The sequence below is a fragment of the Rhinatrema bivittatum genome, chromosome 15 (assembly GCF_901001135.1).
Source record: "Rhinatrema bivittatum chromosome 15, aRhiBiv1.1, whole genome shotgun sequence".
NCBI classification, from domain to species: Eukaryota; Metazoa; Chordata; class Amphibia; order Gymnophiona; family Rhinatrematidae; genus Rhinatrema; species Rhinatrema bivittatum.
In genome coordinates this window covers 74,554,044-74,778,387 of record NC_042629.1, presented here as the reverse complement: position 1 = coordinate 74,778,387, position 224,344 = coordinate 74,554,044, and the positions used below count along the sequence as shown (strand labels likewise).

The 224,344-nt window shown below is 46.0% G+C and overlaps 6 protein-coding genes and 1 long non-coding RNA gene across 8 annotated transcripts; 3 read left to right on the top strand and 4 right to left on the bottom strand.

Annotated features, from left to right (window-relative positions):
* Positions 1-569: 569 nt before the first annotated feature.
* Positions 570-82,387, bottom strand: SSU72 (SSU72 homolog, RNA polymerase II CTD phosphatase). The gene is made up of 5 exons (XM_029579318.1): positions 82,131-82,387; positions 59,888-60,031; positions 3,318-3,457; positions 1,832-1,950; positions 570-1,173 (listed from the first exon to the last, which is right to left on the bottom strand). Exons 1-5 carry the CDS (start codon positions 82,208-82,210, stop codon positions 1,072-1,074), a joined length of 585 nt encoding a protein of 194 aa, XP_029435178.1. The 5' UTR covers positions 82,211-82,387; the 3' UTR covers positions 570-1,071.
* Positions 82,388-82,518: 131 nt separating this feature from the next.
* LOC115077115 lies at positions 82,519-88,637 on the top strand. Its single transcript, XR_003852954.1, has 2 exons — positions 82,519-82,779; positions 88,375-88,637. It is a non-coding gene; the product is annotated as an uncharacterized LOC115077115 (long non-coding RNA).
* Positions 88,638-109,466: 20,829 nt separating this feature from the next.
* FNDC10 (fibronectin type III domain containing 10) lies at positions 109,467-112,488 on the bottom strand. Of its 2 annotated transcripts, none has more exons than XM_029579316.1 (2): positions 110,998-112,488; positions 109,467-110,366 (listed from the first exon to the last, which is right to left on the bottom strand). In XM_029579316.1, the coding sequence occupies exon 1, from the start codon at positions 112,130-112,132 to the stop codon at positions 111,542-111,544; it is 591 nt and encodes a 196-aa protein (XP_029435176.1). In that variant the 5' UTR covers positions 112,133-112,488; the 3' UTR covers positions 109,467-110,366; positions 110,998-111,541. The 2 variants fall into 2 exon arrangements, with proteins under 2 accessions (XP_029435176.1, XP_029435177.1); XM_029579317.1 differs by having other exon boundaries at positions 111,266-112,488.
* A 2,965-nt stretch (positions 112,489-115,453) lies between these two features.
* Positions 115,454-158,389, bottom strand: LOC115077112 (Golgi integral membrane protein 4-like). Its single transcript, XM_029579314.1, has 14 exons — positions 158,140-158,389; positions 151,053-151,127; positions 150,330-150,379; positions 150,092-150,145; positions 148,303-148,453; positions 145,504-145,586; positions 144,488-144,604; positions 135,685-135,966; positions 135,046-135,185; positions 134,426-134,562; positions 124,700-124,767; positions 124,334-124,495; positions 122,280-122,348; positions 115,454-121,393 (listed from the first exon to the last, which is right to left on the bottom strand). The coding sequence occupies exons 1-14, from the start codon at positions 158,312-158,314 to the stop codon at positions 121,325-121,327; spliced, it is 1,632 nt and encodes a 543-aa protein (XP_029435174.1). The 5' UTR covers positions 158,315-158,389; the 3' UTR covers positions 115,454-121,324.
* Positions 158,390-165,556: 7,167 nt separating this feature from the next.
* Positions 165,557-166,534, top strand: LOC115076524 (olfactory receptor class A-like protein 4). Its single transcript, XM_029578065.1, has one exon. It carries the CDS (start codon positions 165,557-165,559, stop codon positions 166,532-166,534), a length of 978 nt encoding a protein of 325 aa, XP_029433925.1.
* A 7,272-nt stretch (positions 166,535-173,806) lies between these two features.
* LOC115076523 (olfactory receptor class A-like protein 4) lies at positions 173,807-174,733 on the top strand. The gene has a single exon (XM_029578064.1). The coding sequence runs from the start codon at positions 173,807-173,809 to the stop codon at positions 174,731-174,733; it is 927 nt and encodes a 308-aa protein (XP_029433924.1).
* Positions 174,734-211,476: 36,743 nt separating this feature from the next.
* On the bottom strand, positions 211,477-221,959 carry TAS1R2 (taste 1 receptor member 2). The gene is made up of 5 exons (XM_029579313.1): positions 221,528-221,959; positions 220,329-221,084; positions 218,123-218,329; positions 214,324-214,444; positions 211,477-213,858 (listed from the first exon to the last, which is right to left on the bottom strand). The coding sequence occupies exons 1-5, from the start codon at positions 221,783-221,785 to the stop codon at positions 212,927-212,929; spliced, it is 2,274 nt and encodes a 757-aa protein (XP_029435173.1). The 5' UTR covers positions 221,786-221,959; the 3' UTR covers positions 211,477-212,926.
* Between the last annotated feature and the right edge of the window lie 2,385 nt (positions 221,960-224,344).

The following is a 224,344-nucleotide window of genomic DNA, read 5'->3' as shown; positions in this document are numbered from 1 at the left end:
GTAGGACTTGCAGGCACAAAATAAAGGTTGGACTAGAGGTGGCTCCAGACTCAGCTTTTCAGTTCTTCCTCAATGAATAGATATGAGCTTTATTTGCTTATAATGGAGGCAGTGCATGCAAATAGAGCTTATGCATATTTGTGATGGCCCCTTGTCCTAAAGTACCTAATACTCTTATACCGGCCCTGATAGCTCAATGTAAAGCTTGCAATGGAAATGGAGCACATAACAAGCTTTGCACAGCCATTCCTGTGTGTGTAGGACAAAGGCACTGATGTAAAGAAATAGGTTGGCAGGCATGGCCCACTCATCCCCAAGAGCCATGAATAGATCTGCTTTCAGGATGCAGACAACGAAAGATGTGCAGGTAGGGCATTCACTGTATGCAAATGTGCCATGCATATTCAGTACAGACATCCTGAAAACCACATTGGTTTGGTGCCTCCTCAGACAGTCCAGCCATTAAAAACAGATCATACTAAACACTTAATGAAACATCAAGAAATAAGAATTAAAAAATAAAAAAAATAAAATAAAATGTAACCACAAAGGAAAGACATGCAAGGAAATAAAAACCCAGATTTTCTTTTTTTTATTGGACCTTTCCAAATACCTAATATACAGATAGAGTTCATTGTCATTCATATTCTGAGTCTTGCCAACCACATTCCAGTCTTTCAAAGTCAGTCACATTAAAACAAAAATTAGTCCAACATATCAAAATAAAAAAAATTCCAAAGCTGGAAAAACAAGTTTTTGGGGGGGTATTTCTTTTTTTAAACCTCTATAAAAATGTCTAATTCAACTCTCACTTGTGGAAGGAGCACTGGGAAAAAAACCAAAAAAAAAAAACACCTTGATTTTGTCTGAACACATGGCCTGAATATAATTCTTTCATTTCCATATTTACACTAAAGTTATATCGCCCCACTAGCAGGATATTGAGAGAGCAACAAAACATCGAATTGGGAAGAGTATTAACAAAGGAAAACAGCTGCTGCTGAGAAATAGAAGATGGCTCCTTGTTGGGCAGGTTCTGTTTAAGGCCTACGGACAGAGAGGAGAGGAGTTTCAATAAAAGCAGACTGTGTGAAGGAAAGTCCTGCCGCTCTTTTCCTCAAACTCTTGAAGTAATTCGTCTATGTCGTTTTCCATGTCATCTGTGTGCTGTATCTGTAGGAAGAGAAAAAGGGATTTCTTTTTTCTACTGAAAAGGATTAAAAGAAAGCACACTCCCACTAGTCAAATGGGCCTGTATGGACCAGGAGGACACAAGGAACAGTAGCAGGCCTGATGCCCTCGCCATCCTCATCCAAAGCGCTCCAATGTTAGAAAGGTTGGGCAGAGGTACAGGATGCACAATGGATGGAGCAGCCTCCTTGTGGAGAGGGTGGAGAGAAGGACAATACCAGAATTGGAGAAAATATGGGACAAGCACACAGAGGACCTCCATGGAAAAGGAAGGGACTAGCAGGAGATATCTGCCATCATGGTGTATTTCTATAATCTACAGTAAATAACTACTCTTGTTTCAATACACAAATATTTCCATGAGTACATTAGACATAATTCATAACCAGTAACTCACAGGAAGTAAAATGCACTTTTCTTTGTGTACGTGTCAGCAGTTCATGATTACCCATGAAAGGGGCCTTAAGAAATGCTTTTTTTCTTCAGCAGAATTGTTTTTGTCCAAGTATTTTGGAGCTAGTAATGGTTATAGTAGAGTCCAGAGACATAAGCTCCCTTCCCAAATCTAGTAAGCAGGCTCTTTGAGCTCAAGGTTACCCTTTGTGGAATGCAAGCTGTTGGAGATGTTTGTCCTACTTACACATTGACATAGTTCACAAATGAGGAAAGCTCCTAGTGTGGCCTCTTCATGATTATCCTGAATATCCACATTAATCACATGCACTGGTTGGCATGTCTCCTGTTCTCTGGAATTTAAATCTGAGTGGGAACAGAGAATGCACACATTAGATAACAAGGAAGAGATACAGGACGGATCTCACCACCACCACTACCTGGCCTGTACTCTCTCAAAGCATTCTAGGATTTGTAGCATAGAAAAATATGCAACGTACATTGTAATGAGTTAAAGGCAGGAAGAGAAGGGTGCCCCAGCACACATGGACTCATGCTTTTCCTTCTCAGACTCACTTCACTAGGTTTTCATTTCATTTCAGTTCACTACTCCCCAGAGCTTACTTTTCACAGCCCTACTGAACTTGGTGGAAACTGGATTTTTTTTAATTTTTATTTTAAACAGGTTCCAATACTTTATTAGGTCAACATAAAAATTCTACATGAGCTTTCCAGACCACACAAATCTAAACCAAGAGGTGACTTGCATTTTTGCTTTTGGAGATTAAACTATGCCACCTTTTTTTTTTTTTATACTGAGGCTGGCAGCAATGTGATCCACTCCTGAAATGCAGTGATTTGATTTTTTTTTTTTTTTTTAAGTGTTGAACCTTTCATTTGGTATGAAAAGGCACAAGCCTCAACAGTCCAATCATCAAAACATTGCTTTTCGCACAACTTAGTACCTTGGAAGCTTAAAACAATTTATATTCTGCTTCTGTTGCTGTCCCCCCTTCATTTTCTAGTGCCTCTGTTCTCAGCATCCACCTTTAAGCTTTCCTGGACTCAGTAACTGGTCAGGACCCAGACTTAATATAGATTGATGTGGATCAGCCCCAGCCAAAGATACAGAAGAGCTGTACAGAATCATCAACTATATTGAAAGCAATTTAATATATGATTTTACTGTTCATTATATTTCTGGAATCCCTTCCTAAGATGTTAGTTTCAGGCCTGCTTCATGGCTCCCATTTACTGTGCCCTCTGCACATTCACTATTGAGGGGCTGTTCCATTAATCCATCCCATACTATATCGGATTAAACCTTAACTCACCTCCAACCATCTTCCAATAACTACCCATATGCAGAAAACCAACACTTCCTATCTCTACCCTCACATAGTAAATCCTACTATTAGTTCAAATGGACAATTCCTAGCAATTACCACAATCTCCTGTTAATGTACCTCATCAAATCTTTGTAAATGTACCTGGTCAAAGTTAGATTCATATATTATGTTAATTTTTTCATATCACTTCTCTGCTCCAAGTTGTACTTCTCCCTGTTTTATTGTAACTGTAATTGTTTTTTTGGTTCAACACATGTTATTTATTTCATTCACTGTAACTTTTATCACTCCCCCTGTTTATTGTAAACCGGCATGATGTGACACTCTCACGAATGCCGGTATAGAAAAAAACTAAAATAAATATATGAGCAGAGCAACTCTTACCTTCTAGTACTTGATCATAGACTCTTTCTTCACAGGTTACAACAAGATCAAACACATCTTTGCAGCTCTGGAATCTCTCTGGCCGAGGCTTGATTCTTTTATTTCTGTCCAACATGTGTAAGATTCCGTTCTGAGTGTATCTGGAGTTTGCTGGAGTTAAGGAACTTTGCCACTAGGGTTTTCTTTAACACATGTCCAGATCTCAGCAATGTCTTTAGACTACTGATTTCTATAGTGATCACCAAATGAAAAAAAGGGAGCACCCTGCACAAACTGGGTGAAAATTATATTAATTTCCATCTAGTGCTGATGAAGCAATAACCAAACTCCCAATGCATTTCTAGACTGCCTTTCTAGAGTTACACTGCAGGTCAAGGCAAAGGATGTGGGTGCCTGTACATTACAGTGGTGGTAGGGCAGGGAGAGGGACGCTGTGATTGCAGAGCGATAAGGAGACCACTGCTTTAACAATCTATAACTTGTGTATAGGTACCTGCTCATTTATTTATATTCTTTCTAGTTCAATCAGGTACTATAGGGCTCACTAAGTTTTTATCTGAAGTGACTTGTCCAAGGTCATAAGGAGTGGCAGAGGGATTTTAACCCTGGTTTGTAACCAGTTGCTCTTACCCCTAGGCTAACTGCTCATTTTGTTTGTACTCAATGAAGGGAGCATAGGTCTCAAAAGCTAGTTAAGAAATTCAGATAATTAAAAAAAAGGATCCAATTTCTGGTTCAGATTTTTTTTTGCTCATTATGTATTAACATGGCAAACCCACTACTTCTAGTACTTAGGAAATAAAGGATTAAGTACATTCATGTCAAAGACCACACGGAGAACTTGTAATGTTAGCTGCAAGCTAGTTTAGTTTCCCAAGTTGTCCAGGATGCCAGACTGGGCAAACTATTTGGCTTGTGCTCTTCCATGGATGGGTGCAAGCATTTGAAGGGAATGGGGATCCAGAGAAATCACTCAATGATTGTACAATGGAGGAAATCCATCTCTCAGAACTCAGCTCTGCTTAGGAAAATTAAGGTAACTCATCCTATGACTGCAGCTACATTTCTGTGGATTCAGGAATATGTCAGGAAAGCTACAGCAAGTGCCACAAGATAGGGTTGCACTAGCTTTTGGGCAACAGTAATAATCTTCCCTTTTATGAGTCCCATGCAGCCCTTGATCTTGTGCCACTAATACGCACGGACATGATTATTTTTTTTAATGTTCTAGCATAATCTTTTCACAGAAATAACTATGCCACCTTATCACTCTATACTTTATGGGGGAGCTTAGCAGAATTAACTGTTTAGAATACATAATTTAGATTAGGCCTCTGGAATTGGTGAGTTTCATGAGGTAGCCAAATTTGAAAGAGCTGTATCGTGGGAGAGGTCCATGATAAACTAAACTATATCCATGTTTCACTGTGGTAAAACCCACACAGGTCATTACTGGCTATGGGAAGTCCACAACTGTGTTCTTCATGTGGGACACTGATGTCATGGTGCAATGGCTACACTTGGTGGTTGGACATAGGGTTCATATTAGCTGAGTTCTGGTTTGTGGCACCTGGCATAGGGCTATTATGCTAGAGGATTGTAAAATAGGGGAAAAAACCTAGCTTGTTGGCTTACAGCACCATAGACCAATTAATCTGGAAACTGCACAGCCAAACATCATTGAAGATAAGCAGAAAGTTCTGTGCTTTCCTGACCTATAGGATATGCTTCCTTCATATTTTATTAAAGGTAGAGCTGGTAGCTGGCATCTAACTTTGGTCTTCCACAGAAAACTATACTTTTAAGCAGCAGTGGCACAGCAAAGTAAGTTGTGCGCAGGACTTTGCTCCTCTCTGGAATATATCTATACATTCAGGTTTTAAACTGCTTTCAGCTGAGATGGAAGTGATCACTGCTCTACAGTGTAGACATTTGCATACCAGTACTGCTCACTTCTGTACAATTTGTTCTGATAAAGTTTAGGGGAAGCTTTGTGTGCTACACATGGACTGAAAATGCATCCATTGGTGACTAGCAGTACACAGAGTACAAAAGCACCATATGTATAAAGGCAGTCAAATTGCTCAGCTGATGTGCCATTCCCCAGTATAGCTTTTTTCTGTGTGCATGGAGCATTTGGGGAAGATTTTCATCACAGCATTTTAAAAAGAAATATAAACCACTACCAAAAGAAAAATTTATAGGTGCTTTATAAGTCAGTCCTGCAAGCAAGATTTTAAGTCTGGGCAAACAGAACCAGGATCAAAACATGTCCGACCTGCTGCACAAGATAAACAAGACATGCCTTCTTAAAGGCATTAACTTGTATGGTGTGCTTGAAAAATGTTTCATGAGCAGGCCATGCTAGAGAAGCCACAAAAGACGACCACCATTAAAAAAAAATGCACCTGGAGAGAAAAGCGTGACTGCATTTTTCATGTTTGTTTCCTCATTCTGGGATACCTCTACTGCTAATTCGGTTGAGAACAGTTCTTTCAAATCTAGATTTTTTTTAATAAAATGTTTCTCTCTTCAAAATTATTTTGCTTTAAAAAAAATGTTAGACCAAATCAATTATTGCTTTCCCCATTTGATCACTTAGTACTACTCCAATTTGCTGAAAAAATTAGCGCACCAGCTTCAAAATGGTTTTAAAATGTACTAAAATTTAAGCCTCAACCATCTGCAATGAGCAGCTAGACCTTCAAAATATTCAATAACCCATTCTAGCAGCAAATTCTCAACAGAATCACTCTTCAATAGCTTGTTCCCTAATTAAACCATGTGGCCTAGTGATGCTACTAAAGTCACTTAAAAAAAAACCCCAAACTTTCAGGTCCTCAAGCACCACAAGCAGTTCAGGGACCAGGAAAAAGACCCACTGCTTTCAAATCCTTATGAATGTCCACAAGTAAAGCAGGTCAAGCAGTACTGATTGATACATGGGCGTAACCTGCATGCACGGCCGATACCATCCTGGGAAGCTTGCTGGGCAGACTGGATGGTCCTTTTCTGCCATCATTTCTATATCCAGAAAACCACACCTGTTTGCAGTCCTTGATGGTTGGAGTGGGAGACCTCTAAACCAGGTCTACTTCAGCTAACACAAGGTGCAGTGGTGCTGTAGGGCTTTGCTATTATTCAGTGACTGGCAGCAAGCTACATTCAAATGCAATTTTAGTTTTGGTTGATTTTTAAAATTGGGTCTGTTTTGATAATGCATTTTTTAACATTTGTCTGCCACATGTGGTTTTCAAAGTATCACAGTCCTGGAGACTATCCATAGTAAAATTTTGAACAGTGATAATTTTGTATGCACTATAATTAAATCAGCTTTTTCCTTTCATTCTGTTACTTCTAGTTTGAGCTGTTCTTTAAGCAGTAAGTGATGATCATCTCCCAACAAATCCATTTCAGTTAATAGTTTTCAATCTTGTACTAGCCATGGCTTTGTTAATCTGCAATACAAAAACCCCAAACCATGTCTCCTTTGGTATGTTTATTCTCTGCAAAATAAACGTTCCAGATTTTGTAACATGGTAGCAAGGCAACATACCGTTTAATTCAATTGTACTTGCCAGTCAAATGATTTTCATCTTTTCTATTCCATTTTATAGAACGTGTTACAGGGTTCTAGGAATAGTGTAAGGGGTATTCATGATCACCTTACTTGTCATAGCTTCTACTTTGGAGTCAGCCATCGGGAATAGAGGCCGCATACTGACGAGTGAAGCAAAAAATGTCCAGCTGTCTCTTCTCATAAGTCAGTTGCATCATTACAGCGGTCCGGTAGAAAAGGGCCATGTCCCATGTTAGCATCTGTAAGCTTTTGGATCCTGAAAAAGGTTTCTTGAAGAAATTTCTGTATAACTTTAAATCTTTTCACAATTTAACTCCTCCTCCCCCAAACATAAGGCCGAGAGGTTACAAATTGAATTTATGGCACTCAGAGAAAGCATCAAACTCGGTTTCCCAAGTCTGGCTGGGAATGTAAATATAGCAGAGCTCCAGGAACAGGAAGAGCCCAATAATGCTATTTTGTCACCTAGTGGTAAACTTAGGAGTACCCTACGCTTGGTAGGAAGAAGGAACAAAACAAAAGTCATTGTAGGCTGCAAATGACTGTGAAAGAAGGGTGTGAATAAAGAAGCCACGGAGGGGAGGACAACCAGAAAAGTTATAGGAAGCACAATCCCCTTTATCCACAAGGCTTTAGTTCTAATCTGGGTTTTGAATGCAAGTCAAATTTAGTAGACGCAATTTTGAACAAGTTAAGTGCTGAACTTGCAGAGCATCAAGGGCTACATCTCTTTTCACAAGACTTACTGTAAAATTAAAGTGCAATCGTTACCATAGGAGAGCAGGAACCTGGTTACTGCAGACATTAAATTCTTGCACTGACGAGTGCTGACAGGAAGAATTACTGTCAAATTCAAAAGGGCTGCAATTACAGTTCTTTAAGATTAGGGACAAATTAGGGTTTAGGATGAATTTTCTTCAGCATAGAGCAGGTTGAGGGGGCTCTCAAACGCTGGTCCTCAAGGGCTGCAAGCCTGCCAGGTTTTCAGGATCTCCTAATGAATATGTATTATATTGATTTGCATAGAGGCATTGTGCATGTAAATCTCATGCATATTCATTAGAGATATCCTGAACTGCTACAAACAGGTCTGGTTTTCAGGATATCCACACTAAAGAATAGAGGCAACGCTTACAAATCTTTCATGCAAATTCATTATATAGTGCATTCGGAAAGTATTCAGACACTTTTCCTCATTTTATGTTATAGCCTTATTCTAAAATAGGTAATATGCATTTTCCCTCATACAAACAGCCCATAATGAAAGTGAACTCAGGTTTGTAAAAATTTGTGCAAGTTAAAAAAACAAACACCCCACACCTTAAAATATCATTTACATAAGTAATCTGAACCTTTGCTATGACACTCAAAGTTGAGCTCTGGTGCATCCAGTTTCCATTGATCATCCTTGAGATGTTTCTCCAACTTGGAGTCTACCTGTGGTAAATTCAATTGATTGGACATGATTTGGAAAGGCAGACACCTATCTATATAAGGTCCCACAGTTGACAATACTTGTCAGAACAAAATCAAAGCCATGAAGTCGAAGGAATTGTCTGTAGACCTCTGGGACAGGATTATATCAAAGCACAGAACAGGGGGAAGGGTAGGAAAAAAAAGTTACTGCAGCATTGAAGCCCGAAGAACACAGTGACCTCCATCATTCTTAAATGGAAGACCTTCAGAACCACCAGAAGTCTTCCTCGAGCTGGCCGCCTGCCCAAACTGAGCAATTCGGGGAGAAGGGCCTTGGTCAGTGAAGATAACTATGTCTGCAGTAATCAAACCTTTATGGTACAGTGGCCGGGCAGAAGCCACTCTTCAGTAAAAGTCACATGACAGCCTTTTTGGAGTTTGCCAAAAGGCACTTAAAGGACTCTCAGAGCATGAGAAAAAAACCCCCAAGATCTCTGGTCTGATTAAACAAATATTTGAACTATTTGACCTGAATGCCAAGCATCATGGCTGGAGGAAACCAGGCACCACTCATTACCTAACAAATACCATCCTTACAGTGAAGCATGGTGGTTGCATCATGTTCTGGAGATGTTTTTCAGCTGCCCAGGAAATGGGAGCTTTATCAGGATTGAGGGAAAGATGAACAGAGCAAAGTACAGAGAGATGCTTGAGGAAAATCTGATCCAGAGTACTCTGGACCTCAGACTAGGGCAACAATTCACCTTCCAAAAGGACAACAGCCCTAAGCACACCACCAAGACAACACTGGAGTGGCTTTGGGACAAGTCTGTGAATGCTCTTGAGTGGCCCAGCCCCTTGAACCCCATCTAACATCTCTGGAGCCTGAAAATAGCTGTGCATCCAACACTCCCCATCCAAACTGACAGAGCTTGAGAGGATCTAAAGAGAATGGGAGAAAATCCCCAATCCAGGTATGCCAAGACGACTTGAGGCTGTAATCGCTGCAAAAGGTACCTCACAAGTACTGAGTAAAGGGTCTGAATACTTAGGTAAATGTGATTTCAGTTTGCTTTTTAATTACACAAATTTCTATAAACCTGATTTCGGTTTGTTATGGGACATTGTGTGTAGATAGAGGAGTAAAAGATGCATATTGTCCATTTTAGAAGAAGGCTGTAACGTAACAATGTGGAAAAAGTCAGAATATTTTCTGAATGTGCTGTATATATCCCTGAAAACCAGACCTGTTTGTGGCACTCAAGGAGCAAAGTTGCCTAGCCCTAGACTAAACTATGGTGACAAAGCTAAACTGCAAGAGTTTAAATGAGAGTGGAACTGTTTAATCTGTAAAAAGGAGAGAGAGAGGCTGGTGGCATCTTATAGACAATCGGATTTTGTAGGCATGAGCTTTTGAGGACAAGCGTCCAGATGCATCTGATAAAGAGGACTCTGGTCTTTCAATGCTCATGCCTCAATAAAAGTGCTATCAGCCTCTATGTTTCTGCTACAGCAGACTAACAGCTGCCAATAGGCAAAATGTGAAAAATGTTTTTGTAAAACCCTCCAATTTTGTGTTTTGCCCCTCCCCTCCCAAAAAAACCACATACAAAACAAGGATCATCAGAAACTATAAAAATTTGGATGGACAGTCCAAATTTAGCAATCCAATGGGGTGGGGGACACGAAAACGACCGGTAAACGTGTGGACTGAACTCCCACATCACAACTAACGAGGCAGACCTTAGATTGGTATTCAACTCTAATAGCACGGGCCCTGACATGCACTTCCAAGGTCAGACTTGACAGGCCAGAACAGAGAGGCAAACCGCTACCAGTCAGAGAAGGTCTTACTGTGGCAAAAGCTCATCCTGCTGGTAACAAGAGAAACAGAGGGGGTGGATACCAAAGGGTGAAGTACAGCCTTTCCCTTATATCCATAAGACCTAGGGAAGAAAGCTGGAAGCATGACAAAGTCAGAAGACAGCCACTATCTTAGGCACAATTTGGGAGGGGTAGGAATCACCCCATTTTGATGGACTTTACTGTAAAGTGGGTAAGTCACTAAGATCCAGAGCTCACAGACTGCGGGGTGAAATAACCACCATAAATGATATTCCAGATCAGGTTCTAGAGGCTCAGTGGAGGATGTCATTAGCTGGCCCCTGAATCATATTGATATCGCATAACCTTGTGGGAGAATGCATGCATTTGACAAAAGCTGTAGAGAAAGTGGATTTCATTTTACAAAGTCATGATAAGCACCACCTGCATTGAAGTTAGCCATGAGTTGCTTCTGAGATAAGACAGATAAGTATTTGTACTGTTTTGTGTGGGACAAGAGACCTGGAGTGCCACAAACAAGTCTGGTTTGCAGAATACCCATGAGATTTGCATACATGCACTGCCTCCACTGTGTGCAAATATCATGCATATTCATAATGAAAATCAGGCCTGTTTGTGGCTCTTGAGGACCAGCTGGCCACCCCTGCCATATGACCTACTGCTAGTAGACTCCTTTCTTTGTGAATTGAAGGGTCCTTATTACATTTCTCTTGCCATCTAGGCTAAGAGGATCAGAGACTGGGACTAAGGTTAGGACAATAATCACTGGTTCACCATAATCCCATTTGATGACTATCCCAGCCCTAGAAGTTTCCTCCTGCTCCTTTGACTGTGAACTCTTCCCTTGCCTCTCCTGAGAGGTAGTGAGCACAGGATCACCCCCCTTCCCACCTGGGGTTCCCATTTTGCTCTAGCTGCCTGTTTTAATCTGCTATGGGGCAGAGTGTGGGCCCCACCTCTAGCCTGTGGTGCTCCAGTCAGAGATTTGGGGAGCTCCTTGACCTCTGCAACAGAGTACCTGGCCCTCATGCAGCATCTGGTTGATCCTGCCAATAGCATATATTGGTCTCAAAATATTAAATTATGCATGTGTTAAGTACATACAGATGGTATAGTGAAGCTACAAATGCTCATTAAAATGTTATGATTTTTTTGATCAGTTTGTTAAGTGGATAACTGGTAATTCTAGAGGTAATAGATGCTGTCAAGCATTGACTTCCCAGGATGCATGCATTTATCAGACAAAAACTAATCCTAGTTCATCCAGCCACTTTGGTAACTCTAGATAATCTTAGGCCAATTGTAACATCATTGTCACAGGGACAAACATTTGAATGCCTGCCCTATCAATATATTAATAAACTAGCAAAAACTGCTCAGGTTGTCTGGTCCATAACAGCTATAAATTTTAAAAATCGAACAAAAGTGAAACAAATATTGCTTTTTGTTAATTAACAGAAATCATATAGAAACTTAAGGAATCCCTCTATAAACTACATTGACCATGTATTAAACATCTCTCATTGCCCAACTCTAGACAGTACTAAATAGTGAACGTTATAGAAGATTAAAAAGCACTGGTTTCAGTACAGATTCCTGGAGCATTATTTATCATCCTCCACCAAGAGAACTATCCAGTACTCTGCTTCCTGTCTTTTAACCAATTCGTAATCCATAACAGTTGTATAGGACTCAGCTCACGCAATTATGGCTGCCTGACACCAGCAAAAGAATCTTGCAGGATGGCCACCGTGGTTCCCATCCTGTGGTGGCCAAAGGAGAGGGCCACTGTGGACATCATCCCACAGCATCCGAAGCAGACAGCGTGCCTGTACCAGTGCATGGCAGACTGGAGAGAGGGGCTTTGCAGACAGAGCATATTAGCAAAAAGTACCCTGTATTGCTCAGGTTGTCTGCCTCACAAATGATGTACATTTTCAAAACCAAAGGTGAAAAAGATAATCTTTTAATGTATTAAAGAATTAAAAGAAGAGCTGTGTATGTATGAGGGTGCCCAGATAGAGCATACTGTCTTTGCACAATACACCACTGGGTGGCCACAGACAGATGACACTAAGACACAAGCCTTTGAGAGATATAGATAAAATTACCTGGAAAGGAGTGACGAGTGAGGCGATAAAGTTCCCTGATACAAAATAATGCAAAATTGTGAGGAGTTGCAAGAGGAGCTTGTGAAACTGCAGGATTGGGCATTTAAATGGCAGATAAAAATCTGATGCAAACAAAGTACAACATGATGCACATAGGGAATAATTCAGAGTATCAGTGTAAGACGCTAAATCCACATTAGGTGTCACCATCCAGGTTAAGGATCTCGGAATCACTACGGACAATATTTTGACATCCTTGGCCCAGTGTGTTGCTGCAGTTAAAGCTCATAGGATGTTAGCTATTATTAGGAATTAGAAAAGTTAGAAGGCAGCGACCAAAATGATAAAGGGGCTGGAATGGCTCCCCTATGAGGAACAACTAAACAGATTAGGGTTCTTCAGGCTGGAGAAGAGGAGACAGGATAGAGCTCTACAAAATCTTGAGCGGTATGGAATGAACAAACAAGGCACAGTTATCTATCCTTTCAAAAAGTACTAGGACTAGGGGTTGCTCCCATGAAGTTAATAGGAAGCAAGTTTAAAACAAATCCTAGAAAATGTTTTCACTTAGTGCAATTGAACTGTGGAATCTGTTATCAGGATGCGGTAAAAGCAGTTAATGTTGCAGAGCTTAAAAGGGTTTAGACCAAGTTCCTGGATGAAAAAGTCCATAAACTATCAGACTTGTCTTATCCCAGGTTATAAGCATGGAGGATTGGTTCTAGTCTTTGGGATCCTACTGGGTACTCATGATCTGGATAGGCCATTATTGGAGATAGCATGCTGGGCTTGATGGACTTTTGGTCTGACCCACTGCAGCATTTCTAATGTAAGCCTCCATTTGCAATGACCAGGGATTTGTCCTGTAACTGCCCTCTACCCCCATCACCTCACTTAGCTCAGCCATTGGAGTGATAGTCCTCAGCTAGGGTCCATGTGCACCAGGGCTAGCTCCAGAACATGCAATCACAGACCATAAATCCAACAATTAGGTATTGCCATTGCATGACAGAGCCCCTTCCTCTGCAGCATACCCAGCCCACCTACAGAGCAGACCAGAGTCAGCCATCAAACTCGAGTCCCTCTGGTTGGTAGTGCAAACCTGTCTCAGCCAAAATGGTACTATGGAGGATCACAGTTCCTCTGTTTTGTCTGAATTTTAGCAAGGTTTTGGCTACTAGGCATACCAGAGAATAAGATACAGGACACTGTCCCTCAGTGAAAGAAGGCACCTCCTGCTTTCTGATCTCTTCCTGAAGTACAAGATTTTTACCTTCCTCTTTGGGACCATCAAATAGATCCACCCCAGACAGACCCCATTCAGAACATGACCACTGTCTTTCAGCACAAGCCAGTTTTGTAGGATAGTTTCTGAAGACCACCTTAGAGATTTTAGAACTGCCTTCATCTACTATATCTTGGAGATGTGGTGATCAGAATTGCACACAATATTCCAGGTGTAGTTTGTATATTTATTTATATTCTGTCTTTCAGACACTTCAAAGCAGATTACATTTGGGTACTGTACAGTTGTACCATGGATCAATAGAGGAGCATTATTTCCACTCACAGCATGGCCCAAGTCCATTGAGACTTGAAGACCCATTGGGCTAGTCTCATATGGAAAGATGCCATGGTAACATGAACGTTGCAGCCATGACACCTTGAGCTTAACACTGACCAGGCTGATGTATGCCGACAATTATCTATGTTACTGTAATGCCGACTTACAGGGCTCACATTAGAGAGACAGGTCTAGGTTAGAGTCATGTTTAGCAGAGCCATGTGGAGCTGTGTTGAAAAAGGAGTGCCAAATATGCCAACATTTCTGCTTGAGGTTCAGTGTTTACCCGCTTTGACTCAAGTTTATTCTTCTAAACCTTTGTGGTGACTTGAGTAGGGTGCGTGTCATTTGTCCTGGTTCTTGGGCCTGTCTTTGGTCTGTTGTCAAATTAGCTGAGGATTGCTTCAATTACATCTGGCCACCAGTCTGCTCATGACCTTCTCCTTGATCTTTTGAAACCAGAATAAAGTTGATCTACCAGACAGTAAGTGTGGCACAAAAAATGTGATCAGCATCCAATAATTGCAGCACTTAAGATGATTGATCCATGAGAGATCTGTAAGCATTTCAGCCACTTCTAATAGCTTGTTTGCTCTTCAGATGGGACAAATAAAATCAGTGCAAAATCAAAAGAAGTTTTCATAAGAAAGATGAATCAAGAAGAACTTTTTTTGGCAGGGCTGCTGAGATAGAAACCAAGTTTACTTACCTGCAAGCAGGGTTCTCCATAGCCAACAGGATGAATTAGCCATTACATGTGGGTGACATCATCTGATGGCACCAAAAGAGACCAGGTCTCAGAGAAAGTCTTTACTGAGCAGTGCATAAAGGCAGCATGTATGTATGCTGCCTCGTGAGCCCTTCAGTCTCCTCCAGAGCTTAAGCTCTGGAGGAAGCAGGGGGTATTAAGAAAGGCCAATTCTGCTACAGAGAATTCCATTTACAGGTAAGCAAATTTGCTTTCTCTATCAACAAGCAGGCATGAATTAGCCATTGCACATGAGAGTCCCCAAGCTGAGGGTTGCATTGCAGAGCAAATAAAGACAATCTAGACCCAACTGAGTGGAGTATGGATTGCTGGAGGAGCAGGCTGTGCAGAATTATTCGCCCAACGTTGTCATCTCCTTAGGACATGCTGTCCAAACAGAAAAGGGGCATGAAGGTGATATAAACCACCAAGTACCAGCTTTGTAAATATTTTCAAGAGAAGCAGTCCTGGGTTGATCCACTGAAGTCAGTATGGCTCTCACTTGAGCCTTGATAGAATAGAGTAATCTGGGAGCCAGCCAGCACAATAGTGCACTATTCAGTCCACTAGCCAAACAAGATCAAAGGACATGGACAGTTGAGAAGCTTCATGCTAAGGCTTGAGACCTCTTTAGATAGTCAGGATTCTTACAGTCCAAGAAACAAAAAGCCCATTCTCCTTTGTGCATGTGGTCTTGGAAAAACCATAGCCCACACAGTAGCTTGATTAAAGCGGAACGCAGCCACCACTTTTGGAAGGAACTTGGAGAGAGTTCATTCTACTATGAAAACACTGGTATGTGCTAAAGTGACGGCCACGAGAAACATTCCAGGTAAGAAACTTCAAGTCCAATGAGTGATTCAAAAGGAGGTTACAAGAGTTGAGCTTAAACTACATTGAAATCCCAAGTGGTTTACTGACCTTATGTCTGGAATGACAATAGTTTATTGGTCTTTTCCTGCAGTCATGTTTCTATGGATACCAAAGAGTAGAGAAATAAGAATCCCATCCACCTGCTGATATGCCACAATGGTATTGAGATGAACTTATTATGATTGAATAGGTTCTAAGGCCTGAGGATGAAAGGAAGAATAGATACTAAAGCAACTCCTTCAGGCCACAGGAGAAAGGATCCAGATGGTTAGCCCACAAAGTCGAGAACCTCTTCCACTTAAAAACTGGTTGACTAGTTGAAATGAGCACATCCTCCATTTCCTTTGGAAGGTGCACGGAGGAGACTACTGTGTTTTCAGCATCTACATCATGAGGACCATGACTGGAAGGTTGAGATGGCAGATATTATAGTCTTCCTGTGTAATAAGAGTGCGATATACCCAATGGAATCAGAGACAATAGATGGATTAAATAGGGAAGCCATACTTGCTGTGGCCAGGCTCGTGTAGTAAGAATTATCCTCTCCTTGTCCCCAAGGGCCTTCTGGATAGTCTTGGCAATTAAAGGAATCTCTGGGTACAGTAGACAGATGTTCCAATTTTTATTTTATTTATATTCCACTTTTCAGGCACTTCCAAAGCAGATTTAGGGAGCTCCAAGAAATGCTGGTGGATCCACTTAAGGATCTAGTCAATAGATCCTTGGAGACAGGAGTAGTGCTACAGAATTGGAGAAGGGCGTTGGTGGTCCCGCGTCACAAAAGTGTTGCAGGGAGGAGGCTGAAAACTACAGCATTAGTCTTACCTCAGTGGTTGGAAAATTAATGGAGAGCCTGCTAAAGGAAAGTTCAGTGAATGATCTGCAATCCAATGGGCAACAGGATGAGAGTCAACATGATTTTACCAAAGGAAGGTCCTGTCGAATCAGATTGATTTTTTCTCAAGTGGGTGACCAGAAAATTGGATCAAGGAAGAGCATTCGATGTAGTTTACTTGCATTCCAGCAAGACCTTTGCTATGATCCTGTATAAAAGGCTCAAATAAAGCGAGAAGCCTGGACGTGGTCCCAAAGTGTTGGAATGGATTGCAAATAGGCTGACTGACATGACAGCAAGCAGTGGTAAATGGAACCTAGTCTGAAGAAGAGTGATAAGTGAGTTCAAGGATTGATTCTGTTCAATATCTGTGAGCAATATTGCAGCAGGATTAGAAGGTAAAATTTATAACATTGATCGCTATAGGCAGAAAATAAAAACACGCTAAGTTGATTACGAAGTAATATAAAAAAACAAAAACAACACATATATAAAATAAACGGCTTTTTGCTAACAGAAAAATCTGCAACAGACTGGACACACCTGAAGGAGTAGAGAATGAGAAGTGACTTAGGAAAATTCAAGAAGTGGTTGAAGATTTGGCAGTTGGGATTCAAGGCCTGGAAGTGCAGTCATGCATTTGGGGTACAGCAATCCAAAGGAGCTGTATATATATATATATGTGTGTGTATGGGGGGGGGAGGGACTGGTGTGCACAGACTAAGAGAAACCTCGGAATGATAGTATCTAATAATCTGAAAGTAGCAAAGTAATGTGACAAGGCGGTGGGGATAAGGGTAGAGAGATGCTGGGCTGCATCGAAAGAAGCATAACCAGCAGGAAAAAAAATGGAGGTGATAATGCCACTGTACAAATCCTTTGCGAAGCCTCACCTGGAATACTGTGTTCAGTTCTTTAGACCATCTCAAAAAGGAGAAAGAATGGAAGTGGTCCAGAAAAAGGCAACCAAATTGGTGTGGTCAGTACCAAAAGCCACATGAGATAGGCTGAAGGATCTTAATATATATACACCCTGGAAAAAAATAAAAAAGAGAGAAAAGGGAGATATGATACAGACCTTCAAATACCTGAAAGGAATAAATACACAAAAATCAAATCTTTTCCAATCAAAAGGATGCTGCAAAACTTGATGTCAGGAAATAGTTCTGCACTGAAATAGTAGATGCATGGAATGCCCTCCTGGAAGAAGTGATAACAGTAGTAATGGAATTCAAAAGGGCATGGGACAAAAACAAACTATCCCTGCTGGTTAGAGAATGAAAAGAAATGAACATTTTTATTACACCTCAAGTTTACATTTCTGCTTGGCTGTAGCCTGCAGTTGCCACTACCCTAATAAAAAAACTTGCTGGGCAGACTAGATGGACTATTCAGGTCTTTATCTATGTTACTATGTATATTACACACCAGCATCTTTCAATAAATACAGACAACTTACTCATCTGAAAATAGAAGAAAACATGCTATATAAAAAACTATGTAGGTACTGTAGCAGAAAGGCATCGGGAGCTAATCTTGGATACATGGAGCAGAATGCTTTGACTTGCCTCTTGATGAGGTAAATTTGATCACTGTCCTTTCCCAATGATTAAAACAACTTGTCCACAACACACTGATACAATCACGAGAGTTCTTCTACTAACTGCTGAGGAGTCCGCCAAGATATTCTGGATTCCCAGTAGATTGGGTGCCTCTTCTGGCAGAGAGCATAAAAGCTTGTTTATAATAAAAATGGCTACTTGAGTTGTCTGGATTAGGATTCCCCCCCAGGCTAGAAAAAGCACTCTGAGCATAGCAAGTGGCTTACAGCCCAGGTGGTTGATTTGTTGATGACTCCAATGGGAACCCCAATTCTTGGGTCCACACTGCACTTGTATGCAACCCCGCCTCCATTCCCCACACCCCCCTTGGTGGAGGCAGCAGTCTCTTGATACCGTGGGACTTGTTACAAGATACCCCTTTAAAATTTCTGGAAACAGATACCTTTGGTCACTGGATGGCATTCAGCGCTTTTTGAGATTGCTTGCACTGAAACCAGATGCATTTTAAGGATTCTAATAGGCAGTATGAGTATTTCGGGAAGATTTTGGTCTTATTGTATAATAGCTGAAGCAATGCCAATTATTTCAATTTGATGATTTTTAAACACTCAAAATGCACTTTTACATTTGTTTCTGGAAGCAAAGAATTACTTTCATACCTATTACCTGCATGGATGTGAAAAATATCTGTAGAAAAAGTTAAAAAAATAAAAACTAATAATGCAATGTAAAAACAAGTAAAAAAAAACCTTTAGATTCATCCATCATTGAAGGGATGCTCTCATCCCAGAGGTCAAAGATCTGGTGGGATAATTGCCAACAGAAATGATGAGTTCTGGAACACCCACTGAAGACCCTGAATGTGCAAACAAGTCAGGAGGTACCACATGCACACCAGATCCCACTATGTGACCAAGGACAAGTAGGACTGATCTGGCTGATTCTCAGTCCTGTTGAAGGAAGGCCCTTAATCTCATTAGCGATACAGCCCTTTCAAAAGGGAGAAATGCTCTCTCCTGTAGAGTATCTAGGTTCTTATAACAATTATTTCAGACTAAACTAGATCTGACTTGGCAAAACTCACTAGGAATCTCCAGAGGCTGGAGGAGTCGTCATCCTATGGATCTTCAGGGACTCCAGAACTCACAATTGAGAAGGACCCAATCCATTTTCAATCAATCATCCAGGTATTGGAATACACAGACCCCTGCTTATGAAATTGTTTGCTCTCAGTTTTTGACAGCTTATCCAAGAACAGGGAGTAGCAGAGATCCTTCCCAAGAGGAGGTATGCTGCGGCAAGTCAGAGCATCAGATGGAATCCCCATGAAATCCTCTTCTGACCATGGGGAACACTAATCCTTGACTCCACTGATTAAGGTAGTGACTGAGGCAGACCCCTCCATTGGTCAAGAAAGCAAACATCTAAGAAATCTCAGATCAGAGCCCACTTCCTCACCAATTCATGAAGGACTTCTTTGGAGGAGAATCCACTTCATGGTAAGGGACTTATTCCCGCTGGAAGCTCTTGTTGTTAAGTACACACCAGCATAGAACTAGAGCCACCCAGCTTTGTGGAAAGATTTCTTCTACCTTGGACAGGAGAGTATTTATCATCTCTTTGGTCATTCGGGATTGAGGCAGCAAAGAAATTCACTATCTCCAATAACTTGGCTCCCAGTGGTTGGGGATCTCTCTGAGCCAGAGTTGGAGAAACTTCAGAAACCCAGACTGGCTCATCCTCTCAATGTTGCCATCAAAGCTGAAGTGGAAACAGGTGCCACAGCCACTCCTGCATTAGCAGCAGCTGGCTCCAAGGTGTACTGCAATGGTTGTGTCAACTATCAACCAGAAACTAGCTCCATAGATTGCACTGATAGCTCCTTCTACACTGACATCCACTACAAGACTTTTGGATGGATGTGCTCAGATATCACTGCTGTGTTAAATTTGACTGTGCCTTGGAAACCAGATATGGATGGCGCCCTGATCAGTCTCAAGTTTGGATAAAACAGATGGCTTGGTGTCATAGGGATCTTCCATATCAAGACCAAGGACAGCACCTGTGCCGACGTAGCTATGTCTTGCCTTGGCATTGAGGGGCCCATTGGCAGAACCCCGCACCAATCGGTTCCAAGAGGGATGATCCAGAGGGAGTCCCTTCTCCTGCTTAGGCACTTCCTCCAGCACTTCTGGCTTCTGCAACACACTCAACCCCTAACCACAGGACAGCACCATGGAGAGTGGAGGGAAATCTTCCCATATTTGCAGGATTGAGAGGGAAGCTACCTGCTTCAGCTTCTTGTGCCAGGAGCCCATTTAGCTTCTTGGCCTTGTGCATCTTACCCACTGGGGTCTTCTTTAGGTCCTCCATCTTCTAGGCACATTATTGCTAAACCCTGGGAGACATACAACCACAGCTATACCAGTTGGCACAGTAATAGTCCAGGCCCAAGAAAATCAGATGAACAGGCACCCACATATGTAAGCTTTAAATCTGCTTACTGTAGGTTTCTTGGCCTTAGGCTTCTCCATTGACACTTTTTCCCCCTAGAACTTAGTAGTTTGATTGAAGAAAGGCTAAGGGGCTTCACAAGGCAATATTTGCATGCTCAGTAAAGTCTTTACTTCGCTCTGAGAACTGGGTCCTTGTCTGCTATCTGATGACAATCCATACCTAGGCTAATTGTCATCTTGTCAAAGAACAGATTCACAATGTGGTTGAAGTTTAAAAAGTATCCCGTGCTTTCAATAACTGAGCAGCAACAATAAAAAAGGGAAATGTCAAAATCCTTAACTAGGCTTCAACTGGAAGAGGGGGATTATGTAGAAGTTTAGTGTATGCTTCAGAAAAGGCCTGGAGCAATAACTGGCTGTAAATGGTCCAGAGAACATCCTCCAGTGATGAAGATGTAAAACTAAGCAGCTGCAATCTAGCGCTGTGCAGAAACCTGTGCATGCATAGAATGCTCTGGAGAAATCCGCTGTGCCGACACAAAACAGACTCAATGTGAAATGTTTGGCTTTGTTGCAACTACTTGTTATTTGTGAATAATCTTCCAAGTGCAGACACACAACCAGCACTGGAGATGATTTCAAAGCCTTTTTTTTTTTTTTTTTATTAAAGGCACTGTCCCCTCAATCTTAATACATTCAAATGATTTAGTACAAAAGTCTTTCAGAAATATTTTACATTAGCCTCAAATCAAGATAGTTTAAATGGAGTGGAGGAGTAGCAAAGTGGTTAGAGCAGTGGGTTCAAGTCCTACTGTCGCTCCTTGTGACCTTGGATAAGTCACTTTACCCTCCACTGCCTCAGGTACAAACAGATTGTAACCCTCTGGGGACAGGGAAATATCTACAGTACCTGAATGTAATCTGCTTTGAAGCACTGAAAAAAAAGTGTGAAAAGAATATACAAATCTAAATAAGTAAAAATAAATAAAAATGCATATAAAAGTACAGAAAAATATCCTTATTTCTGTTCTTTCCCCTGAGAGATTTCAATGATTTTATAGAATAGCTCTTACCAGAACCCTCACTCAAACTTGATAAGAGTACTACTTATTTAGAAGCTCTGGGTTAATTGTATACAAACTGCATACAATAAGTGCAAAATTAACCCTGACCAAAATTAAAAGCAATAGTAGGTCTATTAGAAATCAAAGGTAGATGTAAATAGGACACTTGGATTAAGATAAAATTACTAGTGATCAGTTGGAGAAAACTGCTTTGTATCAGGAAGGGAAGAATTAGTGTTTGTCTTCTGCAACTAGAATAAGTACATTTTTGTATTGGTATCATATTAGATCTTTGTAGCAATTTCTAGTTGGTGTGCTTTACTTTTATGCTCTAGGCATTAAGATTCTTCAAAGGGAGCTATTCTAAGTGCTTCATATATTTATAAATACATATTGTAGTCTGAAATAAGATATGACACTTCATACTTCAAAGCAACAAGTGAGCAAACAGGCCTACAATGTAGATTTTACTTACCTGATAATCTCGTTTTCCTTAGTGTATGCAGATGGACTCAAAACAAGTGGATATAGTGTGCTCGTGCTAGCAGTTGGAGACAGATCTGACGTCAGCACGGGTACATATACCCCCACAGGAAGTGAAGCAAGTCAGTAATCTTCCTTGCAAAGCTGTCATAGCTATATGAGTGCTGACCGACCGATTAAACAAACAGGATCACCCTGACCGGTTGATAGTAGCTGGAGACCGCCAGGATTCTCAACCGGAAGGCGTCGACACCCGGCACGGTGGATGCCCTATGTAGTAAAACATGGCTTACCTTGAGCCTGTGAAGTCCCATGAATATTGGCAGCCGGGCGGGATGCTGAGTCCATCTGCATACACTAAGGAAAACGAGATTATCAGGTAAGTAATCTCTACATTTCCTAGCGTGTAGCAGATGGACTCAAAACAAGTGGGATGTACAAAAGCTACTCCTGGACTGGGCGGGAGGCTGCCCGAGGTCCGTGCAGGATTGCCCTCACAAATGCGGTGTCTTCCCTGGCCTGGACATCCAGACGGTAGAATCTGGAGAAGGTATGGAGGGAGGACCACGTCGCCGCCTTACAGATCTCAGCAGGCGACAGCATCCGTGTTTCTGCCCAAGAGGCCGCTTGCGCTCTGGTAGAGTGAGCCTTGACCTGTAGAGGCGGTGGTTTACCCGCGTCTACGTAGGCTGCCTTGATAACTTCTTTGACCCAGCGGGCGATAGTTGCCCTTGAGGCCGCTTCCCCTTGTTTCTTCCCGCTGTGTAGAAAGAACAGATGGTCTGTCTTTCGTATTGCTTCGGATACTTCCAGGTATCTGGCCAGTAGCCTGCCTATGTCGAGATGGCGTAGAATTCAACCGTCTTCAGACTTCTTCAAACCTTCTGTGGTAGGTAAAGAGATGGTTTGGTTGAGGTGGAAGTGCGAGACAACTTTGGGTAAGAAGGAAGGAACTGTGCGAAGATGGATGGCGTCTGGCGTGATTCGGAGAAACGGATCACGGCAAGACAGTGCTTGCAGCTCGGAGACACGGCGTGCGGAGCAAACAGCCAGCAGGAACACCATCTTCAAGGTTAACAAACGGAGGGACAGGCCTCGAAGTGGACGGAAGGCGTGTCCCGCTAGAAAGTCCAAAACTAGGTTGAGGTTCCACAGAGGAATGGGCCACTTCAGTGGCGGACGAATGTGTTTGACTCCTTTCATGAAACGTGAAACGTCCGGGTGTGTGGCGATACTATTGCCGTCACTCCGTGGACCGTAGCAGGAAAGTGCTGCCACTTGGACCTTGATGGAATTGAGGGACAGACCCTTCTGAAGACCATCTTGCAGGAAGTCCAAAATGATAGGAATTTTAGCGGCATGTGGATTGGTGCTATGAGCTTCGCACCAAGCTTCAAATACTCTCCAGATCCTTATATAAGTTAGCGATGTGGAGAACTTGCGTGCTCTGAGGAGTGTATCTATTACCGGCCCCGAGTATCCTCTTTTCTTCAGTCTAGCCCTCTCAATGGCCAGACCGTAAGAGAGAATTGAGCCGGATCCTCGTGGAGTATGGGACCTTGTCGCAGCAGGTCCCTGTGCGGCGGCAGGGGTAGTGGAGTCCCTGCCAGCAATCTTCTCATGTCTGCGTACCAGGGTCTTCTTGGCCAGTCCAGGGCCACTAGAAGAACCAGGCCTCTGTGCTGCTGAATCCTGTGTATAATGGCGCCCAGCAGGGGCCATGGTGGAAAAGCGTACAGCAGAATCCCCTGGGGCCATGGTTGAACCAGTGCATCGATCCCCTGAGACCGAGGATCCCGCCTGTGGCTGAAATATCTGGATACCTGAGCGTTGGACCTGTCCGCTAGTAGGTCCATGCCCGGGGTCCCCCACTGATTCACAATCATCTGGAACGCCGTGGGTGACAATTGCCAATCCCCGGGATATAGACTTTCTCTGCTGAGGAAGTCCACCGCGGTGTTGTCCTTCCCGGCGATGTGGACGGCGGAGATGTCCTGGAGATTTGCTTCTGCCCAAGTCATCAGAGGAGCTATTTCTAGTGATACCTGTTGGCTTCTGGTTCCGCCCTGTCGGTTGCTGTATGCCACCGTGGTGGCGTTGTCCGACATCACTCTGACTGCTCTGTGTCGCAGTCTGTGGGCAAGTCGCAGGCACGCTAGCCTGACTGCCCGTGCCTCTAGTCGGTTGATGTTCCATCCCGACTCTTCTCTGCTCCACCGCCCTTGGGCGGTGAGTCCTTCGCAATGTGCGCCCCAGACGCTCAGGCTGGCGTCTGTTGTGAGCAGGGTCCAGGTCGGAGAGGACATCCTGGACCCCCGGCTCCTGTGGCTTTGCTGCAGCCACCATTGCAGCTGATTCCGTACCCTGGCTGGTAAAGGTAGGTGTACGGTGTAAGTTTGTGATCGCGGGCTCCACCGGGATAGGAGGGCGCGTTGTAACGGCCTCATATGCGCCCGTGCCCATGGTATCACACCTCCAGAGTGGATGCCATCAGGCCGAGGACTTGTAGGTAATCCCAAGCTGTGGGCCGGACGGCGCACAGCAGGGCCTGCAGACGATTCTTGAGCTTTTCTCTTCTTTTGGAGTCAAGCTGACTGTCTGCCTGAGTGTCGAATAGGACTCCTAGGTATTCCCTCGACTGAGACGGCTGTAGGGAACTCTTGTTTAAGTTTACTACCCAGCCTAGGCTCTCTAGAAGAGCAATCACTTGGCTAGTTGCCCGATGGCTCTCTTCTGGCGATTTTGCCCTGATCAACCAATCGTCCAGGTAGGGATGGACGAGAATTCCCTCCTTCCTGAGGGCTGCCGCCACTACTACTATGACCTTGGTAAAGATCCGCGGCGCTGTGGCTAACCCGAAGGGTAACGCCCGAAACTGAAAGTGCTGGTCCAAGACTTTGAAACGCAGGTAGCGCTGATGATCCCGATGGATTGGGATATGCAGGTAGGCTTCTGACAGATCTAGGGATGTGAGAAACTCCCCTGGCTGTACTGAATTTGACAGATTGCAGGGTTTCCATGCGAAAGCTGGGTACCCGTAGGTAGCGATTGACTGACTTGAGGTCTAGGACGGGCCGGAACGTGCCCTCCTTCTTGGGCACTATGAAATAAATGGAATAATGCCCAGAATTTATCTCCCCTGCAGGCACTGGAATTATGGCCTTGAGGGAGAGAAGCCTCTGTAAGGTAACATCTAGCGCCGCCCTCTTGAGGGGTGAACAAGGAGATTCCACAAACTTGTCTGGCGGGAGCCGAAGGAAGTCCAGGTAGTACCCTTCTCGGATGATGGTGAGGACCCACTGGTCCGAGGTAATCTCGGCCCACCTGCGGTAAAAGAGGGTCAGCCTGCCCCCTATGGCTGCTACCCCCGGATGGGCCGGCTGATTGTCATTGTGGGGTACGGCCGGGGCCGGAACCCGAGCCGGCTCCCCTCTTATTGTGCTTAGGCCGAAAGGACTGGTTCCTGGCTTGCGATCGGTGTACCTGGTATCGAGTCCCGTAAGGGTTGAAGCGCTGAGAGGTTCTACCTCTGGGTGGTCTAGAAGACGGGCGCTGCCTCCTGCATGGCCTGTCTTCTGGTAGACGAGGCAATGGAGAGGCGCCCCATTTATTGGCCAGCTTCTCCAGGTCGCTGCCGAACAGGAGAAATCCCTCGAAGGGCATTCTCGTGAGACATGTCTTGGAAGAGGAGTCGGCCGACCAGTTACTTAGCCAGAGCTGCCTCCTGGCTGCCACTGAGGATGACACTCCCTTGGCTGCCGTACGGACGAGGTCAGAGGCTGCGTCAGTAAGAAATGAGAGCTGATTCCGTCCCCTCTCCCGGGGCGTTGTTCCAAGCCTGAGATAAGCAGGAACGCGTCACCACCGTGCAGCAAGTCGCAATTTGTAGGGACATGGCTGCCACTTCAAAGGCCTGCTTCAGGATGGCGTCCATACGCCGGTCATGTGTATCCTTGAGGGCCGTCCCTCCTTCAACCGGGATGGTGGTGCACTTCGCAATTGCGCTGACTATGGAGTCTACCTGCGGGCACACCAACATGTCCTTAGTTGCCGGGGCTAAGGGGTACATGCCAGCCAAGGCCCGATCTCCCTTGAATGGAGCCTCCGGTGCAGCCCATTCCAGATCGATTAGCTGCTGTGCCACTTGTAGGAGGGGAAAGTGGTGATAGGTTTGGCGCAGGCCCTCTAACAGGGGGTTCACTCTGGGTTCCCCTGGGGTGTCATGGCCCAGAAGGGCCAGTTCAGACAGGCATTGCGAGATCAGGTCTGGGAGATCCGCTCTGGGAAAGAAGCGCCGCATGGTCCGATAAGGTTCTACCCCCGAGGGAGTCTCTCCCTCCTCGAGGGGCTCATCTTCTTCTGCCGGGTAGTCTGAATCCCCATAATTGGGGCTATCAGGTGGCGAGTGGCCGCGCCTAGGCCGCGAGGGTCCAGGGGCCGGGTCATTCTGGACGTACGGACCCGGTCGGGGAGCCGACTGCATCGTGACAAAGGTATGAATCCCTTTGAATAATTCCACCCAGGAGATCGAAGCCATATCTGGCTGCATGGGAACCAGGCCCCCCTGGTTCACTGGCTGCTCCCCGCTGCTTGCTGGCTCCGGAGTGTTCCCTGAAGAACCGGCAAGAACGCTGGGCTGGGACCGGCCCTGGCCCGGGACTCCCAGGGCCTCTTCACATTGGGCGCATAGGGAGTCTGCATCCTCATTCTGTGTGGCCCTGAGGTTGCATGCAGAGCAGAGATTGATGCCTGATTCTGGAGGTGCCGGCACTGCCAAAGCCTGGTCACTCTTACACTCCATGCCGCCGGTGAACTCAACAGCCTGCGCTGTGCGCGAAAAGCAGGCGCTGAAAACCAGCGCTCAGCAATGTGCATCTAGCAATGTGCGCCTATAAACGGGCGCCTAAGAACTTGCGCCTAGCAATGTGCGCCTATGAACGGGCGCCTAGCAATGTGCGCCTATCACCATGCGGGACACTTCAGGTAGAAGATGATGGCGAGCAGGCAGTCGAAATGGCGGCCTACTTAACTGGCCACCCCAGAGGCACACTCTGCTTCTCCTCAGATCCTAACAAGTAAATATATACACCTTACCTCGTCTTCGGCGCTTCCCGGCTGCAACCTGGGCGGTCTCCGGCTGCGGGGGGGAGAGGACGAGTACCTTCACCGCCGCACTCGAGGAGGTGCACCCGCTGCCTCTAGACCACGCCCGAACTCGTCTCGCTCGGGTGCCAAGTCCACGCCGGGACCGAGGCTGCCTCTAGGCCGCGCCCGAGCCCTTTCTCGGGGGCAGGTCCCTGCCACGAGTTGGCCACCGGACCGAGGCACCTACCTCCGAGGGACCACGGAAATCACCTCGGGAAACTCAACTGGGGGAGTGACCGACTGGTATCCCCGCAGGAGTGCGGGACTCGTCGCTAGAAATTTAGTCGTTAGAATTTGGAAGAACACTCAGCGAGCGTGAAGGAGCTCCAAACTGCTTTGGAGATGGAAATTACTGAATTGCTTCACTTCCTGTGGGGGTATATGTACCCATGCTGACGTCAGATCAGTCTCCAACTGCTAGCACGTGCACACTATACCCACTTGTTTTGAGTCCATCTGCTACACGCTAGGAAAACAAGTATTTTGAATATGGATGTGAAAGTTAGATTCCACAAGTTAGCTAATTTTGTTTGCAGGACAAATGAGGAAAAAGAGAGAGACTTTGGTAGGTCTCATTTCTTTTAACAGGTACCAGAAGGTAACAGCCAAAGCTGTTACCATAGCTACTACTACTAGTGTCCAGGCAGATGTCCTAATCCACAGCGAAGAACTGGTTCATTGTGAACCAATTCACTGTTAAACATAGCCTGAGAAAGACACACTCAGGTGGTGGAATTTAGGTGGTGTAGCAAGATTGACAAGCATCTGGAAGAATGCTTATTGTGGCATAAAATATGTAAAATTCAGATAGGAAAGTGAAACTGGATCACAAGATGACAGCTAGACATAGCTACTAGACCCTACACTCTTAACTCAGGATTTCCCTTTAGCTGTAGAATCAGGATGCAGCCCTGGAAGTGGAGAAGAAGCCATCCCAGGAGGATGACAAATCAAAAGTTGAAAACCCCCAAAGCTGCAGGCTTGACAACCACTGCATCTAGGTGGATAGCAGTAGTAGTTGGTGACTTTCTTCTGAGGGGCACAGAGGTATCCATCTGCTGACTAGACGTGTCCTGGGAGATGTGCTGTCTGCTGGGTGGGAGGGGGGATGAGAGGGCTGTTAAAAATGAGAGGTGAGAAAGGGAATTAGGAAATGAGGGGTATTCAAGGGGTTGAAAGATACAGGGGGTAGTTTTTAGTTTGGGAATTTTTTTGCATTGGCAAATATTTGTATAATTTTCTCTGGGCACTGAGGATCGGGTGAGAAATCAAATTGAATTAAATGAAGTCCAAGATCTTATAGATATTGACAAATCCTCAAGCTTATTGACTACCAGCCGATGCTGTTCAATGTTGGCATCAATAATACTGCTAGGTACCACACAGGCACTCATTTAGCTAGGTCTGTCTGGCACAGAGAACCTAAGAGGCTATATGTTCATTTAATGACTATGCTGGTAGTGTAGCTATTTAGATTATTACAATGCCTCTCAATTAAACGAGGGTAGCGTGGGATGGAACTGAATCTTATATGCTCACCTACCCAAAATGATACCATACAAAAAAAAGAGGAAGACAAAAAAATCTGTCCTGGATAAGGAGCTAGCTTGCAGGCTGACACTATGGCAGGCAGCTGGGATCTATCCTTAATGTGGACAAATTAGATGGGTGGTGTTGGTCTTTTTCTATTAATGTTAGTAGAAAAACAGATCCAAAAGATTTAAGGTATAACTAGAGTACTAGAAAACAAATTAACACCAAGAAATCTGGAAGCTATCTAGGTTTAGAAAGTTTAAAAAAACAAGGCTAAAGGATCCCAGGATGTTTGAGGTGGTCTATGCAGCAAAAAGGAAAATGGATTCTTACCTGCTAATTTTTGTTCCTGTACCACGGCTCAGTCCAGACCGTGGGTTGTGCCTCCTTTCCAGCAGATGGAGACAGAGAAAAACTTGAAGGACACCCCTGTAAGTAGGATGCGCCACCTGCAGCCCCTTCAGTAGAAACAATATCAAAGCAGAATTAAAGTGGTAACAGGAATCCAAAAAATTTAAATGGTTAAACCAAATTTAGAAGACTCAATTATGTACAAAATGTGAAATCTTCCTCCTGCTATATAGTATGACAGGAAAAAACAAAAACTCGCGAATCTGACGCGCGGAATCAAAAAACTGGGCGGGCGTCTGGGCTGATCCGTGGTACTACAGGAACGAAAATTAACAGGTAAGAACTAATTTTCCTTTCCCTGCAAGTACCCGGATCAGTCCAGACTGCTGGGATGTACCCAAGCCGCCTTACATGGAGTGGGACCTAGAAAGCCCCACTCGAAGCCACCGCTGCCAAAACATTCCAGTGGGAGCACTGAGAGGAGATGATCACCTTGCTGGTGGCTGAAAGGAATCAGTAAGTTTTTGCTTGGGACATTGCCCCAATACTTTTAAAAAAGACAAAGTTAACTATTTGGTAATATTATTTAGTGTGTTTGTGTTTTTAATAGTCAGTAAGGTAGAGAATAAAAAAGTTAGACTATATTTTTAAAAGTCTGTAAGGCAGCTAATAAGTAGAGCTGTATTTTAAAAAAAAAAAAAAAAAAAAAAGTAGCCAGAAGCTAGAAATAAGCTAGGAGCAGTGTATACCCAAGTAAAAAGATTGAAAAGTTCAGTTCAGTTACTCACCTTGGAATGGTGTTAAGGTAGTGTGATTTGGTTTGAATAGGTACCAACATTTGTTAATCAAGAGAGCAGTGAGTCACTTTGGCTGACTAACTGAAGTTAGACTGTTTGGGAGCAGCCGGCTGTCATGGTACATGTGGGCACCAATGGCATAGGAAAATGTGGGAGGGAGGTTCTGGAAGCCAAATTTAGGCTCTTAGGTAGAAAGCTTAAATCCAGAACCTCCAGGGTAGCATTCTCTGAAATACTCCATGTTCCACACGCAGGTCACCAGAGGCAGGCAGAGCTCCAGAGTCTCAATGTGTGGATGAGACGATGGTGCAAGGAAGAGGGATTCAGTTTTGTTAGGAACTGGGGAACCTTTTGGGGAAGGGGGAGTCTCTTCCGAAGGGATGGGCTCCACCTTAACCAGGGTGGAACCAGACTGAGGCGCTAACCTTCAAAAAGGAGATAGAGCAGCTTTTAAACTAGAACAAAGGGGAAAGCCGACAGTCACTCAGCAGCGCATGGTTCAGAGGGAGGTATCTTCAAAGGATACTAATGATGCATTAGAATTAGGACATCCCGACAGTGAGGTTCCAATAATAAGAAAAATAGTCCAAGTGCCTGTAACTAAAAACTTACCTGAGCTAAAAATTTCTAACTTATCCCTATCAATTAAAAAGCAGAATGAAAATACAAACAAAAAACAAACTTTGAAATGTTTGTATGCTAATGCCAGAAGTCTAAGAAGAAAGATGGGAGAATTAGAATGTATAGCAGTAAATGATGACAGACTTAATTGGCATCTCAGAGACATGGTGGAAAGAGGATAACCAATGGGACAGTGCTATACCGGGGTACAAATTATATCGCAATGACAGAGAGGAGCAGTCGGGAGGAGGTGTGGCGCTTTATGTCCGGGATGGCATAGAGTCCAACAGGATAAACATCCTGCATGAGACTAAATACAAAATTGAATCTTTATGGGTAGAAATCCCTTGTGTGTCGGGGAAGACTATAATGATAGGAGTATACTACCGTCCACCTGGCCAAGATGGTGAGACTGATAGTGAAATGCTAAGAGAAATTAGGGAAGCTAACCAAATTGGTAGTGTGGTAATAATGGGAGACTTCAATTACCCCAATATTGACTGGGTAAATGTATCATTGGGACAGGCTAGAGAGATACAGTTCCTGGATGGAATAAATGCTTTATGGAGCAATTGGGTTCAGGAACCGACGAGAGAGGGAGCAATTTTAGATCTAATTCTCAGTGGAGCACAGGATTTGGTGAGAGAGGTAACTGTGGTGGGGCCGCTTAGCAATAGTGATATGATCAAATCAAGTAAGCAAATCCACTGCTCTCGTGCTAAAGTTTCAAAAGGGAAACTTTGATAAAATGAGAAAAAGTTAGAAAAAAAAACTGAAAGGAGCAGCTACAAAGTAAAAAGTGTGCAAGAGGCGTGGTCATAGTTAAAAAATACCATTCTAGAAGCACAGTCCAGATGTATTCCACACATTAAGAAAGGTGGAAAGGCGGCAAAACGATTACCGGCATGGTTAAAAGGGGAGGTGAAAGAAGCTATTTTAGCCAAAAGATCTTCATTCAAAAATTGGAAGAAGGATCCAACAGAAGAAAATAGGATAATGCATAAACGTTGGCAAGTTAAATGTAAGACATTGATAAGACATGCTAAGAGAATTTGAAAAGAAGTTGGCCTTAGAGGCAAAAACTCACAGTAAAAACTTTTTAAAATATATCCGAAGCAGAAAGCCTGTGAGGGAGTCAGTTGGACCGTTAGATGATCGAGGGGTTAAAGGGGCACTTAGAAAAGATAAGGCCATCGTGGAAAGTAAATGATTTATTTGCTTCGGTGTTTACTGAAGAGGATGTTGGGGAGGTATCCGTACTGGAGAAGGTTTTCATGGGTAATGATTCAGATGGACTGAACCAAATCATGGTGAACCTAGAAGATGTGGTAGGCCTGATTGACAAACTGAAGAGTAGTAAATCACCTGGACCAGATGGTATACACCCCAGGGTTCTGAGGAACTAAAAAATGAAATTTCAGATGTTAGTAAAAACATGTAACCTATCATTAAAATCATCCATTGTACCTGAAGACTGGAGGGTGGCTAATGTAACCCCAATATTTAAAAAGGTGTCCAGGGGCGATCCGGGAACTACAGACTAATGAGACTGACTTCAGTGCCGGGAAAAATAGTGGAAAGTGTTCTAAAGATCAAAATCACAGAACATAAAGAAAGACATGGTTTAATGGAACAAAGTCAGCATGGCTTTACTCAAGGCAAGTCCTGCCTCACAAATCTGCTTCACTTTTTTTGAAGGGGTTAATAAACATGTGGATAAAGGTGAACCGGTAGATGTGGTATATTTGGATTTTCAGAATAATACCCCCTTCCTCAAGGTAAACTTCCATCACTACCCTTTGTCACCCCCCACTCAGCCAATTTGTAACCCAGTCACTCCAGATCCCATACCAAGGACACCCAATTTACTTATAAGTTACTTATGCGGAACTATGTCAAAGGCCTTACTGAACTCCAAGTACATTACATCGAGCACTCTCCCCCTTGATTCAACTCAGGTCATCCACAAAATTAAATCAGATTCATCTGACAAGATCTATCATACTGCCTCAGATCTTGCAATCCATTGGATTCCACAAAATGACACCAGAAGATCCTGCAGCTCAGAGTATAAAACCTGTCTGGCTTGATGAGACAAGGTACAATTCAGAAATTCTAGGTCTCTTGGGAACACCCAACACACAAAGGCCACCCAGAAGGTTCAGACTGAAGTGTACAAGATCCAGGTACCCCAATGCTCTACCATTTCAGGAAGAAAGGGCAGTCCTTACTCCTTGTGAGCCTCTAAAATTATAGAAAGGAAAATTAGTTTCTTACCTGATAATTTTCGTTCCTGTAGTACCACGGATCAGTCCAGACCATGGGTTGAGCCTCCTGTCCAGCAGATGGAGACAGACCAAAACTGAAAGAGTATCCTATATCAGGACAGAGCCTACCCTGCATCCCTTCAGTATAAACATTATCAAAGCAGATATAACCCGTAAAAGATCAAGCAAGCAACAAAAAACTGATAAATTGAAGAATTGACCAATTGAAAGAATTCTGTATAAAATTGCTCTTGTGTGGGAAATCATTTTCATCTAGTAGATGCTTCCGGTGCCTTAAAGCAATAATAGGAGATTCAGGTATCCAAGAACCTGTAAGAAAAAGAAACTTCGAGCGGACGGAACAGATCGAGCACGGGAGGGCGTCTGGACTGATCCATGGTACTACAGGAATGAAAATTATCAATTAAGAAACATTTTCCTTTCCCTGTACGTACCCAGATCAGTCCAGGTCGTGGGATGTACCAAAGCTTCCCTAAAGAGGGTGGGACCGAGACAGTCCCGCTTGAAGAACCTGCCACTCGAAGGAGCCAAAAACTGGAGCCTGTATATCGAGGTGGTAATGACAAACAAAGGTATGCAGAGATTTCCAAGTAGCTGCCCTCCATATTTCCTGCTGAGAGACAGACTGACTCTCCATCCAAGAAGTGGCCTGAGAACACAAGGAGTGGGCCTTTAAGCTTTCCGGAACCGATCGACCCTTACAGATATATACCGATGCAATAGCCTCCTTTAACCAACGAGCAATTGTAGCCTTAGAAGCCTTGTTATCCTTATTTGGGCCACCCCATAGGACAAACAGATGATCTGAAACACGGAACTCATTTGTAACCTGAAGATAGTGCAGTAAAACCTGTTTTACATCCAGGCACTGGAGATCACCACCAGATGTTTTCGCTATGTCTTCAGAAGAAAAGACCAGGAGTTCCACCGACTGACTGACATGAAAGGAAAACACGACCTTTGGCAAAAAGGAGGGTACTGTCTTGAGGGAGACCCCTGAATCAGAAAAACGTAGGAAAGGTTCCCTGCAAGACAAAGCTTGGAGCTCCGACACCCTTCTGGCGGAACAAATGGACACCAGGAAAACAGTTTTGAGAGTCAAATCCTTAAGTGTAGCCCGCCGTAGAGGTTCGAAGGGTGCCTCGCAGAGAACCCGAAGAACCAAGTTAAGACTCCACGAGGGACAAGTAGCCCGAACCGGCAGATTCAAGTGCTTGGCCCCCTTGGGGAAACGAACAACATCCGGATGAGCCGCCACCGTGTAACCATCAATAAGAACATAAGAAGAACTGCCTAAGAGGGAGCAGAGGGCAGAAACCTGCACCCGCAAGGAGCTGAAAGACAAAACCCTTGGAGAGACCGTTCTGGAGGAAGGAAAGGACCTGGGATACCGGAGCCTTAGAGCCGACACTCCTAACGCAGCACACGCATTTTCAAAAGCTTTCCAGACCCGGACATAAGCGAGAGAGAAAGACTGCTTCTGGGCCCTCAACAGTGTGGATATAACTTCTTCCTTACATCCCTTCTTTCTCAATCTCCGCCATTCAAAAGCCAGGCTGCTAGACAAAAGTGATCCGCCTGATTGAAAAATACGGGACTCTGCCAGAGAAGGCCGTCCGTCGCAAGATTCACCAGATCCACGAACCACGGTCTGCGGGGCCACTCTGATGATGGGACCCTGATATGTTCTATTCTTCTGAGTACCTTTCCCACCAGCGGCAAAAGGGGGAAAACTTACAGAAGAACGTCGCGAGGCCAGGGAAGGACCAGCGCATCCACTCCTTCCGAGCAATGCTCCCTTCTGCAACTGAAGAACCTGGGAGCTTTCGCATTGTTTATTGTGGCCATCAGATCCAAGTAGGGAGGACCCCACCTGCAGACGATCAGATTCATCGCTCTGACAACTCCCACTCGCTGGGGTCTTGTTGCTGGTGACTGAGGAAATCAGCCTGAACATTCTCCTTCCCCGCAATGTGAGAAGCTGCTAAGCAATCCAGGTGTCGTTCCTTCCAGGCGAAGAGCTTGCTGGCTTCCAGAGCCACCAGGTGACTCCTGGTGCCTCCCTGCCAATTGATATAGGCTACCATGGTGGAGTTGTCCGAGAGAACCCGCACTGCCTTGCGACGGATCAGAGGAAGGAAAACCTTGAGCGCCAGACGGAGCGCTCGAGCCTCCAGCCGATTGATGTGCCAGTGGGATTGAGCTGGGGACCAGTATCCTTGCATAGACTGGGTTTGACACTGCTTCCGTCGTGACAATGATCCACTGCGGCGTCTGAAGGGACACTCCCTTCAGAAGGTGAACAAGCGAGAGTCACCATTGCATCTCGGCGATGGTAGACAGAGCGGGAGAGGTGCCCGAAACTGTTCAGACACCAGTTTCCAGCAGGATGGCAAAGCTTTCTGTAATGGACACACATGCGCAAAAGCCCAAGGAACCAGATTGATAGGCTGCGGGTAGTGTCTGGAAGGAACACTTTGCTGACTCGAGGGTCGAATCACGCCCCCAGGAATTCCAGGATTTGGGATGGCTGCAGCTTGCTCTTGGAAAAGTTGATTATCCACCCAAGGGAGGTCAGGCAAGAAAGGACCCTGTCGACCACCAGCTTGCAGAGAGACTCCGTCTTGGCCCGGATGAGCCAATCGTCCAGGTAAGGGTGGACCAGAACTCCTTCCCGGAGAGCGGCCGCCACCACCATGACCTTGGTAAAGGTGCACGGTGCCGTGGCCGAACGGAGTGCCCGGAACTGGAAATGTTGACCCAGGATCTCGAACCGGAGATACCTCTGATGGTCGAGGTGAATCTTAATGTGCAAGTAAGCCTCCATTAGGTCGAGCAATGCTAGGAATTCACCAGAGGAAACCGTCACTATCACAGCCCTTAGGGTCTCCATTCGAAAATGGGGAACCTTGAGGGCCCGGATGACTCGCTTGAGATCCAGGATTGGATGGAAGGAACCTTCCTTTTTGGGAATGATGAAGTAGAATGAATACTGGCCGGACACTTGTTCCTTCACTGGGACTGGAACTATGGCACCCAGTTCCAGTAGCCTGCTCAGAGTCTGGTAGACTGCTGGCCGCTTTAGACTTCTGCATGGAGAGATTATGTGAAGGTCCAGTAGGTCTCCAGCAAACTCTAATGCGTAGCCTCTCTCTATCACCTCTAGGACTCACTGATCCATCATAATCTTGGCCCATTCCTCGAGAAACAGGGACAGACGTCCACCTAAGTTTGGAACGGAGGAATGGGCCGGCCGTATTTCATTGGGAAGCGGACTTTGTGGCAGAGTGTTGTTGGCTACCATCCCGGAAGGGCAGATGTCCACGAAAGGAATGAGACCAGGATTGGGATCTGGAGGCATTGCCTCTTGGAAAGGAACCCCGTGCTCGGCTGTTATATCAATGTTGACCTCTGAAGCGAGAGCGGGAAGGAAAGAAGGACTTAAGACTGTTTCAGGCAGTCCTTCGGCAGCTTATGAATCTTGTTCTGACCTAGAGATTTAATAAGCTGTTCAAGGTCCTCACCAAAAAGCAACTGACCCTTGATAGGGAGAGTACCCAACTGCACTTTAGAAGAGGAGTCCGCAGCCCAATTCCTCAGCCAGAGGAGATGCCTGGCCGAGACCATGGCTCTGGCTTGCACCCACAGAAGATCGTAAAGGGCATCAGCCCCATACACAATCGCGTCTTCTAGCCTGTCCGCCTGCTCCGTCTCTGCAGACGGGAGGTCTTGGGTGCTGAGTAATTACTTAACCCACCCGAGGCTTGCCAGCTGCATGAGACTGCTGCAGGTTGTCGCCCGAACTCTTAAGGACAGGACTTCAAAGATGCGCTTGAGCTAAAGTTCAAGTTTGCGATCCTGAACATCCTTTAATGCCATGGCCCCCACCACCAGGATGGTGGTGTGCTTGGTAGCCACAGAGATGGCGGAATCCACCTTGGGTATCTTAAGCAATTCCAAGCAGTCCTCAGAGAGAGGATAGAGCTTGTCCATTGCCCTAACCACTCGGAGTCCCGCCTCTGGAGACTCCCATTCCCAAAGAAGCATCAGCTTGTGCATAGGATGAAATGGGAACGTATGTGAAGGAGCCCTAAGTCCCACCAGGACCGGGTCCACGTTAGCGGGCAGAGCGGCTGTAACAGTATCCTCAGGGGGCACCTCAATTCCCAGCTCCTTCAAAATGAAGGGAATGAGTGGTTCCAGTTCCTGCCTTTGAAATAGGCGAAGCACTCGTGGGTTGTCCCCCTTGAGGGGGGGGGGGCCTGGAAGCAGGGAATCAGTATCCTGATCTGGATCAGGAACCGGCTGGACCCCCAGCACCACCCTAACCCTAATGGAACCCTGCCCCTCTGGCACCGGAGGCTGTGGAGATGAAACCCGCTGGCTCTTCACTGGTGGGGGACCTGGGGGAGGGGGGGGTTTGTCGTCCTCCTGCAGGCTAGTGAGAGAGGATTTGTGCATGAGAAGCACAAACTCTGTGGAAAAACGAGGCTTAGATTTCAGGGGGGGGGGGGGCAGGTCGGTCAGAAAACCCCTCCAGAAAATGTGCAGGGCTCAAATCTGGGGGAGAAATCGAAGAATCAGGCTCACCTCCCTCCTGCAGCCCAGATTCAGCAGCAGGAACTGCTCCCAAAATGGCCACCGTTCCCGCGGTTTGTCAAGCAGGGAACTGCCTGGCCACGTGATGTGTAGCCCGACCCCGGGTCGCTGGTTTCACGGGTGCAGAGGAGGGACCCTTCCTACTCGGCAGGCACCCGGAGCAGAGCCGCCGCGGGAGAGCCGCAGAACGCGGCATCAGCTGAGAGAAACACACGCCGCAAAGAAAAATCAGCTGTGCTGAGCCCTGCCGGTAAGCAAATGCAGGGACTGAACCCTGCACGTTGCCAGAGCTCTCTGCTGTCCTTAAAGATTTCTTGCTTTACTTGGCTTAGCTTTTTATTTTTATTTTTTTTTATATTCTTAGCAAGCACAGGGGAATAAACTTCCCTGCCAAAAGCCCGAGGGATGACACTTCTCGGGTATAGACAGCCAGCAAGAGGGAGTGACTGGACCACCAGTATCGCCCCAAAAGGTCACCAGGAAATGGGGAGCCTAGGTTCACGAATCAAGGGGCAAGTCCCCCTAGGCCCCCAGCAGAGCGAGGAGACAGAGCTTTCTCCAAGAAAGCAAACAGAGAACTTTCAAACTTTTTTTTTTTTTTTTTTAAATCAATAAAAACTAATACTTGCTTGATCCTGATAAATAAAGAGAACAAAATTCCCACAGGGAGAAGAAATTAAGGAGAAGGGGAACCACAGGTTCAGCTGCCTGCATCTGCTGGGAGACAGACAAATACTGAAGGGATGCAGGGTAGTCTCTGTCCTGATATAGGATACCCTTTCAGTTTTGGTCTGTCTCCATCTGCTGGACAGGAGGATCAACCCACGGTCTGGACTGATCCGGGTACGTACAGGGAACTTGGGATTTCAGGGACCTCTCCTCATCTCTGAAGCAGACATGTGAATTGAACTGCCCGAAATAGCCATGACTATTCATAACAGTCTGCCAGACAAAATGGCTACCACAGATGTTGCAAGATTGGTGACAAAAGAGCGGATCTAGAATAACTACCAAGTTCAGACAGTGCTGGGCTGCTAAACCAGGGCATACCATCACTACAATACACAGGAAAAATTTTAAATATGTTACAAGCTGCAACAACGCCAGCCTCCCAAGATACTGACTAAAAACAGAGGAAGGACTTAAGACAGAATAAATTTGGGCAGGACATGGTCATGTTTTATTGTTGCTGGTTCAACATACTCCAGTACTCATCTAGAAATATCTAGTACTTGAAATATCAGGTTTAGGATATTGTTTAAATGCAGAGATATACAAGTAATACTGTGTTTATCTTCTCTTTCCTGGGGAATATACCTATCCAGTCTGGTTTCATGATTGCCACAATGAATACATATAAGATTTCCATACTGTGCATATTCATTAGGTTATCCTGAAAACTCAATTAGTTACTTGTGCCTCCAGGAGAGATTTCAGCATTGCTTTAGTGGATTTCTTTCCAATTAAAAACAGTGCAACCTGAACCAATAGCTTACAAGACCTACAACAATGTTTCTCCAGGAGGGAGGACCTTGTTGAACCAAGTTATTTAATGCAGTAAATCAGAGTGAATTATGGAGGGGCAGTTGAAGCTGCATATCTATAAGAACATAAGAAAGTGCCATACTGGGTCAGACCAAGGGTCCATCAAGCCCAGCATCCTGTTTCCAACAGTGGCCAATTCAGGCCATAAGAACCTGGCAAGTACCCAAAAACTAAAGTCTATTCCATGTTACCGTTGCTAATGGCAATGGCTATTCTCTAAGTGAACTTAATAGCAGGTAATGGACTTCTCCTCCAAGAACTTATCCAATCCTTTTTTAAACACAGCTATACTAACTGCACTAACCACATCCTCTGGCAACAAATTCCAGAGTTTAATTGTGCGTTGAGTAAAAAAGAACTTTCTCCGATTAGTTTTAAATGTGCCCCATGCTAACTTCATGGAGTGCCCCCTAGTCTTCCTATTATCCGAAAGAGTAAATAACCAATTCACATCTACCCGTTCTAGACCTCTCATGATTTTAAACATCTCTTATCATATCCCCCCTCAGCCGTCTCTTCTCCAAGCTGAAAAGTCCTAACCTCTTTAGTCTTTCCTCATAGGGGAGCTGTTCCATCGCCTTTATCATTTTAGTAGCCCTTCTTTGTACCTTCTCCATCACAATTATATCTTTTTTGAGATGCGGCGACCAGAATTGTACACAGTATTCAAGGTGTGGTCTTCACCAAGGAGCGATACAGAGGCATGACATTTTCCATTTTATTCACCATTCCCTTTCTAATAATTCCCAACATTCTGTTTGCTTTTTTGACTGCCGCAGCACACTGAACCGACGATTTCAATGTGTTATCCACTATGACACCTAGGGAAGTGAGCAGCAGTGTCATAAAAAACTCACCCACGGCTTGGGCTATGGGTTTGAGCCTCTTGTTGCCTTTCCCTCTTGTTGACCTCTAAAGGGAGCAGCTGAGGACAGGCCTATTGCCTCTGGAGAGTTCTTCCTTTGAAAAAAATATCCGTTACTATGAAAAGTATGGATGCCTGGACACTGCAGGCTGTTCTCCCAGCACTGAAGACAGCAATTGCAAAATGAACTGATGCTCTTTGATCAGCACCATCTATTGCAATCTTGTCCCCAAACAGGTTTTCTGTCATGCATGGGACATCATGAACATTCTCTTGGAGCCTGCTTACCTTGAGCCAGGCAAGTCTCCTAGCTTCAATAGACACACTGCTGAAGTTCTGACTACAGTATCAAACCCTTCATAAATGAAGCAGATAAGCTGTTGCCACATTTCTCTGCTTCTACCAAGGCATATTGGAATTCAGCTTGATTAGGATCCCTCAAGTTTGTCAGGTTTAAGCTTTTGTACACTTGTGCAGGTACTGCACCACGAAAAGTTGGAGAGCCACAGTCCTGGCACTGAACATTGACCCCTTAAAGACCTCCTTCCTGAAAGAATCCAGTGTTTTCTGGTCCTTCTCCCTATCAAATCCTGGACAGGCTTGAACTTATACTTCAAGTTAATCTTGTGAACCATGGGAAAGCAAAATATAGTGGTCTGCCACATCCTGTTGAAAGTCCCTTAAGCAGCTATCGAATGGGACAGAATGATCTATAGTAGCTTGAAAAGAACACAATTCTCTTCCTTCCTGAAGTTGAGTCAACCTTTTTGTGATCTTCTCCAGAAAGCAAGTGTAACCATGTTCTTCAGAAGATGAGAAATGCTTTGCTAAAGCCAGAGAAGTGTCAAAAGGCATCCCTGTGGTCATCTGACCATTATGATACAGTTCACCATGATGCGGATAAAGAGGAAGGCAGCTGAAGGATCTCTGGTATTCCAAAGGAGACAAAGGAATGGCAGAACTTTTGACTGAACCAATCCAACCCCTTTCCCCTCTGAATTCCCTAATAGGGGCAGGGGAGAGGAACTCGCTGTAATGTTGCTGGTGAAGCTTCTCCATGTGAACAAAGATCAATTTTTCACCATCTAAGACAGATGGGCTGCTATTTGCAGAAGGGCCCTCGCACTGGAGTAGGCTATGAAACATCCTAACTCAGACCTGCAGTACCTAGGGACACCAAAGAGGAGTTCAGTCAAACAGGCACTTGGACCTGACTCAATTGATACCAGCACACTACACTGGCTGTGCCAATGCTCTCCAATGGCAGGAATCTGGCCAAATAATCAGCACTGGCAAGGATTCTCTCCACACCAAGGCCATACTTACCATCATTGATAGCTGCTTTTCTCCTGGCCTCAAGGCACTCCCTACTGAGGAAACAGACTGTACCCTTAGCCAGCATACTCCATGCTAACAGCAAGACTAGAACATCTGAGAACAAGCTACCTGACACTATGAAGGCGTTCTATTCCATGGAAGATGCCATCCATGCCAAAGCTCTCCACAGAGAGCTAAGGTGCACTTCTCAGCATCTAGTCAGGGTCTGCTCCAGCAGAGAATTGCAGTGTTCTTGAGCACAGTGGGAGATGGCACCAGAGGGGATCCCTCATGCCTCTTAAGCACTTTTCTCAGTGCTTGTTTTAGGCTGCTGCACCAAGCTAGAATTTTTGTGCTTGATGGATCCATGAGATGGCACCACTGAGTGGCAGCAGAGGTGGGGGAAGGACAAGCTTTCCCAAAAGATGAGTCAGTCAACTAGCATGATTTTTGGTGTTTATGGCACTGGGAATCTGGGGACACAGGGTGGCAACACTGCCCACCCCGTTCCACCAAGGCTTTGAGCCTTACCTGAAGCTGCTTTCCACATTTCCTCCATTTTCCAGGCCCTGAACTGAATCACTTGAAGGGATATTCTCCCGCAGTTAGGAAAGTATGATACACAGGCCTAGGTAGTGGAAGCAGATGACATGAGTGTCCGTGATAGCCATACAATGCTCATATACATGCAGGCTTGGAACCTAACAGAAGAATTCTTGTATTTAGACTTGTATAAGAACCGCTATACCGGATCAGACCAAGGGTCCAACAAGGGTCCTGTTTTCAACAGTGGTCAATCCAGGTCACAAGTACCTGGCAGGATCCCAAATAGTAGATAAGATTCCATACTGTTTATTGCCCAAGGATAAGCAGTGGCTTTCCCCAGACTTACCTGGTTAGTAACAGTTCATGGACATTTCCTCCGAGAACTTGTCCAAACCTTTTCTTAAACCCAGCTATGCTGCTTTTACCACATCCTCTGGCAAATGAGTTCCAGAGCTTTACTGCAAATGGAGTGAACAAATATTGTCTCCAATTACTTAGTAACTTTATGGAGGATTCCTTGGTCTATATTTTGAAAGAGTAAACAGATTTGCATTTATTTAGATTTTTATATTCTGCTTTTCGGCACTTCACAGTTTACATCAAAGTGGATTATTTACTTCTTCTGTTCCACTCATGATTTTATAGACCTCTATCATTTCTCTAAGCTTTAGAGTCCTAACCTCTTTAGCTTTTCCTCATAGGGGAGCTGTTCCATCTCCCTTATTTTTGTCCCCCTTCCATACACTTTTTCTAATTCTGCTATATCTTTGAGATGTGACCAGAACTGCATGCAGTACTAGAGGTGTGCTCACACTATGAATTACGAGATATTACAGAATATAATTTTGTTTTAAAAAAAGTAAGCCTTTGAAGGGCTTCTAAACAAAAAAAAGCATTTTCCAAAAAACCCAAAAAAAATCCACCACCAAATATCTAGTGATGGGAATACCTTCATGCAGTAGCTTGAAGGAAGACAGAGTGGCTCACAAGGCAGTGGTCACATGCGGGAATTTTCCCATGCCTGCTTTCTGAGCTGTCGGCACCGTCAGAGGACATGAACCACTGGTTATGAGCGATTTAATCCTGCTTCATAGACTGAGAAATGAAGTTATCTAAGCATGTTATATAACCAATTGCTATTGCATCCTCAGCTGCTTACACTAGTAAATTGCATTTTAAATTTTGTACAGCTTAATCCTTTGATTTCATCCCATTCTGAATTACTTTAGAAAAGATTTAAGCATTTTGCAAGAAAAGGTCAAAACTAGTGTGACCCATACTGACACAGATAACAGTAAAAGCAATACAGCAAATGTTGCTTACCTGTAACAGGTGTTCTCACAGGACAGCAGGATGTTAGTCCTCACATATGGGTGACATTATCAGAATGGAGCCCAATCACAGAACACTTTTGTCAAAGTTTCTAGAACTTTGATGGCACCTACTGCCCAGCATGGCACCAAACCTGCAGCCAGCAGGGGTCCCCCTTCAGTTTTCTTTAAAAGCTACAGGCAGTGCCGAAAAATAAAAGAAAACGTAACGAACCCAACACCGCAGGGCGGCGGGTGGGTTTCGTGAGGACTACCATCCTGCTGTCCTGTGAGAACACCTGTTACAGGTAAGCATCATTTGCTTTCTCACAGGACAAGCAGGATGGTAGTCCTCACATATGGGTGAGTACCAAGCTGAAGATGTCCGAGAATACACCAAATGTACCCAAGATGTGCAATAGGCACAAAGATTGGGGAGGAATTTGGTAGAGGGCATCCTGAACCCTAACGGGCAGGCGGAAGGGTGTTGGTACGTCAAGTTGTAAAAAGGTTGCGCAAGACAGATTGGCCGAAGATGGAATCTTGTCTTCAGGCCTTGTCTAAACAATAATGGGCTGTAAAGGTATAGAAAGAACTCCAGGTAGCAGCCCAGCAAATGTCAGGAAGCGGCACAGAGCGTAGGTGTGCTACTGAAGTTGCCATGGCCCTCACAGAGTGTGCCTTAACACGGTCTTGAAGTGGAATGCCTGCTTGTTGATAACAAAAGGATATGCAGTCCACTAACCAGGAGGAGAGAGTCTGCTTACCCACAGGCTGCCCCAATTTGATGGAATGGAAAGAGACAAACAATCGAGTGCCTTTCCTGTGGGCAGCTGTACGGTCTAGATAGGCTAGAGCCCGTTTGCAGTCAAGGGTATGCAGAGCCTGTTCTCCCGGATTTGAGTGAGCTCAGGGAAAGAAGATAGGTAGTATAATGGATTGATTAATGTGAAACGCCGATACTACCTTAGGTAAGAACTTAGGGTGAGTGCGGAGTACTGCCCGGTCCTGCTGAAGCTTAGTGTAAGGCGGATAGGTAACTAGAGCCTGTAACTCACTAACTCTGCGAGCAGATGTGATTGCCAGAAGAAAAATATCACTTTCTATGTGAGATAGCGAAGATCACAGGATTGAAGAGGCTTGAATGGAGGTTTCATGAGCCTCCCCAAAACCAGATTGAGGTCCCAAGAAGGGGCCGGAGGGCATAGTGGAGGCTTGAGGTGAAGCAAGACTTTCAGAAAATGTGTTACAAGGGGTTGTACTGAAATAGGAACATTAGACACCTTTATGGAAGGCGGCCACCGCACTGACATGCATTCTGATGGAGGAAGATTTTAGACCTGATTCTGACAGGTACCAGAGATAGTCTAGAAACTTCGTGGTGGAACAGGTAAAGGGATCAAGGGATTGAGAAAAACACCATGACTTAAACCTATTCCATTTGTACAGGTAAGACTTTCTCATGGAAGGCTTCCGTGAAGCAATGAGGACATGGGAAACTGGCTCCGAAAGGTTAAGTGGCTGAAGAATTAACCTTTCAACATCCAGGCCGTCAGGGACAAAGCTTGAAGATTGGGGTGGCGAAGGCACCTGTCGTTCTGAGTGATCAGAAGCGGGTCTGTTCCCAAGGGAATGTGCCTGCGAATGGAGAGATCCTGAAGTATTGGAAACCACACTTGGCGAGGCCAGTGAGGTGCTATCAGGATCATGCTTCCCTTGTCCTGACGTAGCTTCACGAGAGTCTTCGAAAGAAGTGGAAGTGGAGGAAATGCATAAAGGAGACCGGTTGCCCATGAGAGGGAGAACACATCTCTTGGCTGTGAGTGTTGGCTGCGAGTGAGAGAGCAAAAGTTCTCTACCTTGCGGTTTTGAGGTGACGCAAAGAGGTCTATGCGAGGATGATCCCAACGCTGGAATATTGCGTCTGCTACTATGGGGTCGAGGGACCACTCGTGCGGATGGAAAGTGCGACTTAAGTTGTCCACCAACACATTGTCCACTTCCGGCAAATAGGTGGCCCTGAGGTACATCGAGTGGGAGAGGCCCTCTGCCCATATCTGTGCAACTTCCTGACACAGTAGGTAGGAGCCCGTCCCTCCCTGTAGGTTGATGTACCACATGGCCACCTGGTTGTCCGTCTGAATCAGGATGACCTGATTGGAAAGGCAATCCTGAAATACCCTGAGGGCATATCTGGTTGCTCGCAGCTCCAGGAAATTGATTTGATGTTTGGCTTCCTCTGGAGACCAAGTTCCTTGCGTTTGCAAATCGGCCACATGGGCTCCCCAGCCGAGGTTGGAAGCATCGGTGGTGAGAATGATTTGAGGGTCTGGAGCCTGGAAGGGCAGGCCTTGGAGGAGATTAATCTGATTTTTCCACCAGGTTAGAGACTGAGGGAGTCGGTGATGTGGACAGTGGTTGATAGAGGTTGGACGGACTAAGTCCATTGTGACCAGAGTCCACTGCATGACTCATGGCCAAGCAGGCCATTGGGGTAACCTGTACTGAGGACACCATGTGTCCCAGTAGGATGAGGAAGCGGCGTGCAGTCGTGCGGCACTGAGAGTATAGCCGGTGCGCGAGAGAGATGAGCACGAGAGCTCGCTGTCGAGGCAGAAATGCCTTTGCCTGCAAGGTGTCCAAGTCTGTCCCTATGAATGATAAAGTTTGAGATGGGATTAAGCATTATTTTGAGTAGTTGACGAGAAATCCTAGCAAAATCAGAGTGTGTAAAGTAAGACGTAGGGACGACAGAGCAGCTTGCTGAGTGGGAGCCCTGATCAACCAATCGTCTAGATAGGGGTAGATGTGAACACCTTGAGTCCTGAGGAAGGCTGCTACTACTACGAGGCACTTGGTGAAGACTCGTGGTGCAGACGCCAGGCCGAATGGGAGCACTTTGTATTGATAGTGCTTGGGGCCCACTAGAAATCTCAGGAACCTGCGATGAGATGGCGTTATTGCAATGTGCGTGTACGCATCTTGGAGATCGAGAGAGCAGAGCCAGTCTCCTCTTTACAGAAGAGGAATGAGGGAACCCAAGGTTACCGTCTTGAACTTTTCTCGTTGGAGGTACTTGTTGAGAGCACGTAGATCCAGAATTGGACGAACGCCTCCCGATTTTTTGGGGGATCAGAAAGTACCAGGAATAGAATCCTAGGTTTTAGTGAGAGTAGGGCACTGGTTCTGTTGCTCTGGACTGGAGGAGGGAGACCTCCTGCTCCAGGAGCAGTGAGTGATCTGATGTTCTCCACGCCAGTAGAGGTGGGGAGTCCAGTGGAATGGAGAGAAAGTTCAGCTGATAACCTTGAGAGATTATGGTAAGGACCCACTGGTCTGCAGTGATTGTGTGGCACCTGTTGAAATGGCACAATCGACCTCCCACTGGTATCTGAGGCAGTGGAAACTGGCTGCTGCTCTCTATGCAGGAGTCAAAAACCAGAAGCAGGACCCGGCTGAGCTGCTGCTGCTTGCGGCTTTTGTTTACAAGATTGACGAGACTGGGCCTTTTGGAAAGGTCTCGTGGAAAGAGTCCTAAGACTGTGGTAGATAGGACTTCTTTGGACGGAAGAATGACTTTTTAGGATCCTTCCTGAAAGGCTGTTTGGAGGAATACTCGGAGGGCATCAGAGAGAGCTGGCGAAGGGTCTCATGATGGTCCTTGAGTTCTGCCACCGTCCACTGAATCTGTTCCCCAAACAAACAGATTATCGCCTATGCAGGGCAGATCAGATTATCTGTCTTGTACTTCAGGGCGCAAGTCAGAAGACTTAAGCCAGGCCCATCTTTTGCCGAAATAGCAGTTGCAGATACCCTGGAAGAAGTGTCAAAGATATCATAGGATGATCTTATTTCATGCTCCCCTGCTTCAAAACCCTTGTGTACAAGGGTTAGAAGTTGATCTTGGAATTGCTGAGGTAGGGACTCTGCAAAGTCTTGTATCTGCTTGAATAAGACCCTGTTGTACTGGGACATATATAGCTGGTAGGAGGCGATGCGAAAGATAAGCATCGATCCCTGGAAGACACGCCGACCAATGGCATCCAAGCATTTCTGTTCCTTACCTGGGGGAAAGGAAGAGTGGGGTTTTGATCTTTTTGCCCTTTTTTGGGCAGATTCTACCACCACAGATTGGTGATCCAGCTGAGTTTTATGGAAACCTGGGGCTGACTGGACCAAATAAGTGGTATCAGCCTGTTGACTGGAGCAACAGAACCAGGGTGTTCCCAGTTCTTTTTGAGGAGATCTAAAAGGTGGTGATGGCAAGTTATCAGTGTCTTGAGAAGAATCATCGGTCCAGGTGTCATAGGGATCAGGACCTGCCCCTCTAGGAGCCCGAGAAGGACGGGACGATGGTATTCCCGAAGGGCCCGGTCTAGGCTCTGAAGGTATCGAGGGAAGTGCTGGAGGCAAAGAGGGCATCGATGGATGGAGCGGTGCCGCTGTGCCCATCAGCGCCATCGATGGTTGCGGCATCGGCAGGACTCCCGATGGAGGAATGCGGAACGGTGTTTCCCTTCCTGATAAGGTAAGCGGGGAGGGTACCGGAGCCATCGGTGACCCAGGATCAATCTGTGGAAAAGCGGCTATAAGCGCTTCCATCTTCGAGAGCAGCGATGCCAGAGCTGCCGGATCGGCTCAGTGGTCGGTTCCACAATCAGCACCAGTGTCGGAGGAACTTGGAGTCTGTGCATCGCCTTATTGATGGCCTCCTGAACCATCCGGTCCAGTTCTTCACGGAGACCTGAAGCAAGCAGCCCCGGCTCCGGAAGGGAAGAAGGCGGCAGAGGCAAAGCCGGAGGGACCACCGTTAAAGGCAGAGTCGCGGCTCCCGATACCCGTCCGGGTGAGGGTTGTCTTGGTGACCCGGTCGCAGAAAGAGTCGGTGCCTTTTCTGGATGGGGTTTTTTCGATGGTGGCTCGGTCGAAGATTTTCCTTCCTCGATGGTCCGAGATTTGCGGTGTCAATGCCGATGTTTCTCTACGATCCCCTCAGAACTGAGGGGGAGCAGAGGTAGAAGGCTGAGAAGTAGTCGACGCCGGACGGTGGCCGATATTGGCGCGGAGTGGACGGTTCCGGTTCAGATGACGTCGATGCAATAGACTGCATCGGAGTCTGAGAACGGAAGAGAAGTTCCATTTTCTCCATTCTGGCCTTGCGACCTTTTGGTGTCATTAAGGCACATTTGGTGCAAGTCAGGACATCATGCTCGCACCCGAGACACATTATGCGGGTCTGTAATGGACATGGTGTGAGTACAGTCCGGGCACCGACGGAACCCCGACGCCATGGCCATTGAAAAATTTAGCCATGGTACGGTCGATGGCCAGTAGGCCACGAGGGCCAAACTCAATGGGAATCAATCGAAGTCGGGTAAAAAACTTACCATGGTACCGCGGAGTCAAAATTTCAAAGGAGGGACCCCTGTGGGGTATGAAAGTTTTTAGTAATTCCGTGAGGAAAATTCCTGTCAGGAATCTCTGAAGAGCTCCTTAACCCGCGTGGCTACTGCTGCGCGGAAAAAAGACTGGGGGGGGGGGGGAACCCTGCTGGCTGCGGGTTTGGTGCCATGCTGGGCATGCCCAGTAGGTGCCAGTCAAAGTTCTAGAAACTTTGACAAAAAAGTGTTCCGTGATTGGGCTCCATCCTGTGATGTCACCCATATGTGAGGACTACCATCCTGCTTGTCCTGTGAGAATAATTAATATAAATACTATAGTGGAGATATTCTCAATGGCAAGTCTGCCAGGTTTTCAGGATATCCACAATATGCATGCAAGAAATGTATCTGCATGCAATGGAGGCAATACATTCAAATGCACATTCAGTGTAGATATCCTGAAAATTTGACTAGCATACAGAACTTGAGGACTGGAGTTATCTACCCCTAGTGTAGATCTTTCACAGTGAACTTGAAAGATGCAATAGTGGAGGAAGTGAAAAAATACCAAGAGGCTAATATAGCAAGGTCTTTCTCCCACTGCATACATACGGGAAAAAAAGTCGACAATCTGACGCTAGATATTTCATTAGCACATTTGAATTCCCCAAAAGAATCTAATGCAGAATTTCTCAACCCAGTTCTTGCAACAACCTAACCAGTCTGGTTTTCAGGATACCCATAATGCAAATGCATAAAACAGATTTGCATACAATGAGGTAGTGCATACAAATCTCCTGCATATTCATTGTAGATATCCTAAAAATCCAAATGGCACGGCATGTCCCAAGAACTGGGTTAAGAACCACATATCTAATACACTAAATACGCATCCTAGCCTACCAAATGCCACACTAGTACGAGTAACTATTGAGATGCTGCTGCAATCAGAATTATCTAGAAGCTGGGTGTATGTGGCAGACTGCAAGAACAATAAACAGAAGTCCTAGCAGCAACATGGGTGCTCTTGTAGCTGGGTCTGTGGCAGGCTATGCAGTTGAACTAGAAGGCCAGATATTCAAATGATGGTCATCTTAGTAGCTATTTAAATTGCTATAAAGTCTTGTGGTTAGACAGAGGGGAGGGGTGCATAGTGTGAACCAAATGGGGGATCTTGTATGCTCACCTGCCCAAGATGAAATATAAATTTCAAACTACACTGAATAAAGAGATGCATCAAGAGATGTACTTGATCAAGTTCTATACCTGACAGCTGGGATATAACCTTAGCAGAGCAGACAGGAATAAATAGGCAAACTGGACACATCTGTCCTTCTGCTGTCATCTATGTTACTATCAGGGGCCGATTCAGTAAAGTCCGCAGGAGAGCGGGCAAATGCCCGCTCGCCTGTGCACGTAATTCTGTATTTAAATGAGTCCCGGCGATAGAAACAGGCAAAAGGAGGCGCTAGGGACACTAGCGCGTCCCTAGCGCCTCCTTTTGGCCTGGAGCGACGGCTGTCAGCGGGTTTGACAGCTGACGCTCAATTTTGCCGGCGTCTGTTCTCGAGCGCGCCGAGCGCCACGGGCTCAGAAACCGGACGCCAGCAAAATTGAGCGTCCGGTTTTTGACCCAACAGCCGCAGGCCGACTTCAAATTCCCCCCCCCCTTCCCACTTTTTTTACCCTTCGGGACCTCCGACTTAATATCGCCATGATATTACGTCGGAGGGTGCACAGAAAAGCAGTTTTTACTGCTTTTCTGTGCACTTTCCTGGTGCCTGAAGAAATTAGCGCCTACCTTTGGGTAGGCGCTAATTTCTTAAAGCAAAATGTGCGGCTTGGCTGCACATTTTGTTTTCTGAATCGCGCGGGAATATCTAATAGGGCCCTCAACATGCATTTGCATGTTGAGGGCCCTATTAGGTTTGGCGGGTAGGACGCGCGTTTTCGGCCCCTTACTGAATAAGGGGTAAGGGATAATGCGCGTCCAATGGCAGGTTAACAGTGAACTCCGGAGCGCACTGTACTGTATCAGCCCGAAGTTAAATTCTATCACTGATTTGCAGCCCTCTACCACCTGAATCTCGTGCATTTAGGCTACCACAACCTGTAAAGAGTGATGCAAGTGTGATACCCAGAACATCTACCACTTTCCAACAAAGAAAAAGGAGTCCTACATTAAAGCAAAGATTCCTAGAGACTCCCTGCCTTGGCCAGCACAAAGAACTAATTTGGGGATCAATGAACTTCTCTTCCGTAGTGCAGAGCGCAAACTACTATACTAGCTATAGGATTTCACAGTGAAGCGCTGACAGCCTAAGCACCATAAGTCATGGAGCTTTACACAAAAATGAGAAAATCTTCAACCACTGGCTTCTCAAAAAAATAGAGGGACCTAATTCTATATGCAAATTTTTAAACACTAAATACAGAATAAAAATTAGCAGATATGAATTCTGATTATTGGTGTACACTGTCTATGCTACAGTCCACTTACTAAAAAACTGGAAAATACTTGGCATGGCTACTCAGGAGTGAAGTCATATTTACAAGCCCCCCTTTACTTCGTTATATATTTGTCATTACCTGCAGAATGTTTTTTACAATTCTTTACCCGCTCATCTACAATTCTCATAAAGAGACCGGAGACAGCAGCAACTGCGTGTAGCTGACAAAGTACACAATACCACCTTGTGACTGCTCTAGCTTTACTTCTAAAAGCTGAGGGTGCTACTTCAGCAGTACTCGCAGCTCCAGAATGCAGACTTGCTTCCCACATCTACAATATCCATTACTTGTGCTCTGCAGTGCTGAACCTTTTTTGTTTTTTAAATTATGGAGGATAAGAGCAAGCAGTATGGATTCTTCTTTACCCTACCTTTCTCCACGAGTTGAATGTTCGCATGCATTTTGACATTCTAAAACACGCTTTACCTTTGCTGTTCCTCAATGGCCTCTCGAGTCCACCATTGTGGGTCTGGTTGGGACCGCTGCCTCTAAAGCAGAGATTTCCTTTCCTGTGTTGGCCAGCAGAGAGTTCAGAGAAATGAACCAAGTCTCCCCTTGGCTAGGGAGCAGAGATTTAACTAGGTCCCCAAAAAAGGGTCACACACTAACACAAACCAACTCTGGCCCAACTCAACCAACCACTGCGCAGGAAATCAGAGGACAACTGCAGGGATGAGATCAGTCAAGACACACTGTTTTAATAGGCAAAGCTCATTTTTGAAATAGTTTAACCATTACAGAGGAACTAAAAGGTAATTGGCAAATGGTTTTTTTCCAAGATTTAAGATATTTTACAGCTATACCTTCTCTAAAATGTTCTGAGAATACTGCATTTTGCCTAATGAAAATATAGTTATAAGCCCTTGACACCCTAACCTCAAACTGCCTAGCTCCTATTATCAAAAGTGAATTGTGTTGTGTGTTCCAGACATGTATCAACTCTTATGATCTAGTGGGCAGATGATGGAAGAGTATTAAGAGGAAAAAAAAAGCCACAAACTGCAAAACCAACTGGGCAAAGAACCAATGCTCTGACCTAACCTGGACTTTCCCCATCACAAAGCTAGAGAAAATCTGTGCACACAGAAACTCTTTAAAGCTCCAACATTTAACTTAAATCAAATGGGCTATCCTGTTTTGTCAGAGGCAGAAAAGGGAAAAATGGGGTAAAGTAAGAACTAAAATATTTGGGGGGAGGGGAGGGAAGTACTCCCCCATATCCTGTGTGAGATGGTGTAGAGGGAGATGAAAGCAAGCATATACAGGATAGCCTGAGATAACCCGAACAACAAACCTGCAGGTTAGAATTTCTAACATCCACAGGGACTGCTCTCCAAAGCAGCTTTACACTGCAAGAAGCTACCTTGCCAAGGGCCTAGGAACAAACAGAGCGATTCAGTAAACGGGCACTCTCCCAACGTGCGCGATCCTATATGTGAGGGGTTGCACTCAAGGGTCAATTACGTACCCCTAATGCCTCCTTGGCCCAGGAGAGCTGTCAGCAGATTCAGGAAACAGAGGCTCCAAACCCGCTGACAGCCATCGGTTAGGAAAACGGATGCCAGTAAAATTGTGCATCCGTTCTAACCGGCAGGCACTTTTTCCTTATTTTTATTTTTGGTTCCTCAGACTTAATATCGCCTTTCTGTACACTTTTTTGGGCTGCTCATAAATCATCGCCTGCCCTTTGGATTGGCCATACATTTTACTTTCAGAACCCCAGGTGACTAACCAATAGCCTCATCAACATGCATTTGCATGTGACAAGCGCTATTAGTTTCCAGGGGGTTTGGCCACACATTTTTGACACGCTAAACCCCTTACAATATAAAGGGGTAATAGATGCGAACACACATGGCCAAACGCACAAACAGTGCACACGGCTGAGCCCACTTTACAGAACTGGCTTGATTGTGAAGGAAGGGTGGGAGGGCAGAATACACCCAAAGCATATGCAAATTAACACTACTTATGTAAACTAGATTCAAATCATACAAAAGCATGCCATTCATTGTGGATATCCTAAACCCTAATGATCTCTAGACTGGACACTGCTACACTACAAAGTGTAAAAAGGGATTTAACACAAAATTGTGCATGCTAGTCAGATGGGTTTCTGTGCAACACTGAAAAGACAAGTGCCCCTAAAACACTATTTAGCTAGAAAGAGATTGTGAAGTTTGCTTGAATGGAAAAAAAACTTTAAAACTCAAAAATCACTTGACCCAGAAATCCACTGAAGTGCTCCCCTGTTCTTTTTTAAAATGTGTTGGTGAGCCCAATGCAATAAAACTATTTTTGCTTGCATTTTCTTTAAGTGTTGTAAAAATTAACTCCCAATCCAATAAGCTAATAGTATGCTAATGCACCAAAAATTAATTAAAAAAAAACAAAACATGCTGACCCAAAAAATGCATGCAAAAAGAAGTTTAGTACAAATAAAACATTTTCTGCTCAGAAAACATTCACACAAATCGTGTCTGCTGTGCATAAATCCAAAGTATAGGACCCGACACTATGAACTCCCCAGACTAACATTCCACTTCTGAGCTGGAGTTTAAATTCGGAGTGCTAAGAAAATAAAGCTTCTCTCTGTTTTATGGGATAAAGCACAGTTGCTTACCTGTAACAGGTGTTCTCTGAGGACAGCAAGGTCCTCTCACATGGGTGACATCAGATGGAGCCAGATATGGAAAACTTATGTCAAAGTTTCTAGGCACACTGAGCATGCCCTATACCATGCGTCCATGCAGGGTCCCTTCTTCAGTCTCTTAACATAGAATTATGATAAAAAATAAATAGGAGAAACCCAACTCTGCAGGGTGAAAGGGTGGGTTTCATGAGGACCAACATCATGTTGTCCTCAGAGAATACCTGTTACAGGTAAGCAACTTTTTCTACGAGGTTAAGCAGGATGGTAATCACCACATATGGGTCAATCCCTAGCTACAGGCTACTCCCCAAACACCTAACCAGGACACCAGTGCTGTTGGTAACAGACACAGCCTGAACCCAAACAACAGACCCAAGGTTGGGAGTATTGGGGTTCTACACCCAAACAGGTTCCTGAAGAACAGACTGGCTGAACCCATCACGTTGACCATCCCTATCCAGACAGTAATGTGTTGAGAAAGTGCAGAGAGAATTCCACGTCACAACTTTGCAGATCTCTTCCATAGGACCTGCTCTCAAGTGGGCCACAGATGCTGCCATGGCTCTGACAGAATGAGCCTTGACATGTCTGGGCATAACAGAAGGAGGTGCAATCTGCTAGCCAATTGGATAGTGTTTGTTTGCCAATGGCAACGCCCAATCTATTCTTATCAAGAAAAACAAAAAATTGTATGGACTGTAAAGTGGTAAGTCACCAAGGCCTGGAGCTCGCTGACCCTTTGTGCTGAAGACACCAGCACCAAAAATGACATTCCAGGTCAGATACTTCAGGTCATAGGTGTGCAGCAGCTCCAGTGGAGCTTTCTACAGCTGAGCTACCACCACAGAGGCCCAAGACACATTGGGAGGCCTTAGCGAAGGCTTCAACTGAAGCAGGCCCCGCATGAAACGTACTATAGGCTGTACAGAGATGGGCGCACCATCTACACTGTGGTGGTATGTGCCAACTGCACTAAGTTTTTAAGCCAGCTTCCAATACATGTAGACGGTAATCAAGCAGTTTTTGTGTGGGGCAGGAGAACATACTGAGGGTCTTTCTGCTCACATCACACAGAAAACCTCTTCCGCTTCAGTCCTTAGGACTTTCTAGTGGAAGACTTTCTAGAAGCCACCAGGATCCAAGACACATCCTCTGAAAGATCAAGCGGCTGCAGGATTAACCTCTCAACATCCAAGCTATAAGCGACAGAGCCAGGAGGTTAGGATGCCAGAGCCTGTCCTGATCTTGCTCGATGAGATCAGTCTCTTGATGGACAACTCCTGCAGAAGTGGACACCAAACCTATCTTCGCCATTGAGGGGCTACAAGAATCATAGTTCCGCTGTCTGCGCGAAGCTTCAAAAGTCTTCGCCATTAAAGGAATCTGAGGATATGGCTACAGAAGTCCCTTGCCCCAATGGTGAGCAAGGGTGTCAGAGGCTGGTTTGCCATCTGACCTGTACAGGGAGCAGAATCAAGGCACGTTACTGTTGCAGGGAGATGCGAACAGATCTACATCCAGGCTCCCCCACAGACAGAATATCCGGTTTGCTACCCCCTGGTTCAGGGACCACTTGTGGGGTCTGAAGTCTCAACTCAGCCTGTCTGCTACCAAGTTCTGTCACGGCTAGGTACATGGCTTTGAGCACCATCCTGTGGGACAGGGCCCATTACCAGATCCGGACAGCTTCCTGGGAGGTACGATTCCATGCCTCCCTGCTTGACAAACCACATGGCTACTTGGTTGTCAGTCTGGATCAGGACAACTTTGTTGGACAGCCAATCTCCAAAAGCTCATAGCATGTACCTGATCGCCTTGAGTTCCAAGAAGCTGATTTGACAAGAACGTTCCTGAGCGGATCATAGACCCTGGGTGCCGAGCCCATCTACATGAGCTCTCCACCCCAGGGTAGATGCATCCGTGGTTAGCACAATTTGAGTAGGGAGACTCCGAAAGGGGATCCCCTGTTCCATACTGGAAAGTACCTGCCACCAGGACAGTGAGTCTCTGAGACGGGGTGACTGATGCAATCCTGGAGTCGAGTGGCTTGGCACAACTGTGATCTGCACATGTATAAGCGTGCTAAGGAAGTGACATGGACGGTTGAGGCCATATAGCCCAACAGCCTCAAAATGTGCTGGTCTGACATCTGCTGGCTCTGTTGAACCTCTGCCACAATGATTTCCAAAGTGACGGTCCTCTGACGAGGCAGAAAAGACTTGAGATGTGTTTATAGCAGGGCTCCTATGAAGTCCAATTGAGGTGACAGGCTGAGATGGAACTTTGGGTCGGCCAGGCATTTTACGAAGACCTATGGGCGGACATGAGCCCAAACGACAACACCTAGTGCTGTTTTCCCACCACAAAATCTGAAATATTTCCTGTGACTGGGGAAGATCTCGAAATGGGTTTGTGTGTGTCCTTTAGGTTGAGGGAGCATAGCCAGTCCCCTTTTTGCAAAGGGAGATCAAGGTGCCCAGGGAAACCATCTTGAACTTTTCTTTTTTTAGAAACTTGTTCAAGGCCCTCAGGTCTAGGATGGGATGAGGGCCTCCTGTTCTCTTTGGAATCAGGAAGTACCTGAATTGAATCCCCGCTCTTTGCCCTGGTAGTATGGGCTTGACCGCTTTTGGCAGTTGGGAGGAAAGTTCCGTTGACAGCAACTCCTGATGCGCTGCCAGCCCCCAAAATGAGCATGGAGAGCAATTTGGCTTTCCATGCCCAATAGATTCAATTGGTACCCCTGACGGCCAATAGACAGAACCCAATGGTCAGATTATACTGGGCCACTGGTTCGCAAAGAACTGCAGCCTACTGGCTTACACTCCCTGCAGCCCAGTCAAAACTCCATCCCCAGATTTGATTGAGGAGCCAGCTGGGGATTGGGAGCACTCTGCTTCCTGGGCCAGCTGTGGGAGCTCTGATGGTGTTGACTGGAGCGAGGTGGCAGAGGATAGTATCTCCTTTGGCAAAAGACTTCCTTGGCCCCAGTCTCGACGGCATACTGGAAGAGGATGGGTCTAAAGTACTAGTGGAGAGTTACTGGAGTGCTTCGTGACTGTCCCGGAGATGGGCCACAGTATCCCTCACCCTATCTCTGAAGAGATTCTCTTCTGTACATGGCACGTCATCAAGTTGTTCCTGTACCTCTGGTTGGAGATCAGAGGCCCGCAGCCATGCCATTCTGCGGGCGCTGATTCCTGCTGCAGAGGCTCTCTATGCTGTCTCAAACATCGTTGGATGCACGGACCTCATGTTTCCCACACCCCAGACCCTTCTGCACCAGTGACTTGAGCGTGTCTTGCTGCTGTTGAGGCAGCTGCTCAGCCATCTCTCCTGCACCTGCTTCCAGATGCCCTGAGTACTGGCTCATGTAGATCTGGTAGGCAATAAGCATGGCACCTTGGAACACCTTCCTCCTAAGAATGTCACCACTCTATGGTCCTTCCCCGGAGGCACCAGGGAATGGGTCCAAGAGTGCTTGGCCCTCTTTAGGGCCGATTCAACCAACTGGTCAGGCAATTGATGCTTATCGAATCCGGCAGCCTTCTGGACAAGGTAAACCCTGTCCGCCTTCTTGTTAATGAGAGGCATTGTAGATGGCGTGTTCAAATCCTCAGCAACTCCTTGAGATTTTGTGTACCGGGATCGCCATGATCTCCTTGGGAGGCTCAGACTAAAGGATCTCAAGCATTTTGTGTCCGACAATCTCCTCTGTCAAAAGCTGGAATGGGATGGCTTCTACCATCACCCTCACAAACCCTGCAAAGGTTAAGTCCTCAGGCGGAGACTTCCTTCGCTCAACTAGAGACGGGTCTGATGGGAGACCATCAGAGTCCTCGGAAAAGGACTTAGTCTGATCACTTCCCCCCCCCCCCCCCACCCCAAGAGGGTCATAGAGACCCTCATCCCTACTGTATGGAACTGGACTGGAGACACTACAGGCCTCAGTGCCTCCGCTGGCCCAGTGGAGCTTCCTCCTCGGAACTGGTGACAACTACCCTATCGGTAGGGGGAGGCCTCTGTGCCCTTCCAGGCACCAGTGCTATCCCAGGAACAGATGCCAACTGGGTTGGTTATACACTGATGAGCACATTGAGCTTCTCCAGAAGCGGTACAAGGATGGACGGCACTAGCCAAAGCCCTGCAGCACCAGCTCCAGTGCCAACTGGACTCTGTGCTACATCTCCTCCTCGAATGTTGCCGATACAGACTGGAAGGAAGAAAGGGTGGCTACATCTTCCTCAGACCTGCAAGGGGGTCAGCGACTGGCACCAGGACCGGTGGAGACCATCATGGATGGACCCCAGGCATTGATGGAGGATGGCATTATGTGCCACAGGCCACTTCAGGGGCACTGCAGCAAAATCTGGTGCATCGATGGGGACCAGTGCCGCTGCTTCTTAGGCTTCCCTCAAAGATGACAAATCGGTATCCTTGGCCTGGAGATTGACAATGTACTGTGTCTAGTGCACCTACCTACCGGCGACAGACTGTGCCGCTGATCTCAATGGTATGGTGTCCACTGGTGTGGCTCCGAAGTCCTTTGATGCCAATGGCTTGGACTTCCATGACTCAAAGAGCTGATCCATCTTGTAGAGTCAAAGCAGACATTCCTTCAGGGTCATCTGAGCACACAAGCAGCAACCCAGACATCATGCAATGCCCCCTGGCAGAGGATGCATACCTTCATGAGTATCAGTGATAGCCATGGTCCTTGGGCACTGGGGGCATCAGTGAAAACCGGATGTGGCCATGACAATGCAAAACAAAAGGGCTGAAAGTCAAACATTCGAGGCGGGCACCAAGGCACTGCTACCATGAGGGGTGGTGGGGAGAACAGAGAAAGGAAACTTACCGAAACACCAAAAACCCTGATCGGGGACACTATAGGAAGGCACAGAGAGGGATGTATCGAAGAGAAAAATAGTGAGGAAAAAAAAAGTTTTCTACAAGGCAAAAGGCCAAAGTTTTTGAGCTCAAACTGCGAGGCTCACAGCTCTATGGGAAAAAAAAAAAAAAAAGACTAAAGGAGAACCCCGTGTTTTCCGTATCTGGCTCTGATGATGTCACCCATGTGTGAGGACTATCATCCTGCTAGTCTTCAGAGAATGGCAATTAACAGGGGGTTTGCATAATGGAGCTCTCATGTGCGCACATTAGCACCAGGTTTTGTGCAAAACTTCTTATATCATCAGTCAAGTTTGCACACAAACTTATGTGCACACATTAGCTCCTTATTAAATCAGTCTGTGCTGGACCAGCAGCTTTTCAGTTAGTCAAATATTTTAGCAAAAGCAGTTACTTCTGGACTTTTAAAGATGAGGAACAAAAATTTAGAAAACTAGAAAAAAGGTCATAGGTATGATGTGGTGGCCTGAGGCAGGAGACCTGGGTCCAAGTGCCAAGTCAGGGATTCTGTTGCTCAGGAATGCTCGCAGCCCCTGAGGGGAGGGATTTCCAGTCACTATAAAAACAGCCACACCTAGGTTCCAGGAGCAGCCTTGGTGCATGGCCCTTACCCAAGGAAGTGTGATGACTGGGTTAGGGGGGTTTGGAGGAGGGATATAAACAGGGGAAAAGATTCCCATGATATTTTTGAATGAAGGCTTAGTTTCAGAACCCAGATCCCAACCTGATTACAAATGAGCAGGATGCAACTGCTGGAATCAAAAAAATGACATAGCCTATTAACAGCTTTTCTGGACAGTATAACTGAACTTTGATCTAGAGATTGGCAAATTTAATTTGCCAAAGTTGGCTTATTTTTAAATCTAAATTTAAGTCACCTTTTCCAAATTTGAAAGGCACATTTCAAAGTAAAATTAGAAATCACATTGAAGGGAAGGGTATGCCAGCTGCCCATTTAAAACCCTAAAGCAAATTTTTAAACCCACGTCCCAAGAACAGAGATGTCAAAGATCTATAATCCCTAAACAAGTATCCTACTTAGTTGCATTTAAAAAGCTTCCTAATTTCCAGACAATTTATAAATTAATTGTGCTATCACTCCTGCCTCCTCCTCTCTGCAAACGTGAGGGAAAAAAGACACAGAAGAGATGCTCTTTATCAGAAAGATGAGGTGTTGGATAATGACCTAGTGCTTTCGAGAATGAAATATTTCTAAATTTTATTTGTACTGCTAGGACTTCTCTCAGGTAGTTTAAAAGAAGTTTGGTTGGTAAAGCTGCAAAACAATCTGTTTTGTTGCTTCTTCCTTTTATGCCAATCCTATTTTATCTCCATCCTTAGCTGGTTCCTCGACTGAGCTAAAATGTGTGTTCTCCACTGGATAAAATGCACGAGTCAAAAAAAAAAGGGCTAGCCAGTTCAGTAAAGCACTTATGATCACATGCATTAGTGCTCAAAGGCTAATTACAAGGGGAGCTAGGATTAAAAGGAAAAAGAAACCTCCACCTTTGCTGACTGATGTGAAAACTGCTTAGTGCCCCTGTAAACCAAAAATTGCCAGTCAACCCAGTGTGTGTGGTGCATATGCAAAAGGAAGATTTACACCTTGAAAAGATGAACCGTATATCGCTTTAAGTAAAGTATGTTCCATGGGGGATACAGTTCTTTGTCTTTCCTAAGTAGATCATTGTACATCTGATCATATGTGGTTTTGAAATCATAAACATTCGGCTTGTCTGGTGCCGGTCCTGGCAGTTTCACGTGGGTCCCTGTTCCAAAGGATCGGACAATGAATCCTCGTTTACTGAAAGAAAAACACAAAACAAAAACAAACATTAATGTAGAAAATTTAAAATTGACTCAGTTCTTTTAAAACTAATTAAAAGATTATCTTCAATTAGTCCTGTTGCTATAGGACTCATGGTAAGTTTGATTTATATACACAGTATTTTCTTTCAATGGACAATCACTTTCTAAAAAAAAAATTAGATGTCATTAGATAAGAATTCAGGAAGAGAAACCAGTAACAGGTTTCACATTATGGAGATCAGTCTTTTCTTTTTGCTCTTAAAATCAACTGATAATGGTCTAGGATAGTGGTCTAACTAGAACAAAGATTATGCCATAGACAAATTAAACTTCAGACAGTTCCTGGTAATCAAATGTATAGTTTTATTTGAAAAGATCACAAAACAAAATGTTGCAGCTCAAATCTAGGACTACAGGAAAGGTGGTGTCAAACAATTGGTAACAATTAAGCATGATTCAATTGTATAAGATCTCAAGTTCAGATATAAAAGTTCAGTTGGAGAGTTAGTCTTCAGAAATTGATTACTCAACCCAAAATCCCCTAAACTGCCTTCTGCAGAATCGGGCCGATGCAGTAAAGTGCGCTCAGGCTGAGCGCACTGTTAGCCCCCGTTTGGCCGCACGTTTTCCACGCGCTATTACCCCTTACTGTATAAGGGGTAAAAATAGCACTATTACCCCCCTTATTGTATAAGGAGTAAAAATAGCACTATTACCTCTTATTGTATAAGGAGTAAAAATAGCACGTTGAAAACGCGCAGCCAAATGGAGACCAATAGTGCGCTCAGCCTGAGCCACGCGCTATTACCCCTTATACAGTAAGGGGTAATAGTGCGTGGAAAACGTAAGGCCAACCTCCCCCCCCCCCCCCCAAAAAAAAAAACAAAAAACTAATAGTGTCTGCAACATGCAAATGCTTGTCAATGGGCCTATTAGTCATTCCCGAGCAATTCAGAAAGTAAAATGTGCAGCCAAGCTGCACATTTTACTTTCAGAAATTAACGCCTGCCCAAAGGCAGAAGTTAATTTCGGCCGGCACAGGGAAAGTGTACAGAAAAGCAGTTTCTGCTTTTCTGTATATCCTCTGACTTAATATCATAGTGATATTAAGTCGGAGGCCTCAAAGTTTAAAAAAAATAATTTTAAATCTGCCCGCGGCCCACAGGTTGAAAAACGGACGCTCAATTTAGCCGGCATCTGTTTTCCGAACCCCTGGCTGTCAGCGGGTTTGAGAACAGACGCCTGTAAAATTGAGCGTCGGCTGTCAAACCCGCTGACAGCCACCGCTTCTGTCAAAAAGGAGGCGCTAGGGACGCGCTAGTGTCCCTAGCACCTCTTTTTACTGCGGGCCCTCATTTAAAATACTCTGATCACGCGCCCAGGAGAGTGGCCTGGGCACGTGTCGGGAGAGCGGGCACGCGCCTCAGTGCCAGCTCTCCTGCGGTTTTTACTGTATTGGCCCGTGTATAAGGGGTAAAAATAGCACGTCAAAAACGTGCGGCCAAACGGGGCTAACAGTTCGCTCAGCCTGAGCACTCTTTACTGCATCGGCCTGTTAGTCTCAAACTTCCTGAAATACAGCCAAGACCTAATTTCCTCTTCTACGGGTTGAACCAGTATGACTGCCCTTTTAGTCCGCTTGGATATTATATCCATATCTAAAAGTTAAATCAAAAAAATGTTATAGGTAAGACACTAAATATAATGGAGAAATTTACCTAATAATATTTTCTTCAGTGTAGACAGATGGACTCAGGACCAATGGGTTATCCTCCCCAGTCAGCAGACTGAGACTGAGCCAGGTTTCAAAGCTGACCTCACCTTAGATACACCCCTGCAGTGACCTCCGCCATTCAGTATTGTCTTCAAAAGCCATTGTGGACGTACTATTGAAAAACTTGATTCCAAATGGATAACCGTAACCGTACTCAAACGCTCAATCCTAGCAAGATTATAGATGCCCTGATCTAGGGATTGGGCGACGGCTTACCCGTAACCTCTTGGAATCTATATTTACTTCACAGATGATTCCTTGATACCATTCTTGCTTGGGCAGTATGCTGAGTCCATCTGTCTACACTAAGGAAAATGAAATTAATAGGTAAGTAATTTCTCCATTTCCTAGCGTGTAGCCAGATGGACTCAGGACCAATAGGATGTACAAATGCTACTCCCGATCGGGGCAGGAGGCTGCCCGCAGTCCGGTTAGCACCGCCCTAGCAAAGGCTGCATCCTCTCGGGCCTGAGCATCCAGGCAATAGAACCTAGAAAAGGCATGTAAGAAGGACTACGTCACTGCTCGGCAGATGTTGACGGGAGCAGCAGCTTAGCTTCTGCCCATAGATACTGCCTGAGCCTTAATAGAATGGACTTTAACCTGAAAGGGTAATGGATTTCCTGCCTTTACATAAGCTCCAGTGACCATCTCCTTGATCCAGCGAGCTATGGTAGCCCGCGAAGCTGGTTTGCCCTGTCTCCTTCCACCGTGAAGAACAAACAAATGGTCCGTCTTGTGCACCGGTTCTGAAAGTTCCAGATACCACATAAAAAACCTGACATTTAAATGGCGAAGGCGATATTCTTCTGTGTCCTTATGCCTATCTACATACGGCAATGAAATGGACTAATTCATATGAAACTCCAAGACTACCTTGGACGAGGATGGAACGGTACAAAGTTGTAACGCTCCTGGGGTCATCCGGAGGAATGGTTGCCTACATGTCAATGCCTGTAGTTCGGAGAGGCAATGAAGAGATTGCCACCAGGAACACCGTTTTCAGGGTTAACAGGCTTAAGGACAGAATGCTTAGCAGCCAAAAGGAGGGCCCTGCCAAAAACTCCAATACTAGATTAAGATTCCACAGGGGGACTGGCCACCGTAGGGGTGGCCGGAGGTGCTTTACCCCTTTTTAGAAAAACAGGCCATAAGAACATGCCACACTGGGTCAGACCAAGGGTCCATCAAGCCCAGCATCCTGTTTCCAACAGTGGCCATGCCTGGATGCACCAACAGGCAAGTTCCGTTCACCTCTGAAACAGGAGCTGGACCTTCAAGGTCCATCCTTTATTCGAGCTGTCATGTAAAAATTCCAGAACCATGTTCCTCACACCAGGTCTCAAATACTCTCCAGACCTGCACATACACTAAAGACGTCGAGAATGTCCACGCTCAGAGCAAAGTGGTAATTCCTACCACCAAATATCCCCGCTTCATGAGGCGAGCCCTCTTAAGGGCCAAAACCGTAAGACAAAATAGAGTCGGATCCTCGTGAAGGACTGGACCTTGCTGGAGCAGGTCCCTGTGCGGTGGGAGGCTTTGGGGGGGGGGGGGGGGGTGTCTCCGCATGTCTGCAAACCATGGGCACCTGGGCCAATTCGGAGCCACTAGGACTACCCCCATGGTGCTCGATCCTGCGAATGACCCTGCCCAGTGGCCACAGAGGGAAAGTGTATAGGAAGTCCCCTTCTGGCCAGGTCTGAAGAAGGGCGTCGATCCCCAGGGACAACTGATCTCTCCTGTGACCGAAGAATCAGGAAACCATCACATTGTGAGAACGAGCCAGCAGCTGAAAGGCTCTGGCTGACGATGCCCATTCTCCTAGATCCAGACTCTCTCCCTGCTTAGAAAGTCTGCTGTGCCGTCTTTTCCTGTGACGTGGGAGGCAGAGATCTGTAGATTCAATTCCACCCATTCCATAAGGAGATCTCTCTCCCGAAACACTTGCTGGCTCCTGGTTCTTCCCTGGCGGTTGATGTAGACTACTGCTGTTGCGTTGCAAGACATCACGCAGACCGCATGACCCCAAAGTAAGTGGCTGAACTGTAGACATGCCAATCTGACTGCCCAGGCTTCCAGGCAGTTTATGTTCCAGAGCACTTCCTCCTTTGTCAAACATACCTGGGCCATCAGTTACTGACTGAGTTCCACAACCCCGGAGGCTCGTGTCTATCATGAGAACCAGCCAGTTCAGCAGGGACAGGTTTACACCCTTGCCCTGGTGAGCTTCCTGAAGCCACCACTGGAGCAGAGAACATACTTCCATCGGTAGGTGGAGGAGAATTGAATAGTCTCGAGACAGCGGGTTCCAACATGGCAGCAGGGAGTGTTGTCACGTGTGCCCTCACCCACGGTACCTCCTCCAGAGTTGATGTCATCAACCCGAGGATCTGAAGACAGCTCCACACTTTGGGGTGAATCTTGTCAGTCAACCATCACACTCAGGATATCAACTTCCTTATCTGTGAAGGCAGGAGGTATACCTTGCCTTGCTTGGTGTCGAATCAGACTCCCAGGTATTCCAAGGACGGGGAGGGCTTGAGGCTGCTTTTATCCATATTTTTGACCCAACCAAGCTCCTGAAGCAGGGCCGTCACCTTGAGACTCTCTTCCAATGACTTCGCCTGGATCAACCAGTCGTCCATGTACGGGTGCAGCAGTATTCCCTCTTTCCTCAGTGCCACCGCTATGACCAACAATCTTGGAAAATGTTCTGGGGGGCGGTGGCCAGGCCGAAGGGCAGCACCCAGAACTGCAAAACATATGAAACTCTGATGACCTTGCCGGACTGGAATATGAAGGTAGGCCTCAAAGGTCCCAAACGCTCCCTGTTTGGCCATTATCATGGAGCACAGAGTTTCCATGCGGAAATGAATTACCCGTAGGTATCAGTTGACACTCTTGAGGTCCAGGATGGGGCAAAGGGAACCCTCCCTCCTGGGTACAATGAAATAGATGGAATAACCCCCTGTATTTTCCTGGGGCACAGGTACTGGAATTATAGCCCTCAATTTGAGAAGCCTTATCAAGGTAGACTCCTGCCTGCTTCTTGTGCTGGGCGTGGCAAGAAGACAGCATGAACATGTCCCGAAGAATGCTGCAGAATTCCAGTGTGTATCTTTCTCGTATGACATCCAGTAACAGTTTGCCCGATGTCAACCCAGCACTGGTAGAAGAGGGATAGTCAACCCCCTATCTCCTCGTTCCGTGGATGGGTCAGCAAAACTTCATTGGGGAGTTCAGGCCAAACCTGAACCCAAACCTGCCCCTCTCTTGGGCTGTTGGGAGGACTGAGGCTTCTGAAACGTTGAGTTTCTGTAGGTCCAAAAGTGTTGGGCGCTCCTGGATCAGCCCCTCAAAGGTGAGGGGTGCTGTGACTGCCTTCTCTCATCTTCCAGTAGCTGGGGCACTGGAGATTCACCCCACTTACTGGCCAGCTTTTCCAATTCGTTTCTGAACTCCCTTAAAGGACATGTTTGTGGGGTCTGCCTTAGAGGTCACGTCCATTGACCAATTTCGCAGCCATAGCTGTCTTCTGGCCGCTATCACTGAGGCCATCTCTGACCAAGGTCCGGACTAGGTCAGAGCCCGCCATCAGCTAAAAAGGCAGCGGCAGGCTCCATACACCCCCCGAGTCATCCACCTCTCTAGAGATGAGCAGGCATAAGCGTGCCACCAGGGCACAGCAGGAAGCAATCTGTAAGGTCATTGCTGTTGTGTCAAAGGCTTGTTTAAGGATGGAATCCATCCGCCTATCATGCACATCCTTTAAGGCCGCTCCTCCCTCCACTAGGATAGCAGTTCGCTTTGAAACAGTGCAGACCAGCGCATCCGCTTTAGGGAAGCGCAGGCATTCTCTTGCTGTCAGATCCAGTGGGTATAAAGCCTCTAATGCTCAGCCACCTTTAAAACTCATTTCAGGGGCGTCCCATTCCAGGTTGATCAACTCTTGGATGGCTTCCAGTACCGGAAAATAGCAAAAGGCTTTCTGTAGAGACACCAGAATGGGATTCTTCTTAAGTTCCGTCATGGAATTTGACCCAGGAACTCCCAGCATCTTCAGAGTCTTCGATACCAGGGCCGGCAATGTCTCTATGGAAAACTCACTGAAACTCCTCCAACATCTCTGAACAGTAAATTCCTTTTTTTTTTTTTTAAACACATACCTGGCCTCAGCGCTTACCGACCGAGTACAGAGATAGTCTCCAGCTATGGGGGGAGAGGGCTTTTGCCGTCACCACTGCGCTCTGTTTCCTACACCCACTGACTTTCAGCTGCTTCAGCAGCAAAGTCCACGCCGGGAACCAGCTACTAGACCAAGGTACACCTTGGAGGGATCTCAGAAGTTGCCTCAGGAATTCTCAACTGGGGGAGGGACCTTTAGGTATCACTGGAGGAGAGCAGGGCTCAATCTTTCTCCAATTTAAAGGTAAAATTTCTTCTTCTAAAAAGAGTACAGCGATCCCGATAGGGAAAGCACGTCCACATCTGCCAGGAGATAGAGATACTGAAGGGCTGAGGTCACTGCAGGGGTTTATCTAAGATGACATCAGCTTTGAAACCTGACTCAGTCTCCACCTGCTTGCAGGAGAGTATATAACCCACTAGTCCTGAGTCCATCTGGCTACATGCTAGGAAATGTATTAAGTTACTCCAATAAAAAATATTGCACCTAAAGATGGTCAAAATTTGTATTTATACTTCTACAGATAAAATCCTAATCCTCAGTGAAACACACCAACTCTTCTCATTCTTCACCCAGGGGGAATTCTGCGCAAAAAAATAAATTAAAATTCTGGAAAATTCTGTATACTTTATATTGGTCAAAACACCACAATATACATGACAGTAACTAATTTAAAAGGTAATAGGAAAAATTACTTAAAAATGCAGAATTTTAAATGTTTTGAGCAGAATTTCCCTATAAGTTCATTGTAAGTGTCCCTTCCACTCACGCTCCCTATTCCCCTGGCCACTTTGCCCTCCACCTGCCAGTACCCCCCCTCCCCCTCTACTCCCAGTTTGACTGCTCTCAGTACTGTCCCTCACACAGGATCCCCTCCTCACACAGGCTACCTATGTCTCTCTCTCTCGCACACCCCTTCACACAGGCTACCTCTCACAAGCAAGCACCCTCACATACACAATCCAGCTCCCAATCTCACAAGTATACACACTCCTTCACAATCTCCTCACACAGGCTCCCCCTTCTCTCTGGCACTCACCCTCACATATCCTCTCTCATCCCCCCCCCCCCCCCCCCCCCCCCGAAGCTCGTAGTCTTACACAAAAACACCCACACACACACTGGGGCCTGCTCCATCTTCGCTGCGAGCGGGATGGGCTCAGCTCACAGCACGCTAGGGCCTCTTCCATTCTGCAGAGAAAACTGCAATTCTGCACTCCTCAGTAGCACAGAATTTCCCCAGAACTAATTCTTCCTCCATCCCTTTTAGTTTACCAGAATCACTCCAGTAGCCCCCTCTCCTTCTTACATGTCCTGTCTCATTTTGCTTCCATTCAAAAATCCAAGCTATTTAGGAAAAAACTTCATTACCTGATGTATATCACAACTGTATTCACTCGATTTTATATTTAATCACTGCACATGCTCTCAGCAGTGGGTAACAATCTAGCAAAGGTAATCAAAATGTGCTAAAGTGAGAAGCTACTATGTTTATTGTACTTCTGGAATTCCCAAAGTTTAATGAACACAATTATATTTGTAAAAATTCCAGATATGACTTCTAATCTTTTCTGGCTCATATTTCCTCCTGCCCCAAGCTTTCATCTATAACCACCCAGGATCTTCTCCAACTAACCCCCTCTCACACCTATGGCTTCCTCAGAACTCTGTATTCAAGCACAGACTGACTATTATGTGCCACTGTCAAGTGGTGAATGGGACTTGAAACTGAGAAAGGATACGATCATAGCAGATCTACCCTTTTGGCAATTTCCACCAAATTTCAAAAAAGAAATTTTCAACAAAATCCTACATTAAGTAATCCAAAAGTGTGGAAGATGCTATAAAAATGTCATTTTCATTATCCATTATAAAGTCATCACAATAAGCTACCATGTGCAGAGTGGGTGTTTGATACTATCCTTACTATGGATAGTCTGGATGTGTCAGATTTCTTTTTTTAAGCCCTTTAATGATGAGATATCGTCCATAGCAACCTTGCTCATCTCTTTGAATTGAAAAATGAACTTGGCTCTACAGTTTATTACAAGTACAGAGATGTTTGTGTGGTTAAAAAAAAATTCCTCTTATGTGGTACATTCCACACAACTTAGGAGAAAGCTTTTCTTGAGAAACCCTCAGGTGTTATTGGAGCAACTATTTTTTCTTAATGTCCCTTGCAAGTGCCCGATGAACTTTCAAAGGCTCCAGGAATTCAATCTGTGGCCCTGGGTGTTTGAAGCCAGGGGCTCCTGCAGTGCAGCCACAGAGACTCTGAAATCACAAAGAACTCTGCAGAAAATACTAAATGAAGCAAAGACCCACTTCTGGAAGCTCCCTATTGGACCAACGTTAAGTGGTTCCCAAATAGAGGGCGGCATAAAAAGCTCTAGCTGACAACTTTGCTGGTCCAACAATCCACACAAAGCGTGCTCCGTGATATACTGTTTTCTGTCTGTATTCCTACTCTCGTCCTGATCCTCGGCTACTCCTGGTCTTTGGTCCTTCCTGGTTCCTGCTTCTACCTGAGTAGTCCTGGCAGCTACCTGCATGAAATGGCGGCTGCTTCAGGTAGAAGACTGTGGCTCTGAACCACCTGTCCTCTTCAAAAGGTACATCGATGTCTATACATCATACCTACTTCTCCATTCTCAGTGGAGTGGGGGCTGTGACAACTTGGATCAGCCCAAAACAGAGGCTGGGCTAAATGGAGGAGCTCCCTGCATACTTGGAAGGACCTTATGGTAGCACTGCCTGGATATGCTCTTCAGCTGAAGGTGGAGTCCCTTCCAGGGACCTCCTGCCTATTAAGGTGAGCAATCTCAACCAAACATGCCACCTTCTGGAAAAGTATGGCAACAATAGGGGCAAGTTACAGGGTTTCCTGCAACAAAAAGTTATGGTTTCACCTACACCTGCACTCATACCTGTTGGAATCCCTTAAAGTAGGTTTTGCTCACAAAAGAGGCCCTGGCGTGGGTAACCATTTCTGGAGCAAGATGAAACAATCCTGAACTAAAGAGACTCTGCAGGGCTGCCCTCTCCCAGGCCTTTAGTGATCCAGATCGGGGGGCTCCATCAGAGCCAGCACAAACTAGAATGCCATGGAATTTAACCAGATAGTAAATGATCTATAATGGAATGAACCAGCCCTGTGTGCTCATCTGTGTGTTTTAGTGGCCTCCATCAAGGATGAATTAGCCCAGCCAGAAGCCTTGCTCACTATGTACAAGAATTGAGAGACACACTTAGGAAAGTGAAACATAGTAATGACAGCAGAAAAAGACCAAATGGACCATCCAGTCTGCCCAACAAATTTCTTATGGTAGTAACTGCCACTTGGTGCAGGTTACCCCCATCTTTCTGTTATAAGTACCTGCATGGAGTAGCAGTTACCATACGTTACAAAACCTAAAAGGGCAGGTAGCTCCACCAACAGACTAGCTAACCTCTGAGAAGCCATCCTGGCGGATGCCATGAAACACCACCTCTGAGGAAGAGAAGGAAAGTGCCATCGAGACAAGTTTGTGCTTGTATTGTGGTCTCTCAAGGCATTTTTTAAATTCTTGACACAGTAGACCTCGGAATCAGGACTGTCCCTAGCAGGGAAACGCAGACTTCAGTCTCCAGTAGAAGGAACAGGTCAGTAGGTAGCTCTCCCTCCAACAGTCAATACTGTCACGATTCCACTGAAAACTTTCCTTCAAAACTAACAGAACCCCCATTCTAGCCATCACTGGTTTTTGGACCTCACATTCACTCATCACCTCCAGGTCCCTATACAATAGAAGGGAGTAAGCATGATTGAAACCATCAATAGTTCACTCTGATCATCAGTCTAACTAGAGACTGAATGTCTTGTTTTAACCATGATACATAATCCTCAGGGTATTCTTTGACCCAAAGCACCACTTATCCCAATCATCCTAAGTTTTCAATAACGAGAACGACATGAAATGCACATCAATTGGAAGATTAAGCAGGTGATGTTCTCATCACACTTGTATGCCTTATGAAGATGCCCAGTTTGGAGAGGCTGAAAGTGAGAATTCGGGCAATCTGTTATCTGGCACTTGAAGATGGGCTTTTACAACTGGCATATCGAGATGTCCTACCCAAAAAAGATAAGACGCTTCCACCACAAAGACCATACGACTGTCCCATAGGATTTGCAGCCAGGGGCAGGAATACCTTTGAATGTATCTATCCCTTGTCAAAACCAGAACTGAAGACCATCCGTGAATACTTAGATCCTTTCTGCAAGTTTTCCTCTATTTGATATTTCATCTCCATCAGCAGGGGAACCCATCTTTGTACCAAAGGATGGTTCCCTCCAGCCTTGATTGCCATAATTGTTAGTAACTGCTATACCCTGCCCTTTTTATTAAACTATTGGAACCCCTACAGGTAGCCCAAATACTCACTAAGCTCGATTTAAGGGACACATATAATCGTCTGGATCAAAGAAGGAGATGAATGGAAAATCGCATTTCTAACATGTTATGGATATTTTGAATATCCAGTGATGCCATTTGGGTTAAGAAATGTTCCTGATAACTTTTCAAAATCTAGTGAATGAAATATTGTGCAATATGCTGGATCAGTGTGCACTTAGATATATATATATATATATATATATATATATATATATATATATATCTGGATGACATCTTATTTCCGGAAGATCCAGCAGAGCATGATCAGGTTTGTCGAGTCTTGGACCATCTCCAGAAAAACTGTATGCCAAGTTCAAGAAATATGAATTCAACAAGATATTGGTGGAATTCCTAAGAATTTCTCCTGAAGGAATACAGATGGATCCCAGTAAAGTCAGCGCAATGACTCGATGGCCTGTCCCAAAAAATGGTAAGGAAACTCAATGTTGCCAGAGGTTTGCTAACTTTTACCAACATTTTATACAATTACTAATCCTGGGTTTCTCCAAATTGACAGCTCCACTAACAGAGGTGCTTAAGAAGGGGACTTATTTTAAGTATACCCATGAACAGCAACTGGCATTTGGCCCCAATCCTAGTACATCCAGACCCACTACAACTATTTTTAGTGGAAGCTGATGCATTTAGGGTGGCTGTTGAGGACTATACTAATCCAAAGGAGGGGAACCCAAAGACTTCCTCCACCCATGTCTTCTATTCCCACAAGCTTACAGCTACAAAGACATATCATGTCTGTGACAAAACACCTGGCTATAAGAATGGCATCACCTTCTGGAAGGGGACCCATCACCAAATCCAGGTTTTTACGTATCATAAAAATTTAAGAATTCTTAAAGACAGCAGCCAACATGAATTCCAGGGCAAGCTCTATGATCTCTTTTCTTCTTTTCCAAGTTTGATTTTAGAAAGAGACCACAGAGCTTGCCTGGAATTCATGTTGCCTGCTGTCTAAGAATTTTTAAATGTTTTGTCCCTTATTCCTAATGGACAAAGACTTTTGATCTGGAATTATGTTTAAATGTTAAGTGCTGGCTTTTTTTTTTTTTTATAATAAACTGAAAATAGAGAAAAACTAATTGTATTCAGTAGTCTTAGATCTAACAGTCCCTTCTGTATTCTAATTGATGGTATAGGCACTATCTTTTTTTCCCATTTAAATTATCAGATATAGTGATGCTTGTGAACTATAATCTACAGGTTATTTTGCCCTTAATGGGCTTCAACCAGTATCATGTCAAGCGATTGTGCACGTCATGTAGCTTTCCCAAAATATTCCTAAAACTTCAATGAACTTATTAACTTCTACAAAAAAAAAATATTTTTAAATCTTACTTAGCTTTATATCCCGCTCTCTTCATGAAAAGAGAAATCGACACTGCCAGTGTTTCAGCATCCTTCAAACGCCTGTATTAAGGGATATTATTCCAAAAGTCCTCCAGAAAACAGCCACACAGGGACAAAACAATTAATGGTGGATTATTTGAATTGTTTTGAATTATATCCATTATTTTGTGGAGGACTTTTGGAATATCATCCTGATGCAGGAGTTGTAGGATGCCAAAATATTAGCAATGTCGGGATTTAATTTTTCATGGAGAGCGGGATATTAAGCTAAGTAGATTTAAAAAACTTTTTTTGGTAGAAGTTAATAAGTTCATTGAGGTTTTAGGAATATTTTGGGAAAGATATATGATGTGCAAGATTGCTTGAGAAGAGCCTGTAGATTATAGTTGACAAGCATCACTATATCCAATAGTGTCTGTATATGACAATAATTGGATTCTTTACTCTAATATTCTTTTCCTTGTTCTGATGTTGCTATTCAAGTTTTTGCTCAATTTTTTTGTTCCAATTGATGGTCATAGCATTCTGGTTGCCTATAATGTGCAACATGTAGATGGAATCTAGGCTTACATCTATTAATACACCCACAGATGAAGTTAGTGGTTAAATCATCCCCATTTTACAAGTTGTGCATTCTCAAGCAGCTGAAATCACTTCAGCTGTAAGAGTTTGAGACAATCTTCCACAAACTTGTCTAGATTACTGCAACTCGCTGTATGCAGTCTTCCCAGCCAATGCCACAAACTTTGCAGATATCCTAGCAGTGGCATTCTGGACTAATGGGTTAAAGATTGTGCTACCATATTACCCCAGTTCTACCATCCCAGGTTATGGGTAAAAGATAAGTATTCATCTAAAAGACTTATATCCTGCATGTACCCAGGATTCAAGACAAGGAACAATAATTGCACAAACAAAAATCAGATAAAACAAACAGGTATACATAAAATAAGTTGGTGATACACACAGGCTTCTATATAATGGACTCAACCTTTTGGTGCAATACAGTTTTACGTATAGACAGACCATCATGCAAATTAAGGTCAGCTAATAAAAAAAATTTAAGAGGTGCCTTCTCCAAGAATAGCACATCTGTGTGGTCCGACCAATACTTTGGAACTCTCTTCCAGAGCAATTCTGAGCTTTAACATGCTTGAAGTCCTTTAAAAAGCTTAAAAAAAAACAAAAAACCTTGTTTGCACAAGCATTCAATGAGATTGCATCCAGCTAAGGCCAGGTCATTGTGACTTGCAGAACAGGTATATTATGTTTAGACTTTTTGTTGTGTTTTTATTTATGTATGTTTATATCTGTACTCCACTTCAAGCGTGTTATGAGAGCAAATACATTTTTATATACATAAACTTTTCACTGAAGCTCCCAGTTTGTTGCACACTTCTGTAGAAGAATAACTGAGCTTCTGGATATCCAACTCCATTTGTCATCAGCATATCACCCACAATCCGACAGGCAGACAGAACGGCTAAATCAGACTCTAGAGCAGTATCTCCTCTACTGTAATTTTCAGCAACAAACTGAGTAGTTACTCCCTATGGCAGAATTTGTGTGTAATAACTGAGCACTCAGCAAACTAAAGCTTCCCCATTCTTTACAAGCTATGGTATCTACCCTTGCTTTCACTGAGGGGAGGCCCAGAAGTCTAGGGTCCCCACAGCAGCATTGTGAATAAATGCTTTAAATAGCAGGTACATGTGCAAGTCCAGTGTGAGTTGGAACAGCTAAAGTGTCTCAGAAGGAATTCACGGATCAGCAATACCAGGAAGCCCCACAATTTACAGAGGGCAAGGTCTGGATCTTCACATAAGGAGTAAGAAGCCATCAAATAAGCTCGAGCAGAAATTTATGGTACCATTCCAGATTTAAGAACAAAAATGCAGTAGCATTCAGGCTTCAGATTCCAGCCAATTTGTATATTCATCCAGGGTTCCATATGGCCCTTTTGAAGCTCTATAAACCTAATCCCTTTCCCAGGAATACAGCCCTCTGCTCCAACACCAGTCATGGTGAAAGGGCACCAAGAGTTCACTGTCCACTAGATTCTGGATGCCAGAGTTATCAGAGGATGCTTGTATTATTTTGTCCATATCATCCATGCTAAAGAACTGGTAGCTAAATGTTACCAGAATATCCAGAAAAGCCAAGATAGAGCCCCAGAAGTGGCTAATGGGAGGAGGTAGCATTCTGTCAGGGGTATTAGGGATTAAGCCTGCAGCCCCAGGTGTTCGAGGCCAGGGGATCCTGCAATGGAACCACAGGGATCCTGAATCAAGAACCCTAGACCAACATTAGGTGTCCCCCAAAGAGAGGACTGTATGTAAGGAGTTCTAGCCTGACACACTTTTGCTGATCCAACAGTCCACACAGTTAACCGACATATGCCTAGCCATGTTCCTGCAATTCCTGGTCTCAGTCCTTCCTGGTTCTTACTTTCACCTCAGAAGTCCTGGAAGCCACTGTACCCATGGGCTCAACCCAGAGGGCAGAAGACCTTTGCTCCAGCCCACTCAGCCTCTCCAAGGTATGTCCTTAAGACTCTATACCTACTCTCCATCCCCAGCGGAATAGGCCATAACATATTAGAGAGACCTAGACCAAGAAAGAGGGAAACTGATATTCTGAGAACCAACTATAGTAATGCTGCTCTAAACTGGCTATTTGTTTTTCAAATCGGATTAGATATATTAAACATTTCTGAAATAGAAACTGTAGTTATTTTCCATTATCTTTAATTCTTTGCTCCTGCTGGATATGAAGAAATTACTTGAAATTCAAGCCAAAAACAAAGTAAATTGGTTAACTAGATCTTACCTGATCTTTTTATAAAAAACCACCACCACCACAAAAAATGCTTTGCTTTCTTTCATTTTTTTGCTCCATTGCTATTTTTTCTTAGGGCCTGATTTACTAAAGCTTTTCACTATTCTGTATCTATGAGAAAAACACGTAACTGAGATCTTTGTTTTCTTCGGGTTTTGCGGTTTTTGGGGGTTTTTTAAATAGCTTTTTGCTTCTTCTGCTTTATTTTTTACCTTTTCTGATTTTTAGGCACCTAAATGATCTGGCTCCAGGAATTTTCCAGCATTGAAGGCAAAGAAAAAAATACTTAGGAAATTTGGGCACCAACTAAAATATTTTTGTAGGATCCAAAGACAAAATATGTATTCTCTTGTAGTTTTATTTTTGGCTTTTTGCTTATATTTTTGATTGTTTTTCCCTTTTAACCAATGTTTATTATAATCCATCTATGAATAAGATAGCACACACAATCTCCAGGGCAGGGAGCAGCCCCAGGACAAAGTGGCTTTTCCTGGGCATCAAAGAATTCTACCACTATTTAAAGTGGAGAAAATATGGAAATGTGATAGTCTAAGTCACTATAGCTACCCTAGCACTTCAAAAATAAATTGAACCCATTTTTAGAAAGAAACACACACATTGGTGGACATGTCATTGCTAATATACGGATTCATATCATGTGCTTTTTCACTTTCCCTTATATTGCCCTAACAGCTGAGTATAAACTTGGACCTCAGGCCTTTTCAACCTAACTGCCTTCAAGCTGTTAAGACATGTAAGCCGCCCACACCAAACCCTACATGATACTAATGACTGCACTCCCAGAATACAAACTATACTGAACCCAAATCAAAATAATTCTCATACAATATTTTACATAATCAGACTCCGAAGCAGCAGACCTGCCAATCTGAAGTAGAGACAAAAAAAATATATAAACCAGATATTGGTTTCAGTCAGACCTTTGAATGCTGAAAATAAAACCCCTCTGTAAACAGGGCTGGGAAATCCAAGTGCCAAATCACCTGGATACCTTTAATTTGAGGACTGGCTTCTGCCGCTGATTCTGGCCTGAGGAGAAAGGTCACTACTGCCAGCACTAGCCCAGGGAACAAAGCTAGAAGAGAGTAAATGGGCAGAGAAGCTAGGAGAAGAACAAAGGCATAGTGTGAGGGGGAAAAAAAAGGAATGGCACAAAACAAGAAAAAGTTCTGATTAAAAACATAAAAGATGAAATATCCAAGTACATGTTATGTTACTTTTCAGGGAAATAGATTTAGTTTTTCTGACCCATTACATTTGGAAACTTTTTTGCAAGATAAAAATATAGAAAGTGGAAATTAGATGGTCATAAGAAAGTAAATGTCCTTCTCTCCTCCTCCGATTACTGATTATATTATTTGTAAATTGAGATATATATGATTTTTTCCCCCAATTATAAGATATAATTGAGATACTAAGTTTATGTATGGATATATTATGAGTTATTTTACAGTATCAAAATTACTTATGGTGTATTTTTGTTTGAAAATTGCTTTGAATGAAAATTGAATAAAGAAAAAATTGAAAAAAAAAACCAAAAAAAAACATAAAAGATTTGCTATACTGGGACAGACCAAGGCTCCATCAAGCCCAGTATCCTGTGTCCAGCCGGGGCCAATCCAGGTCACAGGTACCTGGCAGGATCCCAAGGGGTAGAGAGATCCCAAGCTGCTTATCCCAGGGATAAGAAGGGGATTTCTGCAACTCCACCTTAATAATGATTTATGGACTTTTCCTCCAGGAACTTGTCCAAACCTTTTTTTTTTTTTTTTTTTAAATCCAGCTACACTAACCGCTTTCACCACATCCTCTGGCAATTAGTTCCAGAGCCTAATTATGCACCAAGTATAAAAATACATTAAAAAAGCCACCTATACCCAGGAAAAAAAAAATAAAAAGATGCTTTGGCTCCTAAAATTTGTGGTTAGGGCCAAATGTTCAGAATTTGTCCACCTTGGTATAAAGAAAATAGCTGATTACTACTGCAAACTGTATATGAGTACATCCAATACCTGCCATTCCATTAGAGTGGAACGCCGCAAACTAAAAAATGGACTTTTTATGAGCAACCTAAGCTATTTCAGTTTACTGTGCATAATTTGTTTAAATGAAGTCGGATGGGTAAAACAGTGTTCCAGGTTTCATGAAAACGTGTCCCCCATAAACTGACCACTCTTCCCTTTCAGAAATAAAGGATAAGGGCTTTTAATCAGTACTTGCTCCTCCCCCCAAACCTGCACTCTGTCGCTCTTGGAAGAAATCCCATTTACAATTCCCTAGGAGACGAGGCTATCAATCCAGTATTAAAAGGTAATGGTCTGATTTCAGTTAAGGTTCAAATAGATCCTCTGGAAGATGCTCACTGTACTACTTTTTGGGCCCTGCAGTTTACTCCTGTTCCTTTGGGCTTCCAGTTATAACTTGTAACTATTAAGACTACTGGCCCATGAGCCTTGATTCACACCTACCTGGAGTTTTCCCCCTATTTTATATCCCCTCTTAACTTGCTTAAGCTACTCATTAAAACAATCCTCAAACAGGGGCCACACACCAAGGCTGCTTCTGAAATGCTGCAACCATGGACCCTAAACCCAGCCACCAAGTATTGTCAATAGATCCCATGATGCTATATTTCCCAGGGATAAGTAGAGGTTTTTCCCAAGTGTGTCTGGTTAATAACAGGTCATGGATCTCCAAGAACTTGTCCAAACTTGTTTTTAAACCCAGCTATGCTAGCTGCTTTTACCACATCCTCCAGCAGTGAATTCCAGAGCTTAATGGTGTATTGAGATAACAATGTTTCTCCAGTTTTAAAATGTACTACTTACTAACTTCATGGAGTGTCCCCTAGTTTTTATTTAAAAAGAGTAAATCAATTCACATGTATTCATTCCATCTGGCTCATGTGATAGATCTAAAAAATCATCTCCACTTAGCTTTCTCAAGATGAACAGCCCTAACCTCTTTAGCCTTTCCTCAGAGGAGCCATTCTATTTCTGTACCTTTTCCAGTTCAGCTCTATCTTTTTTGTGAAGTGGTGACCACAATTGTACACAGTACTCACCAAGGCATGATGAAGTATTATGACATTCGCCATTCCTTTCATAATTTCTAACATTAGCTGTCAAAGCAAAACACTGAGCCAAGAATTTTAAAGTACTGTCCACAATGCCCAGATCCTATTCCTGGGCAGTAACTCCTAATATGAAATAAAACATTAACTACAATGTGGGTTACTTTTTCCTATGTGCATCCTCTGCACTTGCCTGCCTGTATGTCATCTCCCACTCTCACAAGGTCTTCCTGCAATTTCAAACAATCTACTTTTGATTTCACTCTTCTGAATAAATTTTGTCTCATCTGCAATTTGATCACCTCATTTGTTCCCTTTTCCAGTTTATTTAAAAATATAAAAAAGCAGCGTCCCAGTACAGATCCCTGAGGCACTCTCCATCGCTTACATTCTCCACTGAGAAAACTGACCTTTTACTCCTACTCCGTTTCCTATTTTTTTTAACCAGTTTGCAATCCACAAAAGAACATTCCCCCATGACTTTTTATTTTTCTCAGGCATCTTCTATGAGGGACTTTGCCCAACATCTTCTGAAAATCTAATACTGAATCACCATTATCCACGTTTAACCCCTTCAAAAAAGGAGCAACTTGGTACAGCAAGACTTCCTGTCTGTAAATCCATGCTGTGTCCCATTAAACCATGCCTTTCTATATATTCTGTGATTTTGCTCTTTAGAATAGTTTCTATGACTTCTCCTGGCACTGAAGTCAGGCTCACTGGTCTATAGTTTCCCAGATCTATCCATACTGATCCATAAAGTCTAGAGGATGTGAATGAAGAGAAGAAGCATGGGGGTGGCTTGCGGGAATGACAGCTACTACCTAGAGATAAATACCCTTATTCAATAAACATCCTCACTGTTAATTCACAAAAAAAGCGGGGGGGAGTAGCTTGCTTGTTGCGGCAGTTACTACCCCAAACCAAGTAAGTCTGATACTTCACTTTCAATGCCTATCCAGCATAGCTCTCTGCTTCAACGGTATGGGGGAAAGAGGAAAAGAGGATTTATGTTCAGGCAACAACCAACAAGGTCTGAATTACATAGTCTGGGTAAACAAATAATTATGGGTGTAGATTGCTTTTTTCGGTGGTTACTACCCCAAATCAATTAAGCCTGATACTTCACTTGGAATACATATCCAGCGCAACTCACTGCTTCAACGGCAGGGGGGATAAAGAAAAGAATTTATATTCAGACATCAACCAACAAGGACTGAATGGCACAGGCTGGGTAAACAAATTAGCATGGGAGTAGCTTGCTTATTGCGGCAGTTACTACCTCTAACCAATTAAGCTAGATACATTACTTAGATGCAGCTCCAGCACTGCTCTCTACATCAATGGCGGGGGTGGAAGGTAACTAGAACCAAAAAGTTACTAATAAGGGCCAAGAGTAACAGATAAGTATGAGGAAAAAAAGTGTGAAAGCTTGCTGGGCAGACTGGATGGGCCATTTGGTCTTCTTCTGCTGTCATTTCTGTTTCTATAGATCACCCCTGGAACCCTTTTTAAAGATCAATGTCACATTGGCCACTCTCCAATCTTCAGGTAGAATGGACGATTTTAATGACAGTTTACAAACTACTAGGAATAGATCTGCAATTTCACTTTTGAGTTGTCTCAAGAACTATGGGGTGTAAATCATCTGGCCCAAGAAATTTGCTACTCTTTAGTTTGACAATCTACCTGGATTACATTATCCAAGCTCACCATGAAATACCATTTCTAGCATGTGTAGACACCAAACAAAATTAATTTATTCTGCTATGGTCTTGTCTTCCCTAAGTGCCCCTTTAATTCACTGATCTTATGGGCCAACAGACTCCCTTCATAGGCTTCTTGATGTGAATATATTTTTAAAAAGGTGTTATGAGCTATTGCCTCTACAGCTAACTTATTTTCACATTCTTTTTGCCTGCCTTATCGGGTTTTTTTTTTTTACATCTAACTTACCAATGATTAGGAATTTTCCAATTTTTTTCAATTGATTTCTTTTTCTAATTTTTAAAAGAAGTTTTTGGCTAAAACAGCTTCTTTCACCTCACCTTTTAACCATGCTGGAAGTTGTTTGGCCTTCCTTCTGCCTTTACTAACGCATGGAATACATCTGGTCTGGGTTTCCAAGATTTTTAAACAGTGTACATGCCTGATGTAAACTTTGTAGCTGCACCTCTTTTCTGGTTTCCTCATTTTATCAGTTTCCCTTTTGAAAGATCAATGCTAAGCAATAGATTTATTTAATGTCCTTCCGCCAGTCATTAACTCAAATTTGACCGCATTATGATCACTGTTGCTCCAAATCCTCAGTTTCACTAAGAATTAACTCTAAAATGGCTCCCCATCTCATTGTTTCTTAAACCAATTGTTCCATGAAACAGTCATTTATTTCATCTAGAAATTTTACCTTCCTAGCACCTGCCTGATGCAATATTTACCTAGTCAGTATCGGAGTAACAAGTCTCCCATTATAGAGAAACAAAGATGACCCCAAAGTTTCAGACTAAGGAAACTAGGATAAGCATGCGATCCAGAAAAAGAAAGAGGGATGTGGATTTGGGGTTGAGGGGGAAAAACAGTGTCTTGGGTCATGTTAAGTTTAAGGTGGCAATAGGACATCCAGGCAGCAATTTCAGACAGTTTGGGGACTGGATTTATAGTGAAATTCCAGGTGCAGACAGCTAGATCTGAGAGTTATCAACATGAAGTGGTACTAAAAGCCTTAGGAGATCACAGCACCAAGGAGAAGAGAGCCCAGGACAGAGCCTTAAAACACACCCAGCTGTGGAATAAGAATCACCAAAGAATACAGTAAACGCATGATGAGAAAAGTTAAGAAGAAAACTAAAATAGAGTAGCCCTTAAGTCTAACAGAGTACAATGTGATAAGATTGATCAACGGAGTCGAAAGGATAAGGACTGAGTAAAGGCCCTTGTTACAAGTCTTATTATAAACTTAAGCAGTTTCTGTGGAATGCAGAAAGTGGCCAAAAGGCTAACTGAAGTGGATCCAGGACAGCTGGAGACAGAAGTATCAAGACAGCAGAGGTGAACCACACATTCAAATCATCTAGATGTGAAAGGGAGAGCCATGGAAGGATAGTTAGAGCAGGTAGGATCCAGTAAGGTGGTTTTTTTTGACAAAGTGATCACAGCATAGTTTTATAAGTATCATATCTTTGCTGTTACGGTTTATTATATTGTGCATGTATTTGTATGTTTGCATCACCAGTGACCTGATCCCCCCAAACTGTTACATAATGTACTTTTTAAAATTCTAGTCAAATTCTCCTCTGTAATAAGGAGGCTGAATTCAAAACTACTCCACTCTTTCCACCTGTAAGAAAGGTCTACTGAGGCTCCACAGACTGTGCTCGAAGACCTCCAAGATCACACAGATCTGGCACTGAAAGAAATGATTGTAAGCAAAGGAAGTATATAATAGTGATTTTAAAGGGATTTTATATTACTTATCTTAAAGCTACAGAAGTTTAAAATCATTAAGACTGGCAACGTTTAACTTCCATACCATTTCAATCTTAAAATCGTAAATGTGTAAGTGGATAAAACATGGGGAAAAAAAATTCTAAACCACTTAACAGGGGAGGTGACTTACAAATTCCAACCCATCCCCGGATAATACTATGTAATTAGTAAAAGTGCATTTCCCAAGCCCAAGATTTTGTAAATAGAACCATGGTTTACCCTTTGTATTGTTTTATAACCAAAAATACGTGTAAATACAGAAAAAAATAGTTGAGAAATCGGAAAATGAATATTCACCTAAGAAGGAGAGCAAAGCTTTTCCGAGTTCTAAACCGCCATACCGAGTCCCACTCCTCCAATCCATCTGCCAGAAAACGGTGCGATTTCCAAAAATCTATTTAGTTTCACAATCTGGCAAGGTGTGTGTGTGTGTATAGAGAGAGTTACAGATAGATGCGCACACAGCATCCAAATGCATGTGTTCCTGTAATCTACACTCCCCACAAAAAGGCAGAGGTGGCATCCGGGAGGGGAGAGTTGAGATGGAGACAGATGAGCGAGAGGGGAAAGGAAATACTTGCTGCGTTATTTTGGAAGGCAGGTGAAGTCCTCGCACTGGATGCTTAGGGAGGCTCCCCCATCTCCCGGCCGTTCTGGGCCCTTGCGCAAACCTCAAGGCGGATGAGAGGAGAGCTGCGCCCTTCCTCTCTCCTTCCCCTCCCTCCCCCTTTCCCCAGAAAGCAGCTGCCGACACGGAGCGCTCCACCCCACGGCCCAGGCGCCCCCCCCTGTTCGTGTCTCTAAAGCCTTGTCCTCGAGCTAGAGGAAGGAAAGGCCCCGTCCGGCGCCATAACGCGGAGCCTCCTTCCCTCCTCCACAGTACCCGGGCTCCGGCCGGGCCTCCTTCCTCACCTCAGGATGTTGTGAGCCTCCATGCTCCGGTTCTGGTTGCTCGAACACACCACGGCCACCCTCAGCGGCGACAGCGGCATTTTCCTGCCCTTTCCCTCCCCCCCACCCACCACCAAGCCACCGGCGGCTACGCCCGACACCAGGAAAACCCCCAACTACCGCGGTGGCTTCTTTCCCTTGCTCACCAAACCAGCTTTAATTTCATTTAGTTTCAATTTAAAAAAAAAAAACAAGAAAGAAAAAAAAAAACAAGAAAGAAAAGAAAATAAGCTGCCACCGAAAGGGAACCGCTGCTGACAAGCTCCTGCGCCGCTCTGACAAAATGGCGCCGGCGCTCAGGTCGGAAGTGACGTCAGGGCCGGTGACTGCGGAAGCCGGACCCGGCTTGGCCATTATGTCATGGCGGCAGACGTGGGCCTACTCGTGCCAGGAGTTCCCAGCAGCGGGGGGAGGTGGCTTGCCTACCAGCCAAAGAAAACTCCACATCACCGTTACTCAATATCACCTCTCTCTGCTTTGTTGTTCTTGTTCTCCTGGTTTGAGGAAAAAAATCGGTACTGGACGCCATTGGGAGTAATATTAATATCGTACCTCACTGCTTACCTTCGTTAGATTGAGGCACGGATGGACATAGAGTTGTTTAATCCAGGTAAGTGCCACAATGGATGGCCCACAATTTTTTTTTATTTTACAAATACAAGAAACCCAATACATATATTGGGGGGCAAAAAAATGGAAAGGAGACAAAAAGTTAAGAAACAGGTTTATTGATGTTTTGATTATATAATTACTCTCATAGGAGAAGCTGGAGAGAGTGTATTGGGCTCCATATAGGAATCTGTAGGAGCATCTATCCAAAGTGGAAAAACACTGCTGGGTAGATTGGATGGACCATTTGGTCATATGCATGCATTTAGTATGTCCCATGGACACGTGATAAACTCAGAACAACTTTAGAAGCTAGTTTTAGGAATATTTGTTGGATAGGAAGAGGGAGAACAGAAGTTCCATGTGGTGGTATAGAAAACAATTTTGAAACAGAGAAGCATAACAGCAGAAAAAAAACATATGGCTCCCCAAACCTATCCTGGGGACCACACTTTTCAGGATATCCACATTGAATATGCATGAGATAAATATGTATATACTGAGTTTCTGTGATATGCAAATTTCTTATTCATAGTGGATATTCTGAAAACCTGATTGGCTGTGGGATCCCTAGGATAAATTTAGGAAGCCTTGGCCTATCTTGTCTTCTTATCCACAACAACATCTCATTTCTACAATCTCTATTGTTCCCTCAGAGGTCCCCAGTGCTTGTCCCATGCTGTCATAGTAATATAGTAATGACGGCAGAAAAAGGCCAAATGGTCCATCCACATACCCATCAAACTTTGTATCCTAGTAACTGCCACTCTGTACAGGTAACCCCCGAGTTTTATGTTAAGGGTAGTAATATTAATAATCAAAACCAAGCAACCATCAAACCCATAACAAAATTACTGCTGGCAACATTTTTAGAGGATGAGAAGCCTTCCTGATAATTCATACAAAGCTGCTGTTTGAACATGCTTTGCTTTTGGATTTGGCCGTAGAAGCAGTCCTGTGCTTGTACCCTGGACTGTAAAAGTCAGGGCCCAGTGTTGGTTGTCATCTGAATCCAATTCTCCCCCCCCCCTGTTGAAGTTGCTTCAAGATTATGTAAGCTGTTGCTCCATGCTGATTACAACCCATGCACCCTTTTCTTAATTTCCAGCTCTAGCCCTTAGTGATCCACAGTGTTTATCCCATGCATTTTTTAATTTATTTACTGTTTTTTATCTTCACCACCTCTTCTGGAAGGGCATTCCAGGCATCCACCACCCTTTCCGTGAAGAAATATTTCCTGATGTTGGTTCCAAGTCATCCCCCCTGAAGTTTCATATCATGACTCCTAGTTCTTCTGTTTCTTTTCCTCCAGAAAAGGTTTGAGGAACATGCATCATTAAAACCATTCTGAATCATATCTCCTCTGCACCTCCTCTCCTTCAAGGTATACATATTCAGATCCTTCAGCCTCTTCTCATAAGTCTTCTGATACAGATCCTACACCATTTTGGTTGCCCTTCTTTGTACCGATTCTGTCCTGTCTCTGTCCGTTTTGAGATACGGTCGTCAGAACTGAACCCAGTACTCCAGGTGAGGCCTCACCAAGGCCCTGTACAAGGGGATTATCACCTCCTTTTTCTTACTGGTTATTCCTCTCTGTGCAGCCCTGCATTCTTCTGGCTTTAGCTATCACCTTGTCACATTGCTTCACCATCTTCAGATACTATCCCTGTCTCTACCACCTCCACTGGGAGGCTGTTCCATGCATTTCATAACCCTCTATGCAAAGAAATATTTTCTTAGTTTATTCCAGAGTCTTCTGTCTTTTCCCCCTCATCCTAGAGCCTCCTTTCCATTGGTACCTTGGAGGAGGTATTTAAATGTTTCTATCATATCTCCCTTATTCTGCCTCTCTTGTAGTGTGTACATGTTTAGATCCTTAAGTCTGTCCCCATATGCTTTAGATCAAAGACCACCAAGCCTTTTAGTAGCCACCCTTGACTGACTTCTTTCAGTTTATATCCTTTTCAAGGTGTGGTCTCCAGAATTGTAAACAGTTTTGCAAATGAGTTCCACCAGCGCTTATACAAGGGCAATATCACCTCCTTTTTGCCCTGTATACTTAAACAGAAGGACTGAAGAGACTAACTCATCTCTTTTCTTATGCCCTAGCATTAGAGGTCATAAAGATCAGAGAGAAGAAAAAAGTTATAATCTGTGTTCCACTTCAGTGGCCTCTAATAGGTGTCAAATGACCAGTTTCTGGAGGTCCAAGAGAAGCTCCAGACCTGCCCTCTGCTGGCAAGAATCTGGAGATAAAGTGAGGGATGCTGTGGTTCAGTTGAAGGATCACTTGAGACCCTCCAGCATCTCTTGGCCAATACGTCAGACCCACCGTCCTCTGCCAGGAAATATCCTTCGGCCTCACGTGTCCGCATGCCATCGGTGGATTCTAGGGACCTCTCTAGGGAGCAGCAGACCCCCAGGCCTCAGCCGGCACCACAGCAGAGCTCCGCTACAGGGTTTGGACTGGCTGCGAGGAGCATAAGCCCTGTAACCATACCTGCGATGTTGGTACCTCTGGTCCGGAGGTCAGCTACGGACCTTTGTGGACCACTGGCCACAGTCACCTCAGACCAGTTGGTCTTGTCCACCATTCGTCAAAGGTATTGGATGAACTTCCTGGATGTCCCTGCAACTCTCCCCCCTGCCCATCGTGGGGCCAGTCCCTGCATCAGGAAATTCTCTGGACAGAGCTCTCCGCCCTTGTAATGGCCAGAGCAGTAGAACCTGTACCGCTGTTTCCTGATTCCAAAGAGAACAGGGGGCTCCGCCCCATCTTGGATCTGAGGGCCTTGAACAAATTTCTGCAAAGAGAAAAGTTCAAGATGGTCTCGCTGGGCACTCTGATTCCCCTCCTCAAAGGTGCATTCGCCCACATCGAGATTTCCCCAGTTACAGGAAGTATCTACAGTTCCTCGTGTGCGACAGCCACTTCCAGTACACAGTGTTGCCATTCGGCCTTGCTTTGGCCTCACAGGTCTTCACCAAATGCCTGGCAGTAGTGGGTGTGCACCTCCGCCGGCTGGGGGTGCATATGTTTCCCTACTTGGATGATTAGCTTGTCAAGAGCGCCATCCAGGAGGGGGTGCTTCGCTCCTTCGCTTGACCATTCAGGTGCTGGAGTCCCTCTGGTTTGTTATCAACTACCCAAAGTCCCATCTCACCCCATCGCCTCAATTGGACTTCATCGGTGCCCGTCTGGTCACGTCACAGGCCCGGGCCTTTTTTCCTCGCGATCGGGCACTTGCTGTGGCATCTCTGGCGAGTCTAGTCCGCCGAAGCCGACAGGTGTCACCTTAAGTTCCTGCCTAGAGTGGTGACTGATTTTCATCTTACCTAGTCAATTGTCCTGCCCACCTTTTTTCCTGGGCCTCATTCGCACCAGGGCGAAAGGACTCTGCACAGCTTGGATTGCAAGAGGGCTTTAGCTTTCTACCTCGAATGGACCATAGGCAGACCACGCAACTCTTCATCTCATTCAACAAGAATAGACTGGGGGTTGCAGTTAACAAGCAAACGCTGTCAAACTGGCTGGCGGATTGTATTTCCTTCTGCTATGTGCAGGCGGGCCTTCAGCTTGGAGGCCATGTCAAGGCTCACTTGGTCAGAGTCTTGGCGGCTTCGGTGGCCGACTTGTGTGCAATTCCCGTAGCTGAAATCCGCAAGGCTGCAAAGTGGAGTTCTCTTCCTACTTTCGTCGCCCATTACTGCTTAGACAGGGATGGCCGACACGACAGCAGTTTCGGCCAATCTGTCCTTCGGAATGTCTTTCACCTGTAACACCCAACTCTTCCTACCTAGGGCCCTTTTTTCGGGTTCAGGCTGTCTACCTCTATTACCAACAGCACCTGTGTTTTTGTGCCCTTTGGCATCTGCTTAGGTGTGTGTTGGTCTTACCTCTTCTTCGGGACAGCCTGTAGCTATGTGAGGACTACCATCCTACTTGTCCTAGGAGAAAGCAAAGCTGCTTACCTGTAACAGGTGTTCTCTTAGGACAGCAGGATGTTAGTCCTCACGAACCCTCCTGCCACCTGGGTTTCTCCTATGTTGTTTTATTTTTTCCTTATTCTATGTTACGAGACTGAAGGGGGACCCAGTGTGGATAGTGGCATGCTGGGCATGCTCAGTGTGCCAGTCAAAGTTTTATGCTGGGCTCCATGTGATGATGTCACCCATGTTTGAGGACTAACATCCTGCTGTCCTAGGAGAACACCTGTTATACAGGTAAGTAACTCTGCTTTCTCTGTGTTGTGATGTGTGCCTTCCACCTTAGTATCATTATGACACTTAATTTACTGCTTTCAGTGGAGAAAAATAATTGTATGTTTTCACTTCATTGAGAAAAAAGCACTTGTCTTTTTGCCACATGATTTGGACGTCCATAGCAAGGGGCGCCTAATATTCTGCTGAGGTTGTTGAAGTGAATTATAACAAAAAAAGAAGTGGAATGAAAACGGACGCTTGTATCGAGCGCCCGATGCAATAAGCTATTGAGTGGCGCGGACGCTCAATTCTCCATTAGTGCGCCCTTCTCATTTAAATATTGCATCGAGCGCCCAGGTGGCGAGGCTGCGTGCGCCCTAGGAAAGGTTTTCAGGGCACATCTTATTGCATGGGCCCCTTTGGGTCTGTCCTGAAGATGTTTGAATTCTATGCAGCACGGCGTTTCTTATGTTCTTAACTTTTCACAGGCTAGAGAAATGTATCCTCCAAGCTGGCCCAAATGTCTTTTTTTTCATTACATGGAAAAAGTGCTCCAAGTCGACTAGCTGTACACATTTGGACATTTTTTTCCTAGACCAGAGCTTTCTCGGAACAGAAGCCATAAAGCTCTGTCTTATCTCATTAGTGTGCAATGCCCTGCACATGATGATTTTCTCTTGCATTCACAGACACTAAACATCAGCTTTTTACATTACTGTGACAGGATAAAGGGAGAAGAGAATGAACATAAGCAACTAGACTGAAGCAGATGGGGATCTCTTACCAGCTCAGCTAAGTGGGAAGCTAGAAGTTAGATCCCCAGTAGGAAAGTCAGGCTGCAGTACTGTGGGGTGCAGAGTCACAAAGCACCCAAATTCATGGACGTCCACTAGCCTGATTCATTCTGTATCCATGGGAAAAAGTCTTAGTGCAGGGGGAAATCCAAGTATATTCTTAAGGGATCTTTTTGATATAAACGATGATGTAAACCTTCCTAAATCAGAAGATTAGTTAACTAAGACTTCTGGTCTTAATAAATACTCCCTTTCGTTGTACATTATTACCCAAGCTATATACAGTAATTAGTTTTGCAGATTTATTAGACTTTTTCAAAATATTCAGCTTTTCCGGAGGCGCAAGAATAATTAGTCTAATCTGGCAAATTATTCTGCCCCCTTCCACAATCCGCCCAGTCATCTCAGGATGCAGCATGCTTTCAACCATCGGCCAGGAAATGGATCTCACCGATGCAAAAGCAGCCACAAACTGTACTGCATAGTCGTTTATGGGTAAAGGCAGAAGCCTTCCCGGAGCCGTTTAGGGGTCATGACTTCATCCTTCTACATAAATGTTTCCATCCTTTTGTTTTCGGAATGCATTTGTCTTGCAGGATGTGTCTCCAGTCTCGAGCTGAGTGTGAATGGCTAGTTTGGTTCTGCATCTGCTGTCATTATCACCCCCTAATCATCATTCTGCCTGGGAATGAATGCAGCTATTGCCATCCTTCATCATCTCTTCAGTAACAGATGTTTCTCCATTGCTCACTGAAGGACTCTTCGTGCTTTATATTCCACGCACTGACTATGAAACTATAGAGGACTTATGTCTCACATCTCTACCAGATCTCTAATAAAAATCTGTAATAAAAATAGACCAAGCTATAGTCTCCTCTGTCCTCACTCCCACCCTAGGCTCTGTGCTGCGATGCTATCCCTTTGGAGGCCAATAAAGGTGCCAAGTGAGCAACGTTAGCAAACAATATGTTGCCTTATCCCTTTCCTTGCCTTGGTGAAACGGATAAGGCAGCTCGCTGACCGACGTATGCTCAGAATCTAGTTTCCTAGCTAGTGCCCTTTGTGTCTTGTCCGTTGGGTTGGGCATGACCACAGAAGTGGTGCGCTCTGGCCCAGGCAGGGTGGCTGATGCCGAGGCAGCCCCTGCCAGCCAAAGAGCAGCACTGAGGCGCACACCTTGGGGGAGACTGCTCTGCAGCCCTCCGGCCAAGGGTTTCGAAAGCCACAATCTGAGGAGGAAGGTGAACAAAGGGGTGAAAAAAATAACGTAAGAGAGCAAACAGAAGGAAAATAAATGTTGGAACTCCATGGGATATGTGGGGACTGTCAGTGTCAGTCATAGCTTTCAAATAAAAGTAGCAGCTTATAGAAGGAATGTATAGGCCACTGCCTTGCTTTGAAGAAAGTCGGTCTTCCCTTTTGAATCCACTTTTAAAAACACATGGACCAGGCTGGTCCTGCGGCTCAGGCTGCAGCGCTGAGGCAGGGTACTCGGGTAGGGCCTGTTTTAGGGGGGGGGGGGGGGGCAGACTCAGCTGCTTGAGACCCTAGCACCTCAAGGGGCTCCCTTGGCAAAGCTGAGTGATGTTACTGAGGCAGCCCCTCGGGGCACTGCACTGGCTGAGCCCCATTCCTCCGTTTCTGTCCCGGGCTCCTCTATGTCTAGTGCTGGCCCTAGACTCGGGTGCGAGGATCCTGTCTGATGGGACTTTCTGGGGTCAGCAATGCCAGGACTCAGTCCTGAGAGTCAAGACGGGTGGGTGAAGAAGCTTCTGCTACTACAGTGACCTCTGCTGGCCACTGAGGGTAAGTCCTCGGCTCCTGAGAATTCTGGAATCACCTGGACATACATTTGGGGCTGGATGTAAATCCCTCTCCCCCCACCAGATATAGTGCCAGTACATAAGTAATCTGGGCAGCAATTTCTCAGTGGACAGCTGTCCACCAGCAAGTCCTGTGTGTCTGTCCCGCAGAGCTGTGAGGTAACTTTCTTTCTTGGCCCTTTTGCTGCCATTTTAATGCCCCTGTAGGGGCCATGTAGACTCATCCTGGGCAAGCTGTGTTGTGTGTTTAGAGTGGAACCTTTCAGCTGCTCTGAAGTTTTCCATTTGAATAGCAGAATCGCTGACAGAATGATCTCAGCAGTGAGCCAAGCTGCAAAGTCTCCAGAACAGAGACATGGGCCCTTGTGAGCTTCAGGCTGACAAAAGAAGAAACAGCCCGGCAGATGGGCTTTAGTGTCATCGTTGCGCTAGGACAGTTCCTACACGGCCCTTTCAGTATCCAGCCATGTCCTGCCATGGCAAGGGCCGGGAGTCCAGCACCTGCACCACATTTATTTCTGTTCACAGCACTTGGAAAGGGATTTCCCCAAAGAGCTTACAGTCTATAAGTGACTGATGGCCACCTGCAGGGGGAGGCGAAGAGGGGCTTGCAGACTGTTGGATTTAGTTGCCCGCACCCCCTGCCAACAGAAGGAGTTGGTGCCATGTGTGGGCATTTGGTGCCAAGAAGGGAGGGTGGCAGCCCTATGAAGTTGTAGTGATCTGACACAGCACTAGTAGCAGAAAAGGGTCCTCCTATCCAGAGAATCAGTGGAAAGGTAAGAGCAGAGCAAGGGGAAAAAAAAAAGCGAGTTAACTGGCTGTAATCGGGCTGCCGTGGCCATCTGGAGGGAACATCAGTGGAGATGTGATTAAGGGCTTTCATGAGAAATGACGACTCTTCCATCATTATGGAGTAGAATCTCTGCACTTCCAAACAAAAATATAATAAAGGAAAACTCAGCAGTGCCCCTCTAAGAAGAAACTCTTCCATCTAATGCTTCACTGTCCTAATTAACGGGCTGTTTTGTTTTGGTTTTTTTTAATAATGCTTCTGTCCTGAACAGAGAAGAAGGGATAGGAAGGTCAGGCTGTGTTCTACCTGCAGTCGGGAGCTTATCTTCTGATCCTGGCGCTGCCAGTCTCATTCTTCCTTCATACCAAATTCAGAAAGAACGCGGCTGGAGCTGGCAGCACCATTTTCACTGCACAAGAAGTTGGTGTGTAAAATAGTGACGTGAGCACGAAGTCACAGAGTCAAAATAAAGAAGCTTGTTGGTAGTAGCCGTGGCCTGGTAACTGCAGGGTTAACCTATGATCGCTTCTCAGCCCTTGCTGGCTGGGATCAAAGCGCAATGTCTGAGCTATGATTGACCACAGTATAAAGAAACTTGCTCAAAATACCGAAACACAAAAATGAATTTAGGACTAGGATGCTCCAAAATGCAACTTTAAATATCCATCATCGTGTGGCCATAAGGACTGCATGAATTCTTTCAATGACTAATGTCCAAAATGGAGTGAGCTGTATAATCGATCATTCAAAAGGGCAGTGGGTCATGTGCAATAGCTCATATGTAACGGCTAGACCCTGAAAGGCTTAGTTTTTCTTTGTTTTTAGTCTTTTTTTAATAATGCAAATAAAACTGAAAATGAAAAAGTAGCTGTGACCCTTTTCTGAGAAAGCTTCCAATAGCAACCACAAGTTGAGGAAGGAAGCTGCTTCCTGCAGAGGTTGCTGTAAGCTTCAGTTCTTTTCTTTGCAAGCTGTCAGCAATCTAAATTTAAGATTGGAGCACAACCCTTTCCTGAGATTAGGGCAGAGATTAACCCCCATTGGGGATATAATCGGGGCAGATGCCTAGGGGCTGCCACCCTGCTGTGTAATCCTCTGCAGCAGGGCTTGCTTTAGCTCTTCTTCCATGGGGGCAGGGGGACTGCTGGTTGTCCACATCTACCTGTAGAGATGATGATGTAATGTGACCATTGCGGCTCCATGTCAAAGCAAGAGAATTAAACCTCCAGCTTAGAAAGGTTAAAAGGACATTACAAGGACTGATAAAAGTGTAAATGTGGGCGTGCATGTTGCTGTTTGAGCAGTAGATGGCATCCGAGCACCACAAAGGGAGACTGCAGCACTTTGGTTTCTGTGTGCATCACGCTGTGCTCGGTAAAGTTATTTATTTACAGTTGTAACCTGTCTCTTCAAATAATGCTCAAGGCAGCTTTTATCATAGTTGATACATTAAAAAAAACAATAGTACAGTAAAAAGATCAGAAGAGAAGAACGAGCATAGCAGAATGTAAGCAATAAAAAAACATACCGCTAGTTAAACAGCCACAAATGTTAATAAAACAAGATGTAACGCAATTAAGAACCATATCCCTATAAAATAAATATCAGAGTATCAAAACTAAGACTGTCAAATGTCTACCGTTATTTACCATGTAAATTAAGTCAGAATAATAGAAAACACGGCTTAAGAACATAAGAACATGCCATACTGGGTCAGACCAAGGGTCCATCAAGCCCAGCATCCTGTTTCCAACAGTGGCCAATCCAGGCCATAAGAACCTGGCAAGTACCCAAAAACCCAACCATAATGCATGGGGCAGACCATGATAGTCCCTAGATTACCTCTTGGCAGATTATTATGATACAATTACAAACAATTCAAAGTATGTTTTTATGCCAATGCCAGAAGTCTAGAGAACTGGAATTGATGTTCATGTGTTTATATTTATTATGCATTTTTGAGTCTCCCATACCGAAGCCCTAGGCAATGTAGAAAATAAGAACATTCATCATTTTAAACATAAACATACAGATAAAACAAAATAGAACAATTATCAAGAACATTAAAATCAGTAACCTGATCCCTGGCTTGAAAACCAATCCTGCCATAATAATAAACGTTCACAGTTATAAAATAGACATAGCAATGAATACACAGAAAACAAAATAAAATTATCAAACCAATAAAAAGTCACTTACATGAGCCCCATCTTAAAACCCAATTTGCTAATCAAAAGCCTGCTGAAATAAAAATGCTTTGAGCCTGGCTTTGAAGGTTTTAGTACAAGTAAGCAGGTGAAGACTCTCCAGTAAAGAGTTCCAGAGCATAGGAGCAACAGCAAAGAGAGCCTGCCACACTGCTGGAACATCTAGCAATCCCCGTTGTGAAGAGCAGAGAGTACGTGTTGAGTTATAGATACAGAGCATGGGGTGCATCCATGGAACAGGGCTTAGCGACCAGTAGTACAATTTTAAATTTCATGTACCACTGTACAGGCAGACAATGCAACTTGAATGTTACTGGTGGTGGGATCCTTCATTTTCCTCCCAGAAATCAACTTGGCTGGGAGCACTGAGAGGAGAGGATCACCTTGCTGGTGGCTGGAAAGAATCAGTAAGTACTGCCTGGGGACATTTTTAAAACATTAAAAGTACTGGAGAGAAGTAAAACAATTGGGGTATATTATTTAGTGTCTGTGTGTGTCTGTATTGAATAGCTAGTCAGAGGGCAGGCAAGAGCCAGGAGTTTTGTGTGATTTGTGTTAAATAGGTAGCCAGGCAGGCAAAAAAACCAGAAGTTTGTGTATATAGACTTAATTGGCATCTCAGAGACGTGGTGGAAAGAGGATAACCAATGGGACAGTGCTATACTGGGGTACAAATTATATCGCAATGACAGAGAGGAGCATCTTGGTGGCGGAGTGGAGCTTTATGTCCGGGTTGAGACTAAAAGCTAGATTTTAAAAGGCGCACACAGTTCCCGGCGCGCGCACATGGACGCACCGATTTTATAACATGGGTGCACACATGCACGGGTCGTGATTCATGCGTGGGGATGATTTTTAAAAAATTAATGCGGCGACGCAATCGGCCCGTTCCCAGTTCCCTCCCAGTTTGCTCAGGTTAAGGATTCAGACTGGGAGAGAATTTCCCTATCACCCTACTTACTCTGCCTCCCTTTTCCCCTCTCCTCCCTGACCCCAAACCTACCCTACCTATCCTTTTTTTTTTTTGTTGCAGTACTTATTTCCTCTTCATCGGAGAAGTCTAATGGCGCTGTCCTGGCTGGCCCCTGCCCTCCTGCCACCCCTTTTAGCTCTGCCGGCACTCCTGCGCATACCGGCAGATATGCACATGGCCGGGCTATTTCTAAAATGTGCTCAGCACACACACGGCCTGGCCAAGTGCATATCTGCCGGGATTTGTGTGCACTGGCGATTAAACATTTACCCATAAATGCACAATTGAATCTTTATGGGTAGAAATCCCACGTGTGTTGGGGAAGAGTATAGTGTTAGGGGTATACTACCGTCCACCTGGACAAAATGGTGAGATGGACAGTGAAATGCTAAGAGAAATTAGGGAAGCAAACCAAATTGGTAGTGCAGTAATAATGGGAAACTTCAATTACCCCAATATTGACTGGGTAAATGTATCATCGGGACACACTAGAGAGAGAAAGTTCCTGGATGGAATAAATGACAGTTTTATGGAGTAATTGGTTCAGGAACTGATGAGAGAGGGAGCAATTTTAGATCTAATTCTCAGGGGAGAACAGGATTTGGTGAGAGAACTGTGGTGGGGCCGCTTGGCAATAGTGATCATAATATGATCAAATTTGAATTAATGACTGGAAGGAGGACAATAAGCAAATCCATGGCTCTAGTGCTAAACTTTCAAAAGGGAAACTTTGATAAAATGAGAGAAATAGAAAAAAACTGAAAAATGCAGCTACAAAGTTAAAAAGTGTGCAAGAGATGTGGACACTATTAAAAAAAAAAAACAAAAAACCATCCTAGAAGCACAGTCCAGATGTATTCCTCGCATCAGATAATAGAAGAACTAGGGGGCACTCCTTGAAATTAACAAGTAGCTCGTTTAAAACAAATCGAAGAAAAGTCTTTTTCACTCAGCGCATAGTCAAGCTCTAGAATTCATTGTCAGAGGATGTGGTACAGCAGTTAGTGTAACTCGGTTTGGATAAGTTCCTCGAGGAAAAATCCATAAACTGCTATTAATTAATATGCAATAGTAGCTTGTGATCTATCTAATGTTTGGGTACTTGCCAGGTTCTTATGGCCTGGATTGGCCACTGTTGGAAACAGGATCCTGGGCTTGATAGACCCTTGGTCTGACCCAGTATGGAAATTCTTACGTTCTTATCTAACATCTGCAGAGCTCTCAGGCATATGCTGGTTGGCCGATATACAAGGAATTGCAGTAATCAAGTAAAGTCAATATCATGGCCTGAACTTCTGTACTAAAGTTTGGGAATTTAACAATGGCTTCAAACCACTCAGCAGTCGTCGTATGAAAAAGCCAGTTCTCACGACAGATTTAATATGCTTTGAGAGCATCAATTTCAAGTCACTTATAATATCAAGACTTTTTTCCTGCAAAGCAACAAGCATGTCAGTATTCTGTACATAAACAGCTGAAGGGAGTGGAAATCCACCAATACCAGAATATTATAAAACAATTATCTCACTCTTTAGACAAATTAAGTAACAACTTATGAGTTAAACCACTTCCTGATAGCAGAGGGGCAGATAGAAATGATCTCGACTGTTTCCGATCATGAGGGGCAAACCGATTTGTAAAACTGGATATTGTCGGCATATAACCAGTATCCCACACAGAGACCAGCCATTAAGTAACAAATAGAAACCATACAGATGTTGAACAAGACAGCTGACAAGGCCCATCTCTGGGGACACCACTGCCAAGCTAAGGTATATTACTGATCCACAGCTGTTGCAAACATTTGGAAAGACCTTGGGGACGTATCCAGTTTATGGCACTGATCAAAGCTGTAGACATAATAGGCATCTTGGAGACCTGGTGGAAAGAGGATAACCAATGGGACACTGTGATACAAATTATATCCAGGTGATAGGCCAGGTCAAATTGGTGGAAGGGTGGCATTTGTATATTAAGAATTGCATGGAGTAAAACAGGATAAAAGTCCTGCAGGAAGCAAAATGTAGTATGGAATCTTTATGGATAGAAATACCACCTGTGATGGGGAAGAGTATTGCAGTTGGGATATACTACCATCCATCCACCTGGCCGGGGTGAAGAGACAGACAGTGCAATGCTAACAGAAATTAGACAAGCTAACAAATTAGGCACCACAATAATAACGGGAGATTTCAGTTAGCCCAATATTGATTGTGTAAATGTCTCATCAGTACATGCTAGAGAGATTAATCTTCTAAATGCCATAAATGGCTGCTTCATGGAGCAGCTGGTCCTGGAAACGACGAGAGGGGGATCTACTCTAGATCTAATCCTCACTGCAGCACAGGTTCTGATGAGAGAGGCACTGGGCCCGGATAGTATACACTTCAGAGTTCTGAAAGAACTAAAACATGAAATTGCAGACTTATTACTAGTAATCTCTAACTTTTCATTCAAATCGGCTATGGTACCTGAGGATTGGAGAGTGGCCAACATACCTACCGCCTGTTTTTAAAAAGGACTCCAGGTTGATCTGGGAAGCTACAGACCAGTGAGCTTGACATTGGTGCCAGGCGAAATGGTAGAAGCTATTCTGAAGAACAAAATTACTGGCCATCTGGATAGACATAGACTAATGGGGCAGAGCCAACATGGATTGGGCAAAGGGAAATCTTAACTTACAAATGTTATAATTTTTTTGACATATTGACAAGGACGAATCTGTTGTTATAGTATACCTGGATTTTCAGAAGGCATTTAACAAAGTTCTTGGTGAGAGACTCATCAGGAAATTAAGACGTCATGGGCAGTGTCCTATTGTGGATTGGTAACTGTCTAAAGATAGGAAACAAAGGGTAGGACTGAATGTTCATTTCTCTGAAAGGAGGACGGTAAACAGTGGAGTGCCTCAGGGATCTGTCCTGGGACCTGTGCTTTTTAATATGTTTATAAATGATCTGGGAAAGGGAGTGAAGAGTGAGGTGATACAAAATTATTCAGTTATTAGATCACAAGCTGACTGTGAGGAACAGAGTCTCTAAATGGCAGATACATTTTAATGTGGACAAGTGCAAAGTGAATGTTGGGCATTATAAGGGAAGGAATGGAAAATAAACAGAGGATACCATATTGTGCCTCAGTATCCATCCCTGCTGTGAAGGCACTTCGAGTATTGTTTTGCAGTTCTCTTTGCCTCATCTCAAAGAATTAGTGGAGCTAGAAAAAATAGAGACAAGTGCAAGCAAAATGATAAAGAAGGTGGAATGGCGTCCCCATGACGAAAAGATAAACAGGGCTCTTCAGCCTGGAGAAGACAGCAAAGGGGAGATATGATAGAGGTCTCCAAAATACCTAATCACACAATGGCAAACCTTAGCAGAGCTGGAGGGTATCTTCAGGTATTGAATCTGATGTGAAGACTGGTTACAGCGCCGGCAGGCTGCGCGCGTCTCATGAGCATCAGGTTCTGTAATCTGCTCCTGCTTCCCTTGCTCTTGGACTACGTGAGGACTAGCAGGCGCTGAAGTCTCATCACTTGTTCAGACCATGAAAACATCCAGGCAACCAGCAGCTGAAATTAAGAGAATCCGTCAGACAGCTGACCAGCACACATGGCTACCTGGAGGGCTCAGCTAGATAGCATACAAGCCAGTATACCCAAATAACTAACATGCTCAGCACTACTAACCAGTGCATTTGGGTACCCAGGACATAGAGGCAGGATAACCCTCAGTTAACAATATACTAAGCTAACCAATGTATTCAATCAATAAGACTCGCCCAGACTCAGCACTCCCAGCTAGGAGAACACTCGCCCAGTCTCGGTATATTCAGTCAGAATAAACTCGCCCAGGCTGTGCACACCCAGCTAGGAGAAGACTCACCCAGTCTCGGTATATTCAGTCAGAATAAGACTCGCCCAGACTCAGAACTCACAGCTAGGAGAAGACTCGCCCAGTCTCAGTATATTCAGTCAGAATTAGACTCGCCCAGGCTGTGCACACCCAGCTAGGAGAAGACTCACCCAGTCTCGGTATATTCAGTCAGAATAAGACTCGCCCAGACTCAGCACTCATAGCTAGGAGAAGACTCGCCCAGTCTCAGTATATTCAGTCAGAATTAGACTTGCCCAGGCTGTGCACACCCAGCTAGGAGAAGACTCACCCAGTCTCAGTATATTCAGTCAGAATTAGACTCGCCCAGGCTGTGCACAACCAGCTAGGAGAAGACTCACCCAGTCTCGGTATATTCAGTCAGAATAAGACTCACCCAGGCTCTGCACTCCAAGCTAGGAGAAGACTCACCCAGTCTCAGTATATTCAGTCAGAATAAGACTCGCCCAGACTCAGCACTCATAGCTAGGAGAAGACTCACCCAGTCTCAGTATATTCAGTCAGAATAAGACTCGCCCAGACTCAGCACTCCCAGCTAGGAGAAGACTCACCCAGTCTCGGTATATTCAGTCAGAATAAGACTCGCCCAGACTCAGCACTCCCAGCTAGGAGAAGACTCACCCAGTCTCAGTATATTCAGTCAGAATAAGACTCGCCCAGACTCAGCACTCATAGCTAGGAGAAGACTCGCCCAGTCTCAGTATATTCAGTCAGAATTAGACTTGCCCAGGCTGTGCACACCCAGCTAGGAGAAGACTCACCCAGTCTCAGTATATTCAGTCAGAATTAGACTCGCCCAGGCTGTGCACACCCAGCTAGGAGAAGACTCGCCCAGTCTCAGTATATTCAGTCAGAATAAGACTCACCCAGGCTCTGCACACCCAGCTAGGAGAAGACTCGCCCAGTCTCAGTATATTCAGTCAGAATAAGACTCGCCCAGACTCAGCACTCCCAGCTAGGAGAAGACTCGCCCAGTCTCAGTATATTCAGTCAGAATAAGACTCGCCCAGACTCAGCACTCCCAGCTAGGAGAAGACTCACCCAGTCTCGGTATATTCAGTCAGAATAAGACTCGCCCAGACTCAGCACTCCCAGCTAGGAGAAGACTCACCCAGTCTCGGTATATTCAGTCAGAATAAGACTCGCCCAGACTCAGCACTCCCAGCTAGGAGAAGACTCGCCCAGTCTCAGTATATTCAGTCAGAATTAGACTCGCCCAGGCTGTGCACACCCAGCTAGGAGAAGACTCACCCAGAAACGGTATATTCAGTCAGAATAAGACTCACCCAGGCTCTGCACACCCAGCTAGGTGAAGACTCGCCCAGTCTCAGTATATTCAGTCAGAATAAGACTCGCCCAGACTCAGCACTCCCAGCTAGGAGAAGACTCACCCAGAAACGGTATATTCAGTCAGAATAAGACTCACCCAGGCTCTGCACACCCAGCTAGGAGAAGACTCACCCAGTCTCAGTATATTCAGTCAGAATAAGACTCGCCCAGACTCAGCACTCCCAGCTAGGAGAAGACTCACCCAGTCTCGGTATATTCAGTCAGAATAAGACTCGCCCAGACTCAGCACTCCCAGCTAGGAGAAGACTCACCCAGTCTCGGTATATTCAGTCAGAATTAGACTCGCCCAGGCTGTGCACACCCAGCTAGGAGAAGACTCACCCAGTCTCAGTATATTCAGTCAGAATAAGACTCGCCCAGGCTGTGCACACCCAGCTAGGAGAAGACTCGCCTAGTCTCAGTATATTCAGTCAGAATAAGACTCGCCCAGACTCAGCACTCCCAGCTAGGAGAAGACTCACCCAGTCTCGGTATATTCAGTCAGAATAAGACTCGCCCAGACTCAGCACTCCCAGCTAGGAGAAGACTCACCCAGTCTCGGTATATTCAGTCAGAATAAGACTCGCCCAGACTCAGCACTCCCAGCTAGGAGAAGACTCACCCAGTCTCGGTATATTCAGTCAGAATAAGACTCGCCCAGACTCAGCACTCCCAGCTAGGAGAAGACTCACCCAGTCTCGGTATATTCAGTCAGAATAAGACTCGCCCAGACTCAGCACTCCCAGCTAGGAGAAGACTCACCCAGTCTCGGTATATTCAGTCAGAATAAGACTCGCCCAGACTCAGCACTCCCAGCTAGGAGAAGACTCGCCCAGTCTCAGTATATTCAGTCAGAATTAGACTCGCCCAGGCTGTGCACACCCAGCTAGGAGAAGACTCGCCTAGTCTCAGTATATTCAGTCAGAATAAGACTCGCCCAGACTCAGCACTCCCAGCTAGGAGAAGACTCACCCAGTCTCAGTATATTCAGTCAGAATAAGACTCGCCCAGACTCAGCACTCCCAGCTAGGAGAAGACTCGCCTAGTCTCAGTATATTCAGTCAGAATAAGACTCGCCCAGACTCAGCACTCCCAGCTAGGAGAAGACTCACCCAGTCTCGGTATATTCAGTCAGAATAAGACTCGCCCAGACTCAGCACTCCCAGTTAGGAGAAGACTCACCCAGTCTCAGTATATTCAGTCAGAATTAGACTCGCCCAGACTCAGCACTCCCAGCTAGGAGAAGACTCACCCAGTCTCAGTATATTCTGCTAGTGGCCCGCAGTTTCTCTCTGATGGCCTTTCTGGCCCCAGTTGGTTTTTTGGTTGTCTTGTGACACCAAAGGAAACTGTGCGGTCTTTGTTCAAAAGTTCTTCTGTTGGTTGATTCTCTAGGTCTTTTCCTGTATCTAGGAGGATCTAGACCTACCTTGCTTTCAGGGTTTGCTGATCCGAAACCCTGATTGTACTAGTCCCATGAGGCAAAGCATGCTTTTTCTTGGACGTGCATCATGCCCCTGTCTTAGGCACTTCTGCTATGCATCAGGGTATTTCTGTCTCAGTCTGTTCTATGGTTTTCTTTTGTAGAACTAGAACCTAACTCATTTCCTGCCTAGACCCATTTTTGGGTCAGCTGCCTCACAGGCAAATGGAAGAAAGATGGTGCTTTCACAGTACTCTGGGGTTCCCTGCTGTGTCCTGCACGGGCAGCCGATAGCGTGGAATCACCCATGTGTGAGGACTGCCATCTTGCTTGTCCTTGGAGGAGTTCTCCGAGAACAGCAGGATGTCAGTCCTCACGAAACCCACCCGCCTCCCTTGGGAGTTGGTTTCTCCAGGTATTAGCTATTTCATGGAGTAAGGGATTCTGCCTAGGGAGCAGGGTGATAACTACAGCTGCTGGAGTTCAGTAAGGCATGTTTGAAAGCTCATGAATCTTGAGATCAAAGTTCCAGGCCGGGCTGCATCCAGTGATGTCACCCATATGTGAGAACTAACATCCTGCTGTCCTCAGAGAACACCTGTTACAGGTAAGCAACTCTGCTGTCCAGTGACCTTTAGGTTTGAATGCCCAGCATCATTTAATTGGGTTTAAGTATCAGCTTCATTGTAATCCAGGAACCTCACTGTACGATATCTGTGTGCTTAGCTTCCATCCAAAAATTCTGCAAATGCAGGCCAATGATTAATATACTGTGGCCAAAAGCATTTTAAAATAGAAACTAAATCAATATTCAAATAGTGGTACAGAGAATACAAAGAGAAGGGCTGTGAAGAATATCTGTCTGTCGCAGAGGCTGTTTACTTATTTTTAGTCTACCTTAGAAGGCATACTGAGAGCATGACGTTTTTGCCTCTTTAGCCATGTTAAGTCATCCCAGAATAATCCAATACTTTATTAACACCTGAAAACACACAGCTTTCTGCATCAGGGCACTCTCACACTGGTGAGTCACACATACCTTCTTACACACCCAGGGCACGCCTGATGAATCGCACACATGGATGAGCACTCCCAGACTCACACTTAATTGTTCAACCAGGTTACCTACAGCCTAGTGATCCATATAGAGAGCTGGGTCTCAAAGAGTTACCTTTTGCATTTACTTCTAACCTAAAACTGTAAATATCTCCATTTTATTCTGTAAAGTTTTAGTAGTTCGCTGTCTTGAAGGAGCTTCACCGAAGGCTCTAAATCTCGAGTAGCAAGTCCCTCAGCAATCATTCAGGCTTGCACCATCTCTTCTTGAGCAGCAAACTGCTTTGACAGTGAATAAGCTCATACCAGTCCCTATTCAGGGCAATCCATCCTGTCTTGATAGCCTTATCCTCCAGTGAGATGCCATGTGTTGGAGTCACAAAGGTGAAACGTACAAAGCCATTGAGTGATCACAGTCTAGGAAGAGTTAGAGTAATGCCCTGATCATTCATCCTTAACATGTATAAACAATTCCAGCCTTGCGCTCCTGGGTATATCTATGTGGTAGAATGTCTATCTGATTTATATAGTGCAGAGAGCTTCCCTAGGAGCCAGAGAGTACTACCAATAGGCTATAATTATATAATATCATTGATCCAAAGAGAATATGTTGCAGCTATAAATAATGCAGAAGAGGTATTTTTAAGTGCAGAGAAAACTGTAAAACATGGGGTCATGATGGGAGACTCAAGAATGTTATAAAATGTGGCCCTTTGAGCGTAGTGGATGTATGGATCATCATCCCACGAAGGCTAAAACAGTATCGTAATTCAAGAAGTCATGGAACAGGCTCAGAGAATTCGTTGGAGGTCAAGTAAGGCCAGGAAAGAATTAGTGCAGATTGAATGGGTCTTGCACTCATTATTTGCTATCAGATTCTCTGTTTCCATGATCTCAGTATGCATTATGGAGTTTCAGCGTTAGTCACGCAGCCACCTTTGCAGTGGAAATTCTGCCTTCCAGTTTTGTGATTGATCTGTGTGGCAGCTTCAGGTAGGGAAAGAGAAGGAGGAATAATGTTATCACAAGTCTTACATAATCTGAACTATATACTGTAGATGGAGACGTTAGGAGAGAAAGGGATGAGTTCAGCTCATGAGTCCCAGGTTCTCTCCTGACTCAGTTCATTGCTGTAAGCATGTGATGAACCTTTGGGAGTGGACCACACCAGTCCAAGTAGTAATCCCAGCTTGGAGTCCAGGAGATCATACTTCCTTCTGATTTAATATATTGGGTACCCTAATTAATTGTCAATATCTGATTGTTCAAAATGTCAGCCTTCTTGAGTAATAATCCTGAGCTTTCTGCCTGATCTTCATAGCAGAGGTAGGGGCATTGCCAGGGGTGAGACTTAAAGCCATGTGATTCCAAGCACCTAAGAAGTGTTGTAGTTTTCGATTGATTGCAGCAGTTTGTGGCATCACTACAGCACGGTGTTCTTGAACAATAAGTTCTTGAGGCAATGGAGAATGAAATGATTTGCCCAAGGTCACATGGAGCATCAGTGTGGGAAATGGGATTTGAACCTTGGCTTCCCTTGTTCTCAGCCTGCTGCCCTAACCACAAGGCTAGTCGTCCTCCCTACTAAAATGAAATCTGGGTATAGCACCACAGACTTGACTCATTGGCCAGTCATCTTGCAGCTTCCACTTGCTAGCCCCCTGGATCACAGCCGCAGGTAACGCATAGCCTGCCTTCCTCTTATTATGTTTGGGAATGGATGGTATACCTATGCTTGTAGTATTTTTAGTGAAAAGGTGAGTTGAAGGATTTTCATGGTGGATGATTAAAGTACATTCGTACCTCAAGGCTACTATTATTGATTTTCCTTCCTCTGAAAGAAAATTCAAGTTATTTGCAGCATGTAAACCACAATAGCCTCTGTGCATGTCAAACACTAATGTGTTTGGCTGAAGGTTGTAGGTCTGGACTGCTATTGCTTTCCGTGATTAAAGGGCCTGTGAACAAGCCTCTAAGCATGCCTCGGTTTATTTAATTTGTATTTAATCTAATAAAGATAAATAATTAATCTTGATCTGTTTGTACGTTGGATGAATGTCAGGTCCTGCCCTAGATCTCTGTCTTCCTTGAACCAAGACTCTACAACCGTTTTGCAGTCTTGGCAGTGTATCCTGGCCACATATGTATTCATCTATTCATTTTACCCTCCTCAATCTTTCTAGTATTGACTTTTGTACTATTGTCCTTTCAAGTATTGACCTGTTTTATGACTGCGCAGCCCCGAATGATGAATGTCTCCTCAAGTAGTTGGGTATCCTTGATCTATGAATGTATGTATAGTGTGAGCAATTGGGATCTTTACCGGAATGGCACTATATAAAATGCTTAAATAAATAAATAACATGTACTATGTGCATGCCCTTGTGTACATAATATCACACATGATATTCTTGCTGCACGCATGGCCTGCTTCCTGCAGGCAGCTAATTGTATATTTTTGGCTGCCATTTAGGGTAATGAACTGTCAGACTGGGAAACCTGCAGATAATTGTCCATCTCTGCCGTAAAAGGTCCTCCATTCACAAGGAGACACATTTGTACGCCTTGAATCAGCCAATTGTACGGATTCATTCCAAAATAAATTGGCAAGATGGTCAGATACTGTATTTCTTACTCCTAGTGGACCCAAATGGCTTTTTTATTATTCCGTATTTCCGCAGCTGCTTGTAACAATCTGTTAGTAAGTCCATGCATGCATTTCTCTCCGAGTTTTCCAGACAAATGAGTATATTATACGAAAGCAATCGGTGGGGATCTTTTAGAATTCCTTTCCTTGTTTTTTGACCCGGCAGTTTCTTCCAGCAGAATGGGGACCTTCCTCCACTGGGGCTAGAGCATCGTGAGAATTCATTCACAATTATCCGGGGAGTTTCCCCCCTTTCCTCACTTCAGCCCAGCACCAGCCCTTGAGCGAGGGGGTCACAGACTCCAGCTCTCTTGGAAGCCCAGTAGGCGCGTCCCTTGAAGCCAACCTGCACAGTGACAAGGACTGCCTCACCCTCAGGGTGAGGCAGTCCTTGTCACTGTGCAGCACTGTGCAGCCCGGCTTCTCTTGCATTCCTGATGAAACTTTATGAAGAATCAGCTACGCCAGCTCTATTTCAACTATCTTGCAACAGAATATTTTCATTTACGATGTTTCCATTTCAGTGTCTAAAGCAGGTAAAGTAGGATAAAAATGATTTGCACTGATGCGAGCGCTGGCAGAGATTTGGCTGTTCGTTCAGTCCCTGAGTATTGGCTGGGAAGGACAGAAATTGCATGACATGTCTAGGCCTTACCTAACACATGCATGGCTCCTTGTGCGGATGGAGGTTTCGAGGGAGGAATTTGATAGGGCGTGCAAGTAAAGCAGAGTCTTAATCTCTCCATTTTCAGGTGCAAATGGACTGGAAGTAAATATTGAGACTCCGGGGATCCCCTGATTCACCAAGATTTTCTTCCCATTCTATGTCTATGGGGAAAAAAAACAAGTTTAGTAGCTCAGGCCTGAAGTGTCTTGTGAGCAAAGAGCAGGATGATATGGAGAATACATCCCTGAGCTTCTCTGCTCCAAGCGTGGTGTCCCGATGAGCGTGGCCAGGAGCGCGTGCTGACCCTCCTCCCCCTGCCAGGACAGCTGAATGAAAGGCCCCAAGAATAAGAGGATGCATAGCCCTGGCCTTGGGATGGGGGTGGTGGGGACGTTTCAATTTATTTGGGTTTTCAAATGGTGCCAGGTTGAGTGATTTTTGGATATTGACCACAATGCAGAATAAAACCCTCCAGGTTAATACTCGCACTGAAAACATTTCTGCCTCCATCGCTCTAAACTTATCAGTATTGATTCTATCCTCAGAGGTGCTGTTCTGAATTATTTTTTAATTGAAAATAAATTGAAGCCTTTTCCCCCCCCACTCTTCCCTCAGAACACTTGGGGATGATCCACCGCACGAAGTCCCATGGCTGCAAAGGTAAGTGACGTCTTCTGAAATGATCCAGTTGGCTAGATGTGCTCTTGAATACCTCTGTGAATCTGTCTCTGAGCCATGCTGTCAGCAAGTTAATGCCACTTGTATGTTCAGGCAACATTACCCCAAAACTAGTCAAGAATTATATTAAATTACTCCCCTAGAAAGGGATCACCTTAATCATTTTGTTTGTTTTATTGACATTGTCAGAAACCATCTCTTTTGTGGACTTGTAAGGGCTGTATGGGTTTCAGTTCTCTCTTCCAGAGGAATGAGCTGTGCAGGAGATAGAGAGGGAGGGAGCTTCTGTATCTGGCTGTATTGTAGGCAATGTCATGAGACCCCCAAGTCAAGCAGTGTGGACAGCTCGGCGCGCTTTATCGCATTGGCCTATTGGTGTGCAAGCCCATGTGGTTATCAGGAACCTCCTGTACCAGATCAGAAAGCATTTCAGAGTAATCTGTGGTGGTTTGACCCCGAGTCTGAGGCGGGATCACCTGTTCCCCCTTCATCACACTACCTGGCCTGTCTGCAAGCTCTTTCAACCTTTTTTTCAAAAAAGACTTTTTTCCCCCCCCCAGTCTGTGCATGTGGAATGAATTCTTAGCAATCAGAGACTTTTATTTTTTTTTCTTTGTATATCGGTTCAGCATTTCAACACATTTCCTGCCGTTTCAGCACATCTGTGTTTTAGGACCATTCAGCTCTTTCACAAAGACCCTGATTTTTCCTGGCAGCTGTGCCAAAGGAACATATGGTTTTTCCTGTGCTTTCCAGCATTAACATAACATGTGCCCTTATGTGCTGCCTTCCTTCATAAACAGATGAACCCAGAGCAGCCTACAACGAAAGGAAAAATATGATTTAAATAAATACAGAATCAAACGCTCCCCAATAAGTCCTCTAACCCCCCATCTCCGTTCTCACTGGTGAATAGACCCCCCAAGCTATGTTATAAAGATTTAAATATAGTTCCCAATGAAATAACATAATAAAATATGCAATACATAAAACAGTGCAGTCCCCAAATTATAATTACTATTAAAACATCCTGCTCCCCCCCCCACCATGTGGTGCAGGAGGCTGTGAAACAGAACCGCACCAGAACCCCTCTCGCTTCAGAACCCATCGAACTACCTGGTGCTCAACCTTGGCAAGCTCTGTACAGAGCTGCACAGATCTCGCCGGGAGCCCTGGTGCGTGGCCCCTAGCAGAGCAGTCACTGCAGGGGCTGGGCCAAGAGAGTCTGGAAGGGGCTATAAAACAGGGGGAAATCCCTGGGTAATTCTGAAGGAGCCGGAGTAGGAAATCTTTGAAAGAGCCGGGATCTGTATATTTCAAACGTGAGAGATCCATGAGCACAGTTAAATGAGTTTGTGCTAGAGAGGAAATCCCAGGTTGATTAACCTCCAGAAGAGGTTTTCTGTGACTTTAATATAATTATCCTTCTGAGTGGTGCAAACAGGTCCCTGTGAGATTAACTCCCCTCCCGAATAACAAGCAGCTTTGTGAGAGGATTGGAAGGCTGTAATTAGGGAAATGAGAAATAGTATTTTAAGAACTCATGAGCTTGTAATGAGTCATCTTGGGCCATCGGTACAAGTACAGATACTGAGCAAACCTCAGAAACCTGGTATTCAAAGTCTTCACTGTGTGCGTGGGAGTTACTTGCCTCAGGGACCTCTGACCTTTCCTGGGGCTTTTTGATTGCTTGGGAAATGCAGGGTGGAATTCCACCTGATCTGTGATCCTGGGGAGGGGAAAGAAGCAGCAGGAATTTAAAATCCTAACCCAGCGTGATGCTTAGCTGCATAAGTGCCACAGGCTCGCATCACATGCAGGAAGAGCTGAGCAAGACAGTAAGCTCCAGGTAGCACCTGTGACTTGATCCAGTATAAACACACACACGAATATGATGTAAAAATATATTTCATGATATGACTTAGTATTGTTGGATATTCCTCTTGCTTGGTTCTCTATTCTGCCTGCTCCATTCCCCCCCCCCCCAGATAAAAATGGGGAAAACCATCCAAGTAGCTGTTTCCAGCCCTGCAGTCAGAGGTTTCCCCTTCTCTGGGGCTGCCTAGGAGAGCCTCCTGTGATCTGGCACTGAGCCCTGCTGAGAGGAAGGGCCAGTTTGTGAGGTGTGGCTCAGTACTACCCCATCTCTCTCTCTCTTCTTAAGGCATCTCACTGTTCTTTAGTCCATTATGTGGGAAGACTCTTATTTTGTATCTAAAACTCGATAATGAATAGGAAGCTGGTGTCATGAGCAGACTGGAGAAGGGGAGAGGATCTGAACTCGCATTCTGGGAGTGCTCATGTCTTTTTTTATGTGAGGATTACAATCATAAGAACATAAGAAATTGCCATGCTGGGTCAGAGCAAGGGTCCATCAAGCCCAGCATCCTGTTTCCAACAGTGGCCAATCGAGGCCATAAGAACCTGGTAATTACCCAAACACTAAGAAGATCCCATGCTACTGATGCAATTAATAGCAGTGGCCATTCCCTAAGTAATATTGATTAATAGCCGTTAATGGACTTCTCCTCCAAGAACTTATCCAAACCTTTTTTGAACCCAGCTACACTAACTGCACTAACCACATCCTCTGGCAACAAATTCCAGAGTTTAATTGTGCTTTGAGTGAAAAAGAACTTTCTCCGATTTAGTCTTAAATGTGCTACTTGCTAACTTCATGGAATGCCCCCTAGTCCTTCTATTATTCGAAAGTGTAAATAATCATTTCACATCTACTCGTTCAAGACCTCTCATGATCTTAAAGACTCTATCATATCCCCCCTCAGCCGTCTCTTCTCCAAGCTGAACAGCCCTAACCTCTTCAACCTTTCCTCATAGGGGAGCTGTTCCATCCCCTTTATCATTTTGGTTGCCCTTCTCTGGACCTTCTCCATCGCAATTATATCTTTTTTGAGATGCGGCGACCAGAATTGTACACAGTATTCAAGGTGCGGTCTCACCATGGAGCGATACAGAGGCATTATGACATTTTCCGTTTTATTCACCATTCCCTTTCTAATGATTCCTAACATTGTTTGCTTTTTTGACTGCTGCAGCACACTGAGCCGACGATTTTAAAGTATTATCCACTATGATGCCTAGATCTCTTTCCTGGGTGGTAGCTCCTAATATGGAACCTAACATCGTGTAACTACAGCAACGGTTATTTTTCCCTATATGCATCACCTTGCACTTGTCCACATTAAATTTCATCTGCCATTTGGATGCCCAATCTTCCAGTCTTGCAAGGTCCTCCTGTAATGTATCACAGTCTGCTTGTGATTTAACTACTCTGAATAATTTTGTATCATCTGCAAATTTGATAACCTCACTCGTCGTATTCCTTTCCAGAACCAAATTCCTCCCCCCGTCAGGCTGAATACAGGGAGGAGGAGTGGGGGCCACCTTCGTTCTCTGACCCGGGATGTCTTTCCTGGCTGCAGCCCCACTTCTATCTCAGATAGAGCAGAGTCCTTTCGTGTTTTTGTAAAATAATTGCCTATTACTGCAGACTATTGATTTTCAGTACATCTGCGGTACGAATAGTGCATTTTCTGACAAGTATCTGTCTAATTATGTAGGAACTCTTCATTTAATGCCTCACCGTTTATTTCTTTATATACAACACGGCCAGTCTAAGGCCGTTTCACAAAAGTGAGCTTGAATTCATGGACTTGCAGCATCTTCCTAAATTATGTATCACGAAAGAGCTGAACTATTTATAAAACGGAACTGAAGCGCAGCCCTGGGGAAGATAACCGGCTCTTTCCTTTTTTTTGCAGACTGCTACCATCCTGACACAAAGTAAATTCTGTGGCTCCCTTAGTCCCCTCCCCGGTTTTGAAATCTGTGTGACTAGGCTGAGGGGTTATTCCGAAATGCTGGCCTGCGTGAATGTGGAGCGCTAATGGCTTCCCGTCCTTTGCAGTCTGGAAGAGCAGAAGCCTGAGTGCCTGTGGAAATGGTTTGGTAGGAGGTACACGACAATAACAATCAGGGAGGTCCAAAACAAAATCGTATAAAAACGTTACAAAACCAATTAGTCCTTCCCCCACCGCACCCACCCACATGCAGGAGTATCGGAGCACCTCAAAGGGGAAAACACAGGCTCCTCCATGAAACCAAAATCCCAGTCACACCATCTCTCTGAACTTAATAGCACAAAGATGATGAATACAAGAGGGAGACAGTAATAATCATTTTTCTTACAGCTTTGATTTTATTTATAACCTAGGCTCAGTAATAAAAAGGTCTCTCTGTGGTAAATGAGTTCACAGCTCTCTTATGTCTTAAAACTAAATGCATACATTTGTTAACTGATGCAGTGCCTTGTCTAGGGTCACCCAGCGTTGGTGACAGAGGGCAGTCATGTCCCAGGGCTTCCTCTGCTTGACTACACCACTTCTCCCTAGCCCTTGAAATCTGAGCAGGGACAATACAATTCCAATCTGATAGGATTTTTATACAGTTCACACAAAAAGATGCAAATTAAACACATTAAGTAAAAAAAAAGAAAGTTTTACTTTTACCTAAATATACTGAGGAAGATTTATCAGAGTTGTTCCAGTGCAGAAATTGTTTCACATTTATTATCAAACAAAATGATTTTCCATAAAAGAAATACATGCAAACCTTTGACACAATGTACTAAAGATGGTTGAAAAACATTTTTTCACACCTCATTCATTGAAAAAAAAAAAACCCAAAACAAAAAAACAAGACAATGCTAAATTTTTGCAACCTAAATTGACAACATCTACCTCAGTCTGAAATGAATGCAGTAGATTGGAGGATTTCTTGGAAATTTCCCTCTGTCTTTAGATTTTTATGATGCTTCTAATAGTTAAGTAATTCTCAGCTGCCCCTTGGCTTGGATTGGCTTCCCTGCTTGCTTATAGGACAGTGTTTGGATATCTTGTACCATCAGCACTAAGACTCAATGCCACGTATACAGGAACATCACCGTAATTTTGGTGCAATATGGCACAGAGGAGCAGTGAGGGACTCAGTAAGAACTGCCCAGGGCACCTTCGCTCTCAAAAAGACATCTTCTCATTAGCATCTTTGTAAAGGGGGTGCTACAGTACCTGACGTATCTGAAAGACAGAATATAAATCATACAGAGGTAGTTCGGATATAGCATGCCGCACGTTAGCAGCACAAACTTGGTGGTGGACTGTCTGAAATCAGTTGAATGGCACTAGTGACTTTCCAGTCTTTTCTTATTCCCCTGGTAGCCTTTTCTTTCCTCTCTTCACCCAATCCATGGCATATCGTGAGATACTGTTAGCTGGCCGGAACCTATTGGCAGCTTCTCTCTCAGTATAATTACTCCCTTTCTTCACCAATTACTTTTTGGAGCAAAACTTTGCCCTTTATTCTAAGAGTCAGATGGGGTTCTTTCCCTATTTTGGGTTCTTTGTCTATGGAAAAGGAAACTTTAGAACATCTGGCCCTGGATGCATGCGCTTGGAATGCCACTGTTTGCACCCAGGCAGCCTCAGATCAGAAAAGTCAGTAATACCAGAGTTTATTGCTTTTCTATGGAAGGGCCTGGAATCAAACCCAGGTCCCTCCAAGTGGCAGGGTACAGGCCTGCCACTGAACCACTGGAGTGATCGCAGCTTGTGTGACTGTCTCTCACAAGTACCACCCCCCCCCCGACATAGGCACATACCATATGATAAGGTTCCCCCCAAAGTGTCATGTTCGTTTCTCTTTTGATACCTTCTTGGGATAAGTGCACTAAATCTTTTAGCCATGGACAAGTCCCTTTGTCGGTTCCAGTGGGCCTCGGTACAGCTGTGAAGGGGTAGTGATACCCCGCCGGCATTCACATCCTTCCTTCCCCTGACACTTGCAGGCTGTGATCGCGTCACTGGAACTCTTCCTGACATCCCATCAGCCCCAAAGCAGCTGCTTAAATGTCAGCAGAAAATGTCTTGCTTTCTTATTTTTACCCCCTCCTTGACATTTTACTCTAGAGCTATCCTACCATAACGATTCCCGTTGCAGGATAGCTTTGCAGGTTCATCCTCCAGGAATTCCAAGGCTGATACTCCATGCGCCAGTGCTGGCTTTTTAATCGCTGTTAGATGTTCTGCTTTTGGGCGCCAATAGAAGTGGATTTTCAGCCCCAGTAAGGTTCCCGTGCATGTGGTCCTCCTTCCTGCGTTATTGGACGAAGACGCGCAGTCGGATGCCCCTTCCTGGCGCCAGTGACGCAGCAGCAGCACCGGTGCAGGGGTTGGAATCCTGGCGGCGCGGCTTCCTAGGCGCGCGGCGCCGGGGCGGGCTGCATGAGGTTCTCGGTGATGTAGGCCACCAGCAGGCAGATGATGACCAGCATGACGCAGATGGCGCCCCCCACGGCCGTCATGGCGATGACGATGTCGGGCAGGCCGGCCGGCTCGGCCCGGAAGTCCAGGCACTCGGCGGCGGCGCTGCTGCCGTTGCCGTAGAGGCTGCGCAGGCAGACCCGGTAGCGCGGGCCCGGGTGCACGCCGGCCAGCAGGTAGTCCCGGCAGCTGGCCCCCAGCTGCACGCTGTCGCAGCGGAAGCGGGCGTGCGCGCCGCTCCACGAGCAGTTCAGGGCGAAGCCCCGCAGGGCGGCCCGCCCGGCCTCGGGGGGGCGCCACTGCAGCAGCACGCTGCCGTTGCGCAGCACGTTGGCCCGCAGGGAGCCGCCCGGGCCGTGCACCGGGCGGCAGGCGCGGCGCTCGCAGGCGAAGTCGCTGGCCGAGGTCCGGAAGCAGAGGCCGCCGCCGGCGCCCTCGCCGCTCACGCGGTACGGGCAGAGCTCCTCCGGGCTGCCCCGGCCGCAGAGCCCCAGCAGGAGCGGCGCCAGCAGCCAGGCGATCATCCCGCCGGCGAGGCGGAGTCAGGGACGGGCGGCCGGCGGGCAGCCTGGGTGCTCCCCGCCGCAGCTTTTCGCCTTCAAATCCAGGGCGCTGGGAGGAAGCTCCTGCTGCTCGGCTCCAGCAGGGGTCGGTAAGAGCGGCATCGTCTCCGGGTGAGGCGGCGGCGGCGGCGATGCACCTTGCAAACAAGCCAGCGACCCACGAGGCAGGGGCTGCAGCCCCGCTGCCGAGCTCGCGAGCACGTTCTGGGCAGGCGGCGGCGGCGGCTGCCAATCGGGAGCCGCCGCTGCTTTAACCAGCTGAGGGCTGCTCCGCGTGCAGCAACAACAGAAAAAGTTTACATTTTCATTTCAGGCACATACAGGAAAAGGAAGCGCTGCTACTGAGAATCCAGCCATCTCCACTGGAAAATGAGTTTCCCAAGGGGAAGAAGCACATCCCTAGTCTGCAAAGTAGCTATGCGGGCGCTTTAATAAACTCCTCCTCATCAGTCCATGTTTCAGACATCAAGACATAGGTGTGATGTGACAAGGTCAATGCTTCCAATTAACAAAGACCTGGGCTTTTAAACCGTTATTGAACATAATTGTGCGGACACTTCAACCCTTCCTCCTTCACTTATCACGGACCCCATTTCAGGCTTCACTTATATCCTCTGACAATGATCATCTTCTGCTCCGTCCATTTTTCAGACCTGATGAAGGGAATGTAGCTTCTGAAAGGTATTCCAGAAGTGTATTTAGTTAGTCCAATAAAATGAGCTTGCCTTTTATATAATTTGTTTTTGTTTGTTAACCTTTTATTTCTGTGCATTCAACTGGACTAGCAAGGTAGCTACACTTAATTTATCCAAAGTAGTACCACAAAGAGATTCAGCCATCTGGTTGTGCTATATTTTTATTGATAAAACTCATAAAAACATAAAAAGTGCCATGCTAGGTTAGAGCAATGGTCCATGGAGCCTGGTGCCCTGTGTCTGACAGTGGCTGGTCCAGATCACCTGCAAATCTTAATGGAGACAGCCCTTCCTTGTTGCTTATTCCCAGAAGCGGCAATCCCCACATCCACCAACCTGTAGCTGCTTATTAAAACTCATGGCAAATTTAAGATGAGAATGAAAATCTGGTTGGGTTCAGTGTTTTCTGAAATTCTTCGTGTCCAGTATTCTTTGCTGCAGTGTTTTGCCAACTTTTAAAGAGCACTTTAAATCTGGCTTAGAGGGAAATCTTTTGGTACTGCGGCTATAATCATATGGTGCACCTCTAAGCTGCCACAGACCCAGGTTAACAAGTGTTGTCTTTAAGCTGTTTTTGTAATATTTAGAACAGTTTCGGTAAGGCTTACCGATTAGGAGTCACTGTGCAGGAAAGTGCCCTATTTTTGTGTGCGCTACTGCTGGGGTAATTACTGATCTGCTGGAAGAACCAGACTGGGACTCCTAATCTGGCTAGGAAATAACTAAGGTAATTATTGCAAGGGTAAACCAATAAATTTAACCCCGCCCTCCCAACATACCCAAAAAATCCTAGTGATTTTCTTTCCATGGGTTGCTGCGGCAACTCACGTTTGTTTATTTCCAGGGATTTAAAGCTGCACGCCCATGCTCTCAGAGCAGAACTAATTATCCTGCTTGTTCCATACATGGAAGGGAACAACGATGTCACCACTGAGGTGCTGGTTGTACAAAATCTCTGAGCCCTATACATGGCTGACTGACTGTACCACTACCACCATTTCTAAAGAAGGACTAGACACAGGCAGCTCTGTACAGATCCATGTAAGAGACCGTCCCTGCTCCATGCAGCTTACACTCTGCTCAAGACTATTATTTATTTACTCTAAAACATTAATACTGTAAGACCGCATAACACAACTATAATGGGCAGGGCGGCGTACATAGAAAAAACATAGATCATCATAATATAAAACAAATAAAACGTGATAACATTAAAACCAGTACCCAACAATCACTTATATAAATTAAAAATATATTTAAATAACATTCTTAATACCATACTGGGCATCACCAAAGGCCTCTATAAACAAAAGGGCTTTAACTGTTTGCGGAACATTTTTAAGTCTTGTACAGGACGAAGCTTTTTAGGTAAATCATTCCCAAGTTTGGGGGGCAACTGTGGAAAAAGCTCTGTCTTGTTGCTGCAATTTGAGTGGAGGTGGGAGCAGGTTTGACAAGAAGGTGTGGCATGAAACAGGATGCTGGGCTTGATGGACCCTGGGTCTGACCCAGCATGGCATGTTCTTATGTTCTTAAGATTATCCTGAGAATGTAAGTATCGTCGGGGCTTGTATTCTGCTATAAGGCATGGGAAACATGATGGCCCATTTCCTTAAAAATCAGGACTAGAATTTTAAATTTGATTCTCTGCTCCAGCAGTGAAGTTTCACCAGCATAGGTGTCACATGATTTCCAGACCTTGTTTTCAAAATTAAACACACAGTGGCATTGGGAAAGACAAAATGTGGGCAAATGAAGAAGAGGTGAGAGTCATGGGTCTCTTTGGTGGATCAGGGGTGAGAGACGGGAGGGTCTGTCACAGGGGACGGCCGGCCGCAGAGCCCAGCCTTGACCTTTTTATCCTGGTAAGGTGTAGGGATAGTGATCTCTTGTTCCATAATGTCCAGGCACAGCAAATGAATGCACAAAGTCTCGTACAAGTTAATTTATCAGAAACAGAGGGGGGAGAGGATGGGAGAGACATTGGAGAGGATGAAAGTTCACTTGAGGGAGTACAGAAGCTGGGGGACGTACTAAAGAAACGAAGGCAATTCATGGCTGAAATACACTCGCTGGCTAAAATCAGTGCAAGAAAATGAGAGAGATTACGTCTGATGTCAGGCTGTCCTGAGCTCTGCTTTGTAGCTGCACTGGAATAGCAAAAGCTGTGCTAGAAAGGTAATTCATTTACAAATTGCCCTCACTCGTCTGCTTCCAGACAGTATTCAGCAGGAACATAGTTGCTCAAGTACACAAGCCTTGAGAGTCCGCTAGCAGTACTCAGCATGAATTCAGATCATAAGGGAGTAGGCATGGTCGAGTGGGTAAAGCGTAGATACAATCCCAGCTGCCACCAATGCTGTTTGACTGTTTTAAGAATTTCTTCATCTACTCTCCAACTCCTCCGTCCCTAAAACAATATGATGGCCAGGCATTCAGGAATTATAGATCTATATATAGTGCAAATAACCTGCCTGTTAGAGCAGCTGAATGCAAATATAGCTTTTTAATATTCCTTGTGCATATCCTGTAAAGCAGACCTGGCCAGGCTCCCATGCACTGCATTTGTGAATCTGATTTTATTAGCATTAACAAACTGACTCCATATTTTATTTTTTTTTTTGGATACTGGGGGATCTGTCCGGGGGGTGCTCGGTTTGAATACATACATTTGTGCTTCTGCTTTTCAAGAATTCGAGCCTTTAAGTTTAGTTTATTTGTTGATTGTTTTCTAGTCCATGGATGTGATAGGGTAGGACGGGTACTGGATCTGCCTTTCCTGGCAGTCGGTATTGTAAATAGGGTTTATTTACTTTTTACTATATTTCTTTAGCAAGAGGTTTAATCTTTTTGGTTTGACAATCGTCCTAAGAATACAAAAAGTGCTACACTGCGTCAAACGAATGGTCCATCCAGCTCAGCATCCTGTCTCAAACCATCGTGTCCCCCCTGGGATCAGCTGCGGGGAGTTAACGGCCCTGCACCCCCAAGATTGTACAGGTTCAGACTGTATTCTTGGATCTTGAATAGCAATGGACCTATGGGGAGGCCCTGGGTCTAAAATGAAGGGAATTAATTTTTAGTAGGCTGCAGTCACTGGAGGGAGATCATGACACATCTTCCTGTTTCCCAGGCATGGACAGGACCACGCTGGAGGAAATGGAAAGATGCTCCACCTGGAGCACACTAACCCTTTTAAACAGGCACTTATAGCTAATTTTACAAGCTGCGTATTGCATGGTATTCATCTAAAGAAATGTCTGAATGGTACTTTTCTTAGAACAAGGTGAATCGCTATGAAATCAATGAATATAATTTTGAAGGTCTGTTTATTAACCCACATTTGCTGGCTCCCGAATCATAATAATAATTCACATTTGCACAGCAGATTGTGCCAAAGAACCTCCCATCTGTCCATCCCACCCAGCCAATGATGTCACAACTTGCTGACCATGACAGCAATGGCCTGCACTCAGGGCCGGTGCAAGAGGATCAGGTGTCCTAAGCTGACCTTCAGTTTTGTGCGTCCCCCTTACACACCCGTCAGTGGTAGCTCAGGCACAGCATCCATCTGCTACCCTTTGCCAAGCCTTGCATGCCTTCTCCGTGCTTCTTCCTCATTCTCCCTTTCACACCAGCAGCCCCTGCCTGTCTCTCCACCCCCTACCTGCCCAGAATCCTCCCCCTCTCCCCTGCTCACCCAGCTTCCTTTCTGACTCCATTCTCCACATCCTCCCATTCCCTTCCTTCTGCTGCTGCTGCTGTACCTTAAAAGAGGGGGTCGGTGGGACCTGGAGGTTTCCAGGGTTTTGTGGTCCCCAAAATGGCGGCACCTTAGGCGACTGCATGGTTTGGCTAATGGGAGGAATCCCGAGGTCACAGGCAGGAAGGGAAGAAGGAGCTTCAAGAGATGCAGTTTTGTCTCTCGGAAAAAGCAGGAAAGGCGCCAGTGAATACAAGAGACGCAGAGTAACCAGGGCTGCTCCTTCCGACCTTCGGCACATCAATTCCCCCTCCTGGGCCTCGGCTACACATTTCGGGGGTTGTGGGAAAATTCTTAGGGTCCTTGGATTGTAAGCCCGCTGGGGACAGAGAAAGACCTGGGTTTGTAACTCACCTTGAGCTTGGTGACTCAATCCAGATTCCAGCTCTTGTCTGCCAAAGGCTGAAGATGAAGTAAGTCAGGTATAGGGGGAGAGCCATTGTTTAAATACATAAAAGCCTACGGCATGGGGGAGGGGTGAGAGGAGGTCCTAGCAGGATTTGGGGTGTTAGGGGGGGGGAGGGGTGAGAGCACATCCTAGCATGATTTTGGGTGTCTGGGGGGAGAGGTGATGTGAAAAGGTGGAGGGTGGAGAGGAGGTCCTAGCAGGATTTGGGGTGTCTGGGGAGAGAGGTGATGTGAAAAGGTGGAGGGGGGAGAGGAGGTCCTAGCAGGATTTGGGGTGTCTGGAGGGAGGGGTGAGAGGAGGTCCTAGCAGGATTTGGGGTGAGAGGAGGTCCTAGCAGGATTTGGGGTGAGAGGAGGTCCTAGCAGGATTTGGGGTGTCTGGGAGGAGAGTTGCTAGAATTTGTGCCGGAGCCTCCTGTCGCTATTACTCATCACTGCTGTGAGGCGCTGGAGCCTTCTCCTAGCAGGAAGCTGTCACTGCAGATCCTGAGACCTCTCCATGCTGTTCCCTCTGCTCTCAAGCCTTTAAACGATGCCAGAGAGATACGCACACTAACTTTAGCTTTGATTAGGATGTCTAGACGGATTATCGCATGCTGGGCTCAGTGTAAGCAATTTATCTTTGGAGCCTACATTGCTGCTTGTGGAAGTTATAGGGCTCACCATTCATGAAAGTTATAACAAGGCGGCAAGGAGAGAAGGCGGAGAGCACAGCTGTCCTGGCTGTGCTTCTTGGCCCAGCACCAACGGTGAGTGATTAAGTACCAGCTCATGCGATAATAAGAGGCAGGCTCGACTGTTACTGGGAACTAACAAAGCCATACAAGCAATGGGGTAAAACCAGGGCTACCTGCTCACCTTCCAACCTTAAGCTGGACATCTCCGACTCTGCACGTCATGGGTACAAACCCTTCTGGTTTTCAAGAGTCACAATGAAGAGTCGTAGCATCGGTCACGCCTAACTCACGATTGTTCATTGCAGCTGTCCTGAAAGCCAGAGCTGCCGAGGGTCCTAAGCTCCAGCCTGTGCACTGAATTAGGGGACATCATGTTGTCTGATGGATTAGAAATTATGATCGTGCCAAAGAAATGTGAAACAGTGAGTGAAGGATTTTAATTTTGTTCTCGTTTATGATGATTCCCCTGCAATGCACTCCTCCAGTGATTAATCTCACAGAGTACCAGCTCTCTGGCTGGCTGTGAATTTGGGCTCAGTTTTTTGACCCTATGTGTTTGATTGCACAGTTAGAAGAGAATGCAAAAGCTGAGCTAATATCAGAAAGTTAGTCAACAGCTGCTTAATGACGACCTCTCCCCCGCAAAATACAGTTTGGGCTGCACAACCCATTGTTACCCTGCAGTAAAGTGGCCAAATATGTAATAAAATCAGATAGTGCATCCCAAAGCCAGACAACTGTCCGGTTATTGAACGGTAACACTGAAATGCTGGTGGTCTTTCACGCAAAAACCTTCCAGAGTTTGGGCCTTGTGAAGTCCTACTCGGTGCTTCTCACCTCCCATCAGCAGGGGTGGCTGTGGGCTTTAGGGAGCAGCTGGTCCATCCTCCCGTCCTTCCCTGTCGGGACATAACACATTTGCAGGCAGCAGGGTGCTAGAGCGTGCTTCTCACCTCCCTTCAGCAGGGGTGGCTGTGGGCTTCAGGGAGGAGCTGGTCAATTCTCCCGTCCTTCCCTGTCGGGACATAACACATTTGCAGGCAGCAGGGTGCTAGAGCGTGCTTCTCACCTCCCATCAGCAGGGGTGGCTGTGGACTTTAGGGAGGAGCTGGTCAATCCTCCTGTCCTTCCCTGTCGAGACATATAACATTTGCAGGCAGCAGGGTGCTAGAGCGAGGTTCTCAGTTGTTGGCCCTCTCCTTCCAGAATTTGTTTTGCTGCGTTGTCTCCAGCATCTTCACCTCCAGATTTGTTGACTTATCTCATCTGCTCTTCCTGTTTCCATTTTGTTTCCGAGTCCTGGTTTGGGGCCCTAAGCCCGTCCAGCCATCAGTCCCCAAGGGCTGAAGCTGAGGAGAAGGTGGCCAGCACCAGCAGACGATACCTGCTACTCCAGCCTTCGGGCACGCGCCCAGCAGCCTAAGCCCGGTTATTATCCCCACCATGGAGAGCGAGAGAAAAGGTCCCAAGAAGTAGAAAATCCTTCCCCACCCGCAGGATCTTTGCAGGTCAAGACTCAAAACTTATCTTTCTAAAGGGCTGGAATGGTTTAAAAGGAACTGCAGGATCATTTTTTTCCTAACAGAAGAGAACAAAAAGTCTATTTTAAGGGAGAAGATGTAAAAATAGAAGCAGACCATGGATTCAGTGCAGCAGCAGCAGCCGCCAGGGCTCTGACGCAGCTGCAGCGAGGACAAATCCCTTGCCCTGACCTGCATCCCTTCAGATCTGTAGCTGCAGATCAGGCACACATCCCCCTCTTCTGTGTAATACAGTAAAGCATTGCTAGGGGACTGGCAAAGGAGAGGCGAGGCGGAGGGATCTGAACAGCATTTACCAGTGGAAAGGAAGCTGTAAGGGAAGAGATTCAGGAACAGCAGGCAAGGGTGGGGGATGTTAGAGGGAGAAATACAGAGGGTCCCTGGGAGCTGGAGAAAGGAAACGAAGAGCCAGCAGTTACAGCTCTAAACCCCTTGCTGGGCAGACTGGATGGACCATTTTGCTCTTTCATTGTGGTCATTTACTGGGTTAATATATTTTTCCCTGAAAGACTAAGCCAGTCCTCATTTTACTCCTCTGCATGGATGGCCATGTAGTTTTAGCTTAAAATGTAGGATTATAAATCCCAAAAATGTAATGAGGTAAAACCAGAGGAGGAAAGGTACCATCTAGGATGGGGATGGAGAGCACGAGGAGTGGTGTCTGTGTTCTCCAGTTCCCCTGGCAGGCTGTGGGGCAGGAAGTAAGTCCCGGTGAGAACCTGAAAAGCTCAGCACTATTTAAGTAGAGATGGTTGGGGCCAGTGACTCCTTTAGGTCTCTGATTATACACTGCAAGTCCCCCCCCCGGCGCCCTCACCAGGGTAGTTGGGATCTGGAACGATATCGGTGAGGCCATCGCCTGCAGCTGACACCAGGAACTCTATGCCCAGAAACGTCAGGACAGTAGCTGGGGGCTGAGACGTATCGGCCACCGATGGGACGCCGAATTCCTGCATGACCACTGGACCTGCTGAAACAGGCGCGGGCATTCAGGGGTGCTGCCCAGGCCCACGCCTAGGAAATGGTCCTAGTAACGCACAAAGAATGGCGGTGAAAGGCGATGACCGGGAAAGCTGCTTTCAGAATACAGGGTGAAGGGGTGCACTTCAGCCTGGGAGGAGTCCCAGCTGATAACGGGCTGGCCAAGGAAGAGGGGACTGATCTAGGGAGCAGCGGCAGCACAGGCAGGCCCTCTGACCCCAGAGAAGAGGGGGCTAGCGCATGACTGAAAAGCACTCATGGTTTCTCGCTTCCTCCAGCTGCAGTCAGCACTACAGGTACCAGAATGCACCAGGCCGGGTCTGATCTCCCTGCAGGAACAAGGTCACGTACAGATATACAGAGGGGGGCCAAAGAAAAAAAGGATTGCACTGTGCCAAAAGAAATCCAGCTGTATAAAACGGTTTGGGCAAAGTAATCCCTTTATTATGCTAAGGAGTCCTCTCTTTTAGAGGGAAGCTTTTGGGACCACGAAGGTCTCTTTCTTGCATCTTGATACCTTCCCTGCTACTTTAATCTTTAAACACATTTAGGACCGTTCTTTATCCCATAGACATTTTCCTATTGTTATTTTACACTTAACAACTCAAATTTGATTTTATGCTTCCCGAGTCGGATCCTGCTGAAATCCCCTCTCTGCTACCAACTGAGCCCCACATCCTGCCCCGGCCTGGCAGCACAGAGAAGAGAACTCCCTTTGTCCTGGATCCTAGTGCCTTTATCACAGTCTGAATAAGACAAATACCTCTGCAAACTGGGGTAACGATGGGGGAAGGGTCTGGCATGAGACAGTAAGAAAAATAAACATTGTCTCTGTATAAAAGAGAAAAAGCCCATGGGCAGAAAATCCAGCGCAGGAGCCTCAGCACCAGGAAGCCGGCCTGCTCCGGGCAGAACCTGGTTTTTGAAGTGGCCCACGTACACAGAAACACTTGCACGTATCAGTCCGAGCCCAGGGGTCTGCGTCCGAGCTCTCCTCGCCGTCCGTTCTGGGCTTGAGGACACAGGCTTTCAGGACACCGCAGTGCTCAGTCGTATTCCTCCTCTCTGCTGGCGACATTGGGGTTGCATCAGTACTCCTCTTTTCCTTGGATGAGTTCCAGGTCATCTTTGTCGTCCATATTCCCATCCTGCTCCTCCTGCCTCGTTGAAAGAGAAACACGCAGCAGTCAGAAGGGGGCTTGTCTGATCCCTAGTGCTCTGTGTATTGGGATTCTGGGCTTAATTTATTCAAATTAATTTTAAAAGTGCCTTTTTCATCAGGTAGGCTAGGGGCACTTTAAAAAAAAAAAAGGGTTATACATTAAACAGCTCATGCAAACCCATGAAAAATGCAAAACATTACATTTTGTACACAGTGCGGATCCCTCTCATGCTAAGGGCGGAAGGCAGGCTCACTCACAGCTATTGTTTATCTGAATCTGAAACAAGAGAGGCTTTGTGGACCTCTGTGAATCTCCAGTTTTAGCTTAAGTTACAGCTCAGTGGCCTGCAATCAACCTAAGGTCCACTTACCAGGAGCACCTGACGCCAGGACCTACAGAAACAGGGTTGGCAGTCCTGCTTTTTCAGTGTCCATTTGAAAGCATTCGGATTGTTTATCAATATGAAAACCTTTCAGCCTGAAGCTTTACAAACAGGAGCAATTCCCCCAAGACCCTCCGGCAGTAGGTGAGATATTTGTTGGCCATTCCTGTTATGTTTTGTGAGTTGTTTTTTTTTATTATTTTAAAAGCCCAACCCAGTGCCTTGTGGGGTTCACAGCCCCTGCTGCACGGGTGTGAAAGCAGCATGTCAGAAATCCAGGCCTGGCCTGAAATCTCTTCAGCTGGGCTACGTGGTAGCTGCGCTCCAGCGATAGCCCCCACCACCTCCAGGGGTAACTCATTCCAGTGCTCAACCTCCCTCACAATTAGAAAGAAATTGCTAAGATGCTCAATGTAAATGGTCCCCACAGCAGCAGCAGAGAGGGAGAATAAGTGACTGCGCCCCCTCCCCCTTTACGTATGGGGTGAGATGTCTCACGTTTCCCTGCTCCTGATCTTCCTCGTAGTCTGCTGGCTCTTCTCCTGCTTGATCCTGAACAGCAGCACTCTAGGAAAAGAGCAAAGAGACTCAAGCTGCCCGTTCCAGACTCTGGGGTAAAAGGCAACGGTTGCAACAGATTAGGCAGAAATTACAACAAATTCATTGGGCTGCTACATTTCTCTTCCGTATTTCCAGCTCATCCCCAAGACAGCGCAGGTGCTGCTGGACAGTTCATAATCAGAACACCTTGCTGGTACTTACCCCCCGCCCCCCAGTGGCTGAGTGTGATACAGTCATCTCGCACACCAATACTGTTTGAGACATAAATAAGATAAATATATATATATATATATATATATATATATTTATCTTATTTATGTTCTTATGGCTGACTGAGGGACTCCTGGTCACAAACACCTTGGGACAATTTCCACAAACAAATGAGGTGCTCTTCTCAGATAAAGAACTCCATTTAAGTGGTGGTGATGTCTTCTGATCAGGAGTCCAGAATCAACAATTGTGACACAAATATTTATTTAGTGCTATTTTTTGTTGAATCAGAGATACCCGCTTTCCCAATCAGCCATAATATAACAAAGTACATTCTTGTCTATCATAGGCTAATAATCCCCTTTAACAAGACTCAATGCAGAGTTCCCAGAAAAAGTCAGAACTGCTGCTGTGTGCTTAAAAGGGAGAAACAGGCCCATCCAAACCCCTTTCTCAGTAGTGAAGGCCAGATGTTAATGGACAGGTCACTGCAATGCAGAATGGAAGTGATGGGTGAAACTAATTCATCAAAGTCCATCTGTAATACTGCTTTATATCCATAGAGTGCTGTGATCACCTGACCAGACAGTAACTTTCCATTAACACAGTGATTGGCAACAGATAAAGACCAAATGGGCAATCCAGTCAGCCCAGCAGGTTGCTTATGGTAGCAGCTTCCCCCATGCCTTCTATTCTGGGTAGTAACTACCTCTCTGTGCAGGTTATCCCCATGCCTTCTATTCTGGGTAGTAACTACCTCTCTGTGCAGGTTACCCCATGCCTTCTATTCTGGGTAGTAACTACCGCTCTGTGCAGGTTACCCCATGCCTTCTATTCTGGGTAGTAACTACCTCTCTGTGCAGGTTACCCCATGCCTTCTATTCTGGGTAGTAACTGCCTCTCTGTGCAGGTTACCCCATGCCTTCTATTCTGGGTAGTAACTGCCTCTCTGTGCAGGTTACCCCATGCCTTCTATTCTGGGTAGTAACTGCCTCTCTGTGCAGGTTACCCCATGCCTTCTATTCTGGGTAGTAACTGCCTCTCTGTGCAGGTTACCCCATGCCTTCTATTCTGGGTAGTAACTACCTCTCTGTGCAGGTTACCCCATGCCTTCTATTCTGGGTAGTAACTACCTCTCTGTGCAGGTTACCCCATGCCTTCTATTCTGGGTACTAACTGCCTCTCTGTGCAGGTTACCCCATGCCTTCTATTCTGGGTAGTAACTACCTCTCTGTGCAGGTTACCCCATGCCTTCTATTCTGGGTAGTAACTACCTCTCTGTGCAGGTTACCCCATGCCTTCTATTCTGGGTAGTAACTACCTCTCTGTGCAGGTTACCCCATGCCTTCTATTCTGGGTAGTAACTGCCTCTCTGTGCAGGTTACCCCATGCCTTCTATTCTGGGTAGTAACTACCTCTCTGTGCAGGTTACCCCATGCCTTCTATTCTGGGTAGTAACTACCTCTCTGTGCAGGTTACCCCCATGCCTTCTATTCTGGGTAGTAACTACCTCTCTGTACAGGTTACCCCATGCCTTCTATTCTGGGTAGTAACTACCTCTCTGTACAGGTTACCCCATGCCTTCTATTCTGGGTAGTAACTGCCGCTCTGTGCAGGTTACCCCATGCCTTCTATTCTGGGTTGTCTGGTGCAGGTTAACCATAGTCGGTCATGTCATCTCTCATAAAATGAGCAGTTGCAGGGATTCGCTGCTGGTCATGAACCCCCAGTCATGCTTTTTGGCCTCCTTGGGACATGCCTGGACTCTACAACACTCTCACCTTTGCCTCCTCGTTTCCTGTCCTGCTGAGCAGTTCCTCAAGTTTTTCCGCTCCTCCCACCTTCTCCTCGAAGTCGGGCCTCTCCAGCTCAGCCTCCTCAAACTCATCTTCTCCCTGGTTGTTGGGGTCCTGGGCTGGGTCAGCAGCAGCCACCTCAAGCATCTAAGAGAGAGAGAAAGCAGCAGCCCATTCGCCATCAGCACCTGGCAGAGAGAGAGAGAAAGAGGTCCCCCACCCGCGCCAGCTTTCCACAGGACACAGGAACAAAGAGAAGGAATCCAGTTTTGTATTGCTTTCTTCTTGCGAAAGCCTTCTAAGTTCAGTCCATCCTGCTCTGTAAATCAGAGACTGCAGTTTCACTCTCACCATTGGTTTTTGGGCAGCAGGCTCCTTCTTAAGGTGCACGTGATCTTCTCTGTCGATCATCCCAGCATCTGCAAACGCAAAGAGAAGGGGCAGTTACACGGAGGGAGAGCTTGCCGAGGCCACAAACCCCACCAGTCTGTGGGCCGCGGACTCGGTTTGGGAGGAAGCACAGGGTGGCGCCGCCACCTTCAGCTTAGAATCACAGCAAACAGGAGCAGACGTGACGCCGGTAACATAGTACCAGGACTATATATAACTGGGCGTGGACAGGCCCAGCCCCTGGAGATGTTACACAACGGTGTGATCCTGCCTCTGATCTGCTGGGCCACAGGAACACAAAGTCAGCAACCTGGGATGCCAACGACAAAAGCCTTCCTGGGGTTTCTTATTGTGCCCAGGGATCCAGGGCTCATGGTTACTGATGGAGACAGTTTGGCTTTTTTTTTTTTGCTAAGTTTAGTAATACGAGCTCTTTCTGCTGGAGAGGAGCTAGGGCCACATGTGGTGGGAATGCAGGGTGGTTTTTGACTGTGGGATGCAGATTGCTGGGAAAAATATGGGGGAGAGTAACATCAGCATAAACCGTGCGAGTGGCTGATGGACCTTTTTTTCATAACGCAAACCAGGCCACTAACGCTCAGGCAGAGATACTGAGGTGTCTTAACCGTTTGTGACAAATATTTGCTGTGTTACGCCTTTAAATTAAAAAACCTGGACCACCTGCACTTTTAGTTCAATGGGTGTCAGCTCCCTAGGCTGTGAGCACTGCCTCCACAGCAGCTCCAGTTTCGGGCAGTCCAGGAATGGAAGGTCTGATCCAGGAACCAAAGCCCAGATCCTCCTGCCACGGAGCCAGCAGGCCAGCCCTGGCCATAAGAAAAAGTGCCACGGTCCATCGAGCGCAGCATCCTGCCTCGGATGTACTCGCATCCGTTCCCTAAAGTAAGAGGTGAGGTAATTAATGGTTCTGTCCTCAGGGGCTTCTCTGAATCTTCTCGTAAACCCACATACGCTGGTAGCATTGACAACAAATTCTCACTTGCAGTTAACACTGTTCACAGAAATCATTAAAAGCACTAATGGAGGAGAAAGGAGATGGAAGGGTCACCGGACTGCCTTTAAGCCTCTTTGGCCAAAGGGACTTTCACAGTGGTGGCTGGACCCAGGAGATGGGGAATGGACAAAGGGAAAGCCAAGCCTCAGCTCCATTTTATCTTAAGGCAGATAGAAGGGCTAAGGCAGGCCCTGTAACTCTAAACCAGAGGTTGGAAACAGCAATCAAGATAACCAAAAGCAAGCAAATACATCTGATAAATGTTCAGTCTGGAGATACCGAAAACCCTACCGGTGCATGACTCACCACCCTCCTAAAGGGGAAAGAACCAGCCCCCAACAGCTGGGGCCATAGTTTCCATTTCACTTTCAGAAGGCTCATCGGTAACCTTTTTATGCAAAAGCCTCTCGTGGAAAAAAACCCCAGTGAAATGCAAAGACTGGTGCAAGGTTTAGAGCTGCACCGAGAAACATGATCCTGCAATAATCTTTCCAGGGGTACCCAAGGGGCCTTCCACTACACTGCAGCGCTGTCTGAAGCCCTCTGACCTTCAGCTGCACCCTGTACAGGACATGAGTCGCTGCAGGGCAACGTCAGACCCGCCATCCTGAAACCCAAGTTCCCTATCCGCTGCCATTCCACTTTCAAAATGAAAAAGGGACACAGAGTTAAAGGCTCTTTACATGAAAAGATGATGCACAGACTGTCACTTCTGCCACCTGACATAGCCTCCTGGTCAGTAATTACACTCTGTGTACAGGACTGCATTCTCCCACCTGACATACAGGCCTCACAGCACCAGCGCCTCCTGGTCAGTAATTACACTCTGTGTACAGGACTGCATTCTGCCACCTGACATACAGGTCTCACAGCACCAGCGCCTCCTGGTCAGTAATTACACTCTGTGTACAGGACTGCATTCTCCCACCTGACATACAGGCCTCACAGCACCAGCGCCTCCTGGTCAGTAATTACACTCTGTGTACAGGACTGCATTCTCCCACCTGACATACAGGCCTCATAGCACCAGCGCCTCCTGGTCAGTAATTACACTCTGTGTACAGGACTGCATTCTCCCACCTGACATACAGGCCTCACAGCACCAGTGCCTCCTGGTCAGTAGTTACACTCTGTGTACAGGACTGCATTCTCCCACCTGACATACAGGCCTCAGAGCACCAGCGCCTGCTGGTCAGTAATTACACTCTGTGTACAGGACTGCATTCTCCCACCTGACATACAGGCCTCACAGCACCAGCACCTCCTGGTCAGTAATTACACTCTGTGTACAGGACTGCATTCTGCCACCTGACATACAGGCCTCACAGCACCAGCACCTCCTGGTCAGTAATTACACTCTGTGTACAGGACTGCATTCTGCCACCTGACATACAGGCCTCACAGCACCAGCACCTCCTGGTCAGTAATTACACTCTGTGTACAGGACTGCATTCTGCCACCTGACATACAGGCCTCACAGCACCAGCGCCTCCTGGTCAGTAATTACACTCTGTGTACAGGACTGCATTCTCCCACCTGACATACAGGCCTCACAGCACCAGCGCCTCCTGGTCAGTAATTACACTCTGTGTACAGGACTGCATTCTCCCACCTGACATACAGGCCTCACAGCACCAGCGCCTCCTGGTCAGTAATTACACTCTGTGTACAGGACTGCATTCTCCCACCTGACATACAGGCCTCACAGCACCAGTGCCTCCTGGTCAGTAGTTACACTCTGTGTACAGGACTGCATTCTCCCACCTGACATACAGGCCTCAGAGCACCAGCGCCTGCTGGTCAGTAATTACACTCTGTGTACAGGACTGCATTCTGCCACCTGACATACAGGCCTCACAGCACCAGCACCTCCTGGTCAGTAATTACACTCTGTGTACAGGACTGCATTCTGCCACCTGACATACAGGCCTCACAGCACCAGCACCTCCTGGTCAGTAATTACACTCTGTGTACAGGACTGCATTCTGCCACCTGACATACAGGCCTCACAGCACCAGCACCTCCTGGTCAGTAATTACACTCTGTGTACAGGACTGCATTCTGCCACCTGACATACAGGCCTCACAGCACCAGCGCCTCCTGGTCAGTAATTACACTCTGTGTACAGGACTGCATTCTCCCACCTGACATACAGGCCTCACAGCACCAGCGCCTCCTGGTCAGTAATTACACTCTGTGTACAGGACTGCATTCTCCCACCTGACATACAGGCCTCACAGCACCAGCGCCTCCTGGTCAGTAATTACACTCTGTGTACAGGACTGCATTCTGCCACCTGACATACAGGCCTCACAGCACCAGTGCCTCCTGGTCAGTAATTACACTCTGTGTACAGGACTGCATTCTCCCACCTGACATACAGGCCTCAGAGCACCAGCGCCTCCTGGTCAGTAATTACACTCTGTGTACAGGACTGCATTCTCCCACCTGACATACAGGCCTCACTGCACCAGCGCCTCCTGGTCAGTAATTACACTCTGTGTACAGGGCTGCATTCTCCCACCTGACATACAGGCCTCACAGCACCAGCGCCTCCTGGTCAGTAATTACACTCTGTGTACAGGACTGCATTCTGCCACCTGACATACAGGCCTCAGAGCACCAGCGCCTCCTGGTCAGTAATTACACTCTGTGTACAGGACTGCATTCTCCCACCTGACATACAGGCCTCACTGCACCAGCGCCTCCTGGTCAGTAATTACACTCTGTGTACAGGGCTGCATTCTCCCACCTGACATACAGGCCTCACATCACCAGCGCCTCCTGGTCAGTAATTACACTCTGTGTACAGGACTGCATTCTGCCACCTGACATACAGGCCTCACAGCACCAGCGCCTCCTGGTCAGTAATTACACGCTGTGTACAGGACTGCATTCTCCCACCTGACATACAGGCCTCACTGCACCAGCGCCTCCTGGTCAGTAATTACACGCTGTGTACAGGACTGCATTCTCCCACCTGACATACAGGCCTCACTGCACCAGCACCTCCTGGTCAGTAATTACACTCTGTGTACAGGACTGCATTCTCCCACCTGACATACAGGCCTCACAGCACCAGCGCCTCCTGGTCAGTAATTACACTCTGTGTACAGGACTGCATTCTGCCACCTGACATACAGGCCTCAGAGCACCAGCGCCTCCTGGTCAGTAATTACACTCTGTGTACAGGACTGCATTCTCCCACCTGACATACAGGCCTCACAGCACCAGCGCCTCCTGGTCAGTAATTACACCTGTGTACAGGACTGCATTCTCCCACCTGACATACAGGCCTCACAGCACCAGCGCCTCCTGGTCAGTAATTACACTCTGTGTACAGGACTGCATTCTGCCACCTGACATACAGGCCTCACAGCACCAGCGCCTCCTGGTCAGTAATTACACTCTGTGTACAGGACTGCATTCTGCCACCTGACATACAGGTCTCACAGCACCAGCGCCTCCTGGTCAGTAATTACACTCTGTGTACAGGACTGCATTCTCCCACCTGACATACAGGCCTCACAACACCAGCGCCTCCTGGTCAGTAATTACACTCTGTGTACAGGACTGCATTCTCCCACCTGACATACAGGCCTCACAGCACCAGCGCCTCCTGGTCAGTAATTACACCTGTGTACAGGACTGCATTCTCCCACCTGACATACAGGCCTCACAGCACCAGCGCCTCCTGGTCAGTAATTACACTCTGTGTACAGGACTGCATTCTCCCACCTGACATACAGGCCTCACAGCACCAGCGCCTCCTGGTCAGTAATTACACCTGTGTACAGGACTGCATTCTCCCACCTGACATACAGGCCTCACAGCACCAGCGCCTCCTGGTCAGTAATTACACGCTGTGTACAGGACTGCATTCTCTCACCTGACATACAGGCCTCACAGCACCAGCGCCTCCTGGTCAGTAATTACACCTGTGTACAGGACTGCATTCTCCCACCTGACATACAGGCCTCACAGCACCAGCGCCTCCTGGTCAGTAATTACACCTGTGTACAGGACTGCATTCTGCCACCTGACATACAGGCCTCACAGCACCAGCGCCTCCTGGTCAGTAATTACACTCTGTGTACAGGACTGCATTCTCCCACCTGACATACAGGCCTCACAGCACCAGCGCCTCCTGGTCAGTAATTACACTCTGTGTACAGGACTGCATTCTCCCACCTGACATACAGGCCTCACAGCACCAGCGCCTCCTGGTCAGTAATTACACTCTGTGTACAGGACTGCATTCTGCCACCTGACATACAGGCCTCACAGCACCAGCACCTCCTGGTCAGTAATTACACTCTGTGTACAGGACTGCATTCTCCCACCTGACATACAGGCCTCACAGCACCAGCGCCTCCTGGTCAGTAATTACACTCTGTGTACAGGACTGCATTCTCCCACCTGACATACAGGCCTCACAGCACCAGCGCCTCCTGGTCAGTAATTACACTCTGTGTACAGGACTGCATTCTGCCACCTGACATACAGGCCTCACAGCACCAGTGCCTCCTGGTCAGTAATTACACCTGTGTACAGGACTGCATTCTGCCACCTGACATACAGGCCTCACAGCACCAGCGCCTCCTGGTCAGTAATTACACCTGTGTACAGGACTGCATTCTCCCACCTGACATACAGGCCTCACAGCACCAGCGCCTCCTGGTCAGTAATTACACTCTGTGTACAGGACTGCATTCTCCCACCTGACATACAGGCCTCACAGCACCAGCGCCTCCTGGTCAGTAATTACACTCTGTGTACAGGACTGCATTCTGCCACCTGACATACAGGCCTCAGAGCACCAGCGCCTCCTGGTCAGTAATTACACTCTGTGTACAGGACTGCATTCTCCCACCTGACATACAGGCCTCACAGCACCAGCGCCTCCTGGTCAGTAATTACACTCTGTGTACAGGACTGCATTCTCCCACCTGACATACAGGCCTCACAGCACCAGCGCCTCCTGGTCAGTAATTACACTCTGTGTACAGGACTGCATTCTCCCACCTGACATACAGGCCTCACAGCACCAGCGCCTCCTGGTCAGTAATTACACCTGTGTACAGGACTGCATTCTCCCACCTGACATACAGGCCTCACAGCACCAGCGCCTCCTGGTCAGTAATTACACTCTGTGTACAGGACTGCATTCTCCCACCTGACATACAGGCCTCACAGCACCAGCGCCTCCTGGTCAGTAATTACACTCTGTGTACAGGACTGCATTCTCCCACCTGACATACAGGCCTCACAGCACCAGCGCCTCCTGGTCAGTAATTACACTCTGTGTACAGGACTGCATTCTGCCACCTGACATACAGGTCTCACAGCACCAGCACCTCCTGGTCAGTAATTACACTCTGTGTACAGGACTGCATTCTCCCACCTGACATACAGGCCTCACAGCACCAGCACCTCCTGGTCAGTAATTACACTCTGTGTACAGGACTGCATTCTGCCACCTGACATACAGGTCTCACAGCACCAGCGCCTCCTGGTCAGTAATTACACTCTGTGTACAGGACTGCATTCTCCCACCTGACATACAGGCCTCACAGCACCAGCGCCTCCTGGTCAGTAATTACACTCTGTGTACAGGACTGCATTCTGCCACCTGACATACAGGCCTCACAGCACCAGCGCCTCCTGGTCAGTAATTACACTCTGTGTACAGGACTGCATTCTCCCACCTGACATACAGGCCTCACAGCACCAGCGCCTCCTGGTCAGTAATTACACTCTGTGTACAGGACTGCATTCTGCCACCTGACATACAGGCCTCAGAGCACCAGCGCCTCCTGGTCAGTAATTACACTCTGTGTACAGGACTGCATTCTGCCACCTGACATACAGGCCTCACAGCACCAGCGCCTCCTGGTCAGTAATTACACTCTGTGTACAGGACTGCATTCTGCCACCTGACATACAGGCCTCACAGCACCAGCGCCTCCTGTCAGTAATTACACTGTGTACAGGACTGCATTCTGCCACCTGACATACAGGCCTCAGAGCACCAGCGCCTCCTGGTCAGTAATTACACTCTGGTACAGACTGCATTCTCGCCACCGTGACATACAGGCCTCACAGCACCAGCGCCTCCTGGTCAGTGAATTACACTCTGTGTACAGGAACTGCATTCTCCCACCTGACATACAGGCCTCACCAGCACCAGCGCCTCCTGGTCAGTAAGTTCACACCTTCTGTGTACAGGACTGCATTTCTCCCCAACCTGACAATCAGGCCTCCCGACACCCAGGCGCCCTCCTGGTCCAGTATTACACATCTGTGTACAGGACTGCATTCTTCTGACCACCTGACATACAGGCCTCACAGCACTCAGAGCCTCCTGGTCAGTAATTACACGCTGTTGTACAGGACTGCATTCTCCCACCTGACATACAGGCCTCACAGCACCAGCGCCTCCTGGTCAGTAATTACACGTCTGTGTACAGGACTGCATTCTCCCACCTGACATACAGCCTCACAGCACCAGCGCTCCTGGTCAGTAATTACCCTCTGTGTACAGACTGCATTCTCCCACCTGACATACAGGCCTCACAGCACCAGCGCCTCCTGGTCAGTAATTACACTCTGTGTACAGGACTGCATTTCTGCCCACCTGACATACAGGCCTCAGAGCACCAGTGCCTCCTGGTCAGTAATTACACTCTGTGTACAGGACTGCATTCTCCCACCTGACATACAGGCCTCACAGCACCAGCTGCCTCCTGGTCAGTAATTACACTCTGTGTACAGGAATGCATTCTCCCACCTGACATACAGGCCTCACAGCACCAGCGCCTCCTGGTCAGTAATTACACTCTGTGTACAGGACTGCATTCCTGCCCACCTGACATACAGGCCTCACAGCACCAGTGCCTGCCTGGTCAGTAATTACACCTGTGTACAGGACTGCATTCTCCACCTGACATACAGGCCTCACAGCACCAGCTGCCTCCTGGTCAGTAATTACACTCTGTGTACAGGACTGCATTCTGCCCACCTGACATACAGGCCCTCACAGCACCAGCGCCTCCTTGGTCAGTAATTACACTCTGTGTACAGGACTGCATTCTCCCACCTGACATACAGGCCTCACAGCACCAGCGCCTGCCTGGTCAGTAATTACACTCTGTGTAAGGACTGCATTCTTCCACCTGACATACGGCCTTCACAGTCAGTAATTACACTCTGTGTACAGGACTGCATTCTCACCACCTGACATACAGGCCTCAAGCACCAGCGGCCTCTGGTCAGTAATTACACTCTGTGTACAGGACTGCATTCTCCCCACACTGACATACCAGGCCTCACAGCACCAGCGCCTCCTGGTCAGTAATTACACCTCTGTGTACAGGACTGCCATTATGCCACCTGACATACAGGCCTCACAGCACCAGCGCTCCTGGTCAGTAATTACACTCTGTGTACAGGACTGCATTCTTCCCACCTGACATACAGGACCCTCCCAGCCACCAGCGCCTCCTGGTCAGTAATTACACTCTGTGTACAGGACTGCATTCTCCCACCTGACATACAGGCCTCACAGCACCAGCCGCTCCTGGTCAGTAATTACACTCTGTGTACAGGACTGCATTCTCCCACCTGACATCACAGGCCTCAGAGCACCAGTGCCTCCTGGTCAGTAATTACACCTGTGTACAGGACTGCATTCTCCCACCTGACATACAGGCCTCACAGCACCAGTGCCTCCTGGTCAGTAATTACACTCTGTGTACAGGACTGCATTCTCCCACCTGACATACAGGCCTCACAGCACCAGCGCCTCCTGGTCAGTAATTACACTCTGTGTACAGGACTGCATTCTCCCACCTGACATACAGGCCTCACAGCACCAGCGCCTGCTGGTCAGTAATTACACTCTGTGTACAGGACTGCATTCTGCCACCTGACATACAGGCCTCACAGCACCAGCGCCTCCTGGTCAGTAATTACACGCTGTGTACAGGACTGCATTCTCCCACCTGACATACAGGCCTCAGAGCACCAGCGCCTCCTGGTCAGTAATTACACTCTGTGTACAGGACTGCATTCTCCCACCTGACATACAGGCCTCACAGCACCAGCGCCTCCTGGTCAGTAATTACACTCTGTGTACAGGACTGCACGCTTCCACAGATGCTTCTTAACTTTCTGTTCATCTCTGCAACTTGCTCCCCTTGTACAGTAAGAGACCATCGTTTCAACTGAAGGTTAAGATGCAAGCCCCTTATTCTCCAAACTTCCACATACTGGCAGAGTATTTCTTACTTGGGAGAGCACTGGTTCCCAAACCTGGGGGGGCTCCAGGCAGTTGAGTTTTCAGAACACCTACCATGAATATGCATGAGATCAATGGGTCATCCAGGTATGCAAATTTGTCTCCAGCATCGAATGTCGGTATACAAAAACTTTCAAATAAATAAAATAAATATTGTGGATATCCTGAAACCTGGGATAGAAAAGGTTTGGGGAAGCAGTGCTGGAGAAGTGACCCTCGGTCAAGTCTGTTTTTTAGGGTAACCAACAGATGCAAATGTATGTGAATATCCTGAAAATGAGACCCGGTTAAAGGCTTTGTGGAGCACTGAGCTGACCTAAGACTGAGCAGCATGGGCCAAACTGCTAAACCAAACAAGCAGAGCATTCCTTACCCATCTCCAGTTCCTCCTCGTCTGCTCCCTGTTGGGTCTCCTCCTTCCTCGCCTCCTTCTGATCAGAGTAGCTTCGCAGAGGATCATGCTGCTTCTCCCCAATCCTGTCGTTGACTTTATTCACTATGTCCTGCCAGCTACAGCCACAAGAAGGGAGAAAAGAAAGACCCAGCCATTATGTGTGTGTATGTGTGTGTGTGTGTGTGTGTGTGTGTGTGTGTGTGTGTGTGTGTGTGTGATGGGGTTGCAAATGTGCACACTTCAGTATGTCTTGGATTCCGTTGTGTCCTGATGTATCTTAGGGCTCATATTGTTGCAGCAATAATGATCCAGTCTATCCCCCTGAACTCTTATGTCTCATACAGTTTTATGTGAACCCCTGTTTTATGTGAACCAGCATGATGTGACTGATGTCTTGAATGCCGGTATATAAAAATCTAAAATAAATAAATAAATAAATAAATAATACAGGGTGGCCCATGGAAAAGTAGCCCGCCTCCAATACCAGTGCATTGTAGGCAGGCTATTTCCATGGGCGGTTCCCTGTTCTGGTGCCTGGGGCTGATCCCCTGATTACGAGTATCTGGGGGTCAGGGGAGAGCCACTCATCCAGTACACACCTCTGCAGGTGCACCTGTTTAGCTCCTGTTTGCTGGGACCCTGGGCTCTGTAACAGCGGCTTCTCGGTGGAAGCGGCCTGGGCCGGTGCTTGGTTTTCTGCGCTGTTTTTTTCCTGCAGGGTTGGTGGTGGCTTCTGATCCTATGGACAATAGTAAAATATCAGCCAAGCTCATCCCTAGAATGCAGTTTACAAGGACACAAAGTCAGTGTGTTAGGCGAGGCATCGTTGGATTCACAGCAACTTACATTCAGAGCAGATTTCAAGGAGCACAAAGCGCAAAGCCCCAGTTCCATTCTCACAATGAAACAGCCTTGGTAATAACATTTAATTAACGAGCAGCCTGCCTCCTCGTCTACCTCCAGCCCGGTGACGCAGCGCTGCTTGTGATATAAGAATGGAAAAGATACTGGTGGTGTTAACAACTTCCATACAAACTGCGTCCCAAGGGCACCTTTACCACTATGCCGAACAGCTGCATGAAAACGTAGATGGCAATCACCGAGTTGGGTCCTAAGCATTGGATCAGCCTCTCTCTCTGCGCTACTCAAGAACTGGCGCACGCACACACACACACCAGGCGTCAGCCGTTCACATCTCTCTGTACTTAGCAGAACAAATGAAAGCATAGCCCATTTACCAGGTTCTCATCTGGCAGGCTGTTCACGGTTCTCATGAACCTGCCGACGCGACTCTCACTTCCCTCTTTCTTTGGAGGTAGCAGCTGCTGACCGGCATGCGGAGGCTGAGCTTGCTGCCCGAGAAACGAGCCGCCCGGCAGCCGAGTCTCCTGCTGACTCTGTGAGGTCCAGCTCGGGGGATTAATCCCAAGCTTTTCATGCCCTCCCTGAAGGACCCCATCCAGTTGCTCCCCTGCTCCCAGAGGATGCTGGGCTGCATCAGGACCGCCGGCTTGTAAAATCTGTAAAACAGGTAAGACCCCGATTAGTCCAAGGTCTACATTGCCCCTGTGAAAGGCCTTGTACTTATGCTTACAAGAGAGATGGGTACAGCCTCTCATCACTAGCAGGAGACTCTGGGTCCCAGACTATTACTGCACAGAAGAAATTAAACATTGGGTCAAAACTGTTTTGTTTCCAAATGCAAGCAAAAAGAATTTTGAATACTGCGATGCCCATTTCAGCAACCTGAAAGTTGTGTAGGGCATGGGGCTGGTGATGGGGGTGCCCGTTGCAGAAGGAAATCATCCTCCTGAGGGTAGGCAAAGATAAGCCCAGACAATAAGGTGGAAAAAGAACCCATGGGATCATCTTATTTCTGTTTTTTTCTGCCAGATGAAAAGATGTGAAATCAATTCTTAACTGCCTACGTACAATCCTGGGCGGTTTATAAAGTGTATAACATTATATCAGAGGATCATTATCCAAGCTTTATTATGATTATTATTTAGGTGAGGAGGTTGGGATTTGGTTTCCCGTGGGATGGAGATGGCTGCTTTCTGCTCAGGTTAAGATCAACCAAGAGGAAACCAAAGAAAGAAAAGCTAAAACACTCGAGCAGATCTCCAACTATTCCATGAAAGTGGAACAGCAGGTCTCACTCAGCTGGAAGCAAGTCCTAAAAGGAGGGTACAAGTGATTGCTATAAAAAAAGGAATTGTGCAGGATCTGAGGCAAAAGTAGACTTTGTCTGACAAATCTGATTGGGTGAGCAGAGAGGGGGAGAGGGCTAGAAGTAGTTTACTTGGATTACAACACGGCCTTTAAAACGGTTCTGCACAGGCGACTTCTAAATGAATTGAGCGCCCTTGGTCTGGATCCCAGAGTGACTGCCTGCGTTACAATCTGGCTGAGTGGGAGGCGACAAAGGAGAGGGGGTGAGCTGCAGGGGCAGGTTCATTCCAAGGAGAGGGGGTGTGCTGCAGGGGCTGGTTCATTCCAAGGAGAGGGGGTGTGCTGCAGGGGCTGGTTCATTCCAAGGAGAGGGGTGTAGCTGCAGGGGCATGTTCATCCCAAGGAGAGGGGGGTGAGCTGCAGGGGCTGGTTCATTCCAAGGAGAAGGGGTGGTGCTGCAGGGGCTGGTCATTCCAAGGAGAGGGGGTGTGCTGCAGGGGCTGGTTCATTTCCAAGGATAGGGGTGTGCTGCAGGGGCTAGGTTTCATTCCAAGGAGAGGGGGTGTGCTGCAGGGGCTGGTTCATTCCAAGGAGAGGGGGTGTAGCTGCAGGGGCTGGTTCATTCCCAAGGAGAGGGGGGTGTGCTGCAGGGGCTGGTTCATTCCAAGGATAGGGGGGTGAGCTGCAGGGGCTGGTTCATCCAAGGAGAGGGGTGTGCTGCAGGGGCTGGTTCATTCCAAGGAGAGGGGGTGTGCTGCAGGGGCAGGTTCATTCCAAGGATAGGGGGTGAGCTGCAGGGGCAGGTTCATTCCAAGGATAGGGGGTGTGCTGCAGGGGCAGGTTCATTCCAAGGATAGGGGTGTGAGCTGCAGGGGCTGGTTCATCCCAAGGATAGGGGGTGAGCTGCAGGGGCAGGTTCATCCCAAGGATAGGGGGTGAGCTGCAGGGGCAGGTTCATCCCAAGGAGAGGGGGTGTGCTGCAGGGGCTGGTTCATCCCAAGGATAGGGGGTGAGCTGCAGGGGCAGGTTCATCCCAAGGAGAGGGGGTGAGCTGCAGGGGCTGGTTCATTCCAAGGAGAGGGGGTGTGCTGCAGGGGCTGGTTCATTCCAAGGAGAGGGGGTGTGCTGCAGGGGCTGGTTCATTCCAAGGATAGGGGGTGTGCTGCAGGGGCTGGTTCATTCCAAGGAGAGGGGGTGTGCTGCAGGGGCTGGTTCATCCCAAGGATAGGGGGTGTGCTGCAGGGGCTGGTTCATCCAAGGAGAGGGGGTGTGCTGCAGGGGCAGGTTCATTCCAAGGATAGGGGGTGAGCTGCAGGGGCTGGTTCATCCCAAGGATAGGGGGTGAGCTGCAGGGGCAGGTTCATTCCAAGGAGAGGGGGTGTGCTGCAGGGGCTGGTTCATCCAAGGAGAGGGGGTGAGCTGCAGGGGCATGGTTCATCCAAGGAGAGGGGGTGAGCTGCAGGGGCAGGTTCATCCCAAGGATAGGGGGTGTGCTGCAGGGGCATGGTTCATCCCAAGGAGAGGGGGTGTGCTGCAGGGGCAGGTTCATCCAAGGATAGGGGGTGAGCTGCAGGGGCAGGTTCATTCCAAGGAGAGGGGGTGTGCTGCAGGGGCTGGTTCATTCCAAGGATAGGGGGTGAGCTGCAGGGGCTGGTTCATCCCAAGGATAGGGGGTGAGCTGCAGGGGCAGGTTCATCCCAAGGATAGGGGGTGTGCTGCAGGGGCAGGTTCATCCCAAGGATAGGGGGTGTGCTGCAGGGGCTGGTTCATCCCAAGGATAGGGGGTGAGCTGCAGGGGCTGGTTCATTCCAAGGATAGGGGGTGAGCTGCAGGGGCTGGTTCATTCCAAGGAGAGGGGGTGTGCTGCAGGGGCAGGTTCATTCCAAGGATAGGGGGTGATGCTGCAGGGGCATGGTTCATTCCCAAGGAGAGGGGGGTGTGCTGCAGGGGCTGGTTCATCCCAAGGATAGGGGGTGTGCTGCAGGGGCAGGTTCATTCCAAGGAGAGGGGGTGTGCTGCAGGGGCAGGTTCATTCCAAGGAGAGGGGGTGATGCTGCAGGGGCTGGTTCATCCAAGGAGAGGGGGTGTGCTGCAGGGGCTGGTTCATCCAAGGAGAGGGGGTGTGCTGCAGGGGCTGGTTCATCCCAAGGATAGGGGGTGAGCTGCAGGGGCAGGTTCATTCCAAGGAGAGGGGGGTGTGCTGCAGGGGCGGGTTCATTCCAAGGAGAGGGGGTGTGCTGCAGGGGCTGGTTCATCCCAAGGAGAGGGGGTGTGCTGCAGGGGCAGGTTCATTCCAAGGAGAGGGGGTGTGCTGCAGGGGCTGGTTCATTCCAAGGAGAGGGGGTGAGCTGCAGGGGCTGGTTCATCCCAAGGAGAGGGGGGTGTGCTGCAGGGGCAGGTTCATCCCAAGGATAGGGGGTGAGCTGCAGGGGCTGGTTCATCCCAAGGATAGGGGGTGTGCTGCAGGGGCAGGTTCATCCCAAGGAGAGGGGGTGTGCTGCAGGGGCTGGTTCATACCAAGGAGAGGGGGTGTGCTGCAGGGGCTGGTTCATCCCAAGGAGAGGGGGTGTGCTGCAGGGGCTGGTTCATTCCAAGGAGAGGGGGTGTGCTGCAGGGGCTGGTTCATCCCAAGGATAGGGGGTGAGCTGCAGGGGCTGGTTCATCCCAAGGAGAGGGGGATGTGCTGCAGGGGCTGGTTCATTCCAAGGAGAGGGGGTGTGCTGCAGGGGCAGGTTCATTCCAAGGATAGGGGGTGAGCTGCAGGGGCTGGTTCATTCCAAGGATAGGGGGTGAGCTGCAGGGGCTGGTTCATTCCAAGGAGAGGGGGTGTGCTGCAGGGGCAGGTTCATCCCAAGGAGAGGGGGTGTGCTGCAGGGGCTGGTTCATTCCAAGGAGAGGGGGTGTGCTGCAGGGGCTGGTTCATTCCAAGGATAGGGGGTGAGCTGCAGGGGCTGGTTCATTCCAAGGAGAGGGGGTGTGCTGCAGGGGCTGGTTCATTCCAAGGATAGGGGGTGTGCTGCAGGGGCTGGTTCATTCCAAGGAGAGGGGGTGTGCTGCAGGGGCAGGTTCATCCCAAGGAGAGGGGTGTGCTGCAGGGGCAGGTTCATCCCAAGGATAGGGGGTGTGCTGCAGGGGCTGGTTCATTCCAAGGAGAGGGGGTGTGCTGCAGGGGATGGTTCATCCCAAGGATAGGGGGTGTGCTGCAGGGGCTGGTTCATTCCAAGGATAGGGGGGTGTGCTGCAGGGGCTGGTTCATTCCAAGGAGAGGGGGTGTGCTGCAGGGGCAGGTTCATCCCAAGGAGAGGGGTGTGCTGCAGGGGCTGGTTCATTCCAAGGAGAGGGGGTGTGCTGCAGGGGCTGGTTCATTCCAAGGAGATGGGTGTGCTGCAGGGGCTGGTTCATCCCAAGGAGAGGGGTGTGTGCTGCAGGGGCTGGTTCATTCCAAGGATAGGGGGTGTGCTGCAGGGGCAGGTTCATCCCAAGGATAGGGGGTGTGCTGCAGGGGCAGGTTCATCCCAAGGATAGGGGGTGTGCTGCAGGGGCAGGTTCATCCCAAGGAGAGGGGTGTGTGCTGCAGGGGCTGGTTCATCCCAAGGAGAGGGGTGTGTGCTGCAGGGGCTGGTTCATTCCAAGGATAGGGGGTGTGCTGCAGGGGCAGGTTCATCCCAAGGAGAGGGGGTGTGCTGCAGGGGCTGGTTCATTCCAAGGAGAGGGGGTGTGCTGCAGGGGCTGGTTCATTCCAAGGAGAGGGGTGTGTGCTGCAGGGGCTGGTTCATTCCAAGGAGAGGGGTGTGCTTCAGGGGCTGGTTCATCCCAAGGAGAGGGGTGTGTGCTGCAGGGGCTGGTTCATTCCAAGGATAGGGGGTGTGCTGCAGGGGCAGGTTCATTCCAAGGAGAGGGGGTGTGCTGCAGGGGCAGGTTCATTCCCAAGGAGAGGGGGTGTGCTGCAGGGGCTGGTTCATCCCAAGGATAGGGGGTGTGCTGCAGGGGCTGGTTCATTCCAAGGATAGGGGGTGTGCTGCAGGGGCAGGTTCATCCCAAGGATAGGGGGTGTGCTGCAGGGGCTGGTTCATTCCAAGGAGAGGGGGTGTGCTGCAGGGGCTGGTTCATTCCAAGGAGAGGGGGGTGACCTGCAGGGGCAGGTTCATTCCAAGGAGAGGGGGTGTGCTGCAGGGGCTGGTTCATTCCAAGGAGAGGGGGTGTGCTGCAGGGGCTGGTTCATTCCAAGGAGAGGGGTGTGCTGCAGGGGCTGGTTCATTCCAAGGAGAGGGGGTGTGCTGCAGGGGCTGGTTCATTCCAAGGAGAGGGGGTGTGCTGCAGGGGCTGGTTCATTCCAAGGAGAGGGGTGTGCTGCAGGGGCTGGTTCATTCCAAGGAGAGGGGGGTGTGCTGCAGGGGCTGGTTCATTCCAAGGAGAGGGGTGTGCTGCAGGGGCTGGTTCATTCCAAGGAGAGGGGGTGTGCTGCAGGGGCAGGTTCATTCCAAGGAGAGGGGGTGTGCTGCAGGGGCTGGTTCATTCCAAGGATAGGGGGTGTGCTGCAGGGGCTGGTTCATTCCAAGGAGAGGGGGTGTGCTGCAGGGGCTGGTTCATTCCAAGGAGAGGGGGTGAGCTGCAGGGGCAGGTTCATCCCAAGGAGAGGGGTGTGCTGCAGGGGCAGGTTCATCCCAAGGATAGGGGGTGTGCTGCAGGGGCTGGTTCATTCCAAGGAGAGGGGGTGTGCTGCAGGGGCAGGTTCATTCCAAGGAGAGGGGGTGAGCTGCAGGGGCAGGTTCATCCAAGGAGAGGGGTGTGCTGCAGGGGCAGGTTCATCCCAAGGATAGGGGGTGTGCTGCAGGGGCAGGTTCATCCCAAGGATAGGGGGTGTGCTGCAGGGGCAGGTTCATTCCAAGGATAGGGGGTGAGCTGCAGGGGCAGGTTCATTCCAAGGAGAGGGGTGTGCTGCAGGGGCTGGTTCATTCCAAGGAGAGGGGGTGTGCTGCAGGGGCAGGTTCATTCCAAGGATAGGGGGTGAGCTGCAGGGGCAGGTTCATTCCAAGGAGAGGGGGTGTGCTGCAGGGGCTGGTTCATTCCAAGGAGAGGGGGTGTGCTGCAGGGGCTGGTTCATTCCAAGGATAGGGGGTGTGCTGCAGGGGCAGGTTCATTCCAAGGAGAGGGGGTGTGCTGCAGGGGCAGGTTCATTCCAAGGATAGGGGGTGAGCTGCAGGGGCAGGTTCATTCCAAGGATAGGGGGTGTGCTGCAGGGGCAGGTTCATTCCAAGGAGAGGGGGTGTGCTGCAGGGGCAGGTTCATTCCAAGGATAGGGGGTGAGCTGCAGGGGCAGGTTCATTCCAAGGAGAGGGGGTGTGCTGCAGGGGCAGGTTCATTCCAAGGAGAGGGGTGTGCTGCAGGGGCTGGTTCATCCCAAGGATAGGGGGTGTGCTGCAGGGGCAGGTTCATTCCAAGGAGAGGGGGTGACCTGCAGGGGCAGGTTCATCCCAAGGATAGGGGGTGTGCTGCAGGGGCAGGTTCATTCCAAGGATAGGGGGTGTGCTGCAGGGGCAGGTTCATTCCAAGGATAGGGGGTGTGCTGCAGGGGCAGGTTCATCCCAAGGATAGGGGGTGTGCTGCAGGGGCAGGTTCATTCCAAGGATAGGGGGTGTGCTGCAGGGGCAGGTTCATTCCAAGGAGAGGGGGTGTGCTGCAGGGGCAGGTTCATTCCAAGGATAGGGGGTGTGCTGCAGGGGCTGGTTCATGAACGACATAGCAGAAGAATTATTGGGAAAGGTTTGGCTTCTTGCCGATGATACCAAACTCTGCAGCAGTGCAGGCAGCCAGGAAGGTGTGGAAAACATGAGGAGGGACCTGGTGAAGCTTGAGAAATGATCTAGGGTCTTAGCAGCTAAGATTTACTGCTAAATAATGCCGACAGGAATTTAGACTGCAAAAACCCAAGTGAGAGGTACAGTAAAGGGGGTGAAATTCTTCTAAGCAGGAAAGAAGAGTTGCATCTGAGAGTGATCATATTGGATGATCTTAAGGTGGTAAAAGCCAGAAAGCTGCTTGGCTGCATAGGGAGAGGACTGGTCAGCAGAGAAAGGGAGGAGATGCTGCCCCTGTACAGGTCCCTGGTGAGACCTCACTGGGATTACTGAGTACAATTCTGGAGCCTGCACCTTCAAAAGGACATAAACAGGATGGAGCTGGTCCAGAGGGGGAGGCTGCTAAACTGGGCAGTGGTCTTCAGTCTAAAGCATATGGGGAGAGACTTAAAGATCTAAACTTGTACATCCTGGAGGAAAGGTGAGATAGGGGAGATATGAGAGAGACATTCAGATATCTCAGAGGTTTCCATGCACAGGAGGCTCTAGAACGAGGGGTGATGGGATGAGGGTGAAGGGAATAGACTCAGGAAATATTGCTTTACAGAGAGGATGGTGGATACATGAACAACCTCTCTGTGGATGTGGCAGAGATAAGGACAGTATCTAAATTCAAGAAAACTGGGACAGGCGCAGGATCTCTGAGGGATGTTAGGGATTGTAAAGCTGACTACAGGCGCAGGATCTCTGAGGGAGCGTTAGGGATTGTAAAGCTGACTACAGGCACAGGATCTCTGAGGGAGCGTTAGGGATTGTAAAGCTGACTACAGGCGCAGGATCTCTGAGGGAGCGTTAGGGATTGTAAAGCTGACTACAGGCGCAGGATCTCTGAGGGAGTGTTAGAGATTGTAAAGCTGACTACAGGCGCAGGATCTCTGAGGGAGCGTTAGGGATTGTAAAGCTGACTAGTTGGTGTAATAAGCAGACTAGAGGGGTTGTAATGGTCTTTTTCTGCCATCGTGCATGCTGGTCTTTTTTCAGTTGGGCCTCTGTGTCCCCAGGCACCAGTGTTAGCCATGGAGGTCTCTGTTTTGAGGGTTATAGGAGGCAAATAAGGCCGGCCTAACTACCCACTGTACGGTATGGAAGTATCTGCCCACTGATTATCTACTCATTGTAGAGAATTTACATGCCTGCCCACCATGCTGTCCAGCATATGAAGGGCAATGTTCAAAAGCCACTTCCCCGGGGATACGGCCCACCGTGTATAAGGGTCCCTGTACCTGCGTTTCCATGGGGGCTTTCCTGGGGAGGGGTTAGGTTGGGAGAGTCAACGTGCAGAGTTTGGGCCTTAAAAAAATGAAGGTGCAGAGCTCTGCGGGTATGTTTTTCCTTGCACAGTTCTGAAAAGAAAAGTTTGCTTGTACTTTCTCTTTGAAAACTTGTTCCTGTGGACGTTTCACTTGCTCCTAAAGTTTTGAAAGTTGCACTCACAATCCTTGTTCTCTACAGCTCTTCACAGTGTGCGGTATGCGATTCCCTGCCTTCCGATTGGCTCTTCACTGTGTGCAATATGCGGTTCCCTGCCTTCCGATTGGCTCTTCACAGTGTGCGGTATGCAATTCCCTGCCTTCCGATTGGTTCTTCACAGTGTGCGGTATGCGGTTCCCTGCCTTCCGATTGGCTCTTTTCTGTGTGCAATATGTAATTCCCTGCCTTCCGATTGGCTCTTCACTGTGTGCGGTATGCAGTTCCCTGCCTTCCGATTGGCTCCTCGCTGCAGAATATACTTCCCCTCCATCACTATTATGGTTACTATGTAGCTCCGTAAACAGTCATTCTGGATTTTACTTGAAATTCCTGCCCCTTAAGCATTGGTGGAAAAACCAAAAAATTGGCTCAGTCTGTCTGTACAGAGATGGAGTTATAGGACCTCTGCCTTTTTCTAGCAGTTTTTGCTTTGTGGCCCCAGAGATCTGTTTTGCAGTTTCCACCAAGTCCCCTCAGCACAGGCATCGCTACTACTCCTTATCACTTGTATAGCACTCCTGCAGCTGCAGCGCAATCTTACCTTCTTCTCAGCTGCCCTAAGCTGCAGCTGCGGGAGTCCTTTGGCTGCTCCGGAGTCTTTGAAGCTTGGCATCTTCTGAAGGGCCGCCTTCAGCTGTCTGAACTCTTCCATCTGAACCTGTTGAGAGGAGAGAAGCCTGTGAGGATGTGACAGTGCAGACCAGATCAGCATTCTTGCACGCTCCTCTGCAAAGTGATGCCTTCTCCATTCCATGGCAGCGTGAGTGTGTGTGTGTGTGAAAGAGAGCGTGCGAGTGCCCGTTACAATCGTGATGTCCGTGTATATCCATGTCTGTATGTGTCCACGAAAGGGAGGGAGCACACGCATCAGCGCACGTGTGTGTAACCGCCAGCACCAGAAAGGGAAATACTGAGAGGATCCTAATGATTCTAAGACGGGAGAGTGAGAATGGTCCAGGAATGTGAAATATAGTCAGAGACAGACAGGAGGTGCACTCTGTACTTTATAGATGCAGCAGTGAGACCTTAATATTAAGTAGCATTCAGCCTCATCTTGATTTCAGTCAGGGTAATGAAATCGCTCCTTTAGCTGCGAATAATATAATCGTACCGGCATTTCATGAGACATTTCTGGACATCTCAAGCAGGTCTTTCCACTGAAGCAGAAAGTTACTGCAGGACGCCTTTCCTGGCTTCCCTTCCCCCATCCCTGATCGGAAGCTGGGATTCTTATTAAAGCAGCGGTCAGCGGTCTTGGTCTGCGTGAGCCAGGCAAGATGCTCCTCCTGGACTGCGCCCAGTTCCTTACGAAGCAGTAAGGGAAGGTTTCACCATTCAAAGGTGTGAGATGTAAGTTAAATTGCTGCTTTGGCTGGTATTAATCCTGGGCCAAGTCTAATTAGGGATAGGAAAGAGTGGCTGCCTTTTTAAAAAGAAAGTACAAACAACCTGCGCATCCCAGGCAGAGAAAGGAGACGACCTCTGCCAGACCCAGCAGGAGAAGAGAAGGCTTGGTGGTCAGAGCATGCAAGCTTGAGCCTCCGCTGTGAGTCGTACCTGGGCTGTGCGGAGCTGTAAATGAACATCCTGATGCGCCTTCCTTAGAAGCTTGTTCTCCTCCCTCAGTCTGGATACGGCTCCTACAAGGAGGGACAGAGAGTTCACTACATTTCCTCCACCCACCTCCCTGTGAAAGGGTTTTCAAAGCACCTCCTAGTGCGGAATCAGTGTCCACAGAACAAAAACTCACCAGGGAGCTGATGGCCTCAGATTCAGTAGCAGAGGTTAGGAAATGGCGGTTTCTGTGCTCTACCATTCTGCCAAGCCCTAGGTAGGGAGTGCACCCAAATTCTCGCCTCCCTCCTCTCCTCCCCCACCACCTCGGCAGGAGCGCAAAGGAGGAGCCTGCTGGAGCAGAGTGTCTGATCCTCTCTGACCCTGGGCATCCCCTTCGCTCCTCACAGGAGGCTCCCTCAGTAACGCAGGCCCCGGTGCCTGGCACTCGTTGCCGTTCTGTAGGGGCCCACGTGTCGGGGTTTGGCCTTACTGTTCCTCTTATTGTACAGAAGGACTGTACTAGGATTTGTGTATTCGGTTTGGTTCTCTGATTGTATTTTATGTTGCACGTCTTGTTGCACGAGTTGTAAGAAAGGCGTCTACCCCCTTCTCATATGTTTCAGAAGAATCACATAGGAGACAGACTGCACTGGCCTGGGCACTGCTGTAGCTATGCAAGTAGCTTCTTTATGAAAATGAACTACAAAAAGCTAAGTATGTACATGGACCTTGCCCTTCCCATTCCTGCAGGTCGGATGCACCCTGGAAAATCAAATACACGAGCAGCCTTGGTCTCAGCAGGTAAATAAAGCCACCTCCGGTGGAGCTGGCCTCAGTTAACCAGTTAGAGCCTTCTGACCATAATTCAGAAGCTGCAGTTACCGAGGTCCAGGGCTGTAATTCATGTGGAATTACAGCCCTGGACCTCAGAATAAATCAGGCCGGCAGCGTCTAAGCCTGCTTTCAGGTCCAGGTTCCCAGTCACCTCCCACAAATCACCCCTTTGCTTTCCAGTGTCAGCCCTCAGGAGCTGCACGGAGAGGCATGCACACTTTTCTGCCTCATCTTAAAGGCCTCCAGAGGGGCGGCAGAAGGAAAAAGGAGCCCAGAGGCTGTGGACGAACAGTTGTACTGAGGCATAAGCTCTCGGGGACGGGGGTCCACGTTCTCGGACGCATCATTAAAATGCCCCTAAAACTCAACTGGAAATGAATTTTGAATGTATGTGAGGAGGGACTTAAGAATTATTGTGTTATTCAGGAGCCTCTGGCCAACAGGTCAGTGAGCAGTGACCCTACCGCAGGTCCTCTGATTGACCCTCATAAACAATCGCACGCCGGAGCCAACTCTCCCCTCCCCCACTGTCCTCCTGCCCAGAGCCTTCCCTCCCCGCCCCCGCCGTCACCCTGCCCAGATCCTCCCCCGCCCCCGCCGTCACCCTGCCCAGATCCTCCCCCTCCCCCGCCGTCACCCTGCCCAGATCCTCCCCCGCCCCCACCGCCATCACCCTGCCCAGATTCTCCCCCGCCCCCACCGCCGTCACCCTGCCCAGATTCTCCCCCTCCCCCACCGCCGTCACCCTGCCCAGATTCTCCCCCTCCCCCGCCGTCACCCTGCCCAGAGCCAACCCTCCCCCACCCCCGTCATCCTGCCCAGAGCCAACCCTCCCCCACCCCCGTCATCCTGCCCAGAGCCCACATATCTTCCCAGAGGCCTTTTAATTCACGAGTTCAGTTGCAAAGGGCTTTTTGGTTTGTTTGTCTTACTAGCCAGACGACATCTATCTATTTTATCCTGGGACTTCATCAAGGATTATCTGCCATCAGAACAGCTCATTAAAACCCCCCCACAGAAATCAGCCAAAGTCTGACTTACACAGCGAGCAGCGGGAAGGCTGCTCCCTGCATTTGTGGCTTCTCCCGTTGGCCCCTCTCACTGGCCATGGAGGAGCAGACGAAACGGCCGTCCCTGTGCATTAGGTGGTAAGGCAGGGAGTAAATTCCTCAGGTCTGAGGTCCAGTTTAACCCCTCAACCAAAGAAAGGGTTACTTGGTAGAATGAACGGAAGCAAAGACTAACAAAAAAATATAAGAGGAAGTCTTCTCGTTGGCCTAACAATACATTTCTTGCTTAGCGTAGGGGAGCTGAAGCTCCCTTCCAAACAGGCCAGAGCCGGAGGTGATGATTCATGGATACATTACAATGGCTGATGGAAGGGGAATTCACTTGTATTTTACTTATGTGGCTTTTAGTCTACCTTTCCAGAAATGGAAGGCTGAGGCAGGTTATAAAAAACAAACCAATACATTTTCTGGCAGTCTCATCTCTTGCTCTGCCCTGCTCATTCTGTTTGCATCTCAGCCGAGCAGTATATTAAGTTAGTCCAGTCAAAGGGATCAGCTTATTATTTTTGTTGTTCACCTTTATTTCCGTTCATTCAACTGGATCAACCATGCTACTTCATCCTTTGCAGACTGAGGAAACTGTCATCTGCACCAATGAAAAGGAGCTGGCCAGCTCAGACGATCCAGTCCTGGAGCTGTGCTGACCCCAAGGCAGGCCAGGCCACACCGAGAGTTCAGAGAGCCCCGGGATCATCTCCCCTAGTCACCCCCTCCATACAGTGCACAGATCTCCTGCGATCCCCTCTCACAGCTCCCAGGAGAGGGCAGAAGGCAAAAGAAAAGCTCGTATCAGGCAGACGTTTCTGAATCAGATTTACTCCCAACAAGTGGGATTTTAAATAAGAATGTCAGGCATAGCAGCGAGCCAAGCCCAGAAGGAGCAGCGCAGACCCACCCTGTAAGTTGGCGACGTCACTCTCTTTCTCCCTCTGCAGCACCGAGTACTTCTGGCTGTGGCCCTCCAGTGCCTTGCGGTTTTCCAGCTTCAGGCTGTTGTGCTGCACCTGCATGTCCAGCAGCTGCTTTTTCATGTCCTCGTGCTGGTTCTGAACAGGACACAAGATGCCACAAGTCAGGGCTTCATTTCCCCACATAGTCTTAGGGGGATCAAGAGAGTCAGTCGTTGAGGCTTTGCGACCGACTAAGAAAAACTGGATTAAAAAAGTACTGACTGATTCTAGGAAGCTATCAAACCCAACTGGCTCCATGTTTCCCAATCAGGCTCATCTAATGCATGCTGGGACTTGTAGTTCCTGCTTTTCTTGGGGCAATCAGAGCAACAAGTCCCAGCATGCAGTAGAGTAAAACCAGAACAGGAGCGATCTGTTCTGTTAAAAAAATTAAAGTCCGGAGGTAATTCTGCATGCTGTATTGAAAGTGAAAAAAAACCCCTAATCTTAAGAAATAAGCTTTTCTGGGTTGCTTACTGTATTCAGTGTGTGCTGACTTACAAAGCACAGAGTGTGGTGGGGAGGAAGGGAAGTGGGACATTCACAGCAGCCTCGCTCCGTACACACTCGGCTTTGCTTGTCACACCCCCCTCTCAAAGAATCCCAGACAGCCGAGAGGCGTCCGGCTTTTGAGCCCTGGAGTCAAGCTAGAAGCGTAGAAAGAAAGTGTCATCTAACATGCTTGTTCACTAATGAGCGGGACACACAAAATCAAAATTGGAAATTGATTTCCTATCATGGCCTCAGCTCTAATTAAACCCAACTTGACTTCTCTGCTGTGAACTGTGGGTCTGGTGTGGAAAGATGACAGGGGCGGGTGGCACCTTAGAGACTCCCCGGTTTATTGAGGCAGGAGCTTTCCATGACAGAGTCCGCCTCATCATGCATCCGCCTCGTGTCATTTTTGCTATGAACTGAGTTCCTCTGAGAGAGAAATCATGTTCAAGATGACGGGAAATGAAATTTTACAGGAAAGAAGCCATCGGAAAGCTTATTCAGCACAATGCAAGCGGAGGTGTCACCCGCCCTCCTGAAGAGGTCACTAGAATCCTAGCTGGGCCCTCGAGGAATCGTCTCCAAAACCAGAACCGTACTGATTCTTTATTAGCAAAGAAGAAAATCAGGATGAATGCATCCCGTAGAGGGGTCCATTCCCCTTCCCCCTCTAACCCCAGCAGAAACACTGTGGGAGCAAATGGACCTAGTGCTGCCCCTTTCAGTTCCCCCAGGAAGCCTCTGTACTTGGACTGTGAACAGAAATTATGCATGGCCTGATCGACCCCAGCCTAATAATTCTTCAGGGTTAGCATTACCATTCTGATTTGTAAAAAAAGAAACCGCCAGCACACAGAGTTTACTTTCAGTCCCCTCCTCGTTAGTTCTCCCTCTCAAGAGGAAGCAACCCGAGGAGTCAGAGAGAGTCGTGGCAGGTGAGTGCACTCAGTCCTTCTGCAGGAAACGTGGGCCGCAATCCCTACCACATCCCGCAGACGTAAAGAAAAGGGCCAAACCAATTATCCAGAGTCACCCAGAGCCAGGCTTAACCCCCCTCCTCTTCCTACGGTCGCCGGGTTTACTGACCTCTGAAACACACGTCCAGCTCTTGTGATGGAAAAGCTCGGAATGAATAAATGATGTTAAAAGCAGCAGCAAACATGGGAGTTAGCCTTCTAATTCCTCTGGGCTGAAGGCGCTCCGTGAGCATGCGATGCGGATAATGCAGCGTTCACTTACTTTGAGGATTTTGTGCTGCGAGCTCAGGGCTCCGTATCTGTTCATGGAGTCTTGCTGGAAGAAAACAGCACAAGAATGAGTGCAAGGGACAGGCAGAGGCCTCCCAGTTTTCCCAGTTGTTATTGGGAGATTTGTTTTTTAGAATTTGCCTTGCATTCCACGGCCTGATTAAGTTTTGGGATTTACTCTGATCAGAGGGACCCGGTGGATGCAGTGTAACCTGTGCAATGAGTCTTACCTTCTCTTTGTTGAGAGCTTCTTGAGCTTCCAGTTTGTACACCAAGAAATCTAGAAGAGCAAAACAGTAAGAGAGACGTCTTTCTGAGCACAGGAAGTTTCAGGTTTACAAAGAGACATTTCAGCACTGTCTGACTGAGGGAGAGGCAGGATACGAACATTTGAATATCTAGCAGACTCTAATAAGCGTTTTCCATAGAATATGCAGCTGAAGGACAGGAGGTTCATCACATGAAGCTCAAATGGAAATTGACAAAATACTGGTTCACTGAGAGTTCAGAGGACACCGGATCAGACTTCCAGCAGAGGCTTCATGAGACAAAAAAACCCACAGAATTCAAGCCTGCGTGGCACAGACCCAAAGGGAGAAAGACCACAAATCAAATATGACCCGTGAAGGCACAGTAGACAGGTGCAAATAGGCAGCCGAGATGGACCAAACAGTCCTTTTGTGTGTGTCTGGAAGGCACTGTGCATGCCACCCTGTGCAGCGCTCAGTCACCTCCCATCGATGGGTCCTGATGGGGTGCAGGATCTGTGGCAGCACAGTAACAGCGCTCTGCACAGTGTCCCTTTTAATCAGGACAAGAGGCGAGCTAGAGAGGGCTAGAAGAATAAGAGAGGCATCACAATCTGCAAAGCCCGGGACAGACCCAGCGACCCACATCTTACTCAGCCAGTCTGCCAGTTCCCCTCAGGTTCTCCTGGGGCAGGGCGGGCTCACCTTCTTTTGTCTTTTTATGTTCGCCTCTCTCTTTCTGGAGGGAGTGCTCCAGCCTGGATCGGTGCTCGTACACAACTGGGAACACAAAAGAAAGACCGAGGGATGAAAGGAAGGCACTGACACCCAGCTGGGAGATCATCTGGTGAAACAGGATCCAAGTTTGCTGGCCCTCGCTTCTATAGGGTGCGGCATAACCTTTGCCTGCCCCCCCAGCACCCCACTAACATCATTTTGTAGGCCATTCAGTTTGCAATTTAGCAGTAGCTTAAACACATTTTAAATGTATTATTTACGGCCGGATTGTACAATAGCAATGGCCGTATTAAGTGTATTGCATTTTGTGAGGCGCGTGATGCTGGAACCATCTTTATTACAAAAAGGTGGACTGCCGAAAAATCAGATCGACGGGAAAACTGGGTTCAGAGGTCATGGGGCAAGACTGCAGACGAGCGTTTTATGGAATTTGGTAATGGTTGACCACTAAAATTGTCTCAAGAAAGCCGAAAAATTATTGAAAGTTCTAGCAACAAGCAGAAAAAAAGCTGTTACCCGCTCGTTTTAAAGCCGTTTTACAAGCTGACGGTGGGCACAGCAGCTATTGATTATTCGCTGTTTAATTCCGTTTTAAATGCTGATTAAACTGGTAGATTTCTGGCTGCTGCAGTGGGGGAGGCAAAGGTTACGCAACCCCGGGTATTACTACCTCAAATGCCCCTCAATTTCCCATCTTCCCCGCCCCCTCTCCCCACAATGCCCTTTCTATCCCCCACTTGTCCTTGCAGCGCTCTGACTCACTCTGCCAGGTCGTAGGGCACAATGTCCAGTCTGACAGGACCGGCAGAGCCCAAGCCGATTCAGAGGAGACTTCCCTCCAGTCGTGTCCCCCCCCCCCCCGGTATCACCTGGAGACGCCACAAAGGGGGGGGGGGCAGGAATTACAAAGCAGGAAGAAAATGAGGATAAAAAAAAAAGGATGCAAGGCTAAGAAGACGCTCATTAGATGTTTGAAGTAATACAATTCATGTATCTTTTAGAGGCTGACAGAGGCAGTCCTGCGACATCTCTGTACAAACGTTCACCTCAGAGGGACTGACTCTTCCTGAGCCGACTCCTGCCAGCCCCCACGAGCCCCCCGACTGACGAGGGAGGGGCATCGCCCTTGAGGTGGAAGAGACGGGGGAGCCCGACCCTCTGCTCTGCTTGCCTCGCTGCCTTTCTTGCTCGTTTGGTAGAAGGACCCAGGCTGAAAGGCAGCCTTCTGCGTTGTGGCCCTAAGGGTGAGCGCCTGACCTGTGAAATACCAAGCCAACGAGCCTCCCAGTCAAAAGAAAACAAAACCAGTGCACAGTACGGCCCAGGTGGAGAGACCTAGATTCAGTTTCTGTCTCGGGTCTTCTGCTTCCTAGGTCCTCCAGGGCTGTGGGTTTAGCACTCAGAGCAGCCTTGGCAGGGGGATCCCCAGTCATTGTGCGATGGCCGGGGGTAGGGCCTGTGCCCTGTGCGTGGTTCCCTGGCTGAGGACCGTCGCTGCCACCACTGGACTAAAGTGAGCTGGGAGAGGATACAAAATGGGAGGAAAATAAAAAGCCCGAGTGCTTGTGAATGGAGGTTATTTGTGTTTTTATAGATATTTATTACCCACTCTTCCTACACTCAGAACGGGGAACAGTAAGGTCAAGCAAGGCTAGACACAAGAGGGTAGCACATCAGCACATTTATTTATTATTATTTATTTAGGGCTTTTTTATACCGACACTCATGATACCAATCATATCGTATCGGTTTACTATAAACAGCGGTGCAATAACATTAACAACAACGTGAACAATAGGCGAAGAGTGAAAAGTGAATAAAAGTTACAATAAAACAGGGGCACTCGAACTGGGAGGAGGAAAAGCCAGAGTCATGGCTAACATAGAAATAAATAATATCTAGTCTCAGAAATAAATAATATCTAGACATATACTTAGGGCTATAATAATCACTAGTACTCAGGACTGAATATTATCGAATATGTAAATAATATCCTATATTCAGGGCTATAAAGTATCAATTGTTCCTGACTAAATAGTCCTACATATATCATCCAGGTCAGTAAAATATCCCAATATCATAAGGGGGAGGGGAGATCATACACTCGAGAAGGCTGAAATTCTGACCCTAGAGGGCCTCTCCTGAGGGGAATAGTTTATCATCATTTAAGCTTGAGAAGGCTTTTGTGAAAAGGAAGGTTTTGAGGGTTTTTTTAAAGAAGCTTCTGATGTGGAGGCATCTTAGTTCTTTGGGTAGGGAGTTCCAAAGGAGAGGTCCTGCTGAGAAGAAGACGTGTTCTCTGCTTGCTGTGTGAGCCTCGGGGATGGGACATCTAAAAGCATGAGATTAGGCCATCTGAGCTGCCGGGAGGGGGGGGGGGTGGCGTTTTATTATAGAGGAACTCCGGGGGGGGGGGGGTGTAATCATGGCGAGATAGGGAGCCAATGTAAGGATCTGAGAACTGGAGAGATGCAATTGCGCATTGGGGAGTTCGTAAGGAGCCTTGCGGCCGAATTTTGAATGATCTGCGGCGGACGGGTCGCCTATAGAGGCGCTGCAGTCCATGCCAGAGAATACAACGGATTGGAGGGCAGTCCTAAAGTCGTCAGGTTCAAGACGGGGTATTAAGATGTCGGAGTAAACGCAGTTTGCAGAAGGAGGAGTGGGTAATGGTCCTTATATGTTGGTGCACCGGACCCTGGCCCTAGCTCCGACTGAGCTGGAAACCCAAAGGAGCAGTTAGAAACCGCCAGATCAGAAAAAGAGCTTCAGCCTGCATCAATCTTTGCTCAGACGAGAGCCACCTGTATCTTCTTTAAAAAAAAAAAAAGCGAGAGTGCTGGATGTCTGCGATGCGATGTGCAACCTGAGGCTTTCTTGTCCCACATGCTGTCTTTTTATGGGGGCTGGCTCCTGCGATTCATAACACAGCAGATCCATGCATGCACTAAGCCAGGCACCGCTGCAGGAGCAGCCCTGTAATTATTACACAGGAAAGAGAATTCATTCCTCAGAGGCCACGGAGAAAGCCCGGGCTGGCACTGGAGTCCCGAGCTGGAGGAAGAGGCTTTTCTGGCAGGCATAGGGGGAGACTTTAAAAGCAGAAGCTTCTCGCCTCAAAGTTGGTGCCTTTCAGACACAGGGGCGACCCAGCCCTCTTGCTGGGTCTTCAGCACTGCACGCCTCATTTAATCCAACTCAAAAGAAAGCACCAGGCAGGCCTGAAATGTCGGCTGAGATTTTCAGGGACATTTGTCTCAGCCCGCTTAACAAAGAATCTCATTCTGGGGAAGCTTGGCTGCTCTGTGTTTGTGACGGGCAGTACGGGGGAGGTTCTCTCACAGTAAATTCCTGTCCAGGCCACAGAAAAGCTTCTTTTCTTCAAAAATAGTATGCAAAGGGAGAAACACGAGGACTGCGAGGAGCCATATCAAGTGTCATAACCTAGTAATGACGGCAGAAAAAGACCAACAAGCCCATCCAGTCTGCCCAGCAAGCTTCTTTTGGTAGTAATTGCTGCTGCGTGGTTACCCCCAAGCCTTATGTTACGGGTAGTAATAACAACAATAAAAATCAAGGAACTTTCAAACCCACAGCAACATTTTTACAGGATGAGCAGCCTTCCTGATAATTCACTCAATGCTGCTGCATGGCTTTTGCCCTTGGCTGTAGAAGCAGGCCTGCACTTTTTCCCTAACGTCTGCAGATCAGAACCCTGGACCGTAAAGGTCAGGGCTCAGTGACTGCTGTCATCAGAATACCATATCCCTCCCCCCCTCGAAGTGGAGTGCAATGCTGCGGTTGCATCAAAATCCCTTAAGCTAATTGGTTAAGGGGAGTAATCCCTTTGCCTCATGTTAGGGGCAGTAACTGCCGCTCCATGCAACCTTTTCTTTATTTCCGATCTCCATCTTTAGGGATCCACAGTGTTTATCCCATGCCATCCAGGGCAGCCCTCACTACCTTCTAGGGTTGCAAGCTCACCATGATCCACTCAGAGGTCGATTCAGATCTGATTTTTTTCCCTCGGGCATGCAGGAAAAGAGAGGCCCTACTTTTCTTAGGGATATAGGAACTACTTCCTCCATACATGGAATGGGGCAAACCAAGGACTGGATCTGCCTCTTCAGCTTGACCTGGGTGAGGTGGCAACCCTGATGCCTCCCAAGCACAACTCCTCCACAGCTTCAATAACCTGCATCTCCACCAATTCACAGCACTCCTGGTGTTTCAATGCCAAGAATTGTGGGATTTGTAGTCCTGACTCTTACAATGACAAATCCCAGAATGCCACAGGAGCTGCCTCCATACTTCCCTGGTGCATTGAAGTTAGTTGAGACGTGGGCCATGGGATCTGCAGCATTCTCTGCCTCTGAGTCCCTGGAAAAATGACTGGGCATATCTATTCAGTGTGTGCCAGGGATCAGGATACTGGGCAGACAGCAGCAATGAGCTCCTCCAGCAGACCAGCATTAGCTTCAGGGAGCAGCCACTGCAGCAGGGCCTGTCTAAGCTGTTATGAAACCTACGAGTGCCACATAAACAGCAAGGTCAAGATGATCTGGTTTAGGAAGGGGCTAGGACAACTCGGCAGCTAATGAGCAGAAAACCAGAAGCAGCCTCACATCTGCTTCATACCCATTCTGAAATTCAATCCTGCAGGAGCTGCAAGGCAAATACAAGTGACAGTTCCAAAAATGAGCTGCTGGTGGCATTCCTGTGCAACCTGAGGATGCTACTAATCTGAGACACAGATAAGAAAAACTTCCTCCCCGAGGCAGCGATTCACGGGACAACAAGGCAAAACTCCAGCATGGGTCACAGCGAGAGCAGTTAACTCGATTTATGAAGAGAGCATGCACACGATGCAAAAGATTCACAGTTCAGTTTGTGTGTGGACTTTCATTTGGCTAAGTTTTGGGCACCTTCTTTTCTTCACATCCAAGGATCTGCATGGATTTCCACGTGATCCGAGTTTTTGTTTCTGCTGCTTACTACATACACTGCTTCCCAGCTCCAGTGCGGTGTGCACCGCTGGCCGCTGGTTGGAGATCACAGAGCAGAAGGAACCTGGTCCTAGTCTGTAATCGGTGGCGTCACAGCCTGGCCCCCGGCCTGGTGACTCACACACAGCCTCTGCCAGCACCGGGGAGGAAGGGCTGATTATTCTGTTTCCTGTCACTGGAATCTATCATCTTCTTTCTGTGGCAGGCAAACAAACCCTAGTGCAGCAGGATGGTCTGAGGCCTGGCTTTCTGAAATCCCCCTCCTGATGCAGTTTGCTACCTGCAGTGCTAATTTCAAGCAGAAGAAGCTGGAGCTACAAGCACCACAGTACACTGGGATGGAAGTCTGAAAACCAGGAGTGAGCTAAAGTCTCCTCCAGAACCCGGGTTCCATCACATCATGGCACAAACACAATTCATTGAGCTGCCCAATGATCCAGTCCACGTAGGGAGACTTTTGACCCCTATTGTTTTAGGAGTTTATATCCCAGTGCATTGTGGGATTTCTAGTCCCTGTTTCTTCCTTTTGAATCAGCACTACATGTACCATAATGCACTGGGGAAGGAACTGACCTGTAGCCTCCTTCTTGAACAAGAGTCATTTGGGCTCCTGTAAGTGCCCTAGTGGTGTATTTCTGACAAGGGATCTCTTAGTTTTTTGCAACAACAGTTTCTGCCTGCTGTTTTGGGCTTCCAGCTCAGGCAGAACCGACCTCGTATTAGGGCTACATCACCATGAAGCATCATTCACAGTTTTCCTCACGTCCTCCTTCCCGCTAGGCCTTCAGAAGTTGGGGTTGCTAAGCGTTGGTATTACACACTGGCTAAAATCCTCTCTCTCCTCAGCACCTCCAAGCTCGAGAAGCAAAAGCCAGGCTCAGAAATCAAATCCAGATCTCTCAAATGGCACGGTGCCATTGAGGTGGCCAAGGGATCCCTCTTCTGCCTACTCTGTGCTGTGGGAACAGTGCAGTGCCAGTCAGACCACAGGGGCTGCTGCTAGAGGCCAATGCAATAAATCGTGCATAAAAACATGCGTCCAAACCGGGCACTCGTTTTTTCAACGCACACACAGCCACCTCTCCTGGGCGCCTGATGCAGTAGTCGTGAGTTGCTGCACTAGGGATGAACTGCATCCCTAGCTTACCTTGGCATCAGGCACCCAAGAGACGTGGCTGTGTGCGGGTTACAAAAACGGATGCTCAAAATACAAGGGGCCTTTTTATCAGGCGGCAGCGAATTTACTGACGCAGTATAACGGACAATATACACGGCCTGGAGCGTGTATATTGTGTACCCCGAAATTTTGGGGGGGTTTTGTATCGCAACGATAGGAAGGGGGGAGGAACTACAGTAAAGCAATAGTATTTTAGCTCTTTGACACGTAACAAGACTTTACGCCTGCTCCGGGCAGGCAGAACATTTGACGGGTTAAAAAGTGCGCCTTGGGCACCCGGGGGTATTTTTGCATATATGCTAATAGCCTCATCTACATGCCATTTCAAGTGATGAGCGCTTTTAGCTCTGTCTTTGGCTGTGCGTTTTGGGCGTGCGCTGATCCCCTTATTGCATGGGTGGCGATGTTTAATCTAGCGAGTCCAAAACGAGTGTCCAGCCGCTCCTTAACCTGTGGGCTAGGCTGGGAGCACGTTATTACTTTCAGCGCTGCAGAACTCCTATGCTTTCTGCTACTGGCATTGCCAGCGCCCTGGAGGGCAGGATACTGAAGCCTGATGACACAGGGAAGAGCATTTAATCAGTTGCTTTAGTGTGCCAGGGGGAAGTCTCCACTGGGTGGAGAAAGGTGGCACTCGAGGCCAGCACCTCCCGAGTGTGCTTCAGGGCTGGATTTGACATTCCTGACCACCTTCCCAGGAAGCTAAGCTACATTCAGGCAGCACTGAGGGTGCCCCAGGCCTGGCAGGAGTGATCTGCCCCAAACTCCTCCTCCGGACCCAAGGATCCCCCCTCCCCCCCGCAGGCAGTCGCAGCGCGCTGGGTGGTGGCCCGGGCAAACTTTTGCCGGCCGGGGAGCGGAGGGCACTGACCTTGCAGCTGGCCGGACAGCGCTTCCTGCTGCTGCCTGAACTTGGCGGCCAGCCCTTCGGACCGCTGCAGGCGGGCGTAGAGGAAGGCGGCCGAGCCCAGGCAGAGCAGGGCCAGCAGGCAGAGCGCCGTCTGCAGGAGCCCCTTCTGCCTGCGGAGGCAGACGGCCGCCCCCATCTCTGCGGCGGACTCCGGCAGCTCCACTCCAGCAACTTTTCCCTTCCCATGTGGCGTCTGGGGCGCTGCGGGCCCCGCCCCGCCCCGCCTGCTGCGCACGCACAGCATCGCCCCGCCCCCCACGCTTCTGTGCACGAGCCCCTTCTCCCATCAACAAAGGAAGAGCAAGGGCTGAGCTCAGTATTTACTGCACACACAGTGCCCGAGGCTCTGGGGTGGCAGAGATGGAGGATTTCAGAATAAACACGTGTGTGTGTGTGTCTGTGTGTGTGTGCGTGTGTGTGCACAGTGCCTCACATCAAAGCACATGGGCTTTTATTTCTGGTCTGAAAGGAATCCGGAGCCTTGGTAGCAAAAGGTAACCCAGGCAGCGCTTGTGAGATGAGTGGTAGAGATGGTTAAGCATTCATCCTAATGCTTGCCTTTGTGTGTGTGTTGGGAATATTAGGAAGCTTTTCAGTGTTAGCGGATTCCAGGGTGGTAACAGGAGTGGGTGATTTTGCTAAGGGCGGTGAGAGGATGTTACGGGGCTGGACTCACCAGGACCCTGCTTTTTCTGGCCAGGAGCCCACGTGGTCTGCATTTGTGCCCTCCCTACCCCCTCTCAGGACAATTCCAAAACATGGGGACATGCCAGGACTGTGCCAGGAGGTGCAGCGATTAAGGACTCTCTTCCTGCTCGTGCCATGCACCTTCTTCCTCCCGCACCCGCACCTAGTTTTCCAGTTTCTCTGAAGAAGCGCAGTCCAGATGTATTCCCCACATTAAGAAAGGTGGAAGGAAGACCAACCAACTGCTGGCATGGTTAGAAGGCAAGGTGAAAGCAGCTACTTTAACCAAAAATTGGAAGAAGGATCCATTTGAAGAAAATAGGAAAAAGCAGAAGTAATGATAAGACAGGCTGAGAATTTGTAACAAAGCTGGCTGTAGAGGTGGAAACTCATAATAAAAACTTTAAAATATATATCTGAAGCAAGAAGTCTGTGAGGGAACCAGTTGGAACATTAGATGATCGAGAGGTTAAAGGGGCCCTTAGGGAAGATAAGGCCATTCCTGAAAGACTAAATTAATTCTTTGCCTCAGTGTTTACTAATGAGGATGTTGGGAAGATCTATTATTTATTTATTTATTTATTTATTTAAAAAGGTGGGGTTTTTTATGCTACTGCTCCAAAACTCATAGCAGTTTACATACATGCCATACATAAACATATATATATATATTCACACAAAACAAAGAATAAAACATCTAGTAAACAGTAAAATATCATCTGCTGGAGGATTACTCTTTTGCCATTCTTCAGTGATGACCTGCACTGTCATTGCAAATTCCTGTGCATATAATCAGGTCTTTACACCTTTTTTGAATGCCTTCATATCACTTTACATTCTAAGTTGCTCTGGTAACCTATATTGGAGATTGCTTTCAAGTGTGATGATTCAACTGAACTGAACCAAATAACAGTGATCCTGGAAGATGTAGTAGGCCAGATTGACAAACTGAAGAATAGCAAATCACCAGGACCAGATGGTATACACCCCAGGGTTCTGAAATACCCCTATTGTACCTGAAGACTGGCCAATGTAACCCCAATATTTAAAATGGGCTTCAGGGTGGTCCGGGAAACTATAGACCAGTGAGCCTGATATCAGTTCCAGGAAAAATTGTAGAAACTATTCTAAAGAACAAAATATAGATAGACATGGTTTAATGGAACTCAGTATGGATTTACCCAAGGGAAGTCTTGCCTCGCAAATCTGCTACATTTTCTTTTTAAGAAGTTAATAAACATATAGATAAAAGTGAGTTGGTAGATTTAGTGTAGTTGGATTTTCAGAAGGCGTTTGACAAAGTCCCCATGAGAGACTCCTAAGAAAATTAAAAAGCCATGGGGTAAGAGTCAGTCATTTTGTGGATTGTAAACTTGTTAAAAGATAGGAAACAGAGAGAAGGATTAAATGGTCAATTTTCTCAATGGAAACAGGTAAACAGTGGAGTGCCTCAGGGATCTGTACTTGGACCGGTGCTTTTTAATATATATTTATAAATGATCTGGAAAGGGGAATGGCAAGTGCTTTTCAATATATATATAAATGATCTGGAAAGGAATACGACGAGTGAGGTGATCAGATTTGCAGATGACACACAATTATTCAGAGTAGTTAAATCACAGGCAGATTGTGATAAATTGCAGGAGGACCTTGCGAGACTGGAAGCCTGGGCATCTAAAAGGCAGATGAAATTTAATGTGGATAAGTGCAAAGGTTTCATGGAGTGCTTCCTTTCTCGCTGAGGTGATGGCTTCCTCACATGCCAGGAAAATGCCTTTTGTCCTCTGAATAGTTTGATGTGCTTCATCTAATGTTGATTTGAAGTAGCGGAGCTTGAGCAGTCATGCATGGAAATGCATGAGGTAGATTAATGTCAGTTGAGCACATTCTGAAGCAGGAATGACAGAAAGGCTTCACATTGCATTGCTGTTGGCAGGGGAGCTCTTTTTAGTTGACAGGTTACAGCTGGTACATTTCCTGCCTCCTGTCTGATTTCCTGCTGGTAATAAATGACTTTATGCCTGAAATTTAATTCATATCAAAGCATTGCCATGCACTTGAAGGGATATTTGTGGTTCCCGATGAATGTGGCAAGAAATGGAGCAGTTCCTCCACATGTTTACTAGTGTGAGCATAGGCTGGCCGTGCTTCTGCCTCGAAGAGACCCAGCGTTTTTGTTCAGGAGTTTGGCCCTAAGCACGAGCACCCCCAGGTGGTCAAGCAGGAGGCGTTTTCTCTTTCTGGAGCTTTTGCCTCTGCACTAGGACAAGCGCTTCAGGCTTACTCCTTCCAGCTTGGGGAGCTGTGACTGCTGGGTGCGGACTCCATTCCAAGGGAAAATATCCGTCAGGGAAGCCAGATCAAGCAGGCAGGCGTGAAAGGGCAGACTTTGTAAATGCAATAGTTGATTTCTGTGTACAGTGAATGTCCGTGCGCACCGTGGCTTACTGTTTCTTCTCTGGGACACTTTCCCCACCATGGGAGAACCAGGACAGCTCTCAGGGTGAGAGACCCGGAGACTTCATCTTCAGAAAGGCTTTGGCTCCCATTCCTAACCACCAAAACAAGGCAAGTAGCAGCCCTCCCTGTCCCACACGCCCCTTCCCTTCTGCCTAGGCAGTGGCTGAGAGCAGCTTCTTAGCTGTGGGTTTTCACCACTGGTGCCATCAATCAGCTGAAGCTGAATGGGAGCTGTCAGAAGTCCCTGAACTAATCACAAGGGACAGAGTCTAGAGCTCTGCAGGACACTCTAGATCTCTTATCCCTGCCCAGGAAGGAGCTTTCCTGACAGATATCTGTAAACGCAAGAGGCAAGTGATTGCTCATTACCTCTGGCAACGTATATTTGTTTTTGCCTCTTAAACATAAGCACATAAGAAGGGCATGCAGGGTCAAACCAAAATCCATCGAGCTCAGTATCCTGTCTCCAACAGGAGCCAGCCCTAGCTGCAAGTCCCCGGAAGTAGATCTCCATCCCGTAACTCACTGCCAGGGATTACAATAGCTTTCTTTAGTCTAGTAGATAATGATGGGTGATGGACGGTTTCCTCCAGGAACCTGTCCAAAACTCTAGTTTTTAACTTTATTAAATGTTTTCAGTTTTACAAAGAATAAACTTTGCACAGAAACCCAAGAATAATGAACCATAGGAAACAAATCAAACATATAGGAAAACAAATTATTAACTCATTAGGCCACTCAATAAAAAGAATAAGGAGGAGCAGAAACTGAAGAAATAATAAGAGAAAAGGAAACTGGTCTAACATGATAAATCCTGCGAACATTAAAGCTGACTTCTAATTACAGTAGCTAAGGGACTGGAAGTCAGAATAGCTTTCCTAGAATTTACAAACACTTGGAGCTGTTCAGGGACCGAGAAAATAAAGCTTTCACCGTGCAATTTAACATAGCATGTACATGGGTATCTTAATAGGAAAACAGCCGTCTCTTCTCCAAGCTGAAAGTCCTAACCTCTTCAGCCTTTCCTCATAGGGGAGCTGTTCCATCCCCTTTATCATTTTGGTTGCCCTTCTCTGTACCTTCTCCATCGCAACTATATCTTTTGGAAATGCGGCAACCAGAAGAGACGGCTGAGGGGGGGATATGATAGAGCTGTTTAAAATCATGAGAGGTCTAGAACGGGTAGATGTGAATCGGTTATTTACTCTTTCGGATAGTAGAAAGACTAGAGGGCACTCCATGAAGTTAGCATGTGGCACATTTAAAACTAATCGGAGAAAGTTCTTTTTCACTCAACGCACAATTAAACTCTGGAATTTGTTGCCAGAGGATGTGCTTAGTGCAGTTAGTATAGCTGTGTTTAAAAAAGGATTGGATAAGTTCTTGGAGGAGAAGTCCATTACCTGCTATTAATTGAGTTGACTTAGAAATCAGCCATTGCTATTAATTGCATCAGTAGCATGGGATCTTCTTAGTTTTTGGGTACTTGCCAGGTTCTTATGGCCTGGATTGGCCACTGTTGGAAACAGGATGCTGGGCTTGATGGACCCTTGGTCTGACCCAGTATGGCATGTTCTTACGTTCTTATGTTCTTATAGCTCAAGCAAGCACTTGTGCCAGAGTTTGGGAAGGAGCCACCGTTCATGCCTATCAGAGGAGTACTGGGCTGGACAGGAGGAAAAGGATAGCTCCCGGACGGCTCTGAATAAAGGCTTATGGCTCTGTAGCCCGGTTGGGGGAGACTCTGGTTCAGCTGGAAGCCCAAAGAAACAAGAGGAAACTGCCAGGCCACTCATCCTCATCTCCCTCTTCCTCCAAAAATAAAATAGAAACAGCAATGAAACAGAATTTAGGGCACGAAGGAAGATCCACATTGAGCCCGCATGGGGCCCCTGGAGAGGAGCACAACATGTTATTTTGGACCCCCAGAGCCTTCTGGTCCGTGTTTGGCCCTGGAAGCAGCGGTCTCCTAATGAGCAAGGATTACATCATTAGTTTAATAAAGTTCTCTGGAAAGCGAACGTACGTCGGCACAGCCAGGCACCTTGGGAACTGACATTGCTATGCTTGCTTGCTAACTACATGCCTATGGTCTTCAGAGAGAATTCCCTCTGCTTGCAGAAGCTTAAAAGACTCAGCCACTGCCAGCCGAGCGGTAACGGGAAAGCTGTGAAAGAAATCCTGGCATTGCCCAGAGACAGGAAGCAGAGGTAGGAAAGGAATACGCCAACGTCTGTCTGTCTTCGATTCTCCCCGTCTTGCCGATGTGATGCTTCTCAGAGACATGGAAACCTGGAAGCAACGTTATATAGCTCTTCCAGAACTGAATCGGGCTAGAACTTAATTCCTGAGGTGGCCAGATTAAAAAACTTCATTGGCACAACAATTTTTACATGCGTATTACATGGTAAAAGGAAAGAGTTGTGGAGGAGACAAGAACAGTCCCAGCTTCTGGTGCTGGCCCATATTGTCTCTGGCCTATGGCAGAATACCAAGATTATCCAGAGCTTTTCTTTTGATTTTTCTCTCTCAGACCTCTTTGCGTTTTGCACTGTACAGGAGGAAATGCATTTCTTGTTTCTATTTCCCCAATGTTCCACTGCAGGCAGAGGCTGGGTTCTGGACTTTCCAGTTCAGTTTTGTTTGACTATTTGCATTTCTAAATTGTGGTCCTGAAGGTCTGTCTGCATTCTGCGGAATTCTGCTCGCACGTGGAGGGCTTCACAGCAATCCAGCATGCTTTCACCTCCCAACAAGAGGTGTATTGGTGTCCCAGTGCCTACTGCAATATTTGCAGTACTGGCCTTTCATTTTTCTGTTTGTTACATGGGTGCCAGGTGTGGTTTTTTGCAGGGTTTTGTGTTACTTCACAGAGTGCCTGATAATGGACAGGTCTGAGATGACTTCAGAATCAGAATATTCTTTTTTTGCATGGTGCGTAATAAGAGGAAACATCCTAGCTCTGCTGCAATTTCTGTGGGGGCAGAGTCTGTTTGCAGAACCGAAGGTGTAGGGTTTCTATTGGGATTATGCCCCATTCTGTTAATCATGGATGCCAAACCTTACTGCCACATGGGAGAATTGCTTGAATGATACTATCAATGATAATGCTCCTTAAATCTCTCCGCAGTCCAAGTGGGTACTCTTATCACAAAGCCACTCCTATTACAAAGTTACCCTTGCTACAAACTACTTGGGTTACAAAATTACCCCTTTTACAAAGTTACTCTTGTTACGTAGTTACTCATGTTACAAAGTTTATCCGTGTTACAAAGCTAATCATGTTACAATGTCTTAATGTAACATACGAAATCTATTGCAATAGATTCCTCTGTTAAGCTGTAAACCGGTGAGATAAAACTAGTTGAACATCGGTAAAGAAAACCAAATACATAAATAATCAAATAATTGTAAAACTGACCAGGGGTTTCTTTATTGCAGAAGAGTCTGGAAGCTTTTTCTTATGGTGTCTTTAGAGCCATCTTAAAGATTGCATATGCACTTGTATCAGGCACGCATAGTCTAAGGTCTGCTCGATTTCTTGGTTATTTAGGTAAAATTTAAATTGATGGTGGGGAGTTTGTTTTTTGTTTTTTTTTTAAATAATAATTCTTGTTTTTTCCAGCTTCACGTGTAGGGACCATGATTTGTAATGGGTCTCATATAAACTTTCTGGGGTAAAGAATGAAATGAGCAGCTCATCTGCATATAGCAGGCCTTTCATTTCATGCCAAGGGCTGAGGATCTCAGCAGCAGTGTGGGGAGATCATCGATGTAGATCTCCTTTGCTTCTGCATGAAGTCTGTCTGTCTGTCTGTGTGCTACCTTGCCCTTACAACTGATAAATGAACTCCCGACTGCCGTCATAGTCTATGTTTCTATGAAACTTTCCAAGCATTTTTCTATGCATAAAATCCCGTGCGGGGGTAAAGCGCCTTGGTATGCACACAAGTTACATGCAGGAATTTACAGCTGCTGCTAGCAGTGCATGACTTACGCGCTAACCTCTGAAAAATCCAGAAGTCTGCATGTAAGTTTTATCCTGCATCCCCCTCCCCCCACACACAAGAATGCCTCCTGCGAGATTTCTTAAAGGTTCCCACGTACAGATTGCAGATAGAATCCAGGAGCCACTTCTGCACATAAAAGCATGCTTTATGCATGTAAGAGGCTCCCCTGAACTAACTACCTTTTATGTGTTCTTTGCATCCTAGTACCGACCCTCAGTAGCATGGCCCCAGCAGCTCACCCTGTGCAACTCATCAGCTATGGCGTCCTGATATCCCTCGGGATTCTGGGAAACTCTGCAGTGTTTGCCTCCATTGCTCTCACAGCCTCTTCTAACAGAGCTCTTGCCTTGTCAGACATGCTTCTGCTTAACATTGCCCTGGTGAACCTGTTGCTGACTTTGGCAAGGGGTCCTTTGCTCTTGGTTTCTGATGCTGGCTTCGCCCTTTCCTTGTCTGACACTGACTGCCAGCTCCTGATGTACAGCTGGGTGTGGTTGAGATCTGTGAGCGTCTGGCTGACGCTCTGCTTAAGCCTGTACCATTTTATCATCATCCGTTCAAGCCAACAGGGGATGGGGAGGCTACGGAGGCAGCGATGTCTCCTCATCACCGTGATGTTGGTCTGGATTCTGAACCTCGTCTATGCTAGCATTGCTTTCCCCTACACATCCTCTTCTGTGGAGAACGGGACTCAGCCTCGGCTCTTTTTGCTAAGTAGTACAATCAGGCCATTGCTAAGCTGCACCTGGCGCTTCCCCTCGGGATTTGCTGCCCTCCTGTATGCTGCAATAGCCGTCGCCTTTCATGAGCTCCTCCCCATCCTTTTAATGCTAGGTGCCAACACCAGTTCTCTGTTGACTCTCTACAAGCATCACCGGCAGGTGTGCCCTTCCATGGTGAATTCCAGCCGCGTCCGTTCTGAAATCAAAGCAGCAAAAACAATCCTCCTCCTGGTCCTGTTCTATTTCTTCTTCTGGCTGGTTCATGTGCTTGCAGTGAACTACTTGACCCGCCAGAGCTCCAGCAGAGTAAGCCAGGACATGGTGGTGGTTGCTCGCTTCACTGCAGCCGGCTTCACAGGGCTCTATCCGCTCTGTGTGGCTGTCGCGCACAGTAGGCTGAGGAAGCAGACCAAGACAGCTCTGCAAAGCTGCTGCAGGGCAGCTGAGGTTCAGAAGGTCTTCTGCAGGAGCACATAGGACATGTCTGCTGGTGGGAAACTCTCATGAAATGCAGTAGACTAGATGCATTTGATTTTGTTTCTTCTTTCTGTTTAACCTACAAATTGGTCTTCCCACCCAGCTCCAGTTTTCTGGACGTGTTGATCGATTCCTTGCTTTATCCTTTTGTATGCTCTGCTTGTGCTAAACTGCAGCCCCTTTTCCTTTTATTAAAAATACAGCTTCTGCAGGGCTGGCTTCATTTCTTCCCTCATCTTTTCAATTTGGGCTGTAATTTGCACCAATTTTGATTTACTGTTTTTATGCGATGCTTTTATGTTGTTTTTAGTATTCTTTATAATGGTTCACTTTGCTTTTGAATATTTAATTTTGTTATGAAAATTGTTTTATTGTACATTGTTTTGATTAGCTTTAAAAAAAAGACATTTTATCAAATCCAATAAAGTAAAGGGCTATCCTGGTGAACCTCCTTCTTGCATGTGTAAAAACAATGTAGAAGATTAAGAGACAGCACTTGCCTGGCGAGGTCTGCTGGGTGCCAGGACGTGTTCCCATCCAAGCAGAGCGCTATATCACATGATCAGCTGATTTGATTTATCAGTGGATACTCCTTGATAGTTCTGCTTACTCCCCTCCACCCCCCGTGTGCACATCTTCAAAGGGGCCCAGCCACGCGTGTAACCCCCGTCATGCGCCGAAGTGCCAGGCCCAGATAAAGGGGCGGGGCTGGAGGTGGCCGGTTCAGCAGCTCCGGCGTGCGAGTTACTACTGCTCCGAAAGAGGAGCAATGGGGGTTAGATAGGAGAGGGGAAGGGAGGTTAGGTAGGTGGGTTGGAAAGTCCCCTCCCAGTCCTGAATCAGAGTGGACTAGGAGGGACTGAGAGAGGCCCGATCTCGTCGCTGCGTGTACTTTTTAAAAATTAGCCCCCCCCCCCCCCCCGCGTGCGCCGCCCACACATGTGTGTGTGTGATATAAACTCGGCGCGTCCATGTGTGCGTGCCAGGAAGCGCGGGCACATGGACGCGCATGCGCACTTTTTAAAATCTAGCCCTGTATGTTTTGCATTTTTGATTTGCAGTCGCTGAACTTGCTGATTTTCCTTTGGATCTTAATTTAAACCAATCTCCTCTCTACATTCTTCCCTGAAAAGCAGAAGTCATGTTGCTTTTCATTAAGAACATAAGAAATTGCCATACTGGGTCAGACCTAGGGTCCATCACGCCCAGCATCCTGTTTCCAACAGAGGCCAAACCAGGCCATAAGAACCTGGCAAGTACCCAAACACTAAGAAGATCCCATGCTACTGATGCAATTAATAGCAGTGGCTATTCCCTAAGTAAACTTGATTAATAGCCGTTAATGGACTTCTCCTCCAAGAACTTATCCAAACCTTTTTTAAACCCAGCTACACTAACTGCACTAACCACATCCTCTGGTAACAAATTCCAGAGCTTTATTGTGCATTGAGTGAAAAATAATTTTCTCCGATTAGTCTTAAATGTATTAATTGCTAACTTCATGGAATGCCCCTAGTCCTTCTATTATTCGAAAGTGTAAATAACCGAGTCACATCTACTCGTTCTAGACCTCTCATGATCTTAAAGACCTCTATCATATCCCCCCTCAGCCGTCTCTTCTCCAAGCTGAACAGCCCTGTCCTCTTCAGCCTTTCCTCATAGGGGAGCTGTTCCACCCCCTTTATCATTTTGGTTGCCCTTCTCTGTACCTTCTCCATCGCAATTATATCTTTTTTGAGATACGGCGACCAGAATTGTACACAGTATTCAAGGTGCGGTCTCACCATGGAGCGATACAGAAGCATTATGACATTTTCCGATTTATTAACCATTCCCTTCCTAATAATTCCTAACATTGTTTGCTTTTTTGACTGCCGCAGCACACTGAACCGACGATTTTAAAGTATTATCCACTATGATGCCTAGATCTCTTTCCTGGGTTGTAACTCCCAAGATAGAACCTAACATTGTGTAACTACAGCAAGGGTTATTTTTCCCTATGTGCATCACCTTGCACTTGTCCACATTAAATTTGATCTGCCATTTGGATGCCCAATCTTCCAGTCTTGCAAGGTCCTCCTGTAATGTATCTCAATCCGCTTGTGATTTAACTACTCTGAATAATGAGCCCTCTACAAGTAGAAATCCAGACATCAACACTCCTGTAAAATAAGCCTCGGAGAAATGAGAGCTACAAGTTCACGTGCACATGGTACAACCAGAATTAGATCAGCCTTTACTCAACAAAATGGAGCCAATTGGTGAGTCCAATAGCACACAGCCGGCCATTGGTATAAAGTGCTTCATAGTAACATAATAAACCAAACGAAAAAATGGGACTCAGTTTCCCAAGTGCAACAAAATCCGGTCAAACATACGAAACTTGCAACAGAATGAAAGTAAGGTTTCAGGAAGCCTGACGGAGGGTCATGCACTATTCAGTCATCCACCTTCAAAGGAGACGTGTGTAAGCTTTTTTTATAAAGCAAATAAAACAAGGAACAGTCAGAAGTGTTATCATGTAGCTTTCGCTGAGAAGCTTCCTCTCGGGTAAACTTAACATTTGTGATCCACTGGGACTGTTGGCTATATAATAATAGTAAGTTTCAATGTGCGTTCAAACGGTGATGGTAAAGCGCAGTTCTTATCTCTATGCGGAAATACCATTAGTCTCAAAAACCCAGGGCCAGAGAACACTGTAGAAATCTCATCTCCGTGTGACTTTCTTCACTCCAAATGACGTCAGATCTTCACGGAGGTGTCCCGTGCTGGCCCCTAAGCCCTAAACCACCACCAACACAAGAAAGCCCATGTTCACAAATTAGTTAAATCCTTTTTCTTACACTTCGGCTGCTGAGAGGTTTGAAGACCTCTTGAAGCATAATGACTTCTGAATGTTTCTACTAACTCTATTATTTTCTGAGATTGACTACTTTAATTCTCTTTTCATGGGGGTTCCAGCAAAAACTATTAGATCCCTCCAACCACTGCAGAATCCAGCAGCAAGAGCTATAATGGGACCACGGAAATACGATCATATTTCCCCAATTCTGTGCAACCTGCATTGACTCCCAGTTTTGTTTAGGATCCAAGATAAAGCTTTAATGATTAGACACAAGATCATTCATAAAGTAGATACAAGCCTATTAGGATCCTGTCCACAGTGCTGTTTGAGATCTAGCCAAGGTCCACTATCAGTTCCTACGATACATCAGGCACACGTAGGGGAGGTGTGTGGACGAGCTGGTCCCATTGGATGGAACACCATGCCTCAGTCCCTCCAAAAGGTGTAACAACTCGGCTTTTTAAAACAGGTCTTTGAAGCAAGTATGCAACCAGAATAGATTAAGGGTTAAAAAGCAGTGATTAGCAAGGATGTCCCAACTATCGTTAAGGAGGAAAACGTGATTGTCAGGTCACATTTAATTAAGTTGATTGTATTTTTTATTGTATTTGCTTTGTTTTATATTGATTTATGTTTTAATTATAAATGTAATTCTGTGAGTTGCTTCAATCATTGTAGTTCACTGATGCTCCTTGTGATCATGGGTGAGTCATTTTATCTCCTGTTATCTCAGGTACCAACTTAGATTGCAAGCTCTTTGGGAGCAGAGACTTCCATCCCTGAATCATTGTAATTTATTTATTTATATGTGGTGACCTGCTTTACATCATAGACCCCAAGATGGATTATAATAAAACCAAACAAACAAGTATAACAAATTCCACCCCCAGACAATATCATTATACGTTAAATCTACAATGAATCTCCTCCCAACCAATCCCCTCCAATAATCCGTGTATCAACACCAAAATAAAATAAAAACTGTAAGAAAATACTCCTGAGGGAAAATAACCCCACAACTTGAATTCACCCATGGATCCACTTTGAGTTTACTCTGGAAAGGCAGAAGGGAAATGCAACCTTATTATTGAATTTATCAGTATGATAAGCAGTAAAAGTCAGGCTCTCGTCAGTAACCTACTCTTCTGGATCCTTTTTGTGGAGGAGATTAATAGAGCACTGGTGTCACACCCTGCGTGGTCTTATCACAGGGGTGCAGCGCCTGTGCCTTGATTAAGCCCAGGAGACTCAGGAAGGTTAAGTGACACAGCATTTCTCCTTTCCAGAACTGCTGATCCACCGCTGCTCTCCTGTAATTGATCTGTGGGGACTCGACCTCCTAATTGGGATCTCCATGGGGAAGGAAGAGGAAGAAATCAAACTGTGTTCATTTATCAGCAGGTGGCACTCAAGTGATGACTGCTCTTATGCTGAACTTTCTCTCTTGTTCTCGTTAATTAAACTTGGAAAGTTCACCTTCTTAGCTAAAGAAACCCGGGCAGACTCAGCCTGACCCCCTTCCTGTAGAACTTCTGTCTCTGCCATCTCATATCCCTTCTCCCCTCGTTGTCCTAACGCAATTAGAAAATGACCCAGCTCAAGGACTTCCAGACTGCAAGCTCTCACTTAAAAAGAAAGTTCTCCAGCTTGGCATGTCCCAGGGACTACCTTTTGATTGAATTTTCTTGGCCAGACTAATAAGGCAAGCAAAATAAGCAGCAAGGTTACAACTGCTAGAGGTTGCCTGCTGGCTCAGCGAGGGAAGCTGTTGTTTCAGCTCAGTGCTAGAGTCACAAGTTCAAAGCTCAGCACTCCCAGCCTGAGAGGAACCCTCCTGTGTGGTGGAAATGGTGGGGTCCTCAATCCCATCCTGGAAGGTAAAGCCTGGCTAGGGGATATGGTGAGATAGGCAACACAACAGAGACTCATCCTAGTCCACCAAAAATATCTGTCACACTGCTGATGCTTAACTTACTTATCTCTCTGTTTATATGCAGTGTATACCCAGTATTCCCACTTCCTTATTCTTACTCATTCTACCCACTTCTTGTGTATATTTATATATATCTATATTTATATGTAGAGTACATATATGCAGTGTATACCCAGTATTCCCACTTCCTTATTCTTACTCATTCTACCCACTTCTTGTGTATATTTATATATATATCTATATTTATATGTAGAGTACATATATGCAATGTATACCCAGTATTCCCGCTTCCTTATTCCTACCCATTCTAACTACTTCTTGTGTATATTTATATATATATCTCTATTTATATGTAGAGTACATATATGCAGTGTATACCCAGTATTCCCACTTCCTTATTCCTACCCATTCTAACTACTTCTTGTGTATATTTATATATATCTCTATTTATATGTAGAGTACATATATGCAGTGTATACCCAGTATTCCCACTTCCTTATTCCTACCCATTCTACCCACGTCTTGTGTATATTTATATATATCTATATTTATATGTAGAGTACATATATGCAGTGTATACGCAGTATTCCCACTTCGTTATTCCTACCCGTTCTACCCACTTCTTGTGTATATTTATATATATCTATATTTATATGTAGAATACATATATGCAATGTATACCCGGTATTCCCTCTTCCTTATTCCTACCCGTTCTACCCACTTCTTGTGTATATTTATATATATATCTCTATTTATATGTAGAGTACATATATGCAGTGTATACCCAGTATTCCCACTTCCTTATTCCTACCCATTCTACCCACGTCTTGTATATATTTATATATATCTCTATTTATATGTAGAATACATATATGCAATGTATACCCAGTATTCCCTCTTCCTTATTCCTACCCGTTCTACCCACTTCTTGTGTATATTTATATATATATCTCTATTTATATGTAGAGTACATATATGCAGTGTATACCCAGTATTCACACTTCCTTATTCCTACCCATTCTACCCACGTCTTGTGTATATTTATATATATCTCTATTTATATGTAGAATACATATATGCAATGTATACCCAGTATTCCCTCTTCCTTATTCCTACCCATTCTAACTACTTCTTGTGTTTATTTATATATATCTATATTTATATGTAGAATACATATATGCAATGTATACCCGGTATTCCCTCTTCCTTATTCCTACCCATTCTAACTACTTCTTGTGTATATTTATATATATCTCTATTTATATGTAGAGTACATATATGCAGTGTATACCCAGTATTCTCACTTCCTTATTCCTACCCATTCTACCCACGTCTTGTGTATATTTGCTAGGAATCTACCTCATATTGTTTTCATATCTCTATGTAGGCATTCCTTATGCTTGTAATCCATCTTGGGCCTTTCTTAAGGAAAAGGCAAAGTATCAAATGCTTATAAATAAACTAATAAACAAATAGGAGAAAGTAGCTAGAAGCCTGGCTAGCTGGGGTTATGGTTTTGGATGCTGTGATGTTGTGTGTCCTTCGACATAATGGATATTCCTTGGTCACCAGGCTTCCAGAAAAGAAGCGATGAGAAGAGCAGTCCCAGTGGCAGGCGGATTAGCCAGCGAGTTGTATCGAATGCCTCTTCAGTTGCTAAGCATCCAATGAACAGGTTAAATGGCCTGCAAACTCGCCTAATCAGCAAGACCAACAATTTCAGCAAAAGCCACCAAACAGAATGAAATGTGCCTGCTCAAGCCAAGCAAGAAATTGCAAGCCATGGAGAGAAAAGGAGATGCTCCTTCCCTCTTCTGCTAACATTTCAGCTCCCACGACGCACTCTGGCAGCGCTGAGCTTAGCTTGAGGTGGGAGCAAAGTCTCCTGACCTGAACAAGTGCAAAGCCCGTGATCCTTTCTTACCACCAGACGATCTCCCTGGGAATCGGAAGCTGGCTGTGTGGGATGTAAGTCACTTTTCACTTTATTGCTCCTGGCATGCTTCCTCCATCAGGGAGAAGGGCTGGGTTAAACCTGGAAACTGTTTACAGGCCACCGACAGAACCATCTCATAGGCAGGCAAACCTTTCCTTCACAAAGCAGGCGAGCTAGATGTTTGTATGAATATTTTTGTTTCTAAACCCCGTTGATTTATTTGCAAAGATGTTTTTAAACTAAACGAAGCGACACTGAAGGTGGAGAATTAATTAAAAGTGTGTGTGAATGGGACGGACCCCATGTGCATCAGCTCTGCGTGAAACGTTGTGCGTTGCAGGCTTAGAAGAGCGGGTTAGACAAACGTGTGTGTGTGATCCCTTCAGGACCCATTGATATTTGGCTCAGACTTCTTGGCCTCCGTATCTACGTCGTCGGACTTTGACTGAAGTCTGGAGCTTCTGTGGTCAAATTCCAGCTACCTCTTCTCCCATTTTCTCTCCCCAAGAACGGATCCGGAGAATAATTCTTTTTCTTTCCCAGAGCTCTTTGCGGAGGATGCCTGAGGAGAATTGGGTGCAAAGTGCTTTTTATGGAGCCCTGGTCTTCCTTGGCATTCTGGGTAACATCTTGGTTCTCCTGAGTGTCGTATGCACTGCCGTGGAAAACCACACGATTCCAGCCTCGGACCTTATCCTTGCCAACCTGTCCACCATCAACCTTCTGCTCTCCGTGTTCAGGAATGCCTTTCTTTTCACAGCCGAGGCGGGCCTGCGGGTCCTTCTGTCCGCAGGCTGGTGCAAGGCGTTCATGTTTCTCTGGTTGCTCCTGCGCACCATGTGTGTGTGGGCCACCTTCTCCCTCAGCTTCTTCCATTTCCTCACCATAAGAAAGCAGCGTTTACAAATGACGAGGAGCAGCAAGGGAGCTTGGAGCATCGCAAAAGCCATCACTGCCGTATGGATTCTGAATTTCTTGTACTCGACTCCTGCTCTTGTGTATTCCAACCACGGTGCCAGCAATACTAATTTTACTGTTATGCTAGTCAGCAGTACGACCAGGCCTTTGCTGGGCTGCGTCTGGAGTTTTCCTTCTCAGCACAGTGCCTTATTGTATGTAACAACGTCCCTCATTATCCATGAGGTTATTCCCGTTATCCTCATGATAGGCACCAACAGCTGCACCTTGTACATTCTAAGCAAGCACATCAGGGTCACCGGAGCAGAGAGCATGCTGGGCAGGGTTGCTGCGGAGCGAAGGGCTGCTAAGGTGATCCTGTTCCTGGTGCTGCTCTTCATTGCTTGCTGGGGAACCAATGTGCTTGCAGTCAATTATTACAACTTTACCAGGGGCTCCTCCATGACCTTCCTCCTGCAAGTGGCCAATTTCGGGGCTTCTCTCTTCATGGCGTTTAGCCCCATTGTTTTGATTGCTGGGCACAGCAAACTGCGCAGGAGACTCCAGAAAATGATCTTCTGCTGCTAGCAGAACTCTGGGCTGTGGGGATTGAGACAGGTTTTTAGTAGGATGATTAGAAGATCACAACATTCAGTTTAGCAGGCGTGTAACCTGTCTTTACATAGAATAGCAAAGAGTCTTGCTTCACTGCTGGGCTTGTAGATTTTCAAAGTCATAATCGGTGTTTGCTTTTATTAGAAACAGGGAAGCTGGCACCAAACATTCTGAAGTTGACTTTTAAGATGACAGAAAAGTGGGACTTTTTTTGAAGCTCACCCTATATAGATTTTGTGAATCAAGGTTAGAAAAAAATCACAACAGATAATTCCATACTCCAGATTTATTTGAAGGGAAGGTGTTCTTACCAGCACAGAGTTGACTGAGAACTCTATAGATAGTATAATACTTTATAGTATAGGGATTTATTTTGGAGGCTTTATTGCTAGTTTAAAATGAGTTCCCAAAGGAAGATCTGAAGAAGGTGCTGGACCTGTGAGACCCACAAACTCATGCACAATACCATGTACAAACAGCGGCGGATTCCCGATGACAGACCGGCCTGGGGATTCGCTGCCCAGGCCGGCCCAGGAGATACCACGTGGTCTGCCGAGCGCGGCTCCGTCACGGCCACGCTCGGCAGACCACGTGACTAGCGTGACCGGCCCACCGGGAGATGCCCGATCCCCCGACAGGCCAATCCGCCCCTGTGTACCAAACAGTTTTTAGGTGCTGATAGCTTTCTATTGGACTAGCTTAATACATCTGTGCTGAGCTTTTGAGAGTTATCCTCTCTTCTTCTGGTCTAATGTAAGATATTCTGCGACAGCCTAGTTAGCAGGTCCAATGGGGGGGGGGGGGGGAGGGTATTAGAAATGGAGGAATTCTTCCGTCCTCCTCAATAGTTGCAAAGAACGAATCTTGACATTGTGGCTTCAGTACAGGTCAGTGGCTGGATTAATGTGCCTGTGGTCAAGAAGGCATTCCTGGCATGAAAGTAATGTGTGACCGCAGCAGGATTTGCAAGAGGAAGACGAGCACCGTGGAGGGCTTGCAGGGGCCGGCTGGCGGGGGGCTGCCGTGCAGAAGGTCCCTGCTTTGATCTGCAGGTTGGGCTTTGGGGGAGGCAACATTGGCAGCCCCCAGAGGTAGGGGGAGGAAGTCGGGTAACAGCTGCTGGCTGGATTCAGGGCCGCAGGAGGCCTCTTCCTAGCCCAGCACCATCACTGCAGTGAGTGGAAAGGAATCCCTAGGAAGCTGCAGTGAATGTTTCTGGTGCCGGCTCTGCTTCCAAACGAGCTGGGACTGCAAGGGAACAGCAGGAAAAAGAAAGCCTTTTATCCATGAGGGCCTGTGGCCTAGTGCATCCACTCCAGAATATCCCCAAAACATTAAAGGCAAAGCTGAGCACCTGCTGGCTTCTAAGTACATTAAGGGGCACGTTATATACACAAGACGTGGGTAGAACGGGTAGGAATAAGGAAGTGGGAATACTGGGTATACACTGCATATATGTACTCTACATATAAATAGAGATATATATATAAATATACACAAGAAGTGGGTAGAATGGGTAGGAATAAGGAAGTGGGAATACTGGGTATACACTGCATATATGTACTCTACATATAAATAGAGATATATATATAAATATACACAAGAAGTGGGTAGAACGGGTAGGAATAAGGAAGTGGGAATACTGGGTATACACTGCATATATGTACTCTACATATAAATAGAGATATATATATAAATATACACAAGAAGTGGGTAGAACGGGTAGGAATAAGGAAGTGGGAATACTGGGTATACACTGCATATATGTACTCTACATATAAATAGAGATATATATATAAATATACACAAGAAGTGGGTAGAATGGATAGGAATAAGGAAGTGGGAATACTGGGTATACACTGCATATATGTACTCTACATATAAATAGAGAGATATATAGTACATTAAGGTGCATGTTAAGGCACAGTGAGGCTTTCAGATAAATTAGATGAGTGCAATTCCTCACCCTTTGATTTCTTGTCTTTTCAAGATGTGAGGAGGGGAAGAGCAGAGCGGCTCCTGTATCTGCGCCCTCATCACTTCAAATCAAACTGTTCCCTGGTTCTTGCCCTCGATTCATAAGGCAGAATTGACCTTCTAAGTTCTTTGTCTCCGTGTGCCTGTCTGTCCCCTCCCCAGTTTCATTCCAGTTTCAGCCACAGATGCTGTAGCACCCAGCGACTCCCAGCTCACACTGTCCATGTGCCCTGGTTACCCTCTGAAATTCACATTTCTTTCCTATAGGGAAACAGGCCAGTTTGGTTGGGTTAAAATCTCAGGGAAGGCAGTGAACACTGTGATGTAATCAAGCATTTTATTTTAAACAGGGGGTGTACACAGCATCACATGGGGAACATACACGAATAAAAAGGGAGATCCAGACACCAAATGTCCTGCCAAACGTTTGTGCTGGTGATCAGTAGCTGATTGCTCTTCTTGCCTAGTTTGCTATAGGGAAAAGCCAGCTTTAGTATTTTATCATGCACTTATTATACAGATTCACATAATGCATGTTGTCATAATCGTGTTCAAACTTCTGTACCAAAAAAAAGGAAATGAGGCATCATGAAATATTCACCCAGCCCTTTGGGAGCTTCAGATTAGCACATATTTTCTTGTCTTTTCCAGTTAATGCAAAATATGCTCTTATTTAATATGCTGCGATTAAAATGGAATATTGTGAGTGGCAGGACTTGAGGGAGAGAACAAGCTATTTGTCTGGGGCACCAGAAACACAAGGGGCCCTCTTGAGGAAGATGAGTGACATCACTAAGGCAGAGCTTCAGAGCACCCTCACTGCTTGGTCCTATTCCTTAGTTTCTGATCTGTACACCAGTGTATCTAATACTCGTACTGGTGGAGAGCTTAGGATGCAAATTCATTATTCTGACAAAATTCCCACACAGGCTGCACAGTCCTGTCTGCCACTATAAGGCCACAATGAAACCAGCAAACTCTTCACTAAAATACATGAGGAAGACATGCCAGCAGATACGTATGTTAGATATGGTCAAACAAGTAATAATGTTCTAATTCTCTTTCTAATAAACTATTCTAGTATGCTGCAAGGCAAAAACTCATAATAACAACTTTAAAAAATATATTTGAAGCAGGAAACCTGTGAGGGAGTCAGTTGGACCTTTAGGTGATTGATAGGTTAAAGGGGATCTTAGGGAATATAAGGCCATTGCAGAAAGACTAAATTAATTCTTTGCTTCTGTGTTTACTAAGGAGGATGTTGGGGAGATACTGGTTCCGGAGATGGTTTTCAGGGGTGAAGAAACAGATGAACTGAGCCAAATCACAGTGAACCTGCAAGATGTAGAAGGCCAGATTGACAAATTAAAGAGTGGCAAATCACCTGGACCAGATGGTTTGCACCCCAGGGTTCTGAAGGAACTCAAAAATGAAATTTCAGATCTATTAGGTAGTTAAAATTTGTAACCTATCATTAAAATCATCCACTGTTCCTGAAAACTGGAGGATAGCTGATGTAACCCCAATATTTAAAAAGGGCACCAGGGACGATCCGGGAAACTATAGACCTGTGAGCCTGACTTCAGTGCCTGGAAAAATAGTGGAAACTATTCTAAAGATCAAAATCACAGAGCATATAGAAAGGCATGATTTAATGGAACAAAGTCAACATGGATTTACCCAAGGGAAGTCTTGCCTCACAAATCTGCTTCATTTTTTTGAAGGGGTTAATAAACATGGATAAAGGTGAACCGGTAGATGTGGTATATTTGGATTTTCAGAAGGCATATGACAAAGTCCCTCATGAGAGGCTTCTAAGAAAACTAAAACGTCATGGGATAGGAGGCGATGTCCTTTCGTGGATTACAAACTGGCTAAAAAACAGGAAACAGAGAGTAGGATTAAATGATCAATTTTTTCAGTGGAAAAGGGTAAACAGTGGAGTGCCTCAGGGATCTGTAATTGGACCGGTGCTTTTCAATATATTTATAAATGATCTGGAAAGGAATACGAGGAGTGAGGTTATCAAATTTGCAGATGATACAAAATTATTCAGAATAGTTAAATCAGAAGTGGTTGTGATAAGTTGAAGGAGGACCTTGCGAGGCTGGAAGATTGGGCATCCAAATGGCAGATGAAATTTAATGTGGACAAGTGCAAGGTGATGTATATAGGGGAAAATAACCCTTGCTGTAGTTACATGATGTTAGGTTCCATATTAGGAAAAAGATCTAGGCGTCTTAGTGGATAATACTTTGAAATCGTCGGCTCAGTGTGCTGCAGCGATCAAAAAAGCAAACAATGTTAGGAATTATTAGAAAGGAAATGGTGAATAAAACGGAAAATGTCATAATGCCTCTGTATGAGGTGAGACCGCACCTTGAATACTGTGTACAGTTCTGTTCGTCGCATCTCAAAAAAGATATAATTGCGATGGAGAAGGTACAGAGAAGGGCAACCAAAATGATAAAGGGGATGGAACAGCTTCCCTATGAGGAAAGGCTGAAGAGGTTAGGGCTGTTCAGCTTGGAGAAGAGACGACTGAGGGGAGATATGACAGAGGTGTTTAAGATCATGAGAGGTCTAGAACGGGTAGATGTGAATTGGTTATTTACTCTTTCAGATAATAGAAGAACTAGGGGGCACTCCATGAAGTTAGCAAGTAGCACATTTAAAACAATTTGGATAATATTCTTTTTCACTCAACGCACAATTAAACTCTGGAATTTGTTGCCAGAAGATGTGGTTAGTGCAGTTAGTGTAGCTGGGTTTAAAAAAGGTTTAGATAAGTTCTTGGAGGAGAAGTCCATTAGTTGCTATTAATCAGGTTGACAGGGATGGTAACTTTCAAACTGACACGCGTGCACATGGGCACACTGCTTTTATAATATGCACACATTTATGCGCACATGTTATAAAACTGGCTACTCACGTGTACATGCATGCACGATTTTATATCGATGCGTGCATGTTCGCTCAAATCCTTTCTCAAGCACATAAGGAGGGAGGTTTAGTAGGTACGCGCAGTGATGCAATAGGCCTATTTCCCAGTTCCCTCCCAGTTCTCCCCAGTAAAGGAGCAGACTTCCGAAACCCCCTACCTAACTTGCCTCCCTTTTACCCTACTAGTCCCAACCCGTAAAAGCCCTCTGACTACCCTTTTATTTAATTTAACTACTTACACACTGTTCATAGCAGAAGCAAGTTGCGCGATTTTGGGTCTGGCGCGTGCTTGTACGCGTAACCGACTTCATGGGTGCAGTCCCAGCCCCCTCCCCCCATGCCCCAACTCTGCCCCTATTTTACCAAACCTTTTTTATCCGCATATGGGAAATCTGTGCCTGGCTGCGGGCCTCTTAAAATCCTCGTGGCCCCCGCGCATCCCACTCACCTGCATCTCTCCCAGATTTGCCACTCATAGGGCTTTTAAAATCCACTCTGTAGGGAATGGCCACCGCAATTAATTGCATCAGTAGCATGGGATCTTCTTAGTGTTTGGGTAATTGCCAGGTTCTTGTGGCCTGGATTGGCCTCTGTTGGAAACAGGATGCTGGGCTTGATGGACCCTTGGTCTGACCCAGCATGGCAGGTTCTTATGTTCTTATGTTCTTATGTTTCATTTTCTGTATAAAGACAGACATCAGAGGGATGAGAGGAGAGGCACTGAGTGCAGCAGCTTAGCCTAAATTTCTCATTCTGTATCAGAAAGTTACGCAGAGGTCTCTAGTTTATTATAAATCACCTCCTAACATCTGTAGACTAAGTAAAACATTCTACAGAACAGCGTTGATGGCAGAAAAGCTGATGAGGCTGCTTTCATGTCATATTACATATGTCTGCATTACAGTGGCTGAGTTACAGGGAGTGGTGTAATACAGCTCATGTTGAAAATAGAATAAAATCATGGAATTCATTGATAAAATAACTCAAATGCAACCCTTATTGGGTGCCTGACTCAGAGCCTTTTGGGTCCCAACCATACACTCGGTGTTTGACATTGGCCTCACTGTGCTTGCACGTAGACTGCAAACTCTCCTGCAGCAGGGACATTGCAACTGGTTGACTTTATGCTGTACAGTGCTGTGGACAGCGATGGGACTCAAGGCGTGAGCATGACAGAGTTGTACGGATTGCTGGTCTGCTTTAAAACTCGCACGACTTAGTGGAAGGAAGGGTTGAAGCAAATGCCCCGTTTCAGTCGACTGCCACTGTAGAGGCAGAAGGAGCCACAAAGGGCTGGGCATGGCTGGCTACTGTAAATCACTCTTCGCAGGGCCTCCTGTAACGTAGGCCTCAAAGTGCTCGCTCATATTCAGCTCCTGTTTGAAGACGATGATGTAGCATTTGGGGAGAAAATTTGCCAGCAGAATTCCAAAGCAGCTGAATAGAATGATGGCCATTTGGACTACGGGCTTGTGCTCCAGCGCTGCCCCTGCGTAGGTTGGTATGCAGACGATCCAGGTGAAAATAAAGCTGAGCATGGCGAACGTGATGTCCCTGGCCATATTGTACTGATGGGAGGGCTTCTCGGACAGCAAGGTGCACATGAAGGAGCAGAGGACAAGAAATCCATTGTAGCCAAACATGAAGCTGAACTCCATCAGAGGGTTGATGGTGCAGCTCAAGAAGATATGCAAGGACTGGACAGGCATGTTAGCCTGCTCTTCCGAGAACAGCCTGGAGGCCTTTACGTACAGACCTCCCAGCAGCGCCTGGCCCAGCACTATGCAAAGAATGAGCAGTCCCATGCCCTTGTGCAGAAACCAGTGAAGCCTTGTCCGAGAGAGGCTCTTCAAGTCTGTGGATATTAAGATCTGGAGGGAATTGACCAGAAAGATCGCAAGACAGGTAGACAGAATAATGGACACAAAGGGTTGCTGCAGCTGGCACAGAAGGTCAGTGGGCTCTCCGATGAATAAACAGATGCTGCAAGCCATGGCTGCCAATGACACTAGCATGAGGAGGTTCAGGTAGCTCCCTGAGGCCTGGACCACTGGCGTGTGCCAGTGACTGATGAAAAGCCAGCCAATCACAATTGTCAGAAGCACAAGTGCTGCCATGAAGGCCAGGAGAATGCTGACAGTGCCTTGATCCCAGGAAAGAAAGGAAAAGCTGGTAAGGGAACAGGTCGTGCTCCCAGGCTCGGACCAGTGACCTGCAGGACATGGGGTGCAGTCTGGAACAAAAGAGCAACAGAGGGGAATTACACAAAGGCAACCACAGGGCACTGCTTCCAGGCATTATCGAGCATGCAGGGAGTCTCAGTGGGGTACAAGGAAAGCTACAGTGCGCAGGTCCCATCTTCCAACGTCCCCCGACCTGCTCGTGTGCGCTGGAAAGCTCATGCAACATCTCTATTGTCCACTGAATAAAAGGTATCACGGCCTTTATCAAGGGTTTAACTCTGGATACGTAGGCAGCAAAGGCTGTAAGCCCGGCTCCATTGTAGGCTCAGCAATCCCTGCTGAATGCAGATTGCCAAGCCCCAAAGCTCTTCCAAATCAAATCAAATGTATTTATTTATTTATTCATTCAAGTATTTATCATCCACCTACCTAGGCCAAGTACAAAAGATGGGTACTTCGAATGTAAGCCATCGCCACCTTGCATTCAATATGGGCTCATTTCACAAATGTGAACCCAAAACGGTTTACATAAATGGGAAGAGATTCTCCAGAAAGTCCAAACCTGTAGAGTTTACCAAGGTTCCCTCTGGACATGTCATGCAGTCAAAGCAGCAGGAATGGAAACCTTTAACGATCCTTATCTGGCCGGCTGAGCACTCCTTGGAGCAGGTGGACTGAGGTTCCTGGGGAGAGACAAACTCAGTTAATTACATTGCTCTTCTGCATACTGGACTGCAGTCATTGATATAATGGCCCATTGCTGTGCATACTGTGCTGTGCTCTGCTTATTTATGAATAGAGATAATAATACTCTAGGATTCGACCTTTTATAAGTAGGGAAAAGAGTTAAAAATACATTGGGCCAGATATACTTACTTAAGGGGTTTTCCCAGACATGTCTATGGGCAAAGAGTTAGAACATCTGGCTTGTATTTTGCACTTCAGATGGGTTGAGTGTTAGACCAGAGTCTGGATTCACTTGTCTTGCTTGGATATTATAATTGTATTATTATTATTAAGACTATGAGAAAACGTGTTCCAATGGCCGGTCAAACTCACACAATCCACGTTGAAATATTCAGAGTCCATGTTTATATTTAAATGACCGAAGAAGAAAGCTTTTTGAAGTGTTCTAATATTTTGGGATTAACAGTCAGCAATGTTGAAGGGATTATGGCTTTTGTTGCATTTTGGGGCTTTCACAGTAGATAATTATGCATAGGTAGCCTCCCCTGCCTGTCCTTTAGCACAGGTGATTGTGTTGGAATCAGATGAAACTCCAGATGTTCACCAACACAACCTTGACCTGTGGCCTCCTACTGGTCTTTAATTAGGTTTTCTTTTGGTGTACAGGGATGAGACGGAGCTGATGTGGTGGTGGTGGTACGTAAGAGCATAAGATGTGCCGTACTGGGTCAGACCATGGGTCCTGTTTCCAACAGTGGCCAATCCAAATTCACACGTACCCAGACATTAAATGAATATAGAGCCCAAGCTAATCATCCTTATTGATTAATAGCAGTTTATGGACTTCTGCTCTAGGAACTTATCCAACCCTTTTTTAAACCCAGCTACACTAAGTGCTGTGGAGAAGTTCAGCCCCTCTCTTCTACTTAAATGAAGACGTCCATATTTTTCACTGGCGATGATATGACTGGAAGGGGCGGGGAGGGGCAGGACAATATTCCGGAAGCATCTCCTTACCTTGCCATTTCCATGCCACTGGATGAGTGATTTATTCAGGGTCAGCTTGTCCTGGTACTCGCCAATCACGGCCACCTGGGCTCTGTCCTTCCCAGCCAGCCAGGTCAGGAGCTCGTATCCCGCATCTCGGTTCCCGTTTTCATCAAAGGAGAAGGAAGAGTTGTGAAGCGTGAAGTTCACTTTCTTCACTTCCTTCAGCAGCTGTGGAATAAAACATTCCTGGGTCGCCAGAGAAAGAACCCAAACCTCTGCCCTTAACCCTTTGCAACCTGCAGGTTATCGGCTCCAAAATGCGCTGTTCCAATCTGGAAATCCGGACTCCAGGCACCAGAGGGTTAATAAGAAGGCCCGGTACATAATGGGGTTTGGCTTTCTGTTTCGGGAGAATGTTTCCATGAAGAGGGCAAGCAAAAGAGATGCAGAGAGATCCTATTGTAGGCACTCAGCGTGACATACAAGGGGGAGGTGGTGATAATACCAAATATGCATAGAGGGGATCATTCGGTAACAGCCTGCCTACATTTTCAATCAAATATATGCATAACTTACAGCAACTTTGAAAGGGAAGCACGCACACAGGTTCCCTTTTGAAAATTACCCATCAAAACTACCCAAACACGTTTACACCGCGCTAACCTGTGCGCAGAGGTTTTCTGGGAAAATGTTCGCACTTGGGGGTCGACTTTAAGACCCGCGCATGCGCATTCATGTGTGCGCAGGTCCCGACGCGCGCACACGGATGCCCCGATTTTATAACATGCGCACGCCGGCACGCACATGTTATGAAATCCGATGGCTGTGCGCACTGCGCGTCGGATTATAAAACAAGAGCGCAAATGTCCTGGCGGCCAGTGACTCACGCATGCAGGGGGGGATTTTAAAACCTACGCGCAGCAGCGCAATCGGGCCTCCCCAGATTCCTCCCAGTCCACTCCAGGGAACTTTCCTATCCCTAACTCTAACCCTACCCTTCCTACCTCTTCCCCTCTCCTCCCCGACTCCTACCCCCTACCTAAATCTTGCATATTTTTTTTAACCTTGCTACTCCTCTGCTGCAGCAGTAGATTCCGCGCGCTGGCCGGATGCTGGCGCGTGCTTCTCCGGAACAGTGTCGAATGGCGCTGTCCCGGCCTGCCCTCCACTCCACCTCTCCCCGCCCAGACCCCACCCCCCTAGCCCGCCCCTTCTGAGAGGCCCAGCACTTCTGCACGTATCGGTGGTCATGTGCGTGGCTGGGCCCTTTAGAAAATGCGCTTGACGCATGCAAGGCCCAGCCACACGTGTAACCGCCCGTGTTTGCGTGCGGGGGCCTTTGAAAATGTACTTGATACTTTTGAAAATGCAAAGATGTAAGCTTACATGAAGAAACCCTCCCCGCCCCTGCACCGGGAACGTCTCTACTCACTGTGGAGAAATGTACATAAGAACATAAGACTTGCCATACTGGGTCAGACCAAAGGTCCATCTATCCTGTTTTGAACAGTGGCCAATCCAGGCCACAAGTACCTGGCAGGATCCCAAGGGGTAAATAAATTCCAAGATGTTTATCCCAAGAATAAGCAGTGGATTTCTGCAACTCCACCTTAATAATTGTTAATGGACAATTCCTCCAGGAACTTTTCCAAACCTTTTTTAAACTTAGCTATACTAGTAGCTTTCACCACATCCTCTGGAAAAGAATTCCAGAGTTTAATTATGCGTTGAGTAAAAACTATTTTCTCTTATTAGTTTTAAATGTATTAACCAGTATCTTCATTGTGTGTCCCCTGGTCTTAGTAATTTTTGAACAAGTAAACAACTGATTAATGTTTACTCATTCCATTCATTATTTTATAGACCCCTCAGCCTTCTCTTCTCCAAGCTGAAAAGTCCTAATCTCTTTATCCTTTCTTCATAGGGCAGGGGTGGGCAGTTCCGGTCCTCGAGGGCCACAAACCAGTCTGGTTTTCAGGATATCCCTAATGAATATGCATGAGAGAGATTTGCATGCACTCTGCCTCAGTTGTATGCAAATCTATGTCATGCATATTCATTAGGGATATCCTGAAAACCAGACTGGTTTGTGGCCCTCGAGGACCGGAACTGACCACCCCTGTCATAGGGGAATGGTTCCATCCCCTTCATCTGCTACATCTTTTTTGAGATGTGGTGACCAGAACTGAGCACAATACTCAAGGTCGCACCATGGAGCGATACAGAGGCATTAGGATATTCTCTGTTTTATTCTCCATTGCTTCCCTAATAATCTCGAGCATTCTGTTTGCTTTCCTGGCTGCCGCTGCACACTGAGCAGATTTCAACGTATTTTCAACAATGACACCTAGATCCTTTTCCTGAGTGGTGACTCCTAATGTGGAACCTCTCATTTTGTAGCTATAATTTGGGTTACTCTTCTCTAAGTGCCTCACTTTTCATTTGTCTACATTAAATTTCATTTGCCATTTGCATGCCCAGTCTCCCAGTTTTGCAATGTCCTCTGGCAATTTCTCACAATCCTCTTGTGATTTAACAATTTTGAATAATTTTATGTCATCAGCAAATTTGATCACCTCACTTATTGTGCCCATTACAAGGTCATTTATAAATATATTAAAAAGCATCAGGCCCAGAACAGATCCCTGGGGCACTCCACTATTCACCTTTTTCCATCAGGAAAATGTACCATTTAGTCATACTCTCTGTTTTCTATTTTTAACCAGTTGGCAAACCACAATAGGACACTGCCCCCTATCCCATGACTTTTTAATTTCCTCTCTTGAGGGATTTTATTAAATGCTTTCTGGAAATCCTGATACACTGCATCAACTGGTTCACCTTTATCCACGTGTTTGTTTATGCACTTGAAAAAATATAACAAATTTGTGAGGCAAGACTTCCCTTGGCTAAATCTATGTTGGCTTTGTCCCATTAAACTAAGCCTATCTATATGTTCAGTAATTTTGTTCTTTATTTATTTATTTTATTTTATTTAGGGTTTTTATATACCGACTTTCTTGATATATATATATCAAATCAAGTCGGTTTCCAAATAACACAACTATCGCCGGGGGGCGTTACATTAAACAATAAACATAATATTGAACAGAGTAACCTTAAACAATAAGGGGGTCATTTTCAAAGGAGTTACGCATGTAAATGTGACATACTATCGTAGCAATTTTCAAAAGCTATTTACTCGAGTAAAGTGCACTTACTTGAGTAAATCCTATGGACAATTCAATGGCATATATTGTAGCAATTTTGAAAAGCCCACTTACTTGAGTAAAGTGTATTTACTCGAGCAAAAACCAGTTTTGCTCGAGTAAATGCTTTTGAAAATCTGGCCCAATGTAAGGTCGTTACATTAAACCATAAACATAGTATTGAACAGAGAACGTGTAGGGTTACTTTGAACAATCAAAAAGGTCCTGATGTTCTTGAGGGTATTAGGTTGGTGGTGGACTTTAAATTGCGCTATTTTGTTCTTTGACCTGTGTCGAAGTGTTCCTGCGATTCTGGAAAGGCTTGCCGGAAGAGCCATGTTTTAAGGTTTTTCTTGAAGGTTAGATGGCAAGTTTCGAGTCGAAGATCTGGCGGAAGTGAGTTCCAAAGGGTGGGCCCGGCTGTGGAGAGAGCTCGTTTAGCTAGCGAGGTTTTAATCGGAGGAGTGTGTAGAGAACCTTTGTAGTTATATCTGATGGGTCTTTTTGATGTGTGAAGGCGGAGTTGCGAGGTAAGATTTAGGTGGGCGCTTCCCATAATATCCTTGTGGATCATTGATAGTGTCTTGAAGGTGATTCTAGCTTTTATGGGAAGCCAGTGGAGATAGTGCAGAATTGGAGTGATGTGGTCTCTTCTGTTGGAGTTGGTGAGTAGCCTCGCCGCGGCGTTTTGTACCATCTGTAAAGGTTTTATGGATGATAGCGGAAGACCTAACAGAAGGGAGTTGCAGTAATCTAACTTGGACAGTATTAAAGACTGGACTATTAAGCGGAAGTCATAGAAGTGAAGGAGTGGTTTAAGATTTTTTAATACTTGTAGTTTGAAGTAACATTCCTTAGTTGTGTTGTGGATGAAAGATTTAAGGTTGAATTGATTGAATTTATGATAGTTTCTACCATTTTTCCTGGCACAGACATCAGACTCACTGATCTGTAGTTTCCTGGATTACCCCTTCATCCCTTTTTAAAAATTGGCATTACACTGGCAATCCTCCAGTCTTCAGGCATCAAAGATGATGTTACTGATAGTTTACAAATTTCTAATAGCAGGTCCTCGATTTCATTTCTCAGTTCTTTCAGCACTCTGGGATGTATACCATCTGGTCCAGGTGATTTGCTACTCTTTAGTTTGTCAATTTGCCTAGTACATCTTCCAGGTTCACTAAGATTTGTTTCAGTTCTTCTGAATCATTACTTTTGAATATCATTTCTGGCATGGGTATATCTCTTACATCTTCCTCTGTGAATAGCAAAGCAAAGAATTCATTTAGTCTGCTCTGTTATGGCTTTGCCTTCCCTACGTGCTGCTTTTACCCCTTGATCGTCTAATGGTCCAACAGACTCCCTCACAGGCTTTTTACCTCAAATGTACCTGTAAAAAATGTTTATTATGAGTTTTTGCTTCCATGACAAACTTCTTTTCAAATTATCTCTTTGCCTTCCTTATCAATGCTTTGCATCTGTCTTGCAATTGCTTATGCTGTTGATGCCTACAGATCTTGTGCATGAACTTTTACCCGCAAATCGGGTGGGAAGTTTTATAATGGGCCTGTTCGTGGGTAAAGTCCCATTTTACATGTGGAAGTGCCTTTGAAACATTTCCTTCACTTTGCATAGCTATGGCTGAAATGGTAGATGAGGTGGAAAACAATTTAGAAAACTTGAACATCAGCTAAAATGTTTAGGAACTGGGAAATGTTATTTTTTTCCTTTCTAACTGAAGTTTATAATTTTTTGGTTTTGTCTGTTTTTGTTTCATTTTTATTTTATTTTTTCAACTTATTTTTGTGCTTTTTTCTTTACTTTGCTCGGCTCTCCTTTCAGCCTCTTTCACCTCTCCATCAAGCTTCTGCCTTCCTGCAGCCTTTCCCCTTCCAAACTCCCCCCCCCCGGCCATACTGGGACAGACCAAAGGTCCATCAAGCCCAGTATCCTGTGTCCAGCCGGGGCCAATCCAGATCACAAGTACTTGGCAGGATTCCAAGGGGTCAAGAGATCCCAAGCTGCTTATCCCAGGGATAAGAAGGGGATTTCTGCAACTCCACCTTAATAATGGTTTATGGACTTTTCCTCCAGGAACTTGTCCAAACCTTTTTTAAATGCAGCTACACTAACAGCTTTCACCACATCCTCCAGCAACAAATTCCAACCTTTCTCCACCTTTAACTTTAATTCCCTTCTCTCCCATCCTTACTCCCTCTCCTCTTCAAAGCAGCAGGGGCTATTAGGCCTCTGGGATTTTTACATCCCTGGTGGTAGATATTGTATATTTAGCTCATGCCTTTTCATTAGTAGCTCATGGCAAGTTGCATTCAGCATGGATCCTGAAGCATGCTTAGAAGGATAATTATAGAAATGGTAGAGAAAAACTGAATAGCTTTAGTTCTACATATGTAACTTTTGCCTTTTTTGTAGTTTTGTAATATGTTACTTTATAGAAACATTACAGTCAAGTTGACTTAAAAGTCACAGGCTGAGATGCTTGATCAACGCAGAACTCCACCCCTGCAAAATAACTTGTACATAAAAACTATTTTTTTTCCATGCTACACTGCACCTTGTGACCCCAATTCCCCAGAAAGTTGCAGCTTCTTGGAAGGGTTTGAAGGAGCTTGATTAAGGTGTCCTCCTGGAAGGGGGTTCACGACTCTCTTAGTGTACAGCAAGCCTCCAATCTAACAAAAAAACCCTTCAAACTGAAAGTCCTGGGATAGGAGGCGATGTCCTTTCGTGGATTACAAACTGGTTAAAAGACACAAAACGGAGAGTAGGATTAATTGGTCAATTTTCTCAGTGGAAAAGGGTAAACAGTGGAATGCCTCAGGGATCTGTACTTGGACCTGTGCTTTTTAATATATTTATAAATGATCTGGAAAGGAATACGATGAGTGAGGTTATCAAATTTGCAGATGATACAAAATTATTCAGAGTAGTTAAATCACAAGCGGATTGTGATACATTGCAGGAGGACCTTGCAAGACTGGAAGATTGGGCATCCATATAGCAGATGAAATTTAATGTGGATAAGTGCAGGTGTTGCATATAGGGGAAAATAATCCATGCTATAGTTACACAATGTTAGGTTCCATATTAGGTGCTACTACCCAGGAAAAAGATCTAGACGTCATAGTGGATAATACTTTAAAATCATCGGCTCAGTGTGCTGCAGCAGTCAAAAAAGCAAACAGAATGTTAGGAATTATTAGGAAGGGAATGGTTAATAAAACAGAAAATGTCATAATGCCTCTGTATCGCTCGATGGTGAGACCGCACCTTGAATACTGTGTACAATTCTGGTCGCCGCATCTCAAGAAAGATATAGTTGTGATGGAGAAGGTACAGAGAAGGGCGACCAAAATGATAAGGGGAATGGAACAGCTCCTCTATGAGGAAAGGCTGAAGAGGTTAGGGCTGTTCAGCTTGGTGAAGAGACGGCTGAGGGGGGATATGATAGAGGTCTTTAAAATCATGAGAGGTCTAGAACAGGTAAATGTGAATCAGTTATTTACTCTTTCGGATAATACAAGGATTGGGGGAAACTCCATGAAGTTAGCAAGTAGCACATTTAAAATGAATCAGAGAAAATTATTGTTTTCTCAACGCACAATTAAGCTCTGGAATTCATTGCCAGAGGATGTGATTAAGGCAGTAGTGTAGTTGGATATAAAAAAAGCTTTGGAGAAGTTCCTGGAGGAGAAGTCCATCAATTACTATTAATCAATAGGAAATAGCCACTACTTGTTGCCGGCATCAGTAGCATGGGTACTTGCTAGGTATTTATGACTTGGATTGGCCACTGTTGGACATAGAATGCTGGGCTTGATGAACCCTTGGTCTGACCCAGTATGGCATATCTTATGTTCTTATGTTCCTTTTTCTCCTTCTGAGGGTGGCTAAATTGTACACCTCTTTAAGATGGGTGAAAGCCCAGGGGAGAATGCACCTGCCAGGAGTACAGGTTGAAGCCCTTTTCACACTTGGTTTCGCTGCACTGGAGAACACGGTGGAGAGCATGAACCACACAGTATACGGCTGCATACACATTGAAGGTCAAGCGCTGAGTCATCAGGTCCCACATCATAGAGGCATGGTCAGCAGAGAACTTGCTGCACGTTGCACAGCTGGTGTAGAAGTCCTGGATCTTAGAGAGCCCCTGATCCTTCTTGCATGCATTGCTTACATTACTTTCTACGGAGAATTGCTCCACTTCTAAGAGACTTAAGACCTTTGTCATATAGGCCTTAAAGCCTGGGATAATGTTACTCTTCACAGTGAAGCCAAGGACTGTCCCAATATTCTCAATGCCGGGGATCTGCTGAATGCCACTGGCAAGTGACCACCCCGTACTAGCAATCCAGACCATTTTCAACTCTGCAGCTAGGGTTTGGGTCAAGAAGGCATGAGTTTGATATGGGGAAGCAAAGAGGACAGTGACATTGACCCTCGCATCCCGGATCCTGCCGAGAATTTCCTGGATGGTTCCTTTGCTCTGGTCCCCAGGGATATAAGCCATGTGGGCTATACAGATTCCATTTTGGACAGCCTGCCTGGAGAACTGATGCAAGCCCTGCCTCCCATACTCATCACTACTGCCCACAACTGCGATCCAGTTCCACTGAAACTCCCTGATGAGTTGCACCATCCCTTGCGCTTGAGCACGGTCGTTGGGCATCATTCTGAAGAGGGATGGAAAGACGATTTTATCACTTAGCTTTTCATTGGAAGCAATGTGGCTGATCTGAAACCAAAAGAAGGGTTACTTGTCATTTGGAAGAATGTGCGTTTCGCAAGCAGATTTCTAATAGCGTTAAAAGAGAATACATTATGAGCGTGATATTTAAAATAAAATGCTGGGCCCGTAAATATAGGCACCTAATTTCAGCCAAACTCCGAAAGCTAAGTTTTCAGCTGAAAATTCACCTGAATTTAGGAACCCAGAACTTAGGTGAATTTTCAACAGGATTTAGACGTGTAAATTCAGTGGCATATATTTAGCAATTTTCAAAAGGGTAAAGTGCATTCACACATGTAAAGCCCACGTTTTACGTGCAAAAATGCTTTTTAAAAGCAGGCCTTGTGAGTCTAAATTTAGGTCTGCTATTTATTTGCTTAAATTTAGGCACCTTAGTTAGTGCCTGGTGCTGTAAATCAGTGTTATGCTTATTGAAGCCCGCTATTGCCTTGTTTCTTGTAACCGGAACACGTAGTAAAAATTGCCCTTAAAGCCCCCGAGGAAGGAGATATTCCGAAACACGGGTCGTGTTTCGGAATATCAAACGGTATGGTTTAATATCACTAAAAGAATATGGAAAAGAAGCACAAAGACCAGAGTTTTACAGTTCAAAAACACAGACTTTGAGGAAATGGGGAAGTACCTAGAGGAAGAACTAAATGGATGGGAAAATGAGAGAGATGTGGATCAGCAGTGGACCAATCTAAAAGGAGCAATCGCCAAGGCAACTGCTCTATATGTTAGAAATGTAAAGAAAAGCAAAAGAAAAATGAAACCTATCTGGTTCTCAAAGGAAGTGGCTGACAAAATTAAAGCTAAAAGAACTGCATACAAGAAATACAAAAGATCCCAAAGGGAGGAGCACAAAGAAGAATATCTGATTCAACTGAGGGAGACTAAGAAATTAATCAAGTTGGCAAAAAGTCAAGCGGAAGAGAGGATTGCCAAGGAGATAAAATATGGTGACAAAACATTTTTCAGATACATCAGCGAAAAGAGAAAAGTCCAAAGTGGTATAGTGAAATTGAAAGGTGGAAATGATCAATGTGTGGAGAGAGACGAAGAAATGGCAGAAATATTAAACGAATACTTCAGCTCTGTGTTCACTAAAGAAGACCCTGGAGAAGGACCATCTCTACACAACAAGAAACTGGAGGGAAGCGGAACAGAGGAAAATCCATTTACAGTAGATAATGTATGGGAAGAGCTAAAGAATCTGAAAGTGGACAAAGCCATGGGGCCTGATGGGATTCATCCAAGGATACTGAGGGAGCTCAGAGATGTGCTGGCGGGACCGCTGTGCAACCTGTTCAATAGATCCCTAGAAACGGGAGTGGTGCCGAGTGATTGGAGAAGAGCGGTGGTGGTCCCGCTTCACAAGAGTGGGAACAGAGAGGAGGCTGGTAACTACAGACCGGTTAGCCTCACTTCGGTGGTGGGAAAAGTAATGGAGTCACTGTTGAAAGAGAGAATAGTGAACTATCTACAGTCGGGAGATTTGATGGACCAGAGGCAGCATGGATTCACCAGAGGAAGATCCTGTCAGACAAACCTGATTGACTTTTTTGACTGGGTAACCAAGGAATTGGATCGAGGAAGAGCGCTCGATATCATATACTTGGATTTCAGCAAAGCTTTTGATACGGTTCCGCACAGGAGACTGGTGAATAAAACGAGAAGCTTGGGAGTGAGTGCCGAGGTGGTGACCTGGATTGCAAATTGGTTGACGGACAGAAGACAATGTGTGATGGTAAATGGAACCTTCTCTGAAGAGAGAGCGGTTTTAAGTGGTTGTACCGCAAGGATCGGTGTTGGGACCGGTCCTGTTCAATATCTTTGTGAGCGACATTGCGGACGGGATAGAAGGTAAGGTTTGTCTTTTTGCGGATGACACAAAGATCTGCAACAGAGTGGACACGCCGGAAGGAGTGGAGAGAATGAGACGAGATCTAAGGAAACTGGAAGATTGGTCGAAGATATGGCAGCTGAGATTCAATGCCAAGAAGTGCAAAGTCATGCATATGGGGAGTGGAAATCCGAATGAACTGTATTCGATGGGCGGGGAAAGGCTGATGTGCACGGAGCAGGAGAGGGACCTTGGGGTGATGGTGTCTAATGATCTGAAATCGGCAAAACAATGCGACAAGGCGATAGCTAAAGCCAGAAGAATGCTGGGCTGCATAGAGAGAGGAATATCGAGTAAGAAAAGGGAAGTGATTATTCCCTTGTACAGGTCCTTGGTGAGGCCTCACCTGGAGTACTGTGTTCAGTTCTGGAGACCGTATCTTCAAAAAGACAAAGACAAGATGGAGGCGGTACAGAGAAGGGCGACCAGGAAGGTGGAGGATCTTCATCGGATGACGTACGAGGAGAGATTGAAGAATCTAAATATGTACACCCTGGAGGAAAGGAGGAGCAGAGGTGACATGATACAGACTTTCAGATACTTGAAAGGTGTTAATGATCAAAAGACAACGACAAACCTTTTCCGTAGGAAAAAAAATCACCAGAACCAGGGGTCACGATTTGAAGCTCCAGGGAGGAAGATTCAGAACCAATGTCAGGAAGTATTTCTTCACGGAGAGGGTGGTGGATGCCTGGAATGCCCTTCCTGAGGATGTGGTGAAGACCAGAACTGTGAAGGACTTCAAAGGGGCGTGGGATAAACACTGTGGATCCATAAAGTCAAGAGGCCGCCAATGAAGAGTGGGTGACTCGCCAGAATGAGGGCTACTGCCTGGAGTCAATACCCTTATTAAATAAACATACACATGCTTACTGTGACTCCAACATCGCTCTAAGCTTCAACAGCAAGAGGAAATGTGAAAAAAAGGTTTGCACTCACAAAGAGGGGAGTAGCTGGCTTGTTACGGCGGTTACTACCCCAAATCAAATAAGTCTGATACTTCACTTTCAATGCATATACAGCATAGTTCTCTGATTCAACGGCAGGGGAGAAGAAAAACCAATACTTCACACATCCAGCAGAGCTCTCTGCTTCAACGGCAGGGGAGAAAATGAGGGTTCGCACTCACAAAACGGGGAGTAGCTGGCTTGTTACGGCGGTTACTACCCCAAACCAAATGTGCCTGATACTTCACTTTCGATGCACATCCAGCATGGCTCTCTGCTTCAACGGCATGGGAGAAGACTGATACTTCACGCGTATCCAGCATAGCTCCCTGCTTCAACGGCAGGGGAGAAGAAAAACAACCATTAAGGGCTGTATAACATAGGCTGGGTAAAACAAATAAGCATGGGTGTAGCTTGCTTATTGCGGCGGCTACTACCCCTAACGAATCAAGCTAGATATTTCACTTGGATGCAGCTCCATCACTGCTCTCTACATTAAAACTGGGGGTGGAAGGGAAATAGAACCAAGAGCTAAGAGAAACAGATAAGTATGAGAGAAAAAATGTGTGAAGCTTGCTGGGCAGACTGGATGGGCCATTTGGTCTTCTTCTGCCGTCATTTCTATGTTTCTATGTTTCTATGTGTCGGGCAAATTTAAGGCCTGTAGTGACATGGGCAGACAATCTTTCAGATAAGTGTTTCTGGTTTTCATATTCATCCATTAAATACAATATAAAAAAGGCAAAGTGATAGCAATATAATGTGAAAATGGTGGCCCTATGATTATATATTTATTGGATGCAAGAACACGCAAGTGGTACCTCTAAGTAAAGTTGTTACAAGACTCCTTTGTGAGGTTAACCTCTATTAGTGAAAGATAAGAATTTGCAGTCCTGTAATGATTGAGGTCCTTTCCATTTTGTTAATTCAAACGCTGGGGTTTTCCGTATGTATGGTCGTGTTTATCCATTGTTAATATATACCATACAGCAGTCCGTTCTTGTGACTCATTGTAATTAACTTCTTTTCCCTGTTCTAACTCTGCCACACAGTCAGGCACATTGTAAGCTCCTAAATTTAGGTGCAAAGTATAACTGCTAGGATAGTTTTGCAGGCTGCACTACGAATGACTCAGTACGACATTTGATCATGGAATAAATGCATTATTTGGTTACTTACCTGGGGAATGTGAAAAAAACTGAGTAACTTTCCGATAGTACCGATCATCTCTGTGGTGGAAGGCCCAATCACAGCCATGACACGGGTCCGGTAGTCCGTGTAGTTGCACAGGACATGTATGGCACTGTCATTCTCCTGCTGTAGAAACCGCATGGCAGAGTTCAAGATCACCACCGGCTCCATACAGGTGTCATAAATCTCATAGCCCAGCTGGACACCAGGCAGGAGGGAGTTGGCACTGTTTATCTCCTCTACTGCAAATTTCATTGCTAGCGCACATGAGAAACCATAAGCATTAAAGCTGCGAGAGAGAAGATGGAAAAAAACTAATTTTATGAATTTGTCTATTAAGAATATAAGAAATTGCTGTACAGGGTCAGACCAAGGGTCCATCAAGCCCAGCATCCCGTGTCCAACCATGGCTAATCCAGATTACAACAAGTACCTGGCAAGTACCCAAACATAAAATAGATCCCAAGCTGCTATCTCTTATTGATTAATAGCAAATTATGGACCTCTTTTCTAGGAACTTATCCAAACTTTTTTTAAACCCAGTTACACTAACTGCTGTAACCACATCCTCTGGCAATGAATTCCAGAGCTTAACTATGTGCTGAGTGAAAAAGATTTTTCTCTGATTTCTTTTACATGAGCTACTTGCTAACTTCATGGAATGCCCCCTGGTCCTTCTATTATCTGAGAGAGTAAACAGTCAATTTACATTAACTTGTTCAAGTCCTTTCATGATTTTGTAGACTTCTAAGATATCCCCCCTCAGCCGTCTCTTCTCCAAACTGAACAGCCCTAACTTCATTAGCCTTTCCTCATGCCCCTTAAGGCTAAATCTCTGTTGTAAATCATTTAGAAGAGCATTCAAGGATTTTCTTATGCAGCAGACTTTTAGGTAAATTTTGACTGAATTTATTTTCAACTCAATCTATGATTTGACATCAAAAGCAGTAGTATGTTTCCAGAGCAGAGTACATATCAATGTATGTGATTTGTCTATTTTAGTTAAGTATGTTTTGTATCAATGTACTTTTATGAATGGGCCTTGGCCACCAATGTGAAGCAATTAATACATTTTATTAAATGAAATTAAATGAAAAATGAAAATTTTGGTCGCCCTTCTCTCGACCTTCACCATCACAATTATATCTTTTTTGAGATGCGGCGACCAGAATTGTACACAGTATTCAAGGTCTCACCATGGAGCGATACAGAGGCATTATGACATTTTCCGTTTTATTCATCATTCCTTTTCTAATAATTCCCAACATTCTGTTTGCTTTTTTGACTGCTGCAGCACACTGAGCCGATGATTTCAATGTATTAACCACTATGATGCCTAGATCTCTTTCTTGGGTAATTGTGTAATTATAGCATGGGTTATTTTATCCACATTAAATTTCATCTGCCATTTGGATGCCCAATTTTCCAGTCTCACAAGGTCCTCCTGTAATGTATCATAATCCACTTGAGATTTAACTACTCTGCATAATTTTCTGTCATCCACAAATTTGATCACCTCACTCATCGTACCCCTTTTCGGATCATTTATAAATATATTAAAAAGCACCGGTCCAAGTACAGATCCCTGAGGCACTTCACTGTTTACCCTTTTCCACTGTGAAAACTGACCATTTAATCCTACTCTCTGTTTCCTTTTTTTTTATCCAGTTTGCAATCCACAAAAGGACATTACATCCTATCCCATGACTTTTTAGTTTTCTTAGAAGCCTCTCATGCGGGACTTTGTCAAACGCCTTCTGAAAATCCAAATACACCACATCTAATGGTTCACCTTTGTCCACATGTTTATTCACCCCTTCAAAATAATGTAGGAGATTTGTGAGGCAAGACTTTCCTTGGGTAAATCCATGCTGGCTGTGTCCCATCAAACCATGTCTATCTAAATTTTCTGTGATTTTATTCTTTATAATAGTTTCCATGATTTTTCCCAGCACTGAAGTCAGGCTCACCGGTCTATAGTTTCCCGGATCACCCCTAGAGCCCTTTTTAAATATTGGGGTTACATTGGCCACCCTCCAGTCTTCAGGTACATTGGGTGATTTTAATGATAGGTTGCACATTTTTACTAATAGGTCTGAAATTTCATTTTTTTAGTTCTTTCAGAGCCCTGGGGTGTATACCATCTGGTCCAGGTGATTTACTACTCTTCAGTTTGTCAATCAGGTCTACTACATCTTCCAGGTTCACCGTTATTTGCTTCAGTTCATCTGAATCATCTATCTTGAAAACTGTCTCTGGATCAGGTATCTCCCCAACATACTCTTCAGTAAACACAGAAGCAAAGAATTTGTTTAGTCTTTCCGTGATGGCTTTATCTTCTCTAAGTGCCCCTTTAACTCCTCGGTCATCTAATGGTCCAACCGACTCCCTCACATGCTTTCTGCTTCAGATATATTTTTAGAAGTTTATGAGTTTTTGCCTCTATGGTCAACTTCTTTTCAAATTCTCTCTTAGCCTGTCTTATCAATGTCTTACACTTAACTTGCCAGTGCTTATGCTTTATCCTATTTTCTTCTGATGGATCCTTCTTCCTATTTTTGGATGAAGATCTGGAAGAAGGATTCATCAGAAGAAAACAGGTTAAAGCATAAGCATTGGCAAGTTAAATGTAAGACATTGTCTTTTACTCAGCTTTGTACAGTATCTAGCCATCTATCTGTCCATCTCTATCTACCCAAACGTTCAGCTTTGTGTGTGTGTGTGTGTGTGTCTGTCTTATCTCTATTTGTGGGGGTAAACTAGCTCGCTATCTACCTATTTCTGTTGATCATCTCTCAATCCATCTGTAGTGTCTACACTATGATCACTTCGCAGTAGTTACGTCTATCCATCCAAAAACTGATAAACTTAAACTGCTCTGTAACTTCCCTTTATCCAGTTATGTATGGAAACTCCTCTCCCTACCTTACAGACTCTAGCAGATTCATATTTATTATTAAGAAACTATATTGGCATGACAATTTGTGCACATGCCAGAGTAATAGAGAAAGTGATAAAAAAAAAAACTGGAAAGAACAGCAAGTACAGATGAGACAAGAAGAAAGACAGTTCCTGGATTCTGGTGAGGTTCAGAAATGTCTCTGGTCCTCATAGTCAAATGTAGGTGTTAGCCAAGGTGTGTTGAGTGTCCAGGTTCATCTCTATAGATTCCTCCATGGTGAAGCTACCTGACAGGCTGCTAGAGACGGTCGGATGAGTGAGATCAGAGGCAGTCTCTTCTTACCTTTCACACGCTACCAGCTCGGGTCTGCTGCGATTGTACAGAACATTTGCTTGATTGTGAATGGCAAACAATCCCCCCAACCTGTATTCACCAGGCAGAGTGAGCAGCTCGGCACAGGTGCTGTTCTTCCTCAAGCCTGGCACAGAGGTTTTGAGAACAGCCACAAAAATAACACCCAGTCTGAGGAAGGGAAACATTTTTCCTGGGAGTCTCTACACCTCGGAAATGCATTCGATTAAATATGAGGATGGAAATCTGTGGCTGTTTGCTTTGCTTCATTTGTTTGCAGTGCTTTCCATCTCGCTTGATGCAAATTGCCAGGTGCCCCAAGCATTGTCCAGTGGTTAAGCGTGAGCCAGGGAGTGGCAGGTGTTCACAGGTACAGGAAGGAGCCCCTTGCTGAAGCAGTATGGGTGCAGGTGACACCCCTGCACGGCAGCACTAGAGAGGGGACATCAGCTGCACAGACTCTATCACCAATCTTGCACCTCCACTCGCTTCTACAAAGGGGCTCTACATTCAGTTTCTGAAGATACCGTATTTCTTCAGTTTAAGAATGGGGATAACATTGAAACATGCGCGCACAATTTTACTGTAGCATTTCATAATATGCATGTTTTACACATGCAACAAATGTAGGCCTATGCCAGACACATGCAATGCATACTCTACCCATCTTTTTTAATCATGTAAGCACATATAATTTACGCGCAAAAACAAGCAAGGATTTTCTCTATTTGCATGCATAACTTGGCCAATTATATAACATGCGTGCATCAAGGAAATGCCCAGTTTTACCAATTAGTCCCCAGTTTATCCAGACCTATCAGTATTACACAATAAACATGTCTATCATTACTTTCGCCAGATAAGTAACAGGTGCAGAAATATGCGAGCAAGCTGGAAAAGGTTTGCATTTACATCTTTTAAAATAACTTACGTGCGCCTAGGTTAGCCCCCTAACCCGGATCGCCCCTTTTTTTACAGGTGTATATTTGTGCATTGAAGGTAGTGCATACACATATAAAATACGGAATACATGTGTAGTGGCTTCTTAGGTGCATATAGGCTCATTTTTGCATGTAAAATGCTTTGAAAATTCACCTTTATGTGCACACTTGAGGGCAGATTGTAAATGCCCGGCACGCGTAAATCCTGGCCTTTACGGGCGCCAGTCGAATCTTCCCAGAGGCCCGGCCACGTGCATAAAGGCCAGGACGCGCTCAGGTGCCAGGCCTCTTGGAAGGGGCAGGCCGAAGACGTGTTTTGGGTGGGGCCGGGCCAAGACAGCGCCATTGTTCGCTGTCCCAGAGCCTCATGCGCAGGCCAGCTGCCGGGTCACGCAAGTTACTTCAGGTCGGGCCCTGAAGTAACTTGAAAAATAAAAGGTAAAAAAGTTTAAAAATGTTTTTTAGAGGGCAGGGAGGTTAGGGTAGGGGATAGGAAAGTTCCCTCCCAGTCCGCTCCTAAATAGGTCTGGATAAACTGGGGACTAATTGGTAAAGCTGGTCATTTCCTTGACGCACGCATGTTATATAATTGGCCAAGTTATGCATGCAAATAGAGAAAATCCTTGCTTGTTTTTGCGCGTAAATTATATGTGCTTACATGATTAAAAAAGATGGGTAGAGTATGCATTGCCTGTGTTTGGAGCGGACTGGGAGGGAACTGGGAAAGGCCCCGATGCATCGCCACGTTAATGTGGATAAAATTGACCTCCCCGATGATTTTTATAACAAGCGAGCACTGACGCGTGCAGGTTGTAAAATCTCGTGTCCATGTGTGTGTGCAGGGCAGCACGTGCGCGTATTTTTAAAAATCTACCCCTTTGGGTGGACATTTTGTGGCCACTTGTGAAGGAGAAAGTTCACATTTTTAGCTGGAGTAAATGACGTGGGCTAAAAGCATCCACGTCTTCTGGCTCGGCACCCACCATTTGTGTTTGTAGCAAGCATGCTTTCGGAAATGCTGATTTCTTTCCTTGACCTAAACGCTCATCTCTTTAACTCAGTTAAAAATATGCGAGCTATGGAAATTGGTGGGGGGGGGGGGGGATTTAATCAATTACTTTTCCAACTCTGAAGTCAACGCGAGTTACAAATTCAGTTACAGCCAGTAGGTTCTCGGCTCAAGAAGGCTTACAGTCTACGGGTCCTGTTTACTAAGCACTTTTAGCATAGCCACACCATGGGAACATCTTTAGTAACTAAGCCTCTAAGCTTGTACCTGAGGCAGTGGAGGATGAAGTAACTTGCCCGAGGTCACAAGGAATGCCAGTGGGAAAAGCAGGGTTTGAACGCTGGCTTCACTGTTTTTCAGCTTCCTGCTCTACACTATGCTAGCCCTCCACTCCATGAGCCACTGCATACTGGAGAGAGCAGGGCAAGTTTCAACCAAGCCAATGTATCTAGGTGGGATCCTTGCCCCTGGTGAAGTGGAATCTTGCTGGGTAATTTCCTTGTTCCCTCACTAGATCAGTATCGCCTTTAAGTTGAACTGGAGTCTGGATGTGCTGCAGCTGTCTCACTGGGCGGGAGGATCCTATAGGAGATCCACGGGACCTGTCTTCTCCAGGTATTCAAACTATGAGAGGGCTGCAGGTTAGAATGTGGGCTCCCACACGGCTTAGAGGGAACATTGGACTAAATCCCTTTCAGGTCAATACAGTAAATTGCGGCCGCGGTTACCCTGCTCCTAACCCGCTTTCTACTCACTTTTCGGCCGCGTTAGTCCAACCCGCGATACACTATCCCCTTTAACCCATTCTTACCGCCTCTTTAAATCCCCGGGTAACCCCTTCCGCTCGTGGCATGTATATTAGATGTAAATGATCGAATTAGCTATTCCCTCCCATACAGTAACGCGCGCCCTGACTATCGCTTTTTTACCCTGCCGTTTTGCCGCAAAATTATCCCTCCCCCCCCCCCAACCACATGTTTATGACAAGGTGACGAGTTACCTACAGAGTTTGGCTTTGCATGCTATGAAGAGCTGTAATTATTGACTTGTGGCTTCTTTGGTTGTTGTTGATTCCTATTCAAAATTCAGCCCTTAATATAAGGGACTACAAATATTGCACCGGTCTTCAGCTTAGCACAAAGCAAATATGGGAGAGAATATCTGCCTGACCTCGGTGCCTCTCTGGGATCTTAGAGAACTCCTGCAGTGCACGGTGCCTGCCCAGAGGGGAGCACCACTCAGAAATGCATGAACTCTTGGGTGCTCCTAGTCTAGGAAATAGCATTGCCACTACAGCTAGAGAATCCAAGGAGTCAAGAAAAGAACGCCGGTGTCACATAAAATGTCTTTATTACTGGGGAGAAGGGAACATAAGGGCAAAAGAAAAAGTCAAGGCAAAATGGGCAAAGCAGAATGTGAGTGGAGTGATACAAACTAACGATGATCAATAGCAGAATCCTCAAATACACTATGTAGTATAATCCTCTAAACCCCCTGGGCCATACGCCAAGATTTCAGCTGATCAGCGAGTCTCCCGCAAGCAGCAGGTTCTTCTCTTACACCTCGGCAAAGCTGTAAGGTGTCCCCTTCCATTGATGGGGGTGGGGTGACACAGGGCTGAATGTAGAGCCCATGCCTTACTGCCGCCTCTCTCCTCCTCCCAGAAGGGGGTAAAAGGGGACTGCTTTTGGTTCGCTCACAGAACACAGTTCCTCCCATGTTTAGACTGAAAAGAAACATTTTGACTCAACCACTGTGCAGCATTTACTCTCCAACTCAGCGGGAACCTTTTTCATGCCTCTACTGTAACTAAATTAAACCGTAGGCAGGCAGAGGAGAAAAACAGTTGAAATTACTAAATGCTTCTAATTCACTGAGTTACACTTATTAGCAAAGTAAGTGAACGAATAATTTCAAAAACTGGAACGTATGTAGCATGCCTTACTGCCTCTGCCTACATGGGTTGCTGGAATCGGTCTAGTTGATGTAGATTTGGAAATAATCTACCATGTCAGATTCAAGTTTAAATATAATGATATAACATTTTGGCAAAAAATACCCTGCAGTGATTATGAATGTACTGGTCAGGACAGTCACCATGTAGAGAACAGAACGAGTCTCATCTTTTATTTTGGCATAGACAGGGATGAAAATAACCCAGATCACAAGGTACCCCAACATCGAGAACGTAATATCTCGGGCCAGGTTGTAGTTTTTAAGAGGCTTCTTGGCCAAACAATTACATACAAAGGAAGAGAAACCAAGAATTCCATTGTAACCAAACATGCAGGCAAAATTAAGCAAGGGGGATTTGTCACAGGTCAGGTATCGTTCCAGGAAAGTGACCGGGAAGTATTCTGAGGGCAAAGGAGTGGAGGTACGTATGTTCCAGATGCAAAGCAAACACTGACCTAGGATACTCAAGATAATAATTATCCACGTGCCTCTGGTTTTTAGCCAGTGAAGGTAGAATGGAGGCAGGTATTTTAGATCTGTGACGATAATGATCTGGAGAGACTTCACTAGGAAGGTCGAGAGGCAGGTAGTGATGCCAAGAGCCAGGAATGGCTGCTGGATCTGGCAGATTAGATGAGTGGGTTTTCCAATGAAGAGACCTATGCTGCAGCACAAGGCCATCAGGGATAGAAGCGTCAGGAAGCTCATATTTCCCCCCGTAGCCTGCACAATTGGCAGATGCAGATGTTTCCAGAAGAGTAGGATAATGGCCGTAATTAGGAGCAGGAGTCCAGCCGTTAAAATAAGGACGATTATTGCAAGGGTGCTGCTCCATTCCAGGTAGCTAAAAGTTGGCTTATTACAGCTGGTGCTCCCTTGATTGGACCACTCACCATCAGGGCATGGTGTGCACTTCAAGTCATCTGCAAGAGATTGGAAAAGCATGTGATTCTATTTCCCACATGCATTTAGAATGTTATTATAGATTCACTTTTTATCAGTTCTGTTAAGAAAGACAAATCAGTCAACAAAATACAGGTGGTTGATACTTTCTGGTTGAATGAATGCACATGGTTCTGGACCAGCCTCAGATGCTACTATATACACTTGATCAGATCAACAGCAACCAATATTAATCAATACTGACAACTTAGAGTCAATAGTTTCTATTGATTTGAGAATGAGAGGATATCTAAAATATTTTGCATTAGTTCAGCACACAGGTCTCATTCTCTCCACCTTTGATACAGTTCATCAAACCGCTAATTTTGTTCTGTAGAGCTCCTCAAACTTAAAATTTCAGCTACCCACCTTCTCCAGTTTGGTAGGTTCCTTCCAGGCAGTCGATACAATCGAAGCAGCAGGAATGGAAACCCTTGATTATTTTAATCTGACCTCTTTTGCAGACTTTGGAGCACTGGGATGGAGGGACCTAAAGGGGGATAAATTCCTTTCTGAAACAGATTCTCGCAGCAGCACACCAATAACATGAAAATGCAAGGGACTGATATACTGTGCTCAGTCGCTCACCCACAAGACAGTAACATAAAGACAGAAGGATTTAAGGCTCATTATTCCCAGTATTAACAGAGGGCAAATCTGTCTCATCTTAACCATCTTTTACACTTTAGCATTCTAACGGAGTCCACTTTACTGTGCTCTGTGAGGGTCCATCTGCCGAATCTCAAACAAACCTAGAAATCAAAAGGAATAATCTAATCAGGAGCTGGTAACTGCTCCTGAATTTTGCCGAGAGATATTCTATCCCTGTAGTGTCACATGTAAGGATGATTTGCAGAAACTGTGACTGGAGCACGCAGGGGTTCAAATGTTTTCCAAGATGAAAGTCTCTGGGAATCCAATGCCCCAACCAAGCGCGACCCAACGCAATGCCTAACCCAGCCTTTCTGTACCCAATAATCACTTTTCCAAAATGCAATGACCGAAATAGGCTGTAGAATATTTAATGAGACCGTTACCTTCTTCTCTGCTGTCTTCCAGTTGATCAGAGAGCTGTTAATGTTATCCAGTTCTGCAGGGTACTGTCCAATCTTTTCAAACCCCAGCTCCTTTCCCCGATATGTCCAAGTCACAATGTCGTATCCAGTATTGGGGCTGCCATTCTCATCAAAGTAGAAAGAGGTGTTCAGTATGGTGAAGTTAACTTTTTTAACCCCCTCCAACAACTACAAAAAAGCCAAATATGGCAAAATTAGAGAACAGAGTTGACTCTTCCCTACTTTACAATCCAACAGGATAGGAAGATGCTTCCAATCAAAAGGGCGAGTAATGTTGGTTTGTTTTTTTGACCTGGAACTGTCCTCCTGCATCTTTAGGCTTCCAGCTCACTTGGGAGCAGCCTCTACTGGGCTATGTGGTTATGAGCTTTCATTTTCAACTGTCCAGGGATTTTTCCTCTATTTATTTATCCCTGTCCTAATTCAGCCCAGCCAGTCAGGGGCCACAAAACACAGCTGCCTCAGGAATCAAGCTAGCATGTATTCTAAGTCTGGCTACTAGATGTTGCCATTGGGCAATGGCTGAGGCTGCCTCTCCTCAGGGGTGATAAGTACTGCCTCCACAGTATCTCCAGCCCTGGCTGACCCAGGGAACAAAAGTCTGGTTTGTGAAGCAAACTCAGATCTTCCACATGCTACTGAGTCACCAAACTGCTCCAAAAAGGGCAACTCTAAAGCAGGGATGGGTATTCTGGCCCTGAGGGCTTCCTAATGGGTTGAATTTTCAAGGACATTGATATTAAGCCAAGGAGCGGCTAGTTAATTCAGCCAGATATAGCTATCCAGTTAACTTAATGGGGATATTGAACGGCATAATTTATGCAGTTAACTCTGACCTGCCCTAAATGCCCTCCCGCCTGCCCTCAGAACGCCTTCGACTTATGCACCGAAATTCTTGGCGCACAATGAGAATGTAGACGCATGTGGTGCTGAATATCCCCGGCTAGCCATGGCTTTTGAATATCGACCTTACGATGTCCCTAATGAATATGCATGAGATAGGTTTGCCCAGATTTGAGACAGTGTGCATGCAAACCTATCTCATGTACGTTCCTCTTGTATATTCATTAGGGAGATCCTGAAAACATGACTAGTAGGGGATCGTCAAGTGCCCACCCCTCCTCTTAAACCACATTTGGCCCTTCCCTTATTAAGCTGACCTGACCTATGCTTCTGTTTAAGAAAGAAAGAGATAGTCAATATTACCTGCCAAGGGTAGAGCTTGGAACTTGCTTTCTGGCATCTTCCTGCCTGACATTTGAGGACCCTATGCAGAGCATGAGCCACACTGTACACGGCAGCGTACACACTGTGTGCGTAGTGTCCTAGCAGGGGATACAGTGTCCCTAGCAAGCCTAGAAAGGGATTGGGCCCTTCATAGTAATTGGATTTCTTTGATGCCATTGTAGAGGGGTTTGCAGGGGCATCCTGCCTCAGTTTTTCAGTTGCATGACTTACATATTTCTCAAAGCCAGGGACTGTTTGAGTTGTGGGTGAGAATCCAATCACTGTTCCAATACGATCGATGCCAGGCAGGGAAAGAATCAGTTCAGACACCACCCAGGATGCACTGGCGAGCCACACCTTGCTCAGGCCTTGCCTCATGACCTCTTGAAAAAGAGCTTTAGCCTGGGTGACAGAGGCAAAGACAACCGTGACGTTAACTCGAGTCTGCTGGACACGGTTCAGTATTTCACGGATCACCTGCTCGGTTTTGGGACTGGCCAGATAAAGTGGAATGAGGCCTTCGTAAGCAATGCAGATTCCTTTTGGGGTGGCCAGGGTGGAAAGCTGTCTGATGCCCCTGCCATAGTCGTCATCGCTGCCAATCACTGCTATCCAGTTCCAGTGGAAATGGTTTATGAGCTGAATCATGCCTTCCATCTGCCTTCTATCGCTTGGCACCGTCCGCAGAAAGGATGGGAAGGTTTTCTTATCACTGAATGTCTCTGATGTGACTGCATAACTAATCTAAAATATAAACAGGTGATACCCAGGGCATAATTCACATGCTGCAGCTATTTCCCCGCCATGCACACATTCTCTTCCCATGCCCCTCCCCCGCCCCCAGGAGGAAACCTATCAAATGCATTGCTGCCAAACAAGCCTTGCTGCGGGCTTCCAGTACCTGCGGGATGCGGAAGAAGCTGAGCAGCTTGACACTGGCCAGGACCATCTCCGACATGGATGGACCAATCACTGCCACGACTCTGGTTCGGTACTGGGTGAAGTTGCAAAGCACCTCAATGCTCTGCGTGCCGTGGCTGGTCAGGAAGAAGAGGGACGACTGCATTGTGGCCACAGACTGCAGGCAGGTGTCGTGGATCTCGTAGCCCAGCTGTATTCCCGGCAGCAGGGTGCTGGAGTTGTTAATTTCCTCCACCGTGAATTTCATTGCCAGGGCTTGCACAAAACCTGCAGAGTTCAAGCTGAGACAAAGAATAAGCAGGATGAAAAGCTCATGATTCAGTAATCGCCTAAGGTACAACTTCTTAACAGTATCCCCAGTTTATAGTTACCACTGATAGAAAATCATTGGCCTAAAGTCACCCCACATCATTTGGACCTCTGGAAAACCCCAATAGAAATGTTGGTAAAAGCGGATATTTTAGAGAGACTCAATGAAAAAACAGGAAGACGAGCCGCCACAGATGTGCCAGAATTCACCCAAATCCATCCGTGCCTTTCCTTCAGTATCCAGGAGCCCTCGGACACAAATCACTTTACTTCTGGCCTACGTTCAGGCCTGCACTGTTGCTGCCCATTGCTTCCTCTAGAAGCCGCTTTCACAGTATAAAAAAATGTTCACTCTTTGGGGAAAATAAGAAATCGAGCTGTAACATGCCTGCTTCGTTTGCTCTCTCAACCACCTTGCCCTAATTTTAAAGAGTGCTACAACTTGTCTGTACAAAAAGCCACATTAGTGTTGCTTTTTCCTCAGGGGATCACAATGCTTGCTTTTTATAAACAAATTTGGTCCTCCCCAGCACTTACAGCGGAGACAAGAGGCACCAGGTCTCTTCCAGAGGTGCATTGCTTCTCAAGAGAAAGAGGCACCAGGTCTCTTCCAGAGGTGCATTGCTTCTCAAGAGAAATAGGCACTAGGTCTCTTCCAGAGGTGCATTGCTTCTCAAGAGAAAGAGGCACCAGGTCTCTTCCAGAGGTGCATTGCTTCTCAAGAGAAAGAGGCACCAGGTCTCTTCCAGAGGTGCATTGCTTCTCAAGAGAAAGAGGCACCAGGTCTCTTCCAGAGGTGCATTGCTTCTCAAGAGAAATAGGCACTAGGTCTCTTCCAGAGGTGCATTGCTTCTGAAGAGAAAGCTCATCTGTGGTGACAGGAAGCACACGGCAAAGTGGGCAAGGTGCATGAGCTGCCGCCATGTTTTGTACTTCAGACTTCATCTTATACGTAGCACTCGCCAGGACTACACGTCCACATAATGTATAGGGGCTTGACTAAAAGTCTTCTCATTGAGACTGGATCAGTTGTGAGCTCTGTAAATTGCACAGCTCTGTGCTTATGGGAATAGGGGTGGAAAGGTCCATTAAACAGATTCCTGTGTCTGCCCTCCCTTGGGTGCATCAGCTCTGATCACACAAGCCTACCTTCTACAGCTCAAGGGCTCGGGTTTCCAGTGCGTCTCCAAGCTGTCTGCTGAGGAATAAACAGGAAACAAGCCCCCCAGGGTACAGTCACCAGCCTGCTGGAAGATTTGATAGGCGACTTGCTCCTTAGCTCCTGTGACTTCTGTAACAAATCCACATCCCAGCAAGGCAGCCACAACCTGAAGGATGGAGCAGAGATGCATGGCTTCTGACCCACTTAGAGCTGAAGCTGCAATAATACTCTGAGAATAAGAAGCACTGAAGGGAAATGGAGACGTTAGCAAGAAGGGAGAATGCTTAACTTGTAAAACTAAAGAAGCATCTCAGTTTTCAGCAGCTGAGAGTATTAGCTAACTTATGGACTTATAAACTGAAGGTTTAACTGAATCCCAGTCAGAACACAAGATTTTAGATGATGTGGAGGTAAAGAAAAGGCAATGTGTGCTGGCACCCATCCTCAGCAGCCTTCCACTCGCCAGTGGATTAGAGGACGCGCCAATAAACCTGATAAATGGCAGATCTTTAGCATATTCAAAGCAACACTGTCTGTAACAGGGCTGCCAGATGTCAAAATGGTGCATGCAGGGAGATATTTAAAGTCAGCACTCTGGCAGGATGTGTGCAAAGTATGAGGTTTTCTGGAAGGAAGGATGGGAAAAAAAAACTAAAAGCATCTTCTTTTGCAAGGTCTTCCTGCTGAGGTAGTGGCCATATGCTCATTTGGGTTTAGGATACATTTTTGGTTTTGTTGTTGCTGCATAATGTATAAGATTTGGTAGTAGGAGAGATGCAGGAGGAGCTGCCAGGCCTGGCCCTTCTATCCTGATGAAATGTACCCAGGAGCAGGTATGATCTGCTAGTGCAAGCGCTGAACTGTCTGTTCAGAGGAGCTCTTTGGCCAATCAGTAATCCAGTAAGAAGATGACTCTTCTTCTCCCCCTCTCCCCATTGGAAGCTTTCCAAAGAGTTGGGCCACAGAAACGTCCTCCCCAGAAGTGCTTGGACTTACTGTAAAGGATGTTGGGATCCCATTCAGGTGCTAAATAAGTCCAATAAACTATACCGGGGGTGGGGCTATCTCGGGATTACAGTTTCATCAGAGATAGGACACCGGCAGACCCTGGAATTAAATAAGTCTCTCCCCAGCCTGAAACAACTAAATCAACCTCACAAGCCCACCTGTCCTTTTGTTTTTCATTCATTTCTGCAGTTTTGGTCAGTCCAAGGAGCATTCAGGAAAGGAAGATCATAAATTAATTGCATGTAGCAACTAACTTGCAGTACCCAAATAGCAAAATATAAAATTATATAGAGTCACAGAAGGTCACTCATAAGTGGGTTGTCAGCTTGGTTTTGCTATATTTGGTGCCATCCTACTGAGCATCCTCTCACTAGGGGTGGATCTAAAGCCCAGTACCAAGCATCCCTGAGGCAAGTAGGTGTGCTCACTGTTTCACTCTGCATATGTAAAAGCTGGGGCTTTTATGACCAAATTGAAGAGGAGATAGTCTATGACCCTCTGTATATGACAGAGACTGAACTTAATAGACAGGTGCACCATAAACTCTACAGTGCAAAGAGCACATACCTCAGGTCTTTGTGCATGACTTCACTGGCATCACGCCTTTCTGGTAGGATCCAGGTGGCCGAATAAGATTGTAATGTAGGGAAAGCTCTGGCACTCATCATAGATATAGAGCATTGCAAGGCAACTTCAAGTTTTTCCATCTGTGCTTGGTAGGCAGTCCATGAATGAATTGTGGATTGGACCTAGCACTACTTATGTTTCCAGGTATCTGAGTGATTTTGTTCATGGATGTCTAGTAAACAACAATCTACATAAATAGATAATGTTCTTCCTCGGTCCGAGAGTGTGGTCACATGTTTAGAGCACAGAGCTGCAGAACCCGCCAGTACCTGATGGTTTCTTTTATTGTAAAACAAGCCGTTAAGCCCGTTAAAACGGGCTACATCCCTCTGTCTCTCACCTCCCCCTCATTCTCTCTCCCCTCACTCTTCACCACCCCCTCCCTCACCCACTCACCCTCCCTCTCCTCTCACTCAGTCCCTCCCTCCCACTCAGTCTCACTCTCTCCCTCCCCCTCCCTCTCACTGTCCCACTCCCTCCCTCTCTCTCCCTCCCTCTCCCTCAGTCCCACTCCCTCCCTCAGTCCCACTCCCTCCCTCAGTCCCACTCACTCCCTCTCACTCAGTCCCCCCTCCCTCTCACTCAGTCCCTCCCCCCCCAGTCCCTCCCCCTCACTCAATCCCTCCCTCCCACTCAGTCTCTCCCTCTCACTCAGTCCCTCCCCCCAGTCCCTCCCCCTCTCAGTCCCTCCCCCTCACTCAATCCCTCCCTCCCACTCAGTCCCTCCCTCTCACTCAGTCACTCCCTCCCCCCCTCTCTCTCTCTCACTCAGTCCCACTCCCTCCCTCTCTCTCCCAGTCCCACTCCCTCCCTCAGTCCCACTCACTCCCTCTCACTCAGTCCCCTCTCCCTCAGTCCCACTCCCTCCCTCTCACTCAGTCCCTCCCCCCCAGTCCCTCCCCCTCAGTCAATCCCTCCCTCCCACTCAGTCCCTCCCTCTCACTCAGTCACTCCCTCCCACTCAGTCCGTCCCTCCCTCGCTACTGGCCGCTACCGCCGCCCGCTACCGCCGCCGCCGCCGCTACCGCCGCCGCTCGCTACCGCCGTCGCCGCCCGCTGCCGGTACCGCCGCCCGCTGCTGCCACTGGACGCCGCCATTTTTTTTCTTAGCGTCAGACCGCCCGCACATGCGCGGTAGAGCTGGTCTCTACTGCGCATTTGCGGCACGTCGGTCAAGCTTCGTTTATAGCTTTTGATGCTGCCACATTCCAATAAAGGATGTAATCCCTATTTAAATGCAGAAATAAAATGAATAAAATCCTTCTCTTCCCAAGTAAGGCTCTTCACATCTCTCTCGTTCTGCCCTTTTCTTAATCTTTCTTTCCTCACTGTTCAGTAAAATTATTGCTTTATCACCACCCCTAGTGGTGGCTGCTGCATATTCTGTTGCTTTAATCTGCTGTATAGTTATAGTGAAGTTAAAGTTCCTAGCATGCCGTGAGATTGTGGTAAAGACAGCTAAACTGCAGTTAGTTTTGTCATGATAAAAATTATATTTATTAGAACATATCTTAGTGCAGGACATCCAGTACAGTCATTGCAGAAGAGCACTGAGTCTTTTGGATCAGGTTCCCATCACCTCCACGTACCATGAAATCTTAAACATGTTACTTAACCTTAATCTGTTTGTATTTCTGCTTTTGAAAACTGTAAATGGCTCAATTGATCCTCTCTTAAGAGGCCAGAATATTAAAGGGTTTTTCCTATTCTGTGTCTAGGGGGAAAATGCTTAGCACACCAGCACCTGTGAACAAGCCTAAAGTGTATGCCCTCTATAGTATTAATATATGCACAGTGTGGATAGTTAGCAGTAGTATATAATGAAAACAAACCTATTTCCCATATTTTCAGTCTCTAACATTTTTATTTTAATAACACGGTTGTAATGAAAGTTATGAAATGCAGAGCACAACACACAAATTTAGCAAAATGAAAACTCTTATCTCTTCGTATAATGCTTGGAAAGTCTTTCTCCCAGCAGGAATATCCGTGGTCTTTTATAAAACCACCCAGCTATGGATGTGTGTTACGTTCACGCACACGTTTATCTGGTCTGAGCAGAGGCATTCCTGGCAGCTGGAATAGGGGAGGGGTTTGCATTTACAAACGTGTGCACATCAAATAGCAGCTGTATTTTGCGAAGGTAGTTTTGGTGGCAGACGTCAGTTTGCTTTGAAAATTGGTGCAACTTAGGTGTCTTTTTGCTGACTTTCCTATGCAGTCTGTTTGAGCATTACCCTTTTTTCAGCTAGTTCTGGTTTTGATTCAGCTCCAATAATCCCAGAATTTTTATTCTAAACTTTTGCACTGCTCAATCCCAGAATGCAAAGGGATGGACATATATAAAGCCCAGCTGCAATGGAACTAGTGGAGAAGTACACTGGAAGGAACAAGTTACAGGGGTGAGTGAGGGGTTTAGAAATCTCTGTCATTGGAGATCTTAATAGAAGGTCAGATATACTATCAGTCTATAATAGTTCAGCTACAGTGGATTTTGCTTGGAGAGAGGGATTCTCCCCAGACCCTCACCAACTCCTCATCCAGGTAGGGCCATTAATCTGGCCCTCCAGCAGATGTAGAATCAAAGAAAGTTAGGATTGGGAGGGACCTCAAGAGGTCATCTAGAAGAATAGCATTGGAAAGAACTTCATGAGGTTTAGTCGTCCTATTCTAAGTAACATGTCACTTCCGGGCGGAAGTCATATGTAGTTGCTGCCGCAGGCTGGGACCCATCTCACTGCTGTGGAACAGACAGAAGCTTCCAGCGGGATGGAAGGGGTTTTGGGGGTCCTTACTATTTTGTTCAGATTTTTGTGACCCCCTTAAGGGCCCTTCCAACCCTAGATGTGATTCTAGATGACGCCTTAGGTCCCTTCCAGTCCTAGTTTGCACTTCTGTTTTTGGAGGGTGTAAATGACATGCTACTTTATTTGGAAGTAAATCAGGTACTGTTTATCTGCTGCTCAATGTGCTCTTCCTCCTTGTGTAGGACTGGATGGCAGTCTGGAAGTATTGTGTGGTATTGTATTCAGGCTTCCACAGGATCACATAGCACTTTGGTAAAAAGTAACCCCCTGTGATGCCAAAAAGGCTGACAAGAGCTAGAATGGCATTGATTGCTGTTATGTAATAACTAACATCTATCAGATGGGCAGTGAAGAAGGAAATGCAGACCATGAAGTAAATTAGCATAGCAAAGGTGATGCACTTAGCCTCACTGTAATTCTTGGGCAGCCCCTTCCCCACATAAGCAAATGCAAAGCAAAGCAGGCTGAGTAGGCTGTTGTAAGCAAACTCCAAGACATTCATGACTGAGCTGACCTCGTTGCACTCCAGCAGCAACTTGTCCCGGTCAAAGTTTGTTTTTGAAACACTGGGGGGCCTCAAGGAGACCCAAAAGCAGGAAATGAAAAGCTGAATGCTGGTGAGAAGAAAGACAACCACATACTGCCCATTTTTTTTCACCCAGTAGTCGTAGGCCTTGGGAAGCTTGGCGGCCATCTTGAATATGCACACAATCTGAAAAGATTTCACTGCTATGTAGGAGAAGCAAACTGTCAAGGCGGTGTTGATTGTAGGGTGCCTCAAGATGCATTTTAAGCTGCTGGGCTCCCCTATAAAGGAGAAGATGCATAGGTATGCCAGGCTCAATGCAGATAACATAAAGAAGCACATTTTGCCACCCGCAGCTTTGACCACGGGGCTCTGTATCTGAAGGGCAAAGGCTACGATGGTGATCAGTGTAAACAGGATGCCCACTGCAGCTGCAGTTAGCAGTACAATGGCCGCCTTGCCATTCCATTCAATAAATATCCTGGTTTTGTTGAAACAGCTGATGCTTCTCTCTGGAGACCACTGATCTGCACCACAGTTTGTGCAGGTACCTATCACAAACAAGGAGAAAAAGGGGAAGACGGATTGGAACAAAGCTGAAATTGGCAATCAAGAACTGCAAAACCAGATGGACCAATCCCATAATAGTCTGGGGTTTCCACCCCTTTTTCTATCAATAGCATAGAACTACAAAACCCAAAATGCCTTGGGGTCAAAATGAAAGTATCCTGCCTGTAAGGGGACTGAGTTAAAAAGCTCATCTGCTGATAGAGTTATCTGGTCTCGATGCATTTTTCGATACTTTGCACAGCCTTCAGAAGTCAATTGCACTTTCTTTGTCAAAAGACATTGTTGCAGCAACCCACCCCTCACCCCCAAAGAAAAGTCCCAGAAAACAAAACCCCAAGTCAGAACAATACACATTCCACTGAAACCCAAGTTACCATTTTCCCAGCAGCTTTGAGTTGCAGGGAATGTAAGCAGAAGAATGGGTGAACAGCAGCAGCTTTACAAACCATTGTCATTCAGAAATGTCCCTTCTGCACAGTTCACGCAGATAAAACAGCACTTGTGAGCTCCTTTTGGTTTCTTCTCTTGGCCAGCCAGACATTTCTGAGAACAGATCGATGGAGGAACCTACATTTCACAATAAACAAGAGTTAGAGATTGCTTGGGAGGAGAACACCCTTTCTCCAGAAGACTTCTCTGTACGAGAGCTGATTTCAGGTGCTGCGAGGCCCTGCGCTCAAGCCACTGGGCTGGTCCCAATAATATATTTTATAGGAAGAAGGCAGGAAGACGCCTTCATCTGCAGAAACCTACAGTAATTTGCACTGGGGAATTTTTTTTTTTAATGAATTAAAACTGAAAAATGGCCAATTATGTCTTAATCTGCAGTGAGGAAGGAGACAGTCGGTAGTTCTGAAGTTATCTGGTAACTCCAACGAGCTCACAGAGAGCAGCTTCCAGTCCCCTCTTTTACCCAAGAAAGAACTGGGGGTAAATCATACTTTCAGAGCCCTTACAATCAACTCATCCAATCATTAGCTTCTTTCCTTTCTCTAACGGAAGGTAGGACTTGAAGGAGTGAATATTCAGAGCCATTTCTATGCACAAACATGGGCTTATACAATTGGATGCCTTGTTAGAAAATTGCATGCAAAGGTGTACATGAAACCGGATATTGTGCACACTTTTATGTGCACAAAAAACAAGACATTCCGGTGGGGGGGGGGCAGAGTTGGGATCCCTGTACGTACTTTTGATTTTAAAAAGTGTGCCCTTAAATTATCCCACACAAGTTACGTGTTGCGAAGAGCAGGTGTAACTTTGTGCAAGTGAATTTCTGAGCACACTTTTGTATAATTTTCAAGGCAAACTGTGTGCATAAGTCTGCTTTGAAAATTAGCTTAACTTGTGCATGTAACGGTTGCATTAGGTAACGGTGATGCTGTGGAAATGCACATTCAGGATCAATCAGTGCTACACACTGATTCCATTCCAAACCGAGAAGCACAAAGTATGGATGGCATGCTGGAATCTACTAATGTTTTCGGAATTTACATAGTACAGAATGTTTTCTGTACTATGTTTTCGGAATTTTCCAATTATTTTCGGAAAATAATGTTTTCGGAAATTACATAGTACAGAAACCCTTCTGCTCTCTCTTTCTGATTACCTAATCAAAAGTTTAGATAAGGGATTATCCCACCTCCTAATTTTATTGGATATTTCTGCCGCCTTTGATACTGTAAATCATCAGATCCTCCTTGAGCGCCTCTCTGATATAGGTATAACTGAACATGCCCACAAATGGTTTAGTTCATACCTCAGTGACAGACACTACAGAGTAAAAGTTGGTAACCATGAATCCAAAGAAATCCTCATTGCGCAGGGAGTCCCCCAAGGCTCCTCACTATCATCCACCCTATTTAATATCTATCTTCTACCCCTCTGCCAACTCCTCTCAAACCTCAAGTTACCTCACTTTTTGTACGCTGACGATGTACAAATTCTTATTCCCATTACTGACTCCATTCCAAAAACCTTGGAAATCTGGCAATCCACAATTACTTCAATTACTAATCTCTTAAACTCCATCCAGCTTGCCCTTAACTCCTCAAAAACAGAACTTATGGTCATTTCACCTCCTACCCCCCTTCATGCTACACCCTCAATAAATATTATTCCACCACACATACATTTTTCTCAACAAGTCCGAGATCTAGGAGTACTATTAGATGATCAAATGTCCCTTAAAAAATGTATTAATGCTACCCTTAAAGAATGTTTCTTTAAGATCCATACACTTAAAAAACTTAAACCTCTACTTCATTTCTCTGACTTTCGTACTGTGTTACAATCTATGGTCTTTTCGAAAATTGACTATTGTAATGGGTTACTACTAGGTCTGCCTAAAAATTCCATAAACCCACTACAAATCCTGCAAAATACGACAGCTCGTATTCTAACTAATACTCCATCAAAGGAACACATTACTCCCATTCTTAAGAAATTACACTGGCTCCCTGTCCACTATCGTATACAATACAAGATATTATCACTCATTCACAAATCCCTCCACAATCCAGAAATGAACTGGCCCTCGAACACCTTTCAATTCAATAATTCCAATAGGCCAATTAGAAATCCTTATATTGCTACACTACAAACCCCTTCACATAAACTATTTAAATATGCATCCACCAGAGCGCGTGCCATTTCCATAGCTGGCCCTAAACTATGGAATGCTATGCCTACTGACCTACGCCTTGAACTGTCCTCTAAGACCTTCAAGCAAAAGCTCAAAACTTGGCTTTTTACTAAAGCCTACACTTGATTATTACGTGTTCCCCCCCTTAACTCTCCTGTTCCTTACTTGTTACTAACTTTTTTGACCTTTCTTAACTCTTAGTACTCCCTTCTTAGTTTGTCAATCTTTCCACGTTAATCTAATCTATTACTCTTAATTATAGTTTATCTATGCCCTCTTCTGTTCATTCCTAGTAATATTGTTTTCTTTCTTATAACCATTGATCCCGCCTTCTGTATATATGTATATAACCTGTTCCTTCCTAACCCTTTCTCTCCTGCTCCAATTTGCTCCCCTCCCCCCCTTTCCCTCCCAATTTTTGCCCTGATACTAGATTAAGTTGTGCATTCAAAGGCATCCTTACTCTATTATATTATCTAATATTAACTAAATTAGTTGTCTATTGATACCATATTTTACTGTTTTAATGTTTATTGATACAATATTTTACTGTTTTAATGTACTGTTGAATTCAGCTATTATTATTCTGTTATATGTACACGCAACTGCGTATTTTTGTTCCATGTACACCGACGTGATATCATTGATGAGCGGCGGTATATAAAAATAAATAAATAAATAAATAAATAAATAAATAATGTGGCCCACTGGAAAACCAGTTCCTGTCAGTTAGACTTTATAGTTTAATGTGATGACTAAAATCCAATGCCGCGTACAGTGAAGAAATATTAGAAAGCTTGGAACTGTGTACCTTAGAAGGACAGAAAGTCTGCCCATGCTTGGCAACCATTTATTTATTTATTTAAGTGTTTTTATATACCGGGATACGTTGGGAACATCATCTCGGTTTACAGATAACTAAAAATAGCAACAAGCTTTACAGAGAACAGGCTCGTGACCAAATCAGTTTAATGGTCATCTTTGTTGTTAGACTTCTGCCCAACTAACTACCTCAGTAGTGTACTGACCATGTGGCCTCCTACTCATGTGAAATGGTAGTAAAAAATCTGTTTTTTTGTGTTTTCCTCTGGCAACTGAATTTCTGCAAAGCTGTTTGTAGTAATTCTTGAAAAGTGCAACGAGTGATTCCCTTATGGTGTAAGAGATGTCATCTCATTCTGTTTTGACCCAACATGAATGGCTATATGAATGCAGAGCCAACTGGTCAGGTTTGCCTCCAGACCTGGGTCAGTCCTGACAGGCCAATTCAGTTCTGTGGTCTCGTAGCCCCAATTTCTCCAGGAAAAGAAGGGCTAGGTGTGTGATCCAGAACTGGATCTGCCTTTCAGGGTTTGCCTGGGCCAGGTGGTAATCCTAGCAATGGCACAAATGCAAGTAAATGGCAATCATGAGGCCCAACTCTCAACTGAAAACAATGGCCTGGTAATTCTAGATATTATGGAGCCCTCGCACAAACAGGTTTCTCATCACCAAATTACAGGGATCCAGGATGGACTGCTGGGGCCTTTTTCTGCCGCCCTTTACTATATAAACGCGTATGAGAGATTGCAGGAAGGTTAGCAATATGATGATGGGCTGACCGTGTTATTTTGTGTGTTCCAGGTGATCAGGTCTGCTTGAATCTGAAGATTTCCAAAGTTCGAATATGATCCGACCTTTACAAATGGCGTTCTACCCGTCCAGTTCCAGAAAACGATGTCAAAGCCGGCTGGAGAATCTCCGTACTGGTCAAAATTAAGGATGTTGTTGAGGAGAGAAAAGTTCACTCGTTTCAATGCTTCGGTCACCTGTAAGGGAATGCAGTGGTCAGAGATGAAATGTGCAATCAATCAGGCCACTCCTGTGGAAGGGCTGGAGCACTCTCCATGGTGCTCCACTTCAGTCTCCTCTCCTGAAGGGCTGCAGCTGCACTCGAGCGCCCATGAGGAAGGGACAGCAGCTACTGCTATTGTGGCGACCCCTACTGGCACCGACAGGATAGACTTGAAAGAATCTTCCCTCCAGCCATGGGCCATCAAGATACCATCCCAGCTGAGGAAGGGTTTATGAAAAGTGGGGGGAAGGATCATTATTCCATCATTCCCAGTGTGCGTCAACCACCTTAGTCGTTTACTTATATCAAAGGCCAGATTCAAGTCTGGGATAAAATTCCTGAAAGAAAATGCAAGAACTTGGAGGAGCAATTCTTAACCAGTTGCAGTTGTAAGCCTTGCAGACAAATCCTAAATTGTAAACAAAATATTACAAGACCTTTTTCAGTCTTCAGAAATGTGTCATTTTTGGCAAGCTTTCTTGGGTTTGTAAAAGCAAGGATGCATGTTATACGCCTCTGCTTTGGTGTTGTATTGACTCAGAAACCACTGGCCCTTCCTCTTGGTTTATGATGTCATCAGACCACCTTTTTAGAATTAAAAGTATTATCAAGGCTCGCTTTTACTTCCAGCCCGGTCATGTGACCCTGTTATTCTGGCATCTGAAGCCCTGCTTTTTCCATTTAAAATCAGCACGGCAAGTACCAGAATACCAGAAATCCAAAAACAGGCCTCTTCAAATTGCCATTTGGGATCTCTGCAAATTTTATTTTGTGGACAGTAATTTTTCTTTGAAGTAGTAAAATAGATCCTTAGACTTCTCTGGTTAAAATAACAGAGAGACAAATGAGAACTTTCGTAGGTTATTTGGCCCCAATCACTTCTAGCAGCACTTAACAAAGAAGACAAAAAAAAAATAACTTTAATAAGCAGTGATGTCTCACAAGCGGACAAGGTCAGTGTCAGGCAATTGGGATGGATCCTTGCAGTGTGGACAGGAATAACTGGGCAGACTGGATGGGCCAGCTGGTCTTTTTCTGCTGTCAACCACAATGTAATTAAAGCAGATGGTACGGGTGCCAGAGTCTTACGAACCCATGTATCTATAGCACACTGCATAGATCCGGTTAAGGAAAAGTGAAACTGGTTCACAGAATGATGCAGAGCCTGAAGACTCAGGGCTTCGGCTTTCATTACTCTTAAGGTTGCTGCCTCACTCAGGTCAACAGGAACAGGCTGATCTTGTCCTGAAATGTCCTATTGTTTGCATGGAGCTGAAAGTGCAGATTTCCTTAAGAAAAGTAGGAACTGCCTCTCCATGTCTGCAATGGGGCAAGGCCAGGAATGGAGCAGCCTCTCTAGGATGATCTGGGTGAGGTGAGAACCCTAATTACACTGCCTGTATGTGAGTTCTATTTTATGAGCTTATACTAAACATAACAAACAAGCAAAAGCAAATCAGTACTTAATTTAAATGGATAAATACAGCCATGTAAACTTTAGCAGCAGTCTTAGCTTCTGTAAATAGAAATCTGCTGCTGCTGTTTTCCCTAAGTCCCATGTTCTCATGTAAATCTGTGTGTGATCAGTACAATTCCTCCTGCCAGTTTGCAGATAATAGGAAAGTCTTCAGGAAAATGATCCAAGATGTGCCCCTGGGTGAGTGTCCCTTAGAATTAGTTTCAGGATGCACACTATCCTGCCTGTAAGGGGACAGAGGCAATATGCAGAGTCGATTTTTGGGGGGAAGATTTCAAGGCCTAACAACTTGAGCCATTACAGCTTTTACTACTGCCTAAATTAGACATAGCTGAATGGAGAAAGCGAAATCTTCTGTCTTAATGATGATAAGAAACACGCATACTTCATTTAATTCATGCTAAAAACCTGTTATGACTCAAACTGCAAGGTAATAGGTGTCTTCAAGTATTCCCTAAACTCTACAAGGCAGAGTAACTTGCATGAGAATACCTACTTGCCAAGGGTAGACTGCCCTCTTATTGCAATGGGTGTGATTACAGCCAAGTACATCATGCAGCGCGTAGGCAACAGCGTACACTGCAGAATAAACATTGAAGATCACCCGTCTCTCTGGAGGACCCGCTAGCTCACTCAGTGTTGCCTCCAAACAGCTGTCACAGTTCTGGTTGCAGTTCTCCTTGGCCACTTTCACTGGACCTCCTCTGCTGTGATTGACCAAGTGGACCAAGTGTTCAGTGAAGCCAGGGATTTCTACATGTTTCATGGCGATGCCAACAACCACACCCAACCTGTGGGCGTTGGGGAGGTCATAAATGATGTTGGCGACTGACCAAGTCTCGGAGGCAATCCATACTTTCCTGGGGAGATCTGTGTCGACCACTGCCTGAAAGAAATCAATAGCGATGACATCCAAGGCAAAGACCACAATGACACCAACCTTGGTCATGGTAATATTCTGAATTATCAGTGAAACTTCTTCTTCCCATTCCTTCTTTCTGTCTGGGATCTTCCCTGGGATCAGTCCCTGGTAAGCTACACAGATGCCCTCTGCAGAAGCAGCATCATACAGCTGTTGCAATCCTTCTTGCCCATAGTCATCCCCACTCCCCAGGATGGCAATCCAGGTCCAGTTAAATCTCAACAAGATGTCCACAATCACATGCTTCTGCTTTTTGTAATTGGGAACAGTTTGGAAGCAAGAAGGTAGTTTCATGTTGCTAAGTACGCTGCTGATGGCATAGTAATTCATCTGGAAGAAAAATAAAAACCCCAATTTATGCAAACTGAGAACTTAAAATTCAGACCCTCAGAAAACCCTGCATCCTGATTGGCCAGTCTGATAACACCCTGAGTTCTAGATGTTTCACAAAACAGACTGAGCCATCTTGGCTTTCATTCACTGATTGCATGGGCTTGTAGTTATCATTTCCCCAAGACTACAAGTGCAGACATGCAGTAGGGCAATACTCAGTCTGTACCTTTATGACTTAGCTGGCACAAGAACAGTATTGATTGCCATGGCTGGAAGCCTCAGCTTACTCTGCCATGTGCTCTTTACCTTAATAGCATGCCCAAATGTTAGTGTTACTTACTGATTATCCAACAGGCATTCAAAATAAGGACCAAAAATCTTGTGATCAAGGGGAGATGCAGGATCTAGAAATTAGGCAACATATTTTCAGAGGTGATTACCTGTGGAATAAGCAAAAGGTTGAAGATATTTCCTGTGGTAATAGCAGCATCGCTGCTGTCTGGCCCAATAACAGCAATCACCTTAGGAGTGTAGCTGGTGTAGCTCTCCTGTATATTGATAAGGCGATCTCTGGAGAGAAAATCCAGTGCTGGCTGGATGCTGTTGTATTTGTAGCATGCATCAAAGACCTCGAACCCCAAGGTGATATTGGGGAGAAGCTTGCTAGAATTGTTGATCTCCTGCACTGCAAACTTCATGGCTTGGAAATGGCGATAGCCTGGAATGTTAATCCGAAAACTGGAGGAAGAGAAAGAAGCCTGAGGTAAGCCATGCCCTGCAGCCCATGGGATATCAAAGGCTGCCTGTTTCTTCTAGTGAGGCTCTTTGGCTACCTGTCCTAGCTTAGTTTTGAAAATAATTGAACCCCCTAACACCTGCACCCCAAAGAGGAACCAAATGTTGCATACTGATGACATCATCATTTATCTAAGTATGTGACCGTCTGTTCTGTTATAAGGCGCTGGGTATGATTTAAGTCTATTCTAAGTTATTCATGTATCTCTTGGCATCCATTTGCAAGATCTTTTTCTGGAGAGGGATGAGGACAGTAGCTTTTTTTTTTTTTGGTTTGCACTTTTGGGATTCCAGCTCAGTCAGAGCCATCCTCTGCTGGTCTTCATATGCTAGGAGCTGACGTCTTTCCCCTATTTTATATCACCTTCCAAATTACTTTAGCTCAGCCATTGCAGCAAAGTCCTCCGCCAGAGAATATGTACTGTCTGCAAAACACAACCTAAAACACTTCTTTTTTTTTTATTTTAAAAAGTCTTTTACTATTGAATTTCTGTTGGGTTGGCATAGCACAGAAGTGTAAAACCTGCAGCTCCGGATTCCAATCCCTCCTCCCTCACTCGGCCTCCCTGTGCTGCAGCTCACAACTGCAAACTTATAAATGGAATGAGACTGGGACCTTCTGACCGTGTCTCATACAGGAATAATTCCACATCAATACTGTGATCTCAGAACTGGAAAATAACTTAAAGATAAATGTAATAAAAGAACAAATCCAAGAATAGTAGTCAAGGCATTCTGAAAAGGTGCCAATGAGAAAAGGAAACGTGGAGAAGCTCAAACTAATACCATACCACATCCATTGCAGATCATAAACGTGGGGAGTAACTAAGCCGTAGGATTTAGTCTTTAACACCTGCAGCAAGAGAAGGGGCTTCGGAATGGATTTAGCTCCATTAAGTAATTTTGACAGGTTGTAGTTTTGCGTACCTGGCGCAGTGCTCCACCTCCGGTGTCTCCCGGAACGCAGTGCCAGCCCCCGAAGCATGGAAGGTGAACAGCCCGCCGATGGTATAATCTCCCTGAGCCGCAAACTCAGACAGAGCAAACTGCTCTGATGCTGCTAGCAAAGACGTAATTACATAAATGAATAAGGGAAAAGAACGCATCCTTCCTTGTGTTCCCTCTCGTCTTGCTCTCTCTGGCCAGCTGCTGAGGCAGCCACAAAGTTGTAAATCCTTCTAATGGGAAGGTATATGCAAACCATGCTGTGTGTAAAATCTTAGACTTTGCATGCAGACAAGCAATTCGGAGACCTCGTTTTCAAAGTAAATCAGGTTTGATTACATGCTTGGGATCCATTTTTCTAGCCAAGATCCTGCTTCCAGTAATGAAACCGACTTCCATCAGAGGTTCTAGGAGCCAGAACTGTGGTAGAATTCAAGCTAGACACAGAAAGACCTGAGTGGTGGAGGGGGGGGAAGAGGACCCCAGATGGAGTAAGACCTGTTACAGCACAGGAGGGAGGTCCAAGTGGGCACACTGTGTGGACCAGATGGTCCTTTTCTACCCACATCTGTGTTGTCAAGGATTCTGACCTTTCAAACTTGCAACCTACTTTAAATACTTTTAACCCATTAGCAATCTTATTTTCAAACCAAAGTTAAAATAAAATTAGGTCTTCCCACATTATTTCCTGCAGCTTTTTAATATTTCAAGCAGTTGTTGAATGAAGCTGGCTTCTTGTGCTATTTTATAATGCTGGGTAGTCTTAGAAAAGTCTGAGCTGATAAACTGTTGGGGCCAGGGTCAGGGTAGTTATGATCATGATGCATAGAGTGCTATATAATTTATTATTATTGGGTACAATACTCGTTAAGAAAAGCTATTGTCACAGTGATAGTAGATGATGGAAAATAAAGGCTGATGGGCCGATCTAGCCGGCCCAATTATTTCGTCCATGCTGCTAAGAATATATCCTTGACTGCTTGGAGGATGTCGCTCCATATCCAAGTCTGTTTTGGCTCTCTGCCGAATCCAATGCTCGGAGCCATCCTCTTCCTTCACCCACATGGTCCTATCCACCAAGCTTTGTAATAATCTGAACTAACCAGTCCTGATCTGACCCAGTGCTCTGTGGGATCAAAAATCTTTACCAAATCAGGAGCCGCTGCTTCCTTCTGAATGAACGTTTTGAGAGGTCTTCCGTCTCCATCGTGTGGCCAAAATGCAAGATGCAGCCACTGCATTAAACAAATATTGACATGTTCAGTTATTTATTTCTCATGCTACTTTTATCCAAAGTGATTTGTATGAAAATACTAAATGAGTGTGACGTGCAGAAAAAGAAGTCAGAGTATGCGTGTGAGGAGGACAGAGAGACAGGATTCATAGTAAAATAGCAGCTAACTTTGCAGAGGTTACTTTTACTTGTGAAAACAAGAACCTTGATTCAACTTGTCAAAGTCTGACTGAAAACAAACAGAAAAATACATGCACACACAGAACAAAAAGGGGGTGAAGAG

Excerpts from the sequence above, each read along its gene's own strand:
- LOC115076523 (XM_029578064.1), top strand. The coding sequence starts at position 173,807 with ATGCCTGAGGAGAATTGGGTGCAAAGTGCTTTTTATGGAGCCCTGGTC.
- FNDC10 (XM_029579316.1), bottom strand. The coding sequence starts at position 112,132 with ATGATCGCCTGGCTGCTGGCGCCGCTCCTGCTGGGGCTCTGCGGCCGG.
- TAS1R2 (XM_029579313.1), bottom strand. The coding sequence starts at position 221,785 with ATGAAGTTTGCAGTGCAGGAGATCAACAATTCTAGCAAGCTTCTCCCC. Across the intron at positions 218,330-220,328 it reads GGGCAGTCTACCCTTGGCAA|GTGACCGAAGCATTGAAACG; the intron begins GTAGGTATTCTC and ends ATTCCCTTACAG. Across the intron at positions 214,445-218,122 it reads GGAACACACAAAATAACACG|GTTCCTCCATCGATCTGTTC; the intron begins GTCAGCCCATCA and ends TGTGAAATGTAG.
- LOC115076524 (XM_029578065.1), top strand. The coding sequence starts at position 165,557 with ATGGCCCCAGCAGCTCACCCTGTGCAACTCATCAGCTATGGCGTCCTG.
- LOC115077112 (XM_029579314.1), bottom strand. The coding sequence starts at position 158,314 with ATGGGGGCGGCCGTCTGCCTCCGCAGGCAGAAGGGGCTCCTGCAGACG. Across the intron at positions 144,605-145,503 it reads TACAGCTCCGCACAGCCCAG|GTTCAGATGGAAGAGTTCAG; the intron begins GTACGACTCACA and ends TCCTCTCAACAG. Across the intron at positions 135,967-144,487 it reads TTAGGGCAGCTGAGAAGAAG|ATTTTACAAGCCGGCGGTCC; the intron begins GTAAGATTGCGC and ends CCTGTTTTACAG.
- SSU72 (XM_029579318.1), bottom strand. The coding sequence starts at position 82,210 with ATGCCGCTGTCGCCGCTGAGGGTGGCCGTGGTGTGTTCGAGCAACCAG. Across the intron at positions 3,458-59,887 it reads CTTAGGAAAGACAAAGAACT|ATACACTCAGAACGGAATCT; the intron begins GTATCCCCCATG and ends AGCAAACTCCAG. Across the intron at positions 1,951-3,317 it reads CTATGATCAAGTACTAGAAG|ATTTAAATTCCAGAGAACAG; the intron begins GTAAGAGTTGCT and ends GTTCCCACTCAG.